Below are 280,035 nucleotides of genomic sequence, written 5' to 3' on the forward strand. Positions count from 1 at the left end.
TGGAGCTGTGAGCATTAGTCACCGCCTCCCTTGGACCTCTTCGCAGCATATTCCTGCTCTCTGCCTGCAGGATGGGAGGGCTGTAATAAAATAAATAAAAAAAAGCACTGCCTTTTGGCAGCGAGTTATTCAGCGGTTTCTGCCGAGGCTCTCTGTGTAAGTTATGTTGCTGGTGCCGAGCCAGATTGAATCACAGTGATGGGTTGGATGGCTTCACACTACGCTGCCTGAATTTCAATATGCCATTTCCAGGTGTCCTTTGTGAAGTCGTAAGGCTTGGCCGTTTAGTGCTTTTGAATTATATATAGTCCCAGGAATCATTGTTCATTGTTTTTCATATTGAGTCGCGAGAAAACACAAGGAAATCAACAAAAGGCAGAAATTAGAGTAATTTCCACGTTCGAGGTGGTTCAGCGGTGGCTTTTAAAGTTGCTGCTGAGAAAGAAAAATACTTCTCATTGGGGTTTTATCAATTAAAGCGGACGCAGCAAGGAAGTTAAGGAGGGACCGCATTTGTAGAAATCATCATTTCTACAAACTTTAACTGCTCGACAGACAAAGAAGGACTGAAGTTGTCCTTGGAGGAATGTCAGTTCTCTTTCTGTCAACTTCTTTGCTCGTTTTAATCGATGGCCTCCAAGATGGAGGTCGTGGTCACATCCTGAGAACATCATCTGCTCCTTCCTTGACTTTTCTAGCTGTGAGAAGCGGTTTGTGACAGATTACAAGCAGTCGCTGCAGGGCTGTATTTTGGCTGGAACACAAAAGTGGATGTCAAGAATGAAAGAAACCAAAAAAAGGACAAAGGAATGACCAATTGGGCATCGCTAGAAAGTGGGTTCAAGTGAGCTCCAACACGCACGCCAACAATATGGTTCCAGAGACAGAGTTTAAAAAAATCCTGGGTATTCAAAACTTATTATTATGGTAATATGATGTGAAATAAATGGTAACTAAGGGCTGAAACTTGTTGCTAAGGTAATGTATAGGAGTTCTAGCATAGCTATCAGGCGCCACCACTGATTTAATACCATGCAAAGTGTATTTATTCAGATTTGATTTTGAGTTAATGTCTGTCAGAAGTGTAAAATGATGGATGGTTAATCCACTGCAGGTCCAAGGAGAGATCAAGAGGAAGTGGCGAAGGTGGCACCTGCAGAGATACATGGGCTCGGACACCAAATACCAACACCCGTCCATCGGCAGCAGCAACAACTTCAGCACCCAGATCACCATGCTGACGCGCTGCAGCCCGAAGAACCGCCGGGCCTCGTCCTCCTGTCACGACGACCTCTCCAGCATATGACGCACAAAACACACTCACGCCAAAAACATCAGGCAGGGGGAGGAAAAAAAGGAAACGCGCACTCCCATCCATTAGCACTCCCTGAGGAGGCGTCGCCAGAGTGTGACGTGGGCAAAGGAGAGCGACGCGAAGGGGGGACATAGTGGGACGGCTTCCAGCTTTTAGCCCGCACGCTTCTTTAAAAAGGTTTAAAGTGAGAAAGATCACGCTCATTGCTTCGCGAGCACAGCTTTGGCACTTTTAAATGAGAACCACGTGTTTCAGCGCATGTACAGATGATGAGTCATATCATAATGGATCATTTAAGTTCCCCCTGTGAGCTCAGACACCAGTGCAACGTGTCACAGATGAAAAAGGGGGGGTGAGGTGAGGGAACCCAAATGTGGACGGCACCGGCAGCGATGTAATTATGCCCGGATTAAAAATGACTTAATGGATTTCTGACGCTCCAAATGAACAAGGCTGGTGCGAAGACACAGCCGTTGGAAGAAAAGGGAATTACATTATTTATATTAGTACCAAAAAAAATACCAGAAATGCATTATGAGGCGTTTGAATGTGTGAGTGGTGATGGAAATGACATAAAGTATATTTTTTTGGAGGGCAGAGCCAAAAAAAAAAAGAACAAAACAAATGACAGAAGAAGAAAATAATGAAATGTTTTTTTCATAAATGCCAAGCGGATGAGGTTTGAGAGCAGGCGAGCGGTGTGATGCTCATTCACGGTGATGGGTTTGGAGTATAAATGCCCCTCTCTGCACTATCACTCTCACGAGGGACTGATTGCCCTTTGCCTCCGCCGTTATCAGTGCAGTCCTTCCCTCTCGTCTCCTGTGATTCCCAGCCGGTGATAGGGTCATGTGGCTTTTTTTGTTGTTGTTTGTTGTTGTTTTTGAGGTATTGTGACAGCCTTTGTGTCGATCACTGACGAGTGCCTGGTTTCAGTGTTTTCAAGTGACACTATCCATCAGATCTCCGTGTGGCTGTTTGCTGCTCTGGAGATGAAATGCCTTTTTATTTTTTAAAGGTGCAATGTGTAAGATGTGGCCAGAACTTCATTTTAAGACATTAAAATATGTATAGATATCTAGAGGACAAGGACCCCCCATTACATATAAAATATTGATCATTAAACCGGATCAATAATAAGGTGTAGTGCAGCCTATAGTGCCAGGTGTAAAAGTACTTTGCAATGATGGATGTATACAATGCAGCGCCATTAAAATATTGTTGTAAATATATGAATCGTTGACAGATTCATATATTTATAGAACATATTGTAATGTTCTATATTGGCATTTCTATATCACGATTTCACATTAACACAACATTGATATTCGCTTAAAATATTTTGTGTGTTTTTTGGACATTTTTAAAATTCTGGAAGAAAAATTTGGGGATTGGTGGGACCCCCTATGGATCTTGGACCCCCCTGTTGAAAATGAAGCTTGTCCTGATTCATGACACCACTAGTTCCATTCTGATCTGAAGTAGAGCTAAATCGAGGGCTTGTCAATAATTCAACCCCCGGCGGGCTCTCGGGGTTTCATGTAAAGATCGGAGTCGCCCGTTGGCGGGGAGGACGAAACGTAAACACAAGTCGTTCCCTCGTCTCTGCCACCTGGGACCCGAGCTATAAAACTATTATAAACCGTAAACATTACACAGCCCCCGGTTAGTGTCACCGTAAACACAGATGGCTAATGTAAATTATATAGGCTGACACACGTGAAGATTACAAGACAGCTGTGTTATTTTGACTTTTTTTTAGTTGTAGTAGTTAGTCATTTCTTCCGGTTTTACACGTTGCACCTTTTAAAGCACTTCAGTCCATGAATGTTTACATTTACTTGACAGGAGTCATTAAACATTGTACAGAGAAAATATACAGTGTAAAGTAAAATGAATTACCATGAACTGTTGTGCCACATAAGTAATGTAAATGTAATCGCTTGTTCGTGTTATTGCAGCGTGGGATTTAAAGCCTTCCCGGGAACATAAAATTCTCTCGTACATGTTTATGTAGCGGGTTTGGGCTCCATGCTAAGCATCGCGGCTAAATTAATGCCACGCTAGATGCTCTGTTCTCCATTGACTTGTCAGGTTGAAACTCCTCCAGTGGCGGGGTTTGAACCTGACAAGTCCAGACCATCGGAGCCGGTGTGTGAAGCAAAGCTCCCTGACGAGGATGACCGGTCCCGTCACAACGATGCTGTCATTGGGTTTTTTTCAGATTACAGGGTTAGACTTGCATGTTCATGCAAAAGGGAACACACAGAAGGTTCAGTCCAATCGCATATTTTTTTATATTCAGTACAAACTGCAGCTTCTCTTATGAAGTATGTGCTGTTGCATGCAGTCCACAATCATCTGGGATATTTGAACTTTGACTCTTGCTCATATTGCTGCTGTGCATAGGATTGTGGGTCCGAATAGCCAGGAAAGCACGCTATAATAGGATACTGCGTTAAACATAATGGGACATACCTAATATTTTTCTGGCGTACTAAATAAAATGCGTTTAGGGATCCAAATTGACGTTCATTGGCATCGTTTCCATGGTAACGACACATCATTTTAACCCACGTTGTGCCGCCGCTGTGTAATGTGCTTTTAACAAGGTCGTCTCAAGTATTTCTGAGCTTGCTGATTTTACCAGGTGAAAATGAAGAATTGATGTTGGTTTAAAGAAATGTTGAAGAGCAAAGGCCTATTTTTTTATTTTTATGAGATGTTTTGTTGCTGACGATATTTCGCTACTTTCCCTACCGCTCCTTAAATACTCTTTATCCCACATTGTTTGGTGTCTTCTGTTTAATATAATTGTGTGAATCAATGTAACGCTCATAACGGTGAATGTAAATAGATTTCAAGGCAAACTGAAGAAACAATCCACGTAAACAATCACAGCTGTTTCTAGATGTTATCTTTGAGTGTTTCGGTGACCTGGCATGGTTGTTTTGTATCAGTGAGACAATATTTTAAAAAATCGATTCAACAATCATCTTACTCTGCACTTACAGCAAGTATTCAGTATTGAACATGTGTGGTAAATATATGTTTATTTGCAAACTGGATATTGTGTTGTGTATATTTTAAGATTTGTTAAATGAAGCGTGTAACACTCGTGAAATTAATAATTGCTAAGCTACAAATGTAAGTATTTATGAGCTTAAGTTGACAGTCCTGTACACATACGGTCCCTTCGTTGTTTTTAAATGATGTTTTGTATTATTATTATTAATATCGTTAATTTTGTAAAGTGTATGTAAGACTGTAAAAAACGTAAACGTCATAAAGTTTTGACATTGTTCCACTCAAACTGTATGAAATGATTATTTAGAAATTTGCTTTGCTGAGATGTTAAACATCATCACATTCAATGTTTTTTAAGATCTCTTATATCTCTTCAAAAGCAATTCCATGATTGGGGGGATTTTCTCCACGCGGCTAAATGTGCTAACAGTGCTAACAATGCAACAGTGCTGACAGAGCTAAAAGCTAACCTTAGGGGGAACCAGAGGGTGCGCTGCATTTTCAAGACAACTCCATGGGTCGGGTCGGCATCCGGAGTTATTGTTCCCCCATAACTTTACATAGCAAATACGTTGTTTGTTGCTTTATAATACAAATACTGAATTGAACATTATGTACAATGAACAAAATGTCCTCATTGACTCGAACAACGTCGCCTCATTTCTTCTTCTTTTTTTTGTTAAGCTTCAGAGTCAATTTGTTCATGCAAATATGCTAATCCCTGAAAAGAAAAACCCATTGAGGTGGATTCCATGTAAAATATTCATGCTTTGTATAACTTTATCACTCTGAAGGCGACTCAATCTAAAATGTTCGGACAGCTTGACGTTCCCGGTTGGTAACGCCATCGGAGAGCAGCACATTTCGTTCTTCAGGAAACAATGTGTTTGAAATGGGAGGCTCAAAGCATTGGAAACGCTCTGCAGCTCGGAGAGGAATTACTCCAGAAAACGACTGCTTTTTCTCTTCATCGTTCAAGTCATGGTGCCCTTACAAAACAAAAGCATCTGAAGCGGCACGGCTTAGTAAAACAGCTCTAATATTCAGCTATATGCTTGGAAACAGACAGTATGTTGATCTCTGAAACTGTAGGTCAAACACTTCAGTTGTTTATATGAATATATCTCTAATTTATGGCTGAATTAGTGATTGGTGAACACTGTAAAAGTAGCGTTCTTCAGGTAACTTAATATATTGTATTTTTACTGCTTTACTTGAATTAATTAATCAAAATAAAATTATTTTTAATTGTGGTATTTACAAGTTTAGCAGATGGTGGTGGAAACAATACTTTTCTAATATTTTTAAGCTAGTTTACACCCTTCCTCGACTACATTTCAGAGGGACACAATTTTACTCTTTTGATTTTCTTTTTCTACTTTGTAGCCGAAGATTTTAAAACCAAAATACGATGCGTTGTTAGCGATTAAACTGTGATTTAACATTAAAAGGCTTCATAAACGGCAGAAATAAAACATCCAATTGGGACCATTTTGCTGATTACTTGTAGAATAATGTTTTATACTGTGATATGTACTTTCACTAACATCTCAGTATCTCTTCTTCATCGACTGAAAGGGATTTCTGAGCTAAATGAACAGTTAGGCTTATAGTATATAGAGCTGGAAGATTGATGCAAAGCAGCACCGCTCCACTTCCTCCCAGTGCCAGTTGCACTTCCCTTCCGATATTTGACAGGTACGACTGACCCGCCGAGTTTGCTTTGGTGCGATGAAACTCCGGCTCTTTGAGTTAATCCTCATGTTGTCCCTCAGATTTCCCGGACCTCTCCCTGTGCTCAGCACCACGAGGAACTGGGCCGAGGCTGAGCGCTGTGTGCCGTAAAAACAGATTAACAAACACACCGTGCCGTGTCTGGTTTCACAGATGAGCCGCTCATCGGCCTAATGTTTCATTAGCTCCGTCCATGAAGTGGAATTGAGCATATAATACCATTAACTACTCCGAGGAACTGTAAGGATTGTAAATAGAGGGATTTTCTGGGGGTGGAATGTTGCTGCATGACATTTTAACAAGATATTCAAAATAAAAACCTATATTTTAGAGCTTCTCGCTGTCAGAATGCATTAAACCAGGCAGTGGGCTGCTGCGGACGAGGGAGAAGTTATTTTCAGATTCCCAGTGACTCTTAAAATGTGAGACAGGTGTCTTGCCTTTAAGCATCTTTCAATATTCATGACACCGGTTAAATATTCATGTGACAAATAAAGCAAAGTTTGGAAAAGGCAAGTGATTCGAGCGGAGGAGTGAGCTCTGTCCAGACGGCTAAGAGGCTACTTTGATTATCTCCGACTGGCTGACTCCTGATTTAAAGAGAAGCCGTCTGATGTGATCTGACGTGATCTGATGTGATCTGATGTGATCTGCAGCTCGGGGTCACGCTGCTGAACATCAGAGGTTTGCCCACTTTTCAGAGGCGGCGCTGGAGGGATAAGCCACCGTATATCAATGCTTTCATGACCTCCGTGGTCTTTTGTGGAGATTTAGTACAGAAACTGTTTGTAATTCACATCAGTGAATACTTGAAAGAAGGATGGCAAATACTTTCTTCTCTTCCGCACAAAGACTTCCAGAGAGGACGTCTTCCCGCAGCTTTTTATTTGCATATAAAGACAACGTGTACTCTTGAACTCTTGACTTTAAATATGCTATAGATGTAGTAAAATGGAACAAAATCGCATAAATTCTAGAGATATGGAGGGAAAACACCTGTTCTCAAGATAAACTTTACAGCAATTTAACAGAATTCCCCTCGTCATACCTGATATAAGAAATGGAATACAATATTGTGATAATAATATGAATTAATATGGGTCCGAACCTCATACCTGAAAGCAGAGGGATAACAATATACTGCATGTAGATATTTGTGTATCAGATTAGTAGGAACGCTGCAATAATCAATATTTGTATAAGAACAATTGGCCAAATGACCATATGTTGTATCATTGGCACCGAATATAATCATCACCCAACTCTGCAGTTCCCCCTCAGCTCTAAGCCGTGTTTTAGCCCCTTTCAGCTTGTTGTTTTGGTTCAGCAGTTGCATCCGAAGAGTTGGGTATTTCCATCAGGAAGTGGTGGCGACCAAAAATGGAGCAAAAAGAGACATTGTTTGGATTTACATCCATCAGGTGGACACAAACACAACACCATAATCGGCGGCGCCCGTTTGTTCGGCTTGTTTTAGCTCGTTCCGCCGCCGCCAGCCGAACAAAACACGACTTTACAGAGACGTTATTTTCCACCCGGCAGTTCCGTGATGGCAGTGCATTGTTGTCGCGGCGCTCTTTCATCTCGGTTCACTCGTGATAAATGCAAACCGCCGTGCATTAGTAAGCCATTCTTCTGACATATGCACTTGCGTTCAGTCGAGTACAGTAAAGCCATCCGTCACTGCCGACGCTCGCTATGGAAGAAAAACCGCTAGAAAAGCTCCGCTCGCTCTGATTCATGTGTAAGCGAGGTGTAAACAAGCTTGGGAAACTGTTCCACACGTTTGTACAATGACAGGATGCTTGATCTCACTTATGACATAAATACATAATTCAGTTTCGGGGGTGGAAAAAAATGACTCATGTGGTATTTCAAGCATCTGTCTGGGTCAAGTGATTGCATTGTATTTAGGGCCGGGCAGCTGCTGGACCTATACTGTTAATCTCTTTCAATCAATATAATATACGACTCTCATACATTGAAGCCACTATTCCACTGAAAATAACTTAAATAAAACGTTGATGTTGAACGGATTTGTGAGAATAACCAGACCCTTTCATCTAATAATGCTAATAATGTTCCTGTAGCTTTATATGTAGCTTTGAAAGGAACGGTGAGTGTCGGACGGACAGCTGACTGCTGCTTTCTCCCTGATATCTGACCTTCATGAGAGGATGAAAGGAAAAGGGATAAAATAAGTTGAATAGTGGAAGTAGTTCCTTTGAAGCCCCAGAACAGGCATGAATGAAACAGCACAGCTCAACAGGAAATGCGTGAGAAGATCTTTAGATTTATGTCTTTTAGATGCAAAAAGAAGAAGAAAATGCAAACTGGTCAAAATTCATAACTTCCATACATACATCTCGAGCATATTTAGAGAAAACACAAAGATTCAAAATCAAAAATCAACAATCAGCTTGAGGTTTTGATTGGGAATAATGTGTGACAAGATTGTTTTCTCAACAACTGATAGTAAGTTTTGAAAGCTACTAAAATGTCTGTTTCCAATCTAATCCATCGATTCACTTTGGACCAATTATTCTCACAGAAATTCCACTTGTAGACAAAAAAAAAAAAAAAAAACCTCCGTTGGGAGATGGTTCAAGAGAGCAGGAGACTCTGGGAGGTAAAGGTTATGATTTGATTTGTCTCTGGTTTTGTGATTTCATGCACCGGTTGAGTCGAGACTGAGAAAGGAACATCAAAGAGTCCGGGTTTATGAATCGTTGAACCTCCAAATAAGCATCAGGGACGTATGATGTAACGCCGTATCGCCTTTAGGTGCTGAGGACCCGGCCGGGAATCAACACAATCACAGCTGGAACGTGGCGTGAATGTAAAAGCTCCGTCTTCATTTCTGCAACAACGTGGATGTGAAAAAGTTGAAGTTTCTAGATTTTCAAAATAAAGCACCAATCCATATGTATAATTTAATGACTTTAGAGCTGCTATGATATCAGTAAAACCAAAATCGTTGTCAGCTATTTGACTTTACATCCCACAGCTCTAACACTTTGATTCGTTCTCTGCTCTCATTAGCGTTCTTTGCAGACACTAAGCTGGAAAACCCTTAAATAAGCTACCAGCACCAAAGAGCAGCAGTTAGTGGAGTGTGGAGCTACAGAGTGAGGGATTTCCCTCAGGAGGAAAGAAAAACTGAGCTGAAAAGGAGAGAATATAAGATTTCACATGTTTGTTGGCATCAGTGTTAACAGTTGCTAATGCGTCGGTTAATGCTTGTCCGTCTGAGCGAGGCTCCTAACTGGTGAATGAATGGCTGCTGCTGGAGCGGAGAATCATTTTCATATTTCTTTGGGATATTTGGAAACTTCAGGGGGGCGAGAGTCATGGCACTGGGAAATTAGAGGTGAATAATGTGTTTGAAATGAATGGAGAAATGAAAGTGAGGGCCAGGCGGCGTGTGGTATCATGGGCACTCGACCCCGAGACAAAAATGAAATGGGTTGGATGGAGTCGGAGTGACTCACCTTGATTAAATCTACCGGCGGCTCAAAAGTAATTTCATACAGTTATCGGAGCTCTCCAGAACGACTTCCTGCCATCACATTCAAATAGAAGAGGTTTGTCCTTTTTGGATGAGGTTGTTTTTGCTGGGCTTCATATTCAGGTTCACCTTACAGCAGTTTTTTTCCATTTAGCTGTCAGTCATTTATATATGAGGCTACTTTTAGTTATTTCAACCATTTATCCATCACTCTAACTACTTATTATTTAATTTAATTTAACTTTCAACTGCTTATCCATTCATTTATCTCTCTATTTCAATCAATCTAGTGAGTATTAAATGTAAACTTTTTGCTATTTCACCACTCCATTACTTTTAACCTATTAGCTTATAGCTATATTTTACTGCTAACTGTAACTAGCCACCATTATAGCTAATTAGCCTGCTTTTAGCTAACTATTTAAGCCATTTATCCATTACTCTAACTACTTATTATTTAATTTAATTTAACTTTCAACTGCTTATCCATTCATTTATCTCTCTATTTCAATCAATAGCGAGTATTAAATGTTAACTTTTTGCTATTTCACGATTCCATTACTTTTAACCTATTAGCTTACAGCTATATTTTACTGCTAACTGAAACTAGCCACCATGATAGCTAATTAGCCTGCTTTTAGCTAACTATTTAAGCCATTTATCCATTACTCTAACTACTTATTATTTTATTTAATTTAACTTTCAACTGCTTATCCATTCATTTATCTCTCTATTTCAATCAATAGCGAGTATTAAATGTTAACTTTTTGCTATTTCACCATTCCATTACTTTGAACCTATTAGCCTATAGCTAAATATTTTACTGCTAACTGTAACGAGCCACCATTTTAGCTGATTAGCCTGCTTTCAGCTAACTATTTAAGCCATTTATCAAACTCTATACATTGCTATGTTTAAAGCTATTTCAACTGTTTAGCTATCTATGCTACTTATAATATACTGATATTATAATACTTATACTATACGGCTAACTGTTAATTTAGCTAATAAGTGAGGTTTCAGCAACAACTTTGTTTTGTTTATTCCTATTTAAATGCATCAGTCATCACTTTTGACCAGCTGCAATAATTACATTATGTGTCACAATGAATTACCCAGGTGAAATTAATTTCCAAATTATTCCAACTTTATGGGCAACCCTGTATATAAGTGTGGGTTTTACAGGTGTCTCCAGACATTAAAACAGAAGCTTATTTATGATTATCGGGGGGGGGGGGGAATGCAGTGAAGGTCAAAGGTCAATTGATATCTCAGAATGAGACAGGCTCTATTGATGCGAGGAGGAGGAGGAGGAGTTGATTGAGGAAGATAACCGGATTACCTATATAAACGCATTCTTATCATCGGCCTCCATGCAGTCACGTCTTAGAAGACTCATTTTCTGTCTTTTAAAAAGTCCTGGATGAAAGTGAAGAGCAGACGTCAAAGTATTTAATTGTATGAGTTTTATCCATCACCTTCAAGGTTGCTTCTTCTGCTTTAAGATGTAGACACGTCAGACACTACGTCACAGCAAGAAAGTGAAAGTTCTCTCTTTGATGTACATACATTTACCCCAAAGAAAGGCAAGAAAAATACCACTTCCTTTGTCCTGTGCACTTTTTTTGAATTCTCACTCTGTAGAGAAAGTTTGCACTCAATTTCCCAAGAAGTCAGCAACATAAACTGTTTATTCCGACACAAAGTAAGCAGTATTTGTAAGTAAACTCAATAACTTATATTGATAAATGTTGTCAAGGAATAAAATAAACGACAAGACTGCTGTCTGCTGGCAGACTTCAGTGAAGATTAGTAAATTGTGAAAGGGCTCCATCTGGTGTAACACTGGACAAATACAGCAATACATTCACATTTGATGTTACAGGTTGCTGTAAGTTTTTATTTATAGTTTTCTTCCGTGTACATCTATCTGCTTTGAACTATTCCCATTTGGATGTAGCCATAAACAAACCTTAATGGGAAAATGATCCTAATAATAAAATATTCTTTATGTTTTCTGAATATATAGGCAAGGCGGCTTTCTTAAGACACATAAAACAACAGAAAATGGAAAAAAGACACTATTTATTAATGAAATGTCAGTTTCACCGCAGCAGGAAATATAAAGCCCCGTGATCACCAGTGTATTTGGCAGTTACAATGAATGACATTGTTACATTATACTCCTTATTATTACGACCACACAAAAAAAAAAAACACAGAATCAACCTCATGAGCGTGTTTCATATTGAACAAGATCAAGAAAACGTCCCGTTAAACTTCAGGTTCTGAACCTGAGTCTTTGTTTTTCCTGTATTCAGATCAGATTTAAGACTTCAGATGTTAAAAAATAGGAATCGAAGGCTGCCACTTACAATTGTACAGCGTATTTCTACTGTATCTCACAAACCTTCACAATCAACATACTTCATTTCCATTTCAAGCGTTTAAAATATCCCCCACATGATTTGGTTCTACGTCGTTAAGAACATTTGCGGCGACTTTTCCTTACAATTCATTTGGTCGACATCTTGCAGGCTACAGTGGAAGTGATGAGTCGGTAAAAACCTCCTTTGTATCAAAAATACTACAGCATCACCAGCACAGAAAAAACCCTAAAGCTTCACTTATTGATGTAGTTGGACGCTGATGTTGAAGAAAACCTCATTTAAACAAGTTTACTGCTGTTAGATGGTTGAACAATGAGAACAACATTTAAAATGTATTAATATGAGGCTCAACATTTTGTGTTTCCAGAGAAAACATTAGGTTTTTCTCACTTTTTGTAAACTGCAAGCTAAAAGGAAGGACGTTTGGATTGTCTGATGAGATTCCCTCCGACTTTCCTGATAAAATAGTCCAATAAAAAAAAGGACACAATGCCACAACTCTACTTGTTCGAGAAACACTATAAACTATAATAATTTGCTCTCCTCGCTTAACAGACATTAGTGCACGTGTTTAGCTATTAAACAACAAATGTCTAAGAAGCTAAATATAAAAAATGAACTAAACTTTGCCTATTTATTTAGCAGCACTACTGTTCTATATTCAAACACAGATTAGAACTGATTTCTTTGTTTATAATAATGAGAGCTACAGATACAAAGAGGTGTAATAAACCCTGAAGCAAGACAAAAAAAACAACCTCCAAGTAAACAAATCATGATATAAATAGCTGAACCCGATATGCAACACATTCAAGAACAATTATACCCGACACAAAAAAAATCAAGTGCAGTCAAACACAAATTTCCATCACAATTCGACCCATTATATCAGTGCTTTCGTATTCTTACCCGCAGTATGTCGACAAAGCAGAGATCGGTCAAAAAAAAGATGAAACGGACAAAACTTAAACCTAACTTACACAAAAAACTGGCTTTTAAATGGAGTTGAAGTGATAAAAAACGTTCCTTTTGATCACAAACTGACTAATATTCCTTTAGTATTGAATGTAGTCATGATTTAAATAACGGAGCCCTTACGTGTGAACCTTTGCAATGACTAGCTGAGCACTTACCGGTGTGTCTGTACACAAGTTTAAACGACTAAAGGGAAACAATCATTGTGAAAAAAAAACCCCACAATGGGTTTTAACTGCAGCCTCACAAGCAACTACTGGAAAACGGATTTAAAAAACGTGCCTGCTTTACTTGACTGTCAATGATCTTACATCAAACTACACTAAATATTTGAAGTGGACCAGATCTAACTGTCTGCTAATCACTTAGCATTGTGAACTGATCATGCATGATGGCTTGTGGTAGCGGAAATAATACTGAGCAGAAATGCATCAAGCGGAAAAGCACGACCAGCTTCAACCGTTAGAGTTGGGATGAAATTATATTTTGTTTCTTTGTGGAAAAACTGTGATTCAAACTTTGTTTTCTTAAAAAAAAAAAATCACAAATCTCCTTGAAGCTTTTCTGTATCCGTTTCCAGAAAGCACTGCTTCTGACCGTATACTCTTTACAGTCTAGGAAACAAATGTACACAAAGTGCAAATACATAATGTATACAAGTAAAATATAAGTATAACTTCCCATGACGACACAAAATGTGTGAATACTTCCTTTTTGTTTAAAAATCTTCATAACTCCGGTGAGTCGAGCAACTCACGTTGCCGTCGTTCTCACCTGCGTCGAAAAGCGTCCGGAGCAGTTAAAGCGTCCTCAGACCCCGCAGTCATTGTTTCTGTCCTGAAGCTTGCGGGTGAGGATGAGGAGGGTTGAGACGGAGGCGACGGAGATGTGGAAGATCAGCTGCCAGGCGTTCCTCGGGCCCAGCAGGTAGAGGTTGCATAGGACGATCACGCTCAGCAGAGTGAAAGACTTGTGTTTCTTCAGGGATGAATGGTACAGGTAGAGGTGGCACTGTGGACAGACGGGTCATTCAGAAGGAGGTCCAAGTGGACGGAGTTCGGTTTTACGAAGAAGATGTAAAGCGAGGTTACCTGAAGCACGCAGCAGACAAACGCCAGGAGAAATGCCACAACGTTCCATATGCCGTCGTAATCGTCCTGTGTGAAGCAAAGAAATACGAGTATTGTTATTCAGGAAAATGTCCTCATCATATTTAAATTTTGCAGTTTAAGCAGACCTCATCATTATCAAATCTCTGCTTTCATTGTAAAATACACAGCAGACAGTTCTGCCAACTATTATCTATAATTAGGCTTAGTTTCTCCTGAACAATATTAAATTCATAAGTCCAGAATACTTTTTAGTACGGAAGCCCTAAACGGCCATGCATACATACATTTTATTTCGTCCGTTTTCTCGTGATAACGAGATAATTTTCCTCTGTTTTCCCGTGATAACGAGATAACAAATGAAACGTGATAGGCGAGATTTCAAATTCGGTAAAGTTGGAAAGATATTCACAGATTCGAACTGACCATAAAGAGACCCTTGATGTGTGTAGTGATTTTTGAGTCTCTGTAGGCCTACTGTATAACAGTGGAGTTATTTATTAGGCCTACTGTATAACAGTGGAGTTATTTATTGTCTTGCAATTTGCAGACGGTGCCTGCGCACTCGCCCGGCTGCCGGTTGCGCATGGAGATCAATGTTCTCCGTTCAGCTCGCAGGACGGCTTATTTATGTAAAAAATCTGGGTTTTGGTGCTTGTAGCTCGTAGTCTTTGATATTACGGTGAGACAGAGGCATCATTTGTGTTTGAAAAACGTTTCACTTCTGATTTATTGATACCGGAAGTTCGACTCTGTCTTTCCAATTTTACCGAACTTCAAAATGATCTCGTTATCACTGGAAAACGGGTGAAAAATTATCTCGTTATCACGGGAAAACGGAGTAAAATTATCTCGTTATCACGGGAAAACGGAGTAAAATTATCTCGTTATCACGGGAAAACGGAGTAAAATTATCTCGTTATCACGAGAAAACGGAGGAATTATCTCGTTATCACGAGAAAACGGAGGAATTATCTCGTTATCACGAGAAAACGGAGTAAAATTATCTCGTTATCACGAGAAAACGGAGGAATTATCTCGTTATCACGGGAAAACGGAGGAAATAAAATATATGTATGCATGGCCGTTTAGGGCTTCCGTATTTTAGAGCAGAGATCTTCAACAGGGGGTCCGGGACCCCTAGGGGTTCCGCAGAGTTACTGCAGGGGGTCAACTCAATTATTTGATTGCAAACTTATTTTCTCTTAATTTAAATAAATGATGTCCATAACTACACCTTAACATGAATACAATTTATATTAAGCAAATATAAATCTTCATGTCTGAGAAATTGTGATGTAGAAATTCCAAAAATAGAATTAAAATATGAATCTGTCAACAAATACAATTTTAACGGCTTAGCATTGTATACATATATCATTACAAAGTACTGATGGCACTATAGGCTGCACTGCACATTATTATTGTCACGGTTTATTAAGGAACACAGTCACCGGGTCACTATAGGCCTTAAGGGGGTCCTTGGCCTGAAAACGTTGAAGACCTCTGTTTTAGAGAATATAAAACATAATTTTATGATTCGTTAACATGCCGGCTGTGCTGCTCGTTTGAAGCCTTACCTGGAAGGTGTTCTCTATAAGGTGAACACCACGGATGATGTTCAAAGATGCACACATGATATTCAGGACCAGAGAGAGTATGCCTGGTGCTGTCACTGGTTCCAGTCTTACATTCTGACCTGTTAGACAGAACAAAGGGATATAAACAGTGATATAACAAATCCCTGTATTGTTCATGCTACACTGTGTAAGTCCTAAGTCTTACCTGATCCAGGACCTTGCTCCATGTGCCCATTTGCAATGCCGTTGCTGAGCTCCACTTCCTCAACGTTAATGACTTGCGGTGGACGGACCCTCAGATCCTCCTGGACCTCAGCCAGCGTCACCTCCAGGGCCGGACCACCGCTCTGGTTGTACTGCTGCTTCAGCTTCTGAATGGTGCCGTCTGCCAATCGGCAGCAAAGTAACAAATAGCATATCTTTAGCGTTAAAGCATCACAAAACACAGGAGCTTAGTTGAAAGCAAAATGTGAAACAGCAAACGTAGATGACAACAGTTCTCTTTTCCGCTCACCGAATTCCAAAAATGGATATGGCCTGGCTGCCAAGGCAACGACAGTGCTGCTGAAGCACGCTGTGAACTCCCAGCGCAGGTCTTCCAGGAAGCAGAAGGCCTTAGCAACGGGGAGGCTGCAGTGGCACACGGTCATGTAGGATACACCCTCGGAGGAGACGAAGCTGAGCAGGTGAGAGAAGGAAAGGTGTAGAGTAAACAAACAGCCTGACGCAGCATGACACGAAATCCAATACACGCTGAGTTGCTTTAGACATTATGCTGCTTTGTTTCCTTGGATCCTTACTATATGTTGAGCTCCCGGCCCTTGACCGTCCCCCTGTCAGGGAAGCGGGCCAGTGCCTTGCTGACGGTCCTGAGCTGCTGCTTCCTCTCCTGGAGCTCTCGGTTGTGTTCAAAGTCCGTGGAGGCCGACAGGGGGAGTCCATCCCTCACCCGAACCACGAAGGCAAACAGGATCAGAGCCATGATCCGCTAGGTCCATGGAGAACACACTGCCTACGTGGGGGAAAGAGAAAGATCAGCTCGTCAGCGTTGCCATGTTAGGCTGCAGCTACGTTCATTTTGTCAAGAAATAGTCAGAAATGTTCATCACAAGTCCCTAAAGCCCAAAGGGACATCTGTCTTTTGTTTGTTTGTTTGAACACTCTGTTTACTATCACAAAACACAAAGAGAAGCAGCAAATATTTACTAAGGACTGACTTTTGGTTGCTTAAAATGACTTTAATGATTATTATAATCATGGCAGATGAACTTAGTTTAGAACATTTATATATTTATATACATTTGGGAAGGGTATACTAGAAAACTGAAAGTGTTTTAGTCAACATAATAGTAAATTTAAAAAGCTTGTCATCACTCTGAATAATCCTGAATGACGATAAAAAAAACAATTATACAATAATACCACAACCTACATCCTTCAAAATGACCATAAAGATGCATTAGCTACCTTTCTCAAACTTTAAATAGTTTTAACTAAATAACTTAACATCTGAGCCTCCACAAAGGAACACTTTATTGCAGGACTGTTGTATTGTTGCGTTAGTACACCGCATTTAGTCAGCAGGTGCGCAGACTAGTACATCCTTAGTTAACGTTAACTGTGCAGGTTTTAATTGATTGTGCACATTTCCTCCCCTAGTAAAACATTAATATTTCATTTTAAGTTAAAGTATATACGTGTAGTTTCATGTTACAGTACCTCATTGTGTTGGTTTTCATGCTGCACCTTGTTATAGCTACTGGAGGTTAGCTGACTACACCATCATAAAGGAAACACACACCAGCATTTAGCCAGCCCCCGGCTTCAGATGCGCGTTATGAGTGAAATCGCATTACTTTCTAGCATCAGCGATTAATACGACACAGCCTGATATAACTCGTTATAAACGCACACGTAATAAAATATATATTAAAATGAGCCAACGAGCTAACTTGGAAAAATCCTCTTCCGGATACAACAACCACAACAAATCTCCTACGGAAACCCGAGAGGGACAAAAACACATATACTCTTAAAACCAGTCGGGAGTTATCGTGCAGCGCACCTCTTCACTAAAAAGTGAAGTTAGCATGTTATAGTCGGCCGTCAGTGACTAGCTAATTGCCGGGCTAGCTACTGTACAGAGGTTAGTCAGATCTATGTCATTTGCACGTTTGGATAACCGGAGTTCTTATTTTCCAACGTTACGTTGAATGTGAATAGAAACTGAAATCTGACGTAAGCTAACGTTGCTAGCTGTTAGCTCAACCATTTTGTTAGCTGTTGTAAGGCCCGTGGATATGTTTGCTGTTCTGCTATTACTATAATGTCTTGAACCTGATATTGTTGTGAGTAAAAAAAAAAGTGCACCTTTTCCCCTGACGGTTAAATAATCTTATACAAGTCGTGAAAAAGGTTGACATTGGGTAAGCTAGTAGCTAGCGTAAATGTCGACTGTGGTGCGTTTACGTTTGTTTTTGATAGTTTGTTGATGTTTCCGGTGTTGGCCCCTGTCGTAAATTTAAGGACACGTAGCTCAAATTACCTCCTTAAATTTACGCAACTAACGCTGAATGTTTGAAAAGGAAAAGTTGAGACTTTTCCCGAGGTTGTCCTTTTATTGCTGTTGGACTATATTATATTTAGCAGGGGATACCATTCAATACCATTCAGTGCATCTTCAAACACGGCCAATGATTTGTTATATATATATATATATATATATATATATATATATATATATATATATATATATATATATATATATATATGCATTTGGCTATTTGTGCATTTTTTGTGTAACATACAGCATTGTTGCTGTGAATAAAATTACTTATGTCTAACCTACACCCTTTCTCAATAAATGTTTCCTCCAGTGAAAGCCACATATCTTTGCTTGTGATATTAGGTCCAGTAGAATAATGCTGTTCCCTTTGGCAGACTACTACATCCACAACACACACACACACTAATGTGAGGTGATAATTATTACATGTCAGCACAGCAACTACACTCTACCATCTATCATGCAAATTGTGAAAATATTAAGCTTTTAATAAATTATTGCAGACAGATAACCGGAGGCTCTGCTTTCCTGCAGTCTCGCACAAATTAATGTCTGGCAAGGCAAGACGTGTTAGTCTGATATATGGCGTTCACGCTGTAGCAACAGTTTATGCAACAGGAGAAGAACCCTGACATCGAATAAGTAGAAGGCAGATGTTTTTGGAAACATAATGTGGCTTGGTGTACTGACTTCCTAATCATATGAGGGAAGGGTAAACAGCAGGTATGGTACCATCATCTGTGTTTGCTTACATTATTGTAGTGGCTATTTGTCCACATAATTAAAATCAAACAAAAAAGCTGACACTTTTCCGACCATGCTCGGTAGTAGCAGCATAACCACTGTCACACATTAAACAGTGGAAACAGAAACCGGTACAGCTAGGAAGCTGTGCTGAGATCTGCTTGGATTTGCATAGCCAGTACATTCTCCCCATAGGCTCGTCTCTCATTCCCCTCCCATCTTTCTCTCCCCTCCCCTTTTCTGTTTCTATCCTCCCTCGCAGTCTCTTTATAGTCTCTACATTGTTTTGCAACACACCCTTCTAAATATTCTGTACTTTGAAGGTGTACACTTCAGACGCTTCTGGAAGAGAAGGAGACCTTATTAGTTTTTCTCTGCTTAGCTTTTTTTTTTGTACTCTTTCTGCGTTGTAGGTCACTCGGACTTTGATCACCATGGGGGTGAAAGACCGCCCTCAGTGTTACTTTGATGTGGAGCTCAACCGGGAGCCAGGTAAGAGAATTTAAAGTCGCTCCACAGGTATGAGAATTAGTTCGCCGTGCAAACAGCCTTTTCATAGCCGAACAAACATCGTCAATAAACGTGTTTAAACATGTAGTTTGGTTTTGTAGCCTTGATTGACCCATTTGGTAGACTCCTTTCTTTATTGTTGTATTAGAGTCTTAAGCCTTTTCAGTTCAGCGGCCTCAAGCTACATATCTGTAATTAAGTCATATTTGGACAGGGAGGGACAAAACAAACACCCTTCTGGCTCGTAAGAATAGATTTAGATTTGCTCCTAGCTGAGGAAAAGTCCATTGTTCACCACAGGATTCTTCTAGATGTTGGAAGCTAATTTAAATGTGACGTGTCGTAACATTTGGGCTACTTGGGTAACTCTTAATTGTATCCTTGGCATTTTCTTACCCTCATTATTGTCTGTAACAGCATTAATATTGACAAGGCTTAATATCATCTTTAAACACTTTAAACATTTGTTGCTATAAGGTTAACTGAACTAATATTGTTCTTTTTTGTGTGTGTGTTTTATAGTTGGGCGCATAGTCTTTCAACTTTTTTCGGATGTTTGTCCCAAGACAAGCAAAAACTTTCTCTCTCTGTGCACTGGTAAGTGATGTTCACTCAAGGGCAGGTTTTGCTCTTTATCGTGCTTTTTCAATATTTACTGCAATAACCAAACATTTGTGTTTCAGAGAGTTAAAAAGAGAGAAAACTGTTTGAGGGCATGACATGAAACTAGGCTATTTGCATATCTTAGAAGTACAATGTCATTGTAGTTCTGCAATTTCTACATTTTCAAAAATGTCTCCAATAAAAGCAAAGCCATTTGTGATAGATAACAATAATTTCCTGTCTTTGAACCCTTTTTGCGTTTCATACCTTCTAATCTTTTCTGTATCTACTAGTAAAAATAATCACGATGAGTAGATGGATAAATACGATTATGAGAATTTAAAATAAGAGGCACGTTATCATGCTGCGTCATTTAATATCTCAAGGAAAGGAGCTGGTGGCCATAATGTAAATCGTGCAGTGACAGATGGAGTCACTGGATGGATAGAAGGGTCCTGGTCTGTCTCCCGAATATGTCATCCCACTGAGCAGAACGCTGTGTACTGTAGTAGTGGCCGTCTGCCTAGAGATAGCTCTAAACCTGCAAACAGACTGCAGATCGATCCTCCCTCTCATTTTTCACCCAAATTGACCGAGGGGGAATGTTATGCTGACAAGGGCAGACGTGGGAGGTGGCCGGTTAGTCTGTTCCTTTCCCTGGACTCACAGATGCAACATAATACAGCGATATACACAACTGGACAGCTCTCTAATTTGTCCTTCGAGGAGGGGATCAGCTCACACCATTAGAAACCCAAACCCTGAGAAGAATGCTGAAGCCGCTGAAGCAAAAATACTAGAAGATTAGCAAACCTAAGCTGCCCATTTGAACAGCCATCCCTCTATTCTCAGGAAGCACCGACACATCTAATGAGATTTCTGCGTTCGCGTCTCCTTTCACCCTAAGGGAAGGGAAATCCAGTGGGAGGTAATACCTCCGGGCCAATATTCTGTCCCCTATCAGTATCACTCCAGTGGAAGACTTTTTAATGAATTCTGCATTCCTGCACAGGAGCATTAACAACAGGATGCCTGAACAAAGGCGCCCAGTTTATTGAAATCCTTCCCCCCCAAAAAAGTGGTTTCTTTCCCATTTTTTAAGAATATAATGTGGCAGCATTCGAGAGTAACATATCTGGTATACGCGAAAGCACTTTGTAGCCGGTCTGTTGAATCTTCTGTGTTGGATGAGAAGTTAACGTGTATGCATTTGCAGGTGAAAAGGGAACGGGCAAAATCACAGGGAAAAAGCTGTGCTACAAAGGCTCCACATTTCACAGAGTTGTAAAGAACTTTATGGTCCAGGGAGGCGACTTCACCGAAGGTACAGTAACGATGTCGTCTGACCTCGTTGACTTTTACAGTGTTTAATCACGTTGGCGTTGAATTGAGTGTTTTTTAAATTTAAAATCCAATGGAAAGAAACTGTACTGTAAAAAAAAAAAAAAAAAAAAAGACGCTGCATCTGATATGGTTTGTTTAAGGAAGCTACAAAAAAGTGAGGCTCTGCATGATTTCACAAGCTTACTGTTGAATTAATTACAACAAAAACTGGTGGATGATGATAGTCTTGTCAAAGTGCCAGTATGTTTATGGCAGGTTCTAGGGGAGTAAGTTGCCCGAATGTGGCAACCATAGAGGAATGTGTCCTATAAACGTGCATTAAAGCACTTTATTTGTCCAAAATGCTGATGAGACTTTTTCTGAAATGTTCTGTAATTGACTTAATGACTTGTATAAATCTACAGGAAATGGAAGAGGAGGAGAGTCCATATACGGGGGCTACTTTGAAGGTAATGGAAATATTAAATTATCTCGTAAACAGTCTATTATTGATGTCTCGTAGCTACTTCTGCATGAGCACAATGTTGCATGTGCCTTTTGTGGCAACGATGGTTTTTCTGGTGAATTCTCTGTATGACTCTGTTGACCTTCACCTTTCCATTGTATAGTGCTGTCTTCTATTTAGTAACAGTAGTGGGCTTTTATCGAATCCGCATGGAGAATAGGTCTTCTCTTTACTGAAAGCTACGATCTTCCTGCCTAAAATTTTCCACATATTCTTTTATTTATAGAGGGGTCTTTTGCAAAATGAGAAGGTAAGAGATGTACACAGCTCAGTAACACCATGTCAACATTGTCTCCACCACCTTCCTCCGTCATTCAAAACAGTGCAAATGTTTGCAATGACGCAGATGCAAATATGGACTGAAGGGAAGCTGTTTGTTTCATTGAGGCCGCTACCCCGGCCCTCGGGCAGCTCACGTTACTTTTATGTTACATGCGTGGTATTTATAGCCACGTGGCTGCTGGGATGTGTAGTCACACACGGGCTGCAGGTTCCTCTGCTAAACGGGAAGACTCATAGAGTACCACAGCGTAAATACGTATTTAGTCTTTTAATGTGGATATAGTAAAGATAAAGTACAGATTTAGGCATCAGGAAGCATTTTAATTTCTTTTTTTAATTGGAATAACCTACAATATCTTACCTATTAACCAATTAATAGCTTGCTGATATTCAGTTTACTTCCATATTTTCTGCTTTTAAGTTTTGGACAGCTTAGCTCAGGATACATTAGCTAATTGTAAAATCTGTTCAACCCTTTTTGAATTTACTATAATTGAGAATTTTCTAAACGATCCTCCCAGCTGGAGGATAACGGAAACCTTGTTGAGATTGGATGCCTTCCGCAGCACGTCAAAATAATAGAAACCAATATAATATTCTTTGGAAAAAGGTCAGTATATAATAAATAAAAATTAGAAACAAAACAATAACTCTTTATGGAAGGACTGGTTGGTGAGGCAATGATTCGGTTTGATGGAATATAAAAAAATGGTGATCCTTTTGTCCCCTTCTTCCCTGATTATTTCCATTCTAGTGCATCGCAGAACGTACTCTGAAACTTCGGTTCTTTCTCTGCTTCCCACAGACGAGAACTTCCTTCTCAAACATGACAGAGCCTTCCTGCTATCGATGGCCAATCGCGGGAAGGACACCAACGGTTCTCAGTTTTTCATGTGAGTGAAACGTTACGTAAATCAAATCGCTCTGCACCTTTTTTTATTAACTACCATTTAACTGACTGGGTAACTTGCATTGTTTATTTGCTTTCTGTCCCCTTTTGAATCTGTAGAGTAGAGCTTGTCATTGAACGTCATCCACCTCCTCTCTGTGTGCAGTTAGATATTCAAAGTGCAGAGAAACTTCATTCTTTTTTACCTACAAATGTGTTACATTTTTTCTCTTGCCGTTTTTTGTGTAAAATTTACAGAAACTCTAGCATCCTGCTCTTCCAAGGTAATGTGTCTCCAAGGCTGTGTTTCTCTCTCTCCTGACTTTTATTTATCATTCAGTAGTTTGTATTTCCAAATATTCAGTACAGTGTTTCTTTATAGATATTTTTTTTAAAACATGGTTTGAGGTTATTTGACTTCCTCCTTCAATAAAACAGGTTTTCACCTTAAGTTAGAAATGAATAAAAACTCTTAAATATATAGAGACTGTCTTTCTTTGTATCACCCGAATACAATCATGTAATCGCCCACACTCTGTTGCTGAGGGATTTTATTTCTTGTTCACGGCTTTTTTGAAGGCTTTAAGCAACAGCCCAAATTACAAGTGTTTTCTAAATTGATTCGCAGTCAAATATCATTAAACAAATGGCGGTCTGACAAATTCTCTTACCTTTTTTGAGATTTTTCCTGTGGTGCAGTAGCACCCACACTGTGTCGGAGGTGCTTGTTATTCTCATTCTTTTTCCTCCTCTTTCTCATTTTCCCATGATCCAACCTCGGCCACCGGTTGACCTTCCCGGGCTTCTTTGTTGGATTTTCCACAAACAGCACAACAAAGATGGCGCCTCATCTCGATGGGTAAAAGACAAATTTGCACAAGCTTTTCTAGCATGTACGTGCTTGGATATGATACCTTCAGAAAGAGAGAATCATTGTCTTTCTCTGTGCAGAGTCCATGTCGTCTTTGGTCTCGTCATCTCCGGCTTTGAAGTGATAAAGAAGGTTGAAGGGCTGAAGACTGACTCAGCCAGCAGACCCTACGCTGATGTGAGAGTGATGGACTGTGGACAACTTATCACCAAGTCTGCTAATGATGGTAAATTCTGTTACTGATCTGGAATTTAAAAAAGGCTCAAATCATACTTCCCTTTCCTGCGTGTGGCCCTCAGCCCCAAGCTCAATTGTTCCTTTGGTCACAAATAGATGGTTTAATTTTTACAAAAATCTCAGTAATTTCTATTTAATCCTTTAGACAGCTCAGCAGTGTTGTGTTTTAGCAGACACTGTCATTTTTATTTTTATTAATTTGGATATGAAAACGTACGTTCGTTCTTTAAAAGACCAGTGTGTAGAATTGAGTGCCATCTAGTGGTGAAGCTGCATATTGCAACCAACTGAATACCCCTCCTTTTCCAAGCATATCAGAGATCCACTGTGGACTTAAGGTAGAAACACAAAAAGCTGTCTGTAGAGCACGGCGGTGCAACATGGTGGACTCTGTGAAGAGGATCTGCTCCCTTTGGAAATATAAAAACCTCATTCTCACCTCAAGATTCTTAGTTTCAGGTGATGATGACATATTATATATGTCTGCCAATAAATCTCCCTAACTGCAAACTGGACCTTTACCACAAAAACATAATAGATGCTAGTCATCAGGGTTTTTTTCAGTGATAAATAAGCTTACATATTTGTTATTTATTTTGCCTCCTGCGGGAAAATAACGTGAGTGTAACTGGGTCATATTTTGTGCTCATTCTGTAAGCTGAGGTTTTGATGTCACACACACACACACACACACACACTGGCATTAGTTACGCGGTGTGTAACCTGATCTTCTGTTTAATGAGGATCAGCGAGGTGATCTCTGTGAAATTCAGCTGGCATCTGCCCACCTGACTCCGCCGGGCCTCCTTTCATCGCCTCGAACATACCGCGAAGAACCAAACAAAGCTTTAGTTGTTGTCGTGTTACACCATCTTGAAAACCGACTCCTAGCATTTTAAACTTCCCCTTCTCACTGCGACTAAGACGAATATGTTTAATGAAATGATTTACGTTTGTCGCTTCAGTGCTTGAAGGCAAGAGGAAACGAACGTCCCATTCTGCCGACTCGTCCCTGGATTCCAACGACTCGTCCTCTCAGTTCTCCTCTTCGGCGGGATCTGAAAGCGAATCGGATGAAAAGCTCAAACATCGCAAGCACAAGAGACATGCGAAGATTAAACAGCCTAAAAAGAAAAGGAGGGAATCAAAGAAGGAGAAGAGCCCTGATGTTCACCCTTCTAAGCAACGGTAGCTTTTTTTTTATCATCAAGTACTGACATGGACTGTAAGCTTTGAAGCTGTGTTCTTTGCATAATAAAAACGTATGTTTCGCATGTTGTGTTGATGAAGCTCTCCCAGTCCCGTGGATAGAGAGATGCAGAGAGACAGTGAAGTGGAGGGAGAGAAGGAGCAGTGTGGGAGGAGGGAGAAGCCTGTAGTCCGACCGGAGGAGATCCCACCTGTGCCCGAGAACCGCTTCCTGCTGCGACGGGACATGCCGTCCCAGGAAGAGAAAACAGAGATGTCAGTTGTTGTTTTTTAAACTATATTTCAGCTTATACATTCTACAGTTTACACTCGAGTTATTAGCAGAGATGTTTTGACTTTTGGAATTTGATCTTTTCAGAGTTGAGGTAGAAGAAACATCTCTTCCAACTGACCTGAAACCAGCAGTTTCCAAGTCTGGACGGAAGATCAAAGGCAGAGGAACAATGGTGGGTTCACCTCAACTAAGATGAGATTTACAGTCCAGTTGATCAGATCTGGTCTTCATTTAGTTTTCATTCAGCTTGTTAGATTGTTTCAGACTTATTACAACACACTGAAGGGCTGCAAGTAGACATTTTAACAAGCTAAAAGGACTTTCAACTAGATATGAACCAATCAATTGACTGCTGATCGAGATAAATGCAATTATGTTTTTCCTAATCATTTGAATTGTGAGTCGATATGCACATTTTGACAATAGATGACAATAACACAGCATAAGAGTAACATTTCACATTTTTAAAGGTTCACACTGACTTTGAATTATTTTTTATTCTAATTATAATTCTTAGAAAGAAAATCAGAAGGTCAGACTTTAAAAAATCCATAGTTTGAACCACTGACCAGAGAACCAAAAAGTATTTTGTTTACTATAAAATTTTACACCACTTATATGCATTCTATAGTTATTTCACTCGAGGCAAAAAAACCTAAGAAGCTCAGCCTCAGTGAGCTCAATTAAAAAGTCTAGATGTATGCTGTTTGAAGCATCAATATGTTTCATTCTTCCATCTTTGTTGCAGAGATATCACACGCCTACAAGGTCTAAATCCCGCTCTGCATCCGTGGAAGAACGCGGCAGCAGTGAAACGCCGCCGCACTGGAAAGAAGAGATGAAGAGAACCAAAGTTTATCAGCCGCCGAGCATCGAGAGATGGAGCAAAGGAGACAAGTAGGACTCCACATGTTTTTACTTTTGGGCTTCAAACGTCAGTCCTTTCTCTGTTTCTCTTCACGCGTCTTTTGACTTAACAGATTGAATGACCATTCCTCAAGCAGATGGGACAACAGGAGTGACTCGGCGTGGTCTCGGTCTGCAGAACGCTCCTCGGACCGCAGCTCGGAGAGGTCCAGCAAACACGACAAACAGAAGAAAGACAAGAAGAGTGCTAAACACAAGAACAAGAAGAAGGCCAAAAAACGCAAACATGGCAAAAAGAAGAGCGCCAAGAGCAAACCTCAAGAGCCTTTCCCCTCATTGGCCGAAAGGTCGGTATCTACAGAAATAAAGTCCCCCAGATCCCGCTCTCCATCCCGCTCCTCTTCAAACCAGCGTAACCTGCCAACTCGGAGGAGACGGCGGTCCTCGGTGTCTTTCAGAGACTCACGGTCCTACTCTCGGTCCTTCACATCCAGTCAGTCCAGATCTCGAGGGAGGTCCAGGTCCTATTCAAGATCGAGGAGCCTCTCTAAGTCTAGAAGTCGGTCTCTGTCTAGATCCAGATCTAAGTCCTATTCTCGATCCAGGTCAAGATCCAGGTCAAGATCAAGATCCAGGTACAGATCTAGGTCTTTGTCTCCGCCCAGGAAGAAGAGTTTATCCAGATCCCCCAGAAAGAGGAAAGCCAGTAAGCACAAAGTGGACTCCGTGATGTCCAAGAAGCTTCCAGAAAGCAAAACCGCATCGGCCCCCAGAATCCAGAGTGCCCCGGCTCCTGAAAGTGTCCCCGTGATCCCGATGAGCGACAGCCCCCCACCCTCGCGCTGGAAACCCGATCAAAAGCCCTGGAAGCCCTCTTACATCCACGTTCAGGAGATTAAACCTAAGGTAGCTCCCAGCTCCTCCGCTGGACAAACGGCAGCTGGCGTGGCAGAAAAAGCTCAGACCTCCATCACACCAAAGTGTCTCCATGGCGACTCTGAAAGCCACAAGCCTGCGGGCCGCTCACGGAGCCGGTCCTCCAGGAGCAGGTCCTACAGCCGCTCGTACAGTCGATCAAGGAGCAGAAGTTACAGTAGGTCCAGGTCCAGGTCCAGATCCCCTCGACAGTATAACAGCAGGTCATCGTCCTGCAGCAGGTCAGGCTCTGAACACTCCCAAGAAACACGCAGCAACAAGAAGAATTCATTAGACAAGGAATGGAAAGAGTATTACAGCTCTTTGAGGAGGATCAAAAATATGGATAAGTTAATTATCGACAGTCAAGAGGCTCAGTCGGGATCGGAGAAGAGGGCGAGCTGTGAGCGCGGTCCTGATATCGGTGACTCGAGGAAAAGCGTCTCTGTGGAGGAAATAAAGGAGAAGGGTGGCTCGCAGGATGGAGAGACGAAGCATTGCGTTTCAGTGCCGGCAGAGCAGCTGAATAGCAGGTCTGAATGGGATAGTGACAGCGATAAAGTCAGCCAAAGCAACAGCGCCGCCCTGCCAAAAAAGCAGACGCAAGCCGCTCAGTCCAACGAATGTCCCGACAAGAAGCCGTCTGCTCTCACCGGATGGAATTCAGAAAGTGATTCTGAAAATGTACCTGCCAGGAAAGTGGCCATATATGAAAAAGAGGAAGGGGAGGCGAGTTCAGAATCGGATTATGAGACTTCCAGAAAGACGCCAGAGGCTGCTCCGGCTCACGGGGTTGATGCTGCTGCTTCTGGTCGGCTGGAGCAAAGTCCTGAGAAGGTTTTGGAGCCGGAGAAGCACAAGAGCAAGAAGAAGTCCAAACATAAGCATAAACGCAAGCGGAGGAGCGAGAACAAGAGCCGTCACGCAAAGGACAAAAGCAAGAGGTCGAAGAGGAAACATCAGAAGCTCAAAGAGACTTTTCACTGGCAGCCTCCTTTAGAGTTCGGAGAGGAGGAAGAGGAGTATGAGTCCAAGCGGGAGAAGCACAGTCCCGGTAGAGTGAAAGTGAGGCCTGGTGTCGAGGGTACAAATGAAGATTTGACCTCTTTAAACAAGAATCCTAATAGAGAAAAAAAGAGCGCAAAACAGTACGTCAACAAAAATCCAAAACACACGGAACCTCATGTTCAGTCCTCCAGCAGGAACGGTGCTAACATCCCCAGCGTCAAAGAGCAAGAGGCATTAGATGACATGGACATTTGTACCCCAGAGCACGACGCTGTAATAGTAGAGCCTCCGGTTACACAGGATTCTTCCGTTAATGCATCGGAGTTAACCCTGATATCTACCTCAAAGTCTTCAGATATGCCAATTAGAGATGGTGCTTTACCCCATAGCAAAGAACAGCCTTCCCTTACCTCCAAACCCACAGCTGGCGGACTGCAAGGTGGAGAAATCACCGGCAGAACTACCGGCACTGGAGTCCACTTCAAATGGAGGCCTTTGAAAGGAACGTCGGCTCCGCAGGACGTGAACGCGCCGCCCGTCGCCACAAGAAACGTCCAACTCCAAGAGAGCCAGACCCCCAACACGCAGGGGGTGAGAATGGAGATCAAAAGCAAGAGTCTGGTCCGACCCGGATCTCTGTTCGACGAGGTCCGTAAGACGGCGCGGCTCAACCAGAGGCCGAGGAACCAGGACAGCTCCAGCGAGGAGACGACCCCCTCTGTGGGGAACGCCCAGGGAACGTCCCGATCCTTGAGGAAGTCCCGCTCCGTCTCCAGCCACCGGTCCCGCTCCAGACGCTGGACCCACTCCTACAGCAGGTCCAGGAGTCGATCCCGCAGCTCCAGCTCCTCCTCCAGGTAAGACGAAGAGGCCCGAGGGCAGCGTCGCTAAATCTCTCTCAGGCTTCTTGGACCAAGATGGTTGCAAAGTGATAAATTTGATGGATGTGAAGCATTAAGCGGGGGGAGCTTTTATCCGTGTTGTCTTAAGTGCGGACCTTTTGTTCCGGCTGGAGTTAAACGCAATTTATAAGACGATTTAATTTTTTTTTTAGGAGCAGCAGCAGGAGTCGGAGGAGACGTGGAAGAGGACGGTCGCGCTCTCGCAGCAGCATGTATCGGAGTTACGGGAGTCACAGGTACGCCCTGAAACAGCGATTTAATAATGTGCTGTGGCACCTCGATGGGTCCCAGCGGGGACGTCTGTCCAGCTAAAGGCAGAAACCACGGAGGGAAAAGGCCATGGAGCTCGGGACGTTTCAGTGCCGAGCTCTTTATTTTACATTTTTATCATGTAGACTCTTAAAGGAATACTTCACCCACATAACGACCATGTGTATGTCAATCACTGTATATCTTGAATGCTTGTTTTATTCCCACGTTCCTCCATGGTGGATATAGAACCTGCAAAATATTTCTCTAAATATTCTTGTTTTTGATTCTCTGTTCACTGACATGCAGTCGGACGTACAGCAGAAGTCATTCCAGAAGTCACTCCTATAATCGCCGTCGGAGATCCAGGTCAGTGAGGTATTTATGATATATTTATAATAGAAATGCACAATTTGTCATGTGAGGGTTCACTGAGTCTTCTTAGTCACAGATGTAAACAGAATATTCAGGATAAAACACTGATTTTATTTTGTCTTAATCACAGTTGAAAGGATACTTATATACCTGTCAGTTTTCATAAAGTTTATTCTAATAGAGTTCATAAACAACTTATAGTGAATAATACATAAGAATACATATCAAGCAGGAAAAGGGCTTTTATGTGAAGACATTAGAGATCAAATCAAGTAAAAGAATATTAAATTATTCCATTAACTATTCTGATAAATGATTTTCAAGTAAAGTGAAGACTTGTGCGATGTAAAATTATTTTTCTTCATGTTTATCGGACGGCTTTTAGACGACGTCACCTTGGGCTTTAGAATGTTGTGTTGTGTTTTGTAATGTTTTACAGCCCAAAAGATGAATCTATGCATCAAGAATCAATGAATAATTAAAATAATCGTTTGTTGCAGCGCTCGAAGAAATCAATCCTATCTCCAGTCATTAATCATAGCATGAAGCATGAATAACCAATCAGTCTCTTTCACTCAGCACGCAGACATCCTCTCGATAAGTGTATTTGTAACCAAACCGCCATCATGCCAGGACTTTGCTTCTCCTGTGAAAATGAGATAATCTCTCTGTACGTCAACGCAGGTCCGACTCCTACGACAGCTACTCCAGTCGGAGTCGGAGTGCGAGCAGGAGGCGAGGGCGCCGGCGAAGCGGCAGCTACAGGAGCTCGGAGCGCCGATCCCGGTGAGACGCTCTGCCCTCCCGGTGCACCACGACACACTTCAGCGACCTTTTAACCTTTTAAAAACATGTCGTTGTCGTCTCCGTCTGGCTTGCAGGTCGTACCGCTCCTCCAGTTCTTCCAGTCGCAGCAGTCGGGACAGTTGAGCGTCAGAATGCTGGTTTCGAGTCCGCCGAGGGAGGATCAGGACCACAAAGTCCGGACCACCCTGCCACTGTGTTTGTTTTCATCACAGATCAGCAACTGAAGCTCCAAGAGGAAACGCTGTATTCCTTCTTGTTACCCGTTTAAACCTGTACTGTATGATGGTCTTAGAGGAGATGAATGTTATAGAATATAAATAAACCACTTTACAAGCGTACACGAGGCAGATCATCTTATTTAAGAGATCAGCCTAAATGTATAAAAACTAAATAATATGAGAAATAAGCTGGATGTATTTTATATTGCATATTTGTGTATTCCTTTTCTACACTGAAAATGTTATATATCGTGTCTAATCCTCTCAGTTCAGATGTGTTTGAGACGTTAGTGGAGGTTCAGGTTATGCCTTAAATTCATTGTTTTCTCTCATTCAATGGAAAAGAAATAACTTTTTGTAGCAGTTTGAGGCTGTAATTTGTCTTTGTTACGTTCTTCTATTACAGTCTCATGAATGTTAACGGCTGTATTCAAAGTGTGTCAGATTTAGAACAGTTATGAATGTTTACACATAATAAATACCACAGCATCTCAAGTCTTTTTCTTCGTAATATACAGTAGATAATAGTGCAGAGGTGGCGCCATCTACCTTTCAGCTCAGAACTGCAGCTTGTTTGCACTGGAAGCTCTTCATCCTGGCCTGTGGGTAAACATACACTGAACAAACACTGATTGGAGTTTTCTTATTATAGAAGTCACCGACATTTTGTTTTCTATTAAACATCATGCAATTAGAAGAATCGGATGAATGCACATCTATAATCTCGCTCCCTTCATTCGGAATAAGAAAAAAAGGGAGAATATACTCCATTAAATTATTAATAACACTCAGAACTAATTGAAAATGTGGTTCCCTCTTTGCTAATATTTGCTCGTGAGTCGGGAGCTTTTGTGAGCTGCATTTTCTGTTTGCAAGTGTGGGCAGTGAATATGTTTCTAGATGTCTCAATCAATCAAATATTTCTGTTATTGGGGGATTTTTTAAGGTTGAAAGGTTGATTTTTTTAAGAAATCTGATTAAAAGGTGATAAATGGTGTAAGAAATCATTTTATTTAAGCTTTAAAGTTGATGTTTCCTCATTGTATTCAATGCAATTGTTCATTTTGCCCTCAAGGCTTTGAGCGTCCTCTCCTGTTTATTTTCAGTTCATGTTTTTGTGAGTAAAGGTGCATAATCATCGTGAATATTTATGCAAATGTATCATTCATGATGTTTTTTTAAAGTGCAAAAAACACCCCAACAAAGTTACAATTCATGTTCCCACTGGTGTGAATGAATGAGTGATGAACAAGCCGACAAAGGTGACTCATGTCTCACCTTTAATCAGTCTTCTTTTTGTCAAAGCAGATGTTTTAAGTGGCTTAAAATTTTTATTTCAAGATTTTCAAGCTCAAGCAATGTGGAAGTTTCATTTGAGTTCACTTTTTGTGCAAATTCCTTATCTTTAATGTTAAAAAAAAGCCCAACATATGGGCTTTTTTTATGGGAGATATTTTTAAGCACATTTGCACCATGGTCAACTGAAAATCTTTGTTTTGGACTGTTTGTCATCCAAAACAAACATCTCTATATTTCACTATTTTGGAATGTTTGCAGGTCAAACAAACCAATCAATTAATTAAGAAAATTATATACGGATTAATCAATAATTAAAATAGATTTTGTTTGCATCCCTAAATGCACAACAGTTGTGATCAGTTGGTTTGTAACACTGTAAAACACAATATAGGACTTAAGGAGTTAATGATACTAAACAATATGGAGGCCACATCATGCAGAGTGTAGTTTAAACACCTTTAATAATTAAAAAAATGTGATTATTGATCATTTTGACGTGTTTGCAGATACAACATCATCTATTAGGAGAATGGAGAAAATGAAGAAGTTATGATGTTTCTCATATGTTGTGTAAAATGGAAGTTGCGACGACTTTCTGCAACATGGGAATGTAATGAACTTCCTGACCTCCGCATCTGTCTGCCCGCGTGACGTCACAGCGTTGCAGGAGCGCACCGCCAGAGAGGAAGCGCAACCGGGATTTTTTTTTTTTTTTTTTTTTTTTTTTGCGCCATATGGCTGCTCGTCCTTCCCCACAGTCTTTCCTGCAACAACAACAAAAAAACACACAAAATAATCCAAACAGCCTCCAGTACAAAGAAAATCCGGCAACTCCGGCTGCTGAAACAAGTACCGTGTCCCTTTAAAAACGTCTGACAAAAAGCCCATATGATCCCCGAGCTCCAATCACCAATTCCTTCTGCAAAAGCAGCCTCTGCATTTTTTTGTCTGTCTGAATGCTACAGCAGCACTAAGAGAGAGAGGGGGGTGTAGAAGAAGAAGAAGAAGGAGAAGAAGAAAAAGAGAGGGTTGAGGATCGGGCAACCCTTAAAAAAAAAAAAAAAAAAAAAGCTGAAGAAATGTGACAATTCAACGGTCATTTTCATGGCGAGGGGAGAACTGGTGCGAGAGGAGTTATTCTGGGACTCCTTTGAGCCTCGCAACGCTGGATCAAAATGGTAGGCTGCGGAGGAGAGCGCTGCATTTTTTGTTTATTTCTTGTGTGCCTTTTTGATATCTTGCAAAATGTGAGCTTCTTAGCGGGCCGATGAAACTTACCACACTTCTGCCTCGCCGTGTGTGTTTGTGCCACCGGCTGTCGCACCGTGTATTTTCGCGTGTGTGTATGTGTGTGTGTGTGTGTGTGTGTGTGTGTGTTTTTTTTTGTATCCGGTAAGTTTGTAACTTGCCGACACGGCACAAGTTGGAAATCGAAGCTGCCGAAAGAATGCGGCGGCTACAATAGCTACATTGATGCAGAGAAGGAGTTAAATTCTTTCATATCAGGGCGCTCCTGCAGGGGAAAAACACAGGGCTCAGGTCGTGACTGGTGCAAATGTAAACTCCTTTTTTCTCCCCCATCAAGCAGCAGCAGCAGCAGCCGGTGCAGGACAAGTTTGCTCTGCATACCTGAGAGGTGGAGGAGTAGTGACGTCACTCCTAACTTTGTTGCAGGTGACAGTTTAATAGGAGCATGCCACGACTGACTGATTAACCAGACTCCCCTTTGCATCGCTGCAGACCAGACTGATGGTTGTGGGAATAGGAAGGCCGATAGCGAGGCAGACAGACCGCTCTGTCTCCGGGGTCATATTAGGATGCCTCATTAGGAAAGCATGTGGAGCTTGATGCAGCGGTGGAGTAATCCCAGCGCGGCGTTCACATCTGGAGGCTTGGGTTAATATCTGGGTCAGGTCAGCGAGGTTAACCCTGGTGCTTGCTGGGTGGCTTCTGGTGGGAGCAGAGAGGAGAGAGAGAGATTTCAACGTGTTTTTCCTTCCCCTGTTTTTTTTTTATTTGTGTGTTTTTCTTTCCTTTTTAACGCTGTGACAGACTAAGTGCAGAGTGTGGCGGATGGAGATGATGCATCTTGGGGCTGTTTTTGGTAAACATACTCCAGATAACTTCTGCAATGACTTTTTGTTGACATCAAAAGAGGATTTGTCAGACTGCTCATTTAGTTGTTTATCGATAGCTTCACGTCCATAAACTCCCTTATTCGTGGCTGGATTACGGATCAGGCTTAGGGGTACAGAACCAGGGGCCTAAAGGGGCCCTTTGACCTCTGTATGAAGCTACCATTAGCCTTTCTTGTTGGGGGGGTCGATGAAACAACTACGGAGATACGCAAAGTGTCCACAGAAAGACACACAACGAGTACAATATGGATACAAAGTAACTACAAAGAGCCAATAAATGAGTTTGACTCTATAAAGAGAGATAAAGGGACGACAAATGTCTCATAATCCGTCTCTCACTCAAATGCTTTGTTTTCATTTTGTTAAAATATAAAGATATATTTCTGCTGCCAACTTGTCTGGTCCCCGAGCGGCTCCTTCTCTGTCCTCTCAGGGTGCTGTGTGTGTTTTTTTTTACGTAACTGCCTATTCAGGGCATTCCTGCCCACCCTTGACTTTGAGGCATCGTTGTCTCTCGGTTGCCGAGCGAGGAAACTGTCTTCAGTCCTTGTGACAAGTGCAGCCATTCCCCGAGCAACGAAACCCCGCCGGCAGACATCGACGGGGCCCTCCGGGTCGGAGGCCGCTCTCCTTGGAAACTCCCGAACGGGGCTGAAGGTGCTGCTAATTTATGCCCCCGAGATTAAGAAGGCTGGACGCGGCTGCAGAGAGCAAGGTCAAACGGAGGCAAGGTTCCTTTTTTGTTCTCCAAATTGCCAAAATGATCAGCGTTGATGTTGCTCTTTGTGTTAAATCCACGTTGTATATTCTCAGCAGCAGTCGGCATCGGCGTCTTTTGATCTGGGGGGAAAAAAACACACTAATTTAACCCCCCGTGGCAAATTTTTTGTTTTAAAATAGCTGTGAACTCTGTTATCAAAGAGGCCAAACAGCTTTTTTCTTCTAGTACAACTTGATATGAGGATTTCTATTAGCCTTCCATTGTCAGACGTAGAGATAGCGAGAGAGTTTCCCCCCGTCTAAAGTGTTCTTCTAGCTTTTTAGCTGAATTTAGGCCAGAGGGAGACTTAGGAGCTTTAACGCAGACGGGAATGAGTTTTCATGCTGTTTCAGAGAATCGCCGAGCAGGAAAGAGGTTTCTGATCTGATAGTCATCGCAAATATTGAAATGACGTTTAGTTTGTACTTTTTGTGTGCGTGAGTGCAGGAATGACTCATTTTTAGCTGCTTATCTGAAGACTTTGAGTCGTAGAAATGTAACCAAACAATGTGATCACAGAAAATGTAATTTTTTTCTGTTTTTATATCAATAGTTTGACATTTTGAGGAAATACACTTATTGGTTTTCTTGCAGAAAGTTGGATCATAACTATATGTTAAATATGAAGCTGCAGCTAGCAGCTGGTTAGCTAAGCATAACCTGGTTCAGCAACAAAATCAACTTAATCTGCCAATCAATGTCTATAGCTCATTAATAAAGCCCTTTATATCAGATGTATTCAATATAAAAACAAATGAAGTGCTGTTTAATGGGTTTCATGTGTTGTTCCAGGAAGTTTACCGCTCCCAGCCAAGAAATAGTCCGGCACATGAATCACTGTCAAATGGTGAGTTCAGGTGCTGCTAGGTGGATTGTTGTTGCTCTTGTTACGCTAGCTGTTTACCTCCGTTTCCAGTCTTTGTGCTAAGCTAAGCTAACGGTCGTAGCTCCATAAGAGAGATGTCGATCTTCTCGTCCAACTCAAAAAAAAAAAAAAAACACAGAAAAAGCAAATAAACAAAACCCCAAAAAATGTCAAACTATTCCTTTAAGCTCATATTCACCGTTTCTCTCCGTCCATTGATTGGTTGCGGCTATAGAAAGCCGATGCTCCTCCTCTACCTCCTTTTTTTTTTTCTCCCCTCTGTCCTCTCTGACCTTCTCATCAAACATATCAACTCACACACACACACACACACACACACACACACCGGAGAGAGGGAGAGATTCCCGCGATAAGGAGCTCTGTGGAGTCCTGTATTAGCCTCTTCTCTGTCTGTGTGTCGTGCTATGAAAGGGATAATGAAGCCATCACAGTTTCATCCCATGTAATTGCCCTCCGGGTACGTCTGCACCTGCTCGCTGCTACACACCACAGTGATCTATTGTCTAACGGATCACTCCAGAGGTGCACCTTTTCATGTTTTTCCCATCGTTTTTTAAGCGTCATGCTCTCCGCTCTTTGTTGTGCCACAGGTATTTTGGCCCGTTTACTGAAACATGCATGGCCAGCACTGGTTTGGGAACAGCATGCCATGACTCCAGCAGAGTGGTGGTGGATGAAGCGGTGTGTGTATTGTGTGTTATTGTGTGTTTGAGGAGGAGATGCCAGCACCACAGGCCTCTCTCTTGGCCGGGCTTCCTGACTCAGCGCTTCCTCTCCCAGCTCACTGGCCCAGACGCAAACTCCCTGGCAGAGCTTCAGTGCGGACGGTCTAACCTCCTCGCTAACCCCCCCCCCCCCCCCCCACGTATACACACACCCGCCTCCAGGCCGCTCCTTTCCATTATCCCACTGCTCGTCAACAGTCATCTCAACTCCAGATGACTGCCTCGGCCGACGTCTTCTTTCTTCACCCAAGTGATGAAACGTGCTCTTGTCCAGCGCGCTCCAACCACGAGCAAAAAAAAAAAAAAAAAAACCCCTTATCTGAGGCCATCCTGCTCACCCCGTCCACATTTTGAATGTACTGTACGTCGCCAAGATGCTGCTCACGCTGTTCCCGTCCTTATTTTTGTTTGTGCATCCCAATTTCATGCTCGGCTAAACGCGTATCGTTTTGTCGATTGACTCGTCACCTGTGGTTGCATTAACATATAGATGGAAATGTATTTAAATCTAAAGGTGAGAGGCCGGTGTGAGAGAGAGGGAGGGGGGGGGGGGGAGAGTCCAAGCTGCTAGATTAGGACGGGAGGGCTACAGTGTGGAGGGGAGATTGGACGTCTAGGATTAGAGCAGCACTAATGCTGATAATATTGTCCTTTTATTAATTGCAGCCAGCAGAGAATGCTCTGGTTAAGAAAGTTAAATGTTTTAATTGGCTGAGGGGAATTGAATAATTAGCTTAAGTGGTGGAAAGAGACAACGAGCAGCTTGTTTGAAAGAGGATCTGAAATGGTGCTGCTGTGTATTTAACCTGAAATCTCATTCGGTTTGTGTGTTGAGGCATTTTAATTTTTCTCTATTTTTTTTTATTGAACTGGCAGAAAGTAGTCATAAAAACCTTGTAATTATCATTATTAATCAGCAGGTTAGGCTCTGAGTGGTGAAGCCAGAGGGTTATCAGCAGTATGCAGCATCTGATTTCTTTCAGTCCACAACTTTGTTTGTCATCGACAAAGTTAGCAACGGAGTATTTAGCACCTAAAGAGCCAGATGTTTAGGTAATAGCTATGTTTAGGAGACCAGAAAGTAACCAAGAGTCTCTAATTTTACATCTTTTTGATGATTTATGGGTTTAATTTCTCCACCACTAATTTGTTGGATTATATAATCCCTTATCCTCATATCAAAAAGGTGTATCTATCAGCCTTAAATTGGTTCTAATCCCATCAGCTGTGCCACCCGACTGAGCATTAAACTCCACTTTAATGTGCGTGCATGTGACCGTGCCATGTGTGACCTCAGCAGCGAGCGTGATGCCCCCCCGCCGCTGTCGCTCCCGCTTCAGTCATTGAACATTGATTTTTATGAGCCCTCTCTTTTTTTTTTCTTTTTTCATCATAGTGCTGTAACCGTCACCGCGGGGCTTGTTTGAAAAAGTGTGACCTCGTCACTTGTGCTATTAGCGGTCTGGCCCCGTCTCATGCTCACGGTAACGGGTTAACGTCCTCTCCCAGCATGCATCACACGCTCCCTACGTTTCTTTATTTGCTGCTTGTACTGGCGTGGGCACACATGCACCATTGCGATGCAGGTGTGTGTGTGTGCGCGTGCATCGGCGGTTTGCAGACGTGTGGGCGGCTGCGCTCTACATCCGCCGCTGTATATGTTTCTACTACCTCAAGGTCAGCGCTCGGTCTCTCTGCTGATTGGATTTAGAGAGGAGAGGAGGGAGTGCAGACTGCAGACAGAGGAGGAATCTTGCACTAGACACATGGACGGATTATGAGCAGCACAGCCATATAAACCCCCCCCCCCCCCCCTACATGGTACTCAGACTAAAAGACCAGTTGAGGTCATTTAGCGTCTCTTTGTGGTCGTTATGCGTCTTTTTGGAGGAGTTTTTCATCCGTTCTTGGAGTCATTTTCCATATTTTGTGGCCGTTTTGGTCTCCCTGATGGCCCTTTGCATTTCTTTTCTCATTTGATTTGAATGTGCAGTAAAAAAAGGGAACCTGTGAGACCTCAGGCCCCTGGGCTTGGACCCAACAAGCCTGTTCGGTAATCCAAACATGACTAGACATAAACACGCAAAGCGGAGGGGGGAAAACTTGGCACAATGTCTTGATCCGAACACCTGAAGGATTAAGTCTCGGCCAGAGAATCAGAATTCACTTCTCTGGGACCGAACCTGCCGTTTGGTGGCGGCGGCGGGGAAAGGTCTGTTGAGCACACAGAGGACACAGTGTCAGTCATTACCCTGATGACTTTTTAATAGCTGTCTGATTAGACTCTGCCAGAAACGACATGCCCTTGTCCCGTTCTGTGCGATGGTGTTTACTCACGTCCAGATCATCCCACCACGTTGAAAAAAAACAAACAGACGCCGGTACGACGCCAAAGCTCCGTCGTACCTGAGCTCGTATTCCACTCTGTCATGCTTTGCTCTCGTCTGTACTGATGATGACTCAGGGGTGTGTGTGTGTGTGTGTGTGTGTGTGTGTGTGCGCTGCTTTGTTCATGCCAGTGAGTGAGATGAGGCCTGACACGGTGCCCACTCTCCTTCCTCCGGGTGTCACTCAGCGGGGGGCCTGGCTGTGCAGAGGGCTGCTGAGTGTGCTCTTTACTGTAGGTTGAAGTGCTCCGTGGGTGGAAGTTGCGAAGCTCCCGAGCCCCCCCGAGGAATGGCGGTCTTCGCGGTTTTCATGGCCGTGGATCTCTTCTTGTTCCCGATGGTTAGTTTTCCGAGTGGCTTCACGGTGCATACGGACAGTTTGACATCTGGCAGCAAGTTGAACTTGTTCATGAAGTCGCTCAGAAATCATTTAATTAAAGTCCGACACTACGCTCCGATAGAACAACATAAATCATCCGGTTTTAGAAAAAAAAGCGTGCCTCTACGTGCACGTAGAGCCTGTTGTTTGTTTTGCAAAGATCCACCGCGCCTGGATCATCCTGTCCAATCAGGGGGAAAAGAAGGAAAAAAAGAAAGATGGCGACGGTGCCCGTGATAACACCAGAGTCAAAATCGGACCCGCGTTTCAAAGGTGGCGTGATCTAAGGGATTTTAAAGGGCACGGAGTCGAGGGGGAGAAGCTCGGTGGTCGAGGGGGAGGAGCTCGGTGGTCAGAGGGGAGGAGCTTGGTGGTTGTGGGGGAGGAGCTCGGTGGTCGTGGGGGAGGAGCCTGAGAGTTGTAAACATTCACAATCTGAGTGCCCTCGATCCGCCAGACTTGCCGACTGGGACTTTAAGAGAACCGATTTGCATCAACTACTTACTTTGACTATTAAATTTGGTGCTAAAACCAAAATAAAAATAATCATATTTTCTGGTTCCAGTTTCCCTCCGCGTTGTAAATTGAATATCTATAATATATTGAATTATTGTAAATGAGGTCTGACAGATGAGTGATAAGAGGTGGTGATAATAAGGGGATGAAACTCCATCTCCATGACAACCCAGCAAACACGTATTGCAATGTGATTTGGCCGAAAACTAACATGCACTAACATTAGATTATGATAGGGATGTCCTACTTGTATTTGTTATGTATTATATATGTATGTTTTCTGTCCAAATGAAGTCTTAAAGAGATAAAAGAAGGCGATGTGAGAGGACACTGAGTTCAGTCTGCTGGCAGGGAAGCTTTAACCCCCGCCGCGTCTCCCCCCTGAGACTCCCTCCTGCCTGAATACGACCTGCCCTCCCTCCCACTATTGATGTGTCCACGACTCTGTGCTGAGCTCTGACATTGGCCCCCGCTAATGGCTCAGTCTGTTCACCACAGCCAGCAAACGACACGCTGAAGGTGGATGCTGTTTACTTCCCTGCTAGCATATATATCTGCCGTCTGACACGGTGGCTGCGGAATAGTCGGCACGTGTTTAGCTTGATTTTGTTCACCGTCACAGGTGGCCTCGCGGGCGGTGTGAACTAGATTACAGTGCTTTTTAAAATGGCAGCTCCGTGGAGGTCGCGGCCCGTCCCCCCGGTGACGGAGACGCTTTACAGGGTGGTAAATCCACGCGGGGACGTCCGGTGCAGAGGTGCGGGAGAGAGAAGGGCATTCTCACCAGTGAAAGTCACATTTAGAAAGAGGGATCTCGCTCTCGGACTCGGCTCCGCCTGGCTCGGGTCCAGGACTCGGGGAGCGCTGCCAAGTGCATACCACTGACCCTGACACGGCCGAGCTGGCTGAAGATTGGCCCGTTGTTGTATCGCAGGCTTTCATTAGACTCATCAGTGAAGATGGTGAACAGCTATTCAACAGCATCAGCTAAAGCTTTTTCCTCTGTCGTGAATCATCCGTCACGGATTCATCAGAGCTGGATAAAGTTTGAAGCTTTTAACTTTAATTAAATCAGGGATTTTTTTTTTTAATGACCTTAATTATCTCCCAAAATGCATCAGCCTACAAACGTTGGGCAAACTGTGATGTAAACATGGATGGCTGATTTGTTTTTTTGTAGTTTGTTTTTATGTGACCTGTCAAAGTTAGTGATTGTGATCAAGTAGAGTGCATTCATCAGTCCAATTAGTATAATTCTGAATGTCACATGATCGAAAGCTCCAGCGACTCGGCAGACCTTGTGGTGAGACGTTAAACAGTGAGCGTCGTCGGTCTGCAGCAGCGCGTGAAGCCGGTTTTATGGCATCGATACGGTTCTGTTTTCTTTCTTAACGTTGCACTTGGGCTCGGCAGTAAAAAAAATAAATAACATGGTTATTGCATTATAAATGGCATCAACCTTGAGCGTCGCCGAGAGCAACGGGCCCTCCGAGGGCCTCCACAATGCCAGAAGATCCCCCTCACACGTTGTGTTTGGCAGATTAAATGAGCGTGGAGGGAGCTTTGATTGAAGACCGTTTAAATGGCACCTCTTGTTGGGTGCGTCAGTAATCCCCCCCCTGCATGTTTGTCACGGGTCGGGCCAGATATGAATAATGTATTGGGAGACGTCTGACTGAGAGGCAGCTAAAGGTGGCGCTCCCTCTAATGACAGCAAACAAGCTCTCTGCCTGACATTTCCAAGGAAAGGGGGGAGGAGGAGGGGAGATAATGACGGACAGTTGGATGCGGTCTTTAATTGCAAACTACTCACTTCACTTTTTTTTTGGCTCCGGTACTGCATGTGATGACATGTGACGAGGTCTGTGTCGGCATGAGACCTGCTGCTTTCAAATTTAGATGCAATGGTTTCAAGCATCACTCCAGATAAAAAGAATGATTGAAACCCCACTCATATGTGAATGAATTTTTATTTTGAAGTGTTTCAGCCAATCAGAGAATAAATTGCTGATCGGCTTTTTCATCTCCTGGTCTGATTGCTAGTTGGATAATTGATTATTGGGTATGAAATTCTGTTATCTTTGAAAGTCTCTACTTTATTAGCGTCTCGCTGTTTTGGTTGGTAGTACGGATGAGACGATGCAGGATTTTTATTGTTGTAAATCTTATTTTCCTATCAAAATGTAAAGGGATTCCTGTATGTTTTAGCGCCATTCTGGGAGGCTGAAGCATATTTTGATGATAATCAGTGAAATTACATTACATACATTCATGATATGACCAGTTGATGATCCAGAAGACGTTGAAATAACGAAGCAGTGTTGGAGCCAGTTAGCCCGATGGCAGGAGCTGAAATAAAAATGTAATTCCGATGTTTTTCTTCTAAATTCAGAGGGCAAATAAATCCTTAAATGGATGATAGAAAAAAATAAATCCTTACGTGGATGATAGAAAACATGCAAATACATTAATTGAGCACAGAAGGGATTTTTTTTGTTTGTTTGTTCAAATCAAATCCCCCCCAAAACGACATATAAAAGTTATGTTGGATGCAAAAACAAATTAATGTGCTGAAAACGCCCCGATGCACGCTCGGCATTGAGGCGTGAAGACGTGCAGAAATCATTTGGGAACTCATTTGGAGTCCCGTTTTTACAGGTGCGTACGGCGCCCTCATCATTATTTTTGCATCTCGAATCCCCAGGATCAAATGTTCAGACCCGGTAACGACGATGAGATCTAGAAGAATTAGCAGCGAGGGGTTGAGGTGATCCCACCGTTGCTTGTTGTTTTTAAGGGATATGAACAGAAACGCTCCCTTCATTAAACCTCAATCCTTAAGTCTGACCTGAAGCCGTCAATTCTTTGTATCTCTTGATGTTCCTCCTCCAGGATTTCATCTCTGACAGCGTTGTCCTATTTGAATCTCAGAAGAAGTTGCCTATCATCGCCGCTAAAGCAACTTCCAGTCTGCAACTTACACTTGATCTGATTAAGGCTGCGGCGCTTTGCCCTTGGGCGAAGTCTGGAGTGGAGATCGGGTTATCTCTCTCTCTCTCTCTCTCTCTCTCTCTCTCTCTCTCTCTCTCTCTCTCCCTCTCTCCCTCTCTCGCCCTCGCACAAGGCTACAGAGTCCAATTTAGCAGCTCAAAACTATGAATAAATCTACCACTTCCATAATTGAATTCTTCAAACGGACCAGATTTTCAAGGTTAGGGCCCCAAATGTGAAATCCATTTTTCTAGCTTTAACAATGAAAAGTCATTTTCATTGATCATCGAGGGGGAAATGTGTCGGAGTGGGAGGGGGGGGGCGGCGAAAGAAACAAGAACAATTAACAGTCTTTGTAGTGAGATTCATTCTCATTTACTAGAGTTTTACATGAATGCCATAATAGTTATTGTTCTAAAATGAATTATTAATTCAATATTGCGCCCCTGTGTGTGTGTGTGTGTGTGTGTTTTGTCCTCCACATGCGATTGTAAATATTGACAATAAATAAGAGATGTAAAGATGTAATTATGGCTCACAGCCGAAACGAGCTTTATATTAATACTCGTCTTATTCTGCCTTTTTTCGAAGAGATGCCCGGAATGATGAATTCCTCTAATTGTTTGCGGGGTTATTAGTATTTATTCGGCATGGTTCCCTTAATTATTTCTCCGGACGTGTTTTGTCTTGTGCATAATTCCTGGGCTCCTCGGGGACGCTGTAGTGAGTGGGTGTGCTGAGAGATCCGGCTAATGGGGGGGAGATGGCGGTGAATACCAAACGCTGAGACCGGCCGGTCCTCGCAGAGACCAGACACTGTGTTTGTGTTTGTTGTGTGTGTGTGTGTGTGTGTGTGTGGTTACACATCATATATGTGTGTGTGTGTGTGTTCGCTGCTCCGTCCCCACTCACATCCCGTCTGGATCGAAACCCTGCCCTTCCTGTGCTAAAATAAACCCACCTTGGGAAGTTGAGGACCTTGCACAGAGCGCTGAGTGTTACACCTTTTTGATTTGATTCCTCGCATGCAGACTGTGACGTCGTGCAGGCCGCTGAAAATCATAAAGGAAACTGTAATAACCGCTTTGCAATGCATTTATTTTCCGTGTATGTGGCTACTCTGAGGTCTAGTCATGGTGGCTGTTGTTCGTCAAGGTTGGCGGTTCAATCCCCGACTTCTGTCTTCACCCAAACACCCTTACACGACCTTAAACCGAGGTTCTGTAAGTTAACATGAGGTGACAGTTATGATGACTTTTATTATATTCTAACAAGAAGAGTTTGTTTTAATGAGATATGCAGGTTTTGTGAAGCTGCCTGGTGCTAATAAAGTCCTGTTTGTGTTTCCTCTGTCCTCAGCTCATAGTGGAGAAGACCACAGACTTCCCCTCTGCTGAGTTCTCCCTGGTGGAGGATGTGGCTCTGCACTTCACCTGTTTGATGGACAGGCTGAACGAGCAGCGCCTCTTCCAGCCCGACCTGTGCGACGTCGACATCGTCCTGGTGCGTCAGCGCAGCACCTTCCCGGCCCACAAGGGCGTGCTCGCCGCCTACAGCCCCTTCTTCCACTCCCTCTTCGCACAGAGCAAGCCGCTGCGGCGCGTTGACCTGTCGCTGGACGCCCTGACCTCGCAGGGCCTGCAGCAGATCCTCAACTTCATTTACACCTCCAAGCTGCTGGTGAGCAGCCGCACGGTCCGCGACGTGCTCAACGCCGCCACCCTGCTCCAGATGAGCGACATCGCAGCGTCCTGCCGCGACCTCATCGGCAGCCACTCGCTGAAGACCACCTGCTCGGAGATGGCGGATCAGGAGGGGCTCGGTGGCGGTGACCCCGCCGCCGTGGCGATGCCCTCCGGCCAGCTGTACCCGGACATCAAACAGGAGTCGGAGCTGGCGAGGGTATACAAGAGGGAGGGCAGCAGCCCGTTCTCTGTCCGAGTGGAGGAGCTGGGCAAGACACAGAAGCAGTACTACCAGAAGGAGGACGGGTCGGGGGGCGGGGCCTCTTTGTGCAAGGTCGAGAGCAATGGAGAGTCAAAAACCACGGACGGACACGCCTCCTTCAACAGAGACCAGATCATCGTTGAAGTGAACCTCAACAACCAGACACTCAACGTGTCGAAGGGGTCGGAGAGCAAAGCGGCCAGCATCACGGAGGCGGCCGCTATGTTCGGTTGTTGCCATGACGACGAGAGGGATTCAGACGACGAGGGCGAGGAGAACGAGGCAGAGAACGACGACACGGTGGGAGAAGAGGAAGACGATGACCTGAAGAGGGGGGACATGCTGGGGCAGAGCAGCGAGGAGGAAGACGAGGAGGAGGACGAGGAAGAGGAGGAGAACACCCTAAACATTCCAGGTTTGGAGGAGCCGGCCGCGATGGAGCGACCTCGTCGGGGCACCAGGGGCTTCGCCATGGCGGGCACGACCGCCTCCATGCGGCAGACGCTCGCCGAGGCCACGCTGGCCAACCAGCGGCCGGGCGGGAAGAGGACGCTGGACGCCGAGGGCCTCGGCCAGAAGGTGAGGCTGGAGGAGAAGCAACACTTCCCGTGTAAGAAGTGCCCTCGCGTCTTCAACAACCGCTGGTATCTAGAAAAACACATGAACGTCACTCACAACCGCATGCAGATCTGCAACAACTGTGGGAAGCGTTTCCTGCTGGAGAGCGAGCTGCTGCTGCACCAACAGACCGACTGTGAGAAGAGCATCCAGGTATGAAACTCCAATCCCGGTCCAAGATGAACTGCTGGTCAACTTTGTTGACCAATAGCAAGCCATCTTGACAGCTTTGTTGCACCCTCCACTTTTACTAAGTAACCCCGAAACGGGCAGACAAATTATGGCTTTCAAATAAACTGTGTGAACTTATTATGATTTTATTAGTTTGTTTAGTTGAGTATTGATTTTTATTAGTACTTTTGTTTAAACTTTCATTTACTTTTACAGAACGAGTAGAATTTTTTCAGTTGTGGTTTGTAAACAACATTCAAATTTGGTCGTTGTATTTCATCGTGTATGCCATTTCCTATTGGTTATGTGATTTATTAAGATCTGGTCGCTTTTTTAGTTTTTTTTATGAAATTTGATGCCCAGAACACAGAAGAAGAAAAAATAGAAATGCAGGCAGAGGGCAGCGTCACACTTGTAATGCCTCATGAGTGATGAATTAGAAGGTTTATTTTGGTAAATGTTTTTTTTTTTTTTTAAATCCTAGTTTAAGTAAATGATCTGAAAACTTCCTCTGCAGATGTTTGTTTGAGCTGGAAATTAAAAAACAACATTCCTCTGCATGTTTTACGGGAAAAAATATGTTTTGAGTTAGAGTTGACAATATGTGGTTATTATGAAATGTTCCTGTAAAAGTGCTTAATCAGCGAAAAAAATCTTTTTTTACTTTTGTCAGTTGTGCTGTTGCATTAATAATACTACAAACCCGAGCCCTTTAGCCGCAGTAGAAGTATTTGTTCGTTTGTGTAAATATAGATATAAATATATATAAGAGCAGTAACTCAGTCGGTAATAACACGTGGTGATGTGTGTCGGCACCTCCGCTCTGCAGCGAGCAGCTGGACTCCTGCTGTGGTTCTGAAGATCATTTGCTGCTTTAATCGACTGACTCTAATTGCTTTTTTTTTTGCTTTTTTGCTACAGTGCACGCTCAAGTATGTGTAAGCTCACACACTGTGTTTGCAAAGGCCGTTCCAGATGAAACTCCCGAGTAACTCCGGTTAATAACTATATTTTTTGTTTGTTTTTTTTATTCAAAAGTGTGTAACATGTGGCAAGGCCTTCAAGAAGCTGTGGTCGCTACACGAGCACAACAAGATCGTCCACGGCTACGCCGAGAAGAAGTTCTCCTGCGAGATCTGCGAGAAGAAGTTTTACACCATGGCTCACGTCAGGAAGCACATGGTCGGTGAGTGGCGGTGACATCATCGAGTCCTGGTCGGTCGCTTCCTCTTCCCCGCTGTATTGTTGTGCTGGGTTTCTGCTCTGGGTGTTGCTTTTCCTCTTCCACTCTTTTTTTGGGGAGATAAGCATCTTATTTCTTCCCCGTCTGATTCAGTCGTAAAAGAACACTTACTTGAGTTTGACGTGGAAACTTCAGAGGAAATAGATTATTTAGTAGATGAGACACATCCATTGTACTTAGCAGGATAATTAACCGCCGAAAAAAGCATCAGCGTTGTTCCCTTAAGTGCTGTTTTAGTGTGGCAGTTTGCTTATTTTTTGCTGCTATTGAGTGGCTCAATATTGAATACCGTTAACGTGTACTTTGTGTGTGTGTTTATGCGTGTGTTTGTGTGTGTGTAGCTCATACGAAGGACATGCCGTTCACCTGCGAGACGTGCGGGAAGTCGTTCAAGCGCAGCATGTCCCTGAAGGTTCACTCTCTGCAGCACTCGGGAGAGAAACCCTTCAAGTGTGAGGTTCGAGCTCCTTCTTTTTCTTTAATACTGCTGCTGGTTTCCACTGATCTCACACAAAGAGTTTCATTCCAACGGAGATTTTAAAGCCAGTTTTTAAAGCCTGACATGATTGGTGTCTAGAATGTCATTTTAAATGAGATGATTCTCTTTATGGCCTTTGCTTGTAAAATACTAATATAATGTATAATAATCTAATCTGAACACTTGGCTGTAGCTTTTTCTGCATTCGTGAGCTGTGAGAGTATTTGAAAGAATGACCAAACTGATTAAAGGAACAGTTTGAAGTTTTTTTGGAACTAGGCTGATGCACTTTCTTGCATGTTGTTAGATTAGAATATGAAAGTTTAGCTTAGCTTAGCATAAAGCCTGGAAACGGATGTTCCTTTTAAAGCATATATTCTTGTTTTCAAACAATTTAAAGTTTTTAATCACATTATTCAAAGAACATTATTTTAACAGTTGGGCTGCTTGTAAAATTTGACCTATTCTCATGTATAAAGTTGTATAACTCGACATGTGTGATACCTGGAATACATTTTATACATCACAATAAATACTTTTGATTTTATCGAAAAAGATAAGAGAATTTCGCACTCTAATTTTCCACGTAAGGAATAATAATAATAATACATTTTATTTATAGTGCCCTTTTCATCCAAAGATCTCAAAGGGCTACAGGTTAAAAGCAGTTTTGTTAAAAATAAGGAAAATGAAAGGAAAGGAGTCTTTTTTTTCTTTTTTTTTGTGATGTCATTTGTGATTCTGATTGTGTGGACTTTCAGAACTGCAGCGAGCGCTTCCAGTACAAATACCAGCTGCGTTCCCACATGAGCATCCACATCGGACACAAGCAGTTCATGTGCCAGTGGTGCGGAAAGGACTTCAACATGAAACAGTACTTTGACGAACACATGAAGACGCACACTGGTGAGTCCCCTCCTGGTACAAACATGATGGAGACCCAGTGGTTTAAAACCTCCGTTGGTGACCTTACATCATCTCCGTGTCCCTCTTCTAGGAGAGAAGCCGTACATCTGTGAGATCTGTGGGAAGAGCTTCACCAGCCGGCCCAACATGAAGCGCCACCGCCGCACGCACACCGGCGAGAAGCCGTACCCCTGCGAGGTGTGCGGCCAGCGCTTCCGCTTCTCCAACATGCTCAAGGCCCACAGGGAGAAGTGCTTCCGCGTCAGCAACCCCATGGTCGCCGACGGCGACGACCCCCTCGGCCTCCACCCGGCCCTGGCCTCGCCTGCCGTGGACTCTTCCGGTGGTCAGGTGCAGCTGGGGGCGGCGCTGCCCCCGGCCACCGCCGCCGCCGCCTCGAGCCCCCACCACCTCCACGGTACCCAGCTGTCTCTTCCCCTGCTGCACTCCTTGGGGGGGCTGCCCCCGACTCCTCATTTACCCCCGCCGCCCCCGCTGTTCTCTGCCGGTAGGATGAACTCCAACAACTAACAAATCTCCGTAGCATCAAAGGCACTTTTGTTACTTTTTTTTCTTCGTAGGGCTTTTAAGAGGACTCCTGCAGCGGGAGAGCGACGCACCTCGGTGACATTTCCACCGAGGGAGGGGTGAAAAACATGACTGAAGGCTAACACACATACACCTACCACAATAAGAAATAGTTAGAAATACTACTTTTTTTACTCTGTTAAATACAATAGATAACCTCAGAGTCCAGTAGGACGTGTCGTCACTTCTCCTCATGAATTTCACAACCGTGTTCTGGTTTCATTTGGGATTTTTTTTTCCACCGCCGCACACATCTCTCCAGAGCACAATGCATTGATTGTAGCATCTTTTACAAAGAATCGAGTGAGAACACAAAAATAAATCCAATTTTTTTTTGTTGTTGATTGTCCTCTGCCAAGATGTGGCGAGTGCTTCTGGTCCGACCCAGCAATAACCAAACGCTGATTTGTCTCTGAGCATATACATGTGTACGGCATTGCCAGTAACCAAATCCTGTTAGCTCACCCCGCTATACTTAGACAACGTTATACAGCATTTATAATCGATTCCTGCACCTTACATTTAACTTTTAGCGATATTTAAAAATGTACTCCTAATTGTCTCTGTTTTTTTTATTTTATATATATACAGTATATATATATATATATATATATATAATTGTGATGGTGTGTAATTTCGTGGCACGTTACGTCAATTTGTGAGGACGCCAGTGTGTGCGTGTGTGTGTGTGTGTGTGTGTGTGTGTGTGTGTGTGTGTGTGGGTGTGTGTGAGACATGCTCATGAGGATCTATGTTTAAAAAAAATGCTTCCCCTGAGTCGTTTGTTGGCTCTCATTGTTGCTTACATTAAGCGAGCACAGCCCACTCCTGTAGATCCGGCTTTGAGGTCGCACTAATATGTGACGTGTTAGTTAAAAAATAAAAAAAAACCCTGATGTAATCAGACCTACGGCATATTTGAAGGTCTAAGATCTAACGTTAACTTACATTTCCCTAACAAACTAAAACCCAAACCGTGTATTTAGCGTGCAGAATACCAATATAGTGTAGGAATAATAATAATATTCACAAAAAACATGATTACGTAGCTCGTTAAGTGTGCACATTGTCATCATGATGAATTTTGTGAAATCATTCACATTTATATTGTGATGCCTAAATCTCAGCACTAATGGTGATTAGGCTACTTTTGGCACAACAGAGCGTATCACTAAAAGGGCTCCTTATGATGACATTACTATTAAAATGTAGTACATTTAGAAGCTGATCAAATTACGGGACGTACGGTGTGAAACTGAAAGAATCCTTAAGTCAGTAAAAAGCAATAGTTTTATATTTTGGGGGGATAAAACACTTATTTGTTTGCTTGCCGACAGTTGGATGAGTAGCTCGATACCACTCATGTTTGTACGTTAAATATGAAGCTACAGGTAGCAGCTTGTTAGCTTAGCTTAGCACAAAGACTGGAAACAGAGGGAAGCAGCTAGCTTGGTTTTGTCTGAAGATAAAACAAAAAAATCACAATAACAGCACCTAAAGCTAATGATTTAACATGTTATTACATGTTTGTTTGTTTTATCCGTACAAAAACCAAAAGTGTAAAAACAACAATTTGCGGCTTAAAACTTAAGCTAGCTAGCTGTAAAATCACAAATTGTTTTGTTTTTACATTTAATTTTTTTGTACAATTTTAAACAAATGAGATTAAATCAATGTTAAGGTGATAGTGGATTTTGTTGCCATGCTAGCTGTTTCCAAGCTAAGCTAACCGTTGTAGTTTCATATTTAGCATTAAGATACGAGAGCGGTGTCTAACTTATCAGCTTCGAGCAAATGAGCGTTTACATCACCAAAATGTCAAAATATGCCTTTTAAAAAAATCTGACATTCTATCAATTAGTTATCCAAAAAGCGTTGATGCACTCCCGCTCACTTTATCTCTAGCTAAGCTAACTGCAGTGCGGCGTTAACCTGTAAATATTGTCGTGATCGTGTGATTAATTCCTCGTGTTTTCCATCCGGAGAGTCATTTGAATGTTCCCCACGTGTGTGAGTGCGTCTTGGCCCGGTACTATACCCGAAATAATTGGCTTGTGGATAAGCTTTTGTAAATGTAACGAGCTGTTCATTGTTTTTATTTAAAGGACAAATTGAAGCACCTTATCGTAGTGTTTATCTGAAACTGCCATGGCTAAATGGTTAGCGCCACATCTGATGCTATTTTTTTTTCTTAAAAATGGTACGTTCTCCTTTTTTGTTTCTTTGTGTGTCTAACACATTTTTGTTGTTGTTGTTTTTTTTGGATTTGATTTGCTGCTTTTGTACAGGGTCCAGTTTGAGACTGCCCCTTTTAAAATGAAAAGTCTAGAGCTGTTAAATTGTTGAATATATATTCTGGCTGTGATCAGTCGAGCCTTACTGGACAAAGAGCTCCAGGGTCAGAAATGAGCTACAATTTAGACATTTTTAAGCAGTTTGATGAGGTAACTGCCAACATTTTATACCCATCTAAGGACTGTAGTCACTGTTAGACGAGGCTCCTGATTGTTGACTAAAGACAACGCCACACAAACATAAGGACTGTTGCTCTCTTGTGGCGTCTTAGTAAAACTACACCCTGTTAGTTCCACTAAAGAAAAAAAAAAAAGAAGAAAAGCCTCCCTTAAAAGTACATTATTATACTGCATCTCTGGTTTTCACTGGAGATGCTCGTAGTACTTTGATAATAAGAAAAAGGCTAAAAAAAATATGTATTTTTCACTGTTTTCCAGAAGCACTAGCCCAAGAGACAATACTGAGATACTGTTGTAATTTGTGTATTCGCCTTATACTGAGGGATTTGAATGTGTTTTATGTTATGGATGATAGCTGATGGGGAAAAGGAGGAGGGATAGTAGTTAATACTACTGATTTATGCACTTTTGAATTTGATTGCCACACAAAGCCCATAATGGGGAACACGTATGCAGATAATAATTTGAACACAAGACGGGAAACAAAAATCCAAAGGCATACATTTAATGTTTGGATATTGATAAATTTCAGTGCAGCTACGGCTGCTTCTGATTGGCTTGTCGTCCTGTCGCCACCACGTCGAAGAGAAATTCGTTTTAGCTCTTAACAGTTGGCTCCTTTTTTTTTTAAAGGGGCTTCAATATGTGACTGTTTTTTCACGCTATGAGAAAAATGTTAAAGGAAGTTGTCAGTTGCCAAATTGAGAAATTGAAAAAGATATAGAATATTGTGAGCACTTTATACTCCAATTCAGCTCGTATGGTTTGAAGGCTGATACAGTAGCAGTTATATGCATCGCAATTTGCTGATGGCAGATGTGATTTCTTTTTTCTTTCTTTTTAATATTTCCATGGCATAAGATTATAGGATTTTACAAAAATGCAGTCTCTGCCAGAAATGTGTCCTTGGCAGCTGTTAAGTCCTCTGAAACAATGTTTTGTATACACGTCCTTCTGTATGTTCCTGCTTGGAATCAGTTTTAAAGTTACAGGCTTCCAAACCAGTGTGGTATTAATCAATATAACGTCATAATAAATCAAACAAACTGCAGTATATTCATCATTTTGTAGGCGAACTACACTGAGCGTCTTGAGTTGTTTTTAAAGGTTAAAATGTGTCAAGTTAATTAGCAAATGGCAAATATTTGTTTTACCGCTTTCACACCATTTTACATATATAGTTATTAAATCCACCCAAGAAAACAGAATTTAAATGTTAATCCTTTGTCTTGGATTATTTTGTGAACAAGTCTTCCCTTAATCCAGCTGCAAACGAGACGTCGTCAAAGCGACACTGTGCATTAAGAATGTATCAAAGAAAGACATTCATGAGCTCTGATGTCTCCCAAATCATGAAAACGAATATAACAATTAATCTTTTTAGGTGTAAGTTTTTACTTATTAAATATTATACACTTTAATGGCAGAAGAGCTGAGATTCTAGAAACCGAGAAGGGAAATTTTGCACAGTCAGTAGGAGTCCTGTATTCAAGGCAAGTAGGCTTTATAGCACTTAATTAGCCAAATCCTCCTTTCCTGAGGCTCGCAGCCATCGGCTTGTATTAGATGAGGCAAAGGTGGACCTGCCCTTGTCCTGAAACGAGGGTTTGTCAGTGATTAAGTGGCTGCCGTGACACCACAGTGACTCTGCGTTCTGCGTTGCACCCAGGACGAATGTTGAGCGTGGCGGTCGGTACGAAGCCAAGTGCTCGTGGGATCGCCAAGTCGGTGTCTCCACTTGGATCTCTTGGTTTCGGGGGTTCAGCTGCTTCCAAAAAGGATTTAGATTCTGTGGCCTTCAGCTTCGAGAAACGTTTTGGGAATGTTGCTGTTTTTGTTTTTAGTAGCGGCTACTAAAGTTCCATGAGGATATTGGAGAGAAGTGTGTGTGTGTGTGTGTGTGTGTGTGTGTGTGTGTGTGTGTGTGTGTGTGTGTGTGTGTGTGTGTGTGTGTGTGTGTGTGTGTGTGTGTGTGTGTGTGTGTGTGTGTGTGTGTGTGTGTGTGTGTGTGTGTGTGTGTGTGTGTGTGTGTGTGTGTGTGTGTGTGTGTGTGTGAGAATTTAAAGAAATGTGTTATTCTTTTGAAAATGGGGGGTAAAAGGCTCTTTTTGGAGCTTTTTTTTTTAACCTGTATTTTGGGTTCAAATGTATGGAGCCTCAAAACCGACAAAAGGTTACCACACAAGTCAAAAATATAACTGAATTCCTTAAAAAAAAATTAACTTATTAAATTATCCAATTTCATTGATTTAAAAAAAAGTTTTATAATTTTTTGTTGCAGCCCTATAAGAAACATACAAGTTTATACTTTTCCTTTTAACCTCCAATCAGTTGTTAAAAAAACTACTTGTTTCTTCTTTTTGGGGATAAAGAGACATGAAATCACACATTTTTAAAAATGTAAAAGGATAATGCACAATCATAAAGTCTGAGACTTGCTTTGTTGTCTATGAATTAGCAACATTAGCTAGCTAATGCCAATTCGTCTTAGCTAGCTAACTTGTTTTTGTTAGCAGTAGGCTAGTAGAGTATATGGATCATTAACATTCAATGTCATTGCTAAAGTTTAGCTTCAGCTAGCATATAACAGACAAGGCTGGTGTGTTTAGCCACCAGGGTTATAAATTAAGCTAATAAGCTAGCCCACGCACAGTTAATTACACACACGATTAATTGTGCTTTTTTTTTTTTAACCAATTGATTTGAGATTTTAGTTCCTTTAATACAATCTATTTTTTTTAACTGGCAGTATTATTTATTAGTGTGTTCAATGTATTTTTTGACTCATCTGATAATCTTTTTTTTTTGACAGTTTGTCTGTTTCTGGGCTCCATATGAACTCAAAAACAAACGATGTTGGTTACTTTGCATGTGAAAGTTCGGTTGACTGTTCTAATAAGTTTGTTCGATGGTGACTTTCCCCTTTTTGGGCAAAGAGATATAAATATATATCTATATATATGTGATAATAATCATAGGCGCCAATGCCATAGTCGATTCAAAGTTGTATTATCCACATACCCTCTACATTTCCCATATTACTCATACTGCCGCTGTGTTAAATCATGTGTACTGTTATTTGCTGATTCTCTACTTCATGATGTAAAACACTATGTCTTAGTTAACTCTGGTGTACAAAGACCATGTGTAGGCAGTAGTTGTCAAGTTCAGCTATATTAAAATACTAAAAACAGGACAATAGTGTCTATAGGTGCTAATAACATTAGACTGCATTTTCTGTCTTTTATTGTATTATTGACTAGTGTTCACTGTCTGTAACACAGCAGAGCGTAATTAAATCATTTCAATATTAAACAGTATAGATATATTATTGCAAATGGAGATGTGTGCTGTGTTTTTGTTTCTGCACAGAGAAACTGAATTCCTTTTATTTTTTGTGACTTTTGATTTGTCGGGAAATACACACAACTCCTAACAACACGTTTTCTGTGATTGAATCAGCGGTTTTAGTGTTAAATACTTAGTTTATTCCATCACAGTGCAAAACAACAGGCTACAGATTGCTTACGGTTTTACAATCTCAATCTAATTAAAACTTATAAAAATGTCAATCAAAAAAAAGATAAGTGTGCAAGAATTAGCTACAGAATTAGAATTGCTATAGCAACCATGTAAAACTAACTGAACACCACAGTAAGCGCTTAACGTCTCTACGAATGTGAGATGTCACTGTGTGCAGATTTCTGTTAACCAGCAGGGCCCGGAGGAGGATTTACATCTTGGTGAGGCGGAGGGTGTTGAGGCGGACCCCCAGGATAGTGGCCCCTGAAGCGTACTGGATCTCTCTGAGGATCCCCTTCCACTTCCTGTCCGTCTCGTCAAACCTGAGGAGGTTAACGGTCTCTGGTAAAGCTAACTAACTCTATTTGTATCATGAATAACAATATACAATTGTTTGGCTTAATTAAAAGTACCAGGAGCATGATGAATGAATGAATTCATGTTGTGACCCACCTCCAGATGTCGTTCATCTCTTTGGGGACGATCTCATCGCTGTCCTCCAGCGCCATCATGGCGAAACCTCCGACAACGTACAACAAGCCGGCCAAGGACACCATGTTCAGAGAGCTACGCTCCTGGGGGAACGCCACAAAGTCTGACCACCTGGAAACACACACACACACACACGGGTAAAGGTAAGTAAGGTGCAATATAGTTTTAGAGGGCTCAAGAAGCTTGATTTGAAGAAATTATTATATTTTGAAGCAAAATTTCAAATTTTTAAGCAGAAAAACTGCTTTAAAATGAAATTGGTAATATTAAAATGTGTATAAACAACCAGTAAGCTGTAGTTTGATTCACTGGAAGACATTTGAAAATCAATAACCCATTAAACAGTATCTCTTCAGTGGGATTTCCTCACTGATTTCGAGGAACTCACTTGTCGGTAGCGATGTCGTACACCTCCACGGAGTCCGTCAGCCCCGTGTCGGTGACTCCGGCCGCCACGTAGATTTTATCTTTATGAAAAGTGGCGCCGGATAGAGAACGCGCCACCTTCATGGGTGCGAGCTCCTTCCATTCAAATCTCCTGGCGTCGTACGCACACATCTTCTTCAGGCAGCTCCTTTTCACGATGGACACAAAGAACATCTGAGGTCCTGGTGGGATCCTTGATTTGACTTTTATTATTCATGTCTTAATACTCACTTGTTGTCTCCCTTTCCTCCGATCACATAAACCACATCGTTGTGGGACACCGTTGCATGTCCGTAGACCGGGTAAGGAAGTGGCTCTGACTCACCCCATTTAAAAGACCTGTGAAGGTGTAAAGTGAATTATCATTCATTACCGAGAACAGCAATCATTTCTCAATGACTGACATTAACCTGTGACGTTATACTCACTGTCTGTCGTAGACCAAAACCGAGTCCAGCGTGTGCTCCTGCTCCTTCAGCTCCCTCCCTCCCAAAACAAAGATGGAGTTCTCGGCCTCGCCCAGGCCAAACAGGAAGCGGGGGGACGGGAGGGGAGGCATCCCCAGCCAATCGGCAGTAGTGGGGTCGTACTGAGGTCACAGGAGGTCAAACATTGGTGAATGGGGTTACGCCACATGCAGAGGGGACACCAACACTGCAGGTAGATGTACTCGGGTTAAAATCCAGGTTTTATTTCCCCTTCTAAAACTGGAAAATCCCCTTTTCCCACCTTTTTAATGCATCATTTTATCCACATTTAATGGGTCAAGTTGCATCGTTTAAATATCAGCGCTAGAGGGCAAATATAATATGTTTATCACTTTATCTCTTTTCTTAAAATGTTTATTTGGAGCCTCGCCTACCTGCAGGAAATAAGAGCACAGTGGATCCTCTTTGTTCTGTTCATCGTAGAATAATCCCCCGGCCACAAAGATCTGGTTCTCCCTGGTGACCAGGCTCGTGTGGTTCTTGGGAACCTGCGTGGAAAGCGACGCCATGAAGCAGTCGTTCCCGGCCGGATCGTAGGCCACCGCCCCCACCTCGTTCACCATGAGGATCACGTTCCTGACGAACATGCCAAACCGCAGGTTATCGTTCAGGATTCCCGGGAGAAGAGCTTCTTCTTCCTCTCCCTCTTTATCCTCACCGTCGCCATCTTTCTCCGCTGCTCCGTCCTCCTTTTTACTCTTTTTAACCTCTGGCATTTTCCCCACGCGTGCGTCCCTGATCAGCTGGAGTTTCTCCTGCAGTTCGGGGTTGAAGCAGATCAGTTTGTGTTTCTCCACTTTCTCCTTCAGGTAATCCTCACTGACCAGACGCAAACGGACGCAATCCAGCAAGTCGGGCAGATTCTTTTCCCTGCCCTCGGTGTCCCGGGACACCCAGCTCATCAACGCCTCGAACACCGCCTCCTCCGTCTCCACGTTCAGCTTGTCGCTGGCCAAGACGGCCGCCAGCTCGTTGGGGAGCAGCTGGAGGAACTCCTCGTCCCTGGAGATGAGCTGGAAGCGCTCGCACGCGTAGTTTCGGGCGGAGACGGCCAGCCGGGGACAGTCCAGCATCAGGCCGAGCCTGAAGACCGCCAGGCAGTTGCTGAGGCTCAGGCGCTTCTGCAGGAAGGACACGCACACGGTGAAAATGGAAGGGATCTGGTAGATGTTGGCCACCGCGAAGATGTCCTGGACGTTCTGCTCCGTCACGTTGATCTTGGAGGTGTACAGGTACTTGAGGATCAGCCCCATGACACCCGGCTCCACGTCCTCCAGGACGATCTCCTTCTTTTTGCTCTCCTCCAGGTCCGACAGGATGATGGAGCGGAAGTACGAGCTGCAGGCGCACAGGACCAGCCGGTGGCAGGGGAACTCCTTGCCTTTGATCTTCAGCACACAGTCGACCAGCTTGTCGTTCTCCAGCAGGTCGAAGAGGCCGTCCTGGAGCAGCGTCTGCTGGTACATCCGGGGTTCGTCCATGGGGTTTATTGGCAGGGCCATCGTTCCTGGCAGGGCGATGAGCTCCGAGTCCAACCAGAGAGGATCCGAATGTTAGTTTCTAGCGTGGAAAGAGGATTCAGAGGCACAGTTGAAGCAGCTGAACCCGGGGACGGCCCACTCCCTCAGCTGTCCTGACCCTTCAACTGAGCTCCAACTGGTGGGTTATTTATAGTGCTGGGAGCTATGGGCTTCATTCTGGAACATGAAACGCACCTCAATCTCCACCCCGAGCCCACTCCCACCCACCCACCCGCTCTCAAGGCCGACGCATTGCTTCATGGGAAATGTGTTGGTCCTGAGTCACAGCTGGGGATTCTGTGACTGAGTCATTATGGAAACAGTGTCAGTTTGTCATATTACTGTCATATTACATTGTTATTGCCAACAAAATCAACAATGAATTGTCATTTACTTATTTTCTGTGTCTTATTTCAATGTTTTTTTTATTTTGTAGATCCCACATACAACGTTCTGCAGCCGTAGTTTACCAGCACACCAATTATGTATTAATCCGCAGCATTAAATAGTCCCCAACAAAGACATTTTACTTCCATTTACTCTATATTCAATGCAAAGTTATATAGCTACGTTTCTACAGTACATGCTTATATACAAGATGTTTAGACGTACAGGAGTCCGACTAGTCAGCTCCTGTTTAATGTCAGTAAATGTCTTGTATCACATGTTCAGGTCCAGCTGATGCTTCCGTGTGACCAGAGTTAAAACCCTTTCCAGCGCGTCAAACAGAAATAAAGCCGCCGCCTGCTGATGTAACGCCACAGAAATACCACACAGCACCTAATGACGAGACTCAACACTGACTCACGTACCCGTCTCTAATTCACATTCAAACCGCTCCGTCCGAGAAGGAAACTCTCCACAGACGCACAAAACATTCCAACAACTTTATTTTTGACAAACGTTTCAGAAAAATGAAATGTAGTTTGAAGCTGCTACGGCGTTGTTACACTTATTGTTGAATAAAAGCCTACTTTATATTAGCTCAAATTTCATTAAGCTCTATTTTATCCCCTTTTAGGTGTAAACTTATGTATCTTAATGTTAACATTCAAACATCTACTCTGCTTTTTCCTTGCTGGGATCTGGTTGAGCGATAGCGGATGCAGCTGCGGCGGCGGCGTCGGTCGGGCTGATGGCGGCGGCGGCGGCGTTTTGAGGGTCGGCAGGAGGAAGAGGATCAGGATCATCGATAAGGGCCTGCCTCCTCTCTCTCTCCTTGATCACTTGAATCAGGCAGTAGGTCACAAACAGGACGATGACGGTGGTTATAGGGAAGCCTGGGAGAGCAAGAAAAACACTCTAAAGTCAAGACGATGAAGAGATTATAGGCTACCATCTTCAAAATGCCAAACAAAAAGGTCAAATCACCTTTGAGAAGAAGCCGCTTGGCGACCAACTTGGCAAACTCCAAACCCTTCAAGGCCAGGATGTTGTACAACACAATGCTCCAGAAGTTGAACGTATTGAAGACGGCTCTGATCCGGCGGGATGTTGCTTCTGGCACGGCCATCTTTAAATGAAAATATCATAAATATACAAAAAAAGGATTATCGTGTCAGCGTCATAACTGGAATATAAAAGGTGATCTCAGCCTGACGGACCTCTAACGAAGCGAAGGGCTCCATGGAGAAGAGCTTGGCGGTCCACAACTCAAAGTTGAGGCCGAAGCAGTTGAAGAAGGCCCAGACCAGGACCACCTCGCAGGGTCCGAGCCAGAGGATGGTGACCCCGAAGGTGCACAGCGTCGCCACCAGCTCCTCCAGCACGTTGTTGTGTTTCCCACCCAGGTGGTCGTACACGTACCTGCAGACGGTGATAAACCCCGTCAGAACCTCTAAATGTGTCGACATTAATGAGACTTTCATTCTATATATTGATCTCACTTGCACAGCCAATCGTTGATCCCTCTGTCGAAATGACTGTGAAAGAAGAAAAAAACAGTTTCAGTTGTTTGTGCAGCTAAATGTGATGAAGCTGCGTAAACTCGACGTACGTCTCGGCAAACACGTAGAGCAGAGTGATGCATTTTGGGGGCTTGGGAGGGTCCAGATGATCCAGTCTGGAGATCGTGTTGATGACCCCGAACATGACGGCCGCTTTCACCCAGTCGTACACCAGGTTGAAGTAAGCCACGCCCACTGGAAACAATGCAATCGCTTCAGCTATGCAGGCAATGCATCAAACATTAAATGTGAGTATTTCAGGGAGGTCTCTCACACACACACACACACACACACACACACACACACACACCCAGAGCCCAGTCGGAGGCGTGCTTCAGCAGCTTCAGGTCGGTGGGGATGGTGAGGATGTACACGAAATGGAAGAGGACGTCCACCACCACGATGCCTCCCAGGTGGATCAGGCCGTCCAGACTGATGTTCCACATCTCCCTCTCCTTCCTGGTCAGGTCGGCCTTGTTGGCCTGCAGGGGGCAGCAGACACGCGTCACAAAGCCAGAGAAGCTCCACAAGACATCTGCAACTCCATAAGGCGTGACTTCACATGTTCCTCTAGTACCTTACCTTATTTTCTGTGAATTGTTAGATGATTTTACCTGATTTTATGCTACTTTTTGATCGGCCTGGTCATAACCAGCTTCATTTAAAGGGGCAACAAATCAAAAAATGAAATTAAATTGCGAATCACTGGTCTATGAAAACAATAGCATCTTAATGAACAAGGTCTGATGATAACTGAGCTGCTGGATGACTGATTTTAATAAGAATCTAATTAAAGTTATAATGAACAAGGATATTGACTTGTCGCCCTTTCTTTATATATGTGATGCATTTATGTGTCATGTCTTTTTATACATTATTATAACCTTCCTTGTGTTATTTAACATTATAGTTATTGATAAAGGACCATCCTCTTTATGTAATTTACTGCCATGATGTGTGAGGTCATTGACCTCTTTTATTTAGTGATTTTTTGCCAGTTTATGTGAGTTTGCACTTCTTTCCTCTACCGTCTTGTAAGTAGGCAGCGTTAACCTGCCATGTGACACAGGTCACATGACCGCTTGATGAGGTCTAACTTCAACACCTGTCCTCATTGAGCGCCAACGTGGAGGTTCTCCATGTATTGAAGGATGATCTACACCATAAACTTCATTCAGAGTAAGTTGGACTCTCACTGTTTGTTTTCCTTACTTGAATATAAAACTTATCAAAGGTCATGATGGGCCCGAAGTAGAAGAAGGGGAGGTAGAAGTTGTACTTGAGCAGCTCCAGGATGTTATAGTTTCCATCTTTCCTCTCACAGTTCTCCAGAGCGAAGCTCATACAGCGCATGATGGTGAAACCACAACCTCCATAGAAGAGGATGTGACGGAGCTCAAAGTCGCCCTCCACAAAGCCCGCCTGCACGGAGCAGAAACAGGGAAAAACAAGGTAGGAAATCCTAATTATTCATAACGTTTTGTGTTGTGCCTTCAGGCGAGTGGCTGCAGGTTTACCTGCCAGGAAACGAAGGGTTCGCACTTGAAGGTAGCGAGGGTACAAAGGCCGGCGGCGAAGCAGAGCCAGCGGATCTTCACCAGGGAGATGCTGTAGAGCAGAATGCAGTGGGACAGGATGAGGGTCACGTAGGTCCAGCCCATGCTGGTCCACACGGCCAGCAGCCCGTACACCATGTAGACCAGGGACCTGTACTGTGGGACAGACATAGAGATCAACACCACTGCTGGCATGCAAGGAAGTACTCAAGTACTGTACGTAAATACACATTCAAGGTACTTTACTCGAGTATTCCCATGTTATGCAACTTTGTTCTTGTACTCACTGTCAACTAAACATCATGTATATCCATATTTGGCGATTTTAATTTCAATGTTTCTGATAAACTGAAGGTTTAAGTTCCCCCGTAGTGGGTTTGTCACTTTTAAGAAATAAATATGAATCCAAAAACATTATATTTAATAGTAAAACACTGACATGTACTTTTACTTTCGATAATTTAAGTAGATTTTATTCATGATGCTTATGTGCTTTTAAGTTGAGATTTTGAATGCAGGACTTTAACTCGTAGGGGAGTATTAGAACTTTTACTTAAGTAAACGATCCAAATAGTACTTTGTAGATTTGTAAGCTGTGAATATTCATTTCTCCACAAAGCTGCAGATAATAACATCTTTTTACAGTCAATTGATAACTAAGAAACACGTATTTTCTCTACTATACTAATAAAACAATTGGAAGGTAAATTATCAGGAAAAAGCAATATATGATAATAAAATCTGTAGTTAAGGTTCGACCTGAACATGAAACTCTTTAGTGTTTGCCACCAGTGATTGTGCTAAACATAGAGCTGCGTTTCTATTTGTTGTCTCTCTAATTCTTCGTCTCCACTCTCGCTCGATCCTTTTCTCTCCACCTGGTCCCATTCATCATCAGCCGTTCAGCTAACGATATAAAAAGCACTTGTGCAATGCTGTAAAAATAAATTGTGACAAAGAGGATTTCCAAATGCCACAAAGTATCCTTAATAACACAACAGAGAGAGAGAGACCCGAGTGTTTCTTCCAGCTCATTCAACAGGGTTTTTTTTCCATTAAACCCGAGTCCTTTTACATCCTTTTACTCTTCTTCAATCAATTAATCAATTAGTCGTCGGTGGAAGCACCTGTGGAGCCAACATGGTGACGATCTTGGCAAACAGCACGTGACCGGAGAGAGCGAACAGGATGTGCTCTCTAAAGGTGGAAAACCACATCATCCACTCCAAATCAGCCGTATCCTGTAGACCAATCAAATAAAAACATAAACATTTTATTATGAAGGGCAAATAAACCTCCATAAACTACGAATGTTCTCTCACCATTTTCCTCCCAAAGTAGTACCATCCTGGCTTCACGCTGGATTTGAACGTCTTTCTGTTTGCACTGGCTGTGAAAAAGGAACAGAATCAACAGCTATATGCATTTATATTTTATTACTTCGCATATTTTATTTTCCTTCGTTACGTTTCTGATGTGAAACTTTTGTTCCAAAGTGAGAGAGGCAACACAGGCCCTACTTTCCTCTTGTGCTCTGTGGTATGAGAACTGACACCTGATCTTCTCTGCGTGGTCGGCATAGCAACTCTTCACCCTCACACTGTGACACCCCCCCCATACCGCATGTGTAGTTCACATTGTGTCGACTGTAACAGAGCCGAACTCGGGTCACGACAATCCAGACTCATTTTTTTGGTTCATTCATGTATTTTGCATTTGCATGTAAAATGAGTAGAAACTCACTAATTGAATGTGTTTGAGCAGCATTTTAATGTACTTGTATAACAATGCATTTCACTCATAGACTTTTACTGCACTTTTTGAGAGAGAGGTTGGAACCAGTTAGCTTAGCTTAGCATAAAGACTGGAAACAGTGGGAAGCAGCTAGCCTTGCTCGGTCCGAAAATGTCTGCAGTGAAAAATCCCTTTTGTGTGATTGAGGGCATTATATAGAGCATAAAGTGGTGGAGTGTAAATGTATTAAATTGTAATTACTTATCAAAATAGTTGCTGATTTTTTTTGTGTTGATCAACGAATAGATTAAACATTCTAGTTTAGTTTACAGATTTATCACCTTCATTAGGACATAATCTCCCATGTCTATTAGTATAGAAAACATTTGCTCCAATAGAAATGTATAGTTTGAGTTTTTAAAAAGGCTCAGTCATTTCCTCAAACAAATGGACACTGTTGATTTCCCAAACATTACTCAAATGGGGGTAAATAATGCGTTTGTCGGGGAACTATTTTTCCCTGTGGATTAATACACAGTTTTCAACACACAGGTGATGTCACATACTCACAACTGGACAGGTCGAAGATCCAGCTGGAGGCCCAGAACATGGCCAGGCAGAGCACCGTGTTGTAGAAGTAGACCTCATATTTGGGAAGTGCAGATTTGATCCCCATGGCAACGCGGACAGGAAGAGCTCTGGAGGCTCCTGAACACACCATGCAACACCAGACCGGTCAGACCAGGTTTTTACTTCCGATTCTCTGAGTTTCATCATCTCTCACACACACGGTGGTCCCCACCTTCTCATCGGCATACATACGTCATTTTGTAGTTTCTTTTGTTGATGTCCTTATTTTGTAGTTTCTGTATCTGGGGTTTGGTTTAATTGATTTCCTGTATTATTCTGTTACTTTCTGTTCCCTGTGCTAACCTCCTCATTTCCACATTTTATCCACTTTTATAATGTTGACGAGCTTCAACTATATAACAAATGTATTATATTTTCTAAGCTCATCTGTGTTCTATGTACAAGCTTTTTCTGCAAAGTAACTATTTAAAATTCAAATAAAGAGTAAAAATACAATAATTCCATTATGATATCTAAAGTCAAATGGAAATAGGCAATTCAAATTCATCAGTGCTGCACACTACTATTCTATACAGATAAGGACCCTTCTTGTTCTACCAAATATAAATACAATAATTGAGCTTTATTCTGGTGTCTCTCCATTATAAGCCGTTTTCTTTTCTCTTTAACTTTCCAGAGACGTCTGAGTCGTTGAAAATGATTGTATTAAGTCCTGAAAGGCCCCATCAGTTGGGAATTTGAACCTACTTGTGATTATCAGGTCAAAGAAAACAGAGAGTGGAGGGCAAATGGTCAGTTTCCACTGATTAACTCAGAGACAGCAACACAGTAGCTTCCTGCTATTTTTAACTAAACAACCTTTCTCCAACGAGAGTTAGTCGTTAGTTCTTTGCATTAAAACACTGTTGGAATGCGGGACAAAAAAAACACACATTTAAATTGATTTAACACTTCTTTAAATAACAGCACTGTACATATTTTTAAAACTCTATTAAAAATCTCCTGGCTGTTTTCTCTTCACAATGTTGAAATGCCACACGGTCACGCTGAGGTTTGTCCTCCGCAGCACCTGTTGTGATACTGACCTTGAACGCAGCAGTTGCGGGCCCGAATGAGTTGTTACACACACACACAAAAAATGACAAAAAATAAGCACCTTTTTCCAATTTGTTCAAAATGGGGGCAGAAAAGAAAAACCTGCAGATTAAAATGTCATATTACAAATGAAGAAAAGAAACAAAGCATGTAATAAATGTAAACGTTTCCATCTGCTCAGGGTGGCTGCAGGTCCCTCTGACTCCCTGAGAGGGAGCTGCACCGGTTTAAAGGTGGCATGATGTATTTATACTTCGACCACTAGCACAGAGGGGGTGGAACATGAGGGCTGCTACACTGTAAGCCACTTTAGGACTCTATTACACACTTTATCTGGGGATATTTTAACTTCCCCTGCCGCCTGTACTTCCCTAACGGATGCAGCATTAATTACCATGAATATGTAATCCATGCATTGGGTACAGAGGTGGGAAGTAACAAAGTACAAATATGTTACTTTACTTCACTAGAATTGTCCTTTAATTGAGTATTTATTTTTCTGACAGCTTTTTAAATGTATTCTCTCCATTTTAATACAAATCTGTACTTTCTACTCAGATTTTCAAAACTGCCAGTAGAAATGTCCTTCATATGGATAATTTTACTCAATATTTGAGTACATTTCAGAGCCTGTACTTTTTCCCTTTAACTTGAGTAAAGAAGTTGAATCAGTACTTCTACTTTTACCAGTCTTTTTGAACACAAGTATCTGTACTTCTACCTCCTTCTGGGGTCATAAAAACTGAAATGATTTTAACATTAAAAGTCCTCTCTACGTGTTCCTGGTTGCCAGATCTGTTTTGGGAGGGTCTAAACCCGTTGCAATGTCGAGCTGTAGCGCAGCGCCCGTTGCCTCTCACATTCTACAATGAGCTGTGAAACAACACGCAGTGCCTTCTAGTGACGGCAACACAAATATACATATATAAATACAATGCAGGGACGTGCAGTGGTTTATTACGAGCCAAACGCCCCAAAAAGAGCAAAGAACCATGCAGTATGTGGTTTATTTTAAAAGGTTAAACAAGGCATTGAACACATGTATGAAAGTCCATGTTTCACTGTATCGGTGCTACACACCCATTGGGAGTTGTTAAGTGTTGCCATAGTAACAATAACTTGAGGACGGAGGCCACAGAGGACTATGTTAACAGACATATTCAAATCTCCAGATACTGTATACTTCACAATGTATGTCTGATCTATTAAGAACTCCCAATGAGACATATGGATAATAAGCTTTAGTTTAAAAAAATGTCTTTGGCAAATTCTCCATTGATGGTCCCTGTTCATGCATTTGAGTAGAGGATCTGAGTTCAGCTACTCCTTCTTGTTGCTCTCTTGTCCTTCAAATATGGGGAATGTTCTCTCCACCTCCGCCCAAGTCAAGGTGCCGTCGGCCAGATCTCGAACCATCCCCGGCAACTTGCTGACCTGCAATTACATTTTCATTTAAAAAAAAAGAGAAAAAATGCAATCATGACACCTTTATTTTGTAAATGTAATCTGCGGATGGTCCTACCTCGGCCCTGATCTGCCTCATCGAGTCGCGGTCCCTCAGCGTGGCCGTGTGCGGCGTCTTGTTCGCAGTGTCGAAGTCGACGGTGACGCCGAACGCCACGCCGATCTCGTCGGACCGGGCGTAACGCCGCCCGATGGATCCCGAGGAGTCGTCCACTTTGTGGGAAACGCCGTTTTTGGTCATTGCCTCAGCTTAAAAGAGAGAGAGAGAGAGAAAACATAATAGTCAGTTTCAGAAACGAATAATAATGAATAAGCCAGTTAGCCTAGCTTAGCATAATATAGTGCGGCAAATAACCCATAAACTAATAATGTTAATTATTGAGCTTTAGAAATGCTTTATGCTAAGCTAAGCTAACTGGTTCCAAACCTGAAAACGGTGTCGATCTTCTCACCTGACTCTTGACATGAAATCAAAAAAATAATACCGCAAAATGTCAAACTATTTCTTTAAATAATGTGTTCAGTTATAGGATCCACACTCACACAGCTGATGGACGAACAGCGTGAACTCCTGGTTTTGGCTCAAAGGCAGGATGCAACATTTGTACGGCGCTACCGTGGCAGGAAAGCTGAAATACTGGAGGGAAAAAAAATGCATTTAAATCAACCAAGCACATGATTCTCAATCACACCTTACATTCCTTGTTTATGCAGCATTTATTCCCACCGTCCTCTGTTCGTCCCCCTGGCGGATGCAGAACGAGTGCTCGAAGATGGAGTACATGATTCGGCCGATGCCAAAGGACGGCTCGATTACATTGGGGACAATCTCCTCCACTGTGGGGGGAAATGGAGACGGTTGTTTTCCCCACATGAAGGAAACTCACTGTTGTGCTCTGAGAAGCAGGCCTCTTACCGTGCAGAGTCTTCTGGAAGCGCTTCACGACGACCATGTCTTTGGTGACTTTAAAGGTCCGGCCCTGTGTCTTAACGCTGAACTCCCTGCAGATGTTAAACATACAAACAGATTAACACACGTAAACACAAATAAACCCGCAGTGAAGAACCTCAGCGGTTAGAAATTACCCGTTTTCACTGAGAAGCTTCTCCTGATCACTGATGTAGCATTCGTCGCAGGCGGCCAGGAACTCCAACACCAGCTTGGCGTCTTTCTTGTAGGCCGTTCCTATGGCTCCCTTGTTGGGCTCGAACTGGACGACGTTCACCACTTTGTGTGTCGGAGTTAAGGAGGAAAAATCCAGCTCAAATCGAGGTCAGCTAGTGTAATATATAATTATTTTTTACATTTAAAATTTTTTAATTTTAAACTTTATTTTATTATTGGCTTGTTTTAGTGTTTTTTTTTTTCTCCAATGCTTTTAATGTTTTATGTAAAGCACTTTGAATTGCCGTGTTGTTGAAAGGTACAAATAAAATTGCCTTGCCAATAAGGAAGGTAGATTTATGGAAATATGGGGATTTTATGGGAATCTTGAGTCTGCACACTCTTCTGGCCAGCAGCATTCAAAAATGTTAAAAAAGATACACATATTTGTAAAAAACACAAATGGCAATAAAAATGTGTTTTTGGAGCATCCTCTCCATAATTTTTTGAATTTCGGAGCTTGTGCTGACATCTACTTTGATTTTGGAAAATACCTGAGTTGTTTGGTTTCTATCTATCTAGTTCACTCTTGCTGTTTTCTCACCCTGGCTTTAACTAAACTTTCACTTTAACTTTCCCATCAGCTGATAAAGATCTTCATGCTGCTGATGTCCATTCATAAGCATTAAATACTCAAAATGTTAACATTAGATGTGAGTATGGTTCTAAGCTGGTTGGACTAGCAGAACAGGAGGATATGGGTTCTTTCAGGGGCTTTTCAGCCACTAGGGGGACATTGGTGGCTCTGGAGTGACACGTCAGGTCGTAGCAGGAGCGGTCGGCACAACCCACGATCTCGATCCAGCCCTGAGGAAGACAAAGAGAGCGTCTCGACTCGCGTCCACACACTTCTGTGTTCATACGCGTGTGTGAAACAGGAAGAGGTTTACGTAGGAGGTCTTGGACTCGGCGTCCCAGCAGTCGCATGCGTAGTGAGCCATCTCGTTCTCCATGTGCTGCCGGAAACGCACTTTCTCTTTGGACAGGCCCACTTTGATGAGGTAGAGGTAGATCCTTCCAATGAAGTAACCCAACACAGAGTTGTTGATTACGCCCTGCAGGAGGAAGATTTCATCATTTACAACGCAATTACAACAAATTATGCTGAAAATAACTCATTATTTTTTTCCTCCTATTATCACAAAAATTGGGTCTAATATATGCAATTTTTAATACGATTCTAAATAAAGAAAAGACAACTTATGTAGTGAATTTTAATTGTGTTTAAATGCAGTTTATTATAGTTTAGGCTACAAAACTAAATGATATAATTTAGATATAATTCTGCATAAGAAAGGCATTTCCATGACATACTGTAACAATATTGATATATGAATTTTATGAGAATTTTAACAAAAGTCTGTGCTATTTGATCTTACATTTATGGTTTAAAATGTTAAATAAGCGTTAAAAACATGTATCAGGTCCACTTAAGACCAGGCATGATTTTCAGCACTCAGAATAAACACACATTTTTGAATAATAAGTCAGTGAATGATTCCCACCTGCTCCACAGCGTCTCCCAGCCTCACGATCTGTGCAGACTGGCCGCTGGTCTGAGCCTTGGAGGAGAACAGCAGGATCTCCAGGTCGGCCACGTTGGAGAATTTGGGGTGGATCTTCTCGTTCGGGTCCACAAAGTGCTCAATCTCGGCCATGGTGAACTCCCTGCAGGCGGGAGAAGTTAACACCTCACCGTGTAGCTGCTAGAACGTGTGACTGAGCTTTCAGACCATACCTGACACGAATGAGTCCGGAGCGAGGAGAGATCTCGTTCCTGAAGGAGTTTCCGATCTGAGCGGCACCGAAGGGCAGCTTTCCCTGGTTGAACTCCAGCAAGCGTTTGAAGTTGAGGAACATCCCCTGAGCCGTTTCAGGCCTCAGGTAGCTGCAGATTGAGTTGGCAAAAGTTTAATACACTAAATGATGTTTTTCCCACAGATGATGCGTGTTCATCAGTACCCGGTTGTGTTCCCGCCGGGTCCGATGGACGTCTGAAACATCAGGTTGAAGGAGACGGGAGGCGTGAGGTCATTTCCTGTGGAGGGAGACTTGACGTTGTAGTTCACAAACAGGTCGGCCAGCTCCTGCTGGGTGTAGTTGTCCATCTACAGCAAACAGTTATAGGATTATTTTCCCCACCAGCAGATGTCAGTATATGCAACGACTTCAGAGTGTGTGTGCGTGTGTGTGTGTGTGTGTGTGTGTGTGTGTGTGTGTGTGTGTGTGTGTGTGTGTGTGTGTGTGTGTGTGTGTTTGTCAAACACCCACCTGAGTGATTAACTCCTCCATCTCAGTCACCTTCTCTGCTGAACTCTTCTCGTCAGACATTAGTTTCTTTAAGTGAGCTGCGAGGAAACGAGACACCTCATTAATCAGCCGTTAGTGGTTCCATTTAAATACACACTTTTAATCTCTCAAGTCTTGATTATTAGCATTTTTGCAAAAGGCTGATATGGACACTGGGACGCTCTCTGTCTGCAATCATTTTTACAAAGAATACATTTTAATTAAAGTTAATTTTTCCATTCTTTGCATTCATTTTGTCTTTTTTTTCCTTTGCTTTAAGTCTGACTTATCATTTTAACAACATTTAAACCTGCCAGAAACCTAAAATATAAAGAAAATGACACATTGTTTTGCTTGTTAATACTCACCATTACAGCCATTAAATTAAGAAATAAAACCACAATGCAGTCTATTTAGATGGAGATTTGTGCCCTTTTTCATTGCCTGTAAATCACTGAAAATATTCCTAATTCAAAGCTTTTAAAATTTATTTTTTGGCACAGGACTGAAATACAGTGTGAAAGCCCTGCATCAGCACTTCCAGCTGGTTTCCTCAGCGGTTCCCAAGATTACATAAGCTAAAAACCTGCTCAGTGTGTTTACTGATGAGCAGACAGACTTCAGCGTGAGGAACTCCAGAAAACCGCCCTGAGGATAAAGAACCCACCCACACCGGTACAAACATGTCCTCCTTCCAGGTGAAACATTCTGTTAAAACATGCTCTGCAGAGTTTTCAAATAGATGGAAACTATACAATAATATATTTGAAGTTATGACATGCACTGCTCTACTAGTGATGGTCTGACCTGCAGGTCATCCTTCTCTTATTGGGAGGAAATCTGACACCTTGTTAGCAATGCAAGAAAACAATGGAAAGCTCAGGACTGGGAGGACCAGGAGGACCGGACTAGGTGGGACTCCTATGAGTCCCTCTTAGTGAATGGTGGTCGGAGTCACCTTTGAGGAGGTGATCGGCGCGGTAGCACTCTCCGGTTTTGGCATCTTTCACCATGTAGTCGGCAAATTTATCCACGTGCCCCGACGTCCTGAAAATGATACACGTTCTCAGTCGAGACGAGTTGGAATGGAACAAACTTGTGGATGTTTTTGGAGTTTGTCGCCCCCTTACTTGAGGACGGGCTCCGGGGTCAGCATGGTGCAGTCGATCTCCAGGATCTGCTCCTCCTGGATGAAGTGCTGCCTCCACACCTGCAGGATGTTGTTCTTCAGGGCGCAGCCCACGGGGCCGAAGTCGTACAGGCCGCTCACACCTGAGGAGCAATCAGGAATTAGATTCATATGTTGAATAATGCAGGTCTGTCTGTATTCTTAGTCTCACGACTGTCCCCTTCAAATGTTGGTTTTCATTTCAAATTTTACCTCCATATATGGCGAAAGCCTGATCGTAGAAGAACCTCCTCTTTAAGGTATCCTCCATCTTGGCTCGGTCCACCGTGTCATCTTTGGGCTGCAGAGCTAACTCCTAGGATTTCAAGATCATATCATATTGTTTTTTAAATACCAGAATTACATGCAAGGTGAATATTCCATAGTTCCATAACCAAAGGATGAACCAGCAGATGTGGGACTCTGACCTTGGCTTCAAGAATCTTTTTCCGGGCCTTCAGCTCAGCGACGGCCCCCTTCAGCTCCTGCTCTGTGGCGCCTTTTTCCTTCAGGCGATGCACCAACTCACCCTGCAGGTAAAACACCAGCTTTTACTCAAATGTCACAGAAAACTTACACATTTACCTAGTTCTTTCCATAATGACAGGTTTTTCTTTTTGCACAAACTAATATTTTATCCATAAATATAGTTTCTGAAAAGAAAAAACGTTTTTGTTTTTCAATCTATCTGATTATTATAGATCCCTAATACATTTGTTAAAAAAATCCAAAATAGATACCTGCAATTTTCACTTTAGTAGCTAAAGTAGCTAAAATTTCTAATTATTTATTCATAATTTGTAATTTATAGTGACTGAAGAACACACAGCAGCCAATCAATGTGCACATTTTGCACATACATAATTTGTTCACTCTAATTGTGAAACAGAAACTGCTTGGATGCTACACGGTGTTATTTCTAAAATGAATGGAAGAGTCGCTGCATGTTGCTGGGCGGTGTCTACTTCCAGGTGTAAACCAAGCAGGTAAAACCGATCTCACCTGTTCCCTCACAGCCTCCCTCAAAGGCGCCAGCACTTCTTCCATATCGACACGTATATAGGAAACGCTCCTCCGTCGACACGCGGTGGCTCCGTCCTGGACTCGACTGTTTCTTTCACTTTTCCTCGAAGTTGAAGGAAAACAAGGGGAGGCGCCTGTTCCTGTCAAGTCAGTCCAGCGCTGTCTGAAACAAGGGCTCGCTGTTGCATCATCCATGTCCCGCTGTAGAATGAGAAACAATACATTACATTAACTTGATCTGCCTATACAGATGTGCACAGTTGTTCATTTTGCCCATGGCACATTTAGTCATCCAGCTGCAGTGATATGTTTAAAAAGCCACACTGGGTACAAATAATCTGCACTGATTTATTTGGTTCTGGTAGCCTGCCTATTAATGGCTAACAACGATGTAAAGCTCTTATTTTGTTTACCTGTAATAAGTACCTCAGCAAAAAAACATACTAAGCAAACAAAGTTTGTTTGAACAGTATAGGTTTCTCCCAGATGTAATAAAAAAACAATGAAACATTTATTTGAATTGAATTATTAACTTATAAATTACTGTAAAATGGTTTGTCTTGTAGCATAGGTGGATATGTACAAAACATAGACATAATGATGAATTATTAGAATAATGAGATAACGGATACAATATCCATAATTATGAGTTAACAAATCGAAAGTGTAAGTCTATTAATCCAAATTAGTCATAGACATAAAGTGTAGCAGTCAGAATTATGACTGATGAGATGAGTCAAAAATGTGACTTGTATATTAAGTATAACTTTTTTTGTCATTCCTATGTATTTACAGTTAGAAATGAGCTTCCATATAAATGTGACTAAATAATTAAATCAACATGTATTTAATTTAATTTAAATTAATTTAACTGTTGAAGAATCTGTCGTTGCGATCTGAAGCTGCGTTTTCTTAATCCCGGCGATTTAATCAAAAAATAATTTAATTTAATTTAATTTAATTTAATTTAATTTTTTGACGAATCTGCCGTTACGTCGTCGTGCGTCTTGCGTCGGTCGTCGGTCGTCGCGAAAGTGCTTGACCGGAGCGGAAGCTGCGTTTACTTAATCCCGGCGATTTCATCATTCTCTTCTCGCATTACGGAGGTCCATGCTTCGTAGCGCCGCATCAGCACTGCTGAGGAGGACCAGCACTGAGATTTCCGCCTCCTGTCCGGTGTCCACGGTCCGGTTGGTTCGGCAGTCGCTCCGCTCTCCGCCCCGACACAGGCCGTTTTCAACGTCGGTCTGCGCCCTTAAGAAGAAGCAGAGAAGCCTGTGGTTGCAGCCGGCGGAAGGACAAACCATGGACGGCAACATGGAAGAGATCCTCGCCCCGTTGAGGCTCGCGGTCAAAGAACAGGTAACGTTATTAATTGTTATCATGTGGTCCGGTTCGATTGATTTTTACGGTTCGCATTGCGGTTAAGTGTCTTTAAATCGCCTCTCGGATGGGCCGGTTAGCATGCTAAGCTAACCGGCTAACCCGCTGCTTACGAAGCTGTCACAATGAAAGAAGACGGGCGATGCTAGCTAGCTGACGGCTAACACTAGCTAGCAGTCGAGTCTGCAACCTTTTTGCCACGTTTCAATGTGCTGCTGCTGCTTGTTGCAGACATTTGTGAGCAGGGTGGGGTTAAAGGGAACATGCTAAGTTAATGCAGCTAACAGGAAGAAAAACCAGAAGTTGTCTGGCTGCTCTGCAAAAATGCACAGAATTGATTGGAAATGCAGGGGTAGTGATTTCCCCCCCCGCAAGCCAAGCTCAAAGCCACCTTCTTCTGTTTTTAGGGGGAGCTTGTGCGCCAAATGAAACAGGATGGGGCTCCAGATGTGGATGTCACTAAAGCCGTGGCTGAGTTGAAAACAAGGAAGAGGACTCTGGAGGCCAAGGTGAGTCAGTGAAAACTGTGGGTGATGAATGCAAATTAATCAAATGAAACTAATTTGATTTAGTGTTGTTTTAATGAATCACAATCTCAGAGAATTTGTTGTGGAAAGGAATAAGGCTAATATGCTTGTAGATGTGCATTCATCACTACACATCCTCTCTCTCTCTCTCTGTCTCTCTCTCTCTCTCTCTCTCTCTAAAATATTGATGTACTTTGATTAAAATTTGGGAAGTATCCCAACACTTTCCTCCACTTTAACACTGCAGGCGGTAGAAATGGGTGGAGCCCCCAGATGCAGGTGTTTTGACACCTGAGCCGACTCCCGTTTGCTAAATGAAAACTGTGATTTGTGGAAATTGCCAAAAGAAAAATAGTAGTGTTATAGAAGATTGATGCTTTTTGATATAAATGTGGTTATTGGATTTATTAGAATTAAACCAAATGGCTTTACCTATGATATCTTATCTTTTATGTGTGTTTTGTGTCGTGTTTATGTATATTAATTAGATAATAATGTTAGAAACGGTTGCCTGGTGGTTCCTACAGACAGCTTGCAAAGTGCTGAACTGTGGGTTTTTTCTAACAGGCACACAATGATTCTGCGATTTTATGCATGGTAACTGCCACTATTGCAGTGATCCATAGCCCGGTTGCAGAAACATCGCTTTGATTCCATTTCAAAACGTGTATATAACGCTTATTTTAAGACGTCTTTATGAGGTGTTATTGTTTCTCATTGCAGGAACTGTCATTACAACCCAAAGATGACATTGTTGACAGATCCAAGATGGAGGATACCCTCAAGAGGCGATTCTTTTACGACCAGGCCTTTGCCATCTACGGAGGTAAGAGAATAAACAAATGAATGTTTGGGTTAGTGGGTAGATCACAGTAAAACTTAGTCTTTAAGCATTCTGTTACCATGCAGTAATGCTCCTCAGGTGTGAGCGGCCTGTACGACTTCGGCCCCGTGGGCTGCGCCCTGAAGAACAACATCCTGCAGGCCTGGAGGCAGCACTTCATCCAGGAGGAGCAGATCCTGGAGATCGACTGCACCATGCTGACCCCGGAGTCCGTCCTCAAGTAAGTGTGTTCCTCTGGATTCCCAAATTATACCAAATGTCATTACCTGTTATGTTTTTTTAGGGTGTGAAATGGTATTTAGTTATTTGGTGTATATATTTAATAAAAGCTGACACTATATCGTTATATAATTGCATGGAATTTAAAACATTAATAGCTTTTCTTTTAACAAATTTTTATAAGTCAGATGTTGTGTTTGTTGCCTTATTTAGGACATCAGGCCATGTGGACAAATTTGCTGACTACATGGTGAAAGACGTGAAGAATGGCGAGTGCTTCAGGGCCGACCACCTCCTCAAAGGTGAGCCTTTTGCCCGCGTGTCTTTAGAGACTTCCGATACAGTGTAAACTCCCGATTAGCCCTCCTAAAAACAACCACCGGCCGAGGTCTTTGCGAGTCTTTCATGTGTATTATTCACGACATTCTGCAGAGGGAGGAATGGACACGGTCCAAAAGATGGTATTGTCAGCGGCTGCTGCCGGTTGGCCACGCTCTGAGTATCACTGTTGTGCCCGAGGGAGAATGGAAGTGGCTGGACCAGCAGAAATCACACGGGCTTTCACGGCAATGCAAACTGCCAGAATCACAGTGACTGGAGCCGTGCCCAAACAGCCGGCAGGAAGCATTGGAGATATTGGGAAACGTGTCAATTTCCCGCAAGACTTTGGAGGCTAATTGGCTCAGATGACATCTTGAAACTTGAGAATGTTGTGTAGTGAAAATATGTCAAGTACTGTTATGTATTATGAGAGATGTGGAGTGGAATCTGGACCTCTCAAACCTCTGCTAAATGACGTGCATGTCATCCTGCTGACGTTTTTTAGCGCATTTTCACAGCGTTGGGTAGAATAACATCAATTAAAATCAGAATTCATCAATTGTCTGTTAAGTAATATCATGTTTTTGTGTGTGTTTCTTCCAGCCCACCTCCAGAAGCTCATGTCGGATAAGAAGTGTAAAGCGGAGAAGAAGGCTGAGATGGAGGAAGTCACCACTCAGGTCAGCGTCGAGAGACAAAGATGCTCTTTTTCCCACATAATCCTTTTAACAGATGCTCTTTTTACAGGATTATGTGGGGAAGCTGTTACAGGGTTTTAAATGATTCGCTGACTCGCTGAATATTATTTTCAGATGGACAACTACACCCAGCAGGAGCTGACCGATTTATTTGTGAAATACAACGTCAAGTCCCCCACTACAGGAAATGACCTCACACCTCCAATCTCCTTCAACCTGATGTTTCAGACCTCCATCGGACCAGGGGGGAACATGACAGGGTAAAATGAAAGCTAATACAGAGGAGGGTTTTTCCCTTGGTGTCGCATTTGTCTCTGAATTGATTGAATTGAATTTGAATTTTTCAGCTATCTCAGGCCTGAAACCGCTCAGGGAATCTTCCTCAACTTCAAGCGTCTGCTGGAGTTCAACCAGGGAAAACTGCCCTTCGCTGCTGCTCAAATAGGAAACTCTTTCAGGAACGAAATTTCTCCTCGCTCTGGACTCATTCGCGTCAGGTGAGCGATCCACCGTGTCGCCTGCTGTCCTCCCAGAGTATTCCTCTATCTGTACTTATAGACATGACCGATGACATTAAACAGGAATATAATCGCTCCCCGTTTCCACGCAGAGAGTTCACCATGGCTGAAATCGAGCACTTTGTGGATCCCAATGAGAAGGTCCACCCGAAATTCTCCAGTGTAGCCGACCTGGACATCACGTTATACTCCTCCAAGGCTCAGACTAGCGGCCTGTCTGCACATATCATGAAGCTGGGTGACGCCGTGGAGCAGGTGAACATTTAAACATGACTATTTGTAGGGCTGCATGGAACTATGGAGCTTCATTCATAACGTTGACATGCAAATTCTTGATAATTTGAATGCTGCACAGATTTATTCCATTTATTTGCATATCTTTTCATTCTCTTACTACTTCAGTCGCAGATAAAGATCAGGCTACACCAATATTAGTAGCATTGTAGTATTAGTGTAGAATTAGTGATGGCTGTGTAGCAGTGATGCGTAGGTTGATCCACCCCCTGCTGGATAAAATTGCTAGAAAAAAATATCAAGGCTGGATTAAATAATTAAGATCTCCCCCTCAACAACGACACACAGCGAAGCACTGCAGCACTGCTTTAAAAGAGCAGGTTAGGTTTGAGTGGTTGGATAATATTTTTGCGTATCTAATACCAGTATTATAATGACGGACGTGATCTAAAGATTTTCTCTGTAAACATTAACTCAAGGTCCAGTTATTAGCTATTAAGTGGGTCATGAATAAAGATTAGCTTTTGGACTAGAATGAACTCTCATTAATCCATCTCATTTCAGGGTGTGATCAATAACTCCGTCCTGGGATACTTCATCGGGAGGATCTACCTCTACCTTACCAGAGTCGGCATCGCCAAAGACAAGCTGCGTTTCCGGCAGCACATGGACAACGAGATGGCTCACTACGCCTGCGACTGCTGGGACGCCGAAGCCAAAACCTCCTATGTACGTTCCCTTTTGCAGCGTTTTTCCTCTTGCAGTCCACATCCTTTTTGCTCAAAGTAACCGTTTGTCCCTTGCAGGGCTGGATTGAAATCGTGGGTTGTGCCGACCGGTCCTGCTTTGATCTGCAATGCCACGCGCGAGTCACAAAGGTGCCTCTGGTGGCCGAGAAGCCTCTAAAAGAACCCATATCCTTTAAACGGCAGAAAGAAAAATCAGACGACAAAGAGCAATTTAAAGCACCCAGGCGTCTTGTTGTGCTCCTTAGCTTCTCCACACAAAGTGGTGAATGTCGTCCAGTTCGAGGCCAACAAAGGAGCCATTGGGAAGGCGTATAAGAAGGATGCTAAGATCGCCATGGAGTTTCTGTCCGTCTGTGACGAGTGCTTCATCACAGAGAAGGAGCAGCTGCTCAGCGAGGCTGGGTGAGTGCCGTTAACCTCAGTCCAACAGGATGGAAGGCTGTGTTGCCGTTTTGCAGCTCAGTCAGTGTTTTTTAACTCCACAGGGAGTTCACCATCGAGTCGGAAGGAAAGTCTTTTAAACTGACGAAGGACATGGTCAGCATCAAGCGCTTCCAGAAGACTCTGCATGGTGGGATTTAATGTTGATTTTCTCACGTTTGACTGATTGATATCTTGGGACGACTTCTGTAACGCTTTCTCTCCGTCTTTGGCGTCCACAGTGGAGGAAGTGGTTCCCAACGTGATCGAGCCCTCCTTTGGCATCGGGAGGATCATGTACACCATCTTTGAGCACACATTCCAAGTCCGGGAAGGTGATGAGCAAAGAACGGTAAGTCGATGCGCCCGATCGGAGCGGCAACGGGGCTGTCTGATCTAGCAACGGAGAACGTCATTTAATGTGGAATTAGGGACTAATTCAGCACTTGAAGGGCAAATTCACCACCGTTTTTATCTGGATTAAAGCAAAGTGTGAGCTGTATGGATGCATAAAGCTGATTTTGCAGCTTTAAAATCTGTTCTTCCTGCATTAGAGACATAGTTGGAAGCAAGAAAGCCATTTCACGTTGGATTTGTAGTTTCCACCTCCGGGTAGCCAGAAAACCATCAATTCTGATTGGACATGCACATAAACGGTGGTGAATTTTCCCTTTTTTTGATACATGTCACAAAGCAGCAGCTGCCTTGTAGTGAAAACCGTTGTTTTTGTGATTTATTTTCATTTGTTTCCTTCATTCCTGCGATTGTTTTCCCTTTTCTCCAGTTCTTTAGCTTCCCTGCTACTGTAGCTCCATACAAATGTTCCGTCCTGCCTCTGAGTCAAAACCAGGAGTTCACGCCCTTCGTGAGGGAATTATGTAAGTGCCCACATAATGACAATATATATGTTCTATTTCTGACTGCGAGGAGGGAAGAAGGCACGCTGCGTTCTGGGTAAAACATTTTTTTTTTTTTCTCCTCCGCTCTCCTCCTCAGCCGAGGCGATGACCAAAAATGGCGTGTCTTACAAGGTGGACGACTCTGCGGGCTCCATCGGGCGGCGTTACGCCAGGACGGACGAGATCGGCGTGGCGTTCGGCATCACCATCGACTTCGACACGGTGAACAAGACGCCGCACACGGCCACGCTGAGGGACCGCGACTCGATGAGGCAGATCAGGGCCGAGGTACGGCACAGACTCCCCCGTCTTTAGGGGGTTTATTTTAGGTTCAACTAATCATTTTCATCATAAACGCACACTTTTTGGTCGTCGCACTACAAAAACAAAAGGTGGCAGCTGGCTGGAGGGAGCATTTAATTGTTGTTATGGATGCTCATTTTACATTTAAGTGGAGTGACATAATAATAGCCTATTTGCTGCTGGCTACTTTAACATTTCCAGTAAATATCACAGTATATAAGAGCTTTAAACGGTATAAATATTAATGGGACAGAGCTTATACAAGCCAATATACATATCCATTTTTACAAAAATATCTTTTCTTTCTTAAGATATCTTCCCTTACACTGGAAAAGGGTTAGAATTACATTCTGATATACTGTGATATGATGCAATCAGCTTATAAAAGTAAAGAAAATGCTGGAAAATGTTGGATCATATCGGCCACTGCTGTGACTTTTTATCTGTGCATGGTGAAGAAGCTACTTAATAGCATTTCCTTGTGAGTAGCTCGACTGTAATTCCACACACAATCAAAGTAAACGCCCCTTTCTCTCCTCAGGTCAGCGAGTTGCCCGTGATTATTCGGGATCTGGCCAACGCCACGTTGACCTGGGCCGAAGTGGAGAGCAAGTACCCGATCTTCGAAGGCCAAGAGACCAGCAAGAAGGATACGGTCGAGGAGTAAACGCTCCCTTGTCTTGCCCGCCACTCCATGAAAAGTCCACAGACTTGTTGCACTCGCGTCACCAGGAATGAATATCGTGGCGCGCCCGAGGCCCTCCTCGCGTTCCACGCCGCCGCGCTCACTAAAATGTCATTTATCCATCATATCTAACAGTTGTGGGAAGCTTGCACAGGACTGTTGTCTCTTCGTCGATTTGTTTCAAAAGGGAGAAAATGTAATCCGACGTCATGTCGGCAGAGGAAGAAGGAGGCTTCCGCCGTTCCGGTTTTCCAGCAGATTGGATCGGGAGAGATATAACGATTTCAATAAAAACAACCAGCACTTACTGGACAAAGGCACTCAACTGTGATGTTTTCTATCAAAGCGCATGGCCTTCATCATGGCCGAGTTATTAATACTGCAAGTGTAGTCTCTGTTTCAAATAATGCATGTTTGATATCCTCCTAACGGGCCACATTTGAGCAGTCGGCTCTGCAGGCGTCGACCTGCAGTTTGAATTTCCATTTCAAAAGCAGCACCTGCTCAGAAAACTGCAGTGGTAGTTTCTTGTAGTTCAAGTTCTTCCAAACATCCCTCTGAAGCAGCTTCTCCAACGCCGCTGAGGAGAGGTGCATTTGCTCAGATCTTTGGTCCTCCGGAGTCTTACGAAGAGCAGGGAAGCAGATTTAACACAAAACCTCACGAAAAAGCCTTAAATATGTGGAATCCCTTCATATAATCTACCCTGTGATATCGGCTCGGCCCGGACTCCTTTAACAGAATTGCCTCTTTTGTAACGACGAGGAGTGAGATAAATCCCAGACACTCGGCGTATCCCCGGGGCTCAGATCTCATCATCTCGGCCTTATTAAAACCCGTCCTGATGTTGCAGAGGAAAGACGAGATGTGACCTTTAATGTTTCACTTTTATTTAATGCTCCTCGGTGATGGAAAGATTTCCTGACATTTGATTGATCACTGCTGGTTTCTCAAGGCCTCTGCTTCAAAACCTTTGAGCTCAGGTAGTTGTGTGGGATCAGTTTTGTTCATTTTGTGGCAAATCCCGTTGATCCGACGGGCCTTTTTTCACATTTTGACTTTACATAGGAGAAACTTTGAAGTGTTGAAGTGTCCCAATAACTCCTAGTGAGCCACTATTTAAAATAACAGGACCCTGAAAACGAAAGCAGCTAGATTGAGTTCAACCATCGTTAAATCGTATAATTTACACCAATATGTCCAAAATGTGGTCGGACACGTTTTCTGCTCTTCTATAGTAAAAAGTGCTTGGATTCAGAAATGCTCCGCTCTTTGCTTTGGAGAGGAAAAGTCTAAGAGCAATCAAACAGAAAATAAAAGATAATGGAAAAGGTCAAATCGGTAGAAGAAGCATCAATCAAACCGAATTGAAACGGCCCTCCTTTTAATGTCGAACATAAAACGCCTGCAAGACCATATCTTATACAGCTTAGTCTGTTGAATATGAATACATCTGATTATGAGTATGAATGCATATTTTGAGGTAGGGATTAATAACTGAATTAGATACACAGGGTATATGCATAATCTGTGTAAATGTCTTCACATTTAGATCTGTCCACAAGGTGGCAGCACAGGTAAACTAATTACCTGAAGTTTCTAAACAGCCCCAAAATGTCCAATAACATTTATTGATCATTTTGCAGGTTTTTGAAAACATATTTGAACACTTTTTCAGCGTAAATAATAGTTTGACGTGTGGTTTTAATCTGCAAGAGATGCAGCATCCAGATATCAGCCCAGTGAGGAGGAAACGTAAGTACCTTTATGCATATTTTAATGAGTTTTCTTTTATTCTTTCTGTACTTTAATTTGTGTAAAAGTGAGATTCCAGGACCTGCACATCTGAGCAAGTACTTTTGTCTTTCAGCCTCTTTTATATAAATGTCTCTGTCGTCGCTTTCTACACTTTCTAATTTTTTTTTCTGTTTATTTTGCTCCTTTTTGTAGTGATATTTGCAACTCTAGTATTTTTCATGTCTCTTTGCAAGTACTTTGTGTCTCTTTTTAGTCAGTGTGTGTCTTTTTTTCCCCTTTTCAAGAATCTCTGTAATCATTTGAGTCTTTGTAGTTACTTTGTGTCTCTCTGTCATCATTTGAGTCTTTGTAGTTACTTTGTGTCTCTCTGTCATCATTTGAGTCTTTGTAGTTGCTTTGTGTCTCTTCGTGGTCGTCCATTTTCATCGACGTTCTGATCTCTTTGTATCTCTTAGCAGATGTTTCATGTTTTTTCTTGTGATCATGTTGAGTCTCTTCCAGCTTCATGTCTCCCTGAGTGATATTTAGTTGTTTGAGGCCAGGGGAGGCCCTTGGCGCATCGGGGCCCTTCATGGACGAAGAGACGTGATAGAGGCCCGTGCAGAGAGGATTATGAGATTGCAATTCCCCCCTGAACTACACCCACGTTCATAAAACATTCAGGCGCTCCGCCGTCTGACAGCAACTCCAGATGTACTTGAAGGCAGCGAGGAAGATCATCTGTGTCCTATCAAAGTTAATATCAAGACCATATTCATTTTAATTATTCATCGACGGAAGTACGGAAGGCGCTCGAGGGGGAGAAGAAAATGTCGGAGGCCAACGGTGTTTGATGTCTGTGATCAAGCAGTGAACGCTCCAGTGTTTAGCTGCAGGTCTGAAGGTGGTGTTGCTTCTTTCTAGGTGGGGTTTTCCTTCCTACATCTCCTCGACGTCCACCGCAAAGCAAATTATGTACCAGCAATGCAAAACGATTATTTTAAAGATGAGTTGGTGATAATTCTCTGTTTGTCAAGTAAAAATATTGCTTACTGATGCTTAAAATTCACCAGAAAGGTGTTTAACCTTTGGGGAAAATATAGAATATGTGCACAGAAATCCATTTACTTCATAAATATGTATAACTACAGAATTCATGGGTATATATAATGCAATTTCAACCTTTATAACTTACCAAATAGAAAGCCTAAACATTATGCAGAGGGAATTTTCCACAATCTGGCAATCCAAAAGTTAGTTAATGGCTTGTAGCACTAATATGTCATTTATTAACCAATGATTATGGGTGACCCGACAGAATTTGGCACCCTTGTGGTTTTTAAGTGTAAAGTCTCATTGCAATCTGATTCAACAGTGTATATGCATGCACTTTTTTAAATCAACAGGCTCTGAGACGGAACATCAATCTCATCCCTGTGTTCCTGCTTGAAGTTATTTTAAGTAACCTAGCTGTGGTTCCATAGGTGCCGTGTGTTCTCACATTTCAAACAGTAACCCGACGCCGATTTGTCAAGTGCTGAGAAGTGATCCCGGTTGTGCAAAGTGGCTCTAGAGACCCTTTGTCGTGGTGTCGACTGCACGCACACGTCGTCGTAAACATCAGAGCTACACGGAGAGCATCATGTCTTCAGGAGCCTGTTTGCCTCCATTCCATGTGTCATCATACTGTACTCGTCTCTCAGCCATTCAGGGTCAAGTGGGCCTCCATTAAAGTGACAGGGAAGGTGAAGGGGGATGAAACACTCCGGGACGTGTCGCCGCCGCTGGCGACGCCCCAGAAAACCACTTTATCTCCCTTGTTGTAATTCCACGGTCCGCTGAGGCCTGGACGCCGTTTGTTTATCGGTGCAGGTGGAGGGTGGAGGTCTGCGGTGCACAGGTGGGCTCGGCTCAAGATTACAGGGCAAACGGGTTCTGCATCAGTGGCTGTACGGAGTCTTCTGTGGCTCTGGAGGGGAAAAAAACAACCCTGATGATGTCATAGTGATGTCATCCGGGTTATCTCGGCCTCGGGGAGTATTCTTAAAGCTCTGACAAACAGAAAGAAAAAAGATGCTCTTGAATTGCATTATGGGAAATATAGTATCAGGCATTTTGGGGGAGTTCGACCTCTGACCCACAGATTTCATGAAGTCATTAAAGTTAATTTGCATATTGTATTAATTAAATAAAATGTTTAATTGTTATTATAATAAATGTTTCTTTTTTAAATGATTTCTTACAGTGGGTGGAGTTTGTGGACTCTTGACCTCTGTAGCTTCTACAGAAAATGACGTAATTAAACGTCCGGAGCGTGTATTCCCCCGGTGACATGCGGGATGATTGTCTACTTAAATGAGCGGTGGGCGGACTGAGCGCCGCCGCCGGACCGAGCAGCAGCACACAAACACCGGAGGAGGCGTGTTGTAGTGAGCTGTGCTGTGGAGGAGGAGGAGGAGGAGGAGGAGGAGGGAAGGAGGACGGTCGCCATCTCTGCGTAAACACTGTAACCGTATCACGCAGTTGACATTAGTGTGTGTGGACCGGAGCCGGAGCGTACAGTGGCAGCAGCAGCAGCAGCAGCAGGCGGGGTGTGCTATGCTGCCCGCAACCGCGAACACGCACTTCGATGCAGGACTGACGCTTTGTTTGCCTCCCGCGCGCCGGACTGTCACCTCGGATGTTCGGACGCTGCCTCTCGCGCGCACAGTTCGCGTCTCGTTCGGGGGGGACCGGGGCCGCGCGCGCTCCTCCGTGTGAAATGGGATTTTAACGCTGCAAAAAAAAACAAAAAAAAAACAGCGGGCGCTTTAGCCTTGTGCGCAGCCGAAGAAGTGGGGGGAGGGAGGGAGGGAGGGAGGGAGGTGGTGGTGGGTGGGGGGTGGGGGGACAGAACTGTAGTGCGCTTGGTAATGTTTGCCAGGGAATAAAAAAAACGGGTCTTTAGCCGAAGGTGCAACAACATCTCGTTTCCATGGACAACACGTCCATAATAACACAGGTTGCAAATCCGAAAGAGGAGGAGAGCATCTCGTCGAGTCAAGATAAAGGTGAGTGCAAATTACACGCGCCGGAATGTAGATTATTATTATTATTATTATTTTTCTCTGGATTATTCGCGTTGCACGGGTTGCCAGATTCTGACGTGCGGCGCAGGGAGGATACTGGGCTCCTACAGCAAACGGAAAACCTCCATTGTTCCGGCCGGAGCTGAGGAGCATTGAGAGCCCCGGCGGTAGTCCGTCATGTCTGGGGGGGCTAGAACTTCAGTGCTGTGGGGCTTTATTCGAGTTTAAACCAGATTGAAATCAGAATTTGACGAGCTGATACATGATATTGTATGTTTGGAGGGAACTGGTTTTACTACAGGGGGGCGGGTACTCTACCCCTTCTCTGTTCCCCTTGCACTGGTGACATCCCAGTATGCATCACTGGCCTGGTGTACTACCAATAACACCACCAATAAATCAACAGCTTGGCTGCGGTGCATGAAGAGAACCAGCTATATTTAAGTGGGGACAGATAAAGTTATGTACAAGCAATGTTGTACAAGTACTTTCTGACATTTATCAGCCCCAAAGCAAGAAATCACATTTAATGCACAAGTATATATGTTTGCAACATTCTCTATTTTATTGTTGATCTCCAGTAAAAACATCAGTATCATCTGCTCTCAGTGCTTGATGATGATAATAAAAATAATTATTCGTCTAACTGTCGTGTTTACATGGTCAAATGTCCTCTTCCAGATGTGTGTGTGTGTGTGTGTGTGTGTGTGTGTGTGTGTGTGTGTGTGTGTGTGTGTGTGTAAAAAAAAAAAAAAAAAAAGCTCCACAGCTGCTCTACGGATTACAGCGGCTGAACGAAAACACATTTTCTCTCTGTTGTTTTGCACAAGAGTCGCCGTGTAGTGATGACATCAATGACAAATCCCCCTCACGAGGCGGGAGCTTTCCAGTTTTCATTACCTTTCTGAGAGAGAGGGGAGGGATTTCACCAGATAAGACCCACTTTTTAAAAAAAATATATATAAAGGCATGTGGAGTCGCTGTCCACACACAGGTGTCCACGCTTGGGCACAGTCGTTGGGAGCTCAGGGCCCCTGACATATCCCCCCCGCCGAGCACTCATCCCACTCACCCACAGGGGGCCTGGAGGCCGGAGGGACCGCCACTTCCTGCTACGCCCCATGTGTTCTCCGTTGGAGACAAAGGTCACCTTGCAGCATCGCCGCGTGCTGAGCAACGCTGACATACATGGACCGGCTCTGACTCATTGACCTCCTGGGCCGGCGGTCATGGAGGGAAGCCTTGCATGCTCGGAGAAGTAATTTGACGCAAATATAAATGAGAAATCACAAGCAAGGATTAGTTAGCTTTTATTTTTCTGACCTGCACGACCGCGACGACCATCTATCGTGATTTTATGTTCCGCCGTTTTTCCACTATTTATTTCTCATCAGCAGCTTCCTCTTATCTTTTTGGATGATTAATAATATCGCAAACACATTTCACTAACTTGTCTTCATCGCCGACTCGAAGTGGAATCATCCAGGAAATGTGAAGCCGCTGCTTTGAGCGCTGATTTCCCGCTCTTTTCTCGCCTGCGACATCCTGCTTGTCTCGAACGGTGGATCCCAGATGACATGTGGTGTCCGACGATTAATCTGGCAGGGATGAAATCCAGGGGTCAGTCGCTGATCAGAGAGGACACACACACACACACACACACACACACACACACACACACACACACACACACTAAAGTATCACCAGGGAGCTTCCTGAATGGAGTCCCTGCCCTTCACAACTGGCTCTGTCTTAAGCAGACAACAAACAACTCTTGTTGTGCAGGACGGTTACTGTGTGACCCGCTCGGACTGCACACACACACACACACACACACACACACACACACACGCACACGCACACGCTGAATATTTCAGAGCATGGGGCCGGCTATTTTCAGAGTCCTATCAGTTTCATTCGCAGGAAAGACGTAGTAACTCATTACCTCAGACGTGAGGTGGAGAGTATATCTTGATGCATTATGGATTATGTTAAATGAGGTGAGGGTTTGAAATCATAATGTGGGTGTTTTGTCATGAATTGGTAGAAAACCACATACCTTTTGGTGAATAATTATGAGTTTATCAGCATCATAATGTCATTTTTTCTGGATAAAACAGCGTTTTTTTAACTAATTAGAGGTCAGATAATTCGCAGGAACTTGCACGTAAGCTCACAAGAGTCTGGAGAAAAACCCCAAATGAGGCTTCTCATTTGGCAGAGGTTTACTTTTCTGATGCAATGCGATGTAATGACCGGACTGACAGCGCGGAGGGAGTCACAGGGAGGCCAGCCTCCGTCTGCCTCTGCAGATCACCGAGGCTGTGCTCCGATAACTTCGCCGTCCCGACAGGTATCCGTGGACGAGCTGATTGACTTAATCAGATTAGGGCAAATCTGAGTTTAGCTCCCTCAATGCTGCAGCAGGAGTGATGAGACTCTTAGAATGAAAGAGAGTCGTTTAGTTACTTGAGTTACTGGTTGATGCCTAATTTGTTTCTGTAATAATTAGCAACATAATACTGAAAAACCTCATTTTGGTTAAAAAAAACATGATTTTTCTTCACTAGATTGCTCTTCATTAAGAAAGCCATTAAAGCATGATTAGTATTATCCTGTATTTCTTCTTTTATAGTCATATAAACGGTGTCAGTCTTGCAATCATTTCTGTACAAGAGACATACGTTTTTAAAAATGAGTTCAAATAAGTGTAAATACTGAATTTGTTGGGGACTATTTTCAGCCGCGGATTAAGACACATTTGGTGAGCATCAGAATGGTGTATGAGGATCGGTATTGGGTCAAGCTGGATCAGGTTTTTGGGTATGCAGACTTAGTTGGATCGGTTTGTTGCTGGTTTTGGTCTTCCCATGGAATTTGTTCTCAATAAGAGAAATATAGAATATCATGAGTGTCGTTCATGGCATCTTAAGACATCCTTTAAAAAAAAAAACGTGGTGGAGCTCTGATGTGAATGTCTTTAATGGCGTTGAGATTTATAATTCCAGTAGAAGCGTGGACGACGAGGAGGAGGATTTATGTACAGTATGGCACCATTCCCCACGCTGGTTACAAGATCTTTGCATTGCCAGGAAAAAAAAGCTGTAATTATATATTAATCTGGAGAGCGAGGCCTGTGATTTCACGCACACTTGGCTTTTGAGGGTTATTTCTGGAACACGCTGCTGTACATTAATAAAGTGTTTATGATGTGTGGACCACACCTGCAGAAGGGTGTGTGTGTGTGTGTGTGTGTGTGTGTGTGTGTGTGAGGGGAGCTACTGTGAGTTTTGGCTGCCCTGGAAGTCCCTGGCAACGATCTGCCACTCTGCTGCGCTCGGCCCTCCGCTGTCATGGCCGGACTCAGGTGTTTAGTAGCGGATGCTTGAAATGTTTTTTTCTTCCACAAACACGTTGGATTGCAAGTCAATATTCAGTGCACCATTTTTAGTCCCCCTATTACAGATTTATGAGCCCGTTTTCTGCTCCCGGAAAAGCTGATTATCTGCAGCTCCAGGGAAGAGTTGGGAGGACACGTCTTCATCCCTTTAGCCCAGTACCATACTGGCCAGCTGATTGGGGAAGAGTTGTTTCTCTCCCGAAGCCGAAGCCCCTCTTGACTGATAAGCTTGTTAACCGTGCATGACCGGCCTCGGCGTGCGGATGAACGTGAAAGTGGAAATTGTTATCCCACACGATGGCGATGACGTGTTTTTACAGCTGTAAGTAGCAAAATAAATCTATTGTTGTAATATGTTTTGCGTTGTTGGTTCTCCGCACAGAACGCGTTTGTCATTGTAAGTAACCCCGACGGACTGCATTTCACATTAAGAGTGAGCTCATAGACAGTCAATCACAGACAGTCGCTCCCTCAGGTGTCTGTTGATGTATCGGCCTCCTGTGTGAAGTTGGAAACAATGCCTAAAAATCTACTTTATGTTCACATCTCCCTCATGATGTCTTTTTTTGTGCCAATAGTTTTTTTTTTTTAAAGCGCTGTCAAGAGATAAAGAACATTATATTTATGGGGATCTAAGGGAAGGTAATGTTTTCGAAAACTCTGAATTTAAGTCATTAAAGTAATGGCTTCAAATTTTGAGAAGCTTTTTTCTTTCGCTTTCTTGCCAAGAGTTCGATGAGGAAATTGATACCAATATATCCATTAAGCTTCAGCCAGGAGACGGTTAGCTTAGCTTAGACTTAAAACGAGAAAAAAAAAATGCTAGCTTGGATCCGTCCAAGGGTAAAAACCCACCTATCACGTCTAAAGCTCACTAAATAACATGTTACATCTCATTTGTTTAATATGTACAGAAACTGAAATATTAAAAAACAACCCACGACATAAAGCAAGGTTTCCTCCTAATATGCTAACATGCTAAGCTAGCCTTCTGCTCAGACACGTCATATGACAAACTGCAGCCAAACAAAAATGTATTTATTAAAATATTAAAATAAATTAATGAAATGAGAAATTAGATGTTAGGTTGACTGTTACCTCATGAAAATATTTTCAAAATAAACCCCCTATTGGGCCATGTGGAAGCTGGATGAATAGCAACCCGCTATGCTTTTGCCTCAGGACTTTAATCCTGACAGCATATATTAAAAAAAAAAAACGTTAATTATTTTTTTGATAAAGTGTTATAATGGCCGGCAAGAGACAATGAGGGTTATCTATCGTGACACTGAATGCATTAAGAAGAAGAATGTCACATTTTCACACAGATTTTCACAATAAAAAATTCCCGTTTTAAAAAAGCGGGCCCTTTAAATACGAGGCAGTCTGTAAAGATCTATGGATTGTGAGACACCATGAAGGAGATGCAATCTCACTGCAATCCGTCCCCGGAGAGGCCTCGGGGGGGGAACGAGTGTGGGTTGACGCCTTCTTCACTCCTACAGCGGCTGGATGCTGAAACCATCTCTCTGGATGCCGTTTTAACTGGGAAAAAAGAGTCTTAAAATAGAGCTTCAACATGCTTTTGCTTGTTTATAAATCCGGTCACAGACTGTATTGTTGTTATGCAGCCGGTATGTGTGAGTCCAATAGGGGTGGGTAAAAATATCGATACGGCAATATATCGCGATACTTATATCGATTTTTCAACTCCAAAGATTGATTTAAAAAAACAAATGTTTAGACGCGTTGTGAATGCAGTACTTTATCCTTTTTCATTTTATTTTCAATATTTATTCCAGTGAATTTCATGGGAATTAATAAAATGGAGAGGCTTATGTACATAAAAAGGTACTTGTGTTTTCATCTTTATTTATATCGCAATATCGTGATATCGTGATACGTATCGTATTGTGACCAAAGTATCGTGATACGTATCGTATCGTGAGGTTCTTGCCCATACTCAACCCCAGAGTCCAATCGAGCCCCTCAGATCTGCAGGACTCTGATCCGGCTCCGTTGTTGTCGTCGTCCCACATTCACCCGAGAGTGCACTCAATTACCTCGCTGCAAATAGTCGCAAACAAATTAAGAGTTTACTTCTTTTGGAGTCATTTATTTTCAATCAACTGCCGTTTTAGGATTTTACAGTGTTGTAAATGGGCCCTGGTATCCAGACTGGTCTCAAGACCACTTTTTGAAGGTTCTCGTCTTAGATTAGAATGCATTTTAATTTGTTTTTGGCAGACGAAGAGGACTCAGATGTTATTTCAAGACCATAGCTGCAAGGATGTCACTAAATTAGCACATAAAATCAACCTCAGATGTGTTTTCATTATTTTATTACTTGCTTCCTGTGTGTTTACTACGGGAATGCGGATCTTTGTTTTTTTTTGTTTTTTTGGGGTTCTTTCTATGGTTTGCATGATCCACGTTTTATCACAAGTGTGTCACGCAGTGTGGGACTGGCTCTGGTCTGTCCTGGTCTTAGTCTCATCCCGGTCTTGTCTTGATCTGGATGCACTCTGGTTTTGGTCATGATTCGGCCTTGGTCGTGGTTTGGGTGGTCTTGACTACAACACCCAGTTTATTTAGCCTTTTTATAAAGTTGTTTTGTGACAGTTTTAAACTTTAGGTCGTCGTAGCAACCATATTGAAAGACTAAAACATTGTTTTGTCCTTTTAAGGGCAATACATGTACATGTCTACTCCTCAAAGTCACATGATCCTGTTTGGTCGGCGTGTGTTTTCGTGTTTTCATCAGAATCTTGACATTTCTGTTCCTCACTGAAGTATTTTGTTATTCCGTTAGTTGCTTCTGCTGCACACACACAATATGGTTTTGGTTTTTCTCTGCCTCTTTTTTTTATGTCTGTGTGCTTTGGACTGTACATTTGATGGCATTGTGGGAAAGTTTTATGTTTGGAAGTTGCCTCAAGTGCAGCTCGTACGCTGCGGTTGCTTGTTTTGGAGCAAACTCTCGCTTTTCAAAAAGTCCAGCGTGGACTTTGAAGAAACTATTAGAGGACGTTTTTGAAGCAGATTCTTTATGAAATGACAACTCTTCCAAACCGGATCTCCATTTGCGATTCCATCGTAACGTAGTTTAGATTGATCTGAATGAGGAAAATATACACTTTAGCGGCGGATAACAGCAGAACTTAATTGACTGCAGCTGCTCTTCAAATGCGTCTAAATGACACACAGAAGACAAACAGTTTCTTCGATTTTTAAACGTTGTGGGATGACATCACTCCTGCCTTTCCTGTATGTCTTGACACATTGGCATTCGATGGCCTGCGAATGAGCTGGAGACTCATTATTAATGCTCCAGCAGCCACAATCCCCCTTTTTTTTGGAGCAAAAAAAAGCAGCCCTGGTTCCTAACGTGGACCCGGGACAGGTCCACGAGCTGGGATTAATGGTGCATCCATCCAGCCAAATGGAGGTTGTCAAAACCGATCGATACAATCAGAGAGAGCTAGGGGTCAAGGAGAAAATAGTGTGTGAGAAGGTGCTCAAATAGCATCTGTGTGTCTCCGGGGTTGCAGGCAGGTAGCCGGTCTGCCTCTGACAAGGGGGACGGCCTCTCTGCATATTTTCTGATCTCATTCTGGCTCCATCACCGGTAATTGGCCATCTAAAAGGGAGATCATGTTTTGTCCGTAATGATTTTACGTCCTTTTCTTCCTGATTTATGCCGCGCGTCACTTTGTCAGATGTTTGACAGACGAGCATAAAAAAAAGCTTTACGCATTTTTAAGTAGACGAGCGAGGAATAAGCAAACAGAGAGAGAGGGAGGGGGAGTGTGGAGGCTGTAAAAAGACACCAAAGAGGGATCCGGAGGTAGAGGTGAATACTGTTGAGCTGCCGAATCTCAAGGGGCATTAAGTAGGACGTGCTGTGTGTGGAAATGTGGAGATGAACACCTCAGAGAGAGCGGAGGCATGGGAAACTGTAGCAGAGCACACACACACACACAAATACATGACCTACTTGTTAGCTTCCTTTCCAGTCCGAGCAACATTTTAATGAATCTGATTAAGTGAAAAACAGGCAATTTGTTGTTTTGATGCCGACTCTTTCGTTTTTAAGAACAAACCTCAAAGGGGCATTCCACTGGAAGTCACTGTGACATCATCAGTTGGTTAGCGGACTGCTGTTTTTGATGCTTTCAGGTTTTTGGCGGTCGTCATTTTGTTTTTTTTTTTGTAAATTTGTAAGCGACCTGCCAATCACAAGATAGCCACGCCCTAAAGGATACCCTGTTCATGGTATTTTACTAAATGAATATGCTGCATTTAAGGAGGAGGAGAGCATTGTGGGAAAAATGTAGGATCCAGCGTCCAGGAGCTCAGATTTTGACAATTCAAATTCATCCGCCTCTTATAAGTTTCAGAATTTTATGGACGATCACGACTAAATCACTCAAAGCTCTCTCGTTTTTTTTTATAAATTCCTCTCCGACTAACCCACTGGATCAACTTTCAGGATCTATTTCACAACTTCATGGCCATGCATGTGTACGAGCATGTCCACGCTCGGGAGAAGCCTTTTAATTCCATCTGACATTAAATCTCATAATGTTTTAAACTCAACCGACAGGCGAGGAGGATTTCCCATCAGTCACCGAGCGCCTGGCACCGAGCGCCCAGTTGTAGATGAGAAATATTAAAAAGAAAGAGAGGTTTATAAATAATCAAAACGACGTGGGCCGCGTGTTGCTGCCGGTTGCGTAACATTTTGGCAGCGTAGTCAGATCTCCCTCATTATTTCTCCCTGAGCTCTCGGTGGGTTAATTCCCACTGCTTGTCATTTCCTTCATCGAGCCGAGCGCTGGAGAAGCAGCAGCCCCTCGCCGCCCCCCCCCTCCCCCTCCCACCGCCACTGCGCCCACGCTGCTGTGCGACTGAGGCAGCGAGGCGAGGACGGACCCGCCCACATCTCCGTGTCAGGGTTCACGGCAGCAGCAGCTGGGAGAATTAGTACCCTGCAGTACGACGCGGGTGCCAACCGAGTGGTTTTTATATCTCGGCAAATCACGACTTGGAATGTAACTGGGTGGTGGAGTGAATGTCAGTTACATAAGGTCGTGTAGGATGCATATGTATACGTATAATCCCCCCCCCCCTCCCGGGTAAGTAGGGGGATCAAGCCAGCGGGGCAGCCGGGGGTCAGTCGGTGTGACTGAAGGCATCTGTTGGAACTGAGTGTACGCCGCCTCGGCAGCCCGTCATTTTAACCGAGGCCTCAGCTGTCTCCGCGGTGGCCTAACGAGGCTTAATGGGGTTTATTTGATCATCTATTATTGCCACCATGGCCTCACACACTGCACGGTAGGTTCCGATAGGTTCATTGATGACTCTAAATGGCCTACATTCTACATGTCAGCCCTGTGATAGACTGGTTTACCTGTCCAGGTGGACCCTGCCTTCACCCAATGACAGCTGGGATCGCCTATAGCCCGCCCGCGACCCTGAATACAGTAGATGAATGCGGTAGATGATGGATGGATGGCCTCAAACAGAACCTCAGCAACACACAGGCTGAAGTGTGTTGGGTATCTGATGCCACCTAACACCTTGACTCTCTCTGGGGTAGAAATAATCAATAATCTGTGTTTTGGGATGAATTTCGACTCCTGATGGATGTGGATGTCAAAAAAACGGCATCTTTTTAATGTTTATAATGTAAAATATGTTCCCATTAAGTTGAGTACATTTTCAACCCATCACTGGACCAGTGGACCAACGTCGTCATCATCGAGTGCTCATAAAATAAAATAAAAGCAACATATTTCCTGGTTTCAATGCAGGATGTTGAAATTGTGGGAATATTTAACATTTTTTCTTTAAAATAATAAATAAAAATGTTGGAGATGAGTGACAGGTCCCGTCTAAGAGATGAAGGTGTTTCCCATTGGAGGTGTAGTATAATATACTGCTGGGATTTTGCTGACACGGCGAACAACAAGGAGTTCCCCCCTGTTGTTCCTGTCAGTGAGAGCTGAGAGACAGGACTCAGGCTAAAAGCTGGATTACCTGTCGGCGTGTGTGTGTGTGTGTGTGTGTGTGTGTGTGTGTGTGTGTGTGTATAGAGAACCGTTCTTCATGAGTTTATCTCACGTGTTGTTGCATAAGCTGCAGACAGCAAACATCCTATAGTGAGGCGAGGGAGGAAGTAGTTGTTCAGTGATGCAGTTTTGCAGAGAAAGCGTGTAAATCCCAGCTGTTTTATTTCCGTGTTGAGCAACTGAACCGTTTTCCATCTTAATTATTTAAGCTGCACCTTCACACGGGCCTGTTCTCACGTTTTACCTGCATCCCCCCCCCCCCCCCCCCCCCCCCCCCAGGTTCTCTACACTTTACCTGCCTGGCTGCTCCACTAACTGCTGCTGGAGTGCAGGTCTACCAGTAAATTAAAGGATTAATTACTGTGCACACAGGGATTATTACTGACATTTCCATATTATTGGGCCGGATAAAGTGGCTTTTTACAAATTTTATGTATTTTTTTTATTTCACCACAGGTTGATTATTTTGTTTCAGAGTAGCTACCTGGCAGGAAAAACAGAAAAGAGCACATAAGCTGATTATTAACCACCTATTTTGCCAAATCATAGAATTTATAGCAAATGTTATGAAATCTACGGCCTGGGGGGTTAAAAAACCTGTGTGATCTGATGGCTGGTGTTAATCGCCCAATCAGCATTTTTGTTTTTAATATTACAGATCTCCACATTTGAGATCTTGATGAGCATAGTGTTCATAAATGTGGGCGTCATTTCTATTAGTTATGAAATTAAAACCCAGTTGGCAATAAACCTGACTCAACCTTGACTTGTTTGCCTTATAGATTTCACCCCAGAGTGACATAACCTTCCAGACGTTATCCAGCGGCTAAACTTAAACTGTCGTATTTCAAATATGGCGTGTTGTGTTTTGACTGGTTGCGTACTTAATGTGCTTTTAAAGCTATACAGTAAAAAAAAGAAAAAAGGAGGCCACCTCAAAAGAGTCCAGCTAAGCCGGGGCGGATCATATTCCCTCTCGGAGCTTGGCATTAGTCCACACTGTGGGTCACGGGGTGATTATCTCTTCCTGTCAGGAATGCTGAGAATTTCCTGCGTTTTCTCCCTCTTCCGGCCTCGTTAGCGGTTGTTGCTTGAACATGTGACAGGAGAGCCGGGGCCCCTGATTGACCGGAGAACCTTTTTTTTTTTATCGCTGTTACCTAACGCTGCCATAAAGGCGACTCTCTCTCTCTGCAGCTCTCACATCAAGGGAATATGCTGATCGAATGAAGTGTATTCAGCGGGTAAATAATTCTGCACCTGCTCTGAAGAGGCTTTGGCCTCATCTCTCTCTCTTTCTCCGGGGAGCTTTTGTTAGATACAGTAAAAAAAAAACGCCCTTTACTTCAGTTTCACTGAGGTGGATCCCCGAGCAGAGCTGCAGCTAATTCCAGGGCGATCTCGTGTCTCATCTGACTGATTTAACTTGTTGTTTTGTTTTTTCTTTAACGGTGAATGTTGCACTTTAACCTTTGGCTGTTATTCTCAGAGCGTCACTCTGCAAGGCGAGCCGACTCCGCACGCATTCCCGAGCAAGGACGTTGAGAGTTTGTCAGTCTGTGAAGTATGCTGTTTGTTGATGGCGGTGCACGTGGCCCTCAACATGTGAACGTATGCAGAAGGGTGTGTGTGTGTGTGTGTGTGTGTGTGTGTGTGTGTGTGTGTGTGTGTGTGTGTGTGTGTGTGTGTGTGTGTGTGTTCGGCCTCCGGCGGCAGTCAACTCTCAGCTATGTTGTTTGTGTCGGAGGGAGAAAGGAAAGCTCTGTTTGTGTAGGGTGGAGGTGGTGGTGGTGCAGGAGGAGGAGGGGGCGGAGCAAGAATCAGACCCAAGTATAGGCTGCTCTCGCCACTGGAACTCTCCCCACCCATTCTACGCCCTTTTTCTCCCTCCCTCTCCTCTTTTCTCTCCCCCCTGCTCTCACACACTCCCCACCTGCTTTTTTTTTTTTTTTTTTTTTTGCCCCCGATCAGGGCGGGAAAGTGTCTCAAAATGGAGGAGCGGAGAATGACATCACGTAGTTTGAGGCCAATGTAAAGGGGGAGTTGAGGGAGGAACTCCTTTGATTATTTTGCCTCCAGCAAAGAACAAGTTTTACTATTAGATTTCTGTTTACACCTCCGATGCAATGATAGTCAACGCAGATGTTTGTGGAGCTCATCTCATTAAAAATTAAACTTGGAAAATTAGAGAAAAAAAAAGAAACCACTTCCTAGTAATGCTCTTATTAATGGTTCATAATAGATGAAAGCTTATTATTTATTAAACATTAACAAAGCATAAGAAGTGTCTTCGTGCTGCTCACTTCAAATGGAAACAAATCACACCGTAGCCTCTTTAACAACTCTTTACGTTTTTATAATTAATATCCTTTAAAGGTCACGCCACGATATGAAGTTTCGACACATGTATTTAATTCCCTGAGACTTCCTCAATTGTGTGTGATGTTGACCTTGGGGGTTAATGCTCTCAGTGTGTGTTGTTTGGCCTTCTCTCTAATCAGATGGATTCCTGTCCGTTTCATCCATTAAAACCTGAAATATCTGAGTTTATGCTTGAATCTGCAGACACGCAGAGAGAAATATAAATTTCGGGCATTTAGCAGATGCTTTTGTCCAAAGCGACTTATAATAAGTACATTTGTCAAAAGAAAGAAACCACAACATATCATTACCAATAAAGTAAGAGCTAAAACATAGAAACAAGTGTTCCTCGTCTGAGGAAATATGGACTTCTAGTCGGTGGACTTGGAGTCCACGGGGACAGATCGTCTCCTTCGTGGCCCGTCGGATGCTTCCAGGGGTCTGACGGCTCTCAGCAGCCTGCAAACAGCCTCAGCATGCATGGCTAACTGGGCCGCCCGTGTCACACGGCTGCATGAGCACGTTAACGAGACGTCGATGTCGTGCGATGGTCGCTCCGAGGCACGAAAATAAAAAAAAAATCAGCTCAAGTCACTTCAAAGTCCAGAACAGATTTGGGATTTCCATGCCTAGAAACTACCTTTTTTTAAAAAAAAAGAAATTAAAACTCCACCTCGGGAACACCTGAGGCGATTTTTAGCCTTTTGTACCGGAGCTGCCCGAAAAAAATGTCTATTTTTATCCGCTCTTCAGACAGAAAATATAAGAAATGAGAGAAGCATTCACGGCGGCTTGTTTCTCCCTCTGTCAGAGTGAAAGTAGGCCACGGGCTTCAGAGACAGTGAAGGAGGGATGATGTAACCAGGGACCTATATGTGTATATTGTTTTCTCCCCAGAGCGTTGCAGCACTCATCAACCCTCCTTCCAGAGGTTTCATTTGGCTTATCGTCAAATAAAGTCGGACAATGGAAATGTAGATTCAGGGTCTCTTTAACGACATAAATGACATTAATCTGTCTGTCTGCTCTTGATGTTAATTAACTGGACTCCCTTCCCAGAGGGCACCGCGGCGATGATGATGCCTATTTTTGTCCCCGCGCTCGCTCGCCGTGCTGTACATCACAACGTACATCTCAGCGCCTTTTTGTCACGACAGCGTGGTGATGCATGCGAAACACGGTCGCTTCTGGTTTTTCCTTTCTGAGGTTGAAAGGAAAACATGTCATTTGCATAAAGGCTTTTAAACATAATGATACCTGGTGATGTTGCTGAAATGACAGTAAAATCAGCACTTGATTCAAAGACAGGAAGGACATTTTATGTTTCGCATAAGCCCCAATAACATTAATATAAATGTTATTTACTTGACTGCATTAAATTAGAGGAACTATAACTAAGATCACAGAGAGAAGAATATTAGTTGCTTAAAAATTAAGTTTTTACAAATGAAACATGTTTGTATTAATCCAAATAGCACAAAAAGTCTATAAAATTATGATTTATAATAGTATAATGGGATGTTTTTCCTCCATGAAACACTTTTACTTGTGTTACTTGAGTACATTTTGCAGATTTGTTACATGAGAAGATGTAAATACGAAGCTGCAGACAAAGCGACCGTTAGCTTAGCTTAGCTTAGCTTAGCACAAAGACTGGAAACGGGTTGACATGTAGCCTGGATCTGTCCTGTGGTAACAACATTCCAGCACACAAATCCCACAAATTAACATCGTATCCTGTTTGTTTCGTACAAGAAAAACCCCAAAATGTAAAAACAACAATTTGTCGTTTTCCCCTCCTGTTTCCAGTCTAAGCTAACGTCCGCTAGCTGTAGCTTTACGTTGAACGGACCACTCGATCTTATTTTATTATATTATATGATTATTCTCCCTCTCTCTCCAGTCTCCCAGTCCAACAGCAGCCTGAAGAAGCATCGCGGCCGGAGCATTTTCAGCCCCTTCTTCTGCTGCTTCCGAAACTACAATGACTACCACGTGGAGCCGCCGCCCGCCAACAACAAGACACTCGCTCTTCCCCCGCCGCCGCCGGAGGAGAACGGCAGTCCTCCCAAGGTGAAGCTCTCTTCTGTTTTTTTCATCATTCTTGGCCAGATTCCAAAATCTCATAGCGTTCACCTCCACGTGACAGAACAAAAAAAGAGAAAAACCTGAGGTTTTGAAACAGGAAGTGGAGTTGGACCGGAGAGGGCCGGTTAACGCTTGTTTTGGTTTTGTCACGGGGAGCTTGTTAGGGTTTGTTTCCCCTGCAGAGCGCCGAGGCCGAGCTCCCTCCACAAATCTTTCCAGCTGCCTCAAACCCGTTGAACCCAGAGGTTGTTTACCATCCGCTGCCTGCAAAACACGGGCTCGCTTCCCATCTCGCATTCTTCGATATCTGCCTACGCACACACACGACCGCGTACGCAACACAACACACACACACACACGCTGCGAGTTACCGTATACCCATGACAACACATGTACACACACTGCTTTAATCCCCCATCAAGTGGGCCTTGTGTGTGTCCGGGTGTGATGGATTGCCTCGACCCCCCCCTCCCCCTTCTCCTCCACACACACTCTGACCAGTGTAGTGAGGATGTGTGAAGCAAAACGTTCTGGCCGCGGGGAAAAAAAAGGCGCCAAAACCCACCAACCACCCCCCACCCCCTCCGACCCCGAGCTCCTCTGCAAACACGGCATACTGCTGCCAAGGCAGGTACGCCGGGCTATAAATGGAGCGCACCTCATATCACATTCTCACGCCTGTTTACCTGTAAATGTGTCTCATTCAGGGGAGGAATGTGTGGCCCTCTGCAGACACATGTGGTCAGTGTTGACCCCCGACCCCTCCCCTCCCCGCCTCCTCAACAAATGAGCCCCCCCTTTTTAATTTGGAGTGAACCTGGCGAACCTCGCCATAAAAAGCCTTGTTATAGCGGCTGATTTTTGTTTTTTGGAGTCCCGCCCGGCTCGTGTTCTGGCCAAACGTGTTTGTTACTATGGCAGCTCTGTTTGTTTTCTCACTTTCTATCACGGTGTGTATTCTACGTCTCCTTTCCTCCGTCCCTCTCCCTGTTTTTTCCTCCGCCCTGCACATTTTGTCGATCAGAATGTTTTTTCTGTTTTACCACCTCGTCTCTCTCAATTTCTACCTCTCTTCTCTCTCTCTCTCTCTCTCTCTCTCTCTCTGTTTGTGTTCTCCAGTGTGACCAGGTCCAGGTCATCCCCATCCCCAGTGTATGTATTATTATTATCTTTCATTTTTTCTCTTCATCCCGCTCCATCACAGTCACCCTCTTCCCTCTGCTGTGCTTCATCACCCTCGCTGCATGGGGCCGTCCCATCCTCGTATTCACACGGCTTTTTCAAGGCTCCCAATCCATTTATTATCATCTGATTTCATTTTTGGTCCATTTCTCCCACATTCCCTCCAATCACCGGGACAGAACATGAGATTGATTTCCTTATTAGATCAGGTTGACTGACTCTTACTCTAAACCCTCACAGCTGCAGTTTGGATCAACAAATGGACGACTGAAAACACTTAAATTAAATTAGGTATTCGTCTGTATTGAGCACAATTACGCCGTGATTATGCACTCGGTGGTCAATGAACTGTCCTGCCTGTCCATTAGAAGGGGGGAGGCACTCGGTTTCAGTGATTTGTACCAGACCTTCGCTCTGCTTTGTTTGTGCTGAAGCGGCGATTTCGTTTGAGCTATTTTGGAATCGACGGCGTGCCTGTGGTTTGCTGTAATTTAAGCGATATTCACACTCACAGCATCCCACATCACAGCCAAGCTTTAAACTACACCACCCAGCAGACACCTCCCCTTCAACGGGAGGAAGTGCATGTGGCGAGAAGGTCTGGCAGGGTCCGATACCAGGATTCTGAGGGGCGACTGAAATAACTTAAATTGACCCGGACGGGTTGCCCGCGTCGTTCCACGCTGTAAAAAATGACAGCGGAAGTAGACAAACGGGACGAGACATCGCAAAAATACCAAATATCACAGAAGAAATCCAAAACAAATACAAGAAAACCAACAGGCATACGAATAAATCCAGTTTAAACCTCCAAAGCATCTTATATATGGTAAATAATAATAATGTTATAGCAATTACATATCATTTTAGGTGTTTTAATTTGTCAACCGTTCTAATTTCATCCATAACGGATGACTCCATAACTAGAAAAAACTCAACTCAAGGCCCTACAACTACATTACTTCTGGAGCTTTCACCTGCATCTCATGGCCTTCATCAGCGGATGGACTTCACCCAGTTGTTTTAGGATTAAAGAAGAGGTACTGATACATAATGACGTTATGGATTCATGTCACTAATAGAGAAATAGAGACTATAGCACACTTTCATCCCTCCATATTCCTATTATTCTGCTTATAATCCTCAAATCAAAAGATATTAAAGTGCGTACATAATATAATAACTTTAATTACTTCCGTTTTGATGGGATAGAAAAAAAAATACATGAAACACAAACGTTGAAGCATCGTTTGCTTTCGTTTTCATTGTATTCAAATTAGAAATAATGGAGTTAATTATCCCGCTTTCTTCTATGAACACTCATTGGATTCTTACACCTTATAGGAAACACACATCTAGTGAGGGATTTCGTTTTGTAATTCATTTTGAAAGCCTACGTTGCGTACGTTGACGTACTGTAGTTTACACTTAGTAAGCGTTTGTCGTGTTATCGGTCGGAGATAGCGCTCCCTGGCTGTGGCTTCCAGCTGAAAGGCTTCTTTTATCACGCCGCTGCTCCCCCACGGTGGAAATGCCAAGGTCCCGGTCAATCACTCTTTCTTTGCTCAACCTGCATGTAATCACATTCATCAGGGCCTGACAGGATGTCATTCAGCGTCCTTGCTCTCGAGGGGGAATTCTCCCCCGACGATGCATCGGCATGCGGTCGCGTGATAAGACGTGATAATAAATACAGTCGCCGCGAACAGATACATGCAGAGGACGGCCGGCATACTGAGCAGCAGCAGAGTCCTTGCTCCTCACCTCTATATGGATGTGTGTGTGCATGAATGTACATGTGTGTGTGTCCCTGAAGGTAGCACAGAGCAGAGGATTCGTACAGTCCAACCACACACACAGAGGGACAACAAGACAAGTCGTAATATTACCACATGGATATTTTTATATGAGATGCCTTTTTCCTCAATTTCTTAATAAAATATATTGATAATTTGTGACCTTTTGCACAATTCTGTCATTTTCAAGAGACAACGATGCCAATTCTGAATAATTAATGTTAATTAAAAGGTATGGCCGTTCAATAACTAACAATTAATTACAATCATATTGTACCAATATTATATATCGTGTTCATTCTGTTCCCAGAAATTTGTAACTACTTATCTAATCTTTTTTTTCTGCCACCCACACAAGACAAAACATGTCAGGAGAGGTCAAGAACTTAAGAAGAAAGACGAACTAACAATAAGAGTTATTAAATTAGTTTTATATGCTTCACGTTTTCGTCTGGCGTAATGACGAACAATGTATCACGTTAATTTACTGCGACGATTATTGTTTTCATTATCAATAAATCTGGTGAATAAAAATCCTCCCTTTTCAGCAAATCCTCATGATTTAGGAGCTGGAATTCCGAGAACTTTTGTTTTAAAAATCATCTGATTGATAATTTGATGAATTAGTTGGCTATAAAGACTAGAAAGGAGAATTAATACATAATTTTTGAAATATTACAAAGACAAACATCTACGTGACGCACCTCCCTGCAGTCATTTATGCTGCTTAATGTTTATTTAGCGTCGAATCTGCCAAATGATCGTCTCCAACACCCCGACTGAGCCGTCGTCACACCCTCAGTGTGACTACGAGTGTAATTTGCAACCTGTTCCTTCCGCTCAACCCCTTGTAATACACAACATTATAAAATGTATGCATTTGTCTCTGCAGCCTCCAGCCAAGTTCCTCCTGCCAGAAGTCAGTATCGCTGACTACGGCAAGAACTGCGTGGTGATCGACCTGGACGAAACCCTCGTGCACAGCTCCTTCAAGGTATTTCACACATTCATAAACGCTCATGGTTTCATTGCGTCAAGCTGTTATTTCACAGCCTGACAGGGATAATAGGATTATTCTGAAATAAATCTGGAAGACGCCATTCTTTGCTGTGAATATATCCGGGCACGGAGGCAAAGATGACAATTAGCATGTGGTGCCGCTGAGCTAGTGCACATAATCACATAATCACAGAATAGTACGCCTGTTTAGGGTATTATGGCTTTTATACAGCAGTTAGAACAGGAGAAGGCAAAAGAAAAAAGAAAAAAAAGGAGGGCTGTTACTATAACAAGGTGTTGGCATGGCAACCAGTACATTCTCAGTAGCTGTGCATCATGCAGTTTCATCAGCATGACCAGTTGTTTGTCAGGAAGTAACATCTCACACAGTATCTCCAGAATGTCAAAGCCTTCACTGCCAGCTCGTCCCTCCAAAATACAACGTATTCAATATTTGTGTTTGTTTGACCCTTGCTTTTCTCTCGGACATAACGTTTTCAAGAAGTTATTGCACTGTGAAATCACCAGACTCAGAGTTTGTGTGTGTTTATGGTACCTGCTTTCCAGGTGAGTTAGACTCAAATCTCAAACCATAAATACGCATTTACTGACTTTATTCTAATATAAATAAATCAAATTATATAAAAACAAATGATTGTATAAATTAAATAAGTTTATGGTCTCAATCTCTAGTCTTCTTCAATATAATATAATGTACATTTAGTAAATTATGTTCATTTAGAGTAAAATTGCCGGTAAAGCAGGATATAATTTGGGGGCGGGGCTACATTATGATTCATAGGTCGTTGTCTGGAGTTGTCATAGTTTTCTTTTTATAATTTTGACCCTTGCAAAGTATTCTCAGCTCCTGAAAAGTTAATTTGAACCTTTTTGGTTAAAAAAAAGGTTACATTAGTGTTTGTACTTAGCTCCACCCCCTTCATCTCAGTTCTGGTTGCAAAGAAACCAAGATGGCGCGTGCCAAATGCCAAACTCAAGGCTTCAAAAATGACCAAAACAACCAACGGGTGACGTCACAGGATCCCCAATATCTGCTGCAACTTGAACTTGTACTTCATTTGACAGGTTGTGACTGCATATACATATTTCAGACTTCCCACAATGCACCATAAATCCCTCGGTTGTCTTTTCACGGTGTGAACTATATAAGCTCCTGTGTATCACCGTCAAAAGTCTCCTCTACTGACACACCTGGCACACCTAGTGACCCACTTCAGCCGAGCGCTGCCTCGTCTCCGGCTGATCTTATTACACCTGTTTGCTCTTTATCTCCGCCCGGGTGCCTTTTTGTCCTCAGAAGGAGAAAAGGTGTGCAAAAGAAACGGCTCAAGGTGAAGCCGAAGACTCTTTGTGTGTTCGCTCTGGTTTTTATTCAGCGGTGAAAGAAAACGGATTGTTCCTTTTTTTTTAAAATACAGAAGAGGAAAAAAGCAGAAAGAACATTTTTCATATGACTGGGATTTAATTTGTATGCACACTGTAGCGGACCCACCCATTTTCAGTCTCAAGCCAGAAGCACGGGGCCACACACACACACACACACACACATGTTCACACAAGGGTGTGTCCAATACGGCGTACTGTTGCCTCGGATGACTGCGGGATGAATTTCCTAGAAGTCCTGGATCTGTTCTAATAGTCCGAGGGTTTTTTATTTTCCTCCCCTGACAAAACAAGTCAGAAAACTCCCCCTTTTTTTCGCCCCCTCTCCTTTTCATGGAACTCGGTTGCACACTGCACGCTCAGTCCGTCAAAATGCATTTAACTCAGAGATAGGTATGCGGTATGGAATGGATTCGGGCAAATGCAATAAATTTAAATCAGTTGTGAGAGAAGAGAGAGAGAACACTTTCAGTTCCGTTCAGAAGAAGCCCGCAGGATTTCCTGGAGATGATTAATCTCTGGTCATGAAGGATCAAAACGTGAAGCACTTTTAATACTAAAATGTCACCATTGGAATTAGACAATTAGTGCAGAAAAAACAAGCAGAACTGACATTATACATAGGGCACAGATGGACATGGACTAAAAAAAGAAACGTTACATAACCCGTCACATACCGTATCCTGTATCTTATGGATGAAAAGATAATTCCCAGGCCTGCTCGGGGATTAGATCCATGAGTGTTGGACGTGTAAAAATGGCTGGCAGGATATATGATAATAATAGAAAAGCTTATTTATATAACAGCAGTCATTCCAAAATCACGGGCATTGATCTGCTGCCTCAACAGTCTCCCATTCAAGAGCAGAGTGAGGTCGGGTACCGATGTGGACTGAGGTTGCTGGATGGAGGTGAGATCAGGCACTGTGCACCCAGCAGATCCCTTTATGAATCTTACTGCATTGGCAATGTTGTGTTGCAACTGTTGCCAAAAAAAGAAAAATCTGAAAAACACTATTAATATCATGCTGCTGCAACAATATTTACTTGAACACGAGCCAAGGGGCCAAATCATGACAAACAAAGGACACGGACAGTTAGACCTCCTTCACCCCATGATGGCGGAAACCAGCTTTCAACAATTATGTTCCAAATAAAACGCCTGAAACAACAAGTTCATCAGGAAATGGAAATGAAATCTGCTGCTATTTTGTTAAAAGTGGAGTATTTTCTATAATTTTGTAAGACAGTCAAATCAATCAACCAATTAAGAAAATATCTGCATATTAATTGATAATGAAAATAATGACTGTAGATGGAGAAAGTATTTTTCTGTCCAAATACTTCCATCCATATGGTAACAATGTAACATTCACAGGATTTAAAAACAAAGTAAGGGATCTGCCACGAAACCTAAGTTATTAAATGTCCAGTCAATGACAAAATAATAGTTTTAAGATTAAAAAAATATGATTTAATGAGGATGAGCACCTCATGCAGGTTATTCTAGATAAACAGTATTTGGACAAACCTGCTTTAATGAGATGTTTTTTTCAGAGGTAGGTTTAGAAAGTCACATGATGAAATGTTGCAATAGTTATGTATCTAAAGGAAATGGTGGAAGACATGCCAGATTGTGATCATCAGCTGAAACAACCCCCCGACCCCCCGACAGGTCCCTAAAGGTCAACCCTGGTTCAGCAGAGACACTTTAAAAAACACAAATCCCCTCCAGTTCTCTCATACATACGGTATGTCTTCCTCCATTTTTTATATATATATATATATTGCATCACAGAAGAACTCACATCTGTTTATCATCTGTCGTGGATCTGGATCTGCTGGTCCCCCTGGTGTGATGGTCTATGAGACAGATTGAACAGGTGACATGTGGAAGGTCAAAGTGCTCCTTCGTTGCCTGTTCCTACAGCAAACACCCCCTCTGGTGGCATCGGACTGTACCTGCTAACATTAAAGCACTTAACTTACACATTTACTTAATAGAATAATATTTCTTTAAACATGAGCGGATGATAATAATCTATTCTTTGTTTCTGCGTCTACAACAAACCAAACAGGTGACAGTCGGTAAATCGTTCTCCGTGCTTCTTTAAAACTCTGAGAAGTGTTTTCTTTTACCTGATTTACTGTCAGTGACACCGCCGAGCCTCCCACCCGATCCTTTCATCCTCGTCTTCGTCGTGCCCTCCGCTCGTCTTCCACCCACCACCCCTCCGGCATCCGTCTTCCTTCTCCCACCTCCTCCCCCTCCTCCACCCCTCTGTTTTCTTGCTTTTTTTTAAAGATGACACGAGTCAGCACTCCTGTCCACGCTGGCGTCTGTCATCTCGCTCGGCGCCCGGGTTTCTCTCCCCGGAGTCTCACTCCTGGTTTTTATTTAACACTGAGATAGTTGAGTGGCGGAGCGGAGGGAACCACAGTGTGCTTAAAGCCTGCCAACTCTGCCTGGGGAGCCTTATGCTAGCAGTGTGTTCATTTTTTTTTTCTTTAACCAAAAATGTGGTTTAGATGCTTTTTTTGTTGTGATTGAGGAAAAAAAATAATAACATTTTTTCAATTCTTTCTTTTTTCTCCCTGCAGCCCATCAGCAATGCAGACTTCATCGTTCCAGTGGAGATTGATGGGACTGTTCATCAGGTACTGTTATACTGATATGGAGGACTTCTTCCCTTTATCAGTGTTTATTATTCTCTGTAATCTCACATCACAAACGGGATCAGCTCCTTCACTCCTCCCCCAACGTATAGTCTGGTTTATTCTCTGTGACGTGATCGCGTCCCGAAGCGTGTTGAACAAAAACCATCTGTTTGAAGCTTGCAAGTATGTTTTCCTGCATCGTCATCGTTTGAAGCCGAAGCAGCTGGACTGTAGCTGTGACCTGGTTCAAGTAATCCAGGATAGGCTTTCTGTATCTTGGCCTATGCTTGATTACTTGCACTTGGGGGCAGCGACTAAACCCTGGAGACCCGAGGAAGAGGACGAAGATGAGGATGATGATGTTGTGAAGGAATAGGTATTTTTCCAAAATGTTCAAACCTTAGTTTATTTAGTCTCCTATTGGCTGCAAATATGGATGTAAGCACATTTTCTTTTCAGGATAACCAAAACCAAATACATCTAAAATATTCCATTCTAATAACGCTGACTCTCTGGTCCAGGTCTACGTGCTGAAGAGGCCCCACGTGGACGAGTTCCTCCAGAAGATGGGGGAGCTGTTTGAGTGCGTCCTCTTCACGGCGAGCTTAGCAAAGGTTTGTTCTGACATGTTGGACGACAGCAGCGCTGCGTCACACAGACTGTGTGTTAACGTTTTTTTTGGGGGGGGGTTTGGTTTAGTACGCGGACCCCGTGGCAGACCTGCTGGACCAATGGGGGGTGTTCCGAGCCCGGCTCTTCAGGGAATCCTGTGTTTTCCACAGAGGAAACTACGTCAAAGACCTCAGCCGGCTGGGCCGAGAGCTCAGCAAAGTCATCATCATAGACAACTCGCCTGCCTCCTACATCTTCCACCCCGAGAACGCTGTAAGTCAGAGGTTTTCACCTAAAAGCTCCGTTATTGCTCTTTTGTTTAGTCCCGCCCCTTTCGCATCGGTTATGAAAACGTTAAACATTAATGCATGAAACCAGGTGACCTAACGAGCGTGCAAGCCAAGGTCATGATGGTGACCTACGTTCTGCAAGACGAGAAAATCCACGACAAACTGATGCTTTTTCAACGTGCAAAACTTTTAATCTCGACTTTTGAATGATTAATATCATATGAGTGTAATTCATGGCACAATCCAAAAGGGGAAGGATGGATGTTGTGTTTAGGTACCTGAAAATAATGTGGGGTTCATCAGCTCCTGGTTACATGACTCCTGAAATTTTAATTTCATTCAAAATCTTTTTTTTTTAACCCTCAGGACCTCCTTTAAAAAAAATCACACTCTTCCTCTTAACGCCCTTCATCATTTGTTTTTATATAATTAGATTTATTTATATTAAAAAAAATTAAACATGAAAAACTCCTGTACTATAATACTGATTTTGATTATTATAAAAAATACATAAAAATCACACTCTTCCCCTTAAGGCCCTTTTAAGTCATTGGATCATATCTTAAAATATTAATGGTAAATATGGGCTACAATGATGTTTGATGTTTCGAAATCCTGACTAAACTGAGGTCAAAATACAACTAGAATAAGTTAGTAATGATGGTAAATGATTTATGAGAGGTTTTAATCTGCGCTGTTGTTTTTGGAAGCAGCGTTGAGCCGGAGGCGGCGTTCCCACTTTCATTCCTCTCTGCTTTGTGGAGAAGTTGCTCAGTGGAGCTGCTGTCACTCTTCATGCCTTTGATGATTTCCCACCATTAATTATTTACAGCCAAACTCCCACCATCTCCTCACCTATAATGCAGCACTTCAGTATCGACTGTCAGGCGAGAGTTTTCTCCCTTCCAATGAATCAAAGCGGTCTCCTGTCTGTCCCCCCCCCCTGCAGGTCCCGGTGCAGTCCTGGTTCGACGACATGACGGACACGGAGCTGCTGGACCTGATCCCTCTGTTTGAGGGCCTCAGTACGGAGGAGGACGTTTACAGTCTGTTACAGAGCCTGAGGAACAGGTAGCAGACGGCGGCTCCAGCTGGTCCTTCCTGCCCCTCCCCCCCCCAAGAAGCCCGCCTCCCGTCCTCTGAGCGGGCACTGGGAGTCCAGGCGGAGGACTTTGAGGTCATGATGAAATCTAGAGTCCGGATTCTCACCATCTCTGGATTCTTGGACTCTTTGTACAGGACTGACTAAAGATTATATCACTGTATGTACATACTATATGTTTCTAAGCAACATACATAAAGTAATTTTTCTATCAGAGAGCGCAGGTTTTACTATTCTATCAAGTAATATTTTAGTTACCAAAAATAATTCAATAGACAGATCGAAGTGTTTTTTTTCTTTGTTTTTTCCGAGAATGGTCTTTTTGTTTTTGTTTGTGTTGAGCTGTCGTATCTCGTCGGACCTTTCATTCAAACGACTGTGATTTCTCTTCTCTTTACAGAATGAAGTGCCTTCATTACTGTGCTGATTTTGTTATGTCGGGTTATGGGGTGCACTTTTTTTAATGCTGCATATTAACTAAAATCTCAAATATACACGCATTAACTTAAATCCTTACATTTGACATTTGGAAATAAGCATTTAGTTCATTTTTTTATTTAATCTGAGAAACCGGAGAAGAATATTTCTAGTGTGTGTGTCCTAACTAGACCCGGATGATGTATTGCTTTATGAGCTTAGTGACATTGAATTGTTAAATTTACCAAATATTTCTACAATTCAATGTGACGTCATTTGATCCTCGACAGTGACTGTAAATTGATAATCCCTAAAGACATTGAAACCCCCATTTTATTATTGGGAAAAAAGAAGAAAAAAAGAACCCTTTGTGATGACATCGCCGTCCACCAATAAATGTTTGAGGAAGATATAATAATTAGCTTAGATGACATGAAATTATATTTATTGGGGGAAAAGAGGGGCATTGTAAAGACTGCTGTTGAAATCGTACTGTACAACATTATTAAAGTTGCAAGTTTGCACACTGTCAGTTTGTACCAATAATGACTTTAACTGCTGTGTTTCATAACATCCTGCACAAACTCGCCATTTTTAAATGTTATCATCAATAGAGGCCACAATTTTGTTTTTTTTATTTCATCGTGACCCAGTTTCACGCAGCGTCGCTATGACGATCAGCGAGGAAATCCAAATGATTGCTGCGTATCTGCTTGATTTGTTGAATTTAAAAGCAGGCGATATGTGTTCATGGCTTGTTTCTGCTGCCCCCTAGTGGCCTGAAAATCAAATGCATGGTTTTAGTGATGCAAAAAATCTGATTTTTTTTTTTACATCTTCGTTTTTTTAAACATCTAAACCGTTATTTCACTTTAAATTGTTAAATTGTGAGGTGTTTCTGCTGCCCCCTAGTGGCCCGAAAATCAGATGCATGGTTTTAGTGATGCAAATAATCTGATTTCTGTTTTACATTTTCATTTTTTTAAACATCATAACAGTTATTTCACTTTAAATTGTTAAATTGTGAGGTGTTTCTGCTGCCCCCTAGTGGCCCGAAAATCAGATGCATGGTTTTAGTGATGCAAATAATCTGATTTTAGTTTTACATTTTCATTTTTTTAAAACATCTAAACAGTTATTTCACTTTAAATTGTCAAGTTGTGAGGTTTGTTTCTGCTGCCCCCTAGTGGCCTGAAAATCAGATGCATGATTAAGTCTTGCAAAAAGCCTTTTTTTTTTTTTTTTTTTTTGTCTTAACAGGTATTTCACTTTAAATTGTCAAGTTGTGAGGTTCAAAGTTCATTCTTAGCCTTGGAAACAGCGGTTGAGAAAACTAACTCAAGAGGTTAATTTAGTCGGAGCTTTCAATCCATTTGCATGATCTCTGCAGAGAAGTGCTTAAAGTTTGATAATGCAGTTCATATATTTTATGTAATCTAAAATGAACACATTACATTCAAGTCAATTTCAATGATTAATTGAACACGTGGACATTCATACCCATCGTCTGCAAGGTTAAATGATCTGCAGGAGCATTAATAATATGAATATAAAGTGGTTAATGTGCAACCAAGAGCCGCTAAGCTTCATGTGATATCTTGATGTGAAGTTTCAGCTTCCGCTTACGTAGCAGTCCGTTAAACTGCAGCAGTGGATTAGCCATTACAGAGCCCATTGTTCCAGCCTAAAGAACTCTTGTGGAGGCTGTTTTTCCCCACTTTCTTTCGTTTTGCATTCGTCCCTCAGATATCTAGGGACTGACGTTCACCACGTCGTTGAAATGAACATTTCATAATGGAGTCCAGGATTGGATCTAAAAATGAAAAGCCGTGGTCAAAGGTAAGAAACGACTTCTTGTTCACAAGATAGCTGGCTTAGTTGCGTAACAAAACAGATTTTCCTTACGTGAACTCAGCTTACAGATGTATGTCTGAGCAGAAAAACACCAGCAGGGATCCTCATGCATGATTCATGCTCTCGCTGCAACGTGGAACAGAAGAAGTTTACAGATTCTTCCTCACACTTTGGAAATGTCTGTGGGTGAAAGTAGAACTTACCCTCTGTAGCTGTAGCTGCACATTTCTCCTGCGTCTATGCAAATTCAGTGTTTTACATTCACACCCTGCTAAAGCCTTCTTTTTTTGTATCTAGAAATAGTGTGCAAATGACTTTGGATGCAGCTTGTGTGCACGTTTAGCAAACAAACGTGAACACAAGCTGCCAATGCCTCCTCTGCTGGGAGATCAAAGCCCAGAAGCTGTAAAACCTTCGGTAATGTCAAGTGTTCCTCCTCCAGCGTCTGTGTGAGGAGAGACTTTGCCACGGAAAGCCTCTGATTGCTTTCCAATACCACTCGGGAGCTCCTCGAGTCCAACCCCCCCCTTCATCTGCTAGTTGTAACAGTCGTTGAATATATAATTGGTGTCAAGTGGCCCCTGTGACGGCCCCCACGAATGTAAACACACCTCCGTTTGGCCACTTGAATCAGGACCTCGAGTGAGGCGTCCATCTCCAAGTCAGGTGTTACAGATGATTTTTCTCAAGCCTCTTGACTCTGTGGTGCTTTTTAAGAGCCTTCCTCCCGTCATTCATCCTAAAAACCAGGCAGAGCCTCCTCCTCCTCCTCCTCCTCCTCGTAGACGGGGGCCAACAATGTCAAAAGAGGCGTATGTGAGGCTGTCGCACTGTAAATATTGAGGCAGGAAATTGCAGGTGTGTTCAAACCTGGGCGTGTAGACAAATACGCCTCAGCCCACTCGGCCACACACACTCCAGCTTGCACAGAGGAGGGTGAAGCCAGGGATACTGTGCATCGCATATAGACATCGTGTGCTCTAATCTATCTCCCCGACTCGTAGGAGACAGCGAGGCCTTCACTCCGCCACACACAGCGCAAGGTAAGACCCATGCTTTTATTTTGGCGGCATAAGAAGAACACCATCTTTATTTTATTTGAAATATATCTTTAAAAACTCTCTTTCATCCTGTCATATGAAATGGAGGTGAACACAACAAACGCTCATTGTGAAGCCGAGACAATGGTCGCCGCAGGTTAAATGAAGTGGAACCCGTCTTTCCTGTCACAGTAATGGAAGCAACGCTGGTCTTCAATTGATCTTTTCAGAAACCATTTGTTTGTCGTATAGATGTTGTTTTCGGCGGGGATCAGATTGCACATCAGTGGTGAAAGTGAGAGTTCAGCCAAAACTAGTTAACTCAATTAAATAAAATCAATTAAGGTAAAGTCTGTTTTTTTAAATGAATAAAGTTGAATAAAAATAAATAATATGATGTTATTTCATCCAACTAAACCAGTCGATGGTTGGTAACAGTTGGATGTGTGGTGTCGCCGTGGGTGCGGCCTCTCCTTTGGTCACACGACAAAAAGAAATGGTCAATAGATGTTTTGGGCGTGTGGATGTCGAACACGACGACGGATCTTTCATCAGGAAAAAAAAAGTTTTCTTCTTTCGACATCATTTTAAAACGTAATGTTTCCCAATGGCTTGTCAGATAATTACTGTTATGGTTTGACTATTGGCCGACCACGATAGCGTGCAGCTCTTATTGTTGACAGTCTGTCTGTCTGTCTGTCTGGTCCACCCTCAAGCCCCCCACACTCTCCACGCCTCGGGCCCCGATGTGGTCTCCAGTTATTCCATTAATTTGAAGGAAACCAAGTATAATATTAAACATACATATTATTATTTAATATGCTGTCAAAGAGTTCGCTTGAAGCCAGACAGATCCACATAAATCAACCAGGACACATATTAAATGCTAGCTAATGTTAGCCTTGTTTTAGCATGTTTTTCTTGCAGTTGTATAGAGTGTACTTTTTTGACCCACTGCTGCTGTGTCAAAATAATTTCCCAGTCTGGGATTAATAAAGTAATTATATTCTATTATATTAGCTGTCACACCTATATTCTACATGATTTATGATATTCGAGATATTGTAAAATGAGTTTGACTCAGTGTCTGGGTTTGACTCACACACCAAAGGAAGCAGGATTTTGCAACTTTAGCCCATTCACCTTGTCTCCCCCTGTTTGCTCTCTGTGTGTCACCTCTTTGCTTTATGTTTATCTGATTCCCAGAGCCTTGATAGTATTAATATGGGGTGTGGTCAACATCCTGGTATTGTACAGCTCCATCAATCACTGCCCAGCCACACATTTTATTCCGACACCTGGAACAAAGATTAGACTCTGGCGTATGAGCCAATGAGTTATAGCTGAGTTATTCCTCAGGATAATAACCGCTCTCCCCTCTGGGCTGTTTGCCAATCCCATCACGACTCCGGCTTCTGCATTAATGATACATGCAGCATCCCACCCAGCCGCCAGCTAAGCCTGTGTTCTCAGCTGAGCTCGTGTGTTTGCTTATCAGTGCTGTTGTTTCTGATGTCTGAGTCAAGAGTCTGTTTAAGCGCCGCTGATTGCAGAACTTGTGTGTTGCCATGGCGCCACGCTGACGCTCGTTAAGGAGGTGTTTCGCTGTCAGAGATCCAATCTTTTGAAATGGTTTCGCTTGTCACTTCAGAGACATCTGTTTCCCCGGGAAGAGATAAGGGGATCGACGAGTGATGAGGCTTCAAAAAATAGCTATATTTATCTGTTCAAGTTCATCGGAGGAGATGTAATTGAAGATGTGTTTCAGGATATGATGCTGACACTTAATTAGACCGATGAGAAGTGGTGGAAGACCTATTAAAATCATCAACATTGCAGTTTCCCTCATTTTTTCCCCAAATATATATATTAAATACACACATATATATTTAAAATCATATATATATACATTATTATATGTTAAATATTGTGCTTCAGCATCACTAAGATGTTTCTGTTTCAGTTCGGCAGGATGATGAGCGATGACAATCAAGACACTTTTCGAAATGTCAGCCAAAAGCCCGGCCTGCAGATATGGACCATCAACGTGAGTGTAACCGTCTATATGGACGTTACTGGTTATTATTCATAATATCTAACGTGTTTTTGTTGTTTTCTTGCTCAGAACATGCAGATGGTGCCGGTCCCAGCCCAAGGATTTGGTAACTTCTTTGAAGGAGACTGTTACATCGTTCTCTATGTGAGTATTCTGTTCTCATCATTATAGTGTAGTATGAACTAGTGTGGGATCTTCTATCTTCTGTGTTTCACACCAGATAAGTCAGAACAAGGGCTCGGGTCAGTCGGCCGACGTCCACTACTGGATAGGGAGCTCCTCCTCTCAGGACGAGCAGGGTGCAGCCGCCATCTACGTCACCCAGCTGGACGAGCACCTGGGTGGGAGTCCCGTCCAGCACAGGGAGGTGCAGGCCAACGAGTCCCCGCGCTTCAGGAGCTACTTCAAAAATGGCCTCATGTGAGTCACAGAGAAAAAAGGGGGTTGGCTGGTATGTGAGCTAGAAGGGGGGTGGCGGCCAAATAAACACACACACACACACACACTTATGCTGTAATCTTCCCGAGACATGGCTTACAACAGTAATCCCTCTGCATGAAATCATTATGACACAAATTACACTAGTTTTATTGAGGCTAAGCCGACGAAAAAGTTCATTAACCTCTGACCTTTTTTTGCTTCTTTCCACATTAGGGTTTGAAAAATTGAACAAAAGAATAAATGCAGCCAACGACCCTGCTTCATGTGTGCCCTTCATTGTTGCTTTATTGCACTTGAACTTTGTCCTAATGCACGGCGATCTCTCCGCAGCTACAAGAAGGGCGGAGTGGCCTCGGGTTTCCACCATGTTGACACAAACGTCTACAACATCCTGCGGCTGCTGCACGTCAGAGGGAGGAAGCATGTCACCGCCACAGAGGTATGCTGGGTAAAAAAAAAAATAGGGATTATCAAGAGCTGCTGGCGCTCCCTCTTAAACAAATTATGGCGCACTTGTCGCCATAACTGTCAAATTAGGTGTTAATTGGCCCCGACAAGTGATATGACTGTGAGGTGTTTGGTTTGCATGTTTTTATTGGTTTTATAACTGTGCACTACATTTGAATAAAAGGTCGATAACTCACCACGCTTGTGTGCAGGCGGAGGTGTCGTGGAACAGCTTCAACAACGGAGACATCTTCCTGCTGGATATGGGGAAGGCCATCGTGCAGTGGAACGGCCCGCAGAGCAACAGGAGGGAGAAGCTCAAGGTCATCCTCCGCTCTGATTGGTCCAAAAAGAAGCAGTGATGTACTCATGATGTTACTTTACACGGCAGCAGAAGAGCCGATATATGTGGAAATATGACATTTTCCATGACTTTGCATTAATAGAAGAAGTATTATATTCTATATATTCTCTTTTTAAATTGAACATGCAATAATAAATGACTTCCAGATAAAATCAGGCACATCACATCCACATTACAGTCACTGAAAAGGTTGGACAGCACATATTAATTGCCCTTGCAGGTACAAATACACTTGTTATGTATCAATGAGCAGAAAAGCATAACAGCAGATGGGTATGAAATTAAGAGCGAAGGTCGTTATGACAGTGACAATCAAAAACAACAACAATCTGATATACATTTATCCTAAAATCTCCATTATAATTTAGATTATTTCTCAGTCAAAGCAATAAACCTGCGTTTCCATCTTTTGGACGTCTTTTAATGACTTAAACAAAACGTGCTGCGGTCGTAGGAACCATTAAAATGAGTGTATTTGTTATGGGGGTCTTGTTTGCTTGCAGGCTGTCTTGCTGGCTCAGGACATCCGGGACAGGGAGCGAGGGGGGCGAGCTCAGATCGGCCTGGTGGAGGGGGGAGACGAGCAGGACTCCCCGGAGCTCATGAAGGTCATGATGGCGGTCCTCGGCCAAAGAAGCGGGCCGCTGAGGGAGGCCGTCCCCGACGACAAACCTGACCAGGTGCAGAACAACAACGTCAGACTCTACCAGTAAGGACCTCTCCATCTGCTGGGGGTGTTGGGGGGGGATAATGAATTAAATCACATCCTTTCTCGTGTTTCTCCCCAGCGTTTTTGAAAATAGCGGGAATCTGGTAGTTCAAGAAGTGGCCACGCAGCCGCTGACGCAAGATCTGCTGCACTCCTCTGTAATTCCCTTTCATCCTTTGAGCACCTTCCCCTAAAGACCAGTATCACAGACCACGGGTCCGGTCTCATTGTGTGTCTCTCTCTCTGACAGGACTGTTACATCGCGGACCAGAGGGGCTCCAGTGTGATGGTGTGGAAAGGCAGACAGGCCTCCAAGGAGGAGCGGCGAGAAGCTCTCAACAGGGCCATGGTGAGTTCACTCCCCATGCATCTCACTGCTGTAAGAGATTTCTACACATCACACTAATAATGCATCCTCTGTGAACCACCAGGGCTACATTAAAGCCAAGAACTACCCGGCGAGCACCAGCGTGGAGGTGATGGCCGAGGGAGGGGAGACGGCCATGTTCAAGCACCTGTTCAGATCCTGGAGGGATAAAGGCCAGACTCAGGGTCTGGGCTCCACCTACAGCATGGGCAAGATAGGTAACAGAAACACCAGCTTTAACGACAGGGGCAACAGATGTGCCTCGTTCTCTTGTTTAACACCGATCACTTTGGATCTCCACACAGCAAAGGTGGACCAAGTGAAGTTCGATGTGATGGAGCTGCACGCGCGTCCTGAACTGGCGGCCCAGCAGCGCATGGTGGACGACGCCTCTGGAGACGTTAAGGTGAGGACGCTTTAATAATATTAGTTATTTATTTTTATTTAAAGGTGCCTTTCTTAGCATTCAAGGACACCATACATTTACAAACAAGATAAAAGACAATTTAATATACGAATATAATGTATAGAATTTACATATCATATAATATTATATTACCGTATAATATATAATATATGTGAAAGAATATTTGTTTTTTTTATAATTAACACTTGAAATGATGAAGGCACTTGCAAATGAATGAATTATACGAAATGTAAACCATACATTGGTATTTAATTTTTATCTCTTGACTTAAGATTTCTTGAAAGTCATTTTATTTGTTTTACAAAATTAACCAAAACACTGACATTGAGGAAGATCTGGGGTATCAATAATAATAATAAATATCTAAATCATACCTGCTAAACTAAAACGAAATCTGGTTTGAATTGAAATCAAACACTGTTACTAAACATGCTTAAATATATATTTAGTCAATCCTGATCTATCGAGGAAACCATAAAGTGCATCTTTGGATGGATTGAAAAACAACACTCAATGGAAATTATGGAATTAACAGTTATTAATATAAAAACAGACTTTGTCTGGAGCTAAAACTCACACAAACACAAATGGTGTTGATGATTCGTGGTTCAGGTGTGGCGTATTGAGAACTTGGAGCCGGCCGAAGTGAGTCCAAACACTTACGGGCAGTTCTACGGAGGAGACTGCTACTTGGTGCTGTACACATACCAGATGTCAAACCAGCAGCAGTACATTCTCTACATGTGGCAGGTCAGTATCATCACATCTCACACCCATGAAGAAAGAAACAACAACAACAACCGCTGCTCTAACTTGATTTGATGTTTCAGGGCCGTCACGCCACCAAAGATGAGATCACAGCGTGCGCCTTCCAGGCTGTTGAGTTTGATAACAAGTACAACGGCGCCCCGGTCCAGGTCAGGGTGGTCATGGGAAAGGAGCCTCGCCATTTCCTGGCTATTTTTAAAGGCAAACTCATCATCTTCGAGGTGCAAAATTGTTCACAATATAGATTGAAAATACTCTAATACACCGTCATCTCTGCATGCATTTTTATGTATGAGCATGTGTGTGTGTGTGTGTGTGTGTGTGTGTGTGTGTGTGTGTGTTCAGGGTGGTACCGGCCGCCCTGGCGTGGTCAACCCTGAAGGAGGCGCCAGGCTCTTCCAGGTCAGAGGGACCAACGAGCTGAACACCAAGGCCACTGAAGTGCTGGCGAGGTCCTCGTCTCTCAACACCAACGACGTCTTCCTGCTGAAGACCGACCACATATGTTACCTGTGGTACGGAAAGGTACGTCATGTGACGAGCTTGAGAAAACGTATGTGTGTGTGTCTTTGCATTTGAACCCACATGTGTGTGTGTGTGTGTGACGTCTCCTTGTGTCCGTCCTCAGGGCTGCAGCGGGGACGAGCGGGTGATGGGCAGAGCCATGTCTGATGTGTTGTCCAAGCAGGACAAGCAGGTGGTGATGGAGGGGCAGGAGCCAGCTGAATTCTGGGTAGCTCTGGGAGGAAAGGCTCCGTATGCCAGCGACAAGAGGTGAAGCACAGACAGCACACCTTTAAATCAACTGTTTTTATTGTGATATGAAGAGAAATTCATCATTATTGTTCTCTTGATATTGTCTGTATTATATGACATGAAGCAAAAAGCAGAAACTCCAAAACTCGCCCAAAAGGCTCTTTAATCTTTAAACATTAATGAGCTTACATTTAAATCTGCATGGATTATTTTTATATCAAGGTCAGTGGAATATGCCCAATGTTGCACACACACACACACACACACACACACACACACACACGCAGCAGATTATAGTGACGTGACTGGTGTGAGCCGTGTGTTGTTTTCAGGCTGCAGAGGGAGGAGCCTCCTCACAGTCCGCGGCTGTTCGAATGCTCCAATCAGATCGGCCGCTTCAGGATGACCGAGGTGGACGACTTCGCCCAGAGTGACCTGGACGAGGAGGACGTCATGCTGCTGGACACCTGGGAGGAGGTGAGAGGGCACCAGCGTGTAGAGGGTTTTCTAACATGATAAATAAACTATAAAACATATAATAAACACAAACTCTTATGAGGGAAGGTCATCCATCCATCCATCCATTTTCTACCGCTTATCCTGTATTCAGGGTCACGGGGGGGCTGGAACCGATCCCAGCAGTCATTGGGCGAAGGCAGGGTTCACCCTGGACAGGTCGCCAGTCTATCACAGGGCCGACATGTAGAGACAGACAACCATTCACACTCACATCCACACCTATGGGCAATTTAGAGTCATCAATTAACCTATTGTCATAACCCGGCTCAAGGCAATGACATAAACCTCCAAGAGGCAGAGCAAGGTCCAATCAAATAACATTTATTTAAATAAGGTAACATAACAGAACCCGTGAGGAATGAGGTGTGGATGTCAGTGGCATCAGTGGTGTACCTGTGGGTGGAATGAGCATGTGTGGTGTGAGGTGTTGTGAAGTGCAATACAATGAAAGTAAAGCAAGCAAAAAGCCCAAAACGCCGGATGCTGGCGAAGGAGGAGGTGAAAAGGACGAGAGAGCGTCCGCGCAGCCACTGGCAGCTCTTAACCCCGGCGGAGCACAGGCCCGGGTGCTCCCGATTAGCAATCAGCTGCAGAGGAAGAAGGACCACAGGTTATGATGTCATCAACACACTACAGAGTCAGAGGGCAGCAGGGGGAGGACAGGAAGAAAGATAGGAGCAGACCCAGGCCGTCACACCTATCCCCATCCTGCATGTCTTTGGACTGTGGGAGGAAGCCGGAGAACCCGGAGAGAACCCACGCTCACACGGGGAGAACGTGCAAACTCCACACAGAAGGAACCCGGGCCGACCCAGGAATCGAACCCAGAACCCTCTTGCTGTGAGGCGACAGTGCTACCCACTACACCACCGTGCAGCCCAGGGAAGGTCATATCAGGCCAAAATAAAAGATGCAATAAACTCAAATCTAAAAAAAACTTAAACTGCAGATAATAAACAATTATCCCACATATATCAATCAATTAATGAACCTCATTTGTATAATTTGAAAAAATCTAAAATATTTAAGTGGTTACCTGTAACGCTATTTTGTATATTAAAGTGATAAAAGTGCCCGTCGAGCTAGCTAGCTTGCTAAGCTAGCTAGCTCAACACCCTGGGCTCACATGGACTTACGTGCTCTTTGGTCCTCCTCGTTGATGATGCACGAAATTCAGAAATTCGCAAGTTGAAATCGACGCAGAACGGACGGACGGTTTTAGTGGCGGCGGTTGAAATTGTTGGTTTTTGTTGTTTTGCACAGAGAAATTAGACTCACACTCACACTCACACTCACACTCACACATGTGTGTCATACCTCAGGTGGGATTCGAACCCACGTTGCCACAATGGAGGTCCCCGTTTTTAACCACTGGACCGTCTCACTGGCGAAAAGCACACCTGATCAGACTGAAGTCTTCAGAGGTTTCACCTTCATGAACCTGTAGAGAAAGAGTTCAGTCTTCAGACTGGTCACTCTGTCAGGAGACTCCTGGTAGCTCAGCTGGTAGAGATGGAGACTCACAACCTGAAGGACGTGGGCTCAAATCCCACAGAGGACTTTATTGTGAAAAGCTTCTCATGAAGTTCCACCACTGCCCTCTGAAACTGATTATGTCCAATGTTACACTTTAAAAAGAAAAAAACATTAAAATTAAGACATGTCTAATTAAAAATGTTTATGTTAAAATATGAAAATAAACAATGAAGGCTGCTGGTACAGGGTTTGTGTATTTGAGGCGCACACAGACACTGAAAGCGTGTCCATCCCATACTGTTATGTTATATAATAACAACATGGACGTTCTTCTTCCTCCTCTTCCTCTGAATCTCAGATTTTCTTGTGGGTCGGGAACTCGGCCAACCAGTACGAGACCAAGGAGGCCTGGACCAGCGCTCAGGAATACCTGAGGAGCCACCCGGCGGGGCGCGACCCCGACACGCCCGTCCTCTTCGTCAAGCAGGGATACGAGCCGCCCACCTTCACCGGCTGGTTCAGCGCGTGGGATCCTCACAAGTGGAGCGTGAGTTCTGCTAATGGGCTCATTGATCTTTTGATAGCACAACGCAGCGTGATTAAAAGCATTAAAAATCACTTTGGATTTGTTTTGAAGATGAAGACCTGCATGCTTAACCAATTTTTTCAATCCCGGCTCACTTGATCTTCTCAACAGGGAGGCAACTCCTATGAGGAGATGAAAAAAAAGCTGAGTGATCCAGCATCACTCTCACAGATCACTGTTGTAAGTGATTGATTGACCCTAATCCTCTCATTAAACTAATAACTAATATCACAAATGTAATAATGAACAATAATAATAATAATACTGTCACTAATCTGTGAATATTTTAAATTGTTTGTTAAAATCCAAGAAAAATATCCCTCACTGATGGTTTTCGTCTGCAGGATCTGAACAATGCTAATCTCAATAAGAGTCCCGGGTTTAGTGGAGGTGGGTACGGGGCTCCGGGAGGCCCCACAAGCTCCCCTCCGGTCTACAGGTTCCACGGAGGTGATCTGTCCCCCAGACCCTCTACTCCCACCAGCCCGGCGACCCCGAGAGCCCAGCCCTCTCCCTCCATGACCCTGTCCCCCTCCCCCAGCTTCACTCCAGCATCCCCAGGTGGTGGCCCCGTGTCCCCCTCCGCCGCTGGAGGCTCTGGGATGTATCTGGACCCCGAGATCCTGATCAACAAGTCTCCCAGCCAGCTGCCGCAGGGAGTGGACCCCAGCCTGAGAGAGGTGGGTTCATGGCTTCGCTTCTTGATGGAAAATCACAGCTAAGTTAGTAGAAGGGGGGTCTTGATCCTGATGAGAGTCCTTTAATATTGAGTATCTGGCTAATTCAATCTAATATTCCTCATTGTTTTGTGGTTCATTCGGTACTAGAGCTGCTTTCTGAGCCTGCAAAAACATTTTACTGAAATTTGATAAAGCAGATAATTACAAAATTACAACAAGAATATGGTAAACTACCATAAAGAGACACAAAATAACGCCAAGGAAACATAAAATAACTCTAAAAGTGCCAAAATAACTCCAAGGAAACATAAAATAATTCTAAAAGTAACAACATAATAACAAGAAAACATAAAATAACCCCCAAAGTGACAAAATAACTACAAGGAAACATAAAATAACTCTAAAGTTACAAAATAACAACAAGGAAACACTAAGTTTCTCTAAAAGTTACAAAATAACTACAAGAAAACACTAAGTTTCTCTAAAAGTTACAAAATAACTACAAGAAAACATTAAGTTTCTCTAAAAGTTACAAAATAACTACAAGAAAACACTAAGTTTCTCTAAAAGTTACAAAATAACTACAAGAAAACACTAAGTGTCTCTAAAAGTTACAAAATAACTATAAGGAAACACTAAGTATCTCTAAAAGTTTCAAAATAACTACAAGAAAACACTAAGTTTCTCTAAAAGTTACAAAATAACTACAAGAAAACACTTAGTTTCTCTAAAAGTTACAAAATAACTACAAGGAATAACTCCTGTGAAGACGATGTGATCCGGTTGGAATGAGTGTGCTCATCCTGCTGTAATAACTCAGTGTGGACACTAGAGGTCAGCCTAACTCTATTCTGGGCTCTCTGGTTTCAGGACTACCTGTCTGATGTGGATTTTGAAAACCTGCTTGGAACCACTCGGCCAGACTTCAAGCGCCTGCCAAAGTGGAGGCAGAGCGACCTGAAGAAAAAAGCAGGACTTTTCTGAAACAAACGTTCACGGCTGGGATTTACATGGAAACCTTGTCCAACCTGTCTCATAAAAACATATTTGTCCAGCAAACGAAGGCAGCATTCCAACTGTTGGCCTAAAGACAGGATGAGTTGAGGCCTTTGGTCATTTTTACTTGACATCATCCAAGTTAAAGTGGTCAAACATGCTGACTAGAATTAGATTATTAACATGATATACAAACAAAAATCAATGACAAGCCTTAAAGTTGTAATTTAGATTATTTTTTAAATTTCTGTGCTTTGTATTTATCAATATTTCACCGTGATCGAGATCTCTCAGGATATCATTGCCTTTTTTTCCAAATCACTTTATTATGAATAAACACACAAAAACCTTCAATCGGGGACTCTGCTGGTTTTATTCGAGAGCTAGTGCAAATGCAGGTAAGTGACGAGACGAGACTTAAAATATCCGGAATCTGTGTGTGACATGAAATACTTGATAAGGTTCGATATGTTTCATATAACAGTTCATTTCTTTGATATTCTCATTGTATTATAGTCAAAAAAGGAAGTTGTAAGTTTGTTAAAAAAAAAAAAGGAAAAACAACGACAAACACCTGAACACGTCACACTGTTGCCGCGGTAACCAACATTGTTATGGTGCTAACGTCATGAAAACAGTCGGCTGCTTGTTGTGCTTCTTGACAATTAATCATCGTATGATCCTGAAGGGAAACATAAAGTTATTAATCTATAAGAATAAAAATACTATTCGGAAATGTCTTAAAGTGGAATTCACACCTTCTGATTATTGTACTTTCCCCCCAAATATAGTTTTAAGACTTTCCCACACGGCTCTTTCATTCACATTTCCACTCAATCATACTTCTTCTATTTAAAAAAAAAAAAAAAAAGCTAAAATTAAACAGACATGAAAGTGTTCTGCAGCAACAACAAAAAAAGTTTCTATTAAATATTTGATCAGTGTTAAATTACATTTAGCTTTAAAACTGGACAAATTAATTTAAGAGTTTACAAAAAAATGCTGACATGAAGGTTTTTCGAGGCTACTGGGCGTCCATGAGCATGAGATGCACGAAGACTCCGGCCGAGCAGATGACGTCCCCTCTCTTGGTAAGCAGCGGGACGTGGCGATATCCTGGAGACAAACAGGAAGTGAGTCGTAGCTTCGTACGCGTGCGTTATATGGAACAGGAAGTGCTCTCATCGTGCTTTCCTCTTACCGTTCTGCACGCTGCTGAGCGGTAGACAGTACTGCCCGACGAGATCATTCTGGGATGTCGAGTCGTAGTCCTCGACCACGAACCGCAGCATGGCCAGCTCCGGGACGTGGATGTCGAACGCGAAGCTCTCGTTCCACATGGGGTTGAACCCTGCAAAGATGGATTGTTGTTGAAGGTCTGATAGGAAATGCATGGAGCGATTCGGTGCGTGTTTCTTTGCTCACCGTTGTTGTCGATATAGTGCGTCTCCTTGCTGGCGTTGTCTGCCGGGACGCCGTAGATCTCCACCCTCACCAGAGGGTCCACGATGGATTTGTGTTTGTCCTTGTTGATTTTGGGTAACTGCTGAGCCGAGATCACCTTTTGTATGAAGATACGGAACACAAATATGTAAGGAGAGAGGTGGCAAAGGCAATGTGAGGCTACTTCTTTCAGGTTTTAGCTCTCACCATCACGTTGAAGGTCTTCCTCTTTAGCCACGGCCCTTTGGAAAGTGTGTTGGGATCAAACTGGGAGGACAGGCTTCTCTGGAATTCAGGTTTCAGGACGTAGCCACAAAAAGCATTGGGCAAGAACCGACCCTGGTTCAGGTGCATCTCCTTGGAGGGAGTCTGGAAGTTCAACGCCACTAAGAACCAAAATCGGAGAGAGATTATTAACAACGCTTCAATGCATTGTTGCTTTATTCACGCATCCAGTAAATAGACTGTACCTATCTGACAGCCAACGTTCCACATGGGCACCGGGTTATAGTTGGAGGAGTCGGTCCTCGAGCCGGCAGGGTAGATCCTGCTCAGTTTGTCCATGTTGTGATGGATGTAGGCGGTCGCTACGGCAACACACAGAAACACGGTTTTCATACTCTGCTCAGGAGAAATTTTACACAACTGGAAGACGTGGGCGAGGCGTGATGTTTACCTGAATTCTCCGCCAGGTTGAAGGCTTTGCTCTCCTTGAAGGACGACATCTCGTAGAAGGCCTGGTTGTCCTTGGCGTGCTCGAAGCCGCCAAAGTGGACGCTCTTGCAGTAGATGACGATGTCCGACAGCTCTTTGGCGAGTTTGATTTTGGATTTCTGAAAGGAGACGGGATGCTGAAGTTTTGCTGATTACAGGTATTTTTTAAAAACGGAAATGAGAAACAAACACTTGGACAGACCTTCGATTTGGCTTTCTGGTCGTTGCAATCCGCCGCCTCGTCCTCTTCGGACACGGTGTCTTCTTCTATGGTGCTGTTATTGTTGAGGGCAGCGTCCAGTTTGTTCAGTCGCTTCCCCTTCACCAGAAACTTGCCCTTCAGCTCCTGAACATACGCAAATATGTGCTCATGTGCAACATAATGGACGTCATAATTGCTGAATGCAGGGAAGCGTATTCTTATCTCTCAGTTGAATAAAAGCATGCGTTACTGATGACTTTTAATAACACCCTGGCGGCAGCCAATGACAGGGAGAAAAATGTTGTGTGATGTATAATTATAATATCCTTTGAGGCTAAGAACGCCACAGGCATTCATCCCGTGGGTGCCACATTTAAACCGAGCTCAGGAATGCCACTGAACGATGATTCGACGTGCTTATATTTCCCCTCGTCCCTTTAAGTCTCTTTTAGCACTGAGGACTTTTTTTTGTTATAAACATGTCTCACAGATGTTTATTATCAAGGGCTAATTGAGAATGTGCCAAGAACTCAGCTTGTAGCTAAAAAAACAATATGAGAAATGCTTCTTTTGCCCCCTACTGGTCAGTTAAGATCAATGAAATTGTAAATCACTGTCCGACACACAGGAACACGATAGATCTTTGAGCACAAAATATTTCAGCCGGATGGGTCTAACCGTGTGCAAGTTTAGCTGTGGACAGACAGACAGATACACGCATACCACCAAAACACCTTATCTCTCCGGAAGCTTACACCTGGCAGAGATAACGTCTCTTATCAAGCAACCGCCTCACAGTCGGATCATGTGACAACTTTATAAGTTAATAAACAATTTATCTCCGAGTGCTCACTCAGACAATAAAATGCGAGATCTTGTGCGCGCATAATCAACTGGTGGCTTAATGTGGCGCTCGCATTTATTTTTAACCTCATCAGACAGATCTAATATCCGTGGAAAAGTAAGTGGTTCTTTATTTGGCTGCGAATGTTACGTAACAGGAATCAGTCAAATTAGATTAACGCACCTCGGGTGAGGGGAAGTCTGTAGGCATGGTGTTGCCCAGAGGCTTGCTGACCAAAGCGTCGCCCAGGATGGAGATCAGGTAATGGGCCATGAGCTTCTGTTGTTCCACGGTGCAGTGGTTCTCCAGGGACAGGATCACAGGGTAGTCGGACGTCTGCAGAAACAAGGGAAGGTGAAGCCTCCACGAATACAGAATGCGATCGTTGAACGATGCCACGTACTTTGAAGGCAAAGTCTTTGATTGCTTTGATGACGTCTCTGAAGAGAACTTTGGATGTGAGCGTGTAGCCGTGGTAGATGACCGGCTCGCCGTTAGCGCCGTCCCAACAGTCCAGCTCCACGCAGCGACAGCTCTTCATCAGGGCTCTGCAGAGAAAAACCTTCATGAGAACCTTGGATCGCAGAAATGTTTCCAGGAAAGGTATCTCCAGTTATTTAGATACCAAAGGTACTTTTACTTCCTGAATGTATTTCCTGGGACTATCTGGTGGGAAAGGAAGGTCTGTATTGGTTGGGTATGTTAGTAAGAGGAGTTACTTTATGTAGGCTTCGGTGCTGCTGGGTCCTTTGAGCTGGTCCTCCATCAGGTACGTGTTGTGTGAGGAGGAGATGTAGTAGTGGTTGAGGGGCTGGTGCATGTCCTGATACACCAGCTTGTGGGCCGGGTTCAGGATGGAGCCCTCCTCCTGGTGCAGGTACATCAGGAAGCCATCTTTGGTCAGGTGCTTGTTCTGCTTCGCTGGTGGACGGACAGACAGACACCATGAATATGATATATGTGACCGTGTGTTGTATAAAACCTGAAAAACAGTCTTATCCATACCTGTCCCATCCACTTCGTATTTCTCAATTAGCTTGAGAGCGTCCGCCATTGACGCCTGCTCCCTCTGCTCATTCAACAGGAAGTTCAGCAGATCTCCGGCACTCATCTGACCCTCCGTCTGAGCGTAGTTCCCATAAATCACGTCTATTTCCTCCCGGGAGGTCAGCAGGTCGTAGAAATGTTGGATCTCGGAGCCCTCCAGGGAGCCTGAGTTGGACGTGTCACATTTCTAAGCAACACGAGACATGATCAGACCTTTTCAAGCATTTTTAGGGGATAACGTATCGATCTGCAGGATGCGATCGACTTATTGAGACTCACCTTGAATATTTCTGCTGCGTAAGTGTCGTCCACTTCTACGTTGATCTGCCGCAGGAAGTGCTTCAGCTCCTTCAGGTTCATCTTGTTGTCCTCGTTCTTGTCTGCTTTCCGCATGCAGTTGATGATCCAACTGACGTTTAGATGTAAGGACTATATTTGCACACAAAGCTGGGACTGCAAAAAGCACTTGTCTCCAATCAAGAGTTCAACAGAAAGAAAACACTTATAAACAGACTTTTGATGAGACACTCATGGCGTCAGGGATACTGCTCGCTCTTCTGCTGGCGGCTCAGGTTGCGCATTCTGCTCATGAGCTTGTCCAGGCCGTTGATCCACTGTTTCGCCTCCTCCACGTTGGCCGCCATCAGGTCGAGGTTTTTCTTGCGGCCCTTGAAGATGATGGAGAAGCACAGGTCCTCGACGGTGTTGGTGGTGTATTTGTTGAGGCCCTCGGACTGACGGCCCTTACGCACCGAGTCAACGTCATCGATGGAGACTGTTTGGAGAAAATAGCAGAATGCACTCAGAGAGAAGCATAATGATGACTTCAACATGCTGTAAGTTGAGTTTGACATGCAACATCCCAAGTCTATCTGTAGCCTACTAATTAATTAATTATCCAATTAAGCCAATGGGAGAAACCCCCAGTCTAGAGTCTAGTCTTCTCCTTTTTTCAGAAATGTAATATAATTTCTATTTAAATTTGAATTTTTATTGTATAAACATTATTGAGAAACACTTGCATTGTAAATTATATAACTTTCCTTTATTTAGCCGTTATTCAGAAGAGAGATTTGCACACTTGTAGCTTTAATGCAAATGTTTTGTATGTTTAAACTGTTTCTAACTAGAACCATATATAGAATAAGTTTGAAAGTGATAACTAGCTGGCAGACACACTTTGATCTTTAAAGCTAAATCATCCTCCCTCAGACAAGTCGGTATCTTTCAGCAGCAGACTTCTAACCCTGATAAGAACAACAACACGGAGTGACACTACTTCTGCTTTTACATTTTATCTTCAGGAAGGCTTTTGTCTCCGGGTGGTAACTCACTTCTGGGCCTTCACTCACACTGTGGCACACAAACTTTTTTTTTTTGCCCTCTAAAGACCTTCTAGCTCTGTTTTAGTCTTCGAAAAGCACCACTGTGTTCACGATGTAAGCTAGACATCTGTCTGCTGTAAAGTTATGGGCCAAAAACCAAAAACCAAAAATAATGAGCTAAAAGATGCTAAGCGCTCGGTGGAGCTGCACAATTGGGAGTTTGTCATAAATGACAGCCCCTTTCGCATTCCATTGATTACTGCAGCTTTAATGGCATAAAGACATAATATAATCAGAAACAGCTGAGAGGATGAATGCAAAATGTGTCGTTTGCTCCAAAACAAATCTCCCGTAGGAAGATCGATCGTGGCGAGATATGAACCTCGTGCAGCAGAATTTCTTTTTCTTGCTACAGCTCCCGAACATGTTGCATGGAGCCTGGATCTTGTTTATCGACCTCTGGACTGAGCAACAGTTTCCGATTAAGAGCCCTCGGAGACGGAGAGACGGCCTCTTGGACATTTTGTTGTTGTCTGCCGAACATTTGGATTCTTTGGCAACACAAACACATTCCACGGGGATTTGATAATGCACAACAGTTTGATGCAATCTGGCTTCCCCTGATCTCCTCGCCTCCTCCTAGTTTTTTCGTATTTATTCAACACCTACGTGGACATAAACAGAAGGCCTCTGCACCCACAGCCTGTTTTCCACCCATATGTTGGGTGTCCTGCTGTTGTGCAGCAGCTTAATGCACGGAAGAGCGTGCACGGCCATGCATGATGTAATCACGCTAAATGGCCAACAGCCGCCCTCGTAACAAAAACACCAAAAGACCAGCGGCTTAGCCAAGAGGCCGTATGTTGACGCCGGGTTACAATCACAGCGTTTCCAACCCTTTAGACCCCGAGACTGGAGTCTGATGAAGCGAGAGCATTGTTGCTGGGAGGTGATCTCGGGACGGGAAGAGCATAAAGGTCGGACTACTTGGAGATAACACAACAGTGAGGGGGCGGCGTGGAGAAACACACCCCGAAGGCTCGGCATGGACGCTCAGCTGAGAGAAGAAAATACCTGGGAGTCACTCAGCAGAAGTGTTTGTTCAGTCACAAAAACAGAGGAGAAGAGGAGTCGAGGGTTGTGAATTTGGATGGTTTTCAGAGAATCCCATATTTCATGTCATCCGTGACACGCCGGCATTGCTTGAATACCAGATTGGAATTTTTTATACAATGAGATTATTGTGCGAGTGAACAGCACATTGCTGCTGTTTTCTGAAAGTCTTTTCTTCGAGGGGGGAAAAGACATCATGTTTTCCCAGTGAGGAGGCGTGTGAGTGTGTGAATGTGACCTTACGACGGAGTATTAGGCCTTTTGGATGTAAAAAGAAAAAATCAAATTAAGGAAACCAGATGAAAAGACTTTTATTTATGAGTAAAAACTCGAATAATATGTTTTTTTTCCTTCTGAATAGGCCCAGTTGACCTCACTGTCTCCTCAAAGTCTGTATTTGTTATGAGAATACGTTGAGGCGGGGCTGAAATCACGAGCATTTCGTTATTGCTAAATCCAATTTGAAATCATTTTATATTATTATAATTTTAATAAGGTCATGCACTTCAGGCATGATACACGACCAGCAGCCGTTTTTTCCCCCTCCTAAATTCAAAATATTATCTCGTAAAATAGTCAATGTTTAAGTTCTTACTGTGCCTGACCTTAAAGGCTCGAGGTGGGACACTGACAGCTGAAAATGTCGTGCAAAACAATAACCGCATACTTACACAATTTATTACTTTTTATTTATGAGTCTATAAATATTGATTAGACAAATTCTGATGTGATGAATTAAGTATTACTCACATTAATCTCAGACTGACAGTAATACCAGGGAAGTTTCTCATGAGATTATGTGTCACCTTATGTGACCCTGACGGCGTCTACATGCCTGCGTGTATCTGTGTGTACCTGTGTGTACCTGTGTGTATATCTGTGTGTACCTGTGTGTATCTGTGTGTACCTGTGTGTATCTGTGTGTACCTGTGTGTATATGTGTGTACCTGTGTGTATATCTGTGTATCTGTACCTGCGTGTACCTGTGTGTACCTGCGTGTATCTGTGTGTATCTTTGTATATCTGTGTGTACCTGCGTGTACCTGTGTGTACCTGTGTGTACCTGCGTGTATCTTTGTGTATCTGTGTGTACCTGCGTGTATCTGCGTGTATCTGCGTGTATCTGTGTGTATCTACGTGTACCTGTGTGTACCTGTCTGTACCTGCGTGTATCTTTGTGTATCTGTGTGTACCTGCGTGTATCTGCGTGTATCTGTGTGTATCTGCGTGTACCTGCGTGTACCTGCGCGTACCTGCATGTACCTGCGTGTATCTGTGTGTACATGTGCGTACCTGCGTGTACATGTGTGTACCTGCGTGTACCTGCGTGTATCTGTGTGTACCTGCGTGTATCTGCGTGTATCTGTGTGTATCTGCGTGTACCTGCGTGTACCTGCGCGTACCTGCATGTACCTGCGTGTATCTGTGTGTACATGTGTGTACATGTGCGTACCTGCGAGTACATGTGTGTACCTGCGTGTACCTGCGTGTATCTGTGTGTACCTGCGTGTACATGTGTGTATCTGCGTGTATCTGTGTGTACCTGCGTGCACTTGTGCGTACCTGCGTGTATCTGTGTGTACATGTGCGTACCTGTGTGTACCTGCGTGTATCTGTGTGTACCTGCGTGTATCTGTGTGTACCTGTGTGTACCTGTGTGTACCTCGTGTATCTGTGTGTGGGAATGCTATGGAGGTAAATGACAGTGTGGGAAAAAGAGAACAGGAGCTTTACGGCCTGTTGGGACTGATGAGAAGTGGAGGGATTTTCTTTCTCACGTTACAGCGCGTGGATGATTTACAGGCCTCGACATCCAACGTTGTCCGTAGCATTGAAACAACTTCTGTGAATCTGCATGAATCTCGGGTTTAAAAACGATACGTGTCTGTGCTCCCACACTCTCTGACCAAAGCACTTCAGAGCAGACGGGTAATTGTGGCTCGCTAAAGCCCACAGGAAAACAATAAAACCTGCATGCTTATTTTCCATAAACAAGGAAATGCCTGCAAACTCCAAGGGTCTGTAAGCCAGTCCGGTTCACGTTCCACGCTCGATATCGCATCTGTGTGTCTGCATGGGGACGATAGACACTGCTCTGTCTTTCAGTGTTTGTTCAAGGCTCCGGCTCGGGGGAGCAGAGGTTATCAGGTCTGGTAGCAGCAGCAGCAGCAGCCGGCGGGCTGGGAGGGAGATCAGAGAGGCCCAGAGGACGTATGTGTACATTCACACTCTCACAGAGAGTCTCTGAACCAGAAATCTGAGGGGAAATAATCTATCTCACACACATGGACAAACACGCAAACTCAAGATTTCCAGTCTGTCTGCAGTTTCTGTGTGTTGGGATCTGAAAGGAGAACTCTAAGGGGGGGATGAACTAACCCAAGCATTGCATGATGCATAATGTAAGGAAATGAAACCAGCGTAGAAGACGTAGAAGACTCACACGTGTGGTTTCTCCTGAAGGTTTTGTGGGACTCGTGCCACAGCGTCTTGCAGTCCTCCTGCAGTTTGAAGAAGCGGCTCTTCTTCCAGGTGCTCGAGCGGATCTTGACCAGGTCGCCGCCGACCAGCATGAACTGGAGGTCCGCATCGCCCTCCAGGCCTGCAGGGGTCAAACATTATCATGACATAGTGAGCGGTGTGTCTGTAGAGGGAAATGCTCACATTGTTATTAAGGGAAAATATAGGTTAGTAAGTTTCCAGGCAGGTTTTACTTCACTTTTACAGGATTCTCCAGTGAGTTGCATGAAGTTGAACAGCCAAAGAAAAGTGAAAGTTGTAGCATAGATTTTATTTGAACCTTCCTTCAAAGACATCCAAGGCCAAGACACTGATAGGATAGTTTTGACTCGTGTTAAATCTTGCAGGACTTGCTGTTGTTCATGTTTAGTCTCTGAGACCAAGCTGACATTGTGAGGGTTATTTTTGCCGACTGAGAAAAAGATTATGCTGTTACAGTCTAGTGGCTTAAAAGGACCTCTATGTGTAAAATCAGTGGCATGGCCCTTTAAACCTAAACTACATGTCCCTACATGACTTAGTTTGGCAATGAAAACTGGTTTTTCACCAACAAGAATAGTATTTATACTTGTGTTGGCTTTCAGGACTGACATTACTTACTTGCTAGGTTTCTTCCCACATATTTTCCACTTTGCACAACTCCGTATTTCTGACTTAAATGATGTAAATCTGAGCAAAATCAGCTGATCTTGAATCAGCACTGAGTCTACGGTTCATTGTCTTATCATTCAAAGTCAAGTCATTTACTGACTAAGTGCCTTCTGGAGAAAAGGGTGTGTTTTATCTGGAGGAAGCTCACAGGACGATGTTTCTTTTATTGGTTTTCTGTCTGTGAAGGCGTGAGTCAGCGTATGTGGGTGGAACACAGCTGTATGATTCAGGCCAGGCTTAAAATGTCATGAAATATAATACGGCGGTTTAGAAATCTGCTTTAATGTCCTCTCAGTAAGCAATAAGGGGCATTTGAGGATAACTGCATTCACAACAACCCAGTTGGGATTGTGTCAGGGGTGGTGGGCAGGAACAAAACAGTACAGACATTTTTTCCCCCGGACCGCACCACAGACTAACAGACGCTGTTTATGAGTCTCTGCAGGGACCGGGAGGAGGACTGGGCACAGCAGCCCGAGAGCCTCCACACCACTCAGGCTTATAGTGGCAGCTCCATGTCCAGTCACGTGAAAAGAGAACGGGAACAAGCACACTTACTGTGAATTTAGAGGAAGTTTGTGAAAATCAGTTTTAATTTTTTTACTTTTGCAGAGTAAACAGTTTCAAACGTGAGGTTGGCTTCGCCGTGTTAGGCAAGCTGAGGCAAGGAGATGGCAAAATGAAGGTGAAATGCCCCCGAGGAATTTAGGCAACCATGAGATTTCTCACACAACCTGAGAGGGAGGCGTGGTGCTTTTTATTGTTTTGTTTTGTTTTGTTCCAGTGATAAAGTAATCTGAGATCTGAGGAAACATAAAAAAGCAAGATTGTTTGCATTGTAGAGGTTTATAAGAGTGTGCATGCTCTCCTCTTTTTTTTTAAAGCCTATAATGATCGTATGCATTGTTTTAAATGAAGTAAAAGGAGGCACAGGGTGAGGAAAAGGAGTTCCTCTCTCTTTTCCAGTCACATTTTCCAACTCCCCTCCTTTAAGTTGCCATTATGGCAGAAAGAAAGAATGCACTGCTCCAGGCGACGAGGAAAGCCTCCATAAAGCCTCCTTACTGCACTATAGTGTGTTACACACAATATTTACATATAAAAACCAGCGTGTATCGACGAGTTTAACCCTTTTAGTTCTCTAATTATAACAGTCTGGTGCTTTTTGTTCCATAAATGTGTCATAAAATGTGGGAATAACTTTTCTTTCCAAGAGAAATGTTGCTTTCAAATCTGGCAAATCGTTGTCATTATTATATGTTATGTATAATATATGCTTAAGACCTTCCGAAATCTCAACGTTAGACTATGCGCTCGCGTGTGTGTGCGCGCGCCTTTCCGTGTTGGCAAAACAACCGGAGCGTCATTTATACGTAAACTCACATTTCGCACCTATGGGGGAACTTACCTAACCGTTTCCCGTTCTCCTGCGCAACTTTGTTCACCTGCTCCCGGAAAGCCTGCTCCTCGGATTTCGTCCTTTTCGGGCGTTTATGTAAACAAGACATGGTGGATTTTTTTTTTCAACAGTGAAAACATGACCCCGTCGGTGTTTAAATGCGGGGTCGGGTGTGTAGGAGAAGCAGCCACCACGTCCTGTCATGGGGCGGGTCTAAACTCATCTGCTGCCCTGTTCTGTTCCCTGCAAGCGGTGCACCTCCAGCTGTGCACCGAAACCGGCTACGTGGAGGTTTCAGCCCTAAAATCTTATTATTGTTATAACATGTTAATGACAGTGAGTTAGGACACCTCTGAATGATGCATTCAGGATTGTTATAAAAACACTGTTAATCGTAGTTCCGAGCAGAGTCTCCCTCTGGGGATTTTTAATATTTTGTTTTTTTTACATTACATGCTTCATGATAACTTTAAATGCATGTTGCATTACTTTTATTTTTGGACATGGACTTGCATACATGTGTTCCCATCCAATTAGCAGACGAATTCACTGGAATAATGCTGTTGAATTCCCGCTGGAGAAATGAGCTGTGAAGCAGCGCCACCCAACGGTGGACACACGTCTACTGTACTTGTCCTATTATTCTATTCTTTAAAATGTTTGGAATTCATTTGCAAGCATTGTGACACCTGCGTGTGTTTGGTTCCTCTGCTTCTAAGAAACTCCATTTTGTCCCGGCAACAAAAAACACAACCAACGACACCACACATTTTCTTGTAAAGGACAAGCAAGCAATGTTGTGGCAACACAGCAACCATTATAGGCTGCATGCTGGGATTGTGTTTATAAAACGCCCATCCCGGCACAAACTTAAGTAAGTAAATAAACTTGAGTAAATATTCCCCAATCCACATGGACAACACCTCACAACAGGTAACTATAATTGTAGAGTTAAAGAGACATCTGTGACACCAACTCACCATGTTTCCCAGCTGTGCCATTTGACTCCATTCTGATTCCAGTCAAAAATAAATCACCATGCGACGAGCAGAGGTCCTCTCCTCCTCCAGAGAAGCCTTGTCTATCTGATAGGAGCTATCACAACCATAAAAAAAACCCTCGTCTGTTTGTCCTACGTGGGGGAAAAGATCCAATGTGTGTCCCCCCCCTGTGAGCCGACCCACAGTGCAGCGAATGCCAGCCCATCAGCCTCTTATATGCCATGAGTCCACACCCACTACACCGGTCTGACAAGTCCGCCACTGTTTGCTCTTACTGCTTTCATTCAGCTCCCTGCCGTCGGAAACTACACCTTTGGATGGAATTCTACCAACGAGGGCTAAAAATACAACACTTGCACCGAGGTCCAATGTAAACCGTGATAAGATAATGTCAAACGGTGGCTTTGCTGTATATCCTATATAGGCATTAACTCAGTGCTGTGATTTTTATACACTCTGGCACCTCGTGTGATCTGATTCATGTAGGGTGTTGCCCTGATCTGGTACAAACTGCCATTTGTATACGTGCTCTTGCCTCTCCCCTGTGCCTTATGACTCTGCATAATGTTGGGTTTATCACCATCACACCATGTTGTGTCTGTAGGCATCATCGGTGTAAGGTCTTAACGCTGACAGCAGCTGTGTGTCAGTCCTCAGTGGCGTTCCAGCACCGTGTTGATTCAACAGAAATATGTGCTAAAGCAACGATTCAAAGCTTGGTGAGCAGGTGTTGGTTATCATGCATGCCTAGCCCATCGCTTGTGTAGACAAAAGTGCTCTTCCTGGCCGTCGGGGCGATTGTTAGAGGTTCTTTTGTTGTTGTTGCTTCACTAATATGATAGCTGGAAGGTTTAATGAAACGGTGTTTGTGCTTTCGAGGTAGGATCGAGGCTCGTTGTTATAGCGTAGTCTAAGATATGAGGGCTCAGATAGATCACGCTTTGTTTGCCTCCCTATTATCAGTGTCTGCCAGCCTGTTCTGTCCTATGAACTCTCGTGCTGGGGCAAGTCTTGTGGGGAGTTGAAAAAAGAAGCTCTGTCTGGCAAATCATGAGGCGCAACAAAGTGAGCTCAACAATCGCCTCTTTGAGAATCCCACTCGAGCACCGCGTGATCAGCACATAGTCAAGGATTTTGTTTTGGGTGTCTTTGGAATCTTTGCTCACATTTGACTTTTGGAAACGCAGTGACCTTAGTGTACTTCAAAAACATGACTTCTTAGACAGGAACTGGTCTTTTTTGCATAAGGTCACAGACAAATGCTTTGCTTGAGCTCTGCAGTGCTTTGAAAAGACTTTGCATGATGAGAAACCACCTCAGTACCTGGTTGCATTGTAGAAGGACAGCCGGATATTCTTTCTAAGAAGTAATAATTGTCTCATAAACATGTTGCATCTGGTCTCATGGTGTGTCAGGTTAAAAATACTGCAGGAAAATTAAAAAACATCCATCTTTTAAGTCAACATAGCATGTGTTTGTCAGTCTAACTTGAAAAACTTTGGATCTAAAAAGTTTAGGTTTTGTCACTTAAAGTGATGACTTGAATTAATATCAATTTATTCTAATAATTATGTGGAATATTTTATTTATTTAGTTTCAGTGGGTTTTAACAAATCAGGATTTTTTTGTTCTTTAGTTATTGTTTTTGAATATAGGCCAGAATATCCTATTTATATGTATATATATATTATATCATGTCATTTTGAAAAGGAAAAACAAAAATATTTTATATTTGCATGAAATATCACTTTAACATGATCAAAAATAGTTATGAAATATTTTTCTCTCAACACACTAATCGTTTCTATTATTCAATCAAAATGTACAAAAATAAAGGCTGTGTAATGATTAAAAAAGTGTTTATTCGTTTTACTTTTAAATAAATCTACTTCCTTCCTGGAGCGCAACAACCGCTGGGCCTTTGTCGCCATGGCAACCACATTTACACAAACGCGGCGGACAACTTACAAGAACTTAAACAACTTTTGACGCAGTATTAGCGAGCTAACTTTTGTTTATACGTTGTCTTTGTAACGTTAATGATGTATATTACGCATTGAGCTAACGCTAAATGTCTTTTTTTGTTTTGTTTTCTACGTTGACTTGTTCGCGTTCCAGAATTCTCTACACAACTAGCATGACGTTCGCTGTTTAGCAAGCTAGCACGTTTAACGTCAGTTGTGTGCCGTCATGTTTGAGGAACCAGAGCCGAGAGAAAAGTGGCTTTCGGATCCGCCGATGGACAGTCACAGACCAGCATCGGCGAAGTCACAGGTATGTACTACCTTTCTGGTAGAAAAACAGGAGTTAAATCCCCTCTTAAACATCCAGCTAAATAACGTCACGCTTCTTTCTTAACGTAAGGACATTTCTCATGTGTTGGCAAGCACTTTTAAACACCTTTACACCAAAGACATCATTGGGAAAGACACGCTGTCCAACCTCACGAAGACAAAGAGTGGAGGAAGCAGCTACCATGACAGATACGTGGAAGAGCTTCAACAGGTGACCCATTCAAACTGATGCTAAAAAAAAAACAAAAAAATGTCTGTCAATAGAAGAATACATTGATGTGGCTTTCATTTACAAACACGCACACACACACAGGCTCATTCTGAATACAACCAGCGTATAAAAGAGGCCGACATGCTGGAGAGCCATATCATTCAGGCCAGGGCTCGGGCTGCAGCCGCTGAGAGCCGGGCCTATGAGAGGATGATAGAGAAGGTGGGAGAGAAGATGGGAGAGGATCACCAGGGCCTCTTCACAGGTGTGAGACGGAAACATTACCATTTGATATCATATATTAAAAAAAACGACCTGTAACTGTCTACTGTAATTTATACCACCGGGGATGGCATTTTGATGTGTGTCTATTTTCAGTCCAATCGGCCTTTTCCTGGTGTGTGGACCAAGATCTTCTCAAAATGAACGACCTGATTTCCCCCCAGGACTACTTAACCACACAGAAACCGAAACCACGAGTGGAAGCACCAGCTCCAAGTACAATGACCTTCTTTCGGATTCATCTTAAATGTTTATTAGTTGCTTTGGCTTAATATTTAACTTATTCTTTTTTAGTATTGTCGAATCCTGCCAGACCTACCATCGCCTACACAGCGCGAGTGTCCATGGTGAGGAGAAGGACAGGAGGAGAAAAGATCATCCCAGAAACCAACGAGTCGGAGCTTAGCACGATAATTGAATACAGCTCAGATTCCCCAAAGAGCAAGAAATCTCCTCAGGAGGTGAGGAGTCACAAGCCTAGAATCTAAAATATGAATGCCTACAATTATTAAAAGCTGTTCCCCTGTTTGACCATTCTGATCTGGCAAAACCGAAGTTCCTCTGGGAAGGAGGGGATCCTTGAATACATCAGTGTGCTACAAATATGTTCCAGAGGCCCAACCGTGCCAAACCTAAACCAAAGTGGAAGGGTCAACCAAGCGCGGAGGATCGGGCAGAGGGATTGGAAAAACTTCAGAAGCTGAAAGACAGACAAACGTTCCTACGCAATCCGCGCTTTCTTCCTCCGATTGCGCAGCAGGGTGGCACGTGCCTCGTCCGGCCCAGAACCAGAGCGGGGAAGTCGGAGGATGTGAGGAAAGGGATGAAGAAGCAAAGGTACCTGGAGTGGTTGTCTTCTTTTTAACGTCAATGCTCATCTTTTTGTCACAGGGCAGGAAATTCAAAAAGGCAGGACATTGTCATAGTGGGTCACACGTGGTGATCTTATTCTTGATACTCTTCAATATCAACTTATGTAAGATATTGTGTGGTATGTGTGGTACATTCAGTTATAATATAATGTTGGAATCATACCGACAAATGATTACAAACGACGGCCAAGTTACTTCCTCATAATATTTGCAGGCAGATTGATTCTTGGAATGCATTTTGACACAGCTGTGAGACAAACATGTATAGAAGCCCCTCTAAAGGTGAAAACCACACACATCCTGTGGTGAGAGCCAAGTGTGCATAACAACAGACGGCTGACTCACACTCTTCCTGTGGACACAAACAACTATCATTTGCAGGAAATAATACATTTTTTTGACTGCTGCCATGTCAGCAAGATCTAGCATGTGTGTGTTTTTTTCTGTACATAAGCATGGATGACCTTTTACTGTCTGTGTAGAGGGACAGGATGCCAGGTTCATGTTTGTGTATATGTGCATGATTTAAATGTATGCGTAATGTGCACACACTCTGGATGACGGATGAGCATTATTGGGTCAGCAGGAAGGAAAGTCTGTTAGTGCAGCTCCAGCAAAGACAATTTCTTCTTTGGCAGATGAAGAAAGTGAAATCAGAAACGCTCACTTTGTAGTTTTCTAAAGTGAAGTTAATGCTGGACGTGGTGGCGTGTTACCTAGCTCACCACTTCCTGGGAGTCTTTATTGAGAACAGAATCCTCAAGCGGCGTGTTTGTGCTCTTCCTCCCTGAAAGCTCCTCTAATGATCCTGTCCCAGTCTTTCTCGCAAACCCTTCGGTGGTGGAGTTCAGCGACTACAGTGTGGGACACGTCTATGAGGTACCTTTCAGTCATACTATTCTATTTTTACACAGCACTACTGTTTGTCAATGAGATGATGTCATGTGCCGTTACATGCCCCGTCCTGTTCCAGACTACACTTGAGCTGAAGAACTTGACTTCTGCAAGCCGCACTGTCCGAGTCATCCCTCCTACCACTCCTTACTTCTCTATTGGCCTAGGTGAGTGCTTCCTCCTCTTCTGATTGGCTGATACATCTTCCTCATAATCTGCTCTCGTTGTGAGTCAGGAAATCATCTTCTGTGTCAAAGATCAGTGACTGTATCAAAGAGGAATTCAAATTAAGTCATACATCTATGGAATGCAATTGGTGGGTTTGGGCATTCCTGTGTTGTTGTTGCAATCCTATGAGTTAACACCAGCGCCACCTGCTGTATCAAACACTAAAGTACAAGAATATAAATATGCTGGTGCAACGTAAGAAGCGATTGACATGCAGATATCTTTTGGCAGGGAGATTCCCTGGGGAGGGTGGTGTCGTTGCCCCAGGGATGAGTTGTAAGTACACGGTGCGCTTCGCTCCAGACTCCCTGGGGGACTATGAGGACTTTGTGGTGGTGGAGACCCAGACTGAACACCTACTTGCAGTGTCCGTCGTAGCCAGAAGACCTCCTCCAATACTCACACGTGAGTCGCATTACAATCTACCAGCCTTCCGTTGTTATTGCTCACGAGTGGACTTTATTTGATATGTTTCCCCCTTATTATTTTTGCAGTACCAAGAGTTCTGAACTGTGGTTGTTGTCTGATCGGAGGGGTCAAATTTGTTGAGTTCCTGTGCCGAAATGTTGGTCAAAGCAGCGGGAGCTTTTGCATCATCCCCAAGAACCAATGGCCGGCCTCGAACCTCAGGGTAAGAATCTATCTCACACACGATTTTTTTAACTCGTAGATCAAATATTTAAGTTTGTTTTTATTGTAAAAAAAAACACGTATCCGTCATGTCATCTGCTTCACTTTGTCCACACAGTCTGTGGCAAGAACGTACTTTTCTGAGCAGCCACCGTTTGCAGTCAGCCCATCTTTTTTTATGCTTCAGCCAGAAGAGGCCACTGTAGTGGAGGTGAGTGTGTGATGGATGTTGCTGTGTTATTTGACTGTAGTGAAACCACAGTTGGTTCAGTCCTATACATACTCTGTGTGCTTCATGTGTGTGTGTGTGTGTGTGTGTGTGTGTTTGCAGGTGGCGTTCTTCCCCACCACCGCTGAGAAGAGCTGTAAGGCGTTCACTGTTGTGTGCGACAACTGCCAGGTTAAAGACATTTCCATTGAAGGTGAATCAATTCACTGATCAGAAAACCAGTCTATAAAAAAAACACGATTCATTGTCAGGTGTACTTATTTGGACGTTGACCCCTCAGTCTCTTTAATGTGTGAGTTTCCAGGTGAGGGCCAGCTGATTGCACTTGAGCTGGTGTCTGTCTCTGGGATGAAGGGGCTTCCTGTGGCGGGAGAGCTGCATGACCTCACAGCAGAGCACTTTGTCCGTTTCAGCCCATGTAACCCTCAGTCTGTGGAGCAGAAAAAAGTCATCATTAGGAACAACGTGTAAGCCACACACCCTCATATATCATCACAGGACAGTGAGTAAGAAGTCCACTATTTAATTGGAGCTCTGGGATTCGAGTCACTAGTGTTGGCAGCATTTACATAGCTGAAGTCCCGACGAGTAAGAAACTAAATACCAATTAACTACAAGACCCAGGGCTGTTGCTCCGTCAGTGAACCAGCGCAGCGTCACAAGGAGAAGAAGATTCCCCTCGGGAATCATTAAATATAACATTACCTCTCTCTTGTCTGTTCTCTCTCTGGGGCTGAAGACACTTGGAGCTGCCTTTCCACTGGCAGATCATGAAGCCAAACCTGCACCCTCTCCTTCCAGGGGAAACCCCAGAACCCTCCCATATCCAGTTCCACCTGGCCTCAGATGATGTGTTCCTTGTTAGCCCCCTAACAGGAGTCCTGCCCCCCTTCCAGGAACAAGAATTTCTGTTCACCTTCTGTCCCAAAGAGGTACATACGACTCTAAATAAATAGGAAACAGTGCTTTACTTATACTGTATTTCTTTAGGTTATGAATATCCTGTTTAGTAGTTTAAAGCTGATATTCATGTCATGCTTGTGTTTGCTTTAGCTGAAGGACTACCACAGTGTCTGTCACTTAGTCCTGAGGGATGTCCCCCAGCTGCCACCAGAGCCCAGTGACAACAGGTAAAGACTTTGAATCCACAGCATCAGAAGTGTATGTAAAAATATTAATAATAGTTCATCACACACAAAGAACTGTGACATCACTTTGTAACTTAAGCATACTTTTCAAGTGTTGCATGGTGTGTGTTTGTGGAAATCTAGTGTCCTTCAGTCCGTGCGCACTGGCACCAACGTAGGCGATGTCATCGTCATGGAGATAGAGGTCATGGGTTCATCAGAGCCATATCAGGTCCTACTGGAGCCCTATGCTGTTGTCATCCCTGGGGAGGTTTTTATTTGCACAACCACCCGCAGGCACTTCAAGGTAATCCAACTCACTTTTCCCCTCATGTTAACCCTCAACACATATTCGATATTTACCTTATTATTTGTGCCGCAATTACAGTTGTTCTTGTTGTTTCTGTGTGTATTAGATGTGGAACCAGAGCAAAACATTCATCTACTTCCAGTGGGAGAGAATGAGCAGCAGCAGCACCGTAATAGAAGTAGAGCCATCTACTGGTAGAATAGGTGTGTCACAGCTTACACATGTGGGTTCATTCTGATCTGTAAACAGCACTTCATATGGATGATCTATTCGTCGTTGCTGATTGGTTTTCCCTCTGTGGGCCTAGAGGAAAACGAGTGCTTTGATTTGGACCTGGTTCTGAGTGGAAGGAAACCTGAGAGGGTTGTGACCAGTCTGCTTTGCCACATAGAGAACAACCACCAGCCCGTCACTTTGCCTGTGGAAGTCTCTTTTAAGGTAAGAACGGATCTTAACATAATCACAAAGCTACTAACTACTATTCCACATTAGTGGTTTGTCGCTGTAATATTCTTTAAGTATAGTTTATCTGTGAGCTGTGGCCTCCTTATTCTATTTTTTTTATTTTGGATAGGGTCCCATAGTGACCCTCGGTGCACCCAGTGTGGACTTTGGGCTTGTGAAGCTCGGGGAGCAGACACAGACCACGGTGCTCCTCACCAACATCACCCAGCTAGAGGCCTCCTGGGTCCTGAAGGAGAAGAGTAATAATCAGGACCTAATCTCAGTGGAGCCAAGCAGAGGTGTGCTGCCCCCCTTGGCCTCCTGCAGTGTGGTTGTTCTATTTAGTCCCCGTTCCTGCCAGCGATGTGAGACAGAGCTGGAGTTGACAGTGGAGAATGGAACAGGCTGGTAAGGATGCTCGGGGAACAGCCTTGACAACAGTGATGATGTTACTCAGCGTGCTGCCGTGTTGATAACAAGCAACACTCCCTGTGCGTTCCTCGCAGTCACCTGTCGGTGCGAGCAGATGTGCAGTCTCCTCGGGTTTGTCTGCTGAACTGTGAGCTGCTGCTCTCCGAACTCTTCATGGGAGTTCCTGCCAAGGCAAACGTCACCCTCTTCAACCAGACCCTGCTGCCTTCACGTTTCAGCTGGATGGTACGCTGACTAATGTATGATTAATGTATGAAAGCTGCATCAAAGAAGGAGTATTTCTTTTAGAATAAAAAACGATGTTCTTTATGACAGTTCATATCTATTTTCTCCACCAGGCTCAGCTCCAGGGTAAACAGGCTGAACTGTGTAGAGCCAGTTTCGAGCCCTCTTCTGGCACTCTGGGACCCAACGCCGGTTTGGAGATCACAGTTACCTTTGTCTCTCACACAGATGTAAGTGCCAACGTTATTAAAGTCCCAGTGAAACTGACCTTAGATCAGCTTTAGCTTCATCACTCCCCAGTGAAACGGAATATATGAGCTGACCGGTTAACGGATGAAAGGGGGATTTAAATCAAATGTTTAACAGACCAGAAGATCGTGATCTTCTGGACTTAATTACACTACTTGTACGATACTGTGATGCCAGCAGCTATTAGAGAATTTTCCTTTAATATTTGTCCGTCTGTCCAGCTGGAGCTGACTGAGGTGGCTGCCCTCTGTGAGGTCCAGGGGATGAACTCCCCTCTTGTTGTTGGCATTGTTGCTTCCAAAACCAGGAAGCTCAGCGTGTCCTACATCTGGTAATTATCTAACCACACAGCAGCTGAACTTACTGCATAGAACAAGTACTCGGGAAGTCACGGCCGCTCTGGTTTGCTCTCAGTCCCCCCCTAGATGACGAGAGCCTCTCAACGCTGTTGCTTGACTTTGGAGATGACGTCATTTTGAGCAGAGCTGTTACTAAGCAGGTGTTGATAACCAATCAAACCGCTATCCCTGCCCACTTCCATATAGAGGCAGAGTATTTCACCTGCCATGCCTCAAAGGCAGACATCCAGTCAGAGAAAAGGTAAGAGAGCTACCTCGCCGACGTGAATAATGGATCAAAGAGCGACTTTGCTGTTCTGCAGATGTGACACGGGCTGCATTTTAATCGCAGATTCACGCATGTCAAGGAGCCACTTCACTCTGTTCAAGATCAGAAAATAAAAGAAAAGGCGCACAAGGGTACGAGTTAACTTTCCATCTGTGTACACGGTAGACACTTTGATAATCGGGCACCTGCTCACACTTCCTGTGTCTGTCTGCAGAGTTTGTGAGCAGCCTGCTGGCTCATGGAAAAGGTGCAGCTTTCTTTGTCCTCCCAGACGCTGGGATGCTGGGACCCTTCCAGACCCAGACTGTGGATGTCACTGCCTACACCGACATGTGGGGGGAATACAGAGATCACCTCATATGCAAAGTATGCTGCGATACAATGGGACGTAACAGACATTTCAGGATTCGTTAATGAATCATTTCGATGTCTTCCTCCTGCAGGTGGGGGACCTTAAGCCAACGCTCATCCCCATGCAGATGACCGTGACAGGCTGCCCACTCTACTTCCAAATGACAGGCCCGCGTCCAGATAACCAGAACCAGGGACCGGTCACACGGTCTGCCCCGCTGTCCATTTCTCCACTAAATATTCACTAATGGTGGCATTGTACCTCTCGGTTTGACATTCCCGTTTGCATCATTAGGTTCGGCACTCACGTGTCCGGAGGTGACACCGCGTCTCGTTCTCTCCGCATCAACAATCCCACCATGTTGGGTAAGTGAGATCAGAAATGACCTCCTGGCCTGGAGGGGCGATTATCGCAGCCTCACGCTTCCCGTCTGTTGGAGTCGCAGCGAGGACAGGAACGGGGTAGAGAAATGTGTTCCAAAGGCTGATTCTCATGTTCTTTTTAAGCGTTTAGATAAAGCATTTGGATATTTGCTTGTTTGCTGAAGTGCAGGTTGGGTTTTTGACATAATTTTCATTACTATTGTCTATTTTATTGGTCCTCTTTCAGGTGCATTAATTATATTATGACTTTTATTTATTTATTGTTAAATTATGTATGTGTTGCATTTTAATTTAGTGGCTAGACGGATACCCGAGCCACACTAATGTCCTCTTGGAATATACAGTTTTCATATGTCTTCTGTGATCTTTAGTTTCCCTTCTTTGGATGAAAACATGCGTCTGATCTAAATCTCTGTTTGCCGCCAGATATTCGTATGGACTGGAAAACCTATAACGTCGATCAGAATGACCGTAAGCTGGTGGATGTTGTGGTGGTGTATGGAAACGCCTTTCCGGTTAAAGACGCCGATGGCAATGAGCTGTTGAGTGGAGCGTTAAGGATTTCTGGTGGGACTGTTCAAACAGCCTGGGAAAGCAATAAAACCCCAGACTCTGAGGAAACCAGCTCCTCCCTCCATAGCATCATTGTGAGTACATTCTTACATCGCAACACGGATACACAAACATAAACTTTTATGACTTTGCCGCTGGGAAATTCTTATGGCTACAGCGAGTGGAGCCGCATTTCATTGGCTCAAGACAATTTAATCCTATTGATTTCAGAGCGGGGAAGAAAGGGAGGAATATGTATCCGAGGATGACAACGAGAAAGAGCAAACCTGTCTTTACCCATCGCCTGCAGAGACAAAACTCATCTCCGTCCACATCAGGCCTCATGTGGGCAACCTCTCGGATTACCCATACTGCATCACACCCCAGCAAATAGTATGTTTTAGCTCCATACATCCATTTTACCCCTTTGTTTTTCGCTGCAGTTTATTTTACTACTGTTTATCTCAAGGTGATTCCAGCGAAAGGCAGTGGCACCATCCACATATCTTTCACTCCTTTGACTCTCTCCGAGTCAGACTGTGAGACCAGATGTGTGGGCCTGGCTCTGGGCTTCATGAGTCTAGACTCTGAGGTAACATGCACACTAAACAGTGTCTTTTTAATTTTAAAATCTGGGGAAAAAGGCAAACAGTGGATGACGCTGACGCAGCCTAAATCCCCCTCATAATTACGCTGTTTGTTTACAGATGGCTGCCTGTGTCCCGGGGAAAGTTGGAAGAGCTCAGGGTTTGGATTTGGAGCCTGTCAGAGTGGATCTACTAGCAACCGTCAAGCCTGCAGTGTAAGCAATTACAATCATGCTAAGTCCCCCCCCCCGAATCCCCTGTGAATCCCAAATCTATTTACGTTTCCCAAATTAAAATTAGCTGAGGTTAGGCGAGAGGTGGTCTGATTAAATTACATATCGTCCTCTTGGCTCCGCGTTGCTGCAGACTGTCGGTGCAGATGGAGGAGGACGAGGGGCTGCTGGAGTTTCATGCCTCGGCCGGTGATTTACTGAGGGCAGAGTCGGAGGAGGTCGGTCTGAGGATTCCACAACACTAATCAAATGCACGCATGAGGTATTGATCCCGAGGGCGTACAGTATTTCTGAACAGTCAGGCTCAGACGTTGCTTTCCTTGTGGTTTTGCTTTGTTCAGGAATGTGAGATCACACAGGCCCTAAAGCTGAAGAACGACTCAGAAATGCCCCTAGACTTCCGACTGGAGATTCAGCCTCCATTCGTAGTGCTCAAGCCGCAGCCTGGAGGCCGGACCAGCACCTCCAGCGATCTGCCTACTGGTGATAGCCAGTCTCTGGTGCTGAACCCACAACACAGCATGCAGGTGAGACAAGGAGATGACTATACAGTCTGTAACAGTAGCAGAGAGATGCTCTTCTAAAGGATGCTCTGTTCTCTTTTTATTTGAACGACAGGTGAAGGTGGCCTTCCGCTGCTCCCTGTCCCTTCTGGACCACGCAGACCAGGCAGATGAGGAAGGGGTGACGCTGATCCATCTTGACAAAGGGGGAAAGAAGCTGAGGTTCCAGCAAAACCTCCTGATTCACTACAGCAACAACAGGCTCCAGGTCAGGAACTCACACATGTGTAAAAGGGGGAAGAATTATATCAAATTAGATAATCATTTTTATCTAATTGACCCGGCTATGTTAATTTCTCTCTGCTCTTTGCAGACGGTGCCTCTCTGTGCCCATTTGGATCTGACTACAATGCGTCTGTCGAGTGACAGCATCGACTTCGGGTTCTGCTGTGTGGGGCAGACACAGATAGCAGAAGTCATCCTCCACAGACAGGGAGCCGACACTTATTGGAAATCAGTTATAGGTAACTATTCAGAGTCAGGAACCTGCACGAAGTCAATTCTTACTCGCCCCTATACAGATTCTTGGGTTATTAGTAGTTATCAATAACAACAAAGACCAAAGATGACCAAATCATTGATACAGCTCTGAACAGAGATGAGAAGGAAGCAAGATGACTAACTCCTTAGCCATCATCGGCACCGGAAAAAAAAATCCACTAGCCAGAAATAGCATTTTACTTGCCCCGGGCTAGCAGGCAAGCCTTATTGTTGTTGGGTGTGTGACTGATCTTCCTTATTAAAACCAGTTTCTAGCTTTTCCATAGTGAGTTTAATGAGTTCAACTTCAAACAATCACCTTTTGTTTTCCTGTAATAATTATATTATTAGTGATTATTAAATTACGTCCAATTATTTCAATTACAAACACAAAGAGCTTTTGGAACAAAGAAGGGTTTCTGTGATTGACTTGCGTATTTTCACTCTTTGTGTGCGTGTGTGTGTGTGTGTGTCTGTGTGTGTGTATATATATATATATATATATATATGTAGAGTCAGGTGAAGGACACTCCCATGTGTTCAGAGTGACACCAGACTTTGGGCTTCTCAAGCCAAAGGAGCTCCACGTCAGCAGCTGCAGCCACTGTCTCCAGATCAGCTTCACTCCCAGGTAACACACCACAGACCACCAGAACACTGTCTGCACAGGGATTATGATGTAAGCTTCTGTGACGGGAACAGACCTGCTCACGTTTCACATGTTTGTTATCTGTTCTAGTGAGGCCAGAGAGTTCAGGGCCGTGCTGGGGATCCAGTCTCCTTTGGTGAAGACCCCCGTCTCCGTGCAGCTCCGGGGGAACGGGATCCTTTGATGAAGAGTACAGGTCCAACTAGATTTCCTCATGACATCACACTCACACAGTGAGGGGGTTTGTAAGACCCCAACGTGAGAATGTGAATAAATATTTAGAACAACTTGAATAACAGTCACTCACTCCCTGTGCGTTTACATACTATTTAAGGATGCAGCTAAATGCAGTTAAACAACGTGAGTTCATACACATGATATTTTACATAGAGGTATTACCACTTAAGCAGCATAAACTGAGGGGCATGGGAGTATAAAGGCTGTCAAAAGTCTTCATTTTAGTCTTCTTCTACAAATCAGGAATTCAAAGGCAGCAGCAGCGGCTCCCACTCAAATCCCAGTAGACAGGGACACCATGTGATTTACCCTGGAGACCATTTTCAGAACAGGAAAACCACAGGAGATTAATATCGGGGAAGCCAGAGTTTTATCAAATGAACCTTTCACAAATCACCACAAATATCCACCCATTCTCAATCAGATATAACTTCAACAATCGCCTCGTGTTGGTCTCTAGGGGTTCTCCGCAGGAAACCCATCATTTACAGGAAAGTGTGATCTATAAAAGAATCCCCAGTATTTTTAGGTTTTCCTGTGTTCACCTGACCGCCAAAGGCCTGATTGATTTCCAGCAAGTCGATATCGGCTCCAGTTCACCCTGCGGGGAAATAGATTTCTCCAGAAGACGTTTTTAGCTAAGATGAAAAAAAAAAAGAAGAGGCACAAGGATAAACACGAGTATGCTCGGATGATAAAGGCTGGCACCTGTAAAAGGGGAACTCCCAACCCAAAAACCTCTGGGATTGGCAGTGAAAATAACTAAACCGTCTGCAGCCCTCACCTGGCTGGAGTTCACTGTGACAGAATGCATGTTACAGTATGGAAAATCATTTTGATTGCTTTTCATAAAACCTCCAGGGGAGCCCCAAAGTTAATAAAGTTATGCTGCAAAAAACCACAAGAAACACACACACGGACGCCTGTCTTTGTTACACGGCTTGCCTGTGGTGTTCATCTACAGCACAGTTCAGCGGTACAGACGTCGACAAGCGCTGCGAGTCCTCAGAGAGATGCAAATGTCCAATTGATATTCATTGCACTCTGGCAGTCTTACAAGGGCATGTCTGATCACAGTAAAACAGCGCTGTGTGGAACGAATGTGAAGAGAGCGATGCTGGGGACAAGGTCAGCGGAGCATTTGTTATTCTGATTGTCTGGTCTAATACGCCAAAAAAAGAAGAGAGGGGACGTTTTTGTCCCCATGATAATTTATTTTTGGGGCTCTTTTTCGAGCTCGCAATGCAACGGTTCAGCAGTCTGACAAGAGAGCTGCTGAGATGAGTTGCTATACTCGGCTGCATGGTTTCATCGTCACTGCTCGTTCATCTGGAGCTCAGGCTGATTGAACACAACACGCTGTCCACGCTGCCAGAAATATAAATGACTGGGCGCTCGGTCCAGATGTTACAGATGTTTACAGCTGCAGGTTTCCTACTTGTGGGCAAAGCTCAAGTTTTTCCAGTGTATCCCACAGACGCAGTAAAGGGAGGACGTTTTAGTTCATGGTGACCACATTGAGTCATAGTGCACCATTTATTTTTTTTACTTAAACCGTGCCTGTGACCCAGAGGAGCAGTCTGGAGTCCTGAGAAAGTTCCTCCGCACAAGGCCGACACATGTGTGCTCATCAGGTGAAAGCCAACATCTGGAAACGCTGCTGCCATCTCTGTACTCAGCAGCTGATTGGTTGTGACATCTGCCTGAATCCTGAGGAGTGGCATGTATGCATTCCAGTCTAAGGAAGGATCAACATACATTATGTACCTAAAGTTTATTTTCACAGTTGGCAAAACTGCATCCAAAACCATGCACCTTTACTTATTTTCTCTTGCAATGTGGCTTTCCTTAAGCCGCTGTATATATTAATAATAATGTATTATTATTATTGTTGTTGTTGTTAATAATAATACAAATAATATAATATAATTATTCATATTTGGTATATACATAATAATAATGTATTATTGCTATTGGAATTGTTGTTATTATTATTTAATTAATTAATATATATATATATATGTATGTATATATATATGTATGTATATATATATATTATTTAAAATGAAAAATATAATAATAAAATTATATAAATATAAAAAAAATATTAATAGTAAAAATTATGGCTATTTTTCATTCTTTCCTCTGAAGTTATCCTACTTGTTCTATAGTCATATCAGAGCATTCTGGGTTTTCCCTGTAAATGTTATAGAATCTATAAAAAACAAGCAACAGATTTGTGTTGCTTGGTGTTGCACTTGCTCCGGGTGTCCACGAGGTGGCGGTGCTCCCTGCGCTTTGAGCGCCGCTGCCTTGGAAACGCACCACCGGAGGAGCGTCACCACTTCCTGGAGCTCACGTTGTTGCTGACATCAGAGGCGCAGCTCCAGGGGAAAAACTCGGCTCCTCTCTAGTGTGTGGAGACGAGCAAAGAGCAGAGAGGGGAGAGACGGAACACAAACTTTCCTCCGGACCTCATCGGCCGCTGCACTTCATCCCTCCGCCTCAACTCTGGACCGTGCACCGGGGAGAACACGGGATCTCTGTGCCGGAACACAGCTTCTATTTGTAATTCTTCAGCACTGAGCGCAGTTTCCGGATATCAAGCCCACTGTGTGTGTTGTTTTTTCGGAGGAGGGGAGAGAAGATTCGCTCCGCATCTGTTGGGATTTTTCCGCTCCGCCTGACGTTCATCGCTGATAACTTCTTCGCTCGCTAATTGGTTCACCTTCATAGATCCCGCGGCCACGACTACAGCGTGGAGACACCGACAGCCAGGTAGGAGTCCCGTCTGGAGGAGCGCTCCCGTCCGCTTAGTGAGATCACCGCTTTTACACTGTTATTTCCTGTTTATAGCATGTTTTAAACAGCAGCATCGATGCAGAGCTGCAGCTCTTATTGACTACATGTAGTTTCTAATAACACACAAACATGCAGAATGTTTATTGGTGGCAAACTTAATGAATAAGACTTCTTGCAAGTGGGAAAAACATGGATTTTTACTGCAAGTACATTTTGATTTTAATAATGGGGGGGGATTTTAATTTGATTATGAGTAACAATCTCCACTGCTTCACTTCGTAAAAACATAAATTGCATGTCTGGAAATCCTTAGACAGACTCATTCACGTGTTCCACAGTCCTCCAGACCGCTGTAATCCACATTGGTCGGTTAAACCTGTGTTTTTCCTTCAAAAGGAAAATCCCCCCCCCCCCCCAAACTGTCTATTTGGTTCTCGCCCATTTTCCATCCCAGCACTTCCAGAGTCTTTAGAGTCCAAGTGACAAGGATCCACATAGTCCTCCTAGACGGTCCTGCAAATTAGGTTTTAATGAGGCCATCGTGTTCATCACAATCTAACCAGATATGAAGTGCACTCGCAGGAGTCTGAACAGCCGACTGACGGAGGAGTTTATCAGCATGTTGAAGACACGTTAAAGTGAGAGCCACCCACTAGATATTAGATGGTCGCCTCGAACAAAGCCGGACTGGATCCCGGATGTTCGTGTTGTGACGTGGGTCACGTGCGGGTTTTCGCCTCACGCGGGCCAGATGTGTCTCTGCAGAGAAAGTTCGTCCATCGACTCTCTCAGGAGAGTCCCTAATCGTGTGACGTCATGCCATCCATATGCCAAATTGACAGAAGCCTGAGCGCTTGCCAGACGCCCGCGGAGCAGAGAGAGAGAGAGGGGGCCTGGGGGTGAAAGGTCACCCCCGTGACTCATGTGTGTAAGCGGCCTGATTATCTTCCCATGAAGGGCTTGTTTTGAACGTTGCCTGGTGACGCCAGGAAAGCAAAACAGTGAGGTTGTCATTAAGCGTCATGCCTTCTTAACAAGCCTGACGCTGGGTCATTAGATAGTGTATTACCGCGTTGGAGGCGGCCAGACAGCAGACGTGTTGTGTTCAATGAACAGTAGCGTTGGAAAGCAGTCCTCCCATTGTTTGTTGCCTTAAAGAAAATCATGCAAATAGCAGGTGAGGAAAGCTATTGCATTATGGTAAAAGAAGCAGCCTCTACTTTAACCCCATATGTTTTTGCAGCAATTGTGAATCCCTAACCTCATGGATGAGCATACTGAATAGTATAATACCTTTAAATGCAGATCACCTGCTTCACAAACTGATTGATTGACTTCAGTAAGTTGACCAGAATGAATTCTCTGGACAACATAAATAAAGATCCACACGTGCAACAACCCAGCTCCCAAGTCCAGGGAGTCCTCGGTCTCCGCCCCTGCAGACCTCTCAGATAACATTGTGTTGAGGCACGGAGCCAGAGACGTAATGGAAGATGTTTGGTACCGACTCTCTTCCTGAAGCCGCCAGTGTGACGAAGCGGATCCAGAAAAGACAAAGACGATCGCCATATCTGGCACATAAACCAATCAATCGTCCACGTAGAGATAAACCCTCGAGTAAAAGTCACACAACCTCCGAATCGAGCAGCTCGGCCGAGTCAAACTATCTGTGCATTGACTTGAAGATCACACTTTTCCAGAGTGTAACAAACACAAAGCTCGTTGGCGCTAAAGAAAGACCGACTCTGCACAAAAGCAGGTTTCGGCACACCCAAGAAGACTTAAAGCACAAACTGCTGAGCGTGCTGTTTCTGTGTGGGAAGACTGAATTAAGAGTGTTGCTGTGAAATTCAAGGGTTAGTAACTGTTATGAATGATAAGAGTCTACAGAAGCAGAGAGCGAAGGGGGTCTAAGGGTCTTTCCGAGTCAGTCTAGGTCGCCTTTGTTTATCGGTGAGGTCCAGCCACCCCCCTTCCAGAAACCAGGAGGAAGTTGTCCTGATTGAGCTTTGTCTGCCCGGCTTGTCTGACCGTAAGGACAAAGCCATCAGCAGCAGAGACTGCAAGGACGGCTGGATAGACACAACAACTGCCAGACTGGACTCGTGCAACGACACAGAGGGCAAACTTTAGCGTAAAAACGTCATTCTTCATGTCTTCGAGCGACGTGAAATGAAATCCACAAACCAAATTGCTTTTTTTGGATATCTGTTCTTTCACTGTCACGTTCGCTCAGACTCTTCCCGAGACGCTCCTCTTCTTCTTTCGGTGGCAAATACTTTTCCTTCCTCTTTCCTTCCCACCGCAGCCGCTTTGACATTCCGTCTCGTGAAACGGGTTCAAGTCTACGACGAGCCGTCTCCGCATGGCTGCGTTTGGGTGGAGAAACACAATGAATGAATGTGCTTGTAATAGCATGTCACCGCATAATGGAAAAGACAGCTTACTTTACAGATTCGATTCCTCTCCGGAGAGGGGGGGGGGGGTGGATACGGATTCTGGTGATCCAGGGAGTGGATAATATACTGTAGACCGGCAGGAGGATCACGCCTTCATTAAGCTATTTTTAGCCAGTGTTGTGGTGGTTGATGATGATGGCAGACAGATCTACTTATCTCTGATAGCTAATAGAGCCGTCACTTTCCTCTTACAGCTGATTGGTATTAGTGGATTGAGTTAACATAGATATTCCCATCGGGCTGTCGTTATACCGGCTTCTCATATGGCTATCATTGTCGAAAAGGTTCAAAAACATCACCGGTTCCACGTCTTCAAACGTGAGGATGGAAACTAAAAAGAAGCAAGAAGAAATTGGCAATTTTATGGACGAAGTGTTTAATAAGGGGCTTTTGTTTTAGTTGCATGTTTTTCTCCAAAACCCCCTTTTAAAGACTCCACAAAACATCACTAATAGTCCACAGCCTCTGTGAGAGGGTGCTGGCTAAACGCTGGCATGCAACCACGCTCACGATGCCAACAGATACTGTTTCACAAAGCACTGCATGGCAGTATCTATATTTATACGTAATTGATTGAGTCTGGAGATGTGCACTTACTCTGCGGTTTGCAGTCGCACCCATAGGTGGGACTCACCTATTTATTCAACGGCACACGCCCTAATTAGCTTCAGGCCTCCGCACCTGAGGAGGATCCATAAAAGTAGAGCCGACGCTGACGGGAGTGCCATTGGTGTCGGACGAGTACACATTTAGTAGCATTCATCCTCTGAGGGTCATGAATAAATTTCATGGCAATCCAATCAAGATGTGTTGAGACGTGTGCATGGACCTGATCCCAGATCTGCTGTTTAACTCTGTGATACATCCCTACAGACTGAATTGTACTTGAGTTATAAGTCTTTCTTAATATCGTATATCACTTTATAATGTCCCTTTTCCCCTATTTTATGTCTTATTGGTGACACTTTCGATCGTGAAAACAGTCCTTAGTGAGAACCAGAATAAAAATATGGAGCTGCCTTGAATAATAAACTTATTCCCCTGAAAGAGATACAAAAGTGCAAATTATGACGTCAAACCGACGGGAGAACTCTTTTATTTGAAGTAAAACACAGATTTAGGGCATGATGATGGAAGAATCCCCCTCCCTCGTTAAGCCTCGCGTCCCGGAGGGGAAAACTTGGATCTCTTTCGGCAATAAGGAGCCGACATTATGATAAACGAGCGCCGAGGCCCCACATGGACTGACGAAGTCCTGCCCTCGCTCTCCCCTCGCCCCCCCCCAAAACGTCCTCAAGTGTTTCCCTGCTGGGGACGACATGCTTTATTGTCTTATTTCCCAGAATCAGCCTTCTGACTCATGTGGCCGCCACGGCGCTTGGCAAGCGTTCAGTTCAGTGACCTTTTTAAAGAAAGTCACCTAAATATCCTCTAATCACACTTCGCTTCCTGCCCCGTGTTTCGTTCAGACGGTCTGCCGGGGATTGTCGCCTCCTCCTGATGATCGGGCCTGTGATGTCATCGACGCAGCACACTTTCTTTTGTTTGGGAGACGCTATTTAAAAGCCTTTGTCATGTCGACGGTGCATGACTCCATATTAGTGTTTTCAAAATATACATTTCTGGCCATTAAATACAAACGGTGCTATAGTTTTCTATTTTTTAGGGAATTTTGATGCATTCGGCCTCCTGTTCCAGGCGTCCATTCACTTCCATTTGATATGATAATCAATTAACAAGCTTGTGAAACTTGCTTGAGTTGCTTGAACCTAAAGTGCATGTCAGAAGGATATCATCGTTACGAGGTTATGCAGTGCACGCTTCATAACTCGGGTTATTTAACTTTCTGCATTGATCTCCCCGTTTTCGGCTTTTTGTTTTTCCATTTGTTGCATTAAATGGTTAAATCTATGACGCAGGTTTCTCCACCGAATGCCTGCTTATTGTTCTACTACACGTCCGACTAAACCAGCTCTACCACTCTGTCTGTATGGTGAATGTGAAGCTAGGGGTACACCTAGCAGCTGTTAGCTTAGCTTAGCATCAAGACTGGGAGTCCGCCAATGTCCAAAGGGAACAAAATCCACCCGGCAGTAGATTCTTTGACCCCAGTTCATATCCTCACTGAGCAAAACCCTCACAGTTATCTTGTCGTACCGATCCGCCGTGCTTCTCCGTACAGACGGTATGTTTTTGAGTGTGATGGCCGTGTGCTGGATAACGTTTAGAAGTTGAGATGTTGAGCTCTGAAATGGAGATTTCTTGGCTCCACGTGAGCGACGTCAGACATGAGGTCGTGCAGCTCAGGCCACCAGGCAGCTGGAGAGCAGACCTTCTTCTCTGGTCCAAAGGGGGGGGGGGGGGGGGTAGGGGGGTTTCCCTCGGAGACCCGCAGCCAGCATCACACTGTTTTCTTGGTAAGAGAGTGATGTAACTGAGCTGTAAGAGGTTTTTTTTTGCAAATACGTGCGCATGCATATACGCGCTCGCCTGCGTTTGGCTGTGATTCCTGCTCAACCCTTCCAAGGAAAATAAAAAATGCAGTTTTAGTGGTGTGACGAGCAAAAAGGCTCTGCTTTGCTTGGCTCAGGCAAATCCCCTCGCAATCCCATCCTCGGCTGTCCTCTTTTTAATTAACTTCCTCTGTCATGTTCAGAGAGGCCAGCCCGACGTTGGCCGGAACGCTTCTGCATGCGCCTCCAGCGTTTTCCAGGTTTCTAGTGGGGAGAGTATCCTTTTTTCTTGGGAGGACACACGGCTGCATAGCAAACGAGAGCGAGCGGCATTTTTTTTTTTTTATCTTTCAACAAACCTGCCAAGAGAGACCAGTGGAGAGTCGGTGGGCCGGTGATCTGTGGGCACCGGCGTCACGCTGGGCAGAGGGGCCAAACAGATGGGCCATCTGGTGACTCGCTGGCACGGGACGGGGCTTTTCTGTTCCCCCCCGTGTGTGTGTGTGTGTGTGTGTGTGTGTGTGTGTGTGTGGCGATGACAGACCAGACCACGTGGCGTCCAGAGACCACCTGTCTTCAGGCTGTTCCTCATCTCTTTCATGTGTGGTCTGGGACTTATCACCCCCCCTTCCAATACTCCCATATCAACTACAAAGAAATACTATGAGTTTGACCATATACCGTGATGCATTCAGGGACATCCCATACTCAGAAGGCGGTCAAACCCTCAAACATTTTTGCACAGGCTTTACAGATTTAGCCGTCCAATCCACCAGCTCTTGTGACAGCAGCGCTCTGCATGTTCCCATGTTCAGACTGACTCCCCCCCCAATCCTCTCGGGCTGCAAAATCGCTCGAGTGTTCGTCTGCGTTGCTTTTATGAAAAGTTCTCTGGCCGACGCAACAAGACAAAGTGTTTGTTTTTCCCCCGCTGACAGGCCGGAGTGTGTCGGCTAGAAGGCAGGCGACGGAAAGTAAACGATGCTTCAAGAATACATCTGGGCTTAATCTCTCTGGAAGTCTTTTTCCAAAGATTTCAGTGTTGGCATTCATGCTCTTCATATACCCACACTCCTTTATTAATACATTATCTTTTTCCAATGAAGTATTTTCTCCTTTTGTATTTTTTCCTCCATGCAAACATGTAAAGAACCCCACAATACCCGTATATTATCTCCCCTCCGACACTGCCTTCGACTGCAATTAATCACGTGGAGTGTTTAGTTTAATCCTAAAAAAAATGCTGTCTCAGCAGAAGTGACTGATACCAAACACTGGCTCTGAGACACTGTTATACTGTTGTCAACAACAAGCAGCTACATCTCAGGTCGCCATAACAACCTGTAAGCCTTTTTTTAATGATGAAAGTTTTGCTTTAATCGTGCATTCACACGCAACAGGAATAGTCGCCAAAGAAAGGGAAAAGTGCTGTCATATCGATGGCGTCCTCTTGTCTGTCCTCGCTCTCTCACTTCCTCTTTCATGACCTTCAGATGCAAATAGCGTTTTCATCTTTTGTTTATTGATTTTGCATATTAAAGCAGGGTTATGAAAGAAGGAATTGCACATTGTTCCTCCTGCAAAACAATGAGTTGATTTCAGGAGCAAGAAAACTGCATGGCCGTTAGCTGACGGAGGCTAATGTTAGCTCACACCTGAAACCTGCGTGTTCTCGTTGGTTCCTTCCGCTGCTCGACCATCTACTTCAGTTCATATTTAATAAAACATATGTGCTGCAGCTGGTTCTCTAGTTCCCGTTCCCCTTTTTTAGAAGCTTGCAGAGAGAAACGTCTCCCACGATGTGTGACACACAAACGTGGTCAAACGTAGGCTTTTCATAAAAATGATGTGACCATTATTCTTAAGAAAAGCCTACGTTTGACCTCTAGGATGAAATGACACACACTTTTCCTGCAGCGCTCCATGACAGGAGGCTTTTCTGCTCTTAATGCACAAAGAAGAAAAGCTCTATAGCTTTGTGTTGTAAGTCTTTAACCTGAGGCAAACGCCCACGCCATCATCAAACAACGAGGAATTCCTCCACCGCTGACGCCTCACGTTTTATTTTATCAGCAATAAAATAAAGGCATCAGGGCATTCACATGTTTCTGTTATGTCACTCTCAGGAGGCCGTCCTGGTGAAATAAAGATCCAATAAGAAACAGAAGCGGTGACACTAGAGTGTGTGTTTGTGTGGAAAAAAAGCTTTGTGTTGAAACGACCACCTGCGTCCTGTTTTGTCATGTTTTTGTTGCAATCGCAGAAATATTATTTGAAGGCGAAAGAGAAAAAAGTGGCACAGATCTTGGATGTTGAAACGGCGTTGTTTGTTTTTTGCGCTCGCAGGATGAAATTCTCGCCGGCGGAGAGATGTTGAGCTCCGGGCTCGAGTTCAACGGGGCCACTTCCTGATGATGACAGTAAACATGGGTGAGTAGTATTCGAAAGCAGATTGTGGTGAACAAAAAAAAAAAAACATGTGCACGCAAACGTACACAACTTTCTCACATCCTCTGGCAGCAACAGTATGGAAAAAATACACAACAGTGTGTGTGTGTGTGTGTGTGTGTGTGTGTGTGTGTGTGTGTGTGTGTGTGTGTGTGTGTGTGTGTGTGTGTGTGTGTGTGTGTGTGTGTGTGTGTGTGTGTGTGTGTGTTAACAGCTCCAGATGGCCGTTCTGTAAACTCTTGTTTCTGCTCTTTTGACAGTGTTGTTAGTAACAATGCTGTTTTTGTACTTTATTAATGGACCACGCTTGATTTGATTCATATCAATGTACCAGTGTTGCACATGCACATTTATTTATATTCACACCTACCAGGCACACACACACACACACACACACACACACACACACACACACACACACACACACACACACACACAGTTCCTGTGTTCCTCCAACAACACCACCCAAACAATAGGCTCTCTCCTGCGGTGCATTTGCATGTCCAGCCGTATATCTATAGGCACATATTTTGCATGTAACTAAAGTGGAGCATTCGACCCCCTGACCTCCCCTTTTTATTTGTATTTATGACATTATTAACCACATTGCCTTGTGTTTGCACAGATGACGGTCTCCAAAATGGACCGGGACAGCACAGGAACTCACAAGGTAAACCCCGATTCTCAGACGAGGACTCAACACTGAAAGTGTTTTTGGGTCTTTCGTGTCAAAAGTCAAATGAGAGGATGGTCACTTATGTCGGGGAATTAACCCTTGGAGTGTTTTTTTGGGGGGAAACAATGGACAAAACCTCCAAATGAGAAATAAATATGAATGAATTCATAAAGTGTAAAAGGACTTAGAACAGTTGTTGCAGTCATTTGTGGGTTGAGGCCATTCGTGACACAGATTTGGTGCTAAATTTAACACATTTGCACCACGAGAGGATTGATGAATGAATCCTTCCTCAACACCTTCAGGAACAACAATTCATGCTGGGATTTGGTATAAAAAAACTTTTTACATTTAGAGATTTCTGCAACTTTTGATTTTTTTTTTTTCAATTTTATACCAAGTCTCAAAAAAGGTTTCTCACTATATATCACTAATATGAATACAATCGTGCTCATTCGATCTCACTGGACTCATCTTTGCAGTCATAACTAATATATGCTGTTCCAAGAATGTTTAGAAATATTTAAAGGAGTCATCACCCGGAAATCGCAATTTCTCTTGTTAAAACATGCATATCTGTGTTTGACCTCAGTTGAAACTTGCCTGAAAGGCTGGAGTTTGAAAGTGGCGCCGTTTTTTCGCTTCTGCTCTTTTTCCGAACAGGAATAGCACACAAGGGTGTGCATTCCTAAAGCACGAGATTTTGATTCTGCGCCTTCGGTGACGTCACCGTGGCGGCTACTTGCATAAGCCCACCCCTCTTTCACCACCCAACCCCGCCCCGTCCGCTACCTGAAATCGCCGAAGCGCCGCCATTATGTTTTGGAGTCTGCATGCAGGCAAGCCCCCCCGGCTCTGTCCTTCCTGCGGCGAATCAACGCGCGCCTCATTACATATTATACAATGCACATCCGGACCAGTCAAAACCTCGCGCGTAATCTCGCGTGATAAAATCGCGGTACGAAAAAGGGTCAGAACAAGCTCAATGTTTGATTAAATTTTTTTTTTTTTTTTCTAATAAGTTTTACGAATTGATCCAAAGCGATCCAAGGGGGGCTGGATACGTATAAAACCAGGTGATGACTCCTTTAAATAAACCATTTTTAGAATAGGCATTTATACTGCATGTAAAACTGCATGGGATTATCATAAATTGGGTATTTCTGTAAATGGGAGACTCTCGGGTCCCCATAGAAGCTACTTTCATTCAGATTTCTTGAGGTGAGAGGTCAAGCTCGGCCTACAGGCTGGCAGCAAGCCGCCTCCTTCCCAAATCAAAAGATGAATACGTTCTAATAGTTAGAAAGCTACTTCTTTATTCACAACCGTTAGAGTCGGCTCTTTGCAGACGATGAATGGAGGCTGATTGCAGACGCTCTCCAGTGAAACCCTTTCGGTGGAAACCTTGCACAAACACTAATTACGCAACTGTTCTCGCACGGCCGCGACACCCGGCGTTACATCAGAGTCATTATTCTGAGTGAAAGTTTAACCTCGGGGGGGTTTAAACGTTACACCCATTAGGTGGCAAATTAGCCGTTGTGCAGTTTCGGTAAGCAGCGAGGTGAAGCGAGTGTGTGTGTGTGTGTGTGTGTGTTGTGCGTCAGTGCTGCAGAGTGAGGACACGTTTGGCTCCAGCTGCTGATCCTGCCGGATGCCTTTGCCATGATGTGTCTCTCGGCACCAGGAAATCCCCCTCAATGTCTTCATTCAGGGCAGCCTGCCTCGCACACAGAGCGTGTTAGCTGGCGAGCTGCAGCGCCGGCCCTCCTCGAAGCCCGAGTTATTCTTTTAAACACTCCTGGGGGGGGGGGGGCCGCAGAGCACGCCTGCATCTTCATAATCCAGACTGTTTTCGTAGCTGCTCTGGTTTCGGAGATACAAACACACATGTACACCGAGGGACGAGCATAAAACGCTCATAAAACAACAACAAAAACAACAAAGTAGTCCCGCTTGAGATATTGCATAACCCCCTTTTTGATCCAATGAGAACGCAAAGGGGGAGGGGCCTGAACTTGAAGTCGTCTGGATAACACACCCTGTGATTCAACACAAACTAAAGTAATACACTCATATGTTAGGCTGCTGCAGCATTTTAGAGGAATTTAAAACAGATCGCCAGAAATGATGTCGTCATTGGACGTGAGCAAAACGTGTGATTGTTTGCATCCATCACACGTCGGAGGAAATCCACTCGAAATCCCCTCTAATTCTGGACCATCTGCCTTTTTTTTTTTACGTGAACCATCTTGGACTGGAGCTCCGACTTCATTTCACCTGCTGCCACTTTTACAGTTCTCAGCCTTCAGCCTGAGGAGCAGAGAGGGGGGAAAAAAAGAAGAAAAAAGACGCGAGTGATGATGCAATGCCCAGCAATCAGCCTCCATTGTGTAATGTTGCTCAGCTTCCTGGAATCCCCCTTTTTTTTTATTATGCGAGTCACATTTCACCCACAAGACACAAAAAAGAAGAAGAAGAAGAAGAAGAAGAAGAAGAACAGGAAATGAAGTGGAGGTATTCCCACCTACACACATACCAGAAACAACACCTCAACCCTCCGTCTTCCTGCCGTGGTTTTTGTCCTGCTCCTGGCAGCGGCGTTGGAGCTGGTCGCCTTCCACCGGGGCCGGTGGCGAGCCTTGGCCCCGGGCCCTCTGGGGGCCCTGGCAGCGGGTCGGGGACCGCGGTGATGTAATGGATCCATTTATAGGCCGCCATCGCTGCCCAGCTCTGTACGCCACCACGCAATTCTCACACTCTCGCTGCCCCCGTCGCCCGACCGACCCTCCCACGCTCCCCTGTTACCCAGAGGTCACATAAACACACATAAACACACACACACACACACACACACATGCAGGCCGCCGCTGTTTGTTTTGTATCCTTGGCTGCCGGTGGTCAGCGTCGTCTGCACAGCCACGACTGCAGAGAGAGATGAATAATAAAGATGATTATTCCTATTTATTCCAGCAATAACGATCCTTTCTTTCCCTTAAATATATCGGAGCAGAATGTTGATCGTCTTTATTTATTTTTTTGCTCCGGTCACAAAGTGGCCACGGACAAACGCTCTAATCCCTCGTGTCCATCGTTGACTGATTCAATCAAAAATCCATTAATTTCCCCGATGTGGAATAAAGCGGTTAGCCCCGCTCCGTATTCAGAACAGAGACGATGACTCACTTCCTTCCTGTTTGGGGGAGAGAGAGAGAGAGAGTTAGTCATCCTGACAGCTTCCATTTGAACTAAAGGTTCCTCTGTGAGGGAGTTTGGGAGTCGATGTCCTGGAAGAACGTGTTTCCATGCTCAGGTGTCTCCATCGTCCCCCGTCCCGTCTCCTTATCTCTAAGACGAGCACGTTGCCGAGGAAACGACGCTCACCTGTCTCACAACTCCACCCGATCGTATCACGATCAAACATAAAACCCACCGAGTCACGGAGAGGAACGTGCTAATGAGGCACAATCACAGCACGCCATTCCACGGGACTCGATTGTCTCTAATTACTGTAATCCTCAGCCGTTTACTTCTGATTTGCTGCTTTGACACAATAAAGCGTTGAAAGTTGATCAGCGGTTCGAGGAAAGTCACACTTTTTGGGGCTGAGACTTTCACTGACTATCATTTAGATGCAGTTTCAGTGAAAATGAGTGGAAAACAGAATACTGATGAAGGTTCAGCACGGAGAAACGCTGGATTTAAAGGGAGAAAATCTCAAATCTAAAAGGTGAAGCAATAAAATACACTCTTGATTGGCCTTAATTGGTTTGGTATGATGCGTAGCTTCTTGTGGCTAAAGTTAGCTACGTTTAGATTGAATTGATTTGAAACTGATTGGTGCTGCTACTGTTTATAACAGTTACAGTTATGAGAAAATATGTAAAAATTGCAATTTTTATCCACCTGTGGAGACATTTTTGTCTTTTTGCGTCCAAGTTTTGAGACCTCCATATAACAGACTGAAAAAAAAATGGTGATATAAATTGAACACTGCTGTTTTTTCGACGTACACCTCACATTTCTGGATTTATTTTATAGGCACAGCTGTTTCGGCCATCTTCATCAAAGTGTGTGCGACAGCTGGATTGAGCAAAAAATTCAGGCACATTTTCCCCAGAACTTGTTGAAAGGTATTCTGGGAAATATCGGACGTTTCAAAGCCAAAGTTAAAAAATAGATACAGCCGGGGGGAAAAAAAAAAAGTCAAATGAAACACTTCATTAACATTTTAGCTGGAATTTCAACCAGGTTGATGCCTACGAATGTCTTTTTTTGGAGTAGTGAGTCTTCTGACCTTTAGACACCAGATCCTGTGATTATTAAACGGATCCTGGATCCAGAAAATACAGTTTGGAAATGCATCGGACAGATCCCTTTTCTATTGGAAATAATGTTTCCATTCAGGTGGTGTTTGTGTTGCGTGGCACATACCTGGCCTGGTCTCCCCCGTGTGTGTGTGTGTGTGTGTGTGTGTGTTGATAATGAATTCACCCAGGGCTCATCCGAGAGGCTGGCGGGAGCCGAGGTCAACGACCCCTTCCTTTATATTGTAATCACCGCGCTCAGATAATTGGTTCTATTAAAGTCTCTTGATATGGTAATGTCTGACACGCTCATCTGCATGATTGCCCCCTTTAGACGGCGGAGTGTGTGTGTGTGTGAGGGTCTCTTGCACTCACAGGTTCGCCTAAATTAATTTTTAAGGGGTTTAATGAATGCCGCAGACCAGTTTCCCCCCTCCAGCGAGGAGCGAAGTACCTGTCATCCACTCTGATCCTGAATCAGTCGGCTTTTCAAAATCTAATTCAAATTCAAAATAAAAGCTCAATCTTTGTCTGATTACATGCAGATGAAATTTGTATTTTTTAATAATGGATTTGAAAAATCTCTTCACGCTTCGTTATTTAACACCTTTTTTTCCTCTTCTCTTTTTTCTCGCGGCCTGAGTGCAGAGTTTGTTAGATTTATCTGCTGCACCACAGTTTCTCACCTCGTGCGCACTCGATGGAGATCAAGGGTCAAGGAAGGAAAGTCTGCAGTGCCCTCTTTTCATAGAGAACGTGTTTGTTTTGCTTATATAAGAGAGAAACCACCGGAAAAGACACACGGATGGCACCAGAACAGGAAGTAACAGACCAGGTGTTGCCTCGCCGCCTGGTCCGAGCCAACATGACAGACGATCAAACGGACTCGCATCACCTTTGGAAAAGCCGTCGCTGATCGACCACGTCGGTCTAAATGCCGAGGAATGGGTGTCATCGTGCCAGTTTCAGTTCCTCTGATTAACGATGAACTAATGTCATCAATCATTTCTGTGTTCAGATGACGAGGAGGCGCTTAACTCCATTATGAAGGACCTGGCAGCCCTGGGTCGCTGCTACACCCAACACAACAGCCACAAGCCCAAGAGCAGGACCTTACTCTACAAACAGGTACACACACACACTCTCACACACACACACACACACACACACACACAGAAACTACTTGATAAAACATGGTGATTGGGACGCGCCGAGTGCAAATAAAAAGTGGATTTTGTAGCACGAATGGTTTAAGATCAAGCTTTTTTTTCTGCTTCACAGCTGCAGCTCGTCATGTAAACGATAAAGTTTTTACAGGCGTCGTTGAAAGCGACGGGGGGGGGGGGCTGTCACACATTCTGCTCCATTACAGTTTATTAATGACACACACCACCAGCACAGCAGGGCCTCGCACCTTTACTGTTAAACAGGGTTTCCACACGAAAAACCTCAGACAGGGTTTGTTTCTGTGGAGGGAAGCTGCCGAAGTCAGGTTGATGTTGGATGGATGGATGGATAGATATACTAGAATATAGATACTTACTTATTTACTTTCTTTCTATACTTTCTTTCTTGACTTACTTACTTACATACTTTCTTTCCTTCCTTCCTTCCTTCCTTCCTTCCTTCCTTCCTTACTTACTTACTAACTTTCTTTCTTTCTTTCTTTCCTTACACACAGTACTTACTTACTTACATTCTTACTTACTTACATTCTTTCTTTTTTTTCTTTCTTTCTTTACATACTTACATACTTTATTTCTTTCTTTACATACTTACATTCTTTCTTTCCTTCCTTCCTTCCTTCCTTACGTACTTACATACTTACTAACTTTCTTTCTTTCTTTCCTTACGTACTTAATTACTTACTTACATTCTTTTTTTCTTTCTTTCTTTATTTACACACTTTCTTTCTTTCTTTACATACTTACATACTTATATTCTTTCTTTCCTTCCTTCCTTCCTTACTTACGTACTTACTTACGTACTTACTTACTTACTTACATTATTTTTTTCTTTCTTTCTTTATTTACATACTTTCTTTCTTTCTTTACATACTTACATACTTTTATTCTTTCTTTCCTTCCTTCCTTCCTTCCTTCCTTCCTTCCTTACATTCTTTCTTTCTTTCTTTCTTTCTTTCTTTCTTTCTTTCTTTCTTTCTTTCTTTCTTTCTTTCTTTCTTTCTTTCTTTCTTTCTTTCTTTCTTTCTTTATTTAAATACTTACATTCTATCTTTCTTTCTTTCTTTCTTTCTTTCTTTATTTAAATACTTACATTCTTTCTTTCTTTCATTCTTTCTTTAAATACTTACATTCTATCTTTCTTTCTTTATTTATTTAAATACTTACATTCTTTCTTTCTTTCTTTCTTTCTTTCTTTCTTTCTTTCTTTCTTTCTTTCTTTCTTTCTTTCTTTCTTTCTCTCTCTGTCCAGATGTGACTGAGGAAGGAGCCTTATTCTCTTATTCTGAGTCCAAGTCGAAGACAATTTTTCACCAACGCTAACGTGATGCCGTGCTGCGTTCGTGAACATTTATTGGCGTGGGGAATTCTAGACTCGACCCGAGGGGCTGATTTGCAGCGTGTTGCGTGTAGCTGTGTGCTGCAGGTGCACCAGAACGAGGACTGCTCTATCGTAGCAAAGACAAATCACTTTGTAGTGGATTATGGTTTACGATCTGCCGTCTTCCAGGATTTAATTTCTCCCAATCACCTTGTGCCGAAGTTGTTTTCCTCGTGCGCTCGCTCCCTCTGTGGAATGATAATTGCTAAATCCTCTTGATGCACCAAAATGTTTACGACGAGCCATAAACAGACAGCGAGGAGCAGAGAAGGTTTGGGGGTAAAACCCGACTCTTTTTTTAAAAAAACGTGACCTCATGCAAGACTTGCAGGCTCCTCCACATTCCTGCATTCCTGTTTTATAAATAGAAAACCTTATATCGTGTCAGGCCATGTTTGGAGTCAGGTTGAATGACGATTAATGTTTGTATTGTGTAACATTCATCACTATAATATGCTTTTTCTCACCTTGTCCGGCTTTTCATTTACTTAACGAGGCCGAAATCCCACGTTTTAACGTTTCCACTTCCCTAACTCCCCTCTGTTGTTATTTTTCCCTCTCAACAGGATTTAAGAGTCAAGCTGGAGCATGAGAGAGAAAAACGGTATGTTGGAACCTCTCGTATTGTTTTTTCTTCCTCCTCCGTCCGAGCCGTAACTCCACAGTTTCGGATTCCTCTTTGTTATGCTTCGCCGTGCCTGGGATTTTGGGTGTCTGCTGGAAATCGCAGTTACATGCCAGAGTAGCATAAAGAGAGAGAGGGAAAAAAAAAAAATCCTGCTTTGACATTTAGCCGCGGCCTTGTGTTTTCAGGCTCGGACGGAGCTGTTTCAGAGGGGAGGGGGGGGGGAGAAAGGGCCCGAGAGAGGGGCTGAGCTGAAAGACAGCATCCATTCTTCCAGGCACACCCCGAATTCATGCTCCATCTTCTGTGTTTCCTCGTCTTCCACGCACATCCTTCACCCTGCAGCCGCCAAAGCCTCGGACTTACACAAACTCCCTCTGTCTGCCTCGCAAAGCAGCTTTTTCCCACCAAGGTGCCTTACGTTTGTTTACCGCGTCGGAGCACTTTGAAAGGCCGAGCTCATAAATAACACATTTTATTTGGTGCCGGACTTCATTTTGTCTACGATTGCGGCTTCCATGTGTGGATGCTGTGTGAGTCACCCAGGGTCCTTTTTAACGTCCTGGTGGAGGTCCAAGTTCACAGGCGGACCTTGTTCCCCGTGAAACCCTCGTTCAACAACCCACAAGAGAGTCTGAACTCCAGAAATGACAAACACTGTGCTGTTACAGTGGGTCGAAATGTTACAGGGAGATTGACCAGAACCTGCGAGAGTTATTGCCCTGATTCATCAGAATATAGAGCGGAGGGAAACGGGCATCTGTGATTAGAAAACCACTGGCTCAGTTTGGGTCTCGCCGCTTCTTCACAGCTCTAATTGGCTGCCGTCAGAGACAAGTTTTCATGTTCCTGTCTGTTTTCTCCGTCTCACGGTCTCCTTGTCTTTCCCTAAGAGCTCCCCTCGTCTCCGGGAAACACACAGCAGCTCGCCCTGGAAGTCTCCGTCAACTGATTTCAAAAACAACTCTTTCTTTATTCATCCTTCAAAACACACGCGCTCTTTTTCTCTCTTTTTTCATCATGTTGTTAGTTAGCTGTTTTTATGTCCTCTGATCACTTTCACTCCGACTTCAGGCCTGTTTTGGAAATCAGTAGGATATCCTGAGTTTGTTACCTCACGATAACGACACATATGTTTATTTAAAACGGCTCTGATCAACATATTTATAGTTACAATGCATCACATTCTATATATATATTTATATATATCACATATATCTTTGGAGTTCCCACCAGCTACAGAATGTTTTAGCATTTTTGTTTTTCGTTTTCTGATCCACAACTTGACTGTTTTTGCACTCTCTTGTTCCTCTTAAAAGCAAATATGTTTTTGATCTCTAAAAATAGTGATAGTGGAACATTTAGTAGCTAAAGAAGCTTTCAGGAGTCGGTGGAGAACAAAAACAGAGCTAAAAGGAGAGTGAATATACACTCAGCAACTCCAAATGAATGCAGATGTTGCTTTGCATCTGCTGGATATGTAAATAATATGCAACTAATGTATATATTTCTAGGAAAAACAAAATCAATCGACCAAAGCTGCATAACGTAGGATAACAGAGACGAGACAAGCAGTAATACAATAAAAAAATGCCATAAAACTTGATGAAAAGCAACATAACTCCTCAAAAAATCATCAAATGTGCAAGAAACTCCTGAAGTTATGCTCAAATTTGATTATTCATCATTTCTTATCAAAACTGAATTTCATTCTTGAGAACCAAAGGCGACATCTTATTATTATTGACATAAAAACATCCAAGATCTTGATGATAGTCGCAGCCCCGGTGTGAATCCCACGTTCTATCCGAGAGAAGCACTTGAGGGATCCTGAGTCAGGATAACCGTCCACAATGGAATCATGGACGCTCTCTCTTTTGGTTGGCAAGCGCTGAAGGTTTGGGGCAGGAAATAGGAGCTGTGTCTCTCTCTTCCCCCCCTGGCTCTGCCTCGGGGTCTCCTGCCAGAGCGTGAAGGAACGGAGCCAGACCTTTTTATTTCTTCTTCTTTTCTGGCATGTATGTGATTGTGTCCACCAGAGAAAGAAAGAGAGTGTGCTTTGGATGGTGTGAAAGCATTCTTTTTCGCTCTGCAAATCTGCGTGTCCACATGCTTTCACAGAGGAAGGAAAGCCATATCTTTTGGAGCAGCATCCTCACACCCCCCCCTCTCTCCCCCCCTCCACATCCAGCCCTTTATCAGACACATCATCGGCGAGTATAAACAGAGACGGAGAGCGTTTAGCTGCGCTGCTGCTCGCCTCTGATCTGCAGGCCTCCCTGTTCCCAGAATCCTCTCCTCAGATGAGGAGGGGGGGGGACCAATGAGCAGTCATTAAGATAGCCAGAGCTTTGGCCTCTGATGAGGAAATGACGGGATGAAAACAAGTCCCTTTTATCAGGATACTATAAAGAGATAGTGGGCTTCTTCAAAAGGGGAGGTGGAGAGAGAAAGGAGAGGAGAAGGAATGCCAGAGAGAATCTCTGTCTTTCTTTCCTTTTATTTTGTCAGGCTGTCTCCTTTTATTTTCTCTCTCGCCGTCTGTAAATATCTCCACATCTCTGTATCTGTCACTCTTTTTTAAAAGAGGAGGGAAAGACACACATCCTGCTGCTTTTGCTGCCGCTCCAGATTTTTTTCTTCTCCCCCTCCCTCCCCTCCTCCCTCTCCCCCCCCCCCTTTCCTCTCAGGAAGTTTCCCATCTGCCTTTGTGCCGGCTTAGTGGAGAGGCCCACAGCGGTGTTGAAACAGTGGCCGATGCACACACTGATTGCGATGCACACTCATGCATGGAGAGTTTTACAAACACGCACGCAGCCAAACCTCGCAAACACTCGGCGATAAGCTCGCCGCCGACGAGAGCGCACGTAGGCGCACGGCAGCAGATAGAAACCATCATGTATATACATCAGGGTTTCTGTTTTCACTGCTTTAAAGCCCCTTTAGCATCGCCTCGCCCCCCCCTCCTTGACCCGGACGACCTGTCCATTTTCACTCCCGTTACCATAGAAACACTCTCATAAATGTATTAGAAAAATATTCTTAAATAGTGAACCCAAACAGAAGACGAATGAACTGGATCCATCACGTCCACTAGTCCTGTTTCTGTTCTGAAAACGTAACAAACCCGAGGTCGAGCTTCACAGCCTCTCGCTCATGAATGTCGTGGCTAGACACAACACCGGCTTCTTTTTCTGACCTCTGACCTCCGTTTCCCAGGATCATCCCGTTCCAGAGGCCGCTGAAGATCAAGGAGCTGCTGCAGAAAGTGACCGAGGCCTTCGGCCAGCAGATGGACATGTTCTTCATGGAAAAAGAGGTGAAAGACCAAGAAAGAAATCATTTACGTGGATTTTATTGTAGCATTTGGTTTATCTCAGAACCAAATTAGTTTCATTTTTTCAAGATGAACAAGGCTTGAAGGGAATGCTTACACCAAAATGTAATTTGTTTATTGATTTCTTTGGAATTCTTGATGAAAACTTTGCTCAAACCTTACTTTTTAAAGCACTTCCACACTTTAAATCAAGATTTTAGGAAGGTTTAAGTGAAGATAAATGTTTTGAAATAGTTGCTTTTGTTAAACGTGGCCCTCGTTTTCTTCAATTCATCCAGACTTTTTTATTCAGAGGTGAGCAACTGATATAGAAATGGGTGATGTTTTTCCTTTAACATGACAACGGCATCTACAGCACGTCATGCATGCACTTTTACATGCCACCGCTCGGGAACAATGGGGAATTGAAGGTCATGTGCTGTATGTTTTCTTGTCCTTTCAGCTGCTGCTGCCCCTGAAGACCCAGGAGGATCTGGATCAGGCGGTGCTGACGTTGGGCTGCAGCTCGGGGATGAACGGGCTGCTCAGGATCCTCCTAAAGACCCCGAAGAACAACCATGTGAGTTCATTAACAGCTTCCTTAGGCATGAAACAGATCATGATATCAAATACAGGAAGAAGTGGTAACTATAGCGACCGCGTTGGGAGGTCAGAGTGACCTTCGCTGCATGAACACGTCACCTTTAGATTAAGCCACTTGCATCACAGCTTCTGTTTGGAAACCCCCCCCCCCCATACGATGATGTAACGGAACAATGATGTAACGCCGCCCTCACTTCCTTTTTTTCTTCTCCACTTCCCATGCACTTCCCCCCGCTGCAGTACCTACAGGTGAACAGCAGGGACAAACAGAGCGAGCTGAGGTCAGCGAGGTCGCTGGGAGATCTGAAGGGCTCCTTGCTCAAGGGCTCGGAGAGGGTGCGCAAACACTCGACAGGTGAGCCGGCACGTAGAAACACACACACACACACACACACACAAGTAAATCAGACCAATCACAAAGCCATTAAAGCTCCATCAAGAGCTGCGACGACACCGTGCCTCCCAGATAAGTCAAGAGAGGGAGTTACGACCTCACAACACAGAGCTATGCCGAAGTCACGGGAACGGTAATGGCGAGATCGAATGCAAATATTTTAGGGGAGGTGCAAAATGACAAGTTTAACAGCCAGAGAGATGTCAGGTCGGAGCAAGGACGAGCGTCCGCTCTCATACCAAGCAGCTCGGGAGGACGTCGTGTCCAACGGCAGCACCAACGCTCTGTAGCTTTATGAGGATGCTGTCAATCTTCTTATCTAACTGGAATCAAGCTATTCCTTTAAGGTAGTCTGCTTGTTGTCACACTCTGGTGTGGTAACAGCCCCCCTCCCATGCCTGAATCCTTTCACCCTCCCTTATATCTAGAAATTCCTCTCCACTCTCCGTTCCCCCCACATAGCAGCTGAAAGCGCTTTATGATGGCTGTCGGCGCCGCTCTTCCTCACGTAGCCCCAACAGCACGGAGGCGGTCACCATCCCCAAGTCGTCGGATTGTATAGAATTACCCAGCTGTCTCTCAGCGCCCCCCTCCCTCGCCCTCAGAGGGGGCTGAGAGACGGAGGTGGAGGGAGTGGTGGCAGATGAGAGGTGACAGGAGAGCGGTCACAGTGGATGGTTGAGTGAAGATGTGATGTGAGTCCGGGTACCTCGGTGACGTATAACAGCAGGGGAGAGGAGGAGGAGGAGGAGGTGGGAGGGGGGGAGGGCAGAAAGTGAAGAAAAAGCAGTTTTATCTTCCAGTCTAACTCTGGAGTGTTTAGCGATATTCAACCGTTCCTGTATATCTTGGCACCCGGTGGCCTATTGTGCACTTTTTCATTATCGCCGCCAGCTCAGGCAGCGACAGACTTTCAGGAGGTCTTCTTGCGCTGTCAAGGACGAGTGCTCGGCCTCCCCTGCAGCTCAGCCGGGGGGAGCGCTTTTTCACGGTAATTGAGGTCAGAGGTGGCGGCGGTGCGGTTTAGTAAATCACTTCTCGAAGTCCTGGCACTGTTGAACTTGTACCCATGAATAACACCGTGACGCCGTTTTCTCCCCCCTCTGCCCCCTCGCTTTCATCTCTTCATCTCCTGTCCTCCTTTGCACCGCTCCGACCTTTCCAAACTGTCCCAGGTTCCCTGCACACGGGTCGGACGTCCCCGCCTCCTGGCAGCGTCCCCGAGGAGCAGCAGCAGATCGCCCGCCAGGGCTCCTACACCAGCATCCACAGCGAAGGGGAGTTCATCCCCGAGATCCAGGACCAGAATGTAAGAGAGCCTCGTCATTATTCCAGGTTATAGATAAATACTCCTCTGTGAGTGGGTGGGGGTGTGGTTTAATCACGTTATTATTGTACATGTATACGTGCAGTACACACATACACACATACACTTCCTCACACAACTAGAGAGGGAAAAAAAGCTAATTAGAGGATTCAAAACCAGAACATTGGTTCATTTTAAAAGGCTGAGTGAGAGGCCGCTGCAGAAAGTCAGAATATATCCTTTATTAGTTTAAAGAACATGTTTACTGTTTTGCAACCCCTATTAAAATGTTGTTTCCTGTCATTTATTATTGTGTGCAGCACAGCAAAATGCATCCATTGCTATTTCTAGGAAACAGGAAGCTCCCAGGATAGCGGCTTGTTATGCATTACATAAACATGCAGTCCAGTGTTTACTCCTCCAGCAGCTCTAATAGCAGCGGAATCGTACACGACGGCATAAGCTGCTGCGTATAACATGTATAAGAAGCTTTGTAAGTCACACACAGTCTTCATGCCCCCCCAACATTCCTCTATAGAGCTCACGTTGTGCACAATGTTCTATCTGCACCGCTTCATATTGTCTCCCTGCATGCTCCGTGACCCTCAACCCCCCCCTCTGTTATTACATCTGTTATTACATCTGTCATTACATCTGTCAGATGCTGGATCCCTTCGGGAGTGCAGACAACTCACTGTCGAGCAGCTGCCAATCAATAGATCAAGCACTGGACAGGTGAGTCATCGCTGGGAGTGTTTGATTTATGACCCTTGTCTGTCTCACACACACACACACACACACACACACACACACACGCACACACACACACACACACACACACACACACGGTAGCAACCAGAAGAAGAGACCCCTCTCGGTGAAGTTTGTGAACAGCATTAACGTCCAGCAGAGCTCCCTGACCTCTGCTGGGAGGAATCAGGTCACCGTCGCCGTGGCAACAGAACTCTTATCTGGACGCCTGGATTCCTTCGTTATCACGAGGGAGAAACGCAGACTGAGTGGGAGACGTGAAAGAGTGAGGGAGACGAGAGAGAGGAGGGGGGGGGACGAGGCAGAAAATAAAGAGGGTAAAAAAGTGCAATGAAGGGAGGGAGGGGAGGGAGGGGGAGGAGGGGGGGGGGGATAAAAGGGAAAAAGAAAAGTGAGCAAGAGTGAGGTTGGGAGAGAGAGCGTATAGGACGGAAACGGCTCTACCTGCACGAGGCTTATCTGGGCTCCAGGCTGCAGAACAATGGCAGGAAACGAGTGCATGGAACTTTTCCCTGCGAGCGGGCATGCGTGCCCCTTATCCAGGGTCTCGTGGCCCCGCGCCGCCCCTCGCCGCCCCGCGGTCAACAGAGACGTCACTCTCCGCCGGGTGGACGGGGCGGGGCCCGTCCGCAGACATCCACACATTTTAATGACACAAAGTTCACGTTCGGCTGCCGTTTCAGCACATTTAGACGTCACTTTCGCTTTCTCAGAGATCTCCCCCTACATCACATCGTTGTTTAACGTTGGGAGTGAAAGCTCAGTACGCAAATGTCATTTTGAGGCATTTCGTGCCGCTTTTACAGTGTGAAGTTGTTGTTTTTTCCGACCAGCAGCTGCAGCCAGACTCCTGTTTGAAGATAAGGGGAAATTACTGACTGAAATAACCGTTTTCACTGTTCTCTTGTCGTTTCAGTCCTCCCTTCTCGCAGAACAACCGGGACAATAATTACCTGAACCTCAACTATGAATACAAAGGTAAGAGGAACACATCTGCAGCACTTCTTAAACACAACATAAGAGCTGCAGAAAGTCTCTTCTTGGTTCTGTGGTAATTATAGCCACACAATCACATTTCACAGACAAATAAATAAAAATAACGTCCATGCAGCCCTCCATGATTGTCTAAACGCTTTCCTCGTTTGCAAAAACACCCTCTTGAGATTCCTAATGAGGAGGGGGATGATATTATTTGATGTTTTTTTTTATTTTTTTATCTGGGGGTAAATACTTAAAATGAGGAATGGGGTTATTGTGGAGATATTTAATATCTGGGTTGTATTTCTAGAGTCTCGGGAGGTGATGAAGGGAGTGTGATAGCATCATAACTCTTCCTCTTTTATCCTCCACAGTCTCCTCTGTGCACCCTTTGTCCATCTCATTTGTCTCTCTCATCCCGGCTCCACTCCTCCTCCTCCTCCTCCTTTTTTTTTTCCTGTTTTCAACTCCAGTTCCCTCAAAGACATCGCTGCTTTCCTGTCTTTCCATGATCACTTCCCCGCTCTGTCCCCTCGCCTCTTCATGCCCCCCCTCCTCCTCGCTGATTCCTCGTCCCTCGACACCCTCGTCTGTCCCCTTTTTTTTCCTCCTTCAGAACGCAGATCAAATAGAGCAGGATGACAGATAACGCCACACTAATCCTCTCGAACAGACGAACCACGGCGGCTCTTCCAATCTGGTCATTTCGTCTCCCCCCCCCCTGCTGTAAAATTCAAAAGGGAGTGCTGCACACACACAGACTGGGAAGTAGGGGAGCTTTCGTATGGCTGCAGCGGCACTTAAAGACTCACTTGGGCACGCATGCCTGCACGTGTCTACCCACACACACACACACACACACACACACACACACACTGATGTAAAGCTGTGTGGCCCTTCCTGCCGAGGGCTGCAGTATTTGTTTACCATTCCCAGTGAGTAGATTTTTCCCCTCGATCCCGCGCTGCCAAACACAAAAAATAACTCCCGTCTCCATGGGATACGGCCACAAAAACAGCACTAGGGGAGGCAGTCATCTGACAGAACAGCTGCTTTCAATTGCAGGCAGCTTCACTTTTTAGTGTGTGTGTGTGTGTGTGTGTGTGAGAGAGTGAGTGTCAGCGCTCGCCTGCGTCAGCAGGGCTCCCACACCTGCCTTTAGTTACTGCTCCGCCGGGTATCAGAGCTAAGGCTAAGCTAGCACACATGATCTGTTTCCAGTTTCTGTCTTGGCTGCAGCGAGGTGATTCAACAGCTCTGTCCGCTGTGTGTGTGTGTGTGTGTGTGTGTGTGTGTGTGTGTGTGAGAAACGCCGCCTTCCTTTTTTGAACTTTGGTTTGATGAGCAAAGGCAACGCAGTCCGTCAGACGTCAGTGAGCCAATGTGAAACCCTGCTGCCCTTATTTGGGCATCATGTTTGTGTCTTCTTCGTCCAAGCCCATTAAATGTGCAATACTTGAAAGCTGCGAGTCGAGGAGTGTCGTAACCATCGAGCAAGAATGCAGTTGTTGTGACAACTTCCCTAACAGACGTCTCCGGCCCTCTGCTCCCTCCTCAGGTCGCCACGGGAAAGGGGGGACTTTCCCTCGCCAGTTCCAGTTGCCCAATCGCAGCAAGGATTACGGAGACCGTAAGAACCCGGCTTTACTAGAACAATAAGAACATCACTGTTGTTGCACAGATTCAACACAAACACACACACTCCCATTTTCTCCACGTCCAGATAAAACATTTTTGCACAGTTTTTTTTTTGCTCTTTGGTACACAAAGTGCTGGCTCGGTGTTCCAGGCAGCTGCTAGTAATTGCTTACTCAGAGGCTAACCTTGGCTAGCAGTGATTTACGTTTCCCTGTGGTGAACCCGAACTTGTATAAAAACACAGCGCCCTGCTTCCTGTCTGAGGGGAAGTGGGACGGAGTGGCGAGAGGCACTCCGCTCAGGCCCGGGCCCACAAGTCCCGGACTCGAGAGCTCGGCTTTATGCACCCGTGTGTCTGTGAAGTCATTAATATGTCTGTTTTTTTAATGTAAACGTGTGTTTTCAGGTCGCAGGACGCTTCCACGCAGCTTCATGCCGCAGGAGAACCTGTTCCAGCTGGTTCCTTCCAGTCGCACGCGCAGTTATAACGGAGACAGCACGCTGCAGTACAGCGACCTGCGCTCGCTGGGTCGCACCGCCGACAAGAGCTGCCAGCGTGGGACGGCCAAGTGTAAGTGTCCTTAAAAACGCTTTCAATAAAACGGGACAGGAAGCAGTGAAGAACATTCCCCCCCCCCCCCCCAAACACAAACAGTCTTAAATAAACAGCATTTCTGGGGTCTTTGTTGTTGTGTCTGTCTGGTTCCTGTGGATAATAAGATATAAACCCTCGCTGTTATCCCGAGACCAATGAAGAATGTTCAAACTGGCTTTTTTAATACATTTTTTTATTGCATGACAGGACAGCATTGACAGGAAAACAACACGATATGTTCAGGGCATTTCTAGACAGACAATAAATAAATAAATAATAATAATAATATGCTTTTTAACGTATATTTGTATAAACATTCATATGTCCCACCACGTTCTTCTATAAAATGAAGTCTGGAGCAAGAAAAAGTATGTTAAAAGTACTGAAACTCAGGTAATTCCAAAGATATTTTCAGTTTAAAATATAAACAACTCACAAGGAGGGCAAGTCAAATGCATTTACATTGATTGATACATAACAGTGTGACTTAATTGTTCCAGCATAAACAAACTGGAGACACAAGAGTGACAAAAGGCCTCTCCTGACTGTCAAACATGTTTAAACTCAGGAGGGAGGAGAACTAGATATACAGAACCCCCCTCTCATCATCCGTCCCCGTGCTCGCTAATCATATCTGTCCTCGTTCAGATATTTTTCTTTGTCAACAAAAAAGCTGAGCTCGGCGGTCTGCGGTCGACTCGCGAGTCTCTGGTGTCTTTTCTCACCCACACCAAGAACCGAGCTGTCTAACCCCGGCCACAAAAGAAGCCTGTTAGGACCAAAACAAAGTCTCGGAGTCTGGGCCTGAAGATGAGAGTTGTTGAGATGCTTTCTGAGCGTGGGTTTCAGATATCGGGTGGGTGGGGGGGGTTCCCCATCTGAGAGGGGGCTGTGGTGGGAATTATTCAGCGAGGCTGCGGTGGAATTTGTGACGTGTTGACTTGACGAGGTTGTGGTGGGATTTTGATGCATGCTGCAGTATATCACGCTGGATCTGTCTGGGAGGAGGAGGAGGAGGAGGAGGAGGAGGGGGGATTAGCAACCCAATGAATCACTGCTGGGTTTTCATCATGTCTTGTTCCTGCAGCGCCGCGGGCGCCAGTCAACTGGCGGCAGGGGAAGCTGCTGGGCCGCGGGGCGTTCGGCGAGGTCTACCTCTGCTACGACGCCGACACAGGCCGCGAGCTGGCCGCCAAGCAGGTGCCCTTCGACACCGACTGTCACGAAACCAGCAAGGTGAGAGTCGCACGTTGTCCTCTAGTGGAGGGTGTTTGGAATTCTTTATGAGGAAGTGACTTCCTAATAAGGAAGTGACTTCCTTGAGATATGCCATGTCATTATCGAGGGGGACCCAAACAACATTAATACCATGACAACACAATTTAGACAAAACAATAATAATGAAAAAAGATGGAAAGATACTACTCATAGAGAAGCATCTTACATTCAAATATATATAACAGCAGTAAGATGGTTAATCAGTGACATTAGTAATAACACATGATTGTGTTAAGGGCATGAAATATAATGAGTGTTAGAGCCCGACTGATTTATCGGCTGATATTAGGCATTTTCCAAACTATCGGTATCGCCATTTATAATGGCCGATAAATGAATATTTTAAAAATAAAATAAAAATGGATGAAACACCCTTATAGAACTTAACAGAATTTATCTCCAGTCTTGTTGGAAGTTATATTTATGAAGCTTACCAAGTCTTTTAATACTGGTAACTTTGTGTTTGGTTGTTGTGTTTTTGTTCAAAGGACTTTAAGTTTTATATCTTAAGTTTGTATTTTTATACATTTTATTTATGAGAACTAATATATTTTGATGTTCTGTTGTGACAATAAAATAAACAAGTCTATTTTTAAACTGCATTATCATATTATTTTAGTGAAGACTCATAAATAACTACAAATACCTGATGTTAGGGAAATCTGGTTATGTTTTGTTACGCGTTTCTGAAAAAAAAAATATTGGCCAATATATCAGAATATCAGATTTTTAAATCAACAAACATTTGTATCGGCCTTCAAAATCCTTTATCGGCCGGGCTCTAATGAGTGTAGTGATGATATGGCTGGTTTTGTATGGTTTAGCATGTTTTTGACTTGCTCTCTGCTCTGTTTTCTAGGAGGTGAATGCTCTGGAGTGTGAGATTCAGCTGCTGAAGAATCTGCGTCACGAGCGGATCGTGCAGTACTACGGATGTCTCCGGGACCTGGAGCAGAAGAAGCTCACCATCTTTGTGGAGTTTATGCCCGGGGTGCGTATTGTTCTTTTCTCATTTGAATATAGCTTTACGAGCCACATGTAGCACAACAGCCCTTTTTGAAGTTTGATTGAGATGAGGCCGAACGTCTGAGAATGTCGTAGTCGGAGTCCTTTTGGCTGCAGGGATAGGTACGCAGGCGTTAGAAGACAAACCCACGCTGGCCACATCTGCTTTTAAAAAAAAACAAAAAATAGAAATGTCGCCAGCTGTCAACAAACATGTCCTCGGTGGTTGATGTCAGCAGAACAGCTCAGTTTATGAGATCATTTTCTCACTAAATGAGCGCCTTAATGAGCTGCTGTCGCCTGTGGACCTCGTCCCCGAGCCTGGTTTTAATATTTCCTGGGCTTTTTTTTTTTTTTTTCTTTCTGAGTGGCGTTGAGTGTCTTAGTCACACATTGTCTGGAAATTGGAAATGTTTATGTTTCACTGGAGTTTTCTGGCAAGGGGCGAGTGTGTGTGTGTGTGTGTGTGTGTGTGTGTGTGTGTGTGTGTGTGTGTGTGTGTGTGTGTGTGTGTGTGTGTGTGTGTGTGTGTGTGTGTGTGTGTGTGAATGCTCTGCAAGGCTGCACCGCTGTGGCTGACCGATAACACTGTAGTCACCCGCGGGGGGACGGGTGGGGGGGGGAGCTGCCGAGGTGTCTCACTGACAGCTGAGAGTAAAGAGGGAGACGGTTTTTGTTTGCACTTTTGAGTCCCGCACGGCGCCACAGGTGTTCCTGGATCAGGTCTCTGCACCTGTGATTTCCTCACGAGGAACCGAAAACAGGAAATGAAAAAGAAATGCAGGAAATTGAAGGTGTTTGGAAGAAAAAAGAAGAAAAATCGAGCAGATTTCTTTCAGCACATTGTGTGTTTATACACTTGGGTTTTTTTTTAGTACTTATAAATGGGCTCAGGGGGGGGGGGGGGACTGCTTTCACCAGAAAACTAAATAAATCTGCTTTCCGCTGGAAAGGTTGCGAGTATATTCCTTAAAGACACAAACAGACACTGAAGCATTTTATATCCGTCAAACGCATCATTTAGCAGATCCTCTATGTTTCTATACCCTACAGCTGTGACAATATGAGTCGATATAAAGATCATTTCTCAGCTTCCACTCATCCCGTGTGTCTCCGTCTCTCCAGGGCTCGATAAAAGACCAGCTGAAAGCCTACGGGGCCCTGACGGAGAAGGTGACGAGGAGATACACCAGGCAGATCCTCCAAGGGGTCTCCTACCTGCACAGCAACATGATTGTACACAGGGACATCAAAGGTGACGGGAAACAGGCTTTTTAATTGGATTTGTGACCAGTGAACACCCACACTTGAGCTTAGCTGACCGTGTCTAAACGGCCTCTCTTTGCGGTTGCAGAGAGGGGGAAAAAAAAAAAAACCCTCCAGGTTCATTCATTTCACTCCCGTTGACATTTCCTCATTTCGGTTATTCGCCGTCTACAAGAGGCTGGAAAAAAAAAGAGCTATTTTGAACTTCCCCCCTTTGAGATATATTAGGCTTCTTGCTGGTGGAGTCTAAAAAAGGTTGGACACCGGATGGAAAGGCTTTAGTTTGGCTGCCCACAGCTTTTTGGGAGTCACTGCTGCGGCCGGCGGGAGGGAAACGTACCGTCTGCTCGGGGGAAAAAAGATAGCAGGTCTCGCAGGACACAGGCGGGCCTCTATGAGAGCATGAATGTGGGTGGGATTTTTTTATTTTTTTTTTTCCACTTAACAAAAATGCTCTCGGCTTGTAATATACGACGTGTGCTCTTCTCACCGCACAAGAGCTCTTCTGTACGCAGTAAAAGAGCTGTCAGCACATGGTGGGCTTTCTGGATGGAGCTGTGACACTCCACTATAAAACGGCTGTGGATTTAATGTTCCGAGGAGCCGGATAAAGCCTCTAACGTGACTTATTGGAGGTATTCAGTCTCTCTATCTCCCCGCGTCCTACAGTAGGTGTGGAGTAGTAGAGTGGCGTACATTAGTCACTGATCAAACAAGTGGAGGAAACGGGAGAGACGGCCGCATGTCGGAAAATTACTAAATAGGAGAAGGAAGGGCGTTGGATCCACGTGGGCCAGACAGCTGATTCAATACTTCATCCTCTGGTTTGCGTAAACCGATGAGGCATTTCTGCAGCGTGCAGACGGGGTTTGCAGAGTGAGGGTGGTGTTTATTGGTTAAATGTATATTTGAGATGTTATAAATGAGTGCCAGCACCACCGAAGGAAAAGTTTACCTTCCTCCCTAGGTCCAAGTGCTTGTAGCCACACTGTAAATACCTCCAAACCTATCAAAAGTATCCCTTCAAGGGCACTGACAGTCCTCGGGAGGCTCCTGAATACCTCTGAGCTCACGTTGTTTCGCTCCACCAGGTGCTAACATCCTGAGAGACTCCTCGGGGAACGTGAAGCTGGGGGACTTCGGAGCCAGCAAACGGATCCAGACCATCTGCATGTCTGGTACGGGAATCAAGTCCGTCACTGGCACCCCCTACTGGATGAGCCCCGAAGTCATCAACGGGGAGGGCTACGGCCGCAAAGCTGATGTGTGGTGAGGAATAAGATCAGGTGGAGCTGTAATGAGGCCCGGAGGGGGATATCACGCTGCTGCAGCACAGAAAGATATATATATTTATATATTTTACAAGCAGAAAAATACACCGTGACCTCAATAAAGAGGAAACACTGAATGGTGACTCTTACAACATGTAAAGTGAGCTATATTTAAGTATGCAATAAACATGGCAGCCAAGACAAAATGCTATCTGAAATCTGTGTCCAACCACAGTTTGGACAATAAGCATAACAGAAACATAAATCCATACACGCACCATATTTGAATGATACAAAAAAATAGAAAATAAAACCATCAAAATATCATTCACACAGACTTCAAACTAAAAGCTGGATGTGTTTTCTTGTTTTTAGGAGTGTCGCCTGCACGGTCGTGGAGATGCTGACCCAGAAGCCTCCGTGGGCCGAGTACGAGGCCATGGCAGCCATCTTCAAGATCGCCACTCAGCCCACGAAGCCCACGCTTCCGGAGAGCGTGTCCGACGCCGGCAGGGACTTCCTGCGGCAGGTGTTCGTGGAGGAGAAGTGGCGGCCGACCGCCGACGTTCTGCTCAGCCACCCCTTCGTCCAGGGCAGCTTCTGAGGCCTTGCGGGACCCCCTTTCCCCCTTCCCCCTTTTGCCTGCGAGGCCTCCAATGGTCCCGGCTCCTCGCCTTTCCCCCCCCCCCCCCCGTCACCACCAGGGCTCAGCTTCACTCCAACTTCCTGCCCTGCCATCTATCACCAGTATCTGCCTTGTCAAGACCCCTGCATCTCTCACCCGGCTAGCTCGACCCCTGATTACTCAACGGGAGGCCAGCGTCGGACCTCCAGAGTCCTCTGGGGCGTCGCGGTGTTTTTTGGACTGATGAGAAAAGCACTCGGCAGCCTCGCGAGCTACAGACTGCTGCCTTTTTTAAGAAGCGGCGTGAGAGAGCAGCGGCGTCTCGAAGCTTTCCGGGCCTCATTTTACTGCCACAGAACAGTGTCTCGGTTCGGCACCATGTAATCCTAACTGGTGATCACATCTGATAGTACTGTAAGTTACTCATCAGCCTCAATTAGTGTGAAATCAAGATGGCAAATATTTTTATACGACGTTCAATTACATACAAAGTCAGCTTAGCCGATGAGCTTTTCTGTCGTCGCCTGAAAAGGAAATGTAAATGTATTTTTGTCAACGCCTTACAATAAGAATTTGTAAGTAAGAATGTCTTTTTTAAAACACATTAGAGGGTTGTTTTTTTTTTACCCTTCTTTCATGGCACTCAGAACCCCATTTAGAAGGACTGTCGATGTTGCACTTTTGATATCATGCATTGAACACGTTTTTTTTTTTCCCGACATGCAAGATAATCAACTGAGGAGATATTTTTCTATTTGAAACACTTATTTTAAAGCTATAATTTCATAAAAAAGGATTGTGTAGCATAAAAGAAGAAGAAAAAAAGAACCAAACTTTTTGCATCGGTGTGCAATGTCTATTAATTAAGCAATACCAACACTACCGTCGGAGTCTGTGACATCATTCCAGCTTCCCATGCAGTCAGAGCCTTGAGTCCATCGAGATGAATACACAAAAACAAGTGGCCAAAGAGAAGATGCAGAGGCTTCAGGCTGAGTTCATGTGCAGTATTAAGTCATGTTGGATTGTTTTAGTCACCTCAGAGCCCTATAGCCTTTTTTTCTATGTTACGGCAGCTTCGTGCACAGTAGACTGCACAGACCAAATCGGATGCATTGACATCACGTCGTGTTAGTATGAAGTCGATTGAAGTAAGCGTCCCGTTTACATTTGTTTTTGTTGTAACTTCAGTATGAGTCAGCCCCCATGCCTTCGCTCTCCACGCGATACGAACGCGTCGCTTGACAGCACAACTTGCTCCGTGTGATGTCACGTGTGATTACAAGTCGCCAAAAAAAGGGGGGTCAAGTTGGAAAAAATGGTTTTAAAACGGGGAAGAGATTGAACTTTAACCGGGGAGATTGATGTCTTAAAGGAACGATCAAATCTGCTTTCTGACCCTCGTCAGTGCCTTATCTGAATCTGCTTGTAAACACAAATGTTCACTGCCAAAGCGGGAAGTTTCTTAATAAGGTGAGCAGCTGTTCAGTAGAGAGCACACACACACACACACACACACACACACACACACGGGATTCGCTGAAGTTCTTTTTTTTTATACGGAGAGAAAAAACAACAAAAAAAAAGATTATACTGTAAATACATATTGTTCCGCACTTTTGTATGAAATTTCTTTACATTATATACAAATCTATTTGATGAAATAGCTACGTTATACAGTAGATTGTACTGTGATTTAGACAGGAGTATGTGTTGTTGTCTCTCTGAGAGCGAGGCGGGCGGAAAAGAAAAAGGCTGGGAGGCTTTCGATTGGGACAAGAGTTTGTTTTGTCTTAATGACAAAGCCTTGAAACATGAAATGTATCAAGTCATTGATCTTTTGTACATTTAACTTAATAAATCCAAGGTCTAAGACTATCTCCCTGTGTAATTCCATTATGTCGTCTGTGTGTCTTATTTTTTGGTTTTATGGAGCTAATAACTATTTTCCTGTCCTACATGATCTGTTTTGAAATCTTGCTCCTTTTTGTATTTATTTATTTATGAATTATGGCAATAGATCACAAGGAGGACATGTGAGAGAAAATGCCACACATACTTCGAAATCTCCTTTCACAACAGCCTTTTCTTGGGAAATTGTACTTCGGTAGAATTTTCAGGTATTTGTACTTTACCTACTTTGACTTTTTACTACTACTTTGAAAATAAATGTACTTTGTACATTTTCAAAAAAAAGACTTACTTAGGTTTTAATGCATTTGAGGGGAATTAAATATGTCTTTTTCTTATTCATATGATGCAAGTATCAGTTAGGCTTGCAAAAACAGCCATTAGAAATGTTATGAATTGGGATACTTTTACTTTATACTTTGAGTACATTTTGTCTTTCAAAGTGGTACCTTTTTACTTCTTTGAGTACATCAGAGGCTGTACTTTTTTTTACTTTACTGTACTTGAGTAAAGAAGTATAATCAATACAGAGTATTTTGTACTCTACTCCTTGAGTACAAAATGTACTTTTGACTGACACATCATATATATCACTATTTATAATATATATATATATATATATATATATATGATAATAAAAAAAGCACCCAGCTGCATTGTATTTATAGGAGAGCAGCTGTTGAACCACCACCTTACAAAACCTGACGTTTCGTAACGACGTGAAACGTGACCGCGCCGCTGTGCACGAGCACCGGGACAGTGAGGACCCGCAGACCGGTTCCCTTTAATCCGGAGCTCGCCCGGTGTTTCTGATCCAACCGCCGCTGCTACATTCAACCCGACAGCATGTCTACCTCCCGTACAATCATATGTTTACTAAGGAACGACCTGCGTCTCCACGACAACGAGGTAAGATGACTGAATCTGTTACGAGGCCATACAGTTGTAAAACCCTTCGGTATTTAACGGAAGAGCAACTTTTCTTTAACTTAACAGTCAACGTGTCTGTTGCTCGTCGTGTATAAACGTGGAGCAGTTGCTTTGTTATCACTGAGTGAACATTTTGTGTGTTATGTAGTCGCTTTGCTACTAGCATAAAGCTAGTGCTCGTCAGCAGCAACCGGGATGCTACTTCCGGTTTGGAATCCTTGAGAATAAAAGCCCCTTTAAAGTTAAATGAACGTTTGAATGCATCACGAAAACGGTTGCCTTTCGTTGCCGCCTTGTAAGTTTGTGTCTGGCTGTGTCAAAAACTAAAGAAAAACAGAATGAAGACACCAACTTAACCACTTCTGGTTGCATATTTTCAAAATAAAAGGCGGAATTTTCCAAACTGAGCATAGGAATTGCATCTGCTTACTTCCAGTGTCCCTGTAACACCAAATCAGACTTCAGTGTAGTGTTTGTCTATTTCAACACTAGCTGGCCTGGTTTAGTTGTATACCATATCACAGCAGCCATATTTGCATATCCAAAACAGTTTGCTCCTAAAAAATTAACTATTTTCAAGTGTTGTGTCTTTTTTTTATCATATACATTGTCATCTTTGAATGCAGCTTTTCCACTGGGCTCAAAGAAATGCGGAGCACATTGTCCCACTCTACTGCTTCGACCCCAGACACTATGTGGGGACCCACAACTACAACCTACCGAAGACCGGGCCTTTCCGCCTGCGCTTCCTCCTGGAGAGTGTCAGGGACCTCAGGAACACCTTGCTCAACAAGGGCAGGTAGATAAACAGTTGTTTGTCGTCTGGTCTTGCTTTATGTGTACTCTACTGCTTTAATGACATTGCTGACGTTCTCCACGATTTGGATCTGTCATCGTTATAGCATTAAAAACCCAATAATCATATTTAAAAGTGGTCTTGAACTAACGTGCCATGTTATTGTCTGGACAGACCCTGTCCTCGGCTCTCTAGGATTGAGTTGATATAGATGGAACAGGATCAGGACACACCTGAGCTTATAGAAGGTTATGTTTATGTTAACACACGCACACTGCTGCCATCACGTTTTCAGGTCAGCGAAGGGGGAAGTTACTCGCTCTCTACCCAGGATGCAGCTTGCATGGTGTTAACCTGGACGTACTCTGTGTGTGTGTGTGTGTGTGTGTGTGTGTGTGTGTGTGTGTGTGTGTGTGTGTGTGTGTGTGTGTGTGTGTGTGTGTGTGTGTGTGTGTGTGTCTGTGTGTGACAGCAACCTCGTGGTGAGACGGGGAAAGCCAGAGGAGGTAGTTGCAGACCTCATCAAGCAGCTGGGCTCTGTCAGCACTGTGGCTTTCCACGAAGAGGTCATTTAAAAACTCTTACTCTTTGTTACGTCGTCTGGTGATTTTTTGACCTTTTAACCTCAACGCACTTGTGTGTCCCAGGTTACTTCGGAGGAACTCAACGTTGAGAAACGGGTGAAGGACGCCTGTGCGCTCATGAAGGTCAAAGTTCACACCTGCTGGGGGTCGACGCTGTACCACAGAGAAGATCTTCCATTTCACCACATGTCCAGGTGAGAAAAAAATATATGATACCGTCCTGTTTTTGGATTCTGGCAATTTTATGAGAGATGTTTTCTGGTTTGTTAGGCTGCCTGATGTGTACACTCAGTTCAGGAAGGCGGTGGAGACCCAGAGCAGGGTGAGGCCTCTGATCCCAACCCCCGAGCAGCTCAAGCCTCTTCCCCAAGGGCTAGAGGGAGGAGCCATTCCTACAGCAGAGGACCTGGAACAGACAGGTGGATAATCCTAATGTCTCATCTGCTCAAATGGGATCATTTGAACAATCTTGTGCTTTCCCCTTGCGTCTGTGTATTCTGTGAATTTGCAGAAACGTCTTTCCGCATCACTCAACTTCCTGTCGATTTTATTTTATGTGCTTATTAACTTGGCTCCGGTATTAATGTCCGTACATGCCGCTGGCAATAAGGAAGCACAAATTGCTCATTTTGTTTTTCCATCAAGTGAATCCACACCGCTGCTACGTTCAGAATTCAATAGGCGGACCGCTGAGCACAGATTTCCTCATTAAGTGCCGGTGGCGAGCGGGCGGGCCGCCTCGCTTTCCGTGTATATGATTAAGCTTTTATGATTCCGCGCGTCTTAATGCACATCGGGGGAGCGTTTAAAACGTGTATGAAATCAGTCGGCTGCTGAATTGCTTCTCTCGTTTTATTCTTCTAGAGCCTGTGGCGGATCCTCGCTCGGCCTTCCCCTGCGGCGGTGGCGAAAGTCGAGCTCTGGCCAGACTCAAACACTACTTCTGGGACACGGTGAGTACAACGCGCATCGCAAACGGGCGCTAGTATGGTGATGGGGTTATAAGTGTAATAAATATACGTTTTCTGTTTTGTAGGATGCAGTTGCAACTTACAAGGAGACTCGTAATGGCCTGATTGGTGCTGATTATTCCACTAAATTTGCACCGTGGTGAGTGTTATTGTATCATTTCCTCTACTGCTGAATGCTAGAGTGTAATGTTTGATACCCATAAATGCATTGCTAATGCTCCTCTGGCGTTCTGCAGGCTGGCGATGGGCTGCATTTCCCCCAGGTATATTTATCATCAGATCCAGCAGTATGAGAGGGAGCGAACAGCCAATCAGAGCACATACTGGTGAGTCCGGCGTTTAAAATGACTGAGATGAGTGATCCAAAAAAAAAAGAGGGAGAAAGGAAATCTATTCTTTGAAAGGCCACTACTCAGCAAATAATAAAGTGCTGTCTTTCAGGGTCATTTTTGAACTTTTGTGGAGGGATTACTTCAAGTTTGTGGCTGTCAAGTTCGGGGACAGACTGTTTCAGATTAAAGGTAAAACGAGCTCAGGTTTTTAAAAGATTATTTGTCACAATGTAAATGGATGCGGAGCTCATGCACTTTTTTATCTCAGGACTTCAAGACAAATCGGTTCCATGGAAAAAGGACATGAACCAGTTCAATGCGTGGAAAGGTTTGCACCTTTTTTTTTCTCTCCTCATTGAACATAAAATATTCTTCATTAAAAAAAAAAAAGTGTAGCTGAAAATATGTATTTGTAATTACAGAAGGACGGACAGGAGTGCCCTTCGTGGATGCAAACATGAGAGAGTTGGCAATGACAGGCTTCATGTCCAACAGGGGGCGACAGAATGTTGCTAGCTTCCTCACCAAAGACCTGGGCCTGGACTGGAGGATGGGAGCCGAGTGGTTTGAATCCCTTCTGGTAGGTCGGCTTTAACTGGAATTTTTTTTTACATAAATAATTCTGTAATTGCTTGATTTAATTATTGAGATGTTGTGTTTTATATTTATATAAAAGTGCCATTTAAAAATGTTCCTCCAAAGATCGACCACGATGTCTGCAGTAACTATGGCAACTGGCTGTACAGCGCCGGCATAGGAAATGACCCCAGAGAGAACAGGAAGTTCAACATGATCAAGCAAGGCCTCGACTACGACAACAATGTAGGTTTGAGAAGATGCACGTGTTTGTTAGTTTCGTTTCCCTTTTCTGACTTTTGTCCTGAGCTCCACCATTGTTTGGCCCCTAAATGACTGTGCCGAAACCAGGCGGATGTTTTTGCGGATTTCAGTCACTGTTTGCTCACCCGTTCAGGGCGACTACGTGCGGCAGTGGGTTCCTGAGCTGCGGGGGATCCGGGGAGCTGACGTGCACACGCCGTGGACCCTCAGCACGGCTTCGCTGTCGCACGCTCACGTGTCCCTCGGCGAGACCTACCCCGCCCCCATCGTCATGGCGCCTGAATGGAGCAGGCACGTTAACAAGAAACCGGTGGGTGTTTGAGAAAAGGGAAGTGGATAGTGTAATTGTGTGGGCAGCTGTGATAGCTTCTTCTTTTTTTAATAATTTATGGCTATAAATAAAAGTGATGGAATGTGAGAGCACATTTACTAAAGCACTGCACTTACTAGTATGTACAGTTTTGTGGTAATTAACTGGAAAACAATGAGATTTAATGGTTTTAACTGGATACGGGGGGAAAAATGTTTTAAATCCAACACTCTAAAGGCAAATGTTTCCCTGTTTGTCAGAGTGGCACGGGGCCTTCACCAAGAGGAAAGAAGGGCCCATCTCACACTCCCAGACAACACCGGGACAGAGGCATTGACTTCTATTTCTCCAGAAGCAAAAACTTGTGATCTGCCTGCAAGCAAACGCTGAAACCTGTGGATGGGACACTGCGAGGATGGAAGCTGCAGTGACGCAAACCTGGACTGTTGCGTTAAAAAAAAAATCTGTGTCACGTCGCCCGACGAGGATTTCAGGAAGTGCGAGTTCCTTGAATACTTTGAATTTGTCTGATCTGCACGTATGCCACAAGTTCTTGAGTAATATAGGTCCCAACAAAGCGCCTTTTATGGACTTGTTTCCTGTTTGAGAGTGCAGGAACTCAAAAAGCCATATATGTGGTTTAGAGTTTTATGCAGCAGAACAGCTTCCTGCTGATTATTTGGTGCAGATTGTTGTTTTTTTTTTTTTAATCACTTCTTGTTGGATTAACAGTTTTTACATTTTTTATTTGTGATATTTACCATATTAAACTGCTAAATTGGGAGTTTTTGTCGTGTGATTTTTGTTATGCCACTTTTTCCCATTGGACTGAATGTTGACACCATTTGAGTTTTGCATTAAATATGATTGAAGGAAGGAAGGCAGTTATGAATGCAGCCGGCAAGAATGGGGAATAGAAACAGTTTGACAAAGACGGATATATTTTGCAAGCCAGTTTCCTCATAAAAAAAAAAAAAAAAAAGTGTGTATATATATATATATATACACTACCTGTTTACTTTCTGCTCACGTGTAATAATGCCAATAGTGAGTGAGTGAGCACTGTTTTTGGAGGGGGCACTGGTCAAGGTGAACAGTGACTCCTCCCCCTCCCGTGACGCAGCCTTCACATCAGTTCCGTGTTCTGTAATCAGGACTTCACTACTTGAAATCAAGAACTATTTTCCGTACAACGCATCTTGGTTTCGTGTCTTTAACTTAAAAAAACAAAAACAAACGTCCCGACATGTCTGCCGTCGACTCGGAGACGGACCTGGACGCGATCCCTCTCGTCGCGCTGAACGTGAGCGTGAGGAAAAAGTTGGGATTGTACCTGAACCCGAGGACCGCGGTGGCGGCGGACTGGATGGCCGTGGCCGAGGCCATGGGCTTCGGGTACCTGGAGATCAAAAACTACGAGACGTCCCGGAGCCCCACCAAGGCGGTGCTGGAGGACTGGCAGGCCCGGACCACGGACGCCACCGTGGGCAAGCTGCTGTCGATCCTCGCGGAAGTGGAGAGGAATGACATCGTGGAGGATCTTCGCCCTCTGATGGGTGCGTTGCTGTCATTTGTGTTACTAAAAAAAAACCAGGGCTACTTTACCGAAACGCGCACGCGCTTGTTAAACCCTGGAGACCACTTCAGGAAACCATTCGAATGTCGGAATCTCCAGATTCACGCGAAAAACACTCTGAATCTGTGAATGCAGCATTTCAGCAAACACATACTGTGCTCAAAGTAAGTCCACCTGCTATAACATCTCATCCCAAGTGTGTGTGTGTGTGTGTGCACATCTGGTTTCTTCCAGATGAGGATGTCAGGAAGTATTGTGAGAGCCTGAAGAAGAGGTCCGAGCCCCCGCTGCAGGTCGCAGAGGTGGACAGCTGTTTCCCCCGCACCGCGGAGAGGACCGGTCTCACCCTGTACGACGACCCCGACGGTCAGCGTCTCTATAAGCTTTGTTGTTTTCATAATGTCACCTTGGAAACGCGCTATTAAAACGATAATCGTCCAAATCTGCTTCAAATTCTATAAAGACTCACTGGAATCACTTTAACTCATATTTTTTATTTTCACAAATATTTTGCTGCATCACAGATTTGTGAAAAACAAACAGTCAAACCATTTTAACATAAACCATAAGTCTCCCTGCAAGTAATTGGCACGTGAGTCTGTTTTTTTTATTTATTACATGATACTACAGCTTTTTTAGGTCACTCACGATGATCCCCATAATTAAAATTCATCATGGTGAAGTTATTGTGAGGTTTTTTTTATTCACAGTCACAGTAGAGATGTATTTATCTCACATAGGCTAAATGTTTTTACCTTGGTCAGTAGCAAATAACAGCATATATTTACACAATTACTGTACTGCAGAATTCTGAGGTACATTCATCTGACAGCTAGGTACTTTTTACACAGGAAAAACTTCAGATTAAGTGCCCAACAGTATATAACTGACCAACTTCAACAGTGAAACGCTGAATTTCAAGACATCTGAATGTTGTTTTCTGTGGACGGCATCACACAGGAAACCTTCAGTTCCTCCGCACGGTCATGTGGTTTCATTATCATGATCCTGTTTTGCTTCTGTGGATTTTTTCATTAAAAGTCTGACCTTAAACCGATACACAAGTCTATTAACTCTAATGGGAGAGAAGTGAACGTGAACGCAGATTATGAGCAATTATTTCACTCCATGCAATTATTTCACTCCATAGTCACCGAAATAAACATTCAACCCATTTTCACATTCATATATTTCATTTTTCAGATGGACAAAATACTGAGAAAATTTATCTTTCGTCCTGTTTTTGTAAAATAATGTTCGCAAACGCCCCACTTATTAAAACATTATGTAAATATCAATCTGTATCCATCCACACGGAGGTCACAACGAGGAAAATAAACATTACATTGTACATACTGTCTATATTATACTGTATATACTATTTCAACACACGTTGCAACACTGGCTTGATGGAAATAAATCAAGTTAATGTAATCTTTCTGAATCGCAGGTTCTCCTGAGCTGTTCGACGCCTTCATCTGCTACTGCCAGAAGGACTTTAAGTTTGTCTGCGAGATGATCCGCGAGCTGGAACAGACGGAGTACAAGCTGAAGCTGTGCGTGTTCGACCGGGACGTCCTCCCCGGCTCCTGTGTGTGGACCATCACCAGCGAACTCATTGAGAAGAGGTGGGACATTAGTGCTGTTTTAGGTATTGTTGGTCTGCAACACAGGATGCTGTCAACGTGATATTCCATTCCCAATCTGTGTGTGCAACAGTGTCAGTCAAGGCTGAAAGTTTACACGTAGATACAGAACGACACCGGAGAGCAGGAAATCAAAGTCTTGTGTCTGTCTGTGTAGGTGTAAGAGGATGGTGGCGGTGATTTCTGATGAATACCTTGAAAGTGACGCCTGTGACTTCCAGACCAAGTTCGCTCTCAGCCTCTGTCCCGGTAAGGAACATTTTAGTTCTGTGAAGCGGCTCCCTGCATGCATGCATGCATGTGTGTGTAACTTACCTTTTTCCATCTTTCTGTTTGTTGAGGAGCCCAAAGCAAACGGCTGATTCCAGTGATCTACAAGCCCATGACCAAGCCGTTCCCCAGCATTCTGCGCTTCCTCACCATATGCGACTACACGCGGCCTTGCACACAGGCCTGGTTCTGGATACGGCTGGCCAAAGCTCTCTCGCAGCCGGCAGGTTAAACCGTCCTTTGTCTGCCATTAAAAGGGAATGTTGGACAATGAGTAATCATCACAGATTTAAAGCTAATGCTTGTGATGCACGTCCTGCTGGCTTATTATACACTGTATGTATGCGTTATACAGTGTATTATCGTGGTTCTATTTGTGTTTCCTATGAAGATGACAGTCATTCCTGTATATTGTCACGATGAAACTCAAGCTGCACAAGGATACCGAATACCAGCAAAGTTTTAACTGAGCATGGCCATTATTATGTTTCAAGAGTAATATAAGTCAGGCCTGTCACGGTTTTGTATTTATCTTGGTTTATTGGTGAGGAGGATGTGTTTGTGTTCGGGGCAGAGTCTACTAAATGCTCAGTATTTTTTTTTTTTTTTTGCGCTGGCAATTTCCTCTTAAGAGTCAGCCTCTAGGTGAGATTGGATCTCGAGCATGCGATGTTGTGATTGTAACTCTTCCTTCCACTTGTTGCATTTTACTGACACGTGCCTCTCTCATTTCTGTCACTGTGATTTTGTACTTTTGATATAGTCTTTTATTAAAGTGAATGTACTATGCATTGAATAAATGGTCTGAATATTATTTCCTCAAACATAATTTTAACACATTTTTTTCAACAGCAGTTTAATTTTACCTAAAAAAAAAAAAAAAAAAAAGCATTTGTACATTTATAAAAGCACAATATGTTCTGATGTTCTCCAGCATGTGTCGCGAGTGTACAAGCCCTGCATGTAATAAAATTAACCAACAGAGGTGTCGCAAATTGAATGCTGTAAAAGAAGACCTCCGGCTCAGTACATTTTACAGTTAACACATGAACATCCAATCACAAAGCAGCGTTTGTATAATGTCCAATCAGAGAGGAAGCTGGTGCGGAGCAAACCGCCTCTTTTCAGAATGTTGATTGTTAAGTTCGCCCTGAGTACAGCCTGTCAGGTAGCCTTTCTCAACACATTAAGTCATTAACTAGGTGATCCGTTAATTAAATGTTTCTGGGTGAAGATGGGTTGATAGTGAGATACGCCGATGTGTGGAAACAAATCGGTTTGCTGACTGTATGAGAAGAACGAATGCCTGCGAGGTGAAACTCTGGGCAAAAAAGAACCCACGAAAGACAGTCTGCCATTAAAAATGTGGCGGAAACCGTAGATGTTTTACCGACTATTCACACACTTTTTGTAGTGCTTTGTCTTCTTACATAGAAAGTGAAAATCACAGATATAATTACATACAACATTATTGCGCTATATAGCTGACTACTGAGCTGTAGCTACAACCGATAACTCCCCCCTTCTGACTGTACGGATTCCGGAGACGCGTACACCCAATATGTCCGCCGGGAAGCTCCACGCTCGCTCGGCAGGAATGCGGTAGGCGGGGCCCGCTACGCTCGTGTCAAACTTTGGGAATGACGGGAGTGCTGCAGGATTCGCAGAGAAGGGGAAGTGTCGCCCCCGTTGGTGCTGTGTTTGGACTACTTTGACTTTATTTTTTACGCGCAGTCTCTGGACTCACCGCCTTCACACAAGATAGTACGGCCCCAGCGGACTCCTCAGCCATGTCGGAGGACCTCAGCTCCCAAACCTGGTCCATCAACAAAGATGATTATGAGCTACACGAGGTGATTGGTATGTGGTCCCTTAGCTTGTTAGCTCAACGTAACGTTGTGTGTTAACCGAATGTCTGCCGTTAGCTTCATAAAAAGGGGGTTTATCACAGCTAACAATATATTTTCGGATTGTGAACCGAGCTGAGGGCATCTTCTCTCTCAGTAGCCGGCTTAAGTTCATCACGTCTCGGGGCAACTTGGTCAGTCACAGCCCGGCCGGTGTTGTGACTCTGGAGTCAGTGAAATGTTTCCAGTCCACCGGGGAGGGCTATGCCGAAGTCGTAAACGAGCGTTATAACGTCTCTACCCGGGCCGGGCACTGACTATTTGCTGGAAAATAACCGCTTTCATTGTGCGGCCGTTTATGCGAACAAGCTAGCGGTAGCTTAATATTTGATGTATTGGATAGATGGCGTCATATGATTTTTTTTTTTTTTTTAACTATCTCGTCTCTAATGTGTCAGTGTTGGTGTACGAGACTGAACCCAACGTCTTTTTCTTGTCGTTATAAATAACACATTCTCAAAGTTATATTCTGAATTTGGAAAGATACTGCATTTAAATTGCTAAAGCAAAAGTGTCAGCGTCGCTGACTGAGACCATGATAAACTTGTACTGCCTTGTGTGTTCACGCCCATTCCCATTAAAAAAAAAAAAAAAAAAAAAAAAAAATACGCTGGATATCCAAGCAGAGAACTTTCCAAAACACTCGTGTTGCCACTGCAGTCCAGAGATTATACTCCACGGCCCCTTCCCGGAGTAGGGTATTGTTTTGGGCGATTTACAGCCTTGAATTAATCCAGTTAGGCAGAGCCCTTTTGGAGAGGATTAATCAGCATTAAAGGGGCTCCTAACAGACGTCTGTCACAGAAAATGGGAAGTCATTTGATAGTTTGTTGGGTAACATCACCAATAATACCTTTTTTTTTTGCAATGCAAAAATAAGTCTAGAAGTTTTTTTTATTTTTGCAGCACAATAATTACTTTCATTCCCTCCAGTGTGACAGGAGGCGTGTTGCACCTTTTCCTGTGCAGCGTTAAGCCTCGGGGCGACCTCAGGATTGCTTACAGGTTGGCTGACCCGAGGAATGACAGCTTTTACTTTTTTTTTAGGTTTTTGAAATGTTCCACCCCGCAAATACTTGACACTGTCCTCGCTTTTGGCCGACTTCGTTTTTGGGAGAAGGAGAATAAGGAGGAGTGTGTAACATATAAGCAAAGTATTGTCCTCTGAAATCAGCTAATTTTGTGCCTCCTGGTTTACTTTACCTCAGCGGCGCGTGCTTCCTCTGCAGGGAATCTGTCTGTTTATAGAGGGGTCCGTTCTGCATGTCCCTAACCTTTTTTTTTTTTTTTGTATATTTTTAAAAGGCTCGGATTTAGCTTCAACCCATTTCTACTTTCTCAGTTACTTGGAAAATTTGATCCGAGGCGCCCCGCAAGACGATGCAATTTAGCATGCACACACGCAGATAAAGCCCCTCTTGTATCGAAAGCAGTTTCTGTGGCGATTTACTTATACAGCGTGTGACACAAATTGTCAGCATAAATTTGAAACTAGTGAGGCTATTTCAAGGTTGGACTGCAGAACTGCTTAGGGCAAGAGATCATGATCATCAGCGGAGCTTTGGAAATGAATTGTGCAGTCTATTTTTCTCCCCCCTCGTTTTTATAATTGGCCGAAAGCTGGTCCACCTTGTATATCATCTAAATTAGCAGAACCCTCTGTGTGAGCCTGTGTTCCCAGGCTCCTCGTGAACACAGGTTAAACAAGAGAACTCCTCCTGTTTGACGTCTGCCCCTGTTCATATTAAACTTTGCAAACAGGCCCTGTGGAGCTTTCTCGCTCTGCACTTTCAGTCTTTGCGTCATATTATCAAGGAGGTTTAAAAGTCGAGCTTTAGGTCGGAGGAGCTGCAATTCCTACTTGACCAGTCCTGTTCTTCATCATTTAGACATGGAACGGCACTAATACATCAGAGTGACCTCCTCAGGTTACCATCTTGACATTTGCCGTCAACATTTCCCTGAACGTAGCCTATTGCCCATTAATAAATCACGCTAGTAAGTAGTACTACTCTGGAAAACATCATGTGATAGGAGCCGCAGTAGGGTAGATATAGTAACTTGAATTGCTGAAGAGTTTTAAAGGAGGTATTGTGGGTTCATGTTTGGATGTCATATTCTTAAAGGTTGCATAACAGCCTGGGGTGGGCTGTGGTGTTGTTTTGGTTTGTGTAGTCAGGGAGGAGGGTGGGTAAACAATTCAAATGACCAAATTGGTACAGGCTACAGTTTGTATTAGAAAGTTTATACTTAAATATACTTTTTTAAATTAGATTTTTCATCGAGTACTGATGTTTTATCCGTATATGACTTCCCTGATGAAATAAAAATGTGGGTTTTATTATATTGGTAATTTTCCTCACAGTCGTTTCCCACCAGAATGTAAAGTACAGTACGTGCACACCCTCGTAGGAAATTGAGCCCTTCATCTGCTGCTATGACAATTTAATTTCCCTTTTGGGGATTATAAAGATCATCTATCTTTCTGCATATTCAAGTCATAAAAAGCGTAAAGCCTAGGTGATGTCATCAAATTGTTTGTCTTGTTCAACACACACTTCAAACCTAAAGATCAGTTTATTATCACATGACACAAAGAGAAGAACGTTGTTACGGTGTTGAAGCTGAAAACAGAAAATATTTAGCGTTTTTGCTTTAAATACTGACCTTAACTATAAACTATACTCCGGGCCTGATGCCATCTTGGCTTCGCACCCCACTGAAAGAAACTGTTGGAGAGACGCTCTCATGATGTTGCCCACAGCTCTTCTGTCCAACTGGAAGGTTGGTGATCTGAGGATGGCCCTGCATGGCCAGCAGAGCTGTTGTTTTGGTAACTTCCCCCAGTGGAAGAGAGGACTTGTTATTACATGGTTCACACCCACTCGGTGTAATGCTCTGGAGGGGGTACAGCTTTCTCATTCTGGATCTGAGTTTTGGATCATTCATGCTGGCAAATGTTGACTGGAAACTCTGCTCCCATTGTTTGTATCCACCGGCAACCATGTTTCCTCCCTGTTGCTTGTAAGTCCCTGAGATGTTGTTTTTTTGGGGTTCTAGCAAACGTATCAGAATCACAAGCAACCCCATTGACCAACATTTCTCTTATTCAAGATCAGCTTCAAGTGGAGGCCAGATATGTTTAGAAAGTTGCTGTCGGATCACACTAAAAGAGAGATTTCTTATCACGTGTGATGTTTCTTATTATACATTTGAATGTTTGAAATGCAGAGGAAATGTATTAAAAGACAGCAGACGTGGGCAGGAAAGACAAACTGGGAGTTGCTGCCACTCTCCATTGAGAAGCTAATTCTAGGCCATCTAATCTGATACGATATTGTTCGATGCGCTTTCTTTTGCAGTTAGAAAACGAACTGGAAAAGTGAATGTTCTGACCTTACCAAGTCGAATATCTCAACCTTTTCATGAGGAAAATATTGGACCATGATTTTATTTGGAGCTTACATCTCATGAGTAAGAGCTCTTTAATGAGACCTTGAGATTTAAATTGCCTCTTGGTATTTTAATGGTCTTTAAGCTGCTTTTAATGCTTTTAATTAAGTGTAATGCTGTTGCTTTGTCCTGCTTGCAATCATTTCCATAAGGGAATGAATAAAGTATCGTCTCTTCTATAAGAATACATCGAAGCCACACATTAATTTAATTTAATACACAAATGTAATTAAAGTCAGATCTATCGTGCCCCAGATGGAGCAGTGATATTATAAGCCTATTAATATACTCATTCACACAGTCTGCAATTTATTGCTCAGCTGTCTTTCCAACATTTGGCAGATAGTTCAAACTGTTTTGCCTTAGCCTGTGTTTAATTTCTTCATGTTTGTTGATGTTATATTTTGTAAAATATGCCACTCTGCTGACAGTGGACTTGTCCATGTTTGTGATTGGATACAAGCTGCAAACGCCGCCCCTTAGCCAGATTGACAAACCAACGGGTCGACTTTCGTCGTGGGATCCCGATTGTTAGGTTTAGTTAAGCCGGATAACCAAAAGATGACTTGGGGATGTTGAGTTCCCTTCAGGGCCCCGGATAGGAGGAATGCAAACATTTCATACTCGGATGTCAACTCCCAAAAGAGCAAACCTGTCAGTCAACACTCGGGGTGTTTATGGTTAAACAATCGTGTTCATTGTGAGGAAGAAAAAACAACTTGCATGTTCCCCCCATTCACACATTACCAGGTTTTAGTGTAACGCTCAAAAGGCTCCCCAATGCAAAGCTTGACTTGTTTTGAGGAAACATGCTTACAGAAAACATTGACTGCTTTTTTTTTCAAAGACCATGATTGTTTTGTAAATATTTTCCCCCACAAGAGTGATGTCTCTCCCTGTCTGCAACTTTTTTTTCACCACTTACAGTAGACATTACATTTTACATCTACAGCTTTAATTTATTGTTGCACTTACAACTTTATGTAGGCCTTCTCCCTCTTAAGCCTTATTCACACGGGACTAGTATTACATGGGGACCTCATGTGATGGAAAAATTACCCCTCAACCTCTTGTTTCATGCCAGGGATTCACACAGGACAAGTCTGTATTATACTTGAATTTACCGACATTCTCCCCAGATATGATTGGAAATATCAAGGCCTGTGTAACATCCGTTTCCTGTATACTGCTTTCCTTTTTCCTTACATACAGAAATAACTATAGGCTTTTGTATTGAGCCTGTAGAAAGATAGAGGATTGTTCCTTACTTCAGGCTTCCATCTATCCATCGTCTTTTAGAGATTATGCTCTTTTGATGGATTTGAGTTCGCTCTGTCTCTATAGGTATCCCGAATTTGCACTCAAAATACTGTCAAAATGCAGTTATAATTTCCAATGCAGCCTCCATTATTTTTAACTGGGGAAAAAAGCAGGAAAAGGGCGTGGAGGAAATAAAAAAAAATCATTATTTTAAATGTAATTACTGAGATGCCGGAACGTTAAACTAAATCAAAGATGGACACAAATGGAAATTGACAAACTATAACAGCATTTCATAACTGGAGGTTTCCTCCCGCTACGTCGACCCCACCGACAACGGGATCCTCTTCATTTGACGTTGCCTAATGTGGTAATTTAATACAGAAATGTGATTTAGCCATCCACTTCCAATACAAGTCAAATCTTGTTTCTGTGCCTCTGCAATGCCTTTTGAAGTAGGTTTATAAATCTATATTTGCAAAGAGCGCTTCTGTTTGTACTCTGATCATTTATTAAGGCATTTACAAAATGCTTGATATGCAGCCTTTATGACTGTGCCCCACTGTTTGGCAGATTAGACGTTTTTTTTGAAGCCCTGGCACTACTGCAGTGCTCGCCTTTTTGTGAGGATCGCCTTTTGTGTGCTTCCTCCCATCCGGACGGGGAGGGTGGTGACGATTTTATCCGTGAGACTGGCAGAGATATGAGGATGTGTGGCTTAGACGAGACGAGACCGACTTGTGTCTGTGTTCTCCCAGTGTGCATTAGTATAATCACTCAATTTATAGCCGTGATTTAAACCTTTTAAAGGCCTCCTTAAATAATCATGCCAGTGGATACAAATGGTAAACCTCGTGCTAAGCCTGGGAGTAGCAAATATCAAAGAGCATCAGGTCTACATTACCACAGGCTTCCAACTGGCTGGGGTTCAGTCTAATTGGCTTGCAGAGCCTTGGTGCCCCTTGACCTTGCCTGCTGCAAACCCGACGACCCTCCCCCTTTTTATCCTCCACACACACAAACACACATATGCTCTCCAGCTTGTCCAGCCACCCCTGACGACTGGCTGTTTGTTTGTGTGGAGGAATTTACACTCCGATGTGCACTGGGCAACTGGCTCCCTGTGGTCCGGCCAAGGTTGAGCTCCCCATCACTGGCCAGCCTCCAGAGGTTTGTTTGGTATTGCTGCCGGTGGAGGTCGAGGAGGTGGTGGTGGTGGTGGTGGTGGGCTGGAGGATTTATTTACAGCCCCCTTACTTTTGAGCAATGGAGGAGTGATCTGTGATTACTGGAGAGCCGAGGAAGGCCAACCGCTCATTAGGTTGTCTATCGAAGACACCCACTGCAGCTGTGGGAAGAAGGCTTTCACATACGCACATAATCACACACTAATGGTGATTAAAGTGACCCTTACTGTCTATCAATTACAAGGAAATTGCAGTTTTATTTTTTTTGGAGCAAGAGTTTGTGGTTTGTCTCTCGCCTCCACTGAAAAGATTTACGCCGTTGTATTCTGTGTCTCTCATATCCCCACAAGTTCTAATTATCTGGAATTAAAATGAATAAAAAGCCGTCATGTTTTCAGGGACGGCTTTACTTTTTAATTAAAATCAGAACAGCTTCTTTTATTATTTTTTAAAACCTCCACACAACACAATGAGCACTTTGTTAATATTTGCTCATAGTTAAGAAAAAGGGAACGGGAGGTTAGGAAAAGCTTACGGACCGACTCACCAAAGCCTGCTGCCAGAGGACAATGTGCTCCCAGAATTGCTTAGCGTCACGTATACTCCAGAGATCTTGTGTGTGTGTGTGTTTGTGTGTGTGTGTGTGTTAAATAAAAGCACTAAGGGGGCAGTGAAGTGACCTCACACCAAGCATGAACAACAGGCGTACCTCTCCCTGGGAGGATATTACAAGCTTTTACTCTGACTATCGCCCATTATTCAACATGGAGATCAGCCCACTGTTGTGTGTAGGATTCTGAGATTTAATCAGATTATCTGTGTTGTTTGCCTGTTCATCAAAATAGCAGTTGTGGTATAAAGTAGCATTAGACTTCCCGCTGATGCTATGATCCAACTTTTAGATAAGGCAGCATGGAAAATGAGGCTGATTTAAAGTGTCCAGGTCATGGGAAGCTTATAAAATGTGCACATGAGAAAGTATTGCTCAGTAATGTTATTAAAATGAAAAAAATATTTTATTGTTGCTATATTTTTAAGGACTATTTTACAGCATTTTTGACAGAACATTAGGAGCAGACCACATTACAGTTCACTAAATATTTGACTTGTGTATGTGACTAACATTTAACATCCTCTTAGTTTTATAGCTACCATCATGGTCTGGTTTGTGGTATGCGGTGATGTAAGTAATAATTGCCAGGTTTCAATGAACAGTGAACAGTGCCAAGTATTTTAAAAAAAGGGAGATCTTTAAACTGTGGTCCTCTCTGGCATAAACCTGAACCGAAACCTCCTGGTCGTGTCTCGTGCAGCAGAGCAGCCCGGTCGGACCCGCTTCATCAGGCAGGAGTTGGGAAAGCTCATTCATAATTGATGAACAAGACAGTTTAAGCTGTGCCAAAGAGAAATCGGATGAACTGTAAACGTTGACCTCTGCTTAACCTTCTAGAACTCCGGAGGATTTTGAAATGATGATAAAAATTAGGTTTATTATCTTACAGTGGGGGTTAGGGAAGGGCCAAATAATTAAAAGAAGCCCGCCAGGCATCCTTCAGATGTGAATGCAACCTGAAAATGTTTTATTGCCTGACGTGACGGATATATTGAATCATAATTAACCTGATCGTTTGTCGTGTTCCTGTCTGTTTTAGGGAGTGGGGCCACGGCGGTGGTTCAAGCAGCCTACTGTTTACCACGCAAGGAGAAGGTGGCCATCAAACGCATCAACCTCGAGAAGTGCCAGACGAGCATGGATGAACTCCTGGTAAGACCCAAACAACACTGCTTAGTGAATGCATATTCGATTAAAACCGAAATTGAATTGCATTTCCCCCCCTCTGCTGCAGCCAATAAAGCCTTGCATAAAGCAGTTATATTCTCAGAGTCACACTAAACCAGACGGCAGCTTTTTTTAACAACTTTCTGTCTCCTTTTTATTTTTTATCTAACTTACAAACATGAACACACTCCTTGTCCTGTTTAGCTAGTTGAACGAGCGAGGGAAAGTGCACATTAGCAGCCTAAATAGCTTATTCACTTAGCTCTACAGCTGCAGCCCCACATCAGCATATAAAAGTACCTTTAAATGTCACTTGTGTTGAGTTGGATGCTGGTGTGGTCGTCCTCAAAACCACTTCAATACCACTTCAATACCGCTATCAACGTGTGTGTCTGTTGTTGACACACAAGCTACGGCGCTAGTGTGTTTACTTTGTCTCTCGTCAAACAGCGGCGCTCTGGCAGCCCTCCAGATGCTGCCACTCAAACACAGACACCGGCATGCTGCTCCACCCTGCTGAGATGGAAATGAGCATTCCTGATATTTCCCCAAAGATATTTTCTCTTCCCTTTTTTTATTAAAATTTAAATGACAAAAATAGAAAAAATATACTTAAAAAAAAAAAACATATTGGCTTTTTCTTTTATTAAAAAAAGAGGGATGACTAAATGTGATTTCAGTTGGCCTTGGAACATTTTTGTAACCTTGTTACTTTTCATGTGTGATCAAAGGGTCCTACTCCCTCAGAGCACAAGATTTCATTCGGGGCTTTGTCTTTGGTCTGTGCGTGTGGACGGAGTTAGTTCCACCTCTGCTTTTCATTACTGCTTTTCTCCGAGCCCTCCTCCAATCATCCCCGTCACTTCAAACACTATTCTGCTTGTTCTCCCAAGAAGGGCTTCCAGTCCGCTGCCAGGAAACTATTAGACCACCATGGGACATCCTCCTGAAGGCTGAACGGGGTCTTTAGACCCTCAATGCAATCTTGTAGCCCAGCTTCGGCACATCATTTACTGTGACATGCGGTTTACGATTTCACTCGAGAGGTGGAAGGATTATAGCAAGCTCCCCCTGCACGTAGAAATGATGGAGTGCTTCCTTCTGGCTTTGGAGATGTCAAAGAGTATCTTATGTACAATATGTTAAGGTCTCGTACGACTTGGCTTGGGCAAAATTGCATAGTAGCTGTCCTTTAACGAGCTGGTGGTGGATTTTTTCCAGTCCTCGCTCCTATTCCTCATCCCAAAGTCTGTAAAGGTTACCTGTTTGAAATAAATATTGTGTAAGCCCATACGTGTGCTGCTGTGCATGGAAGTACTGCGAGAGATTACTGGCAGTTTTCTCACTACTCACTGGCAACGCTAAACCGGGGGAGAGCACTTCCCCACCCCCCACGGCTTCTGGAGGATGAATAAGGGGAATGCTGCTTTGGGATTCTTGGAGCAGGCGGTCACACGGAGTAGAGCGAGGTCGGATTTCCTGCCTGTGGTTACCCCCCCGGTTCCACAGCCTGCCCGGGTACCTGGTTAAACGGGCAAGGAAGCATTAAATTGAACCCAGATAGCCTCTCCAAAGAAGCAGCTTTAAAGAGGATGGAGTTTTAAAGAACTTTCATCTTGCCTGTGAAATTCTTTTAATGTCAGAAAAGCAATGATGAGCCGTGTCTCTTGTGTCTCCATATGCAGTGGTATGTTGTAATTCCTGGCAAGGCGGTTTGATGGACAGGCGCTCAAGTGACTCAAGCTAGATCATATAAGGAAGAGGTTTCCTTACAGCGCTGCAGATCTGATATGTTCTTGCATAATTACACAATTGTTACAAATATTAGCTTTAATTATTTAGTGAGAGTTTGTTTATTGTGATCTCATGTGGTAATAGCTGGTTTTTCAACACCACAGCAATAGAGTCTGGCTTTAAAATACCTTCAGTGGCCTGAAAAAGATGAGAGAGTCAGTGTTGAGGGGGAAATAGTTATTTATGGTGGAGGAACTCTGAATGGCACCAAAGGAAGTGATTCAGAGGCACATTTCTGTTCTCAGCATTAAGTTTCCCCATCAGTGTTGGATCTTTGGTTTCTCCGTTCATCAGTGGTCTTCTCATGCGTGTGTTTATGTGTGTGATTGGGTCACAGTGCGTGTGTGTGTGTGTTAGGCTCTGAGTAACTAATAGTGACGTAACACTGCTGATAGTGGCTTCTCTGTGTGTCTGCCATCAGTGTGATTCTGTGGCACCAGTTTGCGACCCAGCACTGTATTCATCTTGTGACAATAGGTCATTTATTTTATTTTTTTGGGCTCAGTTTCAATGTCCTCCGACACACCAACGATCAGGCCCAATGCAGACAACAAACAATTGGTGCTATGGTCTGGTCTATTTCCTGGAGAATCTGTATAGCATTTGCAAGCTGAACCCACCAAAGGGAGTTGAGCTTGGCATCAATGTAAAGTTTCAGTTCTGCTTTCTACATAAACCAAAGTGACATCGCTCACGTCACAGCGAATGGCCCTATTTTACTCACTTTCTGTGCAAACAGGAGTTTGAGTTGACATTTTGAAGAGATGTCAGTCAAAGGTGACAGACTATAAACCAGTGTGATTTCCATTTAGGAGAGGGAGAGAGACAGTTTTATTAGATGGGTGGAATGAGGGGTTGGATGTCTGCTCTGATGCTGTTATTGATCTGAATTTCTGGCTTATTATCCGCCTGCTGTCTCGCACAGAAAGGATGAAGACAAGATTAAGACAATAATGTCAACCTTTTGGCCTGTATTGTAAAACAAGCACATGTATATAATGACATGAACATCAACATTATAAGGTAGAAAAAACAATTTCATTGTGATGTATAATCCTTTAGATTATAGCCAACATGCATAATATTTCTTAGATTTTCGTCCAGATTTCACTCATGCCGGCGTTTGTCTGCATTCCCCCTGAAATGTTACCAGGCCTTCCCTGAATATTGATCCCTGCTCCCATTCACACACAACCACATGCAGGAAATGTTCCTGAACCTTTCAGGACAGACTGCATGAGTGAAAGGGACTATAGTTAGATCGAAATGTGCGTGTGTTACAAATGCTGAATGAAAAAAATCCAATTAAATGGGAAATTCTTGACTGAAGAGAGAGAATAGAAGTGGTGCTATGTGTCCTTCATTGAAGTGTTTTTCTTAATGGTTTCCTGGCCTGGTTGGATGAGCTTTATCTCTTGATAATGATCGCCGTACAATGCAACTGATTGAGCAAGTGTTTCACCTATTTGCTCCACATGCCATGCAGTGGCAAATGGAAAACGAATGCTCGATTTCAAGCCAGAGAGGTTACAGTTGGCTACCGGAGGTAAGTGCATGATGTACCTTTGCACGAATGGTTCTCATGTCGTGCAGAAACACTTTTAAAATGGCTTCGTTTTCCAGTCGGCACGGAGAAAAAATATTTTCACAAAGCAGAATTCCTTCAAAATGTCAAAGGTTACACATCGAAGCTCACACAGAAATGGAAATAAGTCATATGAATGGCTTTGAGCGACGGGCACATTTCCACTTGCTGCAGTGTTAGGTTTACGGTGATCTAATAAGACAAAGAGCCTCTGAGCCGAACACCAACTGCCAGAGCACCGTATCCTCCCTGTTATCCCATTGTTTTTCTCTTCTGGGGTTACCCCGGCCCACAGAGCTGTGATGACCTTCCTCTTCCACTGTGCTGAGAGAGGGGGTGAGACTCCACCGAAGCCAGTTAGCAGCCAGCAGCAGGCTGTATCATTATTGTTCTCTCTCAGCCTGTCGTATCCAGAGAAAGAATGATAGGGGAGATGACCCACAGAGCTTGCCGTCTGGTCCGACAGACTGGAAGTTATTAGAGTGCTTGGCAATCATAAAGGGCTTTAGTTTGGAAGCACAGCGGTGTGTGTGTTGGCCCACCTGTTGATCAAAAAGTTTGTTGCTTTGCTCTGAGTCATTTCTCACCTCCACTATTGTCCTCTATGGATCTGTGTGTATTTAAACATGTGTCTACCTGTCATGGTGGAATGACTTCTATGTACAGTCTGTATCCACCCTTTTTATGACTCAGTTCATCTTCTTCACCCTCTTTTGTCAAGTGTTTTTTTCTTCTTTTAATGGCATCATGACGTCACCTGCCTTCCCCACCCTCTCTTGGTGGAGGCACTCGCCGAAGGCCACCGGCTCAATAGTGATGACTGTGCAGCTGAGGCACACTGCTGCTAATGCACATTGTGTGAGCTAAGCATTTACGCTGATGGAACATCAGGCTTACGCTTTGACCCATAAGCATCTATTGATTAATGCCTTGAACAAATGTTTTAAGTTGGAGTGTTAAAGCTCCTCCGTGGACAGACTTGTGGCACACCGGTCACGGTGCAACACACTCAGTAGCTGGTTTAAATAATGTGGGGAAATATGGTTGTTTGTGGTGAAACCTGTCGATATTGATTTCACCTCGGAGTACAGAGACTCTGCAGATCTGGCACCTCTTCGGCATCGCTTCGAGGGTTAATTTGACATTCTTACAACTCTTTCTTTCAGAATGTTTTTCCCAAGGAAGATGCTCTAACCTGCTCCGTGCGTCAGCAAACTGGCCAAGCCACTTGCTGCTTGTTAGAATTTACATTTGCACCCGGTCAAAATCCTCTCTGACAGTAACTGACAGTCAATAGCTGGCCGTATATTAACTCTGTTTATTTTATTTTCTCAAAAACTTTCTTTTAAATGTAAAAACATCTAAATATTTATTTGTGGTGTGAATCTTCTCTGGCTTCATGATCTGATTTAATTATGACTCACCTGCCAACAATTTGATTGATAAACAATTCTCAATGTTTTGCATCCTCAATTTTTATATCACTGCACATCCTACATGGCTTTGATATTACTGTATTGTAATTATCTCATTAGCACAAAGCTCCGGTTCAGTTATTCGTCAAGTAAGTGCAAAAACCCGCAGCAAAGCCTGTGAAAAACAGTCTGAAGTCAGCTGGAGTTTCTTTTTCTTCGGAAGCCTGTCTATCCCCAAATGACTCCAGGACTGTTTCTGAAGTGATGGATTAGACTTCAGCGTTACCTCAGCTCTCCTGCTTTCCAAACTCTCTCTCACACACACACACACACACACACGCACACACACACACACACACACACACACACACACACACACACACACACACACACACACACACACACACACACACACAGAAAGAGAGCTTACAGCTGTGTAAGGGGCTGAGTAACGACTGTTTTCTCGCTTCTGCATAGGTATGCACTATATTGACCTAGCTCATTTCTCTTCTGGCTACTGACGTCATTATGAGTATCCCACTAAATTTCAAGAAAAGCTGCAGCATTAAAGGCAAAGGTGTTTATTGTGACTGCGTTCAGTTTATTCCCTCCAGACTTTCCATGTGACTTTTTGTGGGAGCCAAATGAGAATAGTTAGATACGAGGCAATATCTGTCTTGGATGAAAACGTAAGGAAAGGTAACCTGTATTGTGTGTTTCATGGGTCATCATTTCACCACCACCACGACTGTTAACAGCTCTAAATAGAGTTGTTTGCTTGCTGCTTCAGGAGTGGAACTAATAATAAAAGCCATTAAATGCATTGGCTTCTAATATACAACGTTAATCCATTTGCAACCAAACGATGTAATCTGACACTTTGTCATTTCATCAGCTCTGTCAGGTCGATAGCACATAAACAGCCAGTCATTAGATCATCTGAATGCTTAGCGCAATGTTGTCTTGTTTGTTTCTTCCTCTAACAGAAAGAGATTCAGGCCATGAGCCAGTGCCACCACCCCAACATCGTGTCTTACTACACCTCATTCGTGGTAAAGGATGAGCTGTGGCTGGTCATGAAGCTGCTCAGTGGTGGTAAGTGCACATGTCTTCCAAGGCTTTGTTCTTCCATCATCTGTCCAGTCTTTTATGACACTGCCCTTGACTGTCTTCCCTGTCATTCTGAATGTCTAGATCCTGGAATATCATTTGTTATTTTTGTATTGTAGCTGAACACATGTATTTGGCTTGGCAGGGCCCCCTCACGATGAGAGAGGGACAGTAGGAAGCGTGGGTCTACTTACTGCCAGTGATTGTAGGGAATGTGACAGCGCTGATCTTCATTGTGTCCCATGTGAGCTGCAGCTCTTTCCGGGCTTTAACTCCGTAACAGTGCAGGAGCTAATGACGGGGCAGAGCTAATAACAGCCCGCAGGCCGGCGTCATGGCACCCATATGGCAGCGCTGCAATTATCTAGAGAGAGGAGCATGAAGAGGAGGCCACCATGGGGAGAAAGACCTCAAAATGCAACACATGCATCTGCTTTTTTTTATGGTTCTGGATCAGCTTGTGAGGGAGAAGAGCTTTTACTGAAGATGAAGGTGTCCTGTAACATTTCACAAGCAAAAAGCGCCGTCTTCAGAGGTCATGAAAAGGTCTGATAAGAGTAATGGTCTTCTGTTCAAACATGTCCACTTGTTTTTCCTGTGAATCCTGCTTTAAGTCTCGCACACTTCATTAGAGAAGCACAAGCGTGCACGGATGCATCCACACGCTAAACATTTACACTCCGTTTCTACCCTCCCTCGCTCCCCTACTGTAACGGATAGTGCCCAGGTGGCATTCCTGGCTCCCTCGGATACACTCGAGCCGCGAGCTGCTTGGCAGCCGCCCCGCAGCTGGGCCTGGGGGCACCGTGCCCGCCAAGCGACGCTCGAGCAGACGGCCAGCCTCACAGCGGGAGCTGACACCACTTAAGATGGCCTCTCTCGTGCCCCTTATCCTAGTTAAACAGAGGAACCCCTTGATGTGGAGTTTTATTGTGCGGCGTAATTAAAATACTGGCCGGGGCGACGTCTGCCGTGGAGACAGACCTCAAATAAGGTCGGGTTTATAGGACATCACTCCACAGGGCAGAGCGTACCAGCCCAGGGGAAGGCCAACCGCTGTCTGATCCTCCAGCTTGGTGGAGCGGAAGAAAACCCTCCACCCTCCCGACTCCATCCTGTCTTCTCCTATTGAAAGACTGTTAACAGCTTCACAGTTGATCTGACAAAACCCTGGCATGTTTTTATACCAGCAGTGTTTGTAAAGTGCTTTATTGTGGGAGCAGCACTGTACATTCCTACTGTACAGGTCTCATTCCTTAGAGAATAGAGGGAATGTGGTTAGACCATATAGTACTAGATCACATGGGCTCAGCAACATGTTCACATTTGGACCAGATGCATGGAGAGCTTAGTCTTTTACAGAATAACTACAATTTAACTACGAATATACTGTTTCCATGTGCTGATTGTGAAAGATATACAGGCAGTGATCTTATAATTGATCTGTATAATTCCATGTATAACCAAAGAACATAAATCTGAAGGATTAAGGCATATTTTCTCCTTGGGCCGGACCATATTAACTGAACTACAGGTGTGAAAGCCCCCTAAACGTATTTGACGATCCGTTAACAGTCTTCCTGTCATTTGACACCATTGAACTCTCGAACCGCGTTTGCAAATGGTTAATGAATGTCAACGCCCCTTAGGTATGTCCATCCCTTGTCCTATTTAAGACTTTATGTCATATGTTGTCCATCCGAATGAGCAGAGCTCCAAAAGGTCTAATCTTCAGTCAAGACTCCTCTCTGGCAAATCCATTCAAGGCCAAACCTGTAGAGCTGACCTTTTATCGTCGTACGACTCTTCAGGAAATTCCTGTTCTGGAAGGTGATGCGAACAACTTCACGTCGTTAGAGCGCCGCATAACCAGTCGCCGACTTGAGCACACATCGGAGAGACATCCACTGAAACCCACTGGGACTAGAATAGGAGTCATGCCAAAGCAAACAGTGGGATTCGTTCCCAGGAGATTAATATGCAGCCGAAATGCCACTCAGAGTGGAATCCGGCGAGAGGCAGATTGTTATCGACTGGTTCAATTTAGCATATGAAGAGACATTTTTCATGTTTGCAGCCGGGGTTGATATGTCACATCATGACGTGGTCCCCCAACTGTTGCCAGGATGCTGACAAAGAGCTTTGATGGAGAGTTTAGGCTCATAGAATTAAGACAATGAAATATTAGCGTGAAAAACTTCCTTTGTTTGCAGCAAAAGTTTTAATGGAGGCATCTTTCAGTCTGCCAGTACTCTCTTCTACGCCTCGTTCCTGCACCACTCATGCCTCTCCACAGCCCCTCCCATGCCCCGCCCTCCCCCTCACACTTCTGCTTGGTATTCCCCGTCGGTTTATAGCCCAGTTGGCACCGTCTCCTTCGCCCACTTCCCTCCTCCTCCCCCCTTTTTACTCTCTCATCCTCCCGTTCAGTCTCACCCCTCCAGCTCCGAGCAGGACAACGGAAATACTGCCGGATGAAGTTACACCTTTACCCTTCTTACATTAAATCCAGAGAGCGAGATTTGACTAATCCCAGCATGCAACTGAGAGCATGATTTGGCATTTTCCCTGAGTTTTCTGCAAGCTCTACAGAGAACCGCACTGTCGAGACTTAATTCATCCCCTGTGATTTGTATAAAGTCTTCCTCCGGGGGTTTGGACAGGCACCGTTTCAAACCGGGCCAACAGGTGTCATTTGTCTTGGACGCCGCAGTCTTTCCCATGCAGAAGGAACCTTTCGGATTGCTAACCTGTCAGTCAATGTCAGCTTGTTGAAACAAGCTAATGAGGCATGAAGAGTTCAATCAGACGAATTTGAAAGAGGCTGACAAGGCTGGCATTTAGTGATTTCCCCAAAGCTTACATCATGTGGTGTGTGTTAGTGTGTGTGTGTGTGTGCACTTAGAAATGTGCCACCTCAGCTTAAAGGAGCCTTGTCTGTAAAATTAGCTCTACCCTATTTGTCTTGCTTTAGACGCAGCAGTATCACTCATCTCTTCTAACTCGTGGCAAGAAAGCAAATAAGCATGTCAAACTTATTTGTTTGAATGTGTAGAGATAAAGCACAATTTCTCATCCAATTTTAATTTGTTGGATCATCATTGTTTTATTTTGTTCCAGATTATGTTTTATATTTTCCCTTAATTCTGTGTTTTCAGTCTTAATTTTACAATTTATGATCTCAGCACATTTTGTCATCATGAAAATGTCTAATCATAAACTGGATGGATAACATTTCAACAAAATATAATGTTTTTTTTTAAGATAGTTAGAAAACATTGCTTCCTCTTGTAAGATAAAGTGCTCTAATTTAGCTGTTGGTGCAGAATTCCTCAGTTTTTTTTAATGATCAGTAGCTGACCCCTCCCCATAGTTTTCCCTCAACATGTGTCTTGCGCTCTTATTGGCTGTCGCTCCCCAACAGGTCAGATATTTAGCCCGCAAGGTGATGCACCAAGCCGATGGGCCTCAGATCTGGACTCGGACTACTTCTCCTCTCCCTTGGATGTGACTCAATCCACTTCCCCTCCTTCCCTCAGGACCTTTCCCATCGTCACCTGTCACATCTTGTCATTTCCTCTCCTCCCTCCCACTGTTTCAGACAAGGAGACGAACATCAGACTTGAGTGCAGAAGCATTGAGAGAGGAGGGGAACCGCATGTGGAGAACAGAGGACGAAAAAAAAAAAAAAACCGACTGCCTTTTCTCAATGAGCTTCAAAGAGCTGTCACATCAGAGATGCCAGGCTGCACTCTCCACTCCTCACATGTACACTATCTCACACACGTTTCCCGTCTTTGCTCATCCTCCCTTTTGAATGGGTCCTCGCTGCTGAATCACATTTTCAGCCGTGCACCATCACTGCAGGAAGAACCCGTTGAACCCACCGTCTCTCTCTCTCTCCCCCTCCCTCGCTGGAAGACTCGCTGCAATAACACCGTCTAGTCCCGGTGGCCCGTCATGGTCGGCTCCTCTGGGTAATGCTGAGCTGGACTGAGTGCTGCGGGCGAGGACGTCCTGAAGTGATTGTGCAAATGGATGTCTTTACACCCCTAGCCGGGCACCGTTCCTAAAACACTATCAATTTAGCCCCGGGATTGTATCATGGACAGTCTTTCAGGACCTTGAAAAGGCCATTTTCAGCGTTTTGTTTGGAAGTGCTGCTGGCTGAGGTTGTGTGAAGGGAGGGACACAGACAGTGTGTTTTGTGTATCGCTGCAGCACAATACAGCTCGTCAGGAAAGCGGCACTGCTTCTCAGCTTTGTCCCGATCCCCAATTTTCTGTCATGCCCAATGCAAATGCCCAACCTCTTTCCCAAAGACATCCTTTTATTGAGCGGGAGCCACACGGTGACCTGCCAGGTCAGCGAGCAGAGCTGCCTCCGTTGAACTGAAGATGAAGCAACAGATGAACTTGTGACCCTCCAGCGTGAACATGCACACTCGTAGCCAGCCAATTCCAAACGACATTAGAGTTACATGCGGCCTGAAATAGACTTCACATACAGTATATTATTTCTCCGACTGTGTCGCTCAGTCAGACGGTTAGGATGTTGTCATCGAGAGTAAGATCCTGGAGCTGCTCTCCGAGTAATGACTGATTACCAGCTCAGCATCCACATGAAAGTGACTTGGATGTCAATGGAAGTGTAATAAAAAAGCCTCCTAATGAGTGACATCATACATTTGAGTCTTGTTGCAGACAGTTGTCTGTGTTCGTAGATGCTTACTTTATTTTTTATATCCAAGAACATCAATTCTTTAAAACTGAGGAATTACCCTTTAAAGGATACACGGTGATGAATGACCGGATCTCTCTCTCCCTCCACCATTGATTGTTTTGCCATGGTCAAATTAAAAGGTCATGGTTATGTTTACGGTTAAAGTGCTTTTGTCTTAGCGCAGCTAAATCTAGTGTTTTTTCCTTCAATAAAACCCATCTTACTGGAACTGGGGGGGAGGTCTTTGTGTACCCACAATCTAATTTATCCAAACAATATAAGATTATACGTGAATCATGTTGACTGAATGTCTGCCAATCTACCAGGAAGTGAGTGTTTTCATAAATACGTTTAGAGTAGGTTTAATAAATGATATAGCTTCGAGGTTTCTCATTGATGCCGGACCACAAATGTATTTATCCAGGTTGACTGATGGATGGTTTTCCTTTCTCCCTCTGTCTTTTTTATCAACCGCTGTCCTGTTCTTTATTATCCCAGGCTCCGTGCTGGACGTCATCAAGCACATCATCTCACGAGGTGAACACAAGACGGGCGTCCTGGACGAGGCCAGCATAGCCACGGTGTTGAAAGATGTGCTCGAAGGCCTGGAGTATCTCCACAAGAACGGACAGATCCACAGGTAATGAGACTCCCCCCCGCTCTCTGCTACTGTAATAAAAGTGACGCAGGCCTTTATACCACTAAGCGTTGAGGCGTTATCAGACTTCACCTTGGAAGGTTTATGATGCAGAAAATGTCTGTTCTCTGTTTTATTAATATTATATTCCCCCACCTTGACTACACAGGACATTATGGTGGAGTCTGTGTCCATTTATGCCCGTGTTGACATGGTTTTGTAGGGATGAACCAACAGGTATATTGGGCCGATACGGACTTAAATAGCTGGATGTGTCATCGGTGACATTGGGGCTGATCTATTCCATTAAATCAAACTCTAGATGACTTTGTGTGTTGAGTTCACAGCACGTTTCAGCGCAAGGAATATCATATTTAATGCCTCTGTCAGACACAAAATGCAGAGAAATACAAGAGCTTTTGAGGACAACAGAACAGAGAAGATAAATTGACTGTTTGTAATTAAACACCAGATGATGAAGACTGCGGTTTGTTTCAAAATGTACTTACAGATCTTCACACAAATTGGAAGTAAATTATAGGTTATTATGCATTGGTTTTTCTGGTCCGGCCCACTTGAAATCTGTGTGTGTGGCCCATCAAGTAAAATGAGTTTGACACCCTGGCATTACATTCTCTGTTTACATGCTGTGTACATTAAACACAACGTGATGCTGCATTTAAAAGGTCATTCAGATGTAAACTCAGTGCTTCATGTCTCCAGCATACAGACTCCCTCTATAGGACAGATTGTTGTACATGAGATGCATTTTTGGGTTGTAAAATATAATTAGTAAAAACATTTTGACTACATAATAAAATGTTATTCAGACACAGATTTAATATGAATATTTCATATTAAAACATATGGAGGCATCTTAAACATTTAAATCCAGCTCATGCAAATGGGTTCAAGAATTTACTTAACCGTCACTAATTGTATCATTTATCATTATGTGGTTGCTGCCTTCATACTTCCATTTTTCAGTGATCTTGTCAGATTGTCAAAAACATATTAAAGATAAATTAATGGTCTTAGTACTGTGAAGTTATTACATGGAAGTGATTGGTGTTCTGATGACTGAACCAAGGAAATGGCATCTTAAGACGGCCACGTTCCCTCCTAAAGGTCAGGCTTGTTTATTTGGCTCCGGATGAAGATGAGGCAGTATACGTCCCCTGATGGGACTGTGACATCTGTTCCAGAAGGAGAAAGAACAAGCAGTATTGATTTGTTTATTATGGCCTACCATCTAAGTATGGTTATGAATGGATAAAAATTCAACTTGATATCTATCTTTTCGTTTTAAAGCTGCACAAATGAAGTGTTTTAATGAAACGACTTCAAGTCGCTGCATGAAATCTGTAAATAGACTGGGACATCCGGGCTGATAACATCTTTTAAGGGCTGTAATATGAATATGGAATGTGTGAGCGGCAGATTTGCGTGCCACAGGAAATTAAATCTCGAAAGCTCTCTTTCTAAGCCAGTTCAAGACCTGGCTAAGTCCTTGCTCTCAAGCTGTTACAATGAGCCCAGTCCACACACACACTGTGTTTTTAATATTCATCACTCACTTTTTCTCCCACGGGCACACGTATAGCACCCAGACAGGCTACATGTGTAAATAATGCATAGCTTGGTTAAGTGCTCAGCGTCTTTCAGAGTAGCATGCCAGCAGAGAAACGGAGAGAGAGAGGCTTGATTGAAGACTTTGACCATGAGGCATCAACTCATTAATCTCTTCGTTAGATAACGGCTGTATCCTATAGAAACTGTAGTGAGAGTGCGGAATAACACTGGTTAATTGACTGTGTTAATTAAAAGGAACCCCCCGCTGCGGTTTACCTCTGCTGCAGCATTGAAGTATCTGCTTTCAGCAGAGCTGTGACAGGGTTATCGGCCCGTGCCAGAGAGACGGAAATGTTTTTCCTCCGTTCGACTCGTTGCCCTGTCTGAGGAGACATCATTAATAGATCATTCATTCATCACTTCCAGCCACCCCAGGCTCCGAGGTGTGACTCGTGAAAAAAGAAATTGTGATTTAATCCCCCTTTAGCCCTGCAAATCATTGACGAGACGAGAGTGGAGAGGCGATAGCGCGATGTAAACGTGTGCACGTCGGCGTGCTCGTCCCTCCCGCGTAAGCCGGATCATATGAGTCAGAGCCCCAGGGGGCAAGGGTGATGGAGAGGGCCGAGGGAGGGAGAAGGAGGCGACGTGTCACATGAGATGTTCCGTCCAGGACGAGACAGCAGAAAAGCAATTAGAGTCCTGTGGCTCGGGCTGTAGCCTCAACCAGACATTTACCACGAGGCGGTGAACTGCTCCACCTCCACACTCACAGCAGCTCGGAATAGTCGGCGGTTCCAAGGTGACACTTTGTCTTCACGCATAAGCAGCAGGTAGACGCCAGTGCGTGCGATAAAAGAGGGATAGCCTAGACTTTGTCAGTTGAATCTTCGAAAATAAGCCTGCTAGTTATTATAGGAGAGCCCTGGGAGCTCTTTGCCTTACTCGTCTCTGAAACCTCACGTCTCGTGAGGGTTCATGGGAGGTCTCCGTCTGGCAAATTATTCGGTACGCGGTTTTTGTAATGGATCAGGTAATGGCGGTAGTTATGCTGCCTCTGGGAACATCTGGGAGACTCTCACGCTGTGGATTAAAGGACAAAATAAGAAATAAAAATTCATTTGGGGGAAAAAAAAAACAGAGAGAATGAAATTCAGCAGTACGGAGAACGCAATTAAAATGGAGGAAGCAAAGGGAAGATTTTTCTGTGGTTAAAAGAGGGGGAGGTACCCACAGGGGCTGGGCCTTTAATAACCCCTCTTTCAGAGCCCTGTTAGGGGCACTGTGAGCCTGGCACCAGGATGTGATGTCACAGGAGGTGACCCGGTCGAGCTGCAAGGTGCGGGAGCTGCCAGATGAGAACCATCAATCTTCTTGACGGTTTCATGGCCGTTCCCACCTGGCTACTGGCTGGCTATCATTTCAGCAGGTCATAAATATGAGGAGACCGCACACATATCTTGTTAATCTTGTATATTCTTCGGTGGCATAACACCTTATAGTTTCTGGATACTCTTTTGATAGGATTTAATGGGATTTTTACAAGCATAGAATGTGGGGTGTTCTTCTGGCTTATTCCCACCGACTATTGTAAGATTTGGATGGATCACTCGTAGGAGTTAGGACTTAAACTGCAGGCTGCTACAGTATTTCTTTGAACTTGCATGGTGCATCGTGTCACCACATCCTCCTCCTCCTCCTCCCTCCTCCTCTTCCTCTCCTGTGAATGTTAATGACTGTCTGCACTCTGCAGCCTTTTTCTCAGAGCATTACAATGTGCTGCAGTGAACCAAAGCCTTCACGCTTCTTGAACGATGCCGAGGGGACACAATCGGATCGCCTTGATCACTCTTTGTGAGGGATGCTGCTTTGTGGGGGTTTTTTTTCTTTCTTTTTTTTAATCGAAGATTTACTTTAAAGTAATATTAGCGTATTGTTTGTCAGAGATTAGTTATAATAGATCTTTTACTGCCATAGAGGACACTATGGCAGTAAAAACTCATGTTGATGTGGTGTATAAAACAAAAAACATTCACTAATTCATTAATTTAACAACTTTAAAATATGTTTTGATGACTCTATCATAAACCACAGTTGCCATAATATGTAATCTAACGTAAATCAACTTTTATTGTCACACATGTACACAGCTCCTCAACCCTCCGGGTCCCAAGCCAAGTCCCACACGGACTGAGTTACTGCCGACACTGATGCTTGTAAAGATTTTTCTGCACACTTCACCTCCTCTACATTTTTGCTGCAAACCCTCAGAATAAGTTCAGGAGCCCAGGTGATCTCTTTTATGGTGATCCAGTGGGAGGATTCGGCAGTATAACTGTCAGAGCAGCGCAACAATCTGTCCACAATTATCTCTGCAGCACGGAGGAGCGAGTGGTAAACTGAGCCTTTGTTTCATGGAAGTTGAGTCATGTCTCATCTCCAAACCAGGACCAATTTGTTGGAAAGACCCCGCAGCATTTATCTCCCAGCGAGAGCTGCAAGCTTTTTACTCCAGTGCCCCCACCTGGAAGCGAGGGGAACTGCTCTGTTCTTGAGCCCACATCGCTTTTGAATAATTTGTCTGCCTGTCGGTACAGTTTTAACATCTGTCTCAGGGTGGTGTGTCGTATGACATCCTTTAGAAGTTGTTTCAGGTGGTGTTCTAGGGATGTACCACTTTGGCGTCCTTTATCCCGTCAGCCATTATTCTCTTTTAAAATGTCCTTTTACTTCCTGAAGGCCTGGACGGCACAAAGAGCTGACCGATGTCCACCGTGACATCGCTGTCATCCTTACTTTTGTATTTCCTCGTCCATCACTTGAACCCTTCCCACTTCATCTCTGAAAGTCTGTTGCTATGACGACGGTCTGGCTGGTGCGATGGCACTATTCATTCCGTGCAATTGTGTGCGTTTGTGCGAGTAAGGATAGCAGACAGGCAGCCAGACAGCCGTCCCTGCTGAATCCTCTAATCACCACCAGGGGAGGCTGAACAGGGATGAACAAATTAACTGCAAAAAAAAAAAAAAATCTGCTTTTTTTATGGCACTGTTTCAGTGAGCAAGGAAAGAAGAGACCCTAAGCTTGCATTGACTGAGGTAGAACTAAACTGTTTGATCCACCTGACTTTATTTGTGACAGCTTGTTGAGAGAGGCGTTTATTTAACGGCACATTCTTGTCTCGTCTGTCTCAGAGATCTGAAGGCTGGCAACATTCTCCTCGGGGATGACGGATCAGTGCAGATTGCAGGTATGTAGCCACCTGCAACACCACATTTCAGCAACTGTCACTAGTGAGGGATTAGTCGTGAACAGATGAGAGGACATGTTGTGGAACATTCAGGAGGACAATAAACGTCTCAACGAGACCTTTTATTGACCAACTGCCTGGATTTCTGTGTGTGTGCGATGTCTTGTCTCCTCCTTCAGACTTTGGCGTCAGTGCCTTTCTCGCCACGGGTGGTGACATCACTCGAAATAAAGTGCGCAAGACGTTTGTGGGAACGCCATGCTGGATGGCCCCGGAGGTCATGGAACAGGTTGGTCATCTTTAGCGTGCGACGCCAAGAAGAAAACAGCTTTATCTTAGCAGCAGAAAAACAGACACTCAACATAAATTGGCAGTGAATGTCACAAAGCAGTTTTCTTTTTTACTCACTAGAGTATAAATCAGAAGCTTCTAGCCACATTTCATCACGTCTCCTGTGGTTAAGCACTCAGCCACGATGCATTAACACTCTGGCGCCTGAACCTGCTGATTACGTGTGACTTTAAATGCTGAAAATGAGCCCATTTCCATCCCAGGAACTGTCTGGCTTTTTGCTGCAATACTCTGAGAGTGAACCAATTTTCTCCCAGAACTCAGTTTTATTGATATTTTAAATACGTGGCTCGCATGCCATGACAAGATAAAGATGATTGATGATTCTGCCTCCACAGGTGAGGGGTTATGATTTCAAAGCAGATATTTGGAGTTTTGGGATCACGGCCATCGAGCTCGCCACCGGCGCCGCACCTTATCACAAATACCCGCCAATGAAGGTGAGAGACCTCACTTTACGTAGAGCAAATGTGGATGAAATACCAAAGTTTTGTGCCCTTGTGATAGTGGAGTAAAAGTGTATTTTTGGTGTCTTCAGGTCTTGATGCTGACACTGCAGAATGACCCCCCAGGCCTGGAGACCGGCATCACAGACAAGGAGATGGTGAAGAAATACGGCAAGTCCTTCAGGAAGATGATCTCCATGTGTCTACAGAAGGACCCGGAGAAAAGGTTTGCAGTATTGGACGTTTAATTGCTTTCATTGTCCTGACCACCACGCCTTTGTTTCACTGAGCTTCCCCGGTTCTGTTGAACATATGTTGCACATTTCTTTTTTTCTATTCCTTGGAGTATAAATGCTCAATCGAACAGAAGTCAACGTGTTGTCATTCTGCTGTTTTTCAGGCCGACATCCTCGGAGTTGTTGAAGCATAAATTCTTTCAGAAAGCAAAGGTAGGTGCTTGAGTTCCCTCGGGGGTCGCAGACTCGATTAGTTACGCGGTGAGTCAGCATCATCCCCCCCTTGTTTTGGCAGCAGTTGTGTCGGTTGACGAGTAGAGAAGTGATTGGAAGTTAATGGCCTCTGTTTTAAATTAAACTGCTCTTAATGGCTGCAGGTTGTTGTTGTTTTTGAGCTCCAGACGTTTTGGAATGATTGAAAGGGGGGTTTAATGTAGGAAAGAGAGAGAGAGATGAAAACAATCCAACGAACCAGAAAGGTTTCTCTCCCTGAGGTTGTGTAAGTAACGCTGCGTCTCACTTGGCTCAGCTTATCAGTGTGTTTGACCCAAGCTGAGGCCGTCGCTGCATTCCTCTCATCGTTGACCACACTGAGCCGCTTCTAACAAAGCAGGGATATGCAGTCTACCTCGGGCTTCTGGCTGCCCGGTTCCCTGCCAACTGGAACAACGAGAGTGCCGGCTCAGCATGTCACACGGCCCGAACGCAACCTGGTACATGACCCTGGTCAGCGGCAAGACCTGCAGTACTCTGTATGTGCAGCAGAGGGCAGACCCTGGCATTATTTTAGAACAGATGCACCTCTGGCCTGTCAATAATTTATTTATTCCTTATAATAATAATTTATGTATCATCGAACCAGGGTTACAAAACCAAAAACAGTAAGAAGTATTTGAATGAATATTGAAAGATGACAAACAATCATTAAAGTTTCATTAATTAAAGTGCTTGAGATGAGATCTAAAACATTTACTTCCATCAGTGGGAGACTCTCATAAGTTGGTAGACAGGACAGCAAACGCTTGGTCAGTGCACTTTGAGCCGAGCACAACCAGGGCCCCTTGTGTTGATGACCTGAGAGGCCTGGTGGACCTGCATGGGGTCACTGGTACAGAATACGGTGGAGCCAAGTCGTGTCGGGCTTAAGAAATAATTAGATGGATTTCGAATTTGAAACTCTGCATTTGACAGGAAGCCAGTGTGGCGAAGCAGATTAGGGGTCACAGTTCAGTTTTGGGATAATACAAGACTTTGGAGTAACAGCTGTGTTTCTTTCCTCTCATGGCAGACCCACGAGTATTTACATGAGCGGTTGCTTCAGAGGGCGCCCACAATAACAGAGAGGTCGAAAAGGGTAAGACGGCGTATGTTTCCATCTACGTTGATGTGCTTTGTCGTGAAGAAGACGAGCTCACTGGTGTGCGTGTACGTCAGGTACGTCGGGTGCCCGGCTCCAGCGGTCGGCTGCATAAAACGGAGGACGGCGAGTGGGAATGGAGCGACGACGAGCTGGATGAAGAAAGCGAAGAAGGCAAAGCGGCCGTCGCTGCCTTACGGGTGAGATGAACCTACAGCTTCCCCGTTTCCCCCCCCTCCTCACGTCACACGATCCACGTCTTGTCTTTTTACTCGCTGTACGATGTGTAAATTGTCATGTGTCTGTGCTGTGGCATGCCTGTCTATTGAGTCTCCCGTGTGTGTGTGTTATGTTCTATCCGACGGCCCAAGGAGCAGCAGGTGAAGCCTGCTAGTGCCACCAGGCGACAAGTGCGCTTCTCCTACCCACTCGAGCTGCCTGCGTCCAGGGTTGTTCACGTGGCACCACAATACAGATGGCGTTCCCCTAACAAGGAAGGACTCTCGCTCCGCAGGCGTTAGAGCTAGAGGGGCAGGAAAGAGAGAATAACCTTCGATGTTGGAGTGAGGGCTGTAGACATACAACACACAACCATCCTCCCCATAGTAGTGACTTTGTTCTAGCGTTATGTAACGTTACACCAACGGATCAGAAGACAGCTAGTTTACTACCAGGCCTCGTTATGCAATTTCCAAAGGAAAAGTTCCCAAGATCATCAGATCACATGCAGGTTAGATTTGCCCCACAAGTTAACCTCGTCACGACCGATTAGAGCTTTTTTAACAGCGAGGTGTCTCATGTGAAGGGAGCTGAAAGGAGTTCCACGTAACAAGATATGTGCAGCGTGAATAATCATCACAGACGCCCGTTTTATAGAAGTTACTCTGAGGGTTATTCAATCAAAGAAGTGAGAGTTACCTTTCCTGGAAGCCATCTGTATTTCCATTTCTCTTTCTAAATCACTTTTTTTATTTATACTGACCAAATCACATTTAATCAATACAAGGCAAATTACTTATCAGCCCTGTAAATGATTTTTCAATCGGAGCACTAATGACCATCGAGGGATTAAAATTGGACCACATCTGCTTTGAGGCTTTTTCACTGGCTGCTTGCTGGCAAACTGAACTTTCAATTCTTAGAAAAGCTCAACTATTCACACATTTTTTCACACATTTCTTCTCCCAATATGAAACGATGTCTCTTCTTCCAATAAAAATCTAAAACATGCGACCTTAGGGCCCTGGCTCTGCACCTGTGAACCGTCTGTGCATTTAGGACGAATACAGTCTGAATCTTTGTCTGACTGCAGAGTCCTGAGCTGATGTGGTTTCTGATCAGCCAGAAGCCACATCACGTCCTCTCAGTCAAGTCAGTTTGTCTTCATTTGGGCCTCCAGGGCTTCCCTACGTTTCCTTGAAGTTGGCTCAAACATTTAGTTTTTTATTTTATTTTGCAGTTTGACCATAACAGTGTGACTTTCTCTTGATTTCCTGCTGCTTCTCTGCTTTCTAAAGCTCAAACTAAAACTGTAATTGTAGAATTTGCATTTTAACTCGATGTAGAAATGGTAAAAAAAAAAAAAAAAAAAAAAATCTATCAATGTGAAATTAATAGGAATAGGATAAGAAAGGCTGTTTTTAATTTAATTTAATTGTTGCCGATCCATTTAATTAAATAAATCGACAATCACAGGACTTTTATCACATCCATGCAAAATGCTGTCAATCCAGTATTCCCATAAATCAGGCCTTGTTATTGATTTGCTATATTGCTTTAAATAATTGAATACATCCTGAGATATTAAAAGGATTGCTATCCTGCTAGACACAGTGTAGCAATGTGTACTGCTTGACATTTATCTCTTATCATCCTAAATAGCATAGAGTGATATCGCCCAGCCATATCAGCACCAGATAGTGAAGTAGGTGATATCCCTGCACTCACTCTAGAGGCATCACCTTAAAGGATAAACTAAATGGACCAATAAATCAGGAACGCGTATTTAATCTGTTTACCTCTCTTGCTTCCTGTGTGTTCTTTGCCTCCATGCGTGCTGTTTTTTTTTTGCTTTGCTTAAAGCCATCGCACTGATATCCTTCCCTGAGTGTTGTCCTCTTGTTTTGAACAGTCGCCGAGGGTGAAGGAGGGATCGCAGAATTCAGAGGTGAGTTTCTAAATAAATAGGTCCAGTGTTCTCACTCAATTCTGGACCAATTAAAAAAAAAAAAACCCTATTATTGGATTAAAATGTGGAAAAATGTGGAGAAAATACAGTTGGACCTCCTCCTCCTGCAGGTTTTCCAGACCCCTGAGCCTTTAAGTAGTCAACCCCAGCCGGCGGCCGCAGGGCCGGCAGATCTACCTCAGACTGCAGGTCAGGTTCCACTGCAGCCCACACCAGTCAACACTCAACCCACTGCCCAGGCGACATCTCCCACACCAGGTGTAGCTTCTGCTCCCTCACAGGTGAGTCTGCTTCATCACACTCTCAGGATGTGTCTCTTTTCCTTCTGCTTATTAACCTTCTACTTAAATGTCTTCTATCTTTGACTAGGCGCAAGCTGTCTCCGGGGATGTCAAGGCCCCCATTAGTTTGGTATTAAGGCTCAGGTATGTTTCCTCATTAAACCAGCAATTTCAGTTGAATGGATGTCTGATGATGTTAACTCCTCTGCTCTCGTCTCTCTTCAGAAATTCAAAGAAGGAGCTAAATGACATCCGCTTTGAGTTCATGCCAGGCAGAGGTGAGTGGAGTTTCTCTGTTAATCAAAACCCAGCCTGTGTTTGCTGGTGTCGCCAGGTAGTTTAAAAAATGGCCCACTTCTTGGCCGCCGATGCCACATTTTCGGTCTGAATAAAGCAGTCCAGGGAGGCACGTTTTGGTCCACCTGTCACAGCTGGTTTGTTCTGCTCTGACTTTTCAGACACAGCAGATGGAGTGTCCCAGGAGCTGGTGTCAGCAGGCCTGGTGGACGGGAGGGACTTAGTAATAGGTCAGTGATTTGAGAAAAAGGCCTCGACACGCAATATGAAGTTTGTTTTCCTCACAATAGTCTCTCATTTTCCATCTTTCTGAACATCACACGTTTTCATCATCGGGCTGAAACACTTGTCTTCTTTTCTTTTCTTTTTTTAACAGTTGCTGCAAATTTGCAGAAAATAGTTGATGAGCCTCAAGCCAATAAAAATGTCACTTTCAAACTGGTGAGTGCCAAACCTTCATCTGCAAACCATCACTGTTGACTGGAAATGTTGTTACCGGTAGTGGAGGGAAGCGATGGAGCAGCGTAAAGTAGCTAATGTTTATGTTAAGAGACCTTTGTGATTGAAAAAGACACTATTATATCATCTTATTCATTTTCAGTAAACACCACATTGTGATAGCTATTAGAGTATATTCTTTTTTTGTGTAGTTGTTCATTCAACGTTAGTGTGTTTAAAAAAAAACAGGCTGTTTTAAGAAAAAAAATATAATATATGGAAAGAAAAAAGGGCTGCACGGTGGTGTAGTGGGTAGCACTCTCGCCTCACAGCAAGAGGGTCCTGGGTTCGATTCCCGGGTCAGCCTGGGTTCCTTCTGTGTGGAGTTTGCATGTTCTCCCCGTGTAAGCGTGGGTTCTCTCCGGGTTCTCCGGCTTCCTCCCACAGTCCAAAGACATGCAGGATGGGGATAGGTTAATTGATGACTCTAAATTGCCCGTAGGTGTGAATGTGAGCGTGAATGGTTGTTTGTCTCTACATGTCGGCCCTGTGATAGACTGGCGTCCTGTCCAGGGTGTACCCTGCCTTCGCCCAATGACAGCTGGGATTGGCTCCAGCCCCCCCGTGACCCTGAATACAGGATAAGCGGTAGACAATGGATGGATGGATGGATGGATGGATGGAAAGAAATATCCTACTTTTGCAACATTTTAAACCCTCCATGTAACGTCCGGAGTCTTCTTCGTCACCGCCTCACTGCTTTTTTATTCTTCCCTCCTCCCTTTTCACAGGCGTCTGGAACTGAGGGATCCGAAATACCAGACGACGTCAAACTGATGGGCTTCGCTCAGCTCAGCATTAGTTAAACTGTTGTACTACCTGGGACCGTGACTTGCCTAAAAAATGTGAAAATAAACAAAAAAAAATAGTTAAGTGCATTTTTTTTTCTTTTTCGATGGCTGTAAAGAAAACCACTACTGCCAAAGAAAACAGTACCGTTTTGTCACCCGTAGGATTATACGACGTCGCCTCGTTGAATTATGTGGTCAGCTGATGTGTCGGAGCGTAACGGTATAATAATCACTCAAAACAACAACGAAAAAGTTTACAGCTTATACGTCAAAAGGATGCGAGTATCTACAAACCAAGTTTTCACTTGCCGTTCTCGTCTCCCTCATCCTGTTCCTTTTTCCTCTAATATGTGATGCATTTGCACAATCTGAACTAACGCCCTTGAATCTTGATAAGTGTAACAATGCCTTATATTCATCAGAACTACTGAATGCACGTTTTTTGGGGGGGGGGAGTCCCCAGTTACCATATGGAGCATCGTGATATCTGAAATGTACAAATGTGGTTTCGGTTGTTGGCGTCAAACTTTTTACTTCATTTTGAGAGAGAGGGCGAAGGTTATGGAGTTTAATTTTTAGACACTTAAAGTGAAATAACTTCTTTTTTTTTCACAAGGATGAGAGCAACGTATCAAATGTTAATACTGCAGTTGTTTGGGGACTATTTTCTGCTGCGGATTCATGTTACCCAGTGTAAGGATTTGACTCAATTATGTTTTTTTAATAGTTTATTCCAAAAAAATATGAATATCAGTAGTTTTTAACCGTTATTAGAAAGGACAGTCTTCTGATGACAACTTAAGATCTGGTTTTTAATAATTACAAATATAAAGAAGGTTCAGTATATACAATTCCCCAACTATACCTGAATTTAAAAACAAATATGAAGGAAAAGAAGTGCAATATAACATTGACTTTTGTCTTCATTTTTACTGCTGCCAAATTCCCCTGCAGTCATTTTACACAGGATACTGGTCTGAGGTGTTTTTCTTTTTTTTCTCCAAATTTGATTATATATTGAAATTGTACTAAAGTTCAATGACAGCTGAAACCACAAGTGTTGTATGAGCAGGTGTGTGTGTGTGTGTGTGTGTGTGTTGGTATTTGTGTCTGTTTGGAATCAGTTTCTCAAAAAAAAAAGAAGACTCAAGTGCATTTTTTGCTCATGTGGATGAAACATAAGTACTTGATTTGACTTCCTGTATGTAAATAATGGCATCTGGCTTTTGATTTGTTTTTATACTGGGTGTTTCACTCTTGGCCTTTTTTCTGTCCTATGACACGATTGTGGGTTGGAGCGCTGTGCGAAGGAAGGCGATGACGCTGCAAATTTGGCTTTTGAATTTATTTATTTTTTCGGGATTTCGGGACTCACATGACACTTATTTGCCTTTTAAAAAATGTTGAAATTTTCACTTCTAATGCCACCTTAAATTCCCCCACATTTTGAGCTGACTAACAGCAAATTGGTCTCCCAACAACTGAATACGTATTTGAAATCGGATTAATTTAGTGGTGATAATGACGACCCTCAAGATGCCAAATCGAATAGAATTATGTTTTTGGTGAAGTATCTGTATTCATAAATACACTTTAAACATATTAAGTTTAAAACTAACCTTGAATTAAAAACACTTTTTTTTTTTTGTTAACAAAACCTCATGGTTTCAAGTCAAATCTCAGTGTCTTTGAAATGTTGTTCTTGTTCTTTAAAAATAAAGATATAGAGGTGGGCGTCGACCCCATGATCTCCTCAAGGGGGGGGGGGGTTGCAGTATTTGGTGCCATTCTGCTGGTTGTGTGTGTGTGTGTGTGTGTGTGTGTGTGTGTGTGTGTGTGTGTGTGTGTGTGTGTGTGTGTGTGTGTGTGTGTGTGTGTGTGTGTGTGTGTGTGTGTGTGTGTGTGTGTGTGTGTGTGTGTGTGTGTGTGTGTGTGTGTGTGTCATCGTGTCATCTTTTCTCCGACGCTCTCTTCTGTCCGGCTTACATGTAGTCTTAACGAAGCTGTAGCAACTGAACAGATGACTGGCAAAAAGACACTTTTGTCCAGGCAATAACTCATCAAGGCTGTAATATATTTGAATATTTCATCTGTTTCTATTTTTTTCTTTCTTTTCTTTTTTCATTCTTTCATTTGCTCTTACTTTTGATCATTTTTGGGGTTCAAAGCATGTTTCTCTTGATTATTTTTAATCAATAAAGAATGAGCATATCAGCTTCCTCTTAGCACGTTCTGTTTTTGTATTTATACAAATTTGGAGTATTGTTTGTGTTTTTAAAAATGAATAATACAGCAAAGAAGCAGCGAACAGAGGAACTTTAGGTAAGTCTCTATTTTTGGCTTCATATGGATGGGCTTTACTCTCTAGTCACCCTATAAGCTCTCTTTCTCAAGTAATATTTCTCTCATAGTTATCTCTTATTTTATAGCTGTTTCACACTGAGAAAAATGATTCTGAGAGGCTGTAAATGTAACAATTACATAATGTGATATTAACAATGAAAATGTATGTTTCTATCACTATCTATCTGCACTGGAAGATGTCCCTCTGCTCTCACTGCCTTTGATGATTGTCTTTATTTGTATCTTATCAGGTTTTAGCTTTAGTTTAAGTTTTTTTTTTTTTAGTGGTTAAAAATATCCTTTTGACCTTTTTTCAGTCCCTAGTATGTGTCAAGCTTTAAAGGCTTGGATACAATCCACATAAGGCATCTCAAGAGCTTTAGAAGCACCAAAACTACCCATAATGTCACTCTAAAATGTGGAAGTCCAACATCTGGAGCTGGACTTCAGCCTGAAGGTCCCTGATGTCACATTGTGGTACTTCCCTAGTTTGTCCATATAGCAACTTGGCAGATCATAAAGTACAGTGATTGTCATGTTAAACATTAACCTGCAGGACGAGAATCCCTGTCGGTGTTTAGACAGCTCAAATTCCTCCGCTGCACTTTGACAACATCCAGACACCGACATGAGCGACTTCGGGCAGATCCTGAAGGAGATCGGGGCTTTTGGTTTGTTTCAGAAACGTTTAGTGGCTGCGTTATGCCTCCCCAGCTTGTTCATAGCTTTCGATGTGATCGGTCAGGTGTTCACGGGCATGAGCTTCCCACATCACTGCAACACCGACTGGATCCTGGAGCGGGGGCCAAACCTGACGGATGAGAGGCAGAAAAACCTCACGCTCCCAGTGAACAAGGCTGGGATGTACGAGAGCTGTGAAATGTTCACACCTGTGGATTTGGATTTGGAAACGATTGAAGTGTACGGGATTAACACTACGACTGGATGCATGAATGGATCTGATTTTGAGGCACCCGAAGGTGCCTCCAGCATTCTGACAGAGGTGAGATATGGTTGTTTATACACAACACAATTGTTGCATTAACTGTCCTCCCACTTGTTGTGAATTATGTGAGGTTTTAGAACTTTTCTACTATCAAGTAGCGTGGCAGCAAATCTGTGTTATGAATCAGCTGTTGACTTTGACTTGTTGGCCGGACTGTAGAGGGCCAGCCATAAAAATGGCTCTGTGGCTGGGTTAGGGTTACATATGGTTGTTTATACACACTCAACTTGTAGTGAATAATGTGAGGTTTATAGTTGTTGTCCGGTTGCACTTTCTACAATTAAGTAGTGAATCTGTGTTGTGAATCATCCACATAAAAGTGGCACGAGTGAGGTTAAGTAAGTAAGGTTAAGTAATTAAGTGATTGATCAATTTGCAACCACTGGTGAGTGAGCTAGGCCTACTTGCTCATGAAACTGGCGCGCAGTCAGAGCAGCAGAGACGGTCACATTGAAAACTCAACACAGACATCACTTTCTGCAGTGTTTTTAACGTGAAATGCAAAGCTGGAGAAGTCAAACATCTAGAACACACAGAATACGCAGGATCTAAAACGATAAAGACTGAATTGTTTATCATAATCTGAAAGCTTAATCCCCACAACAGCCGTTGCTAGCATAAACTAACGTTAGCTCAGCAGCCGTAGCTAACGTTAGCTTAGTTCAGCAGCCGTAGCTAACGTTAGCTCAGCAGCTGTAGCTAACTTTAGCTCAGCAGCCGTAGCTAACTTTAACTGCTCAGCAGCAGTAGTTAACGTTAGCTCAGCAGCCGTAGCTAACCTTAGCTCAGCAGCAGTAGTTAACGTTAGCTCAGCAGCCGTAGCTAACTTTAGCTCAGCAGCTGCACCTAGCGTTAGTCCGCCTGCATTAAAAATTCTTAAGCGAACTGCAACAACATGTTAACATGATTAACTGGCTTGTCCGATACATCCATGTTGAAGATAACTGGGCTCTTTACTGTGATAACGCTTGGTTGGTTTAGCATTTTTAATAGCATTAGCCACCACTCCTCGCCCCAACAGCTCCCAAACCATTATTCATGAATTATAGACTATTAACGGGGAAATACCACAGTATGGCATACAGGGTGCTGCTAACAACCACAATAACAAAAGCAGGAAGGAAATCGGAGGTGTTTCGGTGTTGTGCTTTGACCTTCCTCCCTGTCATCAGTTCAACCTGGTGTGTGACAGGAGCAGCTGGATTGAGGCGTCACAGTCCATCTACATGGCGGGTCTTCTGGTGGGAGCGCTGCTGATGGGGCAGTTGGCTGACAGGTGCACAATCACTCCCACCGTAACCATGTATCTACTGGACTGGTTGTTTTTTTACTTTAACATCAACCGTACATCAATAGAAGTTGCTCATAGGAAGGAAAATTTGAAATTCAGAGCATTAACATAGCAGTAAACCGCTATAAAAATTAAAAGCGTCCCGAGCGGAGAATGAAGTCACGCTCCCTCTGTGTGTGTTGTGATCCGAGCTTTTCTGTGCTTTGTTAACATAGAGGAGAAATTTCACAAACAAGGTAAAAGTTCTTCTCTTTGCAGGTTCGGTCGACGCACTGCGGTCCTGCTTTCGCTCCTTGTCCAGCTGGTGTTTGGTGTCGGCGCCAGTTTCTCACCCAACGTCTATGTTTTCATGGCTCTCAGATTTTTCAGTGGCATCTCCACTTCAGGCATTCTTGTTAATGTATTTGTAACAGGTAGGTACGTTACATGCACGTTCTACATTTAACTTGGCATGGCAGAATTGATTCCATTTCGGTCTGTGTCATTGCATTGAAGGTGGTGAGTGGAGTGATTCCTCCAAGTTTGCTGTCTGCACCACTATCTGCCACCTTTCTTACCCCCTTGGACTCATCCTGTTGCCTGGCATCGCCTACCTGATCCCCAACTGGAGGATCCTTCAACTGGTGCTCTTCAGCCCTCTTGTCTTAGTCCTGGGAATGTTTTACTGGTCAGCAACCTCTCAGACGACATGGATTTAATAGTTTAGATATCATCTCAAAAATGAGGTTCCAATGAGGTTGTAATCAACCTTTGTGTCGATAAGGATTCTTCCAGAGTCGGCTCGGTGGCTCATCACCCAGGGTAGGAAGGAGGAAGCCATAAAGGAGATCCGGAGGGCAGCCAGGGTGAACGGGAAGAACGTCCCGGAAGATCTGCTTGAGAAGGTCAACTGCATCAAACACATTTTGGCTTCCAATCAAACACAATAAAGATCCGAAATTTACACTTAACTCAAAAACACATCTGCATTATTCAGCTGCAAAATGAGGGATCCAAAAGAGGAAGCATGTTGGACATCTTCAGGATCTCCTATCTGAGGAAACGTGCATTCATCATGAGCTCCGCATGGTGAGCATGTCAACCACATCTACAGATGCATGTTGAGCCTCTGGTTTTCTTTCTTGGGCTGTTGATCCTCCATTGTGAGTCAGCAGTAATGAAACGAACCTGGCTTCCACAGAAAAACACTTTAGACTAGAGGGAGCCTGAGTCAGTAGTTGTAAGTTACCTATTTTCAATTACAATGAAACACAGCATACGCTTCCATGAGTAGCTCCACCTGGGCAGACCAACCGCTGCTGACTGACGCAAAAAGCATTGAATTTTATGCGTAAATATCGCCACAGACAAGCAGCAAGTAGAAAAGGTTATGGACTACAACTTTAAGAAGCAAGCGTATCTCCGGTCTTACAGTTGCATGAAAGATATTGCCTCCGTTCTGTTTATAGGTTTGGAACCAGTCTGGTGTACTACGGCCTGAGCCTGAATGTTGGCAATTTTGGTCTGGATATCTACCTCACACAGTTCATCTTTGGCCTGGTAGAATTTCCTGCACGTCTGGGCACTTTGTTTCTCATCCAGCGCTTCGGGAGAAGGAAATGCCTCGCAGGGGTCCTGTTGTTTGGAGGCGCTGCTTGTCTTGGGATACTTGTCATTCCAAAAGGTTATTTCTTCTAAAATAAGTAAAATTTCTTGGAACCTTTCTCGGAAAACTCCCAACATATGTTTTAATTTGTGTGTGTTTTCATCTCATTCATCATTCGTCCATCAGACCTTCCTGTGGTGGTAACCGTTATGGCCGTACTGGGGAAATTTGCCGGCACTGCCAGTTTCTCCATAATCTTTGTTTATACTGCAGAATTATACCCGACCACTCTAAGGTAAGGTTGGCAACGTCCCAGAGGTAAACCATCAAATCTGTTATTATAGATATAATATTAGTATGGTAAAGAGAATGCCATGATGGCTGACAAGCCCACTGTGTATACTGGCAGGCAGAATGGTGTCGGTCTGAACTCCATGTGTGCTCGTGTGGCGGGAATCCTGGCCCCGCTGATCAGGCTCCTGGACGTCTACCATCACACCATCCCCATGCTGATATACGGCATCGTCCCCATCGCTGCTGGAGGCTTCTCTTTATTACTGCCTGAAACCCTCAACGTAGAGCTCCAGGACCACGCTGAACACATGTGAGTTGATGATCCCTTCCACAACTCACTGCAAGAAAACTCAAAGCAATTCTACATAATTGTCTTTTTGTGTTTGATTTCAGAAAACCAGAGAATGGTCATGAGATGCGATGCGTCGCTGAAGAGGAAAGGACAGGAAGGAGCACAAAACTCTAATTTATATGGACGTTTTAACGTTTGAACAAGAAAAGATTGTCTGCTCTCACCTGTTTTTTTGGAAGATTAATCAGAATGCTAAGTTACCTAAAAGCAAAGCGTCAGTCACGTTCAATGTATTCCCCCTTTATGTATTAATAAAGTAAAATTGTATGCCATAAAGTTGGCATCTGGCTTGTGGATATAGTGGAATAAGATTTTTTTGTTTTGCATTGGATTTATAGCTGTGTGTGTGCGTGTGTGTGTTTGTGTTTGTGTTTTGGTGCAAAGTAATTTAATTGTTTTGATGCTTGGAGAATCTTTTGTCCTTTAAGAATGATATTATAATATCTCAGCTGTGACTGACAGCCATTTTTTTTCTGAGAATGTGGCTGCCGTGCAAGGTAAAGATGTCCAGCACCAAGCTCTCAGCGACCAGAGCAACTTTAAGTCTCTATTTCCAGCTTTATATCCAGTCTATTGTCCCTACTCTCTAGTCACCCTATGCTCTATTTCTCATGTTATTCTTATGGTATAGCTGTTTCACACTCAAGGAAGATGTTCCTCTGCTCTCACTGCCTTTACTGATTGTTTTTCACTATCTTTATGACTACAATTGTCCTTTAACAACCCTTTGACTCAAAGGAAATCCTCATGTCGTGTTTCTGCTTTCTAAACATTCAAGTTTTAGTTTCAATTCAATTCTTAACTTTTAGTTAAGAAATCTTAAGAGAGATTTTTGAATGGTTTCAGATATCCTTTTTTTCACTCCCTAGTATGCGTCAAGTTTTAAAGGCCCTAGATACAATCCCCATAAGGCATCTCAAGAGCTTATCTTCTTTAGAAGCACCAAAACTACCCATAATGTCACTCTAAAATGTGGAAGTCTAACATCTAGAGCTGGACTTCAGCCTGAAGGACCCTGATGTCACACTGTGGTACTTCACTGGTTTGTCCATATAGCAACTTGGCTGATCATAAAAGTACAGTGTACAAAGTGCACTTTGACAACATCCAGACACCGACATGAGCGACTTCGGGCAGATCCTGAAGGAGATCGGGGCTTTTGGTTTCTTTCAGAAACGTTTAGTGGCTGCGTTATGCCTCCCCAGCTTGTTCACAGCTTTCGATGTGATCGGTCAGGTGTTCACGGGCATGAGCTTCCCACATCACTGCAACACCGACTGGATCCTGGAGCGGGGGCCAAACCTGACGGATGAGAGGCAGAAAAACCTAACGCTCCCAGTGAACAAGGCTGGGAAGTACGAGAGCTGTGAAATGTTCACGCCTGTGGATTTGGATTTGGAAACGATTGAAGCGTACGGGATTAACACGACGACTGGATGCATGAATGGATCTGATTTTGAGGCACCCGAAGGTGCCTCAAGCATTCTGACAGAGGTGAGATATGGTTGTTTATACACAACACAATTGTTGCATTAACTGTCCTCCCACTTGTTGTGAATTATGTGAGGTTTTAGCACTTTTCTGCTATCAAGTAGCGTGGCAGCAAATCTGTGTTATGAATCAGCTGTTGACTTTGACTTGTTGGCCGGACTGTAGAGGGCCAGCCATAAAAGTGGCTCTGTGGCTGTAAGTGAGTGAGTGAGTGACTGACTGATTGGTCCACCCATACAGCATACCAGGATTTACCTTTTAATAGACTAATTTAAGTTATTCAAAATCTGAAAGCGGTGTTTCGGTGTTGTGCTTTGACCTTCCTCCCTGTCATCAGTTCAACCTGGTGTGTGACAGGAGCAGCTGGATTGAGGCGTCACAGTCCATCTACATGGCGGGTCTTCTGGTGGGAGCGCTGCTGATGGGGCAGTTGGCTGACAGGTGCACAATCACTCCCACCTTTACCGTGTATCTACTGGACTGGTTGCTTTTTTACTTTAACATCAACCGTACATCAATAGAAGTTGCTCATAGGAAGGTGCCACATTTGAATTTCAGAGCATTAATATAGCAGTAAACTGCTATTTGCTATGTAAAGATATCGTGGCTTAATGGCGTCGCGAGCAGAGAATGAACACAAAGCTGGTCTGCCCATGTCAGTCTGTTTGTCCCACTAGCTAGCTAATAGCCGTCGCACTGCATGATTATATGGCGGTCACAGCTGATAACGCCGACCCTACCCAGGGCATCTTTGCAGAAATGAAACGCCCACCCTCTGGTCCCCCCTCCCCCTCCCAGGTAAAAACGGTCAGCTCTGTCAGCACGTTGTTTGCACTGATGATAGCACAATTAGCTTCTAGATGCCACCTCAGCAGTTGCCATGTTTAGAGCCGTTTGGAGGCAATTACTCAATCATAATTTTCCTCTGAATTATTAAAAGGTGCTAAATTTGAAATTCAAAGAGCGGGTTTTGATTGTGCACTGTAACTGTTAAAATGATCTATATTGTGCTGAACTTATCAGAGGGAAACATTCACAAACATCCTGCCAACGTAACGGTTCTTCTCTTTGCAGGTTCGGTCGACGCATTGCGGTCCTGCTTTCGCTCCTTGTCCTGCTGGTGTTTGGTGTCGGCGCCAGTTTCTCTCCCAACGTCTATGTTTTTATGGCTCTCAGATTTTTCAGTGGCATCGCCACTTCAGGCATTTTTGTTAATGTGTTTGTAATAGGTAGGTAAAATGTTCATGACTGAAACTGCTGTCTGGGTCTATTATTAGTAGAAAGATTAATATTTTAAATATTGGTTGGCTGGCCGACTGCACGGTGGTGCGTGGGTAGCACTGTGGCCTCACAGCAAGAGGGTCCCGGGTTTGTTTCCCGGGTTCCTTCTGTGTGGAGTTTGCATGTTCTCCCCGTGTACGCGGGTTCTCCGGCTTCCTCCCACAGTCCAAAGACATGCAGGATGGGGATAGGTTCATTGATGACTCTAAATTGCCCGTAGGTGTGAATGTGAGTGTGAATGGTTGTCTGTCTCTACATGTCGGCCCTGTGATAGACTGGTTACCTGTCCAGGGTGTACCCTGCCTTCGTCCAATGACAGCTGGGATCGGCTCCAGCCCCCCCGTGACCCTGAATACAGGATAAACGGTAGACGATGGATGGATGGATGGATGGATGGATGGATGGATGGATGGTTGGCTGGCTGGCTGGCCTTCAGAATACTTTTTTAAGAGCATTATTGTTACAGTATTACAAACAGCTATGACATTCAAATTGCAGAGGTGTTAAATGCAATTGAAGGCCACTGATTGTTGTTTGAAATGTGTGTGTAACTTGGCATGGCAGATTTTATTCCATTTCGGTCTGTGTCATTGCATTGAAGGTGGTGAGTGGAGTGATTCCTCCAAGTTTGCTGTCTGCACCTCTATCTGCCACCTTACTGCCCCTCTTGGACTCATCCTGTTGTCTGGCATCGCCTACCTGATCCCCAACTGGAGGATCCTTCAACTGGTGCTCTTCAGCCCTCTTGTCTTGGTCCTGGGATTATTTTACTGGTCAGCAACCTCTCAGACCACATGGATTTAATAGTTAAGATATCATCTAAAAAATGAGCTTGTAATCAACCTTTGTGTCAATAAGGATTCTTCCAGAGTCGGCTCGGTGGCTCATCACCCAGGGCAGGAAGGAGGAAGCCATAAAGGAGATCCGGAGGGCAGCCAGGGTGAACGGGAAGAACGTCCCGGAAGATCTGCTTGAGAAGGTCAACTGCATCAAACACATTTTGGCTTCAAATCATCTTCAAACACAATAAAGATCCAATATGTACAACAACTCAAAAACACATCTGCATTATTCAGCTGCAAGATGAGGGAACATCCAAAAGAGGAAGCATGTTGGACATCTTCAGGATCTCCTATCTGAGGAAACGTGCATTCATCATGAGCTGCGCATGGTGAGCATGTCAACCACATCTACAGATGCATGATGGCGGCCTTCTTATCCTGCATGCAGAGGCAAGCATGTGAACATTTCTGTTCACAATGCAGTGTGAACACGTGGTTAACAAGCAAGCGTATCTCCAGTCTTACAGTTGCATTGATAGAGAGATATCGCCTCCGTTCTCTTTATAGGTTTGGAACCAGTCTGGTGTTCTATGGTCTGAGCCTGAATGTTGGCAATTTTGGTCTGGATATCTACCTCACACAGTTCGTCTTTGGCCTGGTAGAATTTCCTGCACGTCTGGGCACTTTGTTTCTCATCCAGCGCTTCGGGAGGAAGAAATGCCTCGCAGGGGTCCTGTTGTTTGGAGGCGCTGCTTGTCTTGGGATACTTGTCATTCCAAAAGGTAATTTCTTCTAAAATAAGTAAAATATCTTGGAACCCATCTTGGAAAACTCCCACTTTTCTCTTAAAGTAACACAGTGCCCTTTGCATTCTTGCAACACATATTGTTTTCTTCTCATTTATCATTCGTCCATCAGACCTTCCTGTGGTGGTAACCGTTATGGCCGTACTGGGGAAATTTGCCGCCACTGCCAGTTTCTCCATAATCTATGTTTATACTGCAGAATTATACCCGACCACTCTAAGGTAAGGTTGGCAACGTCCCAGAGGTAAACCATCAAATCTGTTATTATAGATATAATATTAGTATGGTAAAGAGAATGCCATGATGGCTGACAAGTCCACTGTGTATACTGGCAGGCAGAATGGTATCGGTCTGAACTCCATGTGTGCTCGTGTGGCGGGCATCCTGGCCCCGCTGATCAGGCTCCTGGACGTCTACCATCACACCATCCCCATGCTGATATACGGCATCGTCCCCATCGCTGCTGGAGGCTTCTCTTTATTACTGCCTGAAACCCTCAACGTAGAGCTCCAGGACCACGCTGAACACATGTGAGTTATGAACCCTTCCCCAACGCACCGCTTATTTCACTTACAAGAAAGCTCAAAGCAATTCTACATAATTGTCTTTTTGTGTTTGATTTCAGAAAACCAGAGACTGGTCATGAGATGCGATCCGTGGCTGAAGTGGAAAAGTCAGGAAGGAGCACAAAACTCTAATTTATACGGACGTTTTTATGTTTGAACAAGAAAAGATTGTCTGCTCTCACCTGGTTTCTGGTCACAAAGATTTATCAGAAGTTACCTAAAAGCAAAGCCTCAGTCACATTGAATGTATGTGTGTGTTTTAGGTGTTATTAATGCAAAATACGGTAATTCAATTAAAATTAAAATGCCTCACGGATCTGTCGTCCCTCAGAATGATACTGTGATATCTGTAGAATAATCCTTGATTTTTTTTTTTCATTTTAGAAAAACAGCAAATGTGCAGAGCAGGACAAGTATTGAAGAACAACGATTTAAAGTTGTGTTCTTAATCAGATATTCGTAGTTCATTGTTTCCTTATTCATAATCGGGTACGAAAGCTGTTAACAACAGATTAAGAAGATTTGGAAGCTAGAGGTTGTCGTTTGTTTGGCAAAAATCCACCGCGCCCGTATTAAACTGTCCACTCAGCGCAGTTCACAGTTTGTGCACGCGCCACAGATCCCACCTCCCCCCTCACGCATGTTACAATATCACAGGCACACCCCTCAAGCTAGGCATACGCTAAATGACGTCAGCAGTTGCTATCTATGAGCACTCGATGGGAGGGAGCGGAGGAGCTCGGTGGTAGAGGGGGAGGGGCCTGAGTGTGTAAACATTCCAAATGTGACTCGATCTGCCAGACTTGCCGACTGCAGCTTTAAGGAAAAAGTTTGGTGTCCTTGATCAGAACCGGATTCGGCTACGGAGTCCAAAAGGAACTTATTGCAAACCTGACTTCACCTTTATTGCTGAACCTGCATTATTTTTTAAGCTCTTCTTTTTTGAACAATGTTGTGTTAAGAGTGTTGTATTATAAATGATTAATTGACCAGAGCTGAGGTTTGTCGCCTTGTTGAAATTGCTATAAAGTTTATATTAGGGGTTTATAAATTGCATTCAGGAGGAACCTTGAAATATTTACACAATCAGCATTTTTATGAACCAATGCACATTTAAAGGGATTAATACAATATTTGTTATCAAAAAGGAGACCAAATTTGTGAGGCACTTTCACTCGAAGAAAAAGAAACGTGAATATGACGATATATCTGTAATCGTATTGAATGGTATTAAACGTGGTGATAGTTACATGTTACAGACTTCATAGCTGTTACTATGTTTTTCCAGTTTATGGCTCTTGATATCAGTTAATGATGGTAATCTGAGTGCATGTTATAACAAGTTAAATTGAAGGTTACTAAAGTAATATACCGCCGATATCAGTGCCTTTCCTGCTTTGACAGTTAGAAGAGCGTGACAACTGTTATTCCCTACTAAAAGATGAGAGATATTCAACAGCATATCTCACTCATATAATGTGCTGGGTTAAATATTAATAGTAAGATTACTTGTTTATATCTTGCCTTACGGTGCATTCAATGACAGTATTTAAAGCTCGACACATCTGTCTCCAGCACTGTCCTTTGACGCCGAACCTCTGCGGATATCGCTGAATATCAACATGAGCAACTTTGGGCAGATCCTTAAGGAGATTGGGGAGTGTGGTTTGTTTCAAAAACAGTTGGTGGCTATATTATTCTTCCCCGCCATGTTTTCTTCTTTTGACGTGATCGGTCAGGTGTTCACAGGAATGAATTTTCCACACCATTGTAATACCGACTGGATCTTGGAGCGTGGGCCAAACCTGACAGAAGAGAGACAAAGGAATCTCACCCTCTCGGTCAACGAGGATGGGAGCTTCGATAGCTGTAGAATGTTCACACCTGTGGATTGGGATTTGGAGACTATTGAATTGTACGGGATTAACAGTACAACAAGATGCATAGATGGATGGGATTATGAGGCACCTGAAGGTGCTTCCAGCATTGTGACGGAGGTAAGCAAATGAAAAGATGTATTTTTGAATAGTAGTTTAGGACCCTTGTCCGACATGATCCCTAAATCTTGTGTTGAGCCTATAATTACTTGCTCTCAGTTCTTCCCCTTCATGTATGTTTTTCTCTTTTCCACCTTCCACCTTCTTGCCCTTTTTCAGTTTGATCTGGTGTGTGACAAAGGTGTTTTGATTGAGGCATCCCAGTCGGTCTCCATGGCCGGGGTTCTGGTTGGAGCGCTGGTGTTTGGGACCATTTCTGACAAGTAAGCACCCACATCCACTTCTGCTTTAATTTAAAGAGACTTTATTCTCCTTGTTATAATTATTTAATATGATAATAACTTATGCAATTCTACCATTTCTACCAAAAAACTGTTTTGGAGATATACACAGAGGGATTTATTATAACTGTGACCTTTTAAAGAATGGGACAAACATAAGCTCCTCTTCTCTCTTTGTAGGTTTGGTCGACGCTTTGCGATCCTGCTTTCAGTCCTTATCACACTGGTGTTCGGTGTGGGTGCTGCTTTCTCGCCCAACGTCAATGTTTATATGCTGCTGAAATTTTGCAGTGCAATTTCGAGTATTGTTGTTCAGACGAACGTATCCGTGATGGGTAGGTCCGCCTATGCCATTGTTTTATTATCATTATCAGTCGCATTTGTTGGTGGAAAAGAATGGTTGGACAACCAGAAAATGACATAATCAAAATGTTGACATAAGTAAAGGATGATTAAGCTGGGAACGCTAAGCAAAGCAATTACACCTCTGCTCTAAAATGGAAGCAAGATTACAAAAGAACGCAATAAGCAGGCGATCATCTTTGAAGCTGATTCATTTTCAACATGCTTTAATTTAAGAAATCATGTAGATACTAAGCACTGTTGTACAAACTGAAAAATATCTCTACATGTGCAATCCTCATCTGTCCTCAGTGGTGGAGTGGACTGATCACTCCAGGGCTGCTCTTTGTACATTGCTCGCCCTGTTTTCCTTCCCCCTTGGACTGACGTTGTTACCTGGCATTGCCTATTTAATCCACAACTGGAGGATCCTGCAGGTGGTGCTCTTCAGCCCTCTTCTCCTTCTCCTGGGTTTCTATTACTGGTCAGCAACATCTCATACCATAATACTAACTTCATAAAGTGCTTACTTGCTGAAATCTGATGATCAAACCTAAATGGTAGGCTGTGATGTTGAACCTGTCTTCCTATAGGTTTCTCCCAGAGTCGCCTCGCTGGCTGCTGACCCAGGGCAGGAAGGAGGAGGCCCAGAACAATCTCAAGAGGGCAGCCAGGGTGAACGGGAGAACGGTCCGGGAAGACCTGCTGGACAAGGTGAGCTGCACCAAGCACACTTTGACTTACAACCAAAGCAGAATTAACCTCGTATGACATGTGAACATGTTCTTAAACATACTTCTCTCTTGTTTAGCTTGAGATTGACGGCACATCTGAAAACAGGAACATTTTGGACATCTTCCGGACATCCTATTTGATAAAACGTACTCTCATAATGGGCTTTAACTGGTGTGTCTTCTTTAACTGTGATTATTGTCCATACCCCTTTTTTGAAGCATTAAGGAAACTGAACGCATCTCTCCCACTCTGATTCTAGGTTCGCAACAAGTCTTGTCTATTATGGACTGAGCCTGAATGTTGGCGGTTTTGGCCTGAATATCTACCTCACACAGTTCATCTTTGGTCTCATTGAAATCCCTGCAATCCTGAGTTGTTTTGTTCTCATTCAATACCTTGGAAGGAGAATATGTCAGGCGGGCTCACTGTTCATTGGGGGTGCTGCTTGCCTGGCGGTCCTTGCTGTCCCAAAAGGTATCTTCTAAACCATGTTTTTATGACATTTGTTTTAAAGGTGTCCCTTTCTCAATGTTTAATGTGTTGTTGTTGTTTTTTCTGAAAATTATCAACCGATCAGATTTTCCTGTTGTGGCAACAACTATAGCTGTACTCGGGAAGTTTGCTGCTGCTATCTCCTTCAACACAGCCTACATTTATTCTGTGGAGTTATACCCAACCGTTTTAAGGTGAAGTAAGGTTTTGTGATTATTGATATTTAATAAATACTGCATATTTGATCAGTAATTGCCTTAAAAAAGTTGGTACCCACAAAGTATTTCATTGATCCCTTACACATAGAAGTAATTTATGGGCTGTTTTACCAAAATTGTGCCAATTGGTGTGCGACTGAGTTTATTGTGGGTTTTTTCTTCAGGCAGAATGGTGTCGGGCTGAACTCCATATGTGCTCGTGTGGCGGGCATCCTGGCCCCGCTGATCAGGCTCCTGGACGTCTACCATCACACCGTCCCCATGGTGATATACGGCATCGTCCCCATCGCTGCTGGAGGCTTCTGTTTATTACTGCCTGAAACCCGCAACGTTGAACTGCAGGACCACATTGAGCTCAAGTGAGTTGAGTATAAATTCAGCATTTGTGAAAATAAATATTTAATCAAAATTGTATAAACTGTACATAGTAATTATTTCCTGTGTTTTTAATTTTAGGAAATCAGCGAATGGACCTACAGGGAAGACATACAGCGCTGAACAAACATTTGAAGAGCAAAGATTTTAATTGGAATGGAAATCATAATTGGAGTTTTCCTTATTTATAATCAGCTATGAAAAGGTCAGGTCGTGTCAAACACACTTTCAGATAGAGCAGCTAAGGTAAACGCAACATTTATTGGGGCCTTTGTCATAACAGAGTTTGGCACCTGTTATTGCTTAATGTTTATTGCACTCGTTAGTTATGTGGCATAGTCCCTAGTGCTGCTGCCGGGGGTTACTGTTCACAACAACACTCAGTGTTGAACCTCAAGCCCACTGAACTCAAGTCAGTTGATGAACTCTTTCAACGCTGACAATAAATAACAAAAGCAAACAATCCTTTACTATTATTTGATTTGAACAAATTAAGCAGTATTGGTTTGAATCCGTTATAATCCTTTAATTTCACTGTGCTTAATGAAAGAGCTCATTTATAGTTGTGGGATGACATGTGGCATAATCCATAGACCATACTCATCATAGATTGGATCACTGTGCAGAAATCTTTGTCTCTTGTCTTTAAGGTGATTTTTACCATGCGTTTGCTACTATAAATCCACATTATCAAAAACTAATTTTAATTTAGCTGAAGAACGGCAATGCACTGCAAAATACTGAATTCAGGTCAGCTTGGTATTTCCTATCACTCACCAAGGAAAAATCAGGAACTGTTTTACTCCACAGTATTTAACCTTTCTCTTAGCTCCTTCTCTCTTATTGTCTACCCGCATGCCGGTTTTCCATTCAGTTTTTTTTTTACTTGTCCTATAATGCCCTTTCTATGGACAGTGTCATGTTCAAAGTGCTGTATTAATAAAGTTGAAGAATGTTATTTTTCATTTTATGGATTTGTTTAAGGTCTTACAACTGGGCAATCCATTGCTGTTGCTGTTACATAAGTCCAAAGGTATTATAAGTATATAACTATATGACTTTATTGTGTTGATGAATTCGCAAGACAAGAATATGCATCTCAGCTCCCCAGCAAAAATGTCATTGAGCCGGGGGTTAATGGCAGGTCTGTGATGACCTCTCAGATTGTGTGTTTTCAAATACTTTTAAATGCAACCTGTTATGTTTGCAGAATAATCGATATAAAGTTAGGTAGAGTTATTCATACTTCGAAGAGTCAGAATATCCTCGACTGGGCGACGAAGCCTTCTTTATTGTCAAATATTTTAGTAATGAAGAACATTAGATGATCTTATGTGCTCATATACAAGTTTCAAGAGTTAAAAAATGCTTACAAACTAGTCATCGGCATTCGTGCAATAAACCTATGCTAGAAATGGTTTCTTCGTTAGCTTCGTTAGCGTCGTTAGCTCCGATGTTGGATTTTCTTTCCCTCTCACCACTGGTACAGTAGCATTCCAACCATTAAGTATCCCCTTCCATTTTCCAGTCGCGGAGCAGGTATATCCAAGGCAGATTAAGACCTAAAGGCCCACACTGGACCGGGAATCGATGATCAAGGCTGATGGACCGTGCAAGTGACTTGGAAAACAGGTAAAACATATTTTTCTTTTTTCTGGCAACTGCAGAACTATTGTAAACATGTAGGCTAAAACATCCAAGAAATGTATTTTTTTATTATTATTATTGTATGTTATAACTGGAAGGTTCCACCTCTGAGTCATCACTTAACCTATGCATGTATGTGGAAGAAAAGCAGGTTCAACCAAGTGAATATGGATCTTTATCATCATCTGCACAGACATAATCCATTTAGCCTTTGTATTTGACCATTATTAAACAAAATGTATATTTGTTTTTTGCACAACTACTAAACCTGTGCAATGTAATTATATTGGTTTTGATTCTTCTCTGTTATCCCAGCTAAATTTTAATTTAAAAAACATTTTATCCAATTTCACTTTGGGTCCACAAGAAAGGATTATACAAAAAATGAATTTGTAATGTAGTGCAGTGTTATTGAACTATAAAAAGAATATTATTTGAATGAAACATATGACTGTATGATTAAGTAATTGCTGTAATCAGGTTGTGGGTTATGTGTCAACACACTATCATTCATTCCCAGTACACGAACACACTGGACACCAAGAGCCTCAAACGCATCTTCGGGGTTTCTCCTGTTTGAGCTGAAAAGGGAAACAGAACACAGATTTACTGGAAGGGAAAGTCCCGAATACGGTTTTCTGTAATAGAGATAAGCGCTGACTGCTGGTACTCACGCTGTCCCTGAGTTTTTATGCTTCAGACTCGGACTCATTGGACACCACGTCGACAGTGCTCCTTAGAAGCCATCGGTTCTTGTGCTGAGCGTGTCCGAAGCCCTCGTCGTAGTTCCCCTTTCGTCTGAACAGTTGTTGGTAGTGAAATGTGCAGTAGAATTCTCCATGTAAAGGTGCGTAATTGCGCATGCTACAAATGAGCACAATTATTTTATTTTATAGCAGGAAAAGCAGGAGGAACTATTAATGATGACTTGCACCTAGTGTCTGTCGTGAAAAAGGTCTATTCAACTCCAAACCCCAGTTTGGAAATGCCAAAAAAAAAAAAAAAAAAATCAAAACACAGTGCACAAGGTTATATTTGAATTTGAATGATAGCATTAATTCTTTGTTCACATTTTGATAATCACATTATTAGAATTAGTTCAGCCACAATAATCATGAAGTGAAAACATTTTGAAATTATTTGTGAAACATTCATTTTATTGTAATTTTTTGGCCTGAATATAAAATGACGTTGAAAATTGGGGGCTGTATTATGTTTTACAACATAAGATATTTACTGTGAAATTTTTTTTTAGCCAGGACAGAGCTAGCAAAGTGAGCTTGTTACTTGAAGAAAGTGTTGCATTATGGGTTTGTAGCCTTAATGTTGCTAGGCTAGGGGAGTGAACATTTACTGAGTGTCTGGTAAAGTTGATCAACTGCAAAAGTGTCATGTAGCTCCTAAAAAATACATTCATATCTAAGTGGAAACTGTTTTAACCTGGAGAGGCCGTCTGAAAGATGCTAACTAAGAGAGAAAATATTTTATGTCCTTCAAAAGTAGGCTACTGATTGCAAGGTTTCCCAGAAATGTGTTTGACTATGTGCCTGAAAGATGAAAGGAATGCCAATAATTAGCCTCGGTGCTAGAAATCTTATTTGGGTCAGCTAAAACTTTCTGAAATGCTGTCAAATATGACTTTCACAAGATAAATGTTGCTAACCTAAGTGATGCTACAGTGAAGCAGCTAGCTTCAGTTTGTATTACGTACAGTATGTTTAGCTGCATGCTAAAAGTTATTTTGAACTTGTTTCCCGTCACTCCAAACAAAGATGGTGGTTCGAAATTACATCAGTTATTGCTCAATTTTTATGACGTGAACCAAAACATCTGTTATCTGTTATCGTTCATTCAGGCCAATGCAAAGTTTATCAACGTTAATCATCTTTATTAACTCTTATTGGAAATATTGGAAATCATTGATTAACTTTACCAACGTTTCAGTATCTCACCTTAATTGTTTCTTGCATTGTTTACAACAAAAGCAAGTCTGGTGAAAAATGTATTTGCCTGTAGAAATTTTTTCCATCGGATAAACAGTCTTCAAACAGGCCGAACACACCTCTCGACAAGCTGGTTGGAACTGATGAGAGAAATGACATCTGAGCTTGGTTAAAACAAAAAAGACTTGTAATAGACATTAATAACAACAAACACAACAGCATAATTGAAAACCAATAACACACATCTTTAATTAATTTAAATGTAAATCCAAAACACTTTTAAAAGAATGCAAGCTAGAAATAAATCCTCAAACATTAATAAGAAAATGATTATAAATAAACAAACAGGCATAACCTATAATCCGTCTCTTCACCAATACATTTATGTACATAACAACTTTATCGCAACATACATGAAAACGCTTTGATTTAAGATTTCTGATTGATTGGCAGCTGGACTTCTGGGTACTCGGTGACTTGGGTACTGACTGCTGCCGGACTCGTGGATGTTGTAGCTTTTGGCTCACTACCGACAACAGTGGAGGTTTTGGAAGAGTAAAACCGGTTTCCAAGATGATCGGTCCTTTCATAGTTCTCTGTGACTGTTTTGGTACCCGTGACACTGTTCCCGTCACCGTCAGTCTGCACCTCAAGGACACTGACCTCCCGTTTAGGCTTGTGACAGGATTGTTTTTTACCTCCTTTTCCCCTTTTTCTGTTTTCAGCCGGGCTGTTGCACGTCAGGGTTTTGGTTGTCCGGAATGTTTCCTCTGCCTTTGCGCTGTGCTGACATGTTGGACAGATTGTGGATGGAGGTGCCTCAGTTTTATCCGTCTTTTTAGCAGCTGACTGGATGGAGATGAAGGCAGGTGAAGAGGGTGGACTTGCTCGATGTTTTGCAGGGGCTTCTTCAATTCTTGCGCTCTGGCTAACTGGCGGGGCTGTGGTTCTCTGTGCTGGTGGATTTTCCTGTGATTTAGTTCTGTTTGACCCAATGGTAATTGTGCTAATACTACCAAAGGATGGGGATCCTTGCTCTGTCCCTAATGACTCTTTAAACAGGCACGATAAACCAGCAATATCTGAGTCCGATTTCAAAGTAGAGACGGAATAAAGAGCCTTCTTTATGGCTTCCTCTATGTCCACAAGTCTGGCTAAAGTTTGTTCTTTTAGATTCATGATTTCTGCACTGGCTCGCTCAAGATCACCAAAAACATGTGCCATGGAGGACTTGCTTTCACTATTGTCTCTTGTTAACGGCAACCTCCCTTCTTTGTTTTCCACTTTTGCCTTTTTTTGTTTCTTTTTGTCTGAGCTGACTACCCAGTCAGGAACATTCTCAAAGACTCCCCTCAGAGTCCGTACATCCACCTCGCTTGTGTCCTCTTCAATTTCTTCAACTCGACTGAGAATACACTGCAGTTCCTTCTGTTTTCGCAAGTTTTCAAAAATGTCCATGGCTGCCGTTATGTTCCCTCTCATGATCTCATCCATGTGAACTGACAGTCGCTGCCGCCGTTCACCCTCCGTCTCGGTTCGTCCTTTCTTTTCCCTCATCTCAACTTTGTTTTCTTGTTTCGTCCCTTTCTTGTGCTTGTCTTTCCCGTCAGCGGTTTGTCCACAGGCGTTTGGGTTATTGCATGATGGACCCGTTAGAGTTTGATGCGGCGAATTATCTCCGGACATGCGTTTTGTGTTTTTGTTGTCAGGCTTAGCCATATTTACTCTTTTTGGCTTTGCAGGAGCATTCTTTGCTGAAAATGCATTTTTACCTCCAAACTTCTTACGTGCTTCATGAAAATCTACATGGCTTTCATCTGTTTCATTTATATTCTCTTTGACTGGGAAATCCTCGGGGCTTTTCTTTTCTGCTGTGCTCTCCTGTTGTAGCTTAAAAATAGTCTCATTATTATCACTTTGTACTTCAGTTACCTGAGACATCTGTGTAGCTTCCTCAAAAAGCTTATTTCTTTGATTATCATCTGAATCGGTCCCTGAGGCTGCACCAGTGTTCATTTTTAACAGGTCTTGCTTCTGTTCATCCTTACATGACATTGGTGTCATTGGTAATGGTTGAGGAACTGTGTCTTTGGGTGTCACGGTATTAATTTGTGTTGCCTCAAGATTCTTTATGTCGGTTGATTGATCTCTTTGTTTCACTTTCAGATACTCAGGTTTAGGTGGGATGGCAGGTTTTGGACCAACAGGACTTCTGATTTTCTCTGAGACATCACTTGCAGCTGGTTTATTTCGGGTTTCCCTTTGGCTTGGGGGCTCTACATTTTCTGGAGTCACCTGTTCTTTGGAGACCTCTTGTCTCAGTGTTGCTTGATTTGATTTCAGTTCAGCCACGGGACGAAACGCCTCCTTAGTGGGCATTTGGGGAGACGCTGCATCCACAGTTTGTGATCTCTGAGGTTTGGATGCGTTTCTGTATATCATAGCTGCTTTGAAATCTCCTCGACTGACATTGATGTTGGATCTCTCCAGGGAATCTAAAGCTGCTTGAAGTTTACCTTCAAAAACAACTTCCTCGTCCTCTTGCGGTGCGTTGTGTTTTTCTGGGCTTTGTATCGGCATTATAGCAGCTTGAACATGTTGTTCCTGGACCATGGCGGCGTTGTTTTGACCCATTTTGCTGCATGCCAGAGTCCCTTGTACTTCTTCAGAAATGCATACTGTCTCTGTATTATTGTGTTGGAGGTCTTGTTTAACTTCTGAAGCGATGTTGGAGGTTGATGGGAGTTCATCCCACGGTGGCTCAGTGCATGGGTCTTGCTCCTTGTTTTTGCAAGATAATTTTTCTCCTGTTTGTTTGTCACTACCCGCTGTAACTGAGACAACAGGTTCCTGAACAAGGGATTGATACTCTTTATGTGACAAATGTTGCAAAGACTTGGCCTCGGTTGTGGCCTGTTGGAGGATATGTATTGCAGCCTGGAGGTTAGAGATCTCGTCGTTGTCATCTACCACCTTGACTGATTTAACCTGCAGGACCCTGCCGTCATTCTGCCTATCCTGATGTTGGTATGACTCCTGTGATGCAGCTGTAGAGGTACTTACTTCTTCTTGTGTTTTGCAGGTATTATTTACTTGCCTTGCACACGAAACAGTGGTAGATTGGACATGGTTTGTACATGCATTTTGTTTTGGTTGGGCTGGTATTTGATCTCCAGAGAACAAGTTTTTCAGTCTCTTTATGTCCACTGGAACCCATTCTGAACTCTCCTCTGCTTGATCGCATCGCTGTTCACGAAGAAGCTCCATTCCTTGTCCAGCCACATTTTGGTTAGAAGGGAGTTCTTGTTCTTGCATTGTTGGCTCAGCCTGAAGAGTTCTCAAATACTCCAAATCTCCCTTTTCAATACAACTCTTAAACAGTTTTACGTTCCCCTTTACTGTGATTTCAGGCCGTATGGATCCTTGGCAAGTTTGATCAATTGGAGTTTCTAGAAGGCAGCTTATAGTTGATTCAATAATGCCTTTTCTTAGTTCTTGATGTTCTGTGTTACTCACATCAACTCTTTCTGGCTCTGGTTTATCATACACTGTGACTTGCGTAGGACAATACGTTTTCACGTCTTCCTCATCAAAATACTTGTAGAGGGAGTAAACAATGACTTCAGCACATCCGTTCGTATCCTCCTGGATAATCACTCCTTTCCGCAGAGAGTTATCTTGAATGAGAATATCTTCGATATGTTGAACTACGTTGGCAGTTTTAAACTCTGTGTCTTGGTTGGTGGCGAAGTGATGCTGGTGCACAGGTACGTCCACTACTTTGGCCTCTATACTTCCTTTACCATCCTCCTTTAGGTATGTGACCTGAGGCTTTAGGTTTACCCGTGGTAGCAACTGCACTATGAAGTTTTGTGCCCCACCTTCAGCCACCTCGTCGTAATTGATCTCGGGCCCACTCTCTGATAGTGTGAATTTGGCCTTTTTGGCTATCATTGTCTCATTTACCTCAATGACCGAGCCATCTGAATGTAGGGCATTGCCATGATAAAGGGAATTCAGTGTTTCCTTGATGTTCTCCACCATCGTCTCAATTTCGTCCTTGCTCTGATGGCCAATTTTGTGGAATGGCATTGATTCGAACATGTGGGCTCTGTTCTTGACGTTAGCTATCACATAGTCCTGAGCTTCCCCACTGTCTTCTGCTGGGCTTTGGGATTTAGATGGATGCACAATGGACTGCTCTCTTTCGATATTTGTTTGGATGAACGGGTTGTTTTGGACAAGAGCTGCATTGGTTTTGATTATTTCCCCAGATTCTTCTCGAACAAGAAGGCTCGCAGGCTCACCCACAAAGACTGCTTCACCAGTAGAAACCTCTTCCTTCCTAGTAAACTCATTGCCAGTGCTTTGATTAATGATATGAACACATTCGCCCTTCTTATTGGACTGATCGGTCAAATCAAAGCTTTTGCTACATGTACTGCCTTTGTTTTCGCTGTGTAAGTGATCTCTGCTAAACATTTCAAACTCCTGTTTTCTCTTTTGGAGCGCCCCTGTCTCATCTCCAGTAATAGAAACTTTTCTCTGCAAATTATCTTCTGGATTTGGTGTGGATGGGTTCACAGATTGACTCTCAAACATTCTTCTGGTAGCTTGAACATCAATTCTTCTCATCTCCTCCTCACACTCTCTGTTAGGGTCTTGACCAGACCCAAGTGCTTTTTCATCCTCCACGATCCCTTTATGACTTTCGTTAGACGGCCTCTCTTTGTGCTCCTCTAACACAGCTGATGATTTCCTGACATCGCCTCTTTCCACTGTTCCCGCTGCCTTGTGCATTGGAGGGTTGTAAGGAGATTCTCTGTTGCTCAAGGCACAGTTCTCAAATATCAAGCGTCTTGACAGGACCTCTCCCTCGTATCCAGTTTCACCAGCTGTCGCGCCAGTCTCTGAGCTCAAAACCTCAGCAAGTTCCTCATCCACAGCTTCATCTAACATCTTCAGCTCTGGGTGAGTGTGCTTCAGGAGCCTTCTCAGCTCACATTTCTGCCGCTGTTGGTAAAGCTTTTCTTTGGAAAGTTGGCACAGCGTGGACTGTGGGGGATGTGCCCCTGACACGTCTTCTGGTCCTGGCTGATGTCCGGCTGAAGCAGGTCTACTGAGGTCATCTTTCATTTGTTGGGAGTCTTCGGTCATCTTAGAAGAACAAAGTAACATTCTCATCATTGAGTCCTTTTGTACTGAGCCATCCAGTGAAAATCATGCTCGTGAGTGGGCAGACATGCTTACGGCAGTGACGTTTTACCTTCCACATCATGCCGGTTGATTTGCTTGACACGTGCCAGGCGTCAATGGGTTAGTCGAGCTCCAAAGCAACCAGCAACCGCAATGTTAAATTAAATCAAATAAAATGAAGAGTGGATGGCATTTCTTGCAACTCTCAGAAAAAGCGAGCAATTTTGTTCTCGAGCTATTGAGCTAGAAGTGGAAAATAATAATGTGATGATGCAAATCCAGTGCACACTGTCATGCACAGCATCTGGTGAAATGCTACCTTACCTTGTTGAGTTTGATTCTTTTGCCAGATTCGGATGATGGACCTTGTGCCTGGGCAGAAACAATAGATACACAGTGTTGGTAATCATTATAATGTATATTTTAGTGTATACAATATAAGTGTACACTGGGGTATAAAGTACTGATCTGATACCAGTGTTTAATTAATCAACTGTTTGTCTCATTGTGTGGAGTATTGGTATTGATTGATTCCCAGAGAGTGCATCATGTTTACCGGTTTTAAATGGCCGGGTGTTGATTCCTGAGGTACCACCTTCGACAGATAGAGAGCGGACATAGCTTTGACGGAGACACACAGTTTATCCTTGTGTTGGAGGAAGGAGCTGCCTCTGAAATCTGCAACCGACCTCCTCTTTTCATCTGCGGAGACATCAGACAGCAGCTTAAATATGTTAAACAAGACAATTTAAACAGAGCTCAGATGACTTCCATTTTTGCATCTGTGTCACCGGACTGTGTGTCAATAGCAACTTAAGGGTCGATCGAACACTTTCCAAGCTGATGCATAACAGCTGCCATGTGGTCGAGTTATAAATGTACCACTTGTGGTGGAGCGGGACGGATACCTGACTCCACTGACACACATACTGAGAGCTAATCGGACGTGCAGGTCTCCGCAGCTACAGAAGAGCAAAAGTAAACACAAGTCTTCAAATTGTTTACAGACGTACAGATAGTAAACCAATGGTGTGGTTGTAGCTAGCGGTCAAGAAACATGGCGAAACAGACTGTGATTTAAGTATAAAGTGAGATATGCAGGATAAAGATTTGAAGAATTTCGGCTACATTTAGGTCAACCACTAAAGTCTCAACATCCTTCAATATTTATGTCATCATCAGGTATTTAGAATCCAGTATATTGTGTGTGTTGAGCTTTATAAGAGGTTAAGTAGGCTATACAAGCTTTCAAGAGAATGTACAATATAACATCCAGGTAAAAGACAGATTCATCTCTAAATGCCCCTCGATCAAGATACAAATCCATACTCACAGAAAACAAAAAGCTCCCAGTTGTCCTCCTATTTCCTTTCGGTCTTTGTGAATGTGTGAGGTTCTGATTTCCTGTTGGCTTTTGTGTCTGCTAACGCAGCCTCTGCCGTTCTGGGTCGCTCCCTCTCTCTCTCTGCCTCATTCCTGCCCCGGTGACAGCTGACCCTTTCACCCTCCTGAAACTTATTCAGGACTCACAGCTCGCTGGCTATTTCTGTCCCGTTCTGGGGCGGTCGACCCTTCCCACACCAGGTTGAGTCAATCACTGCTTCTCGCACAGTCACTGACTCACTCGTCTCCATTTCACCTCTTCCCTTTCATTCATACCGTCCGCAGCTTTGAACCTGAGTCATAGGACTCGGAGGCGGATTTCCAGGGAATCTTTACCGGGGAGCCGGCATCTTGTTTGGGTTTTTTCACTTGTGGGACACTAAATGTTGCTGATATTTGCTATTGCTGTGCATCAAAAGCAAAGTAATAATACATCAGTAGTACTTTATGTTATAGGTCAGTTATTCCCTGATAACTTCCTCTGATGTTTAATAAAGAGCAGTACCAGTTATCTGTTAACTGTTGCATTTATACCCAATTAAACACTTGTTTATTGTTAATTTACCTTTAGAAATGTCAAATATATGGTTTCATATTTTTCAGACGTTTTGTCCACTGACTAAAAGACTACAGTATAAATAAATTAGAATTATATATTGGAAATACACTAACTGAACACTTTCTGTGTAATTAGTGCCAAATTGCATTGTTATTTCCAGGAAGTTTCTCCTGTTATATTCCAACAGCTCTGTGTCCATTCATTCATGCACAGTGTCTTTTTAAGATCTAAAAGTTTTATTATGATTTGTATTATTATAATCAAACTTTTCTCTATAGTATCTGATCAAATCAAGCCTTGAGGGCTGTATATGGGACAGTATCTGGTCTTATCACCTGGTCTTTGCCTGAAGTGTATTGAGTTAATTTTAAGATGTTTTTATTGCTATAATGTAGTTTATTAAAGAGTTCCTGCCAATACATTCCCCTAAATGCCACACACTCTACCTCAGCTAACAATAAAACGTTTTAATCTGCTAAGAGCTGCTTCAGTAACCCCAGAAATGCTTCTGGAATACAAACAGTCTACTATATCGCCTTGTCCTCACCAGCTTGATAGGCTGCGATTGTTTCAAAATCAATCCCCCCTATGGTTCTTCTCCTCTCCGCCTGGGTCTGATTCACCACCTAGAAAGAGAAATGATGAACCGTCACTGCTGAGCAGCCACGTGTCTGTCTGCGTGACAACATGCAGTCTTCGTTCTATTTCTGGAAGTGACGTGATAAAAATTGAGAAGATGGGAAAGGCCAGAAGTCGGCTCTCTGAGCTGGCGGGGGAGATTGTATCTACCTTTCGAGTGACGTGATCTTTTGCGTCGGCTTTGGCGCCACGAACCGGAGCGTCCGCGGCGGGAACGTGGATCTCGGGTTCTTCTGCAGAGCTCTTCACCTCTTCGACCTCTCCGTTCACCACCGGCTCGACGTCTGCTGACTTTTTCGGCAAGGTGAAGCTCACGGCTCTCAAGCTGCTCTTCGCCTTGTCTTGTCTGACCACCTTTGACTCAAACAGAGCCTTCAGGGCACCGATGGACCCCGCGCTGCTTTGAAGGCTCCCCATCGACTTGCTGCGGGTCAAACTGGCTTTATCTCCAGACTGTTCCCTCACGTTGTTTCTCCACATCGGAGACTCCAGATGAGTCTCTTTACCTTCCAGAAGAGATGGTGCTACCTGACAGTGAAAACCATGTTAGCATGCTTTATTTATTAATTTCCCTGCACTGAAGATGCTTTGAGTCAGGTGGTACCTTTTTGAACACCTGCTTTGGCTTTGCCCCACCAGTGTCTTGAATGGATGTGCTTACTTCCACCGTAGTTTGATACCTGTTATAAACCATATTAATCATCGACTAACATTCAAGTACTAGAAGGTTAGAGAGGTTAAGGTGAGGAGGATGGCATTTGTTTCACCTGGCGACTAGCTGGGACACAGATGTGGTCTTGTCCCGCAGCCCTGCCTTCGTCCAGGTGGGCTTGTCACATGACGAGGGGATGCTCCTCAGCGACTGGGTGCGCCTCAGGTTACTCTTCCAATCCATGTCCAATCACAGCGGCACACGGTTTGCAAATATCACCTAAAGACGGGACATCAATGACATTATCTCTGCAGCAGACCCTGGATGTTAATGCTGATTCTGGTTCTGGTTTAACCGTTATTTTAACACCGTGAGCATTTTGTGAAGCCAAACAGTTTCCCACTAATTTATAGAAATCCTGTAATCAAGGAGATGTTGCAGCGTACACAGATTTGGACGATGTCTTGCGATTTAACAGCATTACAAAATAATAAAACTTCACATATAATCTGATGATTTTGGTCTATTTCAAGGTGATTTTGAGTGTAAACGCTTACCTTTCAGATGCCGGTCCGTGTCTGTTCCCAGGGAAAATGAGAAACACTTCCGCGGCGTCACAAGACCGGCACGCGATGTGAAGCGTTTGTGAGCAAAGTCCCTTTTTTTTCCTTCCTCCTCAACACATTCTGCACTAAATGTTATGTGAACATGTCTCGGTGAGCAAATAACATGATATTAACAATCATCTGAAATACACAATAGGGTGTAACTGTTGCTAATTCACAAATATCTTATCTTATCGTTCTCCATCATCCATTGTACTCCATGTCAAGCTTCTTTTATCATTATCATGTGTTTTGGCTCCTGTGAGTTTTTTTTAAAGAGAATACTTGATGTTTGATTAACCCCCAAAATTGTCATTGCTTGATCTTTGAGCAATTATTCAATAAGATAAGATACAATAATAGCTTTATTGATCTTAAGAGGGAACTGGGTCATTACAGCAGCAAAGAGGAGGACAAAGACAACGAAAATAAATTGAGAGAATTGAGAGAGAATAATGAGGGCGTAGCTGTGTTGCTTTGACAGCGTTTTGTGTGCAAGTTATTGATTAACACAGATTCTCAGGTTACAGATTTACACATTTACAATGCCGTATGCAGAGGTGGGACATTTTTGTTCTTCAAAGTGATACTTTTTACTTTTTGAGTGCATACCATCATAGATTTCTGAACAATATACGACAGAAAAAAGCTGCCGAATGGAATAATAATTTAGTCCAAAGGATTACTTGTAAATACACTGTTGCCAATAAAGTTGGAATATTTTGTTTTCAGACAAAATCCTCTGTTTATTCCTATTTAAATGCATCAGTAATCACTTTGTGTCACAATTATACAGCTTAAATTAATTAATTCATTTGACAAGACATTTGCAAATGATTCCAACTTCATGGGCGACCCTGATAATTACTAGATTTCAACAGTGAGACAACAAATCCGATAAAACCTCTTGGTTATTGAATGTGTTGCTCAAGGACACTCCAGTTGGGTCGATGCAACTACGTCATCAGTTTCACTTTTGTGCTGATAGATATTTAAGTGTATTAAGTTCACTATATCTCATTTCTAATAAACCCTTGACACCATAAAAAGAGGCTTATTCTGGCTCTGGATATTACCACAAACATGCTTCTTTTCAAGGTTCTTGACTTAAATTAGATCTCATCTGGCTGGTGTAGCTGAGCGGTCCTAGACAGCGAGCGGGGGGAAAACAAGTGTTGCGGAAGTTCGTCTCCACCCAGGAATTCCAAGACCTGCTGACTGTCGGAGATCAAGTCGGGGCAGGAGGAGGATCTGACCCCTCTTGACCTCGCTGACTCCGACGACACCGCCCGGTCTCCACCTGACGCACGCTGCCCTTTAAATGTTATACACGTTACTCATGATCAGATTTTGCTTCATGGAATCATGGAAATGTAATTATGACTTATGTGAAATTATCAGTTTTGATGCCATCTTGTGGTAAAATGTCTTTACTACAGTAAAAACAATAAATCTTACACCCCGTGAACTAATCACTGAAAGCTCTTCAAGCTGTTTTCTACAGAACAGTAAATAATTGTTTTTACTCAGACGCTGAGGCGGCTTCGTTGCAATTTGCCATCCGTCCACTAGATGGCCTCAGACTTTACCTCCTTTGCTCATCACCTGACCTGCCCTGCTTATCTACACACCTGTTTCCACTTTCCTCATTAGCCCCGCGGTTACCTGACCTGACCCCCCCCCCCCCCTCCGACCTGCTCACCTGCATCTCATTCCCTCATCGGCCTTCCAGCACATACACCGGCCCGCTTCCATTCATTCTACAGTTGCTAGAAGCTGATTTTGATGGTACAAATTTGAGGTACTACTAAGTATTTCCATTCTGTGAATGATCATGCTTTTACTACTCTAGATTTTAGATTTTTTTAGAGAGTAAATCTTTAAAGTCAAGTGATTACAATATATGTGCATATGACTAATTTGAAGACTAAAAGAGTATCTTTTACGTTGTATTTCTATTTCTTTCCTCATTCTGAACCCATGTGGAAGCCTCTAGGCCTGTCTGGGTCTCCTTCTATGTCACACACTTGTAAAATGCAGCACAGGTTTGAGACAATAGAAGCTTTTGTCGGCATGCACAATTCATATTCGCTCTCTTTAGTCTTGCTTTTCTGTTAATCATGCTTCAGACAAAGAGAGAGCAACAGCAGCAGCAGCACACACCCCTGGGGCAAAAAAAAAAGCCTGGCTGTCTCCCCCTCCTCTGACTATAACCCCCCCACCCCCTCCTTCAAAACCCACTCCTGTCTCAAAGGCACAGCAGAGATGAAAGGGAATATGCAATGCGCCGCCTTTGACTGTGAACTGTGCTGCGTTATTAGGGGAAGTTTACTGGCCTTGTCTGCGTTTTTAAACACACTTGCTTTACAGCAGCCAGCTGGGTTTTTTCGGAGGGAGGGAGGATCCGACGGTCTGCTTGGAAAAGGAGACTTTTTTAAATACCTGCAGATTACATTCCGTGACCGGCGGAGAGGAGCACTCGGAAGCACATCTGCCTGTCTCGCTGTGTTTGGATCAGACGGATTCACACACTGTAACGGCGTCATATAATCCAGCAGGTGGCGGTAAAGACCACTGAGACGGAGCTCTGTGTCCTCTCACCACATTCGGGTTATGTGGGAACAGACGGTGGGGCTATTCGAGGCCAACCTGGGTTACTTCAGTGCACCGAAATAACCCAGAATGTACAGCATGGCGGAGAGCAGATGAGATGAGTCGGATCAGGACAGCGATGCATAACAGCAGTTTATCCCGAGTGAAATCAATGTGCAGTGTGTCTCGTCACGTATAGCCGAGACATATTCTGATAGGGTGAGGCGTCGTTACCTCATTTGACCCCGCTGTAGTCACATTCCCCTCATTTGACCCCTCTTCCTGTCTGCATCACAGGTATGCCAGTGTGTGTGACACCAGTTTGGACATGAACACACACACACACACACCACGCTCCTCACACCGCCAGCAGTCATGAGGTTTCCTCAGGATAGATAATATGCATGTATCATGACAGTGTGTGTGTGTGTGTGACGCCAGTTTGGATGACCTGTTGGACGTGAGTACACACACACACACACACACACACACCACGCTCCTCACACCGCCAGCTAATAATATGCATGCATCATGACACAGAGGGCAGACAGTGTGTGTGTGTGTGTGTGTGTGTGTGTGTGTGTGTGTGTGTGTGTGTGTGTGTGTGTGTGTGTGTGTGTGTGTGTGTGTGTGTGTGTGTGTGTGTGTGTGTGTGTGTGTGTGTGAGACTCAGCTGTGTGTGATTCATGCTTGTACTAGTGATTCAGCCCAACATGTAATTGAGGTAATCTACTTCATGCAGAGCCCTTTTTTTCGAGGAAAAACACACTTTTCATTGGTGACTGTGGGAGAAAATGTTTGCTCTATTTTTTATTCAATACGCTCATTACTTCATTCTCTCGGCCGGCGTAGATAACGTCACTAATGGACTTCTCTCTCTCTCTCTCCACCATCAGTTAGCTTGTTAGTCTCGTCACACTGCAGCATAAAGTGATTCCTCAAATCATTTTTGGCACATATCGGAATATCTTATTTATTCATCGGCCGTCTCTCGGCCAGCTCACTTTGATGCCAAGATGAAGCCCAATTAGTTTGAAGCGTCCCATCTGTAGTCTGGATCTTTTTTAGAACCGGACCACCCTCCAAGCGTGCAACATAAGCAGCGATTTGAGGAAGCTCGCTTTAATATCGGCAACTATTAATTTGCACTCCGGTGGTGGAGCTTTAATTCTCTTTGACAGTTTCTACGTTTTTAGAAGAAGAAGAAGAAGAAGTGATGAGACGATGTGCGCTACATAAACGACACGACATCTTTAGTTGTGTAGTGATGGGATTGTTCTCCACGTTGTGATCAGTTATTAGTGGACACGTTGGCTCCAACTCCATACGCGTTCATCTGTTCTTCAACAGAACAGATGAAGGTTCCCTCTGTGGACGGCCAAATGGGAAATGTGGAGTATTCACTGGATGAGGATTTGACTGAATATGATTTTTTTTAGACAGTTACATTTTACCAAACCATTAAGTGTTTGAGACAATAACTTTATAATAATAAATGGGGGTGGGGGAGCTAGTTTTGGGGAGCTGTGTGTGTGTGTGTGTGTGTGTGTGTGTGTGTGTGTGTGTGTGTGTGTGTGTGTGTGTGTGTGTGTGTGTGTGTGTGTGTGTGTGTGTGTGTGTGTGTGTGTTTGAAATTATCTTTAGTACTTAATATTTTTGTATTATTTGTCATTATTATAAGGACTCCCTCGAAAATGAGATGGTACATCTTAAGGGGCTAACCTTGAAATAAATAATAATAATAATAATAATAATGTCTGTGTCAGCAGAGAAGACAGAATACATTTCAGATCCTCACATATTTGTGAATCCCTCTAGTTCTAAAAAATGCGAGGAGGAGGAGGATGAAAGGAGATGAAGGTGTGTATATTTATCCTTTTAGCTGAGTCACAAATCGAAACTTTTATGCAAGAAGAAGCCCCGACGTTGATCTGCGCTCGCTGGGCTTCTACAGAACACCTTACTTTAAGATGCTAGTCATTTAATGGACTTGTCCACACGATAAACACTCGTTTGTTTGACTGTCTTCGTCCGATTGGAATGAGGTGTAGCCGTCCTCCCAGGATGCATCATGTTTTGGAGAACAGCGAAGGAAAACGGAACAAAACTAAAGCTGTAGCGACGTTTTCTACGTTCATTTGTCCTCCAGTGCCTGATGGTTGGCCCTAAGTGGGAATCTATGTGTCATTAGGAAAGTCTATTCTTTCCAGCAACGAGAGGGAAAAAAGGAAAAAGTTCAGGAACACAGTGTCAGCTTCTCCCAACACATGGCTATGATTTGTAGAAACACTCCCTCTTTCCTAGGGAGAACATGAGTCGTGGTGTGTAGCAGTGCATTGTGTGTGTGTGTGTGTGCACATAATCCATCCCTTTGCCCTGCATGTTTTTTTTTCTGCAGGTGTGTGTGTGTGTGTCGTGCCTGAGGGGGAACGTGCTCCGGTACAGCTGAGTGGGAGTGACTCTGACCTAAGCCGTCCCCTTTCGGTCCATATGAAGCCTCGCAAGCCCCGCCCCCTCCCACTGTGACCACGCTGGAGCAGTGGTGAGCCGTCGCCTGCATGTGTTTGTGTGTCAGCGAGAGAGTGCACGTTTCACACGTGTGACCGCCGTGGAGGCGGCCGGAGGAGCTCTAAGCTGCTTTGCTGAAAGGCTTTGGGAGGGCAGCCGCTCGCTAGGCTACTCTGTGTTTGCTGCACGCCTTGGAGGGGGAGGAGGAGGGAGGAGGGAGGGGGGGGGCATAGCTGAGCACTGGAGCATGGTGCCCAGGGTTTCACATGACAATGCAGGGTCAGGGGCGGCCCACGGGAGCCACGCCACTGAACTGTACACGGTCCACAAACGCAGCTCTTGTTCAACAGTCAATGAAAGTGACAGCATTCATCCGTCAACGTATTTATCTCCCTTTGCTCGACGAGGAGTGTCTTTGTGAGGGCGCGCAATTATCCTGATGTATTTTAGTCGTTTTGCATACATTTGGAAATAATCTTCTTTGTGGCATTTGGCGCTCAGATGTGACAAAGTGTCCCCGGGAAGGCAGGTTGAACTCGGCCCGCTGACGGTTTCCCAGCGTGCTTTTAGTCGAGGATGATTAATCGTGGTGCAGGAAAAAAAAAAAACACAAGCAAACGCACATTCGCCTGTGGAGGATGTGTCCTGCGGGACTTAATGTTCACTGCTGTTGATATCACGCGCACACACACACACACACACACACACACACACACACACACACACACACACACACACACACACACACACACACACACACACACACACACACACACACACACACACACACACACACACACACACACTCACACTCCCTCCCTCTAGATTCAGTCCATGTCGAGAGCTGGAATATCAGGTTTCCTGTCTTTGTGCAGAGTTTGTACTCACAGCTTCACCTTTGTTCCTCCTCTGTCAGCACACAGCAGCAATGCATCGTGGGGCACTCTCTCTCTCTCTCTCTCTCTCTCTCTCTCCCTCTCCCTTAGGATACACCGTGCAAACCGCTGGCAAACTCTGTCACCAGTGGATTTAGAGTTGCCAGGAGATAATTATCACGGGGAGTTAAAACAGCCTTTGTGTGCGTTTGGGATAATTGGTAGCGTTGCAACAATGAATCCTAAAAGTGTTTTTAATGAGACTTCTTCTCGGTCATGGCTGCGAGACGGGCTTCTGCTCCGGCCCGAGCGTTTTTTTCGGTGCTCCGTGTGTTGTTCATTCATGGTTTCATGCTGCGAATATGTCCTACTGTTGTTTCTGTGCATTCCCCTCTGCCGTGGAACCCCAGATGACCCTGCCGTGGCGCCAGTAGAGGCTGGGCACTGTGAAGGAGGAAGAGGGGAGGAGGAGGAGGAGGAGGAGGAGGGGGGGGAGTGAAATATATGAGGATATTAGAGTACATTTATGAAGCTGGAGGGGGAAAAAAGAAAGCACATAATGCTGCAGCGTGGTCACATGCAACACGAGAGAGAGGGGTGTATCTGTGCCGTTTCCTCCCTGTTTCTGGAGAAATGAATCGCTCCCGTGTGTGCACTTTTTGATCTAATAAGCCAGTCCTGAAGTTATTTAATGCTTGCACGGGTAATCAGCTGCAGCAGAGAGGAGTCTGTGGGGTTTTTTTGACTGTAGGCCTGCTGGAACCGTGCCGTTTTGAAACGTGATGCCGTACGGGAGACGTCACACGGCTCCTGGAATGTCCTGCGTATAGAAGACAGAACGCACTCAAACAAGAGGCTGACTGTAATCTCTTATCTCCGGCTGTGACACTTTGTACTGCGGCGCCGTCCAACAGGCGCAGATCTGCACCGCTTATCTCCGAGGAGCCACAATATTGGCGTTTGTGCACAGAACGCGCCGTGTGATTTCTTTGTCGAGACGTCATCTATTTTCGAAATAAATGGGATTCTCCCCTGATGCAGATCATTTTACCGAGCGTTGGGAGAGCCTCTATGTCATTGGCTCTGACAAAATGTTTCCTGCTGATGTCACCGGGGTTATCTCAGCACGTTGTATGACAGGAAGCGTCTAATGAAAAGATGGTCTCTGCATTTTGACTGTCAAGATCCTGACTTTTACCTTTTCTTTTAATTTGACATCAAAGAAAGTAAATTGCTTTAATACAAGTTAATATATCAACATAACATTTATTTAAATAGAAGGTTTAAAGCCTTTAACCTCCTGTCACATAGTGGCTAAAACAACAGGACTAAAGGTGTCATTCAATTCCACAAACTACAGCTTTGCTACCGTTTTCAATAAAAATATTAAAGGCTGCAAGAAGTCCATGTTACTTTCTGCTCTATTGACTCTTTAAACTGTCAAACGTGTCCACGTTATTTCCTCCACCCACTGTGGTTTTGATACGTACCGCCTCTCCCCACCGGGGGCAGTGTTCTGCAGCTGCTCAGCACAGTCCTGGTTGGTGAAGGGCAGGATGCTGCTGCCGGAGACACATGATGCAATCCTGGTGAATATGGTAACACTGTTGCAGCACTCGCTCTCCTTTTGACATCATGTGTCGTGCGTGTTTTCGGCGATCGAGGGCGAGATAATTGATGCGTGACGTGAGGGGAGAGAGGGATGGCTTCTTGCACAAAGAGGAGCGGTGAATTGATTCAATCAACTTTAATTTGTGATTTGACCCAAAACGTGTGGAGTTTGACGACCTTTAGGCTGTTCAGCGAGTCACATGTGTCCTCACCACATGTGTGCATGTGGAAGGAGTTGACTGTTAAAAAAAAAAAGGCACTATTTGCACATCTTATATCCTGTTCTGTACATGTTAATCTCCATGTGCTGTCTCTGCTTCACCCGTGTGGTTGTTCTCGTGATTTTCCTTCCGTCACGTTTTAAATCCCACACAGCTGAAGCTCTGGAGGGGGGGGGGGGGGGATCGGCTTTTTCTCCAGGCTGATTAGTGACATGCAGCAGGGATATTAGCCTCCTGTAATGTAATTCATGTGCTGCAGAATCCAGCCACGATCCATGACGTTCACCCTCATGATCGACGCCATGGGCCTCCCCTCACTCACCTCGCCGTGACGGTTAAAAAGCAGCCGGGGTGAAGAGGTGACGTGACTCGGATCACGTCCTCTTTAAGTCGAAGTGTGTGCACACTTTGTGGAGAGACGTCAGGAGAGTGAGACATAAAGACGTCTTTTGTTGGAGCGTCAGTCTGCAGAGAGATGACAGGCTGTGTGTGTGTGTGTGTGTGTGTGTGTGTGTGTACACACACACTTCCGCACCATCCTCTCCCCTCCCGAGGCACGACTCTGGTCACCGTGGATATTAATACACCGCTCTGCCACTGAGTGTGCTCAGCACAGGAGTGAAAATATCTGACAGGAACTATTTATAGATCCTGCAGGCGGACAGGCGGAATCCACGGCAACACGATCCAGCCTATTCTGGAGTCGTGTTCGCACTGAAATCGCCTCCTCGGAGAGAGAGAGGAGCGGCAAAGCCCAGGGGCCCCGGCAGAACAACTTTTTTTTTTTCTTTCTTTTTTTTTTTCTTTTTTAAAAGAACGCCAGTGGCAATCATGGGTGGGGAATACTGTTGCGGAACGGATGAAAGAAGCATGCTTGTGGCTGTTAAAGCAAAAAAAAAAAAAACACATGTTATGTAATATTCATGCAGGTGTGCACTTTTCCCTCCGTGTCACCGTCGTAGAAACACACACTAAAACCCACAACACAGCCATGCAATCACTAAGGAATGTGTGTTCATATGATTATTATGATTATTATTACATGTGCTCTTAATCAAGTGCACTTTTAGTTTTGAAGCAGGCATGAATAAAAGATGAGTGGATAGGAGAGTGTGTGAGGAGGTCAGCTTGTGTCTTTCTGAGAATTTGGACAACAATGGAGAACGCGTGTTTACCTGCCGGATTATGTAAATCCTAACCCAAGCTAAGGACAGAGGAGACGTGCAGGGTCTCCATCCCTACTTCGCCTCCGGTGACGTCTTTAAGTTTAAATGTGTTTGTGATGGACGCCAGTGCTTGTTGTGAACTATTTGATTTGGCCAATCGGGAGTCTTTCCCTTCCAGAACACGTCCATCCCGATGACGCGTGGCTGCCAGGCATATACACGCATGTTTATTGTGTTTTGTCAGCCCTCAGCTTTTTTTTTTTTTTTTTTTACAGCCTGATGATAGTTTGTACTTTTGGACATCGGGACGTCGTAATAATTATCCCTTCCAGTAACCGTGCGATGCACTCTTTGTTTTCCTTCATGATTGAAATGTAATAACTGTATGCTTTACTGCCAAGCTGATTGCCATAAAATTTGCTGCACGTTCATGTTCCCCTGGGGATGAACCGTAGTGACTTTGTCGATCCCTGATCTTCTCGTTTACCTTTAAGTCTGAATCCGCTGCTGTGCTTTGTGTGTTGAGGGCGACTTAGCGCCGGCTAACACACTCGACTAAGATGCTTAACTTTCACCTGCCAGTTATCTGCATGTGAGCTTCGTCACTTCTAGCATTACTGACTCTAACGGACACAAACTTAAAGATTGTTGATGATTTTGTCTGCAAACCGAGGATACGTTGAATGATTTGCCGTGATCCCAGGAAACATCCATGCAAACATTTAGAATTTTTCCTTAAACATCTCTTCCCTCCTCGTAAACCACTCGTGTGACTTTTTCCGTTCCATCCTCCCCCCCCAACCACCCGCTCCACCACCACCACCACCATCTCCTTCTCCTTTTGCTGCTGTAGCAGAACTGGAACTTGATGTTCAGTGGTTGTGACACATCTCAGTTGCCCCCCCCCCCCCCCTCCCTCCCTCCCTCTAGGGCATCCTCCTCCTCTTCTTCTGCACTCCACAATACAGTGTGTGTTTGTGTGTGTGTGTGTGTGTGTGTGTGTGTGTGTGTGTGTGTGTGTGTGTGTGTGTGGGTGGGTGCATGTGTCACAGGGAGAGACAGACACAGAGACAGACGGACTGGCAGACTGGTCATCTGCTTGTCTGCTTTTCAGACTGACCAAACATTGCCTTTTTGAGACTACACCGTGTCCTTGCAAGTTTGAAAAAATAGAAGAAAAAAAAGGAGTTTGCCTCCTGTTATCTCTGTGTGTGTGTGTGTGTGTGTGTGTGTGTGTGTGTGTGTGTGTGTGTGTGTGTGTGTGTGTGTGTGTGTGTGTGTGTGTGTGTGTGTGTGTGTGTGTGTGTGTGTGTGTGTGTGTGTGTGTGTGTGTGTTCTGCCTGAGCATGTGGAGGGAGTCACATGTTCTTCGCCGTGCTTTCCTAAAGCCTGTCTGCTCACCTGGTGGTTGCCATGGGAACAGCCAGACAGCGGCAGACTTTGCACCAGCCTCCTCGGGGGGATTGTGAGAACAGAGAGGAGGTTTAAGGGCGAGGAATCTCTCCGGGTCTTTAAAAAAAAAGAAAAAAAAGAATAAGAAGGTTACGGGAGAAAAAAAAAGAAAAAGAAACTTCATGTCTTTTTTAGCATTTTTTTTTTTATTCTTTAGGGGTTTTTGTATTTTTTTTATTTCAGCAACTTTTTCTCTCTTTTTTAAATCTTGAGGTTTTAATAAAGACTCTTTGTTCTGTTTTGTTCAACCGTAAAAAACCCCACCTTTTAACAATCACGTTTACATGACTATCCCACTGTGTGCTTTGGGGTATTTTAGACAAAGGGGCTAATGTTTGCACACTACAACATAATAAGGCTTCCCTTATAGTATCATAGCAGCACATCTGAGGTTAAAACACACATGCGTTTGAGTCTCCTAGCATGTCACTGTCTGATCATTTGCATTCCCAAGAGGAGGGAAACAGAAAAAGCACTGTTTTCTTTCTTCCCCCCCTTTTTTCCCTGCGTCCTAAAGAAAACCCGCAGCTGGACTGAGTGAGCGCTGCTGCAGCACTGAGCACTTGTTCTTGTGGTTTTTAGGGGGATTTTTTTTTCTTCTTCTCCTCCCTTAATTGTGCCTCCAGTTTATTATGCTGACGCTTGAATAGCAAGATGTTCCCAGCTTTATCGCACCAGTTGCACACTTCTCTCCTTTGTATTTTGCCAGCTGCCCCGAGAGAAGGAGGAGGAGGAGGAGGAGGAGGAGGGGCGGCAGCGAGGCTGAATGTGTGTGTGGTTGATGCTGTGCACTAAATGTTATTTATAGGACGTGAATTGATGAGTTGGGTTTTTTTTTTTTTTTAATGTTACATGTGTTTGCAGGGACAGACGGTCTTTTATGGTACAGATCTGAAAGTAGTGTTGCGCTGGAGGAGATTTCGGCCGCTGTTTATGTTTCTGGTCTCAGTTGTGATCTTGTCTGGAGGGGAAAGAGAACTGGCACCTCTGATCTGTCCTCCTCCTCCTCCTCCTCCTCCTCCTCCTCCTCCTCCTCCTTTTGGCCCCGCCTGCTCCTCCCCATCCCAGCTGCGAGCCCTTACCGGCCAGGGGTGAAGCAGGGAGCAGCAGCAGGAATGGAAAGATGATGATGATGATGATGATGGGAGGGGTTGACAACAGAGATACAGACACAAATAAAACATGGCAAATACTCAGACGGAGACGGATGATAAGCGGGTTCGAGACTCTGTGGTCCCGGTCCTGGTCCCGGGGCCTAGACCCCCCCCATGTGAGATGACTACAACACAAACATGTGAGGCTCTCCCTGCAGTCACCACCGTCCTCTGCTCACGCTCTCACATGGGGGGAGCATGTGAGACAGGCACTCTGTGTTGCATGCTGCCACTTCCCCTCTTTTGCCCCCCCCCCCTCCGTTTTGTCTCTCGCTCAATCTAGACGGCACCGCGAGACCACCGCACAGGCAACCGGACCGGCACCGAGCGTTTATCATGGTGCTCTTGCTGCCCTCGGATCAGTCGGTCTGCAGAGACCTCGCCGCCCTTCCCCCCCTAAAAAACTCTGGCTCCTATCCCCCCCATCCCCCTTGCTTTTGTGCCTGTCTCCCCTGAGCTGTGTGCAGGGATCCTGGTCTAGTCTCCCCCCCCCAGGGGCCTCATGGAGGTTTGCCAGAGGTCAGTGTGTGATGTGCAGCTGTAGGGCGAAGAGGAGGAGGAGGACGAGGGGTAGAAAGTGCTGACTACATAGGAACGGCCACCCACATGACGTCACGGTCACAGTTTCAGCATTCACAAACTCCCGTGCTGCCTCGGTGGCGTCAGCAGATCAACATTCACAACACGCCGGCCAGCAAAGCTGCATGTATGTAGAGTTCATCGCTTCAGGAAAGAGGATTTTAAAGGATTATAAACAGTAAAAAAAAAAAAAAAAAATCACATTAGTAGTTATTGTGTTCACTTGGGAAGGAGAGAGACTCTTACAATAACATTTAAATGTAATATCCTGGTGGTTATTTGCATTATGTAATCGTCTTTAATGTCCAGATATGAAAGCAGAGGTTTTAATCCAAGTTTTGGTGCCAAAGCATTATTTCTCAATACCTTAGTTAGAATAATGTAATAATTTTCTTGTACAAAAACATTTCCATTAAAAAAAAATATTGATCGAGAGTGAAATAATTGACAATTTCACCCAAGACCCACTCAAAGAGAAAGTGGCCCATAAACAATCTGGTTCTAGACCAAAAACTCAACCTTTAATACTGTATTATTGATCCTTGACGCCGGGGAGACGGTACTCAAGAAGCCTGAATCCCGTGTACTCGAGTCCAGGATGACTGAACGTCTAATGAACATTTTAAAAACCTCAAGTTATTAAATTCCAAGTATTATGAATCACAAGAAAAGCAACAAATTCTCAATTTTGAAAAATACCTTTTCTTTGATGTCTACTCTTGGAAAGGAGGCAAATAATGAAGGTCCTTCCAACTTGCATAAACCAACTTTATTGACCAAATATATTGGATAAACTAGCACTATCGAGCTGAAACGTATTAAAATAACAGGAATGTGAATGCATGAGGTGTGGGGGGGGGGGGATCCCTCAGATTGTTTTCTATCTGTACACATATTCTGGGCATGCTTCCCAGCCGGCAGATCGCCCTTGGCGCCGCCAGCCCGTTCTGCGAGCCCAGATTCCTCCCCGTCCTTTACCTCACTTCCCTGCAGCTCCAGCCCTGCAGACGGAGAGACTGGCAGGCAAACAGGGCACACAGTGAACTAGACGGATTATCTTTGTCGAGGGAACAGATCAAGACAGATCATCGCATAACAGTCCTCCACCATCAGTATTTCACTCCCTCCAGGGGGAAAAAAAAAACAACACAACAAAAAAGTCTTACACAGATTATTATCTGCAGAATAGGGGAAGCTTAGCTCATTTGGATGCTCTAAAACAAAAGGGTTTTTATCGCAGGCATCCTATTTAGACGTTAAGATCAGCCACTGATTTGTCTCCGACATCACGCTGCTAATCTAATTTCTGGTTGTCAGACATGAATTGCCGGAACGGGACAAAACTGTGAATAGTTAATGAGAAAATTTCTAAATTAAAGCATTAACATTCTGATTCAGGGAAACAAATCGGTGCGTGTGTGGACGTTCAGAGCCCGGCAGTGTTGGTTTGTTTGTTGTAGATCTTCAGCAGTGTCAGCAGTTTTTTCCTCTTTTTTTTGCTGATTATTGTTATCTGTGAGGCTGTGATTATTGACATGCGTTTGCTCCTCAGAAGGAGCAGCTTCTGGGTCGAGGTGGTTTAAGTTGAGAGGTCACGACCTCCTTTTAGGCTCAGTGTGGGTCGGGGGGGGGGGGGGGGGGGAGGCTCGACTCTTGTCTTCTTATGATTGTGTTCCCTTTTTTATGATAGATAGTGGGAGTGTTGAAGTTTAATGTAATGTATTTATTTCAAGGCAATACATTAAAGACATTAATCTTGTACAACAAGAAAATATGCGTTATTGCAGGTTGTAGAAAGTTATTTTCCACCTGTAGTCCCTCGAGGAAAACATTAATAAAAGAACAAACAAAGCAAAACCAACAAAAAAAAAGAAAATAAATAGAAGCAGGGAAGCAGAGACAACAGGACAGATTGATGATAAAAGAAAGAAAACGTGTGTCTGCAGTGTGACGCTACTTTAAATGAACAATATGCTGAACTCTGACCTCATCTAAAATAAATAAATAAATAAATAAAAACGAAGCACTACAAGCTGTGGCTGGATCACTAGAGGCAATGACCGGCTGAGATTAACACAATTCTTGGGTTTTGGCAGTTACAATCTAAAGTAGATTTATGTCACGCGTATTAATCATCTGGATTATTTTGGGATCGTGGTCATGGAGAGCCCATTTACTGTAAGAGAAGCATTGTGGCGAGCTCTGTTTAAAGAAATGACAGGCGTGCATCATTATCATCACTGCCAATTTGATATTTGTATGTTTTATCATGTAAAATTGATGCTTTATAAACATACTTGTAATGCACGTCTACATATTCACAGTGCTTTATAACAATAAACACAACACATTATAAAAGCATTGCTTATCACACATTATAATCACAGTTCTGATGCACTTTAATGTGATTATGAAGTTGCCCTTCATTGTTTGCTTTTAGTAAAGTGGAAAAACAAAGCAAGAACAAATCATAAGATGTTGTGAAATCCTTTTTTTCCCTCGGCTTAAAGCAAAGACGACTACTTGGAGTAACTTATACTGACATTTTAATACATGATTATAATGCTTTATAGAGAAATTATACTGTATCATAAAAATATAATGCATTAAAACAATGGGAGATATAATACACTATTAAACACAAAAGGGACCAGCACTTATGAAGTATGATACTTGACCTTTATGTCTTTATAAAATGCTTGGTAGAAAGTGTTCCCCTGTTGTTCTGCAGGATGGAGACGAGGAGAAAGGAAGTCCGTAAAGCGGCGTCGCACACAGACGCCGAGTGAAAAATGGGTTTATAGATCGTTAACAGTGGAGCCATGGTGTCCTGGTCATATGGTTGCCCCGGCAACCGCCGGAGACATAGTGATGCATGAAAACTAATAGCAGGGGGAGCAGTTGCTTGGCGACCCGAACTCGGGGAAGTCACGGGGGCAGACGGTCAGACTCTTGTGAACTAGCACTCGGGGGGGGATTATTTCTTTGATTTTAATGTGAATCATCATCCGAGCATCATAGCGTTCATTTAAATAACGCACAGAGAAATCAAAGCCTCGGTTTAAGCTTTGGCGGTGTCGTTTCAGGACAGATGTTTGACTGATATGCGTTCGGAGCTATTTTTGTTGACTTGACCTGTAATTCCGCTGTAATTAGTTATTTAGCTGCATCCAGTCCGGATCCCTGTAATTTCATGGTTTTGACCTGACTCTGATTTCTCTCTTTACTTTCTGCACCCACAAGGATTAAAACACTCCAGCTGGAGCCGGACGACCGTACCACACTTTGTCCGCCTACAGGTGCTCTCCATGAATTTCAACAAATTTAGATAAATCAATGAAATCTCATAATAAATTCTTATGAAAGCCACAATTCAGCTCCGGTTAAAAGTTTGTATTTTTCAGCACAAAGACTGATAAGAAGACGAGTCCAGACAAAGAACGTGAGGATGTCATATGACTGAGTGCTCACATGACCAGTCACATGATTAGTCAGAATCAAAGAGGAAACTCGCCTTCATGCTGGTGACTTGAATGACTTAATGTTCCCCAAATCCACAGGTTAAATACATTTTAAGGTCGTTGTCAGACAAGTTAAATATAAATTAAAAAGTTGAATCTTATTGGAATATGAGGTGATTTCTGTGAATGTCAACAACACCACCTTCCAGTCAATGACGTTGGTTCCAGTAACATTTACTCATCAGGCTGGAATAGTCAGATGATTGGGTTGTCAAAAAGCCAAAATACAAAATATGCATTGGATTATTTTAACTGATAGAAATGGCGGCAAAACAAGAAGTTTTGAAAATAATATGCATTCAAATGAATCACATTTCTTGATAAATTGGACTTTTCCTTTATTGCCTGACAGTTTTAACGATGTTTAAAGAAGTCCAGTCGGTTGACTTTTTCAGTCTCGGGACTCGAGTGTGGACTCGTCGGTCTCGACTTATTAAAAAAGCACACCTGCGTCGGGCCCACACAGCGAGGAGGCGGCGAGCTCCAGTCCTGTGGATGAGCGTTAACGTGTCGAGGCACTGATATCCTGACTCAGAGTGAGATCACCCTCCCGGGCGGGTGACGGATGGCGAGGCTGCTCTCCTCTCTCCCTCTGGTAGACAACGTTGAGTCACACACTCGTGTGCCGTTATGAATGAAGCCCGTCAGAAGCCCCTTCGCTATTATCGGCCTAATTAGAAAAACCGTGAGACACACTCACAAAGTCCGTGACGCCGTGGCGATGAAAGCATTCGTTATAGCAACTGTATGGTCTTCATTCTCTGACGTCACGCTCCTGATGCTATCACAATGATGCAGGTTCCTCATCAGCCTGACCTTGCTGCAGGACCCAGCTATTTCTATCCGGATGAGGATGGCACATGCCTATTACCCATATGTGGTGACGGGTAAATAGAGAGCGGCTAAAAGAGGCATCAAGCTGCGCCGCTGTGGTAGATTGAGCTGCTTATGTCATCGCCATGGCCTATTTATAGCAAAGTGTTGCCTTTTTATATCGATGCCTTTTATTCCCCACACACAGCAGACCATTAGCTGCTGCTTGTCGATGTGGCTTTGGGATTAATGACTAATACGCATGTGTTGTGGATGACCACGAGAACATGACCCCCAGTAGAATATCCTCTGAGCATCGTAGCGGAGCATCCTCCAAATATGATTATTATATTCCATTTTCATGGTTTTTGGATGTAAAACAAAAAACAAATACCAGAAGTTAGATCATATTTCCTTAAACTATTATTCAAAACTTTTTTCTTTCTCTCAGAAGGGTTCTCAGAAACGAGAAACAAGCCTCCGGCTACAGAGCCCTGTTTTTTTCTTCTTTGCAAATGAAAGGTTTCGTGTTTGCCGGAGCCCGATCTGCTTGTTTTTGCTCTGAAACGCGATAGCCCCTTGGGGACACACCACTCAGTCTTCACCACCTCGGGGAACAGAGGGCTGCATCTGCAGAACAAACATGACTACCATCCTGCCAACTGCCCTCTCCGCCGGTTGCCATGGCAGCGTGGAGAAAACTCCTGGAAACCAAAACATCGCTCCGACTCCAGAAAAGAAAAAAAAACAATTCCACCAACAGCTTCATTGCTCGGAACTTAGGAAGTTGACTCACATCGGTTGTAAATGACGATCTAAACAAATGTATATTTTGCTTCCTGAATAGAGTTTGCATATTAAAAAAAAGCCACCAGCCGTCATTTTATTCACAAAGGCACCAGGTGGGACCATAAGGCCGAGGGCTGTAACCTATAATAACACACAAAAGCCTCTGCTGCTGCTCCTTCCCTCACCACCTTCACCCCGCCGTCACTGCAGGGTTGCACAACACCGCCTGGCTAGTGTGTCAGTCGCCATGGTGATGGAATATGCGCTGAAAAATATTGTTCAGGGGGGTTGTAAAAAGATTTGTGTGCTCGCTGCTAGTGGCTACGAGGAGGGAAAAGCCTTGGCACAGATTGACCAGGGAGCCTCCAAGTCTTGCCAAATATAGGACACGGATCAAGTTTCTTTTCTTCAGATCAAAAGTCAAGCTGAGTTTCCTCATCTCAGATATATTCTTAAGATCTCGTAGACGATAGTGTGTGCGTGAGGGCGTGATGTTTGTGTTTTATTACAAAGATATAAAAATGCGTCTCCGCGGTGCCGCCGCTCCTCAGCTCCGAGTTTATTTCAAGTTCAGAGTGACTTAAGAGCTGCTGACAATCCCAGCGTCACCGTGACTGACTTTGTGGAACTAATGGAAGCCTGACCCGAGACTGCTTGTCCCCTGTCTTTGTCTCTCGCTCTCTCTCTCTCTCTCCCCGTCATGACTCATATGTGCTTGTGTACGCCCAAACACAGACGGATTCATGACTGGATGATTTCTGGCGACGCCGTGAGTCAGCGCCAGCGCCAGCACATGCCTCCTCCTCCTCCTCCTCCTCCTCCTCCTCCTCCTCCTCCTCTGTAGTAGTGTGGGCTCAGCAAGTGTTGGCCACCTCCCTGCTTCTGTCATCAGGTCTGCTTGTGCTTGAATGTTGAACATTTCCAAACTTCATATTTGCACAATTAGCTATTTTTGTCACGATTATGGCCGCTTATCATGTCGGGTTTTCCTGGCTCAGGGTGGGCCTTTGATGACAAAACGTCATGTACAGTACAGGCAATGAGTCTGTTATTTTTGATCTATATCTATTTAATTGAGCAGGCGGAGGCGGCTGACGTGACTAAACAGCACAAAGAACTAGACGAGCCAAGGATGCTAAAAGTGAGATCCCACGTTCAAATATAGCAGCTGGATGAGAGGTTTATGTTCTGCTAATTCAACACATGCTAGATCAATTAAATTAAACACATTCTGAGAGGATTTGCTACTTTTATTCTCAATTCTTATCATTTTGGAAAGGGGAAAAGCCTGCTAGTTTGTATCTCTATGTTTATTACATTCATCAGAAGACACACGTAGTAGACACAAAGTCCACAGTGATAACCCGGACGGTAGTTTTATTTGCAGAGCAATTTCCAACCGATGTGTAAACAATGGCCGGAGCCAGAAAAACATCCACAAAGCATATCAGACACAGGTTTTTAAAAACGGATAAACATACATATAAGGGAGAAGTCAGGAGGGAAGGGAAAATAATGTAGCAATAACTTATTTATGGTTAATAAATAACCCAGATTTTACATCTAGAGATATTATGATTCATCCTCTGGGAACCACGAATGTCACAATAAATCCATGCGGTAGTTGTTGAGACAATTATACGAAATAATACAGAAATATGATTTAATAGAAATTAAAAATGATTAACGTAGTCTCAATCAAGAGAGTCGGACGTTCCTCAGATCACAATGTTTTTATAGGAGCTGCTCAACAAAACACCGACACGTTTGTCCAGAGGACAGAGGGAGGCTGTTTTATTTATATATAACTGTAAGATCGTATCGTTCATATTTCATAAACAAAACCACCGTGACTTTACCATTTAAGAACTAAGCCTGCGAGTCGCAGCTTTGTTGGATGAAACGCCACCAAAACAAACAGGAACGTGGAATCTGAGAGTACGATGTGTGAGAGTACGACGCTGAGGCAGGCCAGGTCAGGGAGGCTGTTACGTGGCTGCAGGTCAGAGGTCAGCGCTCTGTGGAGCCGGTGGCATCAAGCTGCAGCTGGGTGAGACGTACAAAGCACACACACACACACACACTCTTTAACCTGCAGTGACACACACTGTTCTTTACTATGTACACTGAGATCATTGTCATCTAGTTAATGAATGACAAAACTGACAAAACCTGCTAGTAGTCGTGCTTATAAGAGATTCTGAGGCTTTTGGACCATTTTATGTTAAATACACACACATTCGATCATCGTGTGTGTGTGTGTGTGTGTGTGTGTGTGTGTGTGTGTGTGTGTGTGTGTGTGTGTGTGTGTGCTGTCAAGCCCTCACTCCTCTCAAGCTGCTGTTTGCTGATGGAAGCAGAAAGGACAGATCTGGCACATTTTTGCACGTTGCTGAATGTGACGCAACAGAAGAGGAGACAGATTGTTTTCCCTTTGAGAACAGACTTTCACACTCTCTCAAATCAAATATATGCGTCACTCAGCGACTGGAAGTATGTTAGTATTATAACTAAAGAGTAGAGTAGAGAGCCATTATGGGAGCAACTGCTAAAAATACAGTGGAAGCTCTTTTTGTGTTCCCTATACGGAAATTTTAGTGGGTTTTAATGTAAAAATAAAAAAGAGGAAGAGGGAAAATACTAAAATAAGCTTTTTCCAAGCTATTTTTATGCAGGCGGCAACCTCCGGTTCTTAAAATTGATGTCAATGCTGAACTTTAATGCATGCCATAAACTTGCATTCTCTCTAATGGCCATCAGGGGGCGACTCCTTTGGTTGCAAAAAGCCCAAATCCCATTTACATCTGAGAAAACGACCCTCTCTTGATTTATTACCACTATAAACTTTAGTTTATTGTCTTAATTGCTAGCTTCATGTTTTCTTAAATACGGCATGATGGTCATTTTGTGAATTATGATCCCAATTAGAGTCAAATAGATGATAAAGGAGCGTATGCTTTGATCCGTCGTTGTCCTGTCTGCGACTCATCCTTGTTTTCGTTGCAGCATTTAAGTTAATTGCAACATTTCAAGCTTATTCTATGACATAATAGTCTTCATGTAAGCATGACGTGCCATTTAACACTAACAGTAATGGTAATTTCCTTGAAATCTAGTACACTTCATCATTTTATCTCTTTATTTTCATTTCATTATCAAGGCTAACATTTAACACAAGGCTGTTAATAAAATAAACACTCCAGTTTAGAACAAACTCAAGGTTGAGGCACTAATCATACATTTAGAGAAATACAGTAACCACTGACATTCATTCAGGGACATTTGTGGGATTCTCCTTCATATACTTAAAACTTCCATATATCAATTTCATAATTATCGTTCAAATAACACCTTGGGAGTCGGGGGATGCTTTGATACAGAAGATGTCTCCCGGCGTCGCCGCAGTAAATCAGCCCCTCCCTGAGCTGATGTAAAATATTAGTGTGCCATTACCCGAATGGTGCCGTTACCTCAACGAACGCCGGCGAAGTGAAGATCCCGTTTTTATGGAGAGCCGGAGCACTACAGACCAGCCCCGGTGTCGCAAATAAAATAAGTTTATGGTCGCCTGTAGATGGGCTCGTCAAATATGTCTGCTGTGTATTATTCATAAGATAACTGCTTGTGAAAGGTATTGCAATCTTGCGGTCCATAAATCTTGTGCTAGACCGTCTGAATGCTGATGACCGGCCCGTTTAAAACTCTATCGGCTGTGTGTTTTATTGACTCACGGTGAGCAGTCTGCGGCGCCACACCTGCCGGCCTCCTTCTCATGCCTTCGTTTTACGTGTCTGTGACGGCTTGTTATTCACACACACACACACACACACACACACACACACACACACACACACTCCTCCTGAAGTAGACGTCTCTTTCCTCGTCCCAGCCGCTCGTCTCCTCCGAGAAAGCTTTTTAGGCTCCTCTAACTCACTCTCTCCCAATTAGCTGATCACAGAGAGGCGGGGCCAGGGGTCAGGCTCCGGAGGGAAAGGTCGCCCTTCTCCAAATAAGGTCGTTCCTCCTTTCCAATAACCCCTATCATGTGGGAAAGAGGGCTGGTTTCCTAACTTAATTATTTGATTAGGGGCAGACATTTCCAGATCATAAAGATGCTGGAAAAACGGGGACAGACAACCAGCTGTTTACAAAAAAAATAAATGAGATATTCAGTTTAATATCGCAGCAGTCGGCTCCACATATATATCTTATACCATGGTGATTCTGCTAGAGGCAGGCTGCGATGTGCAGACGACCCAGGGGAAGCTTTTATTTTGGCGGTCACTCCGTCTCCCCGGAGCATGTCTGCTATGCAAACACGGAGGTGCCACATGATCGGAGAAATATGCTCATCACGATCTTTCCTTAAGCCTGTGGAATGTTGAATCGCACACAAACACACAGGAATGTGCAGCTACACCTCTGGACACGCACCACACACACACACACACACACACACACACGAAAATACTCCGACTGGTGACAACAACAAAAAAAATGTGATGAAAACAATCTCACCACAGAATCCACACCCGAAGCTTTGTGGACTTGTCGGCCATGTTTGTGTACATCTTGTGATCGACGGTGTTTTTCGTGAACTTTGAAGCAGCAGTTGAGCAAAACAATCGCCACAAAGTCAAGAATCAACTTTTAATCCACAAAAATAATGCTTTTCTATTTAGTCTTCATGTATTTGTGTGATGATCATGTTCACTCACCTGTTTTTATGCATATTTTTCTTTAAAAAACATGGAAACATGACAAAAAACATCTACTTCTAATAAAGTCTTAGCATTTATGTGTCATAAGCACTCAGTAAATTGCCTCTAATCCACCAGGAAACCTAGAATTTGTTGGTTTCTGGGGTCAACTTGTGACTCAGGTTGGAGTCTAAGTCTGGTTTTTCATTTTTTCGAGACACATTTAAAAAAAAAAAAATGCAGCAAATTCCAGTTCAGTCAGAAACAAGAAACTCAGCATTTGTGACAAACGGTTACATCATATATAGATTTGATGGAAACGAGGATTCTGGGAGATCTAGAGGAGGCCTGCAAACAGCGTTAGCATTAGCATATCAGCAGAGTAATATGATTAGACGGTTCCAGGCAACTGGTAGCCAAACAGCAGATGAATGAGCCGGTGATTGTAGAGCATGAATGAAACAGCTGGTGCTAATCAACTAATGGAAATGTGACTTCAGTGCTGAATTAAGGTTATTCTCTTTCAATTTGTTGCCTTTTCTATTAAATATCTGCATTTACATGTTTAAAACCTGTGACCGGTTTCATGAAACGTCTTCTTATTTCTTATTTTTTTTGTTTTTTACCTCTGAACAGAAGCACAGCGCCGCACCTGAAGGATTCCACCTCATCAACTGAGGCCCGGCGCTGCACCCGCGGGACCACGGACCACAAAGCAGCAAACCCGCTAATGCCGAACAGATGTTCATCAGCCGCCGGAGAAAAAAAAAGAAAAAACACCGGGGTGAACTCTTCCTGCGCGGTGGCTGGTTTCACTGCGGCTGTTAGCTGCATTACGGCACCGCTGCAGTTTATTCACTCGCTGCGATATAAAGAAAATCACACGATAACAAGGTAAAACGGTCATGGTCATGTGTGTGTGTGTGTGTGTGTGTGTGTGTTAGAGGGGGTATCAGTACCCAGGAGACTGTTTTTTAATGTGTCTGTGATTTGAACGAGATCAAGTAACCGCATCTCCTGTCTAAGTAAAAGTGCTCCTTGTGATCCTCGCAGAGGTCAAGGGGGTCGCGTGGACTTCCTGCGGCGAACCCGGTGACACAGACAGGTCAGTCTGGAGGACGAGGGCGACAGGTAGACACAAAGAGATCGGGTTTACTCTAGGAATGTAGTGCGAGGGTCAGACGAGCTGGAAGCCTTCATCTGGTCGGACAGCGGTTTGTAACTCATTACCATATCATTAGCATTTTCACGAGGGGATCTGATTTATCAAACCATACAGCAATCAGCGAGGGGACAAGAGAGGAAACCTTAATCAGCCAGGGGGGTCTGAGGACATATGGCTGGCTGATTAAGACCAGCATCACCTGCTGACTGGGATCCAGAATTAAGATCCAGCAGAAGAGAGGCTGCTAAATACATCTCCAAAAAAAAAATCCTGCTTGTGATTCTGGGCGCCATGGAGACGGACACGTACGGACGTCACGGCGAGCGTCGTGTACCCTACGTGTTTTACACAACAGGGCTTGTTACGGTGCGTTTATGTAAGGGGCTCTGGGTCACTGGACCTGATCCCGGCTCGTCCCCATCCAGAGCCGTTTGATTTACTCAAGGCGGGTCGTTAAAGTAGCTCACACTTACTTTCTATTGTATGAGCTCACAGATGGATTTAATAATAACTGCTCCCTTTACAGAATCACAATCAGAAAGGAATTTATTGCCGGGTGCAAAGAATTTGCCCTGGAAAGTACTGCAGTCAAAAGAAAGTAAAAAAAAGACATACAAAGCCATAAATACACACCGTATTATAATAATAAACAGCTATATGTCACTTTAGAAAATAAAATAATGCATCCTGTTAAACATGTTAAATAAAACACCTCAGTTCGATGCTCTTCTCTCTGGCACAGCCGGGCTTTGTCTGGTATGACGGCTAGTTTATGACCATGTGACCGACTTCCTGTGACTCCTCATTATTGTGCATTAAAAGTTCCGTAACACTTGTGGGACGATGGTGAAAATCTGTCTCGGTAACGTCAGTGACACAAATATCCACCTGAAGTTTACTTTGCTAACGTTAATATAATAATAAGAATAAAATTCAACTTTTCATTTTTAAAAAAGTCTCTCTGCTTGATATTCAGAGTATTAATATCGCACCAAATAGCTCGTTAGCTTAGTAAAGATATCGTGGAGTAATGCCCACCTGAGCAGAGAGTGAAGTCCCTCTGTGTGTGTTGTAATCCGAGCTCCTCTGTGCTTTGTTTACATGGGCGGGCTGCGTTCATACTGCGGTTACAGCTGATAACGCCATCTCAACCGACGTTGTTGTCGTGGAGATAGTAGAGTAGCCCCCCCCCCCCCCCCCCCCACACACACACACACACACACTCTCTTGCTAACATCTCACTGTCTCTGCTCTGATTAGCCTGTTATTTCTTGTCACTTTAACGTATGAGAATCTGAAAGTCTGTCCTTGACCTAATAGACAATAAGCCCAAGGGGCGTGTCCTACGGATAACATCTGCTTCTATGTTAAAGGAAACTGTTCATACATAAAACACCCACATGAGACTCACAGTCACAGCAACATTAAAGGCATCTTTCTTTCCAAACAGTGTATGGACGGATCACCTCACCCCTGGATGTGCTCACGTCCACATCTCCGGCTCACGCTCCTTCACATTCCCTTATGAGGACATGCCATCGCTGCTTATCACACGCCGGGGAAAGGCAGGGAGGAGGAAGTAGGCCACGCTAGCATTATCTGCTTTTTCACGCTGTGAAGTCGGTTCGGGAGCAAAAGCCGAGGAGGGGGGGATGTCAGAGGTGGGAAATGGACGGCGATACGTCTTAATGTTTGCTGCACTGAGGGACGACGTCCTCTATTAGGAGAAGAAGGGTGCTGCTGATTTTTGTTGAGATATATTTGACACAAAAAAAAAGTTGTGGTTTGACATTCTGACAAGCGTTTCCTCTTCACAAGAGTTCCTCTTCTTTGGAAGTGGCTTTATTGTGAGGGGGGGGGGGGGGATGTTGAGGTATGGCGAGAGCTGTCCAAGATAACAATCAGCTGACAGATGGTCCACTGACCTCCCCATATGTGATTGGGCTTTTTAGCAGAAGCTTTTTTTTCTTCGGAGAGATCTCTCATTTACTGCTTATCATCCCATCCGTGGCTCAGCGTTAGAGTGGCGGTCCACTGGCACAGATTCGTCCTCGCCGCATGACGCGCTGCACGCATCTGTTCTTTAGCTGACGTCGGAGGAAAAATGAGCTGAACAAAGGGGAGGGAAAAAAATGATTTATGTTTCTTGTGTACCGAAATTAGTCATAATGCATTCGTAAGAAAATATCGGGGAACTGGAAGGGACAGTCTTTTGTCTCCTAATCCCGATAATCTTTGTGAAATCCCTCAGAATGGACTTGGATTAAAGTATTCAGCTGAAGATCCAGCCGGCCGTTATTAAATGTTAAAGGGGCGTAAGCCTAATTAGGCAAAGAAGTCCACTCCTGGGACGGTCCTGGGTGAGAAGCCTTCCTCCTGGCACACTCCCGACCACCAGGCTCCTGTGTGCCACTCAGCCGCTCTTAACCTCCTCCCGGGCTCTTTTCCCAGGGTTCAAGCGCCGGCTTGGTGTGACTAAAACCCCACTTTTTGTTGCCGCCTGCTGCCGGTGCATACTTACACACGAGACCTATGAAATACATAATAATATGTGTTTGGATATAGCACCTTTTTACAGACAAAGTGCTTCACATGATAAAAAACATGTTGAAATAAGACGAAAATTAGATAAATGAATAAATAAATATAATAAAAAACACTAGAAAAATATGATTAAAAAGAAGTACGTGAGGGTCAGAGTTACACGATCTGAAATCTTCTCACATCTCTTGTTTCCGGGTAGAACTTCCGGGGATAAGGGCAAGGGAGTGATTTAAAAAAAAAAAAGTCATACAATCTCCTTTTCCCATTATACTGTCGATACAATAGTGCATTCATCAGGCTACACTCAGTGATAATTTCTCTGTAGGCAACGTGCTCCATTTCACTCCCTGTCTGTGTTTTAGAAAAAGCCTCCTCCCCTCCTCCCCTCCTCCCCTCCTCCATCTCCTCTACTTCCTCCTGTTCAGCAAAATGCTGATATGTGCATAAGGGTGCTTATTTTTCTCATCCATTACCAGATTAATTAAAGTGTGGCTCTTGCCAATGCCCAGACGGATCCTCAATACTTCAAATGAGCTTAATCACCCTGCACTCCCCCTAATCTCGTGCTAATTTAAAGAATTGCATGGAACATACTGATGACTGGACGCTCACAATTTTCCTACCAGAGAAAAAAAGCTTTATCTGGGAAAAATCCCCCCCTTCCTCCTTCCTCCGACTCCATCAACCGCTCTACTGTATTTCATGTCGAGTGGAGCTATTTGACAGGTTTTTTTTTTCCCCTCCCGTTTGGATACGGTGCTTAAAGATTTCACTGTGTTCTGTGACATGTAATGCTCAGCGTGCATGGGGGATAGGCTTGTGTTCTGGGGAGATAGTGCACGCCTTCTAAGACGCTGTGTGTGTGTGTGTGTGTGTGCACTAAAGGCAGGCATTCTTGTAGCTCTTTGTTGTCCACATGTCATGATGGATTTGGTCATTGCCAGCAGTGAGTGAGGCTGACACGAGAGCATGCAGTTTGCCTCCAGGAAAACACAAGCTCAGCCTATTGTGCTTACTTCACAGTGCACCCCCCCACCCCCCCTCACCCCCCCACCCTCGTGCACCGCAACATCCCACCGTCTAATACACGTCAGGCTTACCGTGGAATAATGCAGATTCAATCAAAAACCTGCATGCTTAAATCATATTACTCCTCCAAGAGATCCGACGTTTTCCGTCCCCCTTCAATCATTTTTTTTTCTTATTAATTGGCGCTTCATTTCCACATTAATTGTTTACCATTGTGTGTTATTTTAGTATTCCCATGCTAAATCATCTAAATGGGTGCTTATTCAAATGCATATAATGCTTCCAGGCTAATTAATCAGCTAATTCCAGACGGGGGACACGTGTGTGCCGCACGGATATGTTCGAGACCATAAGATAAGAACTAAATAATTAATGGGTTACATTTATTTGCATGTTGAGTTAAATAAATATAGATACACATGAAATATTGAGTGGTTTGCATCCAGGTTTTTTTCCACAGCCTTGCCCTACCTGGAGAGCGGCAGCTGATGCCCGCCATGCCCACGGCTCTCAGCGCCCCTGACCCACAATCCTCCACTCCTGTGTTACACCGAGTCCACAGAGAGAGCTATTAATCCTCTCCATACTCCCCAAATCAGCCGGCTCATATTTGCATAAAGATATCAAAGAGAGTGGAAAGGAGAGCAGTGCCGGGCTTAGGATATATATATATATAAATATATATATACTGCAATATGCTTCTCGCCTTCTGTCTGCTTAACAATGCCTCCCCTTCTCACCTGTTTCTCCTCCACTCTCAGTGTAACAGTCTAAACAGTGGAAGTCCCTGGAGTCCTTCTCTCCGATGGACGCTCGTATACGATGACAGATTTGTTTAAAGTGGCGAAGCGCCTGACTCATCAGCAAGGACAAAAACCTCCTATTGATGCCATCCGTCTCTGACAATTGAAAAGCCCCGAGAATAAATCATTCACCCCGCTGTCAGTTAATGCGACGTCCGAAAACAACA

The 280,035-nt window shown here is 43.7% G+C and overlaps 18 protein-coding genes and 1 pseudogene across 32 annotated transcripts in view; 13 read left to right on the plus strand and 6 right to left on the minus strand.

Annotated features, from left to right (window-relative positions):
• The window catches only part of vipr1b (vasoactive intestinal peptide receptor 1b), a 24,399-nt gene extending 21,924 nt beyond the window's left edge, over positions 1 to 2,475 (plus strand). Inside the window, exons 12-13 of the mRNA XM_084033622.1 lie at positions 1,115 to 1,965; positions 2,007 to 2,475. Coding sequence (XP_083889748.1) covers positions 1,115 to 1,306 — 192 coding nt within the window. The 3' untranslated portion in view covers positions 1,307 to 1,965; positions 2,007 to 2,475. The remainder of the gene's footprint in view (positions 1 to 1,114; positions 1,966 to 2,006) is intronic.
• A 9,177-nt stretch (positions 2,476 to 11,652) lies between these two features.
• On the minus strand, positions 11,653 to 17,531 carry sec22c (SEC22 homolog C, vesicle trafficking protein). Its single transcript, XM_084034267.1, has 7 exons — positions 17,358 to 17,531; positions 16,439 to 16,650; positions 16,153 to 16,316; positions 15,844 to 16,023; positions 15,639 to 15,757; positions 14,041 to 14,106; positions 11,653 to 13,960 (listed from the first exon to the last, which is right to left on the minus strand). Exons 2-7 carry the CDS (start codon positions 16,618 to 16,620, stop codon positions 13,760 to 13,762), a joined length of 912 nt encoding a protein of 303 aa, XP_083890393.1. The 5' UTR covers positions 16,621 to 16,650; positions 17,358 to 17,531; the 3' UTR covers positions 11,653 to 13,759.
• Positions 17,532 to 17,655: 124 nt separating this feature from the next.
• nktr (natural killer cell triggering receptor) lies at positions 17,656 to 31,962 on the plus strand. 6 transcript variants are annotated; one of them, XM_084034266.1, is made up of 17 exons: positions 17,656 to 17,784; positions 19,362 to 19,440; positions 19,981 to 20,055; positions 21,278 to 21,385; positions 21,810 to 21,854; positions 22,998 to 23,085; positions 23,911 to 23,940; positions 24,033 to 24,178; positions 25,155 to 25,377; positions 25,480 to 25,653; positions 25,757 to 25,844; positions 26,421 to 26,569; positions 26,677 to 29,319; positions 29,517 to 29,600; positions 29,923 to 29,982; positions 30,673 to 30,774; positions 30,870 to 31,962. In XM_084034266.1, exons 2-17 carry the CDS (start codon positions 19,383 to 19,385, stop codon positions 30,916 to 30,918), a joined length of 4,122 nt encoding a protein of 1,373 aa, XP_083890392.1. In that variant the 5' UTR covers positions 17,656 to 17,784; positions 19,362 to 19,382; the 3' UTR covers positions 30,919 to 31,962. The 6 variants fall into 6 exon arrangements, with proteins under 6 accessions (XP_083890392.1, XP_083890389.1, XP_083890387.1 ...); XM_084034263.1 differs by having other exon boundaries at positions 17,657 to 17,784; positions 29,923 to 29,991; positions 30,870 to 31,961; XM_084034261.1 differs by having other exon boundaries at positions 17,658 to 17,784; positions 26,653 to 29,319; positions 29,923 to 29,991; positions 30,870 to 31,956.
• A 1,256-nt stretch (positions 31,963 to 33,218) lies between these two features.
• Positions 33,219 to 54,857, plus strand: zbtb47b (zinc finger and BTB domain containing 47b). Its single transcript, XM_084033366.1, has 6 exons — positions 33,219 to 33,490; positions 44,454 to 45,812; positions 46,869 to 47,016; positions 47,415 to 47,530; positions 48,313 to 48,457; positions 48,549 to 54,857. Exons 1-6 carry the CDS (start codon positions 33,488 to 33,490, stop codon positions 48,986 to 48,988), a joined length of 2,211 nt encoding a protein of 736 aa, XP_083889492.1. The 5' UTR covers positions 33,219 to 33,487; the 3' UTR covers positions 48,989 to 54,857.
• On the minus strand, positions 54,595 to 58,187 carry klhl40b (kelch-like family member 40b). Its single transcript, XM_084033367.1, has 6 exons — positions 56,822 to 58,187; positions 56,388 to 56,548; positions 56,191 to 56,298; positions 55,922 to 56,107; positions 55,495 to 55,644; positions 54,595 to 55,364 (listed from the first exon to the last, which is right to left on the minus strand). The coding sequence occupies exons 1-6, from the start codon at positions 57,947 to 57,949 to the stop codon at positions 55,253 to 55,255; spliced, it is 1,845 nt and encodes a 614-aa protein (XP_083889493.1). The 5' UTR covers positions 57,950 to 58,187; the 3' UTR covers positions 54,595 to 55,252.
• Positions 58,188 to 58,420: 233 nt separating this feature from the next.
• Positions 58,421 to 65,106, minus strand: hhatlb (hedgehog acyltransferase like, b). 2 transcript variants are annotated; one of them, XM_084033368.1, is made up of 12 exons: positions 64,880 to 65,106; positions 63,774 to 63,911; positions 62,792 to 62,859; positions 62,597 to 62,710; positions 61,431 to 61,625; positions 61,126 to 61,335; positions 60,224 to 60,395; positions 59,964 to 60,108; positions 59,854 to 59,889; positions 59,572 to 59,773; positions 59,339 to 59,480; positions 58,421 to 59,247 (listed from the first exon to the last, which is right to left on the minus strand). In XM_084033368.1, the coding sequence occupies exons 2-12, from the start codon at positions 63,877 to 63,879 to the stop codon at positions 59,027 to 59,029; spliced, it is 1,611 nt and encodes a 536-aa protein (XP_083889494.1). In that variant the 5' UTR covers positions 63,880 to 63,911; positions 64,880 to 65,106; the 3' UTR covers positions 58,421 to 59,026. The 2 variants fall into 2 exon arrangements, with proteins under 2 accessions (XP_083889494.1, XP_083889495.1); XM_084033369.1 differs by having other exon boundaries at positions 64,951 to 65,078.
• Positions 65,107 to 65,534: 428 nt separating this feature from the next.
• Positions 65,535 to 72,109, minus strand: LOC311028749 (glycine--tRNA ligase-like). Its single transcript, XM_084033504.1, has 17 exons — positions 71,978 to 72,109; positions 71,404 to 71,505; positions 71,189 to 71,291; positions 70,938 to 71,079; positions 70,766 to 70,854; positions 69,790 to 69,866; positions 69,481 to 69,626; positions 69,257 to 69,406; positions 69,024 to 69,186; positions 68,409 to 68,573; positions 68,217 to 68,325; positions 67,440 to 67,584; positions 67,270 to 67,355; positions 67,081 to 67,190; positions 66,897 to 66,990; positions 66,412 to 66,602; positions 65,535 to 66,323 (listed from the first exon to the last, which is right to left on the minus strand). The coding sequence occupies exons 1-17, from the start codon at positions 72,020 to 72,022 to the stop codon at positions 66,210 to 66,212; spliced, it is 2,031 nt and encodes a 676-aa protein (XP_083889630.1). The 5' UTR covers positions 72,023 to 72,109; the 3' UTR covers positions 65,535 to 66,209.
• Positions 72,110 to 73,066: 957 nt separating this feature from the next.
• LOC311028746 (glycine--tRNA ligase-like) lies at positions 73,067 to 80,112 on the plus strand. The gene is made up of 17 exons (XM_084033501.1): positions 73,067 to 73,360; positions 73,789 to 73,890; positions 74,632 to 74,734; positions 74,831 to 74,972; positions 75,185 to 75,273; positions 75,896 to 75,972; positions 76,105 to 76,250; positions 76,338 to 76,487; positions 76,601 to 76,763; positions 77,307 to 77,471; positions 77,549 to 77,655; positions 77,747 to 77,893; positions 77,977 to 78,062; positions 78,154 to 78,263; positions 78,696 to 78,789; positions 78,908 to 79,098; positions 79,655 to 80,112. Exons 1-17 carry the CDS (start codon positions 73,109 to 73,111, stop codon positions 79,778 to 79,780), a joined length of 2,250 nt encoding a protein of 749 aa, XP_083889627.1. The 5' UTR covers positions 73,067 to 73,108; the 3' UTR covers positions 79,781 to 80,112.
• A 4,309-nt stretch (positions 80,113 to 84,421) lies between these two features.
• Positions 84,422 to 109,597, plus strand: ctdspla (CTD (carboxy-terminal domain, RNA polymerase II, polypeptide A) small phosphatase-like a). Of its 2 annotated transcripts, XM_084034208.1 has the most exons (8): positions 84,422 to 84,585; positions 98,342 to 98,511; positions 99,646 to 99,678; positions 102,397 to 102,498; positions 106,509 to 106,565; positions 107,087 to 107,179; positions 107,265 to 107,450; positions 108,417 to 109,597. In XM_084034208.1, the coding sequence occupies exons 1-8, from the start codon at positions 84,510 to 84,512 to the stop codon at positions 108,540 to 108,542; spliced, it is 843 nt and encodes a 280-aa protein (XP_083890334.1). In that variant the 5' UTR covers positions 84,422 to 84,509; the 3' UTR covers positions 108,543 to 109,597. The 2 variants fall into 2 exon arrangements, with proteins under 2 accessions (XP_083890334.1, XP_083890335.1); XM_084034209.1 differs by lacking the exon at positions 99,646 to 99,678.
• Positions 109,598 to 110,636: 1,039 nt separating this feature from the next.
• On the plus strand, positions 110,637 to 122,747 carry vill (villin-like). 2 transcript variants are annotated; one of them, XM_084034204.1, is made up of 21 exons: positions 110,637 to 110,825; positions 111,845 to 111,883; positions 113,844 to 113,927; positions 114,006 to 114,080; positions 114,157 to 114,356; positions 114,708 to 114,816; positions 115,037 to 115,147; positions 115,692 to 115,897; positions 115,977 to 116,055; positions 116,148 to 116,246; positions 116,329 to 116,482; positions 116,570 to 116,670; positions 117,304 to 117,441; positions 117,522 to 117,680; positions 117,805 to 117,984; positions 118,088 to 118,233; positions 118,548 to 118,692; positions 120,569 to 120,757; positions 120,908 to 120,976; positions 121,141 to 121,476; positions 122,347 to 122,747. In XM_084034204.1, the coding sequence occupies exons 1-21, from the start codon at positions 110,781 to 110,783 to the stop codon at positions 122,458 to 122,460; spliced, it is 2,778 nt and encodes a 925-aa protein (XP_083890330.1). In that variant the 5' UTR covers positions 110,637 to 110,780; the 3' UTR covers positions 122,461 to 122,747. The 2 variants fall into 2 exon arrangements, with proteins under 2 accessions (XP_083890330.1, XP_083890331.1); XM_084034205.1 differs by lacking the exon at positions 120,908 to 120,976.
• A 79-nt stretch (positions 122,748 to 122,826) lies between these two features.
• Positions 122,827 to 134,890, minus strand: plcd1a (phospholipase C, delta 1a). Of its 2 annotated transcripts, none has more exons than XM_084034207.1 (15): positions 134,711 to 134,890; positions 131,604 to 131,762; positions 127,269 to 127,497; positions 127,002 to 127,131; positions 126,681 to 126,909; positions 126,395 to 126,596; positions 126,079 to 126,223; positions 125,859 to 126,011; positions 124,832 to 124,975; positions 124,592 to 124,748; positions 124,386 to 124,502; positions 124,123 to 124,301; positions 123,898 to 124,033; positions 123,674 to 123,823; positions 122,827 to 123,588 (listed from the first exon to the last, which is right to left on the minus strand). In XM_084034207.1, exons 1-15 carry the CDS (start codon positions 134,739 to 134,741, stop codon positions 123,497 to 123,499), a joined length of 2,253 nt encoding a protein of 750 aa, XP_083890333.1. In that variant the 5' UTR covers positions 134,742 to 134,890; the 3' UTR covers positions 122,827 to 123,496. The 2 variants fall into 2 exon arrangements, with proteins under 2 accessions (XP_083890333.1, XP_083890332.1); XM_084034206.1 differs by lacking the exon at positions 134,711 to 134,890 and adding an exon at positions 133,740 to 133,884.
• A 1,804-nt stretch (positions 134,891 to 136,694) lies between these two features.
• dlec1 (DLEC1 cilia and flagella associated protein) lies at positions 136,695 to 147,838 on the plus strand. The gene is made up of 37 exons (XM_084033413.1): positions 136,695 to 137,005; positions 137,096 to 137,236; positions 137,339 to 137,501; positions 137,615 to 137,734; positions 137,813 to 137,979; positions 138,132 to 138,355; positions 139,185 to 139,269; positions 139,364 to 139,451; positions 139,744 to 139,917; positions 140,007 to 140,143; positions 140,261 to 140,353; positions 140,474 to 140,564; positions 140,676 to 140,838; positions 141,111 to 141,303; positions 141,425 to 141,501; positions 141,643 to 141,805; positions 141,915 to 142,011; positions 142,116 to 142,246; positions 142,383 to 142,660; positions 142,759 to 142,909; positions 143,023 to 143,139; positions 143,380 to 143,489; positions 143,573 to 143,758; positions 143,849 to 143,916; positions 144,000 to 144,151; positions 144,229 to 144,344; positions 144,432 to 144,502; positions 144,947 to 145,167; positions 145,304 to 145,465; positions 145,542 to 145,664; positions 145,780 to 145,874; positions 146,026 to 146,110; positions 146,234 to 146,419; positions 146,511 to 146,663; positions 146,769 to 146,919; positions 147,449 to 147,566; positions 147,675 to 147,838. The coding sequence occupies exons 1-37, from the start codon at positions 136,922 to 136,924 to the stop codon at positions 147,766 to 147,768; spliced, it is 5,028 nt and encodes a 1,675-aa protein (XP_083889539.1). The 5' UTR covers positions 136,695 to 136,921; the 3' UTR covers positions 147,769 to 147,838.
• A 2,381-nt stretch (positions 147,839 to 150,219) lies between these two features.
• Positions 150,220 to 183,080, plus strand: map3k22 (mitogen-activated protein kinase kinase kinase 22). The gene is made up of 18 exons (XM_084034229.1): positions 150,220 to 150,599; positions 157,882 to 157,965; positions 158,609 to 158,653; positions 163,985 to 164,094; positions 166,098 to 166,135; positions 169,376 to 169,475; positions 169,936 to 170,052; positions 170,316 to 170,430; positions 171,645 to 171,778; positions 172,437 to 172,510; positions 173,463 to 173,524; positions 175,083 to 175,154; positions 175,569 to 175,733; positions 176,845 to 176,993; positions 177,895 to 178,026; positions 179,166 to 179,295; positions 180,398 to 180,575; positions 180,953 to 183,080. The coding sequence occupies exons 2-18, from the start codon at positions 157,947 to 157,949 to the stop codon at positions 181,179 to 181,181; spliced, it is 1,869 nt and encodes a 622-aa protein (XP_083890355.1). The 5' UTR covers positions 150,220 to 150,599; positions 157,882 to 157,946; the 3' UTR covers positions 181,182 to 183,080.
• Positions 183,081 to 183,864: 784 nt separating this feature from the next.
• On the plus strand, positions 183,865 to 188,301 carry cry-dash (cryptochrome DASH). The gene is made up of 14 exons (XM_084034119.1): positions 183,865 to 184,022; positions 184,670 to 184,842; positions 185,312 to 185,405; positions 185,487 to 185,617; positions 185,694 to 185,842; positions 186,288 to 186,376; positions 186,460 to 186,533; positions 186,631 to 186,720; positions 186,836 to 186,915; positions 186,995 to 187,054; positions 187,149 to 187,306; positions 187,429 to 187,548; positions 187,700 to 187,876; positions 188,137 to 188,301. The coding sequence occupies exons 1-14, from the start codon at positions 183,960 to 183,962 to the stop codon at positions 188,242 to 188,244; spliced, it is 1,566 nt and encodes a 521-aa protein (XP_083890245.1). The 5' UTR covers positions 183,865 to 183,959; the 3' UTR covers positions 188,245 to 188,301.
• Positions 188,302 to 189,002: 701 nt separating this feature from the next.
• myd88 (MYD88 innate immune signal transduction adaptor) lies at positions 189,003 to 192,192 on the plus strand. Of its 2 annotated transcripts, none has more exons than XM_084033267.1 (5): positions 189,003 to 189,432; positions 189,687 to 189,818; positions 190,903 to 191,080; positions 191,256 to 191,347; positions 191,443 to 192,192. In XM_084033267.1, exons 1-5 carry the CDS (start codon positions 189,123 to 189,125, stop codon positions 191,598 to 191,600), a joined length of 870 nt encoding a protein of 289 aa, XP_083889393.1. In that variant the 5' UTR covers positions 189,003 to 189,122; the 3' UTR covers positions 191,601 to 192,192. The 2 variants fall into 2 exon arrangements, with proteins under 2 accessions (XP_083889393.1, XP_083889392.1); XM_084033266.1 differs by having other exon boundaries at positions 189,005 to 189,432; positions 191,440 to 192,190.
• Positions 192,193 to 193,005: 813 nt separating this feature from the next.
• oxsr1b (oxidative stress responsive kinase 1b) lies at positions 193,006 to 223,562 on the plus strand. Of its 4 annotated transcripts, none has more exons than XM_084033183.1 (19): positions 193,006 to 193,228; positions 200,828 to 200,940; positions 206,736 to 206,844; positions 212,080 to 212,221; positions 216,985 to 217,040; positions 217,220 to 217,329; positions 217,730 to 217,831; positions 217,930 to 218,063; positions 218,238 to 218,286; positions 219,362 to 219,427; positions 219,508 to 219,630; positions 219,808 to 219,879; positions 221,562 to 221,597; positions 221,729 to 221,899; positions 221,988 to 222,043; positions 222,125 to 222,177; positions 222,358 to 222,426; positions 222,573 to 222,637; positions 223,426 to 223,562. In XM_084033183.1, exons 1-19 carry the CDS (start codon positions 193,159 to 193,161, stop codon positions 223,498 to 223,500), a joined length of 1,671 nt encoding a protein of 556 aa, XP_083889309.1. In that variant the 5' UTR covers positions 193,006 to 193,158; the 3' UTR covers positions 223,501 to 223,562. The 4 variants fall into 4 exon arrangements, with proteins under 4 accessions (XP_083889309.1, XP_083889308.1, XP_083889310.1 ...); XM_084033182.1 differs by having other exon boundaries at positions 193,007 to 193,228; positions 219,802 to 219,879; XM_084033185.1 differs by having other exon boundaries at positions 193,074 to 193,221; positions 219,802 to 219,879.
• Positions 223,563 to 226,424: 2,862 nt separating this feature from the next.
• LOC311028853 lies at positions 226,425 to 235,509 on the plus strand (annotated as a pseudogene). Its single transcript, XR_014599348.1, has 18 exons — positions 226,425 to 226,831; positions 228,007 to 228,110; positions 228,384 to 228,538; positions 228,621 to 228,792; positions 228,889 to 229,009; positions 229,102 to 229,193; positions 229,574 to 230,005; positions 230,120 to 230,314; positions 230,398 to 230,411; positions 231,468 to 231,850; positions 232,185 to 232,288; positions 232,922 to 233,076; positions 233,730 to 233,901; positions 233,987 to 234,107; positions 234,205 to 234,299; positions 234,478 to 234,937; positions 235,052 to 235,246; positions 235,342 to 235,509. The product of XR_014599348.1 is annotated as an uncharacterized misc_RNA (transcript).
• Positions 235,510 to 236,904: 1,395 nt separating this feature from the next.
• slc22a13b (solute carrier family 22 member 13b) lies at positions 236,905 to 242,109 on the plus strand (the record flags this gene model as incomplete). The annotated part of the gene is made up of 10 exons (XM_084033650.1): positions 236,905 to 237,279; positions 237,439 to 237,542; positions 237,741 to 237,895; positions 238,215 to 238,386; positions 238,496 to 238,616; positions 238,714 to 238,808; positions 238,897 to 239,111; positions 239,215 to 239,323; positions 239,512 to 239,706; positions 242,070 to 242,109. 10 exons carry the CDS (start codon positions 236,905 to 236,907, stop codon positions 242,107 to 242,109), a joined length of 1,581 nt encoding a protein of 526 aa, XP_083889776.1.
• A 1,516-nt stretch (positions 242,110 to 243,625) lies between these two features.
• On the minus strand, positions 243,626 to 252,334 carry LOC311028855 (xin actin-binding repeat-containing protein 1). The gene is made up of 7 exons (XM_084033651.1): positions 252,299 to 252,334; positions 251,877 to 252,020; positions 251,240 to 251,617; positions 250,998 to 251,076; positions 249,065 to 249,210; positions 248,833 to 248,880; positions 243,626 to 248,469 (listed from the first exon to the last, which is right to left on the minus strand). Exons 2-7 carry the CDS (start codon positions 251,982 to 251,984, stop codon positions 243,742 to 243,744), a joined length of 5,487 nt encoding a protein of 1,828 aa, XP_083889777.1. The 5' UTR covers positions 251,985 to 252,020; positions 252,299 to 252,334; the 3' UTR covers positions 243,626 to 243,741.
• Positions 252,335 to 280,035: the final 27,701 nt, after the last annotated feature.

Source organism: Eutrigla gurnardus (genome assembly GCF_963514095.1).
Source record: "Eutrigla gurnardus genome assembly, chromosome: 18".
Taxonomy (NCBI): domain Eukaryota; kingdom Metazoa; phylum Chordata; class Actinopteri; order Perciformes; family Triglidae; genus Eutrigla; species Eutrigla gurnardus.

What these genes read in the sequence shown, in the direction of transcription:
- sec22c (XM_084034267.1), bottom strand. Translation starts at nt 16,620, where the DNA reads ATGGCTCTGATCCTGTTTGCCTTCGTGGTTCGGGTGAGGGATGGACTC. An exon ending in GGCCGGGAGCTCAACATATA is followed by an intron (nt 16,317 to 16,438) that starts GTAAGGATCCAA and finishes TCACCTGCTCAG; the next exon opens with CTTCGTCTCCTCCGAGGGTG. An exon ending in GGAGCAAGGTCCTGGATCAG is followed by an intron (nt 15,758 to 15,843) that starts GTAAGACTTAGG and finishes TCTGTCTAACAG; the next exon opens with GTCAGAATGTAAGACTGGAA.
- nktr (XM_084034261.1), top strand. Translation starts at nt 19,383, where the DNA reads ATGGGGGTGAAAGACCGCCCTCAGTGTTACTTTGATGTGGAGCTCAAC. An exon ending in AGATGGAGCAAAGGAGACAA is followed by an intron (nt 26,570 to 26,652) that starts GTAGGACTCCAC and finishes TTGACTTAACAG; the next exon opens with ATTGAATGACCATTCCTCAA. An exon ending in AGCTCCAGCTCCTCCTCCAG is followed by an intron (nt 29,320 to 29,516) that starts GTAAGACGAAGA and finishes TTTTTTTTTTAG; the next exon opens with GAGCAGCAGCAGGAGTCGGA.
- zbtb47b (XM_084033366.1), top strand. An exon ending in AGAAACCCTTCAAGTGTGAG is followed by an intron (nt 47,531 to 48,312) that starts GTTCGAGCTCCT and finishes GTGGACTTTCAG; the next exon opens with AACTGCAGCGAGCGCTTCCA. An exon ending in ACACATGAAGACGCACACTG is followed by an intron (nt 48,458 to 48,548) that starts GTGAGTCCCCTC and finishes TCCCTCTTCTAG; the next exon opens with GAGAGAAGCCGTACATCTGT.
- klhl40b (XM_084033367.1), bottom strand. Translation starts at nt 57,949, where the DNA reads ATGGCCCTGCCAATAAACCCCATGGACGAACCCCGGATGTACCAGCAG. An exon ending in TGTGCTCTTATTTCCTGCAG is followed by an intron (nt 56,549 to 56,821) that starts GTAGGCGAGGCT and finishes CTGTGACCTCAG; the next exon opens with TACGACCCCACTACTGCCGA. An exon ending in GTTTTGGTCTACGACAGACA is followed by an intron (nt 56,299 to 56,387) that starts GTGAGTATAACG and finishes ACACCTTCACAG; the next exon opens with GTCTTTTAAATGGGGTGAGT.
- hhatlb (XM_084033368.1), bottom strand. Translation starts at nt 63,879, where the DNA reads ATGGGGATCAAATCTGCACTTCCCAAATATGAGGTCTACTTCTACAAC. An exon ending in ACTACTTTGGGAGGAAAATG is followed by an intron (nt 62,711 to 62,791) that starts GTGAGAGAACAT and finishes ATTGGTCTACAG; the next exon opens with GATACGGCTGATTTGGAGTG. An exon ending in ATCAACGATTGGCTGTGCAA is followed by an intron (nt 59,774 to 59,853) that starts GTGAGATCAATA and finishes CACCGTCTGCAG; the next exon opens with GTACGTGTACGACCACCTGG.
- LOC311028749 (XM_084033504.1), bottom strand. Translation starts at nt 72,022, where the DNA reads ATGGAAGAAGTGCTGGCGCCTTTGAGGGAGGCTGTGAGGGAACAG. An exon ending in CCCGGCGGGAACACAACCGG is followed by an intron (nt 69,407 to 69,480) that starts GTACTGATGAAC and finishes CTCAATCTGCAG; the next exon opens with CTACCTGAGGCCTGAAACGG. An exon ending in AAGCTTCTCAGTGAAAACGG is followed by an intron (nt 67,356 to 67,439) that starts GTAATTTCTAAC and finishes TAACATCTGCAG; the next exon opens with GGAGTTCAGCGTTAAGACAC.
- LOC311028746 (XM_084033501.1), top strand. Translation starts at nt 73,109, where the DNA reads ATGCTTCGTAGCGCCGCATCAGCACTGCTGAGGAGGACCAGCACTGAG. An exon ending in GGCCGACCACCTCCTCAAAG is followed by an intron (nt 75,274 to 75,895) that starts GTGAGCCTTTTG and finishes TGTTTCTTCCAG; the next exon opens with CCCACCTCCAGAAGCTCATG. An exon ending in CCAGGGGGGAACATGACAGG is followed by an intron (nt 76,251 to 76,337) that starts GTAAAATGAAAG and finishes TGAATTTTTCAG; the next exon opens with CTATCTCAGGCCTGAAACCG.
- ctdspla (XM_084034208.1), top strand. Translation starts at nt 84,510, where the DNA reads ATGGACAACACGTCCATAATAACACAGGTTGCAAATCCGAAAGAGGAG. An exon ending in AGAACGGCAGTCCTCCCAAG is followed by an intron (nt 98,512 to 99,645) that starts GTGAAGCTCTCT and finishes TGTGTTCTCCAG; the next exon opens with TGTGACCAGGTCCAGGTCAT. An exon ending in TCTTCCACCCCGAGAACGCT is followed by an intron (nt 107,451 to 108,416) that starts GTAAGTCAGAGG and finishes CCCCCCCTGCAG; the next exon opens with GTCCCGGTGCAGTCCTGGTT.
- vill (XM_084034204.1), top strand. Translation starts at nt 110,781, where the DNA reads ATGGAGTCCAGGATTGGATCTAAAAATGAAAAGCCGTGGTCAAAG. An exon ending in AACAACGTCAGACTCTACCA is followed by an intron (nt 115,898 to 115,976) that starts GTAAGGACCTCT and finishes GTTTCTCCCCAG; the next exon opens with CGTTTTTGAAAATAGCGGGA. An exon ending in TGGACCCCAGCCTGAGAGAG is followed by an intron (nt 121,477 to 122,346) that starts GTGGGTTCATGG and finishes CTCTGGTTTCAG; the next exon opens with GACTACCTGTCTGATGTGGA.
- plcd1a (XM_084034206.1), bottom strand. Translation starts at nt 133,839, where the DNA reads ATGTCTTGTTTACATAAACGCCCGAAAAGGACGAAATCCGAGGAGCAG. An exon ending in CTTCAGGAGAAACCACACGT is followed by an intron (nt 127,498 to 131,603) that starts GTGAGTCTTCTA and finishes TTCTCCAAACAG; the next exon opens with TCTCCATCGATGACGTTGAC. An exon ending in CAACCTGGCGGAGAATTCAG is followed by an intron (nt 124,503 to 124,591) that starts GTAAACATCACG and finishes GTGTTGCCGTAG; the next exon opens with CGACCGCCTACATCCATCAC.
- dlec1 (XM_084033413.1), top strand. Translation starts at nt 136,922, where the DNA reads ATGTTTGAGGAACCAGAGCCGAGAGAAAAGTGGCTTTCGGATCCGCCG. An exon ending in CCACCCGCAGGCACTTCAAG is followed by an intron (nt 141,806 to 141,914) that starts GTAATCCAACTC and finishes TGTGTGTATTAG; the next exon opens with ATGTGGAACCAGAGCAAAAC. An exon ending in CCTTTGTCTCTCACACAGAT is followed by an intron (nt 143,140 to 143,379) that starts GTAAGTGCCAAC and finishes CCGTCTGTCCAG; the next exon opens with CTGGAGCTGACTGAGGTGGC.
- map3k22 (XM_084034229.1), top strand. An exon ending in GGTGCGCAAACACTCGACAG is followed by an intron (nt 170,431 to 171,644) that starts GTGAGCCGGCAC and finishes AAACTGTCCCAG; the next exon opens with GTTCCCTGCACACGGGTCGG. An exon ending in CCAGCGTGGGACGGCCAAGT is followed by an intron (nt 175,734 to 176,844) that starts GTAAGTGTCCTT and finishes TTGTTCCTGCAG; the next exon opens with CGCCGCGGGCGCCAGTCAAC.
- cry-dash (XM_084034119.1), top strand. Translation starts at nt 183,960, where the DNA reads ATGTCTACCTCCCGTACAATCATATGTTTACTAAGGAACGACCTGCGT. An exon ending in CCATTTCACCACATGTCCAG is followed by an intron (nt 185,618 to 185,693) that starts GTGAGAAAAAAA and finishes CTGGTTTGTTAG; the next exon opens with GCTGCCTGATGTGTACACTC. An exon ending in AGAGGACCTGGAACAGACAG is followed by an intron (nt 185,843 to 186,287) that starts GTGGATAATCCT and finishes TTATTCTTCTAG; the next exon opens with AGCCTGTGGCGGATCCTCGC.
- myd88 (XM_084033266.1), top strand. Translation starts at nt 189,123, where the DNA reads ATGTCTGCCGTCGACTCGGAGACGGACCTGGACGCGATCCCTCTCGTC. An exon ending in CCTGTACGACGACCCCGACG is followed by an intron (nt 189,819 to 190,902) that starts GTCAGCGTCTCT and finishes TCTGAATCGCAG; the next exon opens with GTTCTCCTGAGCTGTTCGAC. An exon ending in AGCGAACTCATTGAGAAGAG is followed by an intron (nt 191,081 to 191,255) that starts GTGGGACATTAG and finishes CTGTCTGTGTAG; the next exon opens with GTGTAAGAGGATGGTGGCGG.
- oxsr1b (XM_084033182.1), top strand. Translation starts at nt 193,159, where the DNA reads ATGTCGGAGGACCTCAGCTCCCAAACCTGGTCCATCAACAAAGATGAT. An exon ending in AGGGATCGCAGAATTCAGAG is followed by an intron (nt 221,598 to 221,728) that starts GTGAGTTTCTAA and finishes CTCCTCCTGCAG; the next exon opens with GTTTTCCAGACCCCTGAGCC. An exon ending in TGAGTTCATGCCAGGCAGAG is followed by an intron (nt 222,178 to 222,357) that starts GTGAGTGGAGTT and finishes CTGACTTTTCAG; the next exon opens with ACACAGCAGATGGAGTGTCC.
- LOC311028855 (XM_084033651.1), bottom strand. Translation starts at nt 251,984, where the DNA reads ATGGATTGGAAGAGTAACCTGAGGCGCACCCAGTCGCTGAGGAGCATC. An exon ending in AAGATCACGTCACTCGAAAG is followed by an intron (nt 251,077 to 251,239) that starts GTAGATACAATC and finishes TTCTCTTTCTAG; the next exon opens with GTGGTGAATCAGACCCAGGC. An exon ending in AATCGCAGCCTATCAAGCTG is followed by an intron (nt 249,211 to 250,997) that starts GTGAGGACAAGG and finishes ATGTCTCCGCAG; the next exon opens with ATGAAAAGAGGAGGTCGGTT.